Below are 258880 nucleotides of genomic sequence, written 5' to 3'. Positions count from 1 at the left end.
AGAGTGAGTGTGGTTGTGTCTCGAGGACTCATTTGTCCTGCGTTTATTTCTGCTTCTAAAGAGCTCTTAGATAAAAAAATATATACACATATTTTTCAAACTTCAAGCCCTATTTTTCAAACACTTTCAAACCCTCAACCCAATTCCTCAATAAAACTTCTTTATAAAACATTAATCGATTAAAAAGAGAAGTATTCGAGCAGCTGCGTGGCTCATTTGTTTCTAAAGTCGAGGCGGATGGAGAAAGAGGCCAATGATCTTCAGGATAAATCCACTAAAATATGGTTGAGGTTGCTGAAAGTCCTCTGACAAGTACGGCAAATAAGCAGGCAGAAGTGGTTAATATTCCTCCAGAAATATACAAAGAATTTTGCTAGAAAAGAGGAAGTGAAAGTCGCCATGATCAGACAGCCGAGCAGAGCCAGTTGGAACTATTTTTTGTGGCGACGCCACATTTTTTTATGAAAATATCTCAACTGCTTTTCAGTCAGATTAAAATAACTTTACTGTTTGTGATGTGGAGATTAAAAAACTGGGGGAATGCAATCGCTGATAATCACATGAAAGAGTTTAAAAATATAAACCTCAGTTGCAATCATATTTTTGCACATCTCATGTCAAGATGTCTTCTAGTCTCCTCTTTGATTTCCGCCAATAAATGCGTTGAAATCATGCAAATTAAAAAATGCGTAAACTGAATTAAAAGGCTGATTTTCCCGCACCACTTCCCTGATCTTTTTACGCAACCCTGATGACATTATCTGTTTTTAATATCGCTCCACCTCAGACAGCCCTCCCAGTCACACCGCAGTCAGCTGTGCGGGTTTCTGCAGCGGGCTCTGTGTCCTCGGCAGCAGGAGCGCAGACTGCAGGCGCTTACATAACGCTTCGTCTGTTTATTACGACTCTCCGTTACGTAGCGCCATACCACCGATCCAGAAGCTTCTTTTTTTCAAGATTTCGTTCACTTAATCATTTGTTAATTGTGTCGCCGCGCGCGCGCGGTAAAAGCGCAGCACGCGCTCAACGAATGAAGCAGGTTATTGGAGCTAAGCAGGCCTGGGTGGGCTTTACGTGCCGTCAGAACGTCAGAGCTGCTTATAGATGTTTAGGGTTCTGTTGGAAAAATGCTGCTCAATGTGTGATCCGGGACCTCCAGGGGGTGCTTGACTGGACTCCGGGGGTCCCGCAGCAAATAAAACATTATGCATTTTTACTATAGATTAATTCACATGGAAAGACCACACATTTAATATGTAAATGGATGTCATATATAGAGTTCAGTAACGCGACTGTTTTTGTTTTCATAAATGCATATGATTCCATATTAAATCGACACTAATAATCACTTTTTGGGGGGAAATCAAATGTGATTTGTTTGTGTTTCCGTGTTCACATGTGTAAACTTGTTCGTTTTGTGATTAAAAAAAAAGACGCCCGTGAGTCCCTGAGGAAAGACACGAAACGAACCTACTCAAATATGCACGTATTCCGTATGAAAAATGGTCAGACAAAATGAGTTTGATTCCCCCCGCTGTGCCTCTCGCTGGTACAGTCAGCACGAGGACATGACGCGGTCTGACGGCGCCCCCTGCCGGCCACACTGAGGAGGGAAAAAATCTCTTAAAGGGGATGTCAGGGAAACCGGAAGAGTTTTTTAAGGTGGACCGGTGGAGTTAGCTGCACGACGAAGAAGGACGCTTTTTTTTTCACTAAAGGGCTCACAGGGCAAACTGGACTCAGACCAAAGGCTTCAAACGGTTCCGTTGTGTTTTTGAACTCTGCAGCCCAGCAGAGTGAGTGCTCTCAAAAATATATGTCTTTAAAGGGGAGTTCGTGTAGGAGTTTACAGTCTTACCTTTCTTAACCCACCAGGTTAAAAAATATAACTGCTCGGGAGATAATTTTTCCTCATTTCAAGGTTCAAACGACGTTTTTGAAGAATTGCCTTAAATTAGGCAAATATGAGGCGACCCAGACCTTTAAAACATGTGAAACTCATATGTGAGATGTGTCACTCAGTCGTCCTTTTACATGACAGAAAAAATATCTTAAGACTTATGAATAAACGTAAATGTTCCAGAAGCTTCATATTTTTAATGTCAGTCATCGCCTTATTATATTATGGCACATTCATGTCGCCTGGGAAAAGGTAGGCCTACATGTCAGGTCCCTTATAACGGACTTATGGGACCAATATTCCTGTTCGTATAGCCCAGTAAACTTCTGGTGTGGTTTCTTTTGGTACCTTTGAAGTCTCCAGGTGTTGTTTTTTTCATGATAAAAGAATGGAGCTTAGCCTCGGGATCATGTGGTTAGACTGGCATCAAACAAGCTGTTGATGCGTTACTATAACGGAATCGGATACATAAAGGGATGTGCGTCGTGACTTGATGTCACCTCTGCCTCGTGGACCTGGCTTTAAAGAAATAATTTATCTTATTTTGTGACGCACTAGGTTTTAGGCCCATCTGCAACATAAGCGTGGCCAGGTCACGCTGAGCTCGTTCAGGTTATCTCAGTGAAACGTTATAATAACCACAGACAGAATAATTTTGGAGACACATGTTAAGTAGCAGACCTGTTTCTCTTTTTCATACAGCGTTATTGTGTTTTTTTCTCCACTAACATTTTCTTCGCCTCTTTACGCCACATTTTTGGGTTGTGTTTGTGTTAAAGGAATAGTTCAGACAAAGAGCACATGTAGGCCTTCACATCTCCGAAAGTTGCTTCATTTTGCATGGAAAACTAAACTGTAAATATCACTCCCTCTGCTGATTTATATTCAGCTTTGTATGACTGACTGGTGACCTTTAAATATTTGCATGGAATGGAGGACAGATAACACATGACATTTTACCTTTGAAGGAAAATTAAAGGGAAGACGCACATTTATTTAAATTCTCAAACATCATGCCACAATTTAAGGAAATAAACACCGCTATGGCCTTGCTTATAGGCCTATATCCTCAACATTATAACCGGCAGCTTATTAATTAATTCAGGACTATTTTATTGCGCGACAGCTGCCAACTCGCCTTTAATTTCTCTTTCTTTAACCCTCTCAGAGAAAAAGGCTTCCTCCTTCCCTCATTAGCACACAGTCCCTCTGTGTTCTCCCCTTTAACACACCTTGTATGCACGGAATCTTTGTCGTCAGTCACCTGCTTTCCTCTTCCATCTCTGCCATCCTCTCAGACTGAAACCTGTCCGTCTCCATCAAACGCAACACTGTGCATTAAGCGGAGCTTCGATAGCGGCCCTTTGTCCGGACACTGAACGTAGCAGACATGTTAAGCGCTTTTGTCTACATACTCTTATCATGGCAGCCGTTTTTCCATCCCTTGTCTGCAGCAGTTCCTTCGCCGCATCAGGAGAAGTCACCCTGGTTCATGGGGTGCGTTCACGGACTCATTGCACCCGCAGCAGCCCGTGACCTTGACCCGGTAACCTGCTGTGTTCGCTGCCTGGAAGAGGGGTACGCTGTAAAATATCACATCGAGTCTGATACATTTTAGCTAAAGCCGGTTTGTAGGCTGTATTTGTTTAAGTTACGGAGAAAATCCAGCAAGGCATTTTCTTTGTGAGTAATGCCTCATGGGAACGGTAGTTTCTTAACGGTAAGACGAATAACCTTCTAGTAGAATTGATTCTATGTTAGAAAGCAGTAAACTCAAGCAGCTTTGCTGTATTTGTACATTTTTGTATTTGTGTCAAATATTTATGAATATATAATTTATTTTCATACACAATGCAGGCGTGTTTTTTTTCTTTTAAGAAGACAAATATTAAAATAAACTCAGGGGACATTAAACTTTGTTTTTAGAAGCATTCTTTTCAATAACAACAAAGCATGATAAACATAACATTATATTGTAAGTTTTAGTCCCTGGGCTCAGTCAGAGAGATGGCTGACTTTTGCATAACTCAGACATTGTATTGGAATCAGTGTTTTTAATTGTTTGCAAACACGTGTCTGTTAGCTGCAAAGACTCACGCCTCCTTTCTAGAAGTGTAAAACCACATACTCACATGAGCACTGATGTTTGTATAAATGTGTTTAGATGAGCTGTATGCATGTGTAGCATTGTTGACTTACAATATATTTTGTTGCAGGTATCAGGTTGCAGCGTTGACCACAGATGGTTGTTACTGTAGCGACCTGCAACATGGTTTAGTTGCCAGTGAGTGTTTGAACACGTCTTACTGTGAAGAGACAAAGGATGTCAGAGGAGAAAGTGAAAGCCAAAGGTGAGACAGACTGCCGACTTCTTCTTTTCTCTCGCTTATGAAAAATGGCTTCTCTTTCATGTACTGAAACAGAAGGGGCTGAAGGCACAAACCTCTGTGCAACTTTCTCCTTTATTAAGTCCAAGTAAAACTTTCAAAATTCATTGGTGTGTAAATCTGGCAAGTCAGTACCACAGACCCTTAAGGTTTTTTTTTTTGTGTGTTTGACCTTTTCTTTTCTTTCTTTTCTTTTCCTTCCCAGTCTCCTCTCCTTGCCAGTTGGAGGAGAAGAGGGAAGTGTGGCTCTCTACAGAACTGAAGGACCGTTTCTGCACAGTGTCCGTCTGTCTGCCTCTCCAGACAGCGTGCAGGCGGGGAAGACTTTTGTCGTTGAAGTGTCTGGAAAGCTGCTTGGACGCCCCGATCAGCCCTCAGGTCAGACGTTAAGACATGTGGAAACACAGCTTCTGGATTATAAGTACTTTATAACATACTTTCTTATGTGACGAGAAGGTTTGTCTTGCTAAAGATGTTTGTTTTTAACTCACATATAACAGAAAATATTTTTTTTAAGTTGAAATTCATTGTTTTTTCTTTGAGTGCATTTTCTGTCACTTTTGTGTCAATTTACTTTTTATCTACATTCTTGATTATTTAAATTTTTTAAAAGAGTTTTATTTGAATGAATGGCAGTATGAAATTATTTTTAAATTTGTCCCATCATATTATAAATTATTATTAATTATTCTAACTATTGTGATAAATAATATCCATGCACAGGACTTGTCCAACTGTAAATCAGATTGAATGAAGGCAGCAGCTGTGTAGTCAGTGATTATTTGTATTTATTTATTTATTTATTTTGACTCTTAAAGGTTCAATTATTTCACTTCTTTTTTTTTTTACAAAGAATAGCCATCTTACAGAAAAATCAGCATGTTTGCATGTAAACTGGAGACAAGCTGCACAAAGTGTATTGCAATGGAAAAACACTTAATCATTGTTTATGAACAACTGAAGAAATATTGTGTAATGTGCTAAAAATGATTCATATTTCCTTTCATTTTAATTTTGTATTATAAATTAAATAATTGTAATGTTTTAATACAAAGGAACTTCTTTACATCTAATGCTGAAAAATGATTATTTCATAATTTCTAAGAAAATATTTGACTATGGATTATATTTCCTGCTTTTGTGTGACAGAATAAATCACACCCAGAGAATAAAAAATACCAGCATGTTTGCATAATGGAAAAAAACAATTGTGTTGTATAATACTGTTCCCATTTCTCTAAATCAAATAAATATTTCTGTGCTTTTCAGGGATTGTTGGTGTGGAAGAGCTGGACCTCTCTTATGTCACTGTTGAATTTCAGAAAACGACCACTAAAGGTCAAAGTTCACATCATGTCACCGTGTTGGATGATGGCTCCTTTAAGATGTCATGTGATTGGGTTTTTGATACTCCAGGAAAATATGAACTCAGTAAGTCAAAGGGAGCAAACACTCATTAAATGATTGATAATATTAAAACTGTATTATAATGTGGTAACCATCTGTCTCTGTCTTCTCTCTATCCTGTTTAGACGTCAGTGTCTCCAACCCCCTCTCCACCCTCTCCTCCTCCCTCCACCTCTCCGTCCTACAGCCCTCTCCTCACAGCTTAGTGATCTCCGTGCTTCACGGGCCCCTGGGTGTCCCCTCCTGCATGCCGTTCTTACAGACCGACTCCAACCATGTGACTGTGGAGGCAGCATACCTAGGCGACCGTGTCGCACTGCAGGCACACGTGGAGGATGCTCTAACAGAAGAGTTTGTGTGGTGTTTCAGTCACAAGGAAAAAGAGGAAAGCATGGAGGTTTTAAAGACAGCTTGCCTTCCAGATTCGGACTGTGTGAGCAGCACTGTTGTGAGTAATAGCCCTGCTATGTCATGTCATTAATCAACTTCAAGTTTCCTCTCTCTTCTTTTTCTGTTCATCATAGTTGATGTTTTACATTCTTGCTAGTTTGTGGCAGCTATATTTAAAAAAAATACATAAAAAAGATAGTCTAGCTAAAATGTAAAAACGCATCTGCCTTTTTAAACCTTTTCACACACATTTACGTCTATTCTTCAAACACAGAGGAAACACCAGCTGTTTGAAAACAAATATTATGTAGATGAGTGATTATAATGGGTTATATACATGTAAAATTTAGGTTTGGTGACAAAAAAAATCCCTGATACATTTTTAAAGTATAAGATTATGAAGTTGTCCCACCTACAAGCTCATTACAAAACCAACAAATGATCCAACAAATCAATAAAATCTGGGCGATTTTTTTGCACAAAATGACAACTGTGGTCTTACAGCAGAAAAAGAACCAACAAATAATGGCCACAAATTCATCAAATGCAATAAAAAAAAATGCACATTTTATTTATATTCAATTAAGGGTCAAGGGTCAGCAGTGAAACGTTCACATAAGCATCATAACCAATCACTAACAAGGTTTAGGGAACTATTTAGTAAATTTTTTTACTGAAATCTTGAAAACTAATTCATCTACCCAGAAGAAAGAGACACAACAAATTAATGATTTATACATGTTTGCTGAATCACCATAGTAACGCACAAGGATTGGTTACAGCCACATCACTCTGCCTGTAGAAACTAGAGCTACTGATCCATTTACAGTGAGATGCCCCAATCAGTTTGTACGCAGACTTTATTCAAACAGCAGGGAGATCTCCATGATATATTTTTGTTCTCTAAAATAACCTCCAGGGTTAAAGCCAATGCTCGTTCAATAGCAGTAATATTTGATATCAAATCTTCCTCATCAATCCACTGTCATGCTTTAAATCTGATTAATGAAATTATATTATTCTTAATGCCTCCAGAAATTTACCTTTAAGACAGAGGGAATTCACGTGGTGTCACTGAACGCCTCCAGTGCCTATGGATGGACACAGGAGACGATACATGTTGTGAGTACTCTGTTTTCATTCACTGTAAATGTCATTCGTATATACAGTGCCTATAAAAAGTATTTGCCCCCTTGGATGTTTTCCCCTTTTACTGCTTCTATAAATTGAAGCATGGTCAATATAATTTGGCTTTTTTGAAAATAATTTACAAAAAAAAACGTTAATGTCAAAGTGAAATCAGATTTCTACAAAGTAATGTCACTTAATTTAAAATATATAATGTAAAATAAGTGGTTGCTTAAGTATTCACCCCCTTTAAAGTGACTGACCTAATTCAACAGAGGTCCAGCCAGTTGGTGCTAATAGTCTCACAGTTAGTGAAAAGGAGATCACCTGAGTGCAGTGAATGTGTCTCAATGATTGTTGTATAACGACACCTGTCTCTGTAAGGTTCAGTCACTGCTTAATTAGCATTCCTGGCTACAATAACACCATGAACACAACACGCCAAGCAACTCTGTTAAAGGTTTTCTGAATTCTTGTCAAAAAAGCCAAATTATATCGACCATAATTCAATTTATAAAAGCAATAAAAGGGGAAAACATCCAAGGATTTGAATACTTTTTATAGGCACTGTAAATAATCAATTAAAGGACGATATATTTCTCTTATTGTCAACAAATCCTGTGAAAAACCAAAACCCCAACTATTTGTTTTTCAGTAATATTTTTCTGGCTTCCCTGGCCTGTCTGTGGCTCTTAGTACCAAACCCACTCTTATAGACGTGCATCTTAAAAATATAGTGTTTCATTTTTTTAAAGAATGGGGGAAAGAGGGAAAAAACAGGGCATTCTTCTTTAAAATAAATATTAAAAGCCTTAATTCAGTTAGCTATTTAATGGTGAAAATGCTCAAACCACGGGCAGTACATGCAAAAACAAAACTAATACTCATACGTAGCACCCTGAGCAGCCGTCTTCAGCCAACACCCTGAAGATTGATTGAATCAAAGCTTTTTATCTCCCCCCTTTGAGTCCCGGTAATTTCCTCATACAGCTGAGAACTGTAGATTTAAGCAGATACAATGTTTTGGGGGGACTATTTTCAGCTGCAGATGAATACAAATTTGGTGAGTTATCAAGTATTTACAGCAGAAGGATGGTGTATGTAGGTTTTTTTATTTAAATCTAAACGACAAAGCACATGTTCATTGTATTGAAAACATGTCACCCTGAGCTAACTTGTGGCTCATTGAGGTGTTTTTTTATGGTTGTTTGGTCCTTTAATGGGATTTATCCGTTATAAGATAAATAGAAATTATGACCAGTCTATATTTCTGTGCATGTTTTCTATGTCCATCATATTTGGGTGTGTGTGTGCACTTGCAGGTGGTGGTACGTCCTGCCGTCTCTGACCTCAGAGTGAGTGTATCGGGGAATCAGCTGACTTCTGACATGGGTGTGTCTGTGGATGTGGAGCTGCTCACCAACATGAAGCACCTACTTGTCCTGAACCTCACACTGAGCCCTGAGGACAGCGGCATTAACATGAAGGGCGGAGATGACTTTAGCAATGTCTATAAAAACAACAGTGAAAAAACGACCTACAAAAATAAAGCTGAACGTCATTCAAGCAACACGACTCAGCAGAGAAACAGCTGCTGCAACTGCAGTAAACAAGGCAACATCTATTTCAATGGCTTCACCCACTTATATCTCCTTTCTGACACCAACAACTCAACAATCCCTCTTTGTCTTCTCCACACCTCCAACTGCTCCAGCTGCTATTTGTACCTCCACCTTCAGTGCCACCTCCCCGCAACTGCAGGACAATCTCACCTCACAGCGTCTATTTTCTCCACCTCTGATCCTCCGTCACTGCTGCTGTCTACCGTCCTGCCTCGAGCATTGATGGTGTATGAAAATATACATGCACTGAGGCCTTCTGGTAGCTGGAAGTCTGTTGTTTCAACCCATGAGCAATTTAGCCTGGAGGTCATCAGCCCTGCAAGCCGGATGGGGTCGAGAGTGATTTGGGCTTTTATTCTGGAGGATGCTATCGTGACAAACAGAACAACAGAGGAATGGAGAGTAAATGTGTCTCTTACAGAAGCAGGCTGTTATAAAGTGTCATTTAAGACCTTTAACCCAATCGGCCAGGACTCACTTTCAAGAAGCATCCTCGTTCAAGATCCAGTCGGAAAGTTGCTGTTGAATGCTCCTCGTGTGATCACAGCGAGAGGAAACCACTCAGTTTCATTTAGCGTCACAGCAGGGTTAAATATGTCTCTGCTTGTGAATGCAACACTTATGTATAGAAACAGCAGCTACACGACAGGAAGCAAGATAAGGATGGTTTTGCTCTTCAACCACACCGGGACAGTTGTGGTTGAGCTTCAGGCTGAGAATCAAGTGTCTTTTCAGAACAAAAGCGCGAGCGTGTATGTTGAGTTGAACAGGAAATCATCACCACAAGTTAGATTTAATCCAACATGGCAACCACCTACCAGTCAAAGTCCTGCACAGACTCTGGCTGACAATGGTGAGGAAGCATTTTAAATGAACACCCACTGAGAAGGACGAAACATCTGAGCGATAATTAAGTATTTTGAAAAAGGAGTGTGGCTTTCTTTTCTTGTAAATCTTAAGCACTTGTCTCAGTCTCTAATAATTTTGATCTTGAAAAGAATTGCTTTTTTACACGCAGATTTAGTTCAGTGAACACCTCATGCCTTGAGACCTTTCTCAAGCCGACTTATTTAAGGAAGTTATTTAAAACTATAAAAGACAATGAAAACTTGAAATTTATCAAGATGGTTAATTCGAATAAAGTATCCTCTAATCTGAGATTAGTTTCTTGAGACAAATAGTTTTTATGATTTATAGTATTTACATCAATATAATGACAGTGTGATGTCTGTTTTTCTCCGCAACAGTGCAGATTTATGCAGCAAAGCAAGCTTATCCCACAAATACAGACGTTACTCTCCTGGCAGTGGCTCGAGTACCAGACCCTGTGGAGCTCCTCTGGCACTTTGGTGACTCGGAATCAGTCAGAACCACTTCAAGGACCATCACCAAAAGATACCAAAGACCTGGCAGGTATGAGAAACAGATTAGGTATTTAAAATACAAGGTAGTATTTTTGACCCTATAACTGAGCATACACCCCAAACTGTAGGTCTCTTAAAAGTACTTTAATAACAAACATAAATACAGATCTTTCCCTCAATATTACCATTGAAATGTACAGTCTAGTATTAACAGCACTTAAATCTCTAATTCAAACCACTCTGTCTATAATGTAGGTATGATGTCGTAGTCGTCATGTCAAGCAGCGGGACCTCCGTCACCTCCAATGTGTTCCCGCTGGTCGTCCAGAGAGCGGTGAAGCTCAACAGGCTGCTCCACTCGGCTTCTGTCCTGTGGAACCAAACGGTGACAGTGAGTTGTCGGGTCAATGGCGGGACTGACGTCAACTTCCTGTGGAGCTTTGGAGACGGGTCCCCCAGGGTTGGACAGAGCACAGAACAACACGTCTTCCGCAGGTGAGTTTCACGAACAAAACTGACTTTAAAATAGCAAGGTTAAAATCCTTTAATTTTTTATGTCACAATCTTGTCTTTCTTCTTAACTGTAATGTGTATTTCTTTCCTTTGTGTGTTTCTTCTCTCTGCAGGACAGGAGAGTTCACAGTGAAAGTAACCGTGTCTAACCTGGTTAGCTCAGCCTCTCTAAGTAGTCACATCTTTGTTGTGGACCGGCCTTGTCAGCCTCCACCGGTCAAAAACATGGGGCCTCTAAAACTACAGGTACATTTAAAGATATAATCTTGAATATTTCAGTTTCCTTCTCTTTGGCGGCACCTATGGCGATAAACGGTAATTGCGGGAGCACACTTGCCAGTTATCCAGACAGTGTTGCATGTGTGGCGTCCACGGTTGGCTCCGGTTGTAACTCTTGATTTTCCTCGCTGACGGTCGCTTTCCTTTTTAGACTGTTTGCCTTCATCTGAGCGTCGAATTTGTTTCTTTTTCTTTGGATTTTCACTTATTTTTGAAGTTGTATCTGTAGTCATCGATCTTTTTTTTGTTTGTTCAGCCATAGTAGATTACTGTTTACTCGCAACACTTGCAGAGATCAGAAAAACAGCCGCTTAGCTCCGCCTACCCTCTCTGGCAGACCAACCACTGCTGGGTGATGGAAAACGCGTCACTAACTGGGCGGCACTTGTGATTTTTTCCGTGAATGTCGCTACCGGCAGCCAGTCCATAATACTGCAAATGCAAAGGCTTTGATCAGTGGGCCAAAGGCTCAGTCACCACTGTGTTACCTCATTCGGCGATAGACAGTGACTTAATAGACATTTGTTTAAATGAAAATCTTAGAAATAATTACTGTAACCTGCAGATATCCCTGAAAGGATAATGACATTTCTTCCTGCACCTCAGTCATTTTCTTTCTTCTCTTCAAGGTGAGAAGATACGAGGTTATCCGTCTGGGGGTGACCTTTGAAACTGAAGTCGACTGTGACATTTCAGGAGGCCTTCAGTACACCTGGACCTTGTTTGACTCTGCAGGACGAGTCTTCCCTTTGTCTTCTTTAGACACACACAGACAGAGCCTCGTTCTGCCCAGCCATCTCCTGCACTATGACACGTATACTGCTGTAGCCAGGGTAAGAAGAGGTCAGACAACTGTCACACATTGAACTTTAAGTGGGACCACTCCTGAATTTATAGCATTAGTTGTCATTGCTCTGCAGGTTCAGGTCGTTGGCAGTGTGGTGTACAGTAACTACAGCGTGAGAGTGCAGGTGATACCAAGCCCCCCTGTAGCTTTTATCCAGGGCGGCACCAACAGCTTCATTAACAACAGAAACGCCAGCTCGGTGACCTTGGATGGGCGAAGATCTTACAACCCGGACTTCCCCATGAACTCAGTCAGGTACAGAAACTTTTACATGTATGCTACTTGTAACTTCTACAAGCATCCAAGTCACTCTTTCTGATTGCCTCTTTGCAGCTTCACTTGGACATGTAAACCAGTCAGCTCCATCGCCACCTCATGTTTCCACCAAGATGTTTCCAATTCTTCCCCCGTGCTCGTATTTCCTGCTAGTTTCCTGAAACAAAACTTTGACCAGTTCAAGTTCACGCTCACCATCCACAGTGGTGATCGCTCAGCCTCAGCAGAGACCTTCCTCACATTAACACCTAATGTGATGAGGTAAGAGTCTCTATATCGAAAGACTATTGATGTGTGTTAACAGGTAGGTTTAACCTTTAAAATGCTTGATGATTTGGGAGTGAAACATTTATCTTTCTACAAATTCACTGTGTATCTGAATTTTTCCAATCCAGGAAGTTGTCAGTTTACTGCCCTCTTTGCCGGGGAGACCAGCTGAACTGGGATCAGCCGCTCTCTGTCCAAGCCTTGTGTGAAGGCTGTGATACTTCCTCAAAATACATCCAGTACAGCTGGAGCCTGTACTTGGTCAATGCATCCTCAAAGCCTGTCTTAGAAGGTAAGGATGTTTTAACTTGTTTGTGCACGGTAAATTGCCATTATTACATTTGCTTTTGTTCTTTTTGTAGTCCCGTTTTGTTACGCAGTGGATCTCGGTGCTCCGTCAACCATCTTGGAGGGTTCTGCAACTCCCCCTCAGACTCCTGGGACGTCCACCCTGCATCCACCTGTTACAAATGCGTTCACACGTGCTGTCAGTGCCTTTGAAACAAGAGCTAAAAAGCCAAATCTGGACAGCACCGATGATGCAACATCGCCGAAGACTTACATAAAGAAGTCGACTATGGCTGGTGTGTAATTTAATGTGACTTGTGTAATAAAAAAAGTGTTTTCCAGGTGTGGAAATGGATCACCTGGATGACTTAAAAGGAAAATAAAACCCTGTCACTAAACTTGGCTCCTTTCTTTTCCTCCTACAGGTTTGACAGACACTGAGCCAATCTCTTCTGTACTCAATCCAAGAACAGCAGGCTCAGGTAAGCTGTTGTGCAGCTTTGTGATCTGCCATGGTGCTGCCAGTTTTAACTGTTTAAAATGGGAGCTTAATTCTGACAAAACTATGTGTAATGTTTACCATGCTCACAACTTTTTAAAAAAGCTTAACAGGCAATTAAGACATGCAGATCGATAGAAAAAATCAACAAGAAGTGATAATGTACAAGGTCCTAGTTACAGTAAAAAGGATAGTTTATGAATTATTTAACAGCTTATCCGCTTTATGTCCAGGAGAGGAGCCCTTTTATCACCCTCAGGGGGAGTTTGACCCTCCAGAGCCTTTCTACTCCTCCACTGAATACCAAACTCCTGCCCTTGACAACAGCAGCGTCCTATACTCAGACCACTCCGGCCGGAGTGATGTTATCAGTGATTTTCCAATTGATTCTGAGTCCTCTGCTGACTGGGAGTTTTCTTTTCCTGTCCTGGAGAGCGGTGACTTGGAAGATAAACTAGGTGAGACAAAAATGAGCTGAAGTTATGACTGTGTAGCTTCTTTGGTGCAGCAGTCACACAAATAAAACAGTTTTTTAATTTGTTCTTTGAATGGCAAATGGAAGTGGCCCTTCTCACCCTCACAAATGTTTCGTTCTTGTTAACTAGACATCATCTAGCTAACAAAGATTTTCAATATGTGACTTTATTGTGCTTTAAAACTGATCCTGTAACTGATTCAGATTATGATGTTGCCTTGATGAGCCCAGAGGAAGGAGACCCAGGGATTTCAGCAGGACGACCCACAGGTACAATAGCCTACATGTTGTTTGCTAATAATCACCAACATGGGAAGTTGTGTATTAACAGTGCATATACATATCAGGTGTGGATGGTGAGACCTTCAGTCCAGTAGATGAGTCAGTGTTTGATCCGGCATTGCATGAAGACCAGGGGAGTAATCTGGTGGATGACAGGCCGTCGGTTGCGTTTCAGGACCCAGTCCTGCTCGATTTACCACGAGACCCAGTGGACAGAGGCCTTTTTGAGTCCTACACATACACAGGTACATTATTCAGGAAACAGTTTCTCTTTAACTCTTTATCCACCTGTCTCTGCCTTTTAAAATATCTTTCTCTGCCCCTTTTTCCAGGTATCTCCTCTCCTTCGCTCAGCTTTAGACCCTTCAGTCTGAGGCCTGGGAGCAGATACATGTTGGAGGTCACAGCCAGTAAGTTCAGATTCTGCATAGTCTTATATCAGCCATAATCAAGGTGAGCAAGGGTCATAAACCAGGAAGAAAAAGTTCTCCTTGTTGTTTGATGCAGCTGTCTTTCTAATTTCATTAGAGTTTGGCCAGAGAGCCATTTTTGAACACGTACGAAGCTAATGCTACTTAGCAACTGAGATGTAAATGTCGAGGCTAAATGGTAATGTAAATTGAATGTCATAACAGCAGCTTAAGGGAAAAGAAATAGTGATTTCTTAAATGCTCATTAAATATTTAACATACAAACTGTAAAAAATGTTTCTTGTACAGTAATTGTTGTTACTGTTCTGTAACAGTGATGCAGAATAGAGGTAAGGAATACTAAAGGGATGTGGCTGGAGGCTAATGTGATCCTTGCTTGTTTTAGAATCCCATGACAGTTTTCTAGGCCGGACTCAGCTGTACTTAAAAACCAACCCTGCTCCAAAAGGCATGACGTGCCAGGTGCAGCCGACCACAGGAATGGAGTTATATACACACTTCAGCATCTTCTGCACCTCAGGGAAAGAGGTATCTCTTGTCTCATACAGTAAACAAATACACACACACACCCACACACACACACACACACACGCACACACACACACACACACACACACAAGGATGGAATCTATCACCTTTTTTTTGCAGATGAAAAGGTTTCCTTAAAAGAAATTAAAAATAATAATAATAATAAAATCAGCTGGTAATTTTCATATTCAGACAAGGCAGAAATCAATCATTTGACGAAATATATTGATTTGGAAATAATTTTATTTCCATTTTCCGTTTGAAAATAGTCCGTTACACTCGCAGTGAGAGCTGCGTCCATAGCAACCGTTAATTCTGTAACCTTCTTAAAGCTCCTGTGAGGAACTTTCAGTTTGTGTTGATTTTGGCGCCCCCTATGGACAAAGCCGTACCTCTCATCTCTTCGCTGATTTTGTCTTGTACATGCTTAAGTGGTGGTTTTTGACAAAAAGTCTAATCCTGCCTTCTTTAACTGTCATATGTATCACTCACTTAAAATTTTTGCTCTGGAAAATGTAAACAAATACAGCGTCTTTAAATACCACTGTGTCCCGTGCTGTGTTCTGTTTAATGTTTACTTCATGTGCCGTCTTGAGTTTTGTAGCTCTCTCTGTCTTAGCCTTCAGTTTTAGCATCGTTTAACCTTTATTGCTTTCTCTCCGTTTTGTCTCTTTTTTTTTTTTCCCTCTGTAAACAGACCCATGTCAAATTTAGCAGACTTCTTTGATTGATATGATTACAGTTAGTGCTCTGGATTGTGCAATTAGAGACGACTCCTTAGCAACGGTCTGTTCTTCATAGAAACGGTCTGTTATCGAGAAATAGCAGACTCCGGAATGCCGTGATTAACCAATCAGAATTAAGTATTTAACACAGCCGTGTAATAATATAACTTATAGCACCGTTGTGAATGGTGAAAGCTGCCATTTTTACACTATATGATATTGTGATATTTTTGTGATCATAAGATAGTCATGTCTCCTCTTCTTGGTTCTATTTTTAGAACCCCATGATTATTAATTATCCATCCTATTTACAGGACAACATGATATCCTCCCTACAATGTCATTTTTTGAGTTTGTGTGAATGTGCATAGAAACAAGCACCAGGATACACTAAAAATGCTAATGCTAAACATGCTTATCCTCACATGTTTGTATGTGTGTGTGCTGCAGGACTTACAGTATGAGTACAGTATGAGTGTAGGAGACAGACCTCCCAGGATGCTGTATCAGGGGAGAGACTTCCAGTACTACTTCAGCCTTCCTTCTGGCCATCCTAATGATGACTACAAAGGTAAAGATTTACAACTTAGCATAAAGATGCACAATACTGACAACTTATTGCAGATTTTTCCATTTTATTTATTAAGTGACAGATTTTTGTTCCCGTAGTTACTATTTACACAGTGATCAGAAGCAGCACCCATGGGACAGCCACTAAACCTTGTCCTGTTACTGTCCGGGTCCAGCCGAGCTTCTTCAGAGACACATCTTCTTCTTCTCGTCTTGATCCTGATCTGGAGCTGTAAGAAACAATGTCATCGCATCACAACAGGATTATTAGCTCTGTGGTTGTCCATTCACTATCTCTTTCTCTCCAGTTCAGAGGAAGGTCTGAGGAACTTATCAGCTCTGGTGCAGCTCGGTAACAGTATGGAAATCCGTAACTACATCAGTCTTCTCTCCATCATCCTGAACAAACTCAGCCTTGACGCTGAGGCCAACGCACAAACACAGAAACACACACGCAATGTGCTCATTTGCACACTGTGTGAGCTTGAGAGCAGTGACCAGGTACACAAACAGATACTTACATTAAACTCAAGATCAACAGAGGCAGGTTTTATTTCAACAAATCTCCCTAAATGATCCTCCCTTTCTATTCCTGTTATATTCCAACATTCCAACATGTTATTCAATCCTAGGCATCAATGGTGGACAACATCTGCATTCTCAAAAACCTTTTACAAGTAACAAATGAGGTAGGCGTCAGGTTGTCTCCTTTTTAAAGGACTTTTACTGATAAAGAGACACTGATAGATGCGTGCTGACAGATGAAAAATGTTTCTCATACTTGTTCTATCTTGTTAGGTAAGTTTTGGAAGTGCAAGGAGAGTGACAGGTCACCTTCAGGTCCTCTCGGAGCGGTTATCGCAGTCCAGTGCTCCAGGCCTGTACCATCTGGACCAGAAGACACTCATCACCCTGGTCGCCCTGCTCTCATACAGCCTGCAAGCTGGAGTATGTAGTAGGGACATCAAACGGACATCAGAATCAGACACACATGATGAAAACATTCCTGCGAATGGCTGCGTACCAGACTCATCAAATGGTGTTTACATAGAAAAACTGGGATCCATTTCAACGAAGCGGAAGATGCAGCTTGTAGCTGATATTCTGCAGACTGCTTCAGACTTGATGCTGGTGAGGGAAACAAAACATGTTTGTCTGCATATCTACTCATCTTTTCCTTTAGATTTGTTCCACCTTTATCTCTCTATCATTAAAAATCTTCCTTTTCAGAAGTATATCTTGCTTCACGAGGTCCCGGAGCACCGAGTCAGCACCGGTTTTATCGTCTTACACGCCAGATACCAAAACCAAACTTCCACAATCATCAGCAGTGGTTCCAGCACCTTCGTCCTGCCTTCCTCCCTGATCCAGCATCTGTTTTCCCAGCCCAGGCGAGACACTGAGAGACCATGTGTGCTTAGCATGCTGACTGAGCTCAGCCACAGCCCTTACACCTGGGCCCACCAACCAGGAAGGGTGAGACTGACTATGTATAGGGACACTAAATTATAAAACACATTGAAGGCATTTCTCTCATTTTACTCTGCTGATTTATAGCTGAGTGGACCAGTGGTGGACCTGAGTCTGTACACGTGCAGCACCAGGAGGAAGATCCCTGTTCACTACCTCATTCAGCCAATAAACATCGAGCTGCAGCCTCCACAGCAGAAGGTGTGTTTCTACTTGTTTTTACACTCCATTTGCTCCTTATCAATACAGAAGAGCACATTAGTGAATAAAAATAGTTGACCACGCGATCCCCTCCATTGTGCAGAAGAGCTCCGAGCGTCAGTACATCCTCCTGCGCAGCCAGATCAACTACCACAGCTTCAACGTTACCCAGGAGCACTCGCAGCAGGCCATCCAGCTGAGTGTGGTGTTCACACGGACGCTTAACAAGGCGTTTCCCGTCATGCTGCTCTTCAGGTAGAGACGCAGGGCTTGGGTATTTGTTGTTTTATAGCCATTATCGACTCATAGGTAGAGCAACATGATGAAATAATGTAAAACTTTTATGAGGTTTTGAAAAAAAAGAAGGCAAGAATGTGACACAAAAGCAAACCTTTGTTGTGGCAGGATGTTTGAGAGGCCGACTCCCAGCATGCACCATCTGCACAGGATTCACCGCTGGGAGAGCAACACCACACGCTTTACTCTGCCCCAGTCCTACCTGAGTGGTAAGAACTTTATTTCTGAAAGACCAGCAGGGAGGAGGAGGAGGGACAGTCTGTGGAAGTACTCGTCTTTCTGTAAAGCATTAATCAAATTCGTCCTTTAAAAGGCAACCTCGCATTTTCTGACTGTAGAAAACATCACTACATGAACGATTCATTAAAAAAGATCTAATCTTTTTAGTGAGCTGAATGATCCGTTAAATTCCAGGCATTGCTTCGTTCCTGCCGTTCATTAAATTCTCTCTCGCTTGATGTTAATGTCTAACAGAATTGCGTCCGACTCTGCCCTGCTCGCGGTTTCCCAATCCCTTCCTTCTGGATCTTCAGAAAACCAGACTGATTGATGTCAGCACACGCCAATAGCCTTTTGGAGGAGGGCTGTATTTATCAAATGACCATGTCATTGGTTAGGAGGAGAACGTATCACTTGACCGAATGTGTCTCTCTCTCACTCTCTCACTCACTCTCTCGTCCGCTGATCGAGAATGGTCATTGTGAACGATAAGACCCAAGTGTTTCAGGCGTGAATCACTGACAGATGAACACAAACTAAGTTATGTTTATTTATTAAGATATTATAAAGTCAGAAAGTTTTTTAATGGACAAGTTGGGCCAAGTAACTGTTATATCCTGATGATTTTACAAGAAGACCAATGAATGCAATGGGAGCCATCATCATTCATGAACGAGTGAGGAAGGAGTGAGTGAGGAGTCTCTTTGTCGTTACGGGTAAACCGGAAATGTCACTAAACGACTTGGTGTGCAAGTCTCATGAGCTAATCTTGCAGCTGAACGAGATTTGAAGATCCGGATCACTGCAGTGACTGATAACTGGCATCTCTGCACAAAACTCAGTTATTAGCAAAATACACATAACAAGTTAATAATGACTTAAATAAGTACATAACTGACTGACACTGACGAATCAATCCAGATGTTTAAAGCCTATTTACAGTGTTTTGATAAAATGACAAGGATGAGATAGAAAACTAATTGTGATCATATCAGGAGTAAATGATTGTATTCATCAAATGACAACTCTACATGACCCAGAAGATGCTCAATCAGTGTTGTAGAATATTACCTTGTTTTCATAAACCTGTAATTGTTTAAAAAACTTGATTGTGAATATCATAACAATGTCTAGCTGCAGGAGTCGGTCACCTGGCCCTGCTCAATGCTGATTTTGGAAAAGCAGCCAAACACCAGCACCTGAGCGAGCAGGTCAGCTACAGTCTCACTGTCGACAGCAGCCTGTGTTTGTCCTGGGACGGCCAGCAGGGGGCCTGGGCACAACGCGGCTGCACGACACAGCAAGCGGACACATCTGCTGCGGTCAACTGCAGGTAAGGAATGAGTTTGCATGAGAACATGAGACCTTTACAGACAAACACACAGAAATAAATGTTTAGTGATGATTCATATAATGATTCCTGCTTGTTGGTGTTTGCTGTTTTTTTCTCAGTTGTCACCAGTTGAAGCCGCTGACTGTGGTGCGGCAGCAGATCCAGAGCAGCCATGAAACTGCCGGTCTGGACCCGTTCCTGAGGTGACCCCATCCTCCTCAGAATAGGAAGAAGTATTTAACCAGGAGAAACAAAAAATGTTTAAAAAATTTAGTTTTGGACCTTTTCTTTTGCGAGTACATAGTTTAGTACGTCACAAACAGCAATGATACCTTAGTGATCAGTTTTAAGATGTAAGAAATGAATTGAACTGAGAGAGAAGCAGATATTTTCTTCATTAAAAGTCATTATCTGCACTTTTGAGGCTTTATTTTAAAAGAGACTAATAAGATAACAGTATAACGCCTTCCTCTCCCTCTCTGTCTCCTCAGTGTGTCCACTGATCTCTCAGTGCTGGGTGTGCTGGTGCTTTGTGTGTGCTTGTACATCCCGGCGTTGGTGGTGTGTAAGCGCGCTGATGTTGCTTCTGAAGGGAACAGAAGAGTCCACTTCCTGTCTGACAACTCACCTACAGACCCATATCTCTACGCTGTTACAATCCACACTGGTCCCTGCTCTGCAGCCCAAATGAGTGCAAAGGTAAGGTTGCTTTTGTTCCCTTTAAACCAGTCAAAGTAAATATTACATACTCCTCCTATATTATTTGAACTCTAGAAGGTAATGTGTTTTCCTTTTTCCTATTTCCTTTCCCAAAAATATTCACATTCATATTGGATTTAATAAGCACACTCATTTTTAATATTGTAATATTTACTTACGTTGGGGTCTTGCATCCCGCTATAACAACCTGCTCACCATAAATTATCCGGCTTATTACACGGCTATTTACTCACAAAATCAATAATTTGACACAATAATAGATTTGGAAATGATTTTATTAATTTTAAAATGTTTATCTTTCCATTTTTCTTTTAAAATTAGTCAGTTAGACTTAGTTAGGGCTGCATCCATAGCAACAGTTGCTATTAGTCAGTTACACTTAGTTAGTGCTGCATCCATAGCAACGGTTTGTTCTTCATAGCAACAGTCTGCTATTGAGATATAGCACACCTCGGAATACTGTAATTAACCAATCAGGATCAAGTTTTTAACACAGCTTTGTAATCAATCACCACAATGTAATTGTCTGTGGGCGCTTTATAGGTTATATCACAAAGAAAAAAGCAGAAAGCCACTAAAAGTGGTGCGATTATTTGTATCATCCCAAATACTGGTGTTTATGCGGAGGACCGTGTAGACGACATCTCCCTTTTCCAGTTGTAGAACAAATCCATTAGACACATGGACATAGCCATGCTGATCATTTACATCATAACACTCAGTTATTCTCTTGTCATTGTGAAACAGTTTAATGCCAATTACGTTTGATAATCGTGCGTCCCACCCGTTGAATCTAAAGTAGTAGGCCCCTTTGACGGGGGCTGTGAAGATTCCTGCAACAAAGAAGAAATGTAGTCAGAACTCTCATTAAAGGGCCAGTTTGCCAATTTTAAACCTCAGTCCTATCATGCTATTATGGGGCGCTAATGCCATTATGTTAGACAAAAAATGCAATTTTGCTCTGTGCCTTTGGAGGACGCTGTCCGCTTCTCCAATGGGCCCTGGAAAACCTCCACCAGACAACGTAAAATGCGTCATCTGGTGGAGGCCAGGGAGGTCGCTAAACTACACTTCCTCAATCTAGGACGCCCGCCTCCGATGTCATGTCTCGTTCAAAATTGTCAGGTTTGAAATGTAGACTGCAGACCTGAATATTTTTTAGACGATCCATCAGTATATTCTCGTCGTATTTCCGATTCTGTACCGCTCTGAGCCATTGCCTGCAGCGAAATGGTAGTATTTCACTCCAGCGTCTCTCGCTGGACCGTTCCTTTCAGAGGGAGCGGCCCAATGCACGCTGGGTGTTGTAGGAATATAGAATGGGCGAAACCATGAGCTGTTTGTACAACTTTCTCCACAGCTATGGCGCTAATTTCAAATATTACTGCTTCTATCGATTACAGAGAACACCAGCTTTGACTGACAGTGGCTTTTTCCAGGGGCGAACTGCTCCTTTAAGGACATCTTCAAGTAATTTCATTATACAGTGTATAATGACATAAAGCTGATTCTGATTCTGTTCATATTGTCAGACAATTGTTTCATTTTTATTTGGTCAAGCAATATAAGTGTGTTTCTTTAACTTCCTTTTAACCTTCCCAAATCCCTGTACCATAGACTGAAAAAAAACAAAGTAAATAAGCCTCACAAAATAATCACTGGTAAAGATGACTTTAACTACATAATTAATTTAGACCCTAGCCCAGAATAACTACTATTATACTAATAATATACTAAAACTACTAGATGAGCTTCAAGGGCCTTCAGGAAAAGTCTTCCAAAGCAGCTCTGGGGTGCCATGAACACAGGCACAAACAAATCTCCCTTAAGAAAAGTCTTAAGGAGAAACTTTAAGAAATGTGCAAAATGTGAGAGGGGCAATTTAGATAGAGCTTTTTGTCGACAAGTAGTGCAACATCAGCATAAGACAATGTCAGAAAATAAAAACAAATAGAATAACATCAGGATTATCCATCAATCCATCCATTACCTATACTGCTTATCCTGTTGAGGGCCGCAGGAGGCTGAAGCCGATATCATATCTCTTAATAAGGATTCATGTGTGTAGGTGAAAGCGGTGAGTACCTGTTGTTGGACTGTAGGCCTCTCCAATATTAGTGAAGACTTTACTGAACTTAAGCGTGATTTCCGTATTGAAGGGTCCAATTTGTCCCACATCAGTGAGACCGACTGAAAACGCCACCTTTGGACGTTCTGTATGAATGAGGAAGAAGCATGTGAAGAAATTATCAACAAGGCAAATATTATGTGGACTACTGCGGAATGAAACGCAACAAAACAACCACGCAGCTGGACACGTGAGCATTTGATTCAAAGCACTTCATGTTGTCTTGCCTGCATTTTCTCTCTGGAGCTCCTCCAGCTGCTTCTCAATGGAGCTCATTGTGGTCTTTGAAACTGTGAACACATTTAACATTGTAACAGTTTGTGGTCGGCACATTTTAAGATCTTCTTTGATCACAATATAGTCTTACCTGTGATCTGATTTTCACTAGCTGTTACTCTGGATAGAAGATCTGTAATACAGGGCAATATGTAAAAGTTCATACTGAACAAATAGATGAGCAGATAGTAATTTATCCAGACATCTTATACTCTTAAACCACAAAACTGGAATTTCCATAAAATGTTGATTTTTAACTGTACTCTATTATAAAAGTTTAAAAAAGTAAGGAATGATTGAATTTGTTATCATACACCCTGTTTTCTCTTACCTGCGTTCTCTCGCTTCAGTTCCTCCACTTGTTTTTCACTGTTGTCCATTCTGACTCTTAAGACTGAAAACATTAGAAGTTACTATTAAAGCAGGTTTTTAGTCAATCAAAATCCAAGTGTAAAATAACATCAAGATCTTATTATAACATGTAGATATCATATTTCTCCGTTTGTAGACTAATGGTGCAGAAAGTAAAACATGGGCTCTGTGATTAAACCATAGAACAGAAAATGGACAAATATATCTGCTGTAAAGCTGACACAAAAATTATTAAAACATGGGGCGCTGGTTTAGCTCAGTCAGTAGAGCAAGCGCCCCATGTACAGAGAGTGCAGTCCTTGATGCACCGATGGCAGGTTCGACTCCCGGTCTGCTGGTCATTTGGTGCATGTCATTCCCCACTCTCTCCTCCCCACATTTCCTGTCTATCTTCAGCTGTCCTATCTAATGAAGGCCAAAAGCAAAAAATATATATATATATGTAAACCATCTATTAACCAGAAGATGTGATAACTTTTAACTCTGAAGCTGATAGCTGTAATTAAATATTTGGAGTCTCTGTATTTTCACTTAAACTGACTGTCAGTCTAACATTTATGATTGACAGTTAATAAAAAAATAATTATAATATATACTAATATAGAAAAGAATGATCTGTCATATAGAAACACAACTTGATACTAACAATAATAAGTATGTTTTACAACATGCCGCACCTGTATTTTCTTGCTCCAGCTTCTCCATCTTGCTCTTGCTGGTCCTGAGCTCCACCTGTTGTTCGATCGCCATGTCCCTCAGCTCCTTCAGCTCAGCCCAGATGTCAGGCCTGATGTCACACTGAACCACTTTCTTCCTATTTTCCTCTTTATGAGTAATATTGTTCCCTGTCGTCTCTACACTATCCCCCTGAGCCCACGTCCAGGGCAGGAAAAACAGCAACGCCAGAAAAGCTGGAGCCCTCCTCATTCTGAAATGTCACCTTTTTAGACCACAGGAGGGACTCTGGCACGTCTCGCTCAACTCTCGTCTTTATTTACACGTAACCAAGGTCACTGAACTGCTGTGTGGGAGTTATACAGAATTCCCAAATTTCCCAACATCTTTGAACACTGAGCTGAACAAAGTAAAACAACAACTAGTTAGACTTTATGTTCTCAGGTAATTATTTGTGTATATGTTAATAAATGGTATTTATTTTTTCATGTTTGATCTCTTTCTAACTGTGCATGGGTTTTGACTTTGATTGGAGTTAAAGTGTTAGTAAGCAACATGAACATTACAATGGAAAAGACTTTCCGCCTCTCTGTGTAACTTTACACCAAATATGCGCATGCATTTTGCAACTGGTGCGTGCTGCGCAACCATTGTGCACCGATGTAAGGAGAGAGAGGGGTTTGCTGTTTATTCCAAAAAGAACACTTTACTGCTGGCAAAATGTTTAAATTAGAGTTATCACTTAAAGTTATAATTATAGTAATGATTCTTGGTGTGGGCCAGCTTTTTACCTCTAGGTGTTGGAGCTTAGAGCTACCGTTAGCTGTTACCCTAAGAGCTCCCGTTACCTGACAAGAAGGAACAGGGCGAGCTCTGCATCGCTCTTCAGCCCCTTACATTCCCACTCGTTTTTATTTAGGGCTCTCTTTGTAGCTTTTTTCTCCTCCATGGTCTTCCTTTTTTTTTTGTTTCTTTAGCGGTATATGTCGCTGTCGGCAAGGGGGGTACAGGAAATTTACCGCAAGTTGCCATAGATCTTGACTGACAACCTCTGCGTGCGCGCTGCTGACACAAGTTACGTAGAAGCCGGATGACTCTAGTTTGTACAGGGTCGCTGTGATTGGCTAGCTACGTGGAAAGCTAACCCTGACTGGTTGTTTGATTCAGGCCGGACATATTTTTTAACAAACTAAATACAAAGGGGCAGGCGCTCACAGTCACCGATTAGCAACATCTTTTCAATTTAATATTGTTATGGAAATGCAATGTTCAAAAGTTATTTTAATCAAATTCTAATGAAATAATGTTGCCTCCTGTAGCTTTAAGTCCAGTACTAATGTGTCTTGGAAAACCATCTATATCTTTACCAGGTTTACATAGTGCTGCTCGGGGAAGATGGGGTCTCACAGACAAAAGAACTACAAGTCCCAGGATGCACTCGGTTCAGGAGGAACTCTCAAGACACTTTTATAATCAGGTAAAATCAAGGTACTTCCTAATTTGACTGTGCACAACATAAATAGGGGGCTCATATCCTCTCTGACTCCACAGTGCAGCAGACAGTCTGGGCCCAGTGTGGGGAGTTCACATCTGGCACGACAACTCTGGACCCTCCCCGACCTGGTACCTCAAACAAGTGGAGGTGTCTGAGGTGAGGCCCAGCTGGTTGTGAATGTGCTGTTTCCTGTCTGTGCTCAGACTTTCAGATTAACCCTTTGTTTATCTACTTTTGACACAGGTCAACAGAGGGCACGTAAAAGGACGTGCTTGGCTCTTTGTGGGTCAGTCCTGGTTGGCTGTGAACAAAGATGATGGTCGGGTGGAGAGGATGCTGCGGGTTTGCACTCAGGGAATGGGCTTTGCCAAGGTGGAGCACTCACACACACACTGTAAACACTCAGATACAAAACATCTGTTCAACTCCTCCTCTCTTTTTTAAAATCCTGCATATCCACCTGTGTGCTTGCAGATGTTTTTGTCCAAGCTATCCGACTACGTGACCGACCACCACATGTGGATATCTGTGCACAGCTGCCCCTGCCTGAGCTCGTTCACACACACTCAAAGAATTAGCGTTAGCCTGCTGCTACTCTTAGGCTATGCTTGTGTCAATACGGTAATGATAACACAGATGGATGATCAGGTAGGTGATAAAACCTTCAAATTTTGACATTCAGTGCATGACGGTTTGAATATATGTTACCCATAATGCTTTTGTTCCTGATCCCTTGTTTACAGGTGCTGTTCGAGGTGGGCATCATTGATGTATCGGCTGTTTCTGTGACAACAGGAGTGATAAGCGTAATAGCTGTGCTGCCTGCAGCAGCATTTATATCTTTCCTATTCCGACTGCGTGAAGTCAAGCTGGCAGGATCAGAAGTCCAACATGCAAAATGCAGAAACACTGAAAAAGACTTTTTTGAAGGTGGGACTGTACTTAGGTTAAACACGCATTTTCTCCCCTTTTGAGGATTTGACAATGAAAATAATGCCCACCTGTTTACTTTTGTTACATTTATTCCTTATTTTCTTTTCTTGTCTCCTCACTGTCCTTTTTATTTTTCCACATTTTCTTTTCTTTTTTTTAATGCAGTATTAGTAAACCAAACCCTCTTCTAGTCTTTTATATTGTATATATACAAAGGCATATGTACACAAAGAGGTCATTCAAACTCAGTAAATCCTTTAGTCCCCCATCTTCACTGCCAGGTGATTAAATCCATGTATACACTTCAACATACAGGTTCAGACCATCTACACACATACTGATTTATATTTACCCTGTAACCACATGTACACAAAGTACTTACCTATGCCTACCTCTTCCTCAATCTCTCAGCAGTTTACTTAAAGTGGTAATCTCGAAGTTCTCAGTTTCATTCTCTTTGGCGGCACCTATGGCGACAAAGCGGTAATTGCGGGAGCACACTTTCCAGATATCCAGACAGTGTTGCATGTGTGACGTCCACAGTTGGCTCTGGTTGTAACTCTTGATTTTCCTCGCTGATGTTCGCTTTCCTCTTTAGACAGTTTTCCTTCATCTGAGCGTCCAGTTTGTGTCTTTCTCTTTGGATTTTCACTTATTTTTGAAGTTGTATCTGTAGTCATCGATCTTTTCTTTGTTTGTTCAGCCATAGTAGATTACTGTTTACTCGCAACACTTGCAGAGACTGTAAAAGCAGCCGCTTAGCTCCGCCTACCCTCTCTGGCAGACCAACCACTGCTGGGTGATGGAAAACTCGTCGCTAACTTGGCGCCACTTGTGATTTTTTCCAGGAAAGTCGCCACAGACAATTGTAAATGCAAAGTCTTTGTTCAGTGGGCCATAGGCTCAATCACCATTGTGCTACCTCGTTCAGCGATAGAGAGTGACGTAGCAGACATTTATCTAAATGAAAATCTTTAAAAACCAACAGAGCCTGCAGCAGCTTTCTTTCCGTCCTCCCTCAGAAACAGAATGTGGCCTAGATAAAGAGTCTCCAGGTTCATGGGTGTATGAGTCTTAAATACCTCGCTTATTGTTTCCTGATCCCAGTACAAACTCAGTTGTGGCCAGTTCCAACATTTATGGGCATGATTTGCCTCCACTGAGACACATATTTCTCTTTGTTTCATCATTGTTGTGTCTCCTCTCAGATGCTCTTCCAGGGACTGACAGCATGTCTGAGCCACATCTCTTCTGGAGCAGTATTCAGCAGTGGGTGCAGGACACCTGGAGGAGCAAATACCAGGTTACACCTCCAGCATCAGTGTTTTTTTGTCGTCTCTCTTTCTCTTTGTTTTCTTTCATACCTGACCCTTCTTCTTGTGTTGTAGGGCACAGACCTGGAGTCTGTTTCCGCTACGGTTATGGAAAATAAAAACACAATAAGAGAACCTGAAGTCCAAACAGATGTGGCCATAAGAAAGCAACATGCACTAGTATTTGAGAACAATATGGGACCAGCGCTTCTCAATTTATCACTGATTTCTGACAGGAACCATCTTGATCAAGCACCTCAAGTAAAAGAGTTAGCAAGCGAGTTTCAAGGAACTCAAAAAACACTTGTGTCCTGTTCGAAGGGCGGAGGTCAAGCTTTTCAGAAGGAGAAAGATCCTCAAGGAAAAAAGGAGGAAGGCAGCCGTCACCAGGAAGCATGGTCCAGTCACAGCAGTGCTCATGATGTGGTCGACAGGACGAAATGGAGAGGATTGAGACCATTCTCTCAGTGGTGTCACTATTTGGCCTGGACCCTTTGTGTGCTGTTGTCCCTCTCCTGCCTTGTGCTCTCTGCAGTGCTGGGAATGAGGTAGTACATGTTTAGTGGCATTAATGGTTGAATTTGGTTTATTAATAATACTGACTTTTTAATAATAAAGTGTCTAAAGGGGAATCTACACAGGCAATGTATTTGAAGCGTATTTTTGACACACGTGTGCCGGGACAGAACCGCTTAAATGTTAGTCAATGCTGCGATCTCCACCAGCCGCTTATGCTGTGCGGGAAGCGGGCGTAATATGGGAGTAATTTTCTGCTGCTCCGTTTGTTTTACATGTCAAATCTATTTTTCCCCGCTGCTGCTGCACGTCAGTGAAGCGTAAAGTTATTGACTGCCATGTAAATACATTCCGACAACCAAGGAGACCATGTTAAATGATGTGATCTCTTTATTTTGGCCAACTTTGATTTCAGTTTCCTGTTGAAGTTATCAATCGGCAGGTAAGATTAATTTAAAAGAGCCGTGAATATGTACATTTCCTCATCATCTGGGTAAACCAATCCTATTAAATCATTCTCATTTGACTTCTACATCCGAAATAAATACACAGGATTTATGCACAATTCAGAAAGATGTCTAAAGGTAGGTTGCAAAGTTTTCTTCTTCTAATGTTTCCAGCAGACTGCACACTTCCTGGCATAACTGCCACCCCTATTTATCGCCAGGAATCACAACTGCCACTAGCTAACTTTGAGACTCATCTTTCCTGTAGTCGAAGCCGGTGTAGATTGCAAAATAGATGCTGCAGTGACTCTTACGTGTCGCGCAGGTCCGTCTGACGCTGCAGTGTCGGTGTAGATTCACAGTTAGAGATAAAACTGTGCATGTGTGTGTTTTCATGCGTCAGGTTCAGCAGCAGTCAGGTTCTTCTATGGATACACTCTCTTTTCTTCTCCCTGATATCCTGCATCTTCTTGATCCAGCCAGTTGTGGTAAACTAAAACCAGCCTTTTGAAAATATATTTAAAAAACATAATTTATAGTAATCCTTAAATTAACACTCAACTTTTTGCACTTTACACAGATAACATGCTCTCCCTCTCTCTTACAGATAATCACAATGGCTGTGGCTGTCTCCTTTTGGTACAGGAAAAGAGCAGACTTTCATAGTTTCTCCACAATAGGAGCTTTTGAAAAAGAGGTTTCTAAACAGTGGAGCCATGGTGGTGTTAATCAACACGAAAAGCAATATTGGAAAACCGCCTTTCCTCAGGAGAGATGCTCAAACCTTGAAGAGGTAATAACCACTTCCTGCTCAATTTGATTCTATTCTCTTTAACCCTGTTCTATTTAAACATCAGGACATTTTCCTCTGATTGACAGCTGCTTGGAGCTCGTCAGCGAGCCCGCTACCTCCGTCACGTACGCCCGCCAACTCGAGCAGAACTGAGGAAAACTCATGGGAAGATAAGAAGAGAGACTCTCATACGCAAAACCCTCAGGTGTGAATTTGTAAATGTGTGCACCAGTTATTATATTATTTAAAGCAGCAAAAGGAATCATCGCTTCGTCTTATCTTTCAGGGAATTGTCTGTCTGTGGCTCCATGCTTTTACTGATGCTGTGCATAAATCATGGCAGCTCATTCGCTGATCATAACCACCTCAATAACGCTGTCAGAAAACAGCTACTAAGGTACATATGCACACACATACTGTCTCTCTCTCTTTGTCTCTCTTGCTCTCTGATATACACACTCCAAAATATAATTTCACCATTCAACAGGGGACATGAAAATACATTTATGTCCATACAAAAGCATGAGGACTGGTGGAAGTGGGCTCAGACCAGTCTCCTTGATTTACTGTACAAGAATACATCAGCTGCAACCGAGGTGAGCTACAGAAGCTTGGTAATTATTTCCCCTGATCATATTTACAAGTCTTTTTAATCCACTGAAAGAAATATGCCTGCTTAGTAAAGATTTTATTTTATATTTCATCAGAATTAAATCAAACATTTTCACCTTTTTCACTTCTCAACAGTCACACATGTTGATTGGAGAGCCAGTCCTGTGGAAGACCAGTTCATTTCAGGACAAGGTTAGCAACAGAAAAAATGCCTTTACAGGTCGTATTACCCGACTTATTTCAGTTCATATTGTTACAGAAGTGTGCCATCATAATAAGAATCACTAAAAAAATATTATGAAGATTCTTTTTAACGTTGGATTGGCAGAAATTGTGCTTTAAGAAGAAATAAGTCTGATTTATGACAGAGTGAAAACAAATATTAAAAGGGCCATATCTTTTAAATGGATATTCTCATATTCTGCATGGGTTTCACATTTTGGGTGTGAAAAGGTTTTTCCAGAATTACATTTTTATAAAGATAGCCTCTGAAATGGGCCGATCAGGACAGCTAAAATCGACCAATCGTCACTCACCGTCATTCACCTCAGGCTGCCTTCTTTCACTAGCTTGTAGTCATTCCAATACCTTCCTGGTGATTCTGGCTTGTACATATAAGACGGAATAACCAATCATAGAGCGGCCATGTTTTCTACAACTTCGGAGTGACAGTGCAGTGCGGAATGTGTCAGGAGGGGCTTACACGGTCACTCCAAATACTGTCAGCCAATCGTGACTAAGGTCTGACTTTTGAATGGCAAAACGGCTTGTTGGTTTCAGGAGGAAGGCGAGGCTCTGAAAAATAATTAAATTAAGATATGTATACGATTTTTAAAACAAAACATTAAATTATTTTCTTAAACGGATACCTAAGAGTAAAAAAACACATTTCTCCAATGATGCAGTGTACTTTGCTTTATTTTGGAGCAATTAGTCCCACTGTATTCTCCCTATGACTTTATCATACTGCTGTGTTTTGCACAAACTCCCCCAGCAGAGAGTGCTGTTACACAAACAAGGGCAAAGGCACATTCTGTACACTGTATTAGTCCGGGCATACTTCAGTATCTGCAAAGGTTTAGAACTTATTACATTGTGACATAAATGAGTTCTTCTACCGTACATTTATAAAAGCTATGTGTCAGAATATAACCATCAGTCAAAAGTGACACCTTTAGTATCTCTGACTGTGTTTTCTGACTGTCTTTGTGTTGTGTATGACTGCTCAGGTTTCTAGTATGACTCTTGTACCAGAGCGTCTTCGCTTATTCTTGTCTGGGAGCAAAACATCCACCGACCCACACAATGTCTTAGTACCTGTGACAACAACTCCAAGGACATGTGGTCAGTTGGGCTGCTACTTAGGACGGAGTGCTACAGTTGGCTTAGGCCACAGGAAGTGAGAAACACACAGACACAAGAGAAATAATTGTTCGAGTCTTCTTATTGTGATTTCTTCATCTTCTATCATCACCATCACTCTGTTGTCCCTCCGCAGGTCTGACTCTGAGTCCAAACTGAAGCTCCTGCATAAAGGTGGCTGGCTGAGCAGACAGACGGCTGCAGTGAAAGTCCAGTTCACCTTGTTCAGCCCTGCACCCAACTTGTTCACCGGTGTGACGATGCTCGCTGAGCAGAGCCCCATGGGTGTTCTGCTGCCCTCTGCCAGAGTCCAGTCAGTTAGGGTGTATTACACACCTGCTGCGTGGGACTATGTTGTTATGGTGTGCCAGGTAACCAGCCTCAAAACCAAGCAAAATCTACACACTAAAATGTACATAATCATTCGGTTGACAAACACAACACTGGACTGAATGTGATGATTTTCAGTCAAAAGCCTGAAGGTTTCACGTGCTTTTTGTCCCTCCTTTCCAGCTCCTTTTTCTTTTCTTGTCTCTGCTGCAACTCTGTGATCAAGTGTACTCTGTGGGGCAGCAAGGGCTGATGGGATACTGGAGGACACCCTGCACCTGGCTTGAAGTAAGCCCACCAAATATGCAAAAATATTGCAAATATAATTCTAAAAAAAAAGATTAAAAGACTTACCTGCACCTAGCTTGAACATCAGCCTCAAAGCAGTGCAAACAAGATCACAATGACCTTGCTGAGAGGACAGAGTAACCTTTAGCTCTTAAACTAACATACCTGTGTTATTCACACAGAGAAAGTATTTGAAGGTCAAAGCACACTGCTTGATTTAAATGCAGTTAACTTTAAGGCTTTTATACAGAAATAAACTCTCTTTTATCTCTCTTTTTTTCTTCAGGTCAGTGTGCTGATAGTAACTCTGGTGTATTATGTTTATTACATCTACCACTCCGTTATTATCCTGGACGTATTGGAGCTGCTGCAGGGATACAACTACAGAGGACATGTTGATATCAGCCTCCTGGCAGCCTGGGAACAAGTGAGAGAGAAAGAGACGGATGAAGGCAGAAGAGGAGGGTTGGAGAGACAGGAAAACAAATATTTAATGTAGAGATACTGGTCTCTCCCTGTGCTGCTTTAACTCATCTCAGTAACTGCCATTAAAATTGATAGAGCCTCATCTTTATAATTATCAGTAGTTGACTTCCTGAATATTGTTATAACATTAAATTGTACTTAAAATAGTTTTAAGGACGACACACTGTGTACATGGATGTTTCTGTTTAACACACCCTTATTAAATACACAAGGATGGCTAAGGTGGGGACGTCCTTGAGTGATCATAATGTGGCCTTTTTTTTTACTTGCAGTGTATTCGCACTCTGCGTGGAGTTCTGCTCTTCCTCCTCATCATGAAGTGTGTGACTGTGTTGACGCTGATCAGGACGTTGGCCACCTCTGCTACGCTCCTCACTCGCTCACTTTCCAGACTTTTCTGGCCAATGGTAAACACAATGTGCAGAGTTCCTACCTGTCTATAAGGAAGGTAGATGTACAACAAATCAGGATGAGTTATTTGGCAGCATGACAGTTAGATAATACAAGAATGGAAAAAATGTGACAGGTTGACTCTATAACAGCCGAGCGAACAATTAAACTGGTTCAGAAATGTGACTCTATTAGTGACACAATGTGCAGAAGTCCTACCTGTTAGAATAGGCCTTTATTCCAAGAACTAGTTTATCAGTATTTTAGAAATAGCAAGTCTGAATCTGTCAACGTCAAAAGTTGTCTGGAAATGTTTTTAAATTATCAATGTCTTTTTCCACATGTTTAACTTTCATGTGTGCTACAACCTGAGATTGTTCCTTTAGCGCTGATAACATACTGATTAATTTTTATCAGACTGACTAATATAATGCACTCCTGTTGAAGGACTTACTGTAAATTCTGTAGGCAATTTGTCTCATTAATGCATCTTTTTTTCCTTGTGATACCGTGTCCTACCTTCAAGATTTACACTCTCTTAGTAACCCTCTTAGGACTGATTATATGGGTATATATTGTAACTGTTTTTCTTTTTCTTTCCTAGGTTTCAGGTCTAATCCTGATGGTGGTGCTGTCCTGTGTGGGAAATCTCCTTTTTGTACAAAGCTCCAGGGCCTTCAGCGCACTTGCACACTCCCCTCAGACTCTGCTTTGTCATCACTGGGGCCGCAGGGCTGTCAGGAGCCTCCTCCTCTCTGGGCGTGATCTCCTTTACCATGGAATTTTCCATTTGTTCTCCACTGTGTGGGCAGCACTTGTATGTATAACTACAACATTTTAAAGTAATAAGCTCGAAGATCTCTGTTTCGTTTAATTTGGCGGCACCTTATGGCGATTAACGGCAATTACGGGAGCACACTTCCCAGATAACCAGACGTCTACGGTTGGCTCCCTTTGTAACTCTTGATTTTCCTTGCTGAAGGTTGCTTGTGTTTTTAGACTGTTTGCCTTCATTCTTTGGATTTTCACTTATTTTTGAAGTTGTATCTGTAGTCATCGATCTTTTCTTTGTTTGTTCAGCCATAGTAGATTACTGTTTACTCGCAACACTTGCAGAGACCGGAAAAGCAGGCGCTTAGTTACGCCTACCCTCTCTGGCAGACCAACCACTGCTGGGTGATGGAAGCTGGGCATTACATGTGATTTTTTCGCCACAGACAGCCGGCCCATAAAACTGCAAATGCAAAGGCTTTCATCAGTGGGCCATAACCTCAATCACCATTGTGTTACCTCGTTCAGCGATAGAGAGTGACTTAACAGACATTTATTTAAATGAAAATCTTCCAGATTATATCTTAAAGTTATTTTCTTTGTAACAGTTGTGACTGTTAAACACAAAAGCTGACTGATGGCTGAATTATGCATAAATTAAGTTTTTACACAACTTATTCTATGTGGAACAAACTGTCTCCTGTCTACATCACTGTCGTGTTCTAAAAGTTGTGTGTCTTTCCTGCAGGCGATAATTGTGATGTCCTCATTGGTCAGAGGTGCCAAAGCATCCAAAAGCACAAATAATGTCTTCACTGTAGCAGAATTAGCCGGCTACATCAGACAGAGGGTCTCTGAGTTTACCGGGCTTGCACGTAGACATGCATGGATTGAAAATCAAGTGGAAAGAAGGGTGAGGAAAATCCACTCAGTCCATACAAGCAGAAAAATGTCAAGTATTTAAGATCTTTATTCAAATCTTTTATTGAATTTTTAGGTTCAGGTATAGCAATTAAAAAAAAAGTATGTATCTTTATCTATTACCTTGGTCTGACCAATTGAGACTAATCAGGATTATTCATAGCTGAGGGGTGTTTCTTAAAATGAAGACTACATTTCCCATAAATCTATTTGCCTCTTATTGTATTTCCTCATAAGTCACAGATATATAAGTTAAGAAGTACATTTCTTTTCCTTCTGGTTTTATAGGCGTATCACCTTGAGGAGTTTGAAAGTTTAGTGGATGAACTTATGTTCAAACTCAACGTCCTCTCAGACAGTCTGCCCCACACGCTGCCCCCTAAAGCCCATCGCTACAGGGAGGAGGACAGTCCTGTCCCCTCACTCACGCAGGAGCCCTCGCAAATAGATGCACAGGTGAGTTAATAGTGACACATATAAAAAAAATAGACATAGTTGCTCTCACATGCTGTTTGAACACTGTGTAATTCTGTTACAGGACTTCGTAAGAGCACTTCTAACAGAAGAGACACGAGCTAACGATCACACAAATGTCAGCGGCCATGGGGAAACCCTATCTCCATTGCACCTGATCAGGTAATGCATTTTGTCTTCAATCTACATGGGCTACATATTGACCATAAGCAAAGACTTAACATAAATTACAAAATTCTAAGAATTCCCATGTTTTTCTGCATTAAAATGCGTCACCAGGCCCAAGCTTGACGTGGAGACACTGCAGCTACTGCAGCAGAGAAGCCAAAGGGGAGACAATACCTTTGACATTGTTGTGGAACCGGATTATTTCCAGCAACGTGAAACAAGAGCTGAAGGAAACCCAAAAAATGCGGAGCTTAGCACTTTTTTCAAGGCACAACACTGCCTGTCCCTGCCAGAGTCGGCATTACTTATCCAGGTTTGTACAGAAAATGTTCTGGAGAAGCAAAGTGACCAGAGGACTGAAACAAATGACTTGTGCTGGTTAAGTGAAACTCAGGCCACTCATACAGAGGTGCTGGTGGAAGTTCTGGTCCACAGGGAGCCTGGGAATGTACTACCAGATACACAGTAGGGTCTACATGCAGGGACAGTCCTGTCTGAGACACGGCAAGCAAAACAGATGTCTCGAATTTCTAAATTTATATGGGCTACTGTATCAAATAATACTGTTTTATATGTGCCAAAAAACATTGTTATAAAATCTTTTTTACTACAGGTTGGCCTAGTTCTTTTGGACTGTTAAGGATCCTATGCCTTGCCTATCCTATATACCTGCAATCTTCCATTTCAACTTAATTTCCATGTACTTTATGCATTAAAGTTGACTGTATCTGTTTGTTTTGTTAGCAAAAGTAATATTTATATATCTTTTTATACAGATTTTCTGTGATTAGTTCCTCTGTGATGTTGTGAGAAGATATTCCCTCAAGATATTACCTGTTGAAGACAGATTTACTACCTTATCCTCATTTACTATCTAATGCTCTGACTCTAAAGACAGAATAGAGATGAATATTCGTTGTTTTTAATCGTATGAAGTGACGGTCTGTGCACAAATCATCATGTAATCATTCACTAAAGTATTTTAGATTAACTTTTGCCTCCCTAACTTACTGGCTCATATACAAGAAAAGGAAACTAAATAAATAAAAGTATCCAATAGCATCCGCCAACGTATAGTTGAGTGGCGAATTGTGATTGGAGGACATCCGATGATGAGGACCAATCAGAACGTGGCAAGTCAGACAAGTTCCAGACAGAGGAGGCGGCGTGCGTGTTTTCAGGGGTGATTTAACTTGTATGAAACCACGAGCCAAAGGCGTCTACAGACACACGTCAGTATTGATCTGGACTGCTGGTCTGTACAGCCGACAGTATTTTGATGACATTCATCAGCGTTATTTGCTAAGTTAATTAGCCGACTACTTCGGGGACTCAGGTCGATAAGGGCCCAGCATCTTTGGACAATGAGGAAGGCTGCTCTGCTGCTGATTGTGCTGCTCGGCGTTGCACATTTTGCAACTGTCAGCAGATGTGATGTTGGTAAGTGTGAGCTTTTGAAGCTTTTAAAACAGAATGAGATATTTAAGTAAAGTAATGGCGCAGCTGGGGTGTGTTTCCTGTAAGTTATTGTAATGCAAACTAGCTAGCTAAGTTATTGCAGGTTGTGCTAGATCTTTTAGCATGCTAGCAGGTCAGCTAATGTCAACAGAGCTGTCACAAGTCACAAATATGAACCTACCTGGCTCAAGAGTGCAAACAATAACTTAAGCCACATCTAAAAGTCTTAATTTAGCTATGTTACAATGCTACATAGTAAATGTTCAGCATTGTGACAGCACAGGTATGTCCCTCAGACACAAGCAGGATGTATGTTGCTTTCACTTGCTACATGTTATGTTCATACCTACCTTGTGTTTTTAATCTATAATCATTGAAACAAGCAGCGTATTGATGGGAAAACCTTCTGCCTGAGCTGATATCCGCTTCTGTCCTCTCTTGTTTGCTGTCAGACGAGTCGGAGGAGAAGGTGTTGTCTGAGGAAGAGGACAGTGACGACGACGAAGAGGAGGAGGATGATGATGACACAGCGGTGAAGGAAGAGAATGGAGTGGCTGTCCTTAAGGACAACAACTTCGACACCTTTATGTTTGACAAAGACACAGTTCTGGTTGAGTTTTATGCTCCATGGTATGTCTGTTATTCTTTGAGGCTTTTCACTGCTCCAGGCAATTCACAAATATTTAACAACATGCCTCACACTGTCCATATCAAACATTTTTTTTCTGTAATCTTGTGTTCTTTTTAGGTGTGGCCACTGTAAACAGTTTGCCACAGAGTATGAAAAAATCGCTCAGACTCTGAAGGAGAATGACCCCCCTATACCTGTTGCCAAAGTTGATGCAACAGTAGCGACAAACATAGCGAGCAGGTTTGAAGTGTCTGGCTATCCCACCATCAAGATCCTGAAAAATGGGGAGCCCATGGAATACGACGGAGAAAGGACAGAAAAGGGTAGGTTATTCATTTAAACATTATTTCCCTCTAAATAAAACTTGACCTCTTTTTTTGAAAAGCAAGCAAATAAACAATTCTGTTTGTTGCAGCTATTGTGGCTCGAGTCAAAGAGGTGGCTCACCCAGATTGGAAGCCCCCTCCTGAGGCGACGCTGGTGCTGACTAAGGACAACTTTGATGAGATCGTTAACAACGCAGACATCATCCTGGTGGAGTTCTACGCTCCATGGTCAGTCAGCAGACCCCTAATTATAAAACACTGATGTTTTGATGGCTTTGACACTGACATCCATAGCGGTGTTATTACTTAAATAGCTGCTATACACACTGATAAATCTTCATTATCCACCTGTTATAACCTCCAGGTGCGGACACTGTAAGCGTTTGGCTCCGGAGTACGAGAAGGCAGCCAAGGAGCTGAGCGAGCGCTCTCCTCCCATCCCTCTGGGCAAAGTGGACGCCACTGTGGAGAATGAGGTGGCCTCTCGTTTTGATGTCTCCGGCTACCCCACTCTCAAGATCTTCAGGAAAGGAAAGATGTTCGATTACAACGGGCCCAGAGAGCAACATGGTAGGTGTCTTAATGTGTACTATAACTATATAGACTATAAAAGTCTTTAAGTTTTATTCTCACTGTTTTCATTCATCTCTGATGATCCACCTCTCTTTCCCTCTAGGGATTGTTGAGTACATGGGCGAGCAGGCAGGGCCTCCCTCCAAACAGATCCAGTCACCAAAACAGATTCAGGAGCTAATCAAGGATGGTGACGATGCTGTGATAGTTGGTGTGTTCTCTGGGGAACAGGACGCGGCCTATGACATCTACATTGAGGCCTGTGAGTACAATGAGATCAGAGAACGTAGCCATATGAAATGGGTAATCAGCTGTATTAGAGATGTAATAGTGAGGGCAATGACTATCTTGAGAGCTCTTTCTTATTATTCAAATGAACATGTGGATGTGACTCTCACTGCTCTCTCTCTCCCTCTCTCTCTTTCTGTCAGGTAATGCACTTAGGGAAGACTTCGCGTTCCGTCACTCGTTCAGCTCTGATGTGGCCAAATCGCTTCATGCTTCGCCCGGTCAGGTCGTTATTGTTCACCCCGAAAGGTTCCGCTCCAAGCACGAGCCGGCGCAGCAAACTCTCACAGTGAAGGTATAACCTGTTCTTTTTGCGAGTTGTGATCAGAATTGGTTTCATGGTGTATGAAACTCTGAAACCTACATGCCTGTGCTTTCTTTCACTTACAGTATCAGTGTAGAAATAGATTAAATCAGCAGTAGTGGTTTCACATTTCAGTTAAAGTGATGCATTATCTATCCCTTAAAAAAGAGACAAAGACGTGTGTTTTTTTTCACACAGGACTCCACATCAGTGTCAGAAGTGCAGGAGTTCTTGAAAAAGAATGTGATTCCTCTGGTGGGCCACAGAAAACCAAGCAATGATGCCAAGCGCTACTCCAAACGACCCCTGGTGGTTGTGTACTATGGGGTCGACTTCAGCTTTGACTACAGGAAATGTGAGTTTCTTATACTTTTGTGGATATGTTTCATATTCCAGTCTTCTAATGCTGGTGTAGAAAATGTGACCTTTGCTTTGTGATATATTAACATTTTATTCTTTGACTGTCATAATGTTGTTTCGTGTGCTGGTATCTAAAGAACATGCAGTGTTTCCTCTAGGATTTTTTTCAGCAGCGGGGGTAGAGAGTCGCTATTGCTGTCAGGCGATTACAGGCTTTGTAATTAATGAATCGCAATTAATCTCATAACAATTATCTGTGAGAAGCACCTCACATGCAGACTTACTCAGTCTGGATTACCCTCTTTCTAGATGGTTATCTCTTCCTTCCACACTTTAATTGTACTCTGTTCTTCACCTTATTAAGTTTTAATTCACAATCTACTTTAATCTGATCGCTTTGCTTCAGTCCCCCAACACACCAGCACCTCTGCTCTCTGCACAGCTGCTGGCCCCGCCCCCTCTTTCTGTCTGTCTCTGTCTGCTGTGTTGCCTGTCTTCATCAGCAGTCTGTTTAAGTCACAAAATTTAAATATTTTCTCTCGCAATTCAGTTCTCACAGCACGTGAGCCGCATGTGCATGAAGGACGTTAACGATGTAGCGTCTCGAAACGATCGATCGTTACCAAATGACATCTGAACTTTTTTATAAGCTTTACAAACAGCGTTATAGAAATCTGAAGCAGCGGCGGCAATAATTTTGTGGTGGCGGGCCGCCGCTGCAAAATGTATGTAGCGGAAACACTGATGCAGCTATTTAGGAAAGACCATAATCTATTGACCCCTTTAACTGACATTTACACCACCTGGGAAGGATTTGGGATACAGTGAACAAACCTCTTCTTGTTTGTCTTTCATTTTTAGCCACTCAGTTCTGGAGGTCCAAGGTGCTGCAGGTGGCCAAGGATTTCCCAGAGTACACCTTTGCCATCGCTGATGAGGAGGACTACGCAGAGGAGCTGAAGGGCCTGGGCCTGAGCGAGAGCGGGGAGGAAGTGAATGTGGCAATTCTGGCAGACGGAGGCAAAAAGTTTGCCATGGAGCCAGAGGAGTTTGACCCTGAAGTGCTGAGAGACTTTGTGATGGCTTTCAAGAAAGGTAAGTTCTGTTGTTTTAACTATCTTTTTTAAATCTTGAAGAACGTGACCGTGTTAACGAAGAATGTTTTGTCTGATGGCAACTATGTTGTGGTTTAAACATTAATTAGTCTAATTAGTTTCATGAGTAATTGAATTTATGAAGTTTTAGAATAATAATTCTGAATGTGGCCGATATAGGCTCTAATTAGGGGATCGGTGATCAGCCAATCACCTTTCAAAGTGCCGATCACTCCAGCCGATCGCGCGACGTAAAAAATTATGAGCTACTTTCGCGCGCCAGACCAAGCAGCTTAATGATTTTTTTGCGCAGTGACAGCAAAGGCAAATAAAACACTCACTTGTGCGCAATCCGGGGAGCTTGCTGGAGAGGCGATAGTCATTTGGTTTTGCCTCATGTTCTGAGGCTGAACACGCGCTCTGCTCGAGTTACCAGCGCCACCTCAGCCAAAGTTTAGAAGTCGCGCAACATTTATCTGAGGGAAGCGATCAGAAGTTAGCGAGATTAACTCAACAAATGCCCTGTCTTTACCATGAGGAAAGCCTGCAGCATGCGCTTCTCCTGCTCCAGTGGTGCAGCGTATCTTTGTTGTTTATTATTATTGTAAATATTTAATGTTTATATATTTCTCTTTTTCTTTAATTTGTAGCAACCACACACAAGGAACCATAGACAAACAGGAACAGGGAATAAATAAGTGGTATCTCAAAGAGTGTGTGTGTATCAGACTGAATTTATTATACCCTCCACATTCTGACCGCACGACCTGTGGAGATTGCATGTCTATTTAACCAGCAGCACTTGAGGCTCTTTAATCACTGACGCAGACGTGTGGTAGTCGGTAAACCAACGTCTCTTTTATAGGCCTGATTGAATATAACTGTTTACAGAGAATGGGTTGATTTGTTTTTTCACTGGATAAACACAGAATACTTGGGTTTTTTCTTTGTAATTTTTTTTTGCAATTGTTATCCTCAACTTCGTTCAGCTAAGTGTTTCAAAACTGTCTCTTGTGGACACAGTAGATACAGAGAGCACCATTTATCTGTTGTTTATTATGATTGCAGAGCCTGCAGATTTCAGGCAAAATTTGATCTAAGATCACAATGTATTTATTTCTCTCTCTTTGTTATGATTTTTATATTCTTAAAAAGGTTGGAAAAATGCTTTACAATCTGCGATCATCTTGTGATCGGCTGATCTCACTACTAAAAAAAATCGGTAATCTGCATCGGCCATAAAAATCCTAATTGTTGCATCACTACTTGCAGCCCCTAAATTTTGTAAGCTGTAATTCTCTCGTTCTTGAATTTGTACGTGAAGTGTTTGAAGCTACTGTGAGGAACTTTTGGTTTGTGTTGATTTTGGCGCCCCCTGTGGACAAAGCCGTACCTCTTATCTCTTTGCTGATTTTGTCCTGTTCACGTTTAAGTGGTGGTTTTTAACAACAAATATAATCCTGCTTACTTTAACAGTCATGTATCACTAACTGTGAAGCTTTGTCATTGAAAGTGTAAACAGAGACTGACACCTACCCCCCGCCAGCAGTTAAAAATAACTATATCAGCTTTAAATAAAAAAAAACAGCATTTGAATTATTAGAAATTCTTATCTTCCGACTATCTTTTCTATGTGGCATACTTGAAATAAGACTAGTGTGAAAAAAACCTTTTACTTGAAATCAACAAACTCGATGTCTCTCCTTTCCACAGGAAAGCTGAAGCCCATCATCAAGTCCCAGCCACTGCCAAAGAACAACAAGGGGCCGGTGAAGGTCGTGGTCGGAAAGAACTTTGACGACATCGTAATGGACACCCAGAAGGATGTCCTCATCGAGTTTTATGCTCCCTGGTGCGGCCACTGTAAAAAACTCGAGCCGGATTATTTGGCTCTGGGCAAGAAGTACAAGGCGGAGAAGAACCTGGTGATCGCCAAGATGGACGCCACAGCCAACGACGTGCCGAACGAAAGCTACAAAGTGGAAGGCTTCCCCACGATATACTTTGCCCCGAGCAACGGCAAGCAGAGCCCCGTCAAATTCGAAGGTGGAGACCGAACACTAGAGGGCTTCAGCAAGTTTATAGAAGAGCACGCCACAAAGCTGTCGCAGAAGAGAGTCGAACTCTGAGAATATCGCTCTCTATGAGTAGCTAAGAACTCTAACAGAGCGCGGGGGCGGAGTCTCAGAGGAGGGCTCCGGGAAGGTGAAGGGAACGCAGCGGAGTTAAATGGAGTTACTGTGATGATTACAATTTTCAATCATCGTTTTAGTTTCGGTTCATTCCAAGAGATTCAGCTTTTCTTCTGTTTCTATGAGCATGTAAGCACTGTTGAAGATTTAAGTCTTTTTAAATAAAACTAAAAATGATGGCAGCTTTGTGGCCGGCACCTGAATGTGACTTCTTCCTTCTTGACCTGAATTCATTTACTGTAACAGAGCACACATTTCAGTTAACAGTGTTGTAGAAATTCAAGAGTTTTAATCACATTTAAGAACATTAGTGATGCAAGGGGCTTCACTGCTCGTCAGGTTAATCAAGTTAATACAACTAGTTTGGCTGTTCTACATCTTGGCAGGAGAGAGATGCCCCTGCAGCAGCACCTGCAACAACATAACTACATACATCAGCACTATAAAATCTTTCTGAACATCACAAACCTGGCCCGGTAATACTTTGGGAAAGTGCACATTATGTACTAAAGATCATCACATATTCACATGCCGTATGTACACATGAGCTTTCACTAGCTGTTTAAACATGTAAATGTTCTTCACTGATCTAGTGTGAATACAGTCGTAAGGAGAGATATAAAGACTGCGGCCTCCTTTAAACAAAGGCACTTAAAAATACTGGCACTGAATGAGTCTGTTCTTGAGATGTAGTTGAGAGGAGGGTGGAGGGTTGTTATGAAAACTCTTGCGTGAACCGCTGGTGGAAGTCGCTGATCTTCTTCAGGACGACTTTCAGCTTCTCAATTGGAGGCAAGATGGTCATCCTGGACAGAAGGTACAACAGCAGGAAGAAGGATGTGGGTTAACAGCAACAGAAGTGATACTTTACTTGGACAACTCATAATATATAAATGTCCAACAGGTTTTTTTTTTCCTTAAACCAGCACCAACCTGAAGTGGAAGGTTCCCTCTCTCTGGCCAAAGCCGCTCCCCGGCACCAGGCAGATCCCCTCCTCCTCCAGCAGCCTCATACAATAATACATGTCTGCAACCGAGCCTTCCTCCTGTGGATGCACACACATATTTGTATCATCCTCACAGAGGAGTAAATTAGGGTGATGTCAGTGAGACAAGATGCGTGTGCAGTGCAGACCTTTGCCTTGTCGACGGCCTTCTGAGGTAGAGTGATGCGGGGGAAGGTGTACATGGCTCCCTGCACGGGGTTACAGGTGATACCAGGTACGGTGTTGAAGATCTGCTCTGTTAGCTTGGCTTTCTCTGCTAAAGCGTCTAACACTGCTTTCCGCTCCTGAAGGGGAAACATGAGAATAAAGCTGTCAGGGGTTAGAGGTCACATCATGTCAGATGCAGGATCTGAAAGTCAGACTAATGGTGCATTCACATGCTCTACATTAACTTGTAAAATCTAAACTTCCCGTTGGTGCGATTGGTAAATACTGTTCTCCTTCTATAACTTGTGCAGTAGGAAGGCTGCTTTTGGAGAAGCATCCTAAATGAGACAGACATTCTAGTTTCTGGTTTAGCTTGGGACTTTTTTAGATGCTTAAACTAAACCCCGCATTTGTTAACCACCTTGCCTCCTTGTGGCCAACAGAGGTATTACATCCTTATACACACCACGATAAAGCCACTATCTTTCACTAAACCTACAACACTGCTGAGCAAAGCGCTTGTAATGACCTTGTTTCAGTATTACCCTACTCCCAGAAGGTGGAGGAAGTACAGTCCAAATGGTGTAAATGATGACTCAGGATAAGAGTTCCTATTTTGGGTCATTGTGTTTGAACATTTTTGGAGGCGTGCCAGCTGTAGAAGCTGTAATCAAAATCTCGTCGGGCCAGTTATGCAAGCAAATGCTGTAGCTGCTGCTGGAACATGCATCGGAGCACTGCAGCTTCAACTCTAATGCAGCTGGAGATGTTAGAGACACAATGCTTCCACTTATCAGCAGTTTAAACTGACATAAGTTTAAATCATGTCTTTTTAACTCCTGAAGAGATCTCTAAACATCTCTGAGTTAAACATGTTGTTCCAACTAAACACCCAAAGTACACGATTCAAAGCTGATTATTCCCAAGCACCATGTGAGGACTTCAGCCCGCTCAGAACAGGTTTTATGTACATGGATTACACAACGCGCTATTTACATAAGTAAATTCCGTGTTTGCATACACTCAGGACATTACCAGGATGTGTGCCTGGCCTGTGTGTGCTTTTCAAACCTTAATAAACATGGTGTAGGAGGGCTCGTCGGGCAGCGGGGGGTTAACAACAAGGTCCAGGAGAGCCTGTCCGGGGACGGGGGGGCACAGACGCACCGATACCAGTTTGGTGAGCTGGGCCTTCACCCCAGGGTCCATGTTAATCACCTCCATGTAGCCGCCACGGAATCCACATCTGACGGAGCAAACAGAGAGCAGGGAGTCAAACACAAAGTTCAGCCTTTAATACAGGCGTAATCAGAGGGATGTTAGCTTGTATAGCTATGAGAGAACCTGATCCATACTCACTCTCCCATGTAGCACTTGGAGGTGGAGTGGAAGGAGGCCATCTCCACTGTGCTGGAGTACTCTGGTCCCATCTCAAACAACACCTTCTTGAAGGAGTGAAACTTGCAGCCCTCTGCATACACGTTATCCTGGTAGACCTAAAAGAGGAAAGCAGCGTATTTACACACAAAAAATCTGTACACAAAAGACTGAGCTTAAATTTGCATCATATTACTGGAGCATATAAGTTCTTCTGTATCAATGAAATGACATATTATTACCTCATCAGCCATGAGGAAGAGATGCTCCTCTTTAGCAAATCGGATCACGTCTTCAATGCACTGTCTGCTCTGGACCTGACCTGTCACACGGGACAACCACAGTTTGTCAGTGTGCACGTTCACGCCGACAACCTCGAGATAAAAAGCCACAGTCAGTCCTGACACTTGACCTACCAGTGGGGTTCCCGGGGTTGATGATGCAGAGGACTCTGGGGTTGCAGTGCTTCCTGGCTTCGTTGAGGGATCTCCTGAGCTCGGCGACATCCAGACTCCAGCACTTATCCTCGTCCAGGTAGTAGCTCACCTGCACGGCGCCCAGGTCTGCCACGGCGGCCGAGTACAGAGGGTACTGGGGGATGGAGATCATCACTCCTGTGCGGTCACGACCCTCGCCGCACACCAGCAACTTCAGCATGGTCTGGGATTGAGAAGAGAAGAAATTAGAAAAGAGGGGGAAAGAGTAGAAGAAAGGATGAGAGTTCCAATGAGAGTGTAATACCACTTTCCCACTAAAATTAGCACGTTGACGTGGGTTTTTCAGACCCGGGAAGACCCACTAATAGTCAATTATCTTTTTATCCCTTTGCAAGTGGAGTATACTGCTTTTGGTGTCTTTTCTGCTGCGTCACTGTCTGACGTCACAAACGCGCCCAGAAGAGGGTTAGTAAACAGTGAAGATGTTACAGTGGTCAGTTCTTTATTGTATCTATTACGCATTCAGTCTGTTTATCAAAACTCAGCGCAGACAAATTTAGAACGATGTTCGAGCGCTGCTCGGACGGAGACGGGCAGAATTTGTAGCTGAGATGACGAGGAGTCGCAGAAGTTACCGACAAGGCATAGCATCGTGTCGGAGAGAAGGCGGAGATTGGCGTGTTGACCCGGGGTGTTCCCTAAAATGCCGAACGGAGCTGAGGCGATAATTACCCGGGTCCACTGCAGAGTCATTTGACCCGCGTCTGAATGCCGACTGTAACCTTTCCCACTAGGCAAACAGCCGGGTGTTAGTGGCTTAAGACTAATAGAAGACAGAAGCGCATTGCATTCACCAAAGAAAAAAAAATTGGAGGTGACGTGTGTGTGTTTTAAAAGGATGGGATGTGACTGTGGTATCTCATGTCCCTGTCACTTAGAAAGATAATAACACCATAATTTGCGCATCAATTGCCCCCACTATTTGCTCCGTCTCAATGCCAATTCCAACAGAACATTATGTTAATGATAATCAAGCACAAACACGATCATAAAGGACGTCCGCTCCGTGCAGTTTGCTCTTATTTTGTATATGATTGAGTAAAGGAGCTGTCCGCACCTCCGCTCTCTGCTGTGCACAGCTGCACTCTCCTCCTGACCAACTTCTGTCAAATACAGATGATGAGCTGGATGGGGAGGGGGCACGTCCCACCAGTTTATTGTGAAGTTGAGTTTTGACAAATGTGATACAAGTTTAACCGTTCATAACAAAGCTTCCTCCCTGGAGCTCGTCCAGATTACAGACTCTCATCTGCGTCAGTGTTACAGTTTCTTTTGGCAGACGCTTTTGTCCAAGACAGGAGGGAACAAAGTCAGTAAGCAGCAAGAAACGGCTTCAAGTGCGATCGGACACGGGACAGGCACAGGGCGGTTTTTTTAAAATAATCATCATCAGCAACATTAACAAGGTTTATATCATCATCATTATCATGAATATCCTAATCAACATTAACAACATCCTTAATGCCATCATCATCAAAAGAGTCAAGTCATTAAGTGTAGAGGTGTTAATAGAGCTGGGTCTTTAGCTTCTTCTTAAAGTGTACAAAATTATTAATATTTTCATTATTGATTCTTTGTTTCAGAGCAACATTTTTGAACAGTTTGACTTTAAACCAACAGAGCGAACAATTTAACTAGGTCAAAAATGTCACTGTGTTCCTGTAGATATCATGTAGTGCAGTAGTAGAGTGTATCTTAAGGGTCATTCAGTAGCCTGATTAGCTTACATAAAACTGTAGAAAGCTGCTCTGACAGTGACAAAGGTCTCTGGGTGGAGTCGAGTCGTCTGTGTACAAAGTACAGCTGAGTGTATAATTAACAGACTGGGAGAAGATTCACACGTAAATTATGCAAAAGTAGGTCATGTGAGCTTGAGTCAGACAAACGGCAGAGGAAACCAGTAGAGCAGTTTTGGGATGCTGATCAACAAAATGTCAGCACCTTTCTGGAGAAAGTAACAGTAAAACTTGTACCACAATGGCATCACTGGCGCCTGTGGAAAGGTAGATGTTGTCTGGGCTGGAGGCAATCCCACCATCCCTCTTCTCTATGTAGCGTGCCACATCCTGACGGATGCACTCGATGCCCTGGCTCGCACTGTAGGCCCCTTAAACGCACGAAAATGAACTTTGATTCAAACAGAACGTACCGTATTGATTGTTTAGATAGTGTACTAACCATCCGGATCAATTATTAATGAGCAGACAAATGGAGGCAAATGGAGGTGACGTGTGTGTGTTTTAAAAAGGATGGGATGTGACTGTGGTTGGAGGAGAGAGGGGGAGTTGTCTGACCTATGCTTTGGCCTCCGCACGCCCCCAGAATGCGCCGCGCTCTTTGCTTGGCGTCCTCTGGAAACTTGTTGTCTTCCAGGAGTTCGGGGTAAGCACACAAAGCCAAGACCTGAGAAGAGAGAGGTTTAAAACTCACCACTTTCAACACACAAAACACGCTCAAATATCCTGAATGAAACCTGCACAAAGTCGTCCTACCTGTCTCAGAAATGTGATTGGTTTCTGGCCCATGGCGTGGGCGTCGCCTATGTTGGCCTTTATTACTTCTGTGAAAGGCTTCTTGACACCCTGGAGAGATGAAAACAGAAAGAAGAGGAGGGTATGTCTCTGATTAAAAATGAAGCATGTAACAAACAGGATGTGTGGACACGCAACGTGGAGTTTATGGCAACAAGAAACAGATGGAACTTTACGACTTAAAAAACCAACAGGAAGTGAGAACCTGTCATGTGCAAGTTGCTGCCACCTGAAAGCTCAGCATGTAAATCAAAGTAGACACACTTGTATTCGCCTCACACATGCCTCCCCTCTCATTAGCAGCCATTTGTTTTACAAAGACCCCCGCCTGGCACCGAGTCTGTTTTGGCCTGCAGAGCAGGGAGCGCTGGCCGGTCTGGGCAGGGATGACGCTGCCGCTTCTGGGCCACACAGAGACACAAACCAGCCTCTGTTTCGGGTTCGGGAAGGGAATTGGTGGCGTAATCCAATCGCATGACGAGCCGAGGCCTTTTTCGCTTCTGTCCTCGTCTAAACCGTTTCATCTTCATCGCATCAGCAAGTCCTTCATGTTTTTCTCTCTGTTCTAATTGGACCTCTGGTTCGGTGCCTGTGAGTCTGTTTGCTGGTGAAAACATGCTGCACCTGTTACTGTTTATCAGATGAGGAGGAGATGTTACGTCATGACAGGACTGAGCAGAAAGATGATGATCAGGAGGATTTTGTGGCGTTTTGGTTTGTGCTTTGAAAACTTAATATAAGTTTAGAAACATTTGCAAAGCACAGCATATATGACATCATAATCTGTCATAAAGTAGTGATAAATGTGAGTTATTACACATCTATCAACCTGCTTCCTCTTGCTTTACAGGGTAGTAGAAGTGTAAAATCTGACTCAACAAAACATATTCAAATTCGGCTTTTCGCAGCTTGAACTTGTCCTGACCAAAGATGCAAATGAAGGCGTAATTATTTGCTTTATCCTCAGCAGCGCACTCCCTATGATTGCTCTGATTCCCTCGACTTTATCAAACCCTGGCCAAAAAATCTTAGCAACTTGTTTAGTCTACTCATGTTTGCGGTAAATGTGATGCAACATGCCGACGGCGTCTGAGTGTGGATGAGTCCTGACGTCTCATTTCATTTAGGTTAACCGACGGAAAGCTGCAGTAAAAAGCTATAGCGTAGTTTTACTTTAATTTGAGTATAAGTGGACTTATACACTCATCTTCATTTGCATGTACAGCTGGGCAAGTTGGGACAGAGAGAAAGAAGTCCCAAACAGTCACGCTTTTAGCGAGATCCTTGTCATGATTCAGCTTGTTCTTCATGATAAAAGAGACCTCAGCGGACAAAGGCAAAAACTCCTTTAAACTGAGGCCAAATTATCATTTTTCTGTGGACGCAGAGAGCAGGTCCTGCAAGGTTCCTTGCTTTCGCGTTAAATCAGATATAAGCTTGTCTGAGCTCTGAGTAACTGGATGCAGCACGTTTGCTTTCTAGTCTTCGTCCCCGAGCAACAAAGAGGCTGCTGTTCTCTGAGGAGAGAGAGACGGAGAGAGGAGCCACTCGGTTCCCCCCCCCCGGCTCGGCGCTGCGTTCTCCTGCTCACTCAGCACCAGGCACTGATTACACAGGCCGGACCAGTGAATCAGGCCGAGAAACCCCGAGGGAGTGAATAGAACCTGATCTGACAACCAGGGTGCATTCACATTTCAGTCAGTTTTATGATTTGAAAATCGCCCAAAGAACTCTTTCTAAAGAATTAAAATGCAATTTATGATCTAATTTGAAACGGTCATGTGCTCAGTCACGCGATGATAATTAAAACTTCACTCAATCGAGCTCTAACTAATGCAAACTAATGGCAAACTCCTTCTGCTTTGCTCATGTGATGCAGCCAGTTCAGTTGTATTTCTAACAAGATGCAGATGGGAGCCTGGGATGGGAGTGAGCATTCCATTTACTTCGCAGAACCCAAACGCAGGGACTAGAGGAATGAGCTGGAAAAAACAAACCCATAACTCAAACCCAAAACCTCAGTTTGTCACCGCTCCATTGTCACAGATTATGCAGACTTGCCAGCAGCTGAGATCCAAGCCTGAATTAGCCTACCGCAGTGCAGGCAATGTCATGCCAGAGGTCTGTGTAAGGATTTATAAGGGTCATCAACACACCAGCAAACACATCCACACACACACACACACATTTGTATAAAATCTGCTGAGCTGCCAGTAAAAGTGTTCTAGCCACAGATCTGACAGGAAGCAGACCCGCAGATGACTGCGCCACCGCAGCGATTCAACCAACCCCCGATGACCCCTCAGACGACTCCCTGGATTTCATGTTTCAGATTGTTTTCACTCGGATGGCTACAAATGCCTGTGCTTTAAAAGGTGGGTGTAACCAGGAATGTTTGCTTTTCAGCACCTCGGGAAAAGTCTCGAAAAGTAGGTGATGTTTGCCAAGGACACATATTTAGCATCCTGTAAAAGCAGGTTTGTTACTTAAATAACACCCTCATCTGGACTTTGGATTTAGCCTGTCTGGCATAAACCTGTTTAAATTCATGCAAAATATAAAGGCGAGGCTGGAAATTATTCAAGTTTACGAGTCAAACATTGAGCAATCGTTTTCCCATCCACAAGAAGAGGGAAAACAAGAGGACTACCAAGAAGTGGAGCACTTTGAGCAGAACTAGGACTGCTTGTAATGAAGCTCCTTGCAGAGAAAGGCCTCTGACGCTGCGGGCCTCACAGCTGCAACTTTGTCCAATGAACTCTCTCCCCTGTGGGGAGGAGGGAGGTGGGCAAACTCAGTGAGACAAAAGAGGACAGAGAGTGTACCCTCTCATCTTACATAATAATTCTCACGATATACACATCCTCCTCTCTGGATCCTGCAGTCACCTCAGGCGAGAGCAGAGGGAGTGTAATGCTCTCAAACCGGAGATAGATCTCTCCCCTCCGGCTCATTACAAGTCTTGTGAAGACGAAGTAACTGCAGACAGGGTTGCATTACAGCTTTTAAAAGACGCCTGCTCAACCTGCTTGCCCTTCCTTAGGAAAGCACAGTGGATCAATATTACGACAGCAGGATGTAATATGAGTGGCTATGCAAAGCACATAGCGAAAGCAGAACATAACGGACTTTTAAAAGCTGACCTACTGACTATGTTCTGCCTTTTCTCTCCCAGCCAGTCAGCAAGTCTTGTCCGAGGCAAGCGACTCATTCCTCTGGAGTACCTACTTCTCTTTCCTCTCTGTATTTTCATAACATATCTCAAGGAAACAGAGCAGGGAAATCACTTTTTTGCAAAAGAGGGGGAAAAACTCTCTGTTATATCCCAAAATCCACTGATAGAAACTTAAAGACTTATTTTTTAAGCTGTAGAGTTTGTAAGAAAAGGTGTATTTTCAAAACAAGAAAATGATCAGCTTTAAGAGAAAATGACAAACATGTTGCTCTTTGCTGAGGTCAAATTCCAGCTGTTGAAGGGGTGAAACAGCTGTGCAGATCATCCTTTCATCCTCCCAATAGGCTTATTTAATCTATTTATGAATTCGCCTTTACCCCAATAATACCAAATTGTACTGTCACACATTAAAATACCAGCTGTCCATAAAAACAGTGGTACAATGTGATTTAAATAAATACAACAGATTTTCATAAGTACAATTAATCACTTTCCGACTGCCACATTGGCACTACTGACGGTTAATGTAAGCTATTTTTCTTCTCCCCTTTTTCTTTTATAACTTACCCCGCGTGCGTTTTTAAGCTTTACCGAGGCGCGCGACCCCACACATACCTCTCTCAGCTCCTTCTCTAGCTGCACCGCCCGCTGCACTATGGGACCTCGGACCGCGTACTCGAGCCGCTTCACATTGGGGTTCATGTTGTCCAAAGTTAGCACCTTTCCCCGGCACGGGGCCCCGTTCACTGCCTGCTGGGACATTTTCCTTTGTTGTTATGTCACGCTGTTTTCCGCCGTTGTCGCCCGCTGGACTAATGTCTGAAACATAGAAGAATATTGAGAATCATGAATGAACAGAAATGCGTGTGTAGCTGTGCACGAGCAGATTAAGTGTATCAGCTGTTACCAGTTGTTGAGCAGTAGAAGTCAGCTCAGCTCGTGTGTTTACTTTCCCTCCGGCTCCTCTGAGCTCAGACTGACAGTTGAGCCTCTCGCGGTTCATATTCCCACCCGGCCGACACGCCTTCGCTCGCGCCTGCTCATGGTTGGCTGGATTCCTTCACTACCTTTGCCTCTGCTTCAGCACGCCAGCTGACGCCTTTACGTGCTGTCGGACAAACTTCGCCTCAAGTGCCCTTGCAAAGATAAATCCTTTTGAATTTTTATGAGGCAACATTGAGGAGTTCCTGAAATTGTGTAGGTAAAAGTTTTTCAAAGCCCATTCTGTTGGTGTTGTTATGTAATCATAGTGTGTTTTCCAGAGGTAGAGGAAGCAGTAATGATAAGTATTGCTTTATCTAATTTGAATGTACTAATACATCAATAAAAAACACAGCATGCATTCAAACGTCATCCCGGTATTACATTTTTTTCTCACTGGAAGGTAGCCAAACACATATCGATAAGAGGCTATAAAATGATATGGCAAACAGTTGCTAATTAGGCTATATGCAGCTAAAAGTACAAACACTAGCTTATTCTTCTTTGCTGAACCTATAGCTAAAATGTAATTAAATAATATTGTAGTTTTTGAGGAAATAATAATTGTAGGCGCTTTTGTCTGGTGTCAGATTATCCCAACACACGTCAAAGCGATGTCAACTGTATAGGCTAATGGCCTGAAAACGCTCCGAGAAAGACATGGCTTGCTTTCTCATGAAATTCAACCAAATTTAAATGCAGGAAATATTGAATTTTTGACAACTGAACAGCAATGGAATAGCCTAATCGAACAAAATTCATATATTTGGCCATGATTCAGGCTGTAAAACCAAAACAATAAGCTGAAAGATGCTAAAATGCCAAATGGTGCTGGGGTGAAATGTAGGGTCAGGTGCCAGTCATCTATAGATCTGCCACCGCAGGACTAAACGTTTACATTTAACATGTCATTTCATCCAAAAGCTTTTTTTCCCCCAGCAGACATTTTGCCTTCTCATAGTAGTGTCCAAATAAGTCACGGAAGTGTGAGTAGCCAATATACACAAGATCAAACCCCTGAATATGAAGCAACTAAATGGAATGCAGCCATTATTAATCAGATCCTTCCTTGACTAAAATGTCCCCGCAAAAAAAAGGAAAATTTTTTGCAGTGAAAATATTGATAAGTGCAAGTATATAAAGTAATATGTTGTCAACTACTTACTTCATCTGCATAGCCACCGAATAAATATAGTTGGGTAAAAAGTACAATATTTCATGTAATGTACCGGAGTAAAGGTATATAAAAACCATACTGAAGTACAGTTATTGAGTAGAGGGATCAAATTGTCTTGGGAATAAATTAATGTCTCATTCCCCAAGGCTGAGGAGCTTAACCTTCAGGGCTTTCTTCCAAAGAGGTGTGTATCTTACAACACTGCCTGGGTGTGTTGCAGTGGCTTTGCAAGGAATCATGGGGCAGCATGTTTTGTCAAGATCCTTTAATCTATCATGTGCTCTGAATTATGAACAAGGAGATTTTAGATTGTAGAGGTTAATGCGCACTCTTTTCATATTGCATTATTGCTAATTTTATCAAACTGTTTCACCTTAGTTTTTGTAAGTTGTAAGTTTTCTCTGTAAAGCTGCACATGTGGTTGCGGTTAGAGGTCACAGAGGTGACTAGTCTAAGTTGAGGCATGTTGGGGTTAAGATAAGAGGAAACAGTCAGGGGAACAGTTTTTTAGCCATCAGAGATCAGCAGTTAAACACAGGCCATTTCTGCATTTCCCAGGCTGCTTTGTAGCACACAGCCTGTTAAAACATGACACAGTTTAGGGGAAAGATCACGTCACAGCAGCCTCTGCCCTGAGAAGGATACTAAACCTGCATCCAGGTATTCAAAGGGAACACATTGCCACGTATGAGCCATCTATTGAGTTAAGTAAACAAAGGTACATGATGGTATCGAAGCTGCAGGATTTCAACAGTAGATGCAATTATTCCAAAATCTTCCTCAGCGTGTCTTTTGTCAGGACGAGCGAGAGAGCGAGAGCAGCATGATTAGCTTTCTGTGTGTGAGGAGGACAGAGTGTGCGATAGAGGAAACCCCCCAAATGTCTTGGAAAGGGCTCGGGAAAGCCGATAGCCCAAACTAAAACGTCTCACGTACGAGCATGTGATGTCCCCTGTGACAGTGTGCCATGCAGTGCGTATTTTGGCAGCATAACACGACACAATCTGATCCATTTGACCTGTGCGTCATTTTAAAGACAGATCAACATAGCAAACTGTAATACTTTAAAACTGCTCTGTAATATTTGAAGATTTATAGAATGAATCTTAATAGCCGTGACTCACAGGCACAATATGTCTGAACATAAGCAGGGTTCATTTTTGACATACCGAATGCACAACTGTTACCAAGGCCACAGACACCATATCCTGTACTGTGTTATGACGTGCGTGTGGCATGTTTGTTAATGTTGTGAGCGCTGTAAATCTGGTTAGTGTGTGTGTCATAAAGGAAAAACAATAAAACAAGTTTTCAAAGATAAGACTGCCACTTATTATTTTATAATAACCATAAACAAGGGTGGAAGGTTTACTTTATGCGTTTCATGTGATGCCCTGGCAGATGAATCACACCGGGGAGTGACATCTGAGATGAGCTGAAAGTGAGGGGCCGCCTGACGCAAGACAAGACGCTGAGGGGTGTGAGTGTGCTAAATGTGTAAGTGCTCAATTTAACCACAAGATGGAGACATCCTACTTTAAAGGAGCAATTCCAGAGGAAGCCACTGTCAGTCAAAGCTGGTGTTCTCTGTAATCAGTCGAAGCAATAATATTTGAAATTGGCGCCATAGCTGTGGAGAAAGTTGTACAAGCAGCGCGTGATTTAGTCCATTCTACATTCCTACAACACCCAGCGTGCATTGCACCCCTCCCTCTGAAAGGAACGGCCCAGCGAGAGACACTGGAGTTAAATACTACCATTTTCGAGTCAAGGACCTTGATCGCTGCAGGCAATGGCTCAGAGTGGTACAGAATCCGAAATTCGGCAGAATATACCAGTGGATCGTCTAAAAAATCTTCAGGTCTGCAGTCTACATTTAAAACCTGACGATTTTGAATGAGGCAGGACATCGGAGGCGGGCGTCCTAGATTGAGGAAGTGTAGTTTAGCGAAATTCCTACCAAAATGGCATTAGCTCCCCATGATAGCATGATAGGCGAACTGGCCCTTTAAACATGATACAATCATTTAACCCTGAACTGACTTCTAACACAAGTCTAAGACCCAAAAAACATAAGCAGCAATGGGATGTTTCTTTACATAACACCTACTGACATTGACAGTTATAATGAGATCGCTTAAATAAGACCATTTAAAACATAACAAAAATCATTTGTGTAAACATGTTTTTATATTTTTTCTAAACAGGGCTCAGTAAAAATCACTAACAAATCTGAAATGCAATACAGAAACTGGAGTGCGTTAACAGCACATGAAGGTGGAGTCCATGTCTGATCCTTTTATCCCACCGCTCACTAAATGTACTCACGTGGGACTTTGTGCAAGCGTTGCAAACCGATATCAAATCTGCCACCTAGAGAAGGCACAAATCTTTAACACATAATCACATGACAGGTTTAGAAAGTCAAAAAAATCTATAAATCATGTCTTCGATAAATTTCTTGCTTAGACTTTTATCTTTAAAAAAATGGTACAAGAAGTGTACGCTGTGAGTCGTGGTCAGTATCAGATAGAATAAATAATGTGATTCAATTAAGAGGGTAGAAAAATACTGACAGAAAAATAGAAATCTGAGAGCGGTAATGATTATCCACTAGTTTAAATATAGATCTGCTCACATTCTTCAACAGACAAACACTTCATTTACAAATTGCACTGATACAAATATTGAAATGTAGACCTTCTGTGAAATGGAAAAATACAAAAAAACCTGTAAATTACTTGTCCAAAAAAATGAAATGAAACATTCCTTGTTTAGCTACTGAAACTATCAGGACCAAGCAATCTCCCAACCACAGACGACCTCTTGATTATAATGTAAATGTAAGCAAATGTAGATCATGTACCCTTCAAAGCAGTAAGTAAAGAGAACAAAACTTCATTATTATTTCAAAACAAATCAGCTGCAATTCAATTTCATTCAGCTTTTATAAATAATTCATCTTAAATGTGATTCAGTGTTGTCAATCGATTGTCAGGCGGGTAGAGAAGTAGGAGATCGGAATAAACAAAGACAATCTGTGCTCGTGATTTCAACTGGAATCTGTAGTTCTCCTGTAGGTCACCAAACGAACACCTGACGTCCTTCAGCCGCTAAATAAGAGAGAGCAATGCCAGGACTCTTAGTGTGAAGTGTGTATTCTGTTGATCAAAGAGCACAAAGATTACGCTTCAGTCCACTGAAATGCAGGTTAGATCAATCCATCATTGGCATGTGGCCTTAACGTACAGTCTTCAATGATTCATTTCAAGCAGTTTATTATTAGCATTTTGCCACTTTGGAGTGTAACACGCCCAGCCTCACTACTCAGCAGGCAGTCAGTCTACATGAGTCCACAGCACGGCTCCTTGTTGTTCGGCTGCTCCTCCTCAGGCGCTCTGAGTTTCAGCAGCGGAGGGTCTCCGCTGGCTGGGGTGAAGTACACCTGGCTCGGGGAGACCTCCTCCACGGGGATGGGGTTCAGTTGGAGCTCTGACAGCGCCTGCATGGTTGTTGCGTTGGCCGCTGCGACAGAAGGCTGCTCCTCTACTGTAGGGGGCAGGGGGGGTGGAGGTGCTGGGTACTTATTGAGCTTGGCAGCTGCCCGCTGGCGTTTCAGGTCAGCCAGGGTGTGGTGAGATTTCTCCCGAGTCATACTGTCTGCGCCCTCGCCCTCTGCAGAGCCAGAGCCTAACGCGGCTCCGGATGCAGGGCTGAGCTGGTAGGAGGCGCTGCGCTCCATCAGGCCTCCACCACTCCACAGCTCTCCAGGCACAGATGAGGCCAGAGAGACTGAGGTCCCTCCGTTACCTACGCTGGACACAACTTTCCTGTCTGCAGACTCCAGTTCCTCTACACCTGACGAGGCTTCACCACCCGCAGCCTGAAACACAGGAAGATAAATCAGCTGAAATCTATGAAAACATTATAAAAAAGCGAAATAAAGAGACACATTTTCTTTAAAGACGTCCACATCTCTGTTCTCACTCACCATGGCAGCATGCTGGTGCAGCTCATTGTCTGTTTGCCGGTCCTCATCGTCGTCCTGTGGTTCTGGCTGTCGGCCGCGCTCCTGCCACACCATGGCCTCTTTGTGGTGCTCCCGCCGGTACAGACTGGAGCGCTCATTTACACTGACACGACGTACCACCTTACTGTACAGACGAAAAAGAGAGACAGTAGAGTTAAGCACTAAACTGCTCCAACATTTGTTTGTCTATTTTTAACCCTGCTGTGCTCTCTCACCCTCTGCTGCCGGCACTGGAGGCTCGTCTCTGCAGCGTGCCCTTCTGCCGATCCTGGCTCTTCATGATGGCATCGTGTTTGTGCTTCAGTTCCATCAGTTTGGCTCTGACTTCATCATCCATACACACATCTGACAAAGAAACAGCTATGGTTAGACACTGGAGGGTATAACAGGAATGTTTTAAGGACCATAGACAGTTTCCAGCCTTACCCAGAGGCGTCTCTTCCAGGACAGACTTTGTGTTTAAACTGGCTCCATGGGCCACCAACAGCTCCACCATTTGGATCTACAGAGCAAAAACAAACACTAATGATGCCTCACAAAAGAAAATTGGAAGGTATTTAGATGTTGTTTTTTATCCAGCACGTACTTGTCCCCAGCAGGACGCAGCATGTAGCGGCGTCCAGCCATCACAGTCCTTCACCTCCACCTGAGCTCTGTGCTCGAGCAACAGCTCCGCCACAGACATGTAGCCGTTAGCCGATGCTATGTGGAGCTGTCGAAGAGTTATTTAACATTGTTTATTGAAGTAGTGGCATAAGGAGGCACTTTCAAATGTACAACTGTGAATGGGCCTGTCAAGTCTTAATCTATAACTTGACAACAATCTCCTCGTCTCACCAGTGTCGCTCCATTGCTGTCCTGAGCGTTTAAGTCTGCTCCGCTCTGAACCAGAGCACGAATGTCAGCCAGCATGGCCGCTTCTTTAGCCCCTCGACATTCATCTATACGTTCCTGAGTTATCCCTACACGTATACACACACAAAAACACACACAGGGACAAAAGACATAATAGCAATTAGGACACAGACACAAACAGAATGCAGAGCTGTCAAAGACATGTTTTAATGTGTGTTTTTTCCTCTGGGATCTCTTAAATATTGACTTGAGCTCTGTGAAGAAGACTAAATAGTATTTAAAGAAATGTAATTAAAGACTTTTAATATTGTACTTTTTATTTAACCTCAGTTTGTCCTATTGAGATCAGAGACTAGCAGCAACACAGCTTCAACAATAAGATATTAAAACACACAAAGCATTGAAAAGCATTAAAATGATCAGACAGCCTGGACTCACAAGATTTCACTAACATTTAGAGGAACTCAATTTCAAAGGCTGTAGATTATCCCGTGCAGAAACCTGAACGCTTTCTTTCCCAATTCAGTGCCGACTTTGGGAACAACAAATTGCATAATGTCCAGCGAACAAAGGTTCCATCTTTCAGGATTGAGGGAGGGAATAAGTAGGTGGAAATTTTGCACAGAAAGGCTTTGTTAAAAAAAAAGAGGTTCCAATGTCTTAAGTCTGCATGTCCTTAAAGCAGGTCAATACAACTGTGAGTCAGAAAACCACGGTTTGTAATGAAGCTAAGTGCACCAGGGTACGCATTGTCGAGCATATAATGACTAAGAAGGCATTCATGAGGCATTCAAGTACAACACATCACTATAATCAATAACCAGGAAGAAAGTACACTCCACTGGTGTCTTTGTCACGTGGCAAAGTATGTATCCAAGTAACACCTTCAGAAGCCAAGTGGTCATCAGTTAAAAGTAGATAGCAACTCAGCTTCTGAATATCAAGTAGAGAAACTAAAACTATTTTAAAAACAGGTTTGAGGGCGCTGGTTTAGCTCACTGGTTAAATCACACGTCCCATATACAGAGGCTCAGTCCTCGATGCGGGGGCTCTGGGTTCGACTCCCACCCTCAACCCTTTGCTGCGTGCCATGCCCACTCTCTCTTCCCCTGTTTCCAACACTCTCCACTGTCTCTCTCCTCGCTCAAATAAAGATATAAAAGGCCCCCCATAAAAACATTAAAAAAACCCAACAAACAAACCAGGTTTGATGTGACTCAGTTTACTGACCCTGTTCAGCCATAACCATCTCCAGCAGCTCCAGGGTGGCCTCATCCTCACAGAGGTCATAGGGCATGTTGCCGTCTGCATTGACAGCCAGCAGGTCAGCCCCACTAGAAACATACACACACACACACACGCAAGGATGCATGCACCAATATGCAAAGACAATTTGATTAGAGTTTTATGAAGTGACACACATTCAACAACACTTGTTTACTTGCAGAGAGCAATGAGAGTCAAGCTGCAGCCATATTTGCATCAGGTATGTAAAGCAGTATCAGCTTGTTTATACTTTGTCTAAAGATTTCTCCCTCCTGAATGTAGAAATTAAGCAACATTTATCCTAAAACTGTTGTTACATATCAAAATTATACATTTGTTTTACAGTTATTACAGCATGAAAAGGTTTAGTGGTAGAAAAGACGCAGAACAGTGGGGCTGAAACACATGAGGGGAAACTCACGACTGAATCAGAAGCTGCACTAGTCCAGTGTGTCCACAGGTGGCAGCAGCGTGCAGCGGCGTCCACAGCTCACTGTCACAGGCATTCACACAGGCACCGGCATCCAGCAGGCACTGCACTACATCCACAAAGTCATCGATGCAGCACTGAGGAGGGAGGTCGGATGAGGATATTAATGAAAGGGCAAACAGAACACAAAGCATGCATAGACAACTGTAGAAAACACACTGTGGGCATGATTATTTACGACAACTAATACACTGGCTCATGTAATAGAAAACATTTGCATGCACAGCCCAGCCCTCTGCTGCGCAAACACAAAGTTTTCCAAGGGGAAGAGCAGAGTCAACTGATTTTATAAAGAGCTCTCTGTGCACACAAATAGGCCTCTCTTGAGTTTATAGCAGCATGTTAATGTGTTCGCTTGTAAAACGGGAAAGGGAGAAAGTGCCGTTCAAATAGTTGAGTTGTCTGTAGTTTTCTGTGTTTCAAGGTCCCAACAAATAAAACATGAGTCTAAATCTTTGTTCAGGATAAGAATGTAAGCCAAAGCAGGTTGTCCTCACCTCAAACTATAAATAATCCGAATGATTTAGTGTGTTCATGTAAACTACCTCCAGATAAGCTAAGGTTGAGACAAAATAAAGGCAAACAGTTCTTACTGAGCTGAGAGCTGTGACCGCACTTTATATAAACACACACGCTGCACAGAAGGCGCCCTGCCTTGTTAAGGGCTTGACAAAGTGTAACACCCCTGTTCCCGACGAAATTAGCGCGTTGATGCGGGTTTTTCAGACCCGGGAAGGCCCGCGTATAGATGTTGATTGTCTCTTTTCCCATTGCCAGTGGAGTATACTCCTGTCGGTCTCTTTTCTGCTGAGTCACCGCTGACATCACAAACGCGCCCGAAACAGGGTTAGTAAAAGATGTTACGGTGGTTAGGTCTTTATTGTATCTATTACTAATTCAGTCTGTGTATCAAACTCGGCGCTGACAAGCTTGAAACGATGTTCGAGCGCTGCTCGGACGGAGACGGAATTTGTAGCTGAGATGACGAGGAGTCGCAGAAGTTCCCGACGGAGCATAGCATCTTTTTTATGTTCCCTTAAATGCGATAATTACCCGGGTCTACTGCAGAGTCATTTGACCCACGTCTGAACGCCAATAGCAACCTTTCCCACTAAGCAAAAAAGCTGGGTGTTAGCAGGTTTTTTGATCAGTGGGAAAGCAGCTTAAGTAACCTCATTCCAACTATTGCAGGGCTGTGCTTGGGAGTAAAAGGCACCTAAAAAGCCTAAAAGTAGTGTAATGGGGCTTGTTTTGTTCATCCCAGACTTCCAACACAGCTGGCTGTGTCTACAGGGGGAGACCAGTGAAGGATCATCTCCCCACACTGGACTCTCACAGCTTGGTGTGTGCGTCTGTGTACCTGATGTAGGGCTGTAAGTCCGTCCTCGTTCACCAGATCGGGGCTGACGCCACTGTTGAGCAGCTCCCTCACTAGAAGAAGCACACACACAGATTTATAACCGACCCCCATATAACACTTGGCACTTATTGTATCCGCCCATATATAGATAAGACACGTTTTCTGTGTGCTCGCCTGCATGTAGGTTAACAATGAACTTAAAAGATTTGCCGCTATACTTAGCCTTGATCCTGCGACTAACAGTAACGGCATTGATAACAAAAAGCCTTGATTGTTAGAAGAAAGTGTGACGTATGCAGGATGAATTATGCAGGCACTACTTCCTTTGAATTCCATGTTGCAAAGAGCCCCATGCCAGCGGCTGATAAGTGTGTTTGTAATAGGAAAGGCCAACAGCACAAAGAAGCCAAAAGCAGCGGTCACAGTATCCTGTCATTTTGAGAGTGAGTGTGCTTTCACATGTTATCGGATATATTTTAATTAGCCGAGAAAAGGCTGAGTTATACTACTAGAGAATAGTTTAAAATCACTTGTCATCAAGTCTAAAGTTCTCCCAAATAGTCAGGCACGACTGACAACATAAGGCCCTGTTACAAGACCTCTGTAAGTGTGTGTGTGTCTACCCACCCTCCTCCAGGTCACAGCGTGCAGTAGCATCCAGCAGGGTGATGGTGTCGGGGAATCTAACTTTGGTAGTGCGCGCCTTCTTCTTCTTGTCCGCTTTGGCCCTCGACCCTCGCGCCGAATCCTTCTCCATCTGCGCCCAGCCCTTCATCTGCTGAGCGCGCCGCTTCTGGGCGTGCTTCAGGCGCTCGGTGGCGCTCAGACGCCCGATGGTGGCCATCTCGGCCAGCAGCTCGCCGTGTTCTGCTGCCATGCCACCACAACACTATGAGCTTTCACAGCAGATTTGCTTCCCTGTTCCTGTTTGTTCCTCTCCAGGATGTCAATAAAAGCTGCAGGTGTCCAGATTTCTCATGTGCCTCCCCCCTGTGCCCCTTAAAGAGGCCCTTCTGTAAGGCCAAACAGGCCTACGTTAGGGCCTGTGGGAGAACACAAAATGATGCTGCAGCTATCTGTGGAAATATCTGTTCATCAGAAAAAGCAAGCAGCAAAAATGTCCAAAATATGATGACACTAAACAACTTATGTTGTACAATCAGATGGCAGATATCTCCATGATTTCAGAAGTGAGCAACACGTAAGAAAGTTGCAGTGTCTCTTTCCCATCTTCCAGATGATATCTCTTATTGTTCCAGGGAAAAGAGGCGAGAGAAATAGATCCAAAACATAATCATCCGAGCTGTGGGTCGTAACCAACCGTCAGTCCTCCCATCCATATCAACAATAATCCACAGGGGGAAAGGGAGGCAGAGGGAGCAAAGAGTCAAACTCCTCTCCAGGTCAGATGCTCCATCTCAGTTTGTAATCCAAAGTGTTGGTGTCCAAAGTCCAGCAGAGGGGTAAGTCTCAGAGTGCATAGTGGGAAAATTGAGGCAGAGGACGATGAAGAAACAGGAAGTTTAAGTTATGACGCTAAAAAAGGGAGCATTCAAAGGATTAACACACAGCCCACTTTAGTTAAATCAGACAGAGTCAGGATTCAAGTATCCCGTGTTGAGTGGAGACTATTTAAAAGTCAACTTGTTGTTGGTGCACTTTTTGGCAGGTCTTCAGATGAGGAAAGCTGCGTATGAAGGTTTCAACGATTCGTCCCTTTAACGGCATCGTCCTCCGGCTGCAGCTGTGGGCAGGGAGAGAAAATGTGAGTGCTGTGTTACAGTATAATGTACGCACGCTGCTCTCTTAATCCTGTTATCTTTAACCCCTGAGCTCCTTCCCCCCCCCCTAGGCCCTCCTCTCCCACTCCTCACCCGCAGGAAACCTGAGACGGTGGGACGCTTTTCATTAATGATTGACATACCCTGCGGCCCGACACACACTTTTATTTCTAGTATACACACATGGCGGGAGTCGGAGAGGGATGTTGTGGGACAGCGGTCAAATAGCTGCGATGTGGCATGTTTCAGTGCAAGGACTAACCCTGGCAAGCCTCGGTCAGCCCTCTCATTACCTTTCGTTAACTTCCCAGGTGAGTTAGGTGGCTCACACACACACACGCGCACGGCTCTCTCCAGGCTGCTCATTTATTATTTAGGGCTGGGCCTGTGAGCGCTGAGAGGAAGGTCAACGAGAGGCACTCAGTGAGATAGAGAGAGTGGCTGACAAGACACAAGTCCTGGGCCACAGAGCTGCAGAAGCAAGCAGCAAACTACCTGACAAGGTGGGAGGTGTTGGGCCATAGCGCCTTCATAAATCAACTGATTAGATTAAATATGGACATTAATCAGTCCCTCCAGGATTTCGCGGGCATTTTCTGTGATTGTTGCGGCCTAAAATGCCTTATTTACCGCAGCGTTTTTAAAAAGTTGCAATGAAAGTTGTGATGTTTTGAGGCTTTTTTCCATGTTTAACACACTACACATCCGCTATGAGCGACAGGGACAAACACGCCAATAAAGCCGTCTATTGGCTGAGCGAGCCGTTTGTTTTCTGACATCAGATCCGGTCGATTTCAGTGTCAGCACTACAAATAAGATGTGTACCAACAGAATGACACTGAAGGCAATAGCCATGAAATGCTAATTTCTCAATGCACGTGCAGATTCAATACTATCATTCTGCACATTCTTTTTTACATTTACACTGTTCTACTTGTTATTTCGGCTGTTCCGGCAGTATAAAACAATGGATAAGCGACATGGGGACTATCTCACTGTACAGTGGCTATTTGAAATCAGTGATGACACACACACATCAGTAACAAGAACTGGAGCCTATCCCAGCTGTCAGTGGGCGAGAGGCGGGGTACGACCTGGACTGATGGCCAGTCGATCACAGGGCTGACACATAGAGACAACCTTTCACGCTCGCATTCACACTTTTAAGAGCAATTAAGAGTCACCAATTAACCCCAAGGAGCATGTCTTCGGACTGCGGGAGGAAGTCGAGTACCCTGAGTGAACCCACGCATGCACGGGGAGAACATGCAACAAAAAACTTGGATTCGGACAAGGAACCTTCTGGCTGTGAGTGCCGTGGTTAGCGCTGTCGCACCAACATGCAGCCCTGGTAGAAACCAACTTTAGATGAAGAAAAAGAGTAAAATATGTAAGTTATGGCTTTATTATGGTTAATAAACCATTTATTAGCGATTAATAGATCAGTTATAAACCATTAAATACATCCAAAAAAAAAATCTCTGGATGTCTGCTTAAAAAATTCCATCTTGCTGGTGTTTATCCTTTCTGTTTGATGCTGCTATATCGATGAATCAATGTTTCACACTGTCTTATAATGAGCCATTCAGGTAAGGTAGGTAAAATAGTAACATTTGCTGCTTATAACTTACTGGTATATAAAAGGCCCAAATACAGGAGTTTTTAACCATGAACAAAATTATAATCAGTCATTTATAATCAGTAGCTTAATAAAAAAAATGGTGGCTTAGGAAAACAAAGTTGCACTTTAACATATGAAACCCTGCTGTTACTTAAAGAACAGCAGCATATGTAATATTTGCTAGAACTATAACATGAGGGCGGTGTCTAAACGCAGTCTATACATCCTACCGCTCCTACCTGGCCAGCTACGATCTCTCACGCCTTATAAGCAGACTTCTGTTATTTGTCCCTTCTCTCTATTTTAAGCACTGCTAACCTCTCACCCTTTGTCACAAGCTACAATGTAAGGATTTCCTCAGATTTCAGTAATAGCTTAACCCCCCCTTCAGACTGGCATGCTGCTACAAGGATCATTTATTCAACAATACTCGCATGAACAGAAACATGAATTTGGACGTGGACTGCACAAGGTCCAAACATGTATGATGAATGTCAGCTTCACTTATAATACCATAGATCCACGAGGCAACCTTTTCCTCCTCCTACAGGAAAAAGCCACAGTATCCAAAGTCCATTTTCATGTTAAAGGTCAGCAGGAAATAAACGTGTTGCATGCCAAACCCTTGAGGAACAATCAAGGCTGTGCCATACAGAGTTAGTAACCTAACCCGTTTGTGGTCAGTGTTTTCTACCATGTTTAACAAAAGGAAAAGGGAGCGTGTTTCGTGGTATTTGAAGGGGATTTAAAGGGAGAAAGGATTTGGGAAATAGTGAAAATCCCTGCAGGAACTTAACTGCTGTATTAGAGGGATAATACCAGACACAATCTGAAAGATCAGTGGAATAAAGATCTTACACGTTGGTATTGTGTGGCCCACAAATTACCCTCATTTCTCAAAGGGTTCATTCTTATTAGGCTGTATTCTCGTGCTTTGTTATTGCTCACATCAGAATTAATTAGTGAAACCAAACAGTAGTTTGATTAGATGTCAAAGGAGTGGTGAAAAAAGGCTTTCAAAAAGACCATAAACAACAAAAATACAGACTGGACCATCTGCATGTAAGCATACAGCCACTTTATTCATCTGCGGCTCTGCACTTATGTAGACATGTGCTGCTTTATACGTTTACATTTCTGCAAACAAAACACGCCCATGTCCATTATATAGTTTGACTTGAGCCCATTTAAATCTCAGCTGTTTGGTGAATAAGCAAGCAGTTTAAAATATTCTTCATACAGTCCTCTGTTAAATGGCCTCCCACTGATATACTGTGCCTGATCTGGATTTGTTGTATTTACTTACTTTGATTTATAATAGCACTTAGCATTGGGCCGAATGCTTAAAGGGATAGTTCAGATTTTTGGATACCATGTTGTATGAAATACTTGCTAGAAGTGGATACAACATGCAAACAGCTACCAAGTTGGCTTACCTGAGAAACTGGCCTGCCGCAGGATTTGTCAAGAGAGAAAATAGTGCCAAAAAAAAAGGCGCAGTATATGAAATACTAGGAGGATGATTTTGTGTTGAAAATGGATCACGATTGCCTGTTTGTTTTTGTAGGGTAAAACTTTTTGGTTTCATGACCCGGGCATCTCACCGGAACTACTTATTCTACATTCGTAACCAGACAGAACTCCGACCACGGGACTCGGTGAGTGAGCTAATAGAGTTGCATCCACTACACCACGAGCAAGTATTTCATACAACTTGGTGTCCAAAAATCCGAACTATCCCTTTAAGGCCTAATATCCTCACTCCTACCCCCATGACTGTATATAAAGATGGACAACGCATCTCCATCTACTCTTATTGTACTTATTTGAAGCCAGACTGCGCAGCAGAGATCGGCGGATGGAGCCGCGGTAACAATGTCCCGCCCCTTCTGTTAACCAAAACACACATTTAATTTACTAAGAAAAGACACCCGCACGTCGTCGCATTTAACAGCAGAACAGCTTCTTGTGTTGGTCTGAAGCAGACGTTCACAGGTATGGAAACTTCAATGACTGTAGTGACTGTTTTAGTCTCGTCATTCCTCCTCTACTCTGCTAATCCAGAACAGATCGGCTGCAGGAGCCGTATTTGTCAACAGAGCTGTCAATCATCCTTTTGACAGCATCAAATAACTAATTAAAACTAAACTTGTCAGAAAAATAAACATGTGGACATAAATCAGCATGATAAGATCTAACTATAATGACAAAAGCCATGATTGAGAAAAACTAATTTGGCGTGTATTTTGATTTTAGAGTTTGACTCATGTCCAATCTGTTAACATGGAGGAGGCGGGCTTTACGACCTATACTGCAGCCAGTCAGCAGGGGGCGATAGAGATGATTTGGCTTCACTTTTAGGGAGCCGTCATGTCGTCCATCTTTTTATACAGTCTATGCTCCTACCTCACATGGACGTACAAAGCTGCTCGGAGACCATAGTGTGGGTTGCATACTGAGCAGACGACATTGTGCGTCCCATTGTCTTTTTATTCTCGCACCAATCACGGCTCATGCTTTTGACAATAAAACCGGTTTACTGAGTGTGTCCACCCTCACCCAGAGCACACTGCCTCGCCTGACTCACCTGATAGTGCTGCACAACACTTTGCAGTCAGGGGCCACAACAATGTTTTGCATTGACATACAGTGATCCGGCCCACTTTCAAAAACTGTTAGTGTAGAGTAGTTAAAAGACAAAGAAGGGTTATTTATTTCCCCAATTGCACATGGTTTCTAATCTACTACTACATTAAACAAACGATCATCATGCAGAACCTGGCTCTATGAAATCTTCAGTGGGTCAGCGGTGATAGTAATTAGGCTTACTCGTTACATAACATGAGATTTAAAAGGATCAAATGCTGTGCAGAGCGCTTACACAAGCGAAGTCACGCTTACAAGGATTCACTCATTGTCCCTCTCATAATACATTTACATGCACGCACACACACACACACACACACACACTCAGGGCAAAGGTCAATGTTTCCTGATGAGCTGTCTCAGCAGAGCGAGGCAGACAACTCAAATCTGGGCTTAAGCCAATCAGCGCAGGGGGAATCTGGGGAATGGAGCCGGGGCTCAGACAGTGTGTTTACTCTTCAGTCTGGGTTGTACACACACACACACACGGGACACATCATGTCCCACCAACAACACAGGTCCAAACAAACGTATTAGCAGTCAGGTCCAACACTGGACGTACAGTAGCTCTGCTTTCACACGCCGCAGTGGAGGGTTATTGATTTTCTTTGACACACCTGAAACCAAACTCTGCTTTTATCTCTGTATGAACCACACAAACACACTTGCTCTCATACTAATTAAGAATATTAAGCACATAAAAATCCACCATCCATACATTGTCTTCCACTTATCTATGCTCGGGTCGCGGTGGCAGCAACCTAAAAATCCTCCTTATGCAAAATATGACCAGAATTTGTCAAAGTTCCAAACACCAAACACTTACAAAGGATTTTATGGCAGTAATTTATCTTCCACTAACTGAGCTTCAGTGAAAGGAATGTGGGTAATTAATAACATATAAATCAAATATTTCACAATGTCATCAATTTCAAACTATGCAAGTAATTGTGGAAGACATGTTGCATTGATGTGCTCGCTCTCTGGTCAGGATATTTTTAAACTCGACCAAGGAAGTTCCACCCCACACACTTATCAAACACATGTGTGTCCCTATTTTTAAATGACCGTCAGAGGAATGATGTAAGTGCCTTTTCCATATGAATCCTGCAGCAATCCTGCGGCTATTTGGAGTTACAAATCGACCTAGCGAGCATGTCTTTGGACTGCGGGGGGATGCCGGAGTACTCGGAGGGAACCCAGTCACGCACGGGGAGGAGATGCAAACTCCCCGTTTGAACCGAGGTTCGAACTAGGAACCTTCTATCTGTGAGGCGAAAGCGCTAACCACTGCACTGCACCGTGCAGCCTTCAAAACACATCTAATAAATAATGACGCAGAAGTTAGGATGATGCTGACTTGAGCGAACAACCACAAGAAAACTAGGAAGGCTCCAGGTGCGTTTCTGTGACACACTCCTGCTGTGCGCATTAACCTTGTACAAGTGTAAGTCAGTCACCACTCCTCTGGTGTCAAGCACAAGTGCCATGTGTTCTTATTTTATACTCTACCGTCTCTTAACTATAACCTTTCACTCTAGCTTGTCTAAAAGCAGCCTCCTCCTGGACGGTGTAGTGGCCATCAAACGGAAGTGGATAAGCACAGTCAGAGCCGGGGTTTTGTTAGAAAGAGGAATAAGAAGGTCTAAGATCCTCTCAGCATGAGATGGCTGTCTTGGTGTGACAGTCTAGCAGCTCAGTCAGTCTCAGCGTGGCGTCTGACATTAATCTGGTCTTTACTCACCGGCAGCAAAGAGTAGCAAGAGTGAGGGATCAGACAGCTACAGGTGAGGAGGAATGTGTCGCTCTTTTTTTGGGTACACTTGCGTACGGCAACACAATGTCACGGTTAAATATTTCCAGTACAAAAATACATATTTTAAATATAAAAGTACATCAGTTGGAAAGCAAAACTGAACATTCATTTCTCTTTGATCTCACCTCACTCATCTTTGTCCGGCAGGTTCATCTCTCATCAACAGTCCGTACCGTAACCGGCTGATTGGGAGCTTGATGTCTGCTATCAGTGGATGAGGTGACCCAACCAAGCATCGTAAGCAAGTCTCAGCGAGCTTTATAAAATAAGCGCCTGAACAAATGGGGAATTTGATGGTGGCTTTAAACTGTGTGAAAACCTTGTGATGCTCTGAGTCAGGCAGAGCGCAGACGGACGGGAAAAGACGAGGTGAGATCACTCATATTGTACCGACTATGGCACTGCAGGGCCGCACAAACACACACACACACACATGACTAAACATTACGAGTGGAAAAATGTCCCTGCATCAATCTGATGTTTGTAGACTGTAGAGTTTTTCCACTTTATGACCTCACAGGAAGGGCTGCGGAGGAACACACACTTTCATTCAACAGCTGGAATGAATGGACCCCTATGAACACACACAAACTGAACTCATACATCCATGAGGTGGGTGGCACCTGAGTGTACAAGCTTGTGACCGAACTTACAATAATACTAAAACTCCTGCTCAGCCTTAAATCTGGCTACATTGGGGAAACAGGCAAATGACGCTCTGTGCTGTATTCATAGTTTGCCATCATGGGATGACATTACTCAGCTGTTGTGTGCAGCCACAAGCTCAGTGTTCTGTTCACTGAATCAAACAATGCTGAGTCAATGCAGCTTGATGGTTCGGGAACTATCCCGCCTGCAATCTGAACCGATGCCAAGTGGCCTAAACCGCTTGCCTAATACTCAGAAAGGCTGTTTATATCTGTGACTGTGCAACTTAAACGTATCTAAAAAGGAAGTGGACAAAAAAAGACATGAGAAGGCGACAACTTTGGATGTGGGACACTGGGACGGGCATTTTTCTTGCAGCAACTAAAAGAGGGACAGAAGAATTGCAGCAAAGGAAAGAAGGAGGGGGATCTACTTGAGAAACGGTGGCCACATTAAGTCCTGTCATGTGTAATGGTTTGAGCTGCTGCATAATCACTCAGCAATTTCAGTAATGCCACAGAGGAGAGCCAGAACAAGAGGCTATGGGAAAAACACAGAGAGTGTGTGTGTGTGTGTGTGTGTGTGTGTGTGTGCATGCGACGGAGGCAGAGAGTTTACAGAGTTGCTGCCATTTCTGGAGGACAGGATACGAAATGAGAGGGCAGAAAGGATGTGGAGGAAAGAATGCGAAGGAGATAGAGGAGAACACGAGGAGGAGGAGGAAGGATGGGGAGGAGACGGCCAACTTTAACTCCCCTCCAAAGCAGGAAGTAGGGTCACATCACGCAGACACAGAAGTGGAGAGGGTTATAGAATCTTTAAATGGTGCCCACAGGATGAGATGACGTGTGCGACGTCTGCCTGAGGAATCTCACACATTTAAACATGACACACGTGATGGTAAAGAAGTGCTTCAGTGGAAAAAGAAGGGGGTGTTTACACCCAAAAGAAGGAATGTGTGAGGCAGCCAAATCAAAACAAAGTTTGACCTTTAAAGAAATGCTTGAGTCATTGGAGTTGCTGGGATTATCTTATCGTGAAAATAAAGTATATTAGGGTGGCAAAGAGATTTCTGGCCTCTGTCCTACAACAGTAACCGATAAAGTGCTTGTTTAGTTGAGATAATCTACTGATCAATGAAGCATGCACTCATTGAATCTCAATTTAGACATCTTGTTTTCCTGCAAGATCACAAGGGTTACACTCCATTAAAGTCTAAGTACAGTGTTGAAATGTAAGCTAACCTATTTTACTATCTCCCCCTGGATCTTTGACTGATTGTTTGTTCGGTCACATTGTGTATCTACAAGCTAATCCTCGTCTATCTTGGGAAACCTGCAAATATTTGACCATACATACACAGGAAGTGCTTTTGAAGAAGTACTTTGACCACACGCTGCAATACTTGTGAGGGAGACCGGCGAGTCTGGCTTGACAAGAATAGACGACAGCGAGTTTATTTAGGTTAACAAGGCGTTGATGAAGTGTCAACCTCAAATAGTCCTTGAGTAAACTATCGTTCGGGCCGTGATCAGAGGGTAAACAAACACTAAGACCAACAAAAATTAATGATAATTCTTTTCCTTGACACTGGATCTAAAGAGTGATTGGCATTTTTGCTAAATACATAGGCCGAATTAAAACTATAAACAGGTGATCAAAAAGTAATTTGATTATTCAAATAATTGTTTCAACTCTATATAAGATACCAGCTTGCATCAAATCTAACCCCTTAAAAAACACAGTAACAAATGTATCAACAGGGCTATATTTCTGGATGGCATTGTACCTATTAGACAGTGAACTATGAGCTGCAGCTTGTAATATAAAAGTTATAACTTTTTTTGTGAACCACTGTAGCACTGATAGTAATAAGACTGGCCCTTGCTGCCTATCTCCTATCACTAAACTGTAATTCATTCGGCCGAATTAAAAGGTAAAATTAATCGATACCTATCCTGTATATATTACCTTTGTTATTTTAGTCAGTAAATAAGCTTAAAACGGTATTTACAACGGATGCTTATCTTTCCTGTTGTCCAACACGGCGCAGGATTAACTATGAGCTAACAGACGTAGCGGTCCACAGACAGGCTCAACAGGTGAATAGTCTTACAGGTAACGAGAGCAGCTCGTTTAAGCTGCCTGGCTCCATTCACCAGGGTAAAGATAGAGTTAATACCAGCTTGTCTATCCAATGTGAGCGACTCTTACTTATAAAAACAAATTTAAAGAACATTTAAGAAGCGGTAAAGTCGGCTACCATTGATATTGTGTCATGCTAACGTTACCTTAGCCTCAGGTGAGCTCCCCTCTGAGCTACGCGACAACCAGCTCGTGCCAAGTGAATTGAACGACAACTGACTTTAACTTACATACGACAGAGTGTACGCTATCCACGTAAAGTGATAAAATACTGTAAATACATCATACCTGTTGAGGTGGCGGTCAGCGGTGTCTCCTGTGCAACTCTGCGGCAGTGAAACTGAATCAGCTGCTGTCCTCCGCTCCTGCTGCTCCGGTGTTGTGCCGAGTTATGTCTGCCCGCCGAGAAATGACATGCACCTCGCGGGAGCGCGCACCGCTCATTGTAACGCGATCAACGGCAATGTACTGTTTAAAAAACGATATAACTTGTAATAGCTTCATACATATATATATTATACATATGACTAGTTTTATCTTTTTTCGGAGGATAACTTTTTAGGAAGAAGTTTTTACTCGTGAGCTAATTAAGAAATCCTACAGGAAGATTACACATTACAACTGGTTACTTGCTTTGGACTTTTTTGTGTTGTAATCAAGAAGTCATATCCAAGTCTTATCCAATAATCTGTCCTCATCAGTTTGCTGAGTGTATATTGTAGGAAAAGGCCATCAACTAGGATATAGCCACCACCCTCCTCCTTGAATTTGGCGTGTTTCCCTTTTGGCTTCTAATTTTAATATGAAGTATCTTGATACAGTGTTGTACAACAACAACATTAAGTTTATACTGTAAAGACTGAGGATTAGTACATAGCAGTGCCACCAACTTTATACTCAACAGATTTGTTTGATGTGTTTTTACAGACTCTCTCCAGGACCTCTGCCATCACTACGGAACAGAGGATAGTTATGACCTGCAATGGGTAATGGGTAATTGCATACATTTGGATACATCATACATTTGAGACATACTTTGTAGCTTACAAAATGAACTTCATTATCACTGAGTTATGAAAAATGACATGAAATGTTGGTAATATTAAACTTTAATGTGCTTTTAAAAGTTTCAGATTGGATGTGACAGCTGTGTGGTTCCACCACTGCTGCATGAAGAGTCCAGCACTGGATGAGGAGTACCTTTGCCCTCTGTGTACCTGAGGTGTGTTACATGCAGGTGTTACATTTAGTTAATCACTTCCAATGTTTTTTATTTATTTATTATTATTTAGTTTTTTTTCTTATATATAAAATGTTTGTTTTAGAAATAAAATGTAGGTCCTGTTAATGTTAATTAACAATAATGTGAATTTCAGCCTGGCCGGACATAGGAGATGCATTTTTCTGCAGGTAAAAACTTCTGCGATCACCCCTTAACTGGTGGAGACCCCAAATAGTTTTTAAAAGCACATATTTAAGACTGTTTTGGCTTTCATACTTTATCTAGTTACCTGGGCTGAGAAAGGAGGGGATGCAAATCTCGGCAGGTAGAAGATCTGTTTTGCCACATTATGCATCCACCCCTTATGTTCCTTTTCAGACACATTGACATCAAGCAGGGATGCAGCTGATATTTTGGTCAGATTATAGTTGTTATTGAATACTCTTTCTGGCTATAAAAATAGGGGGATGCATTATTTGGCAAAGGAAAAATCTCTGCTGGCAGAAAAGGCAGAGAAGGGTCAAACACTGTTCCCAGCTTTTTTTGTGGACTTTTTTACCCAACAGTAATAATTTACACATGTAAAATCTGGACTAAAGAGGAGGGGATCTTAATTTCGAAAAGTAGAATATTGCAACACATCTGCCAGATATGGTATCCACGGTGTTGATATTAGCTTAATAATGACACTGGCTGAAATAACACCGAACACTAAGTAGCCCATTTGAACTCAATCGACTTTTTTAAAGTTTGTCGTTTCTTCCGCATTTCAAAACACAACACACGTTTCAGTCATTTGAGAAAAAGCTTCTCCTACAGGTCATTAAAACATAAATGACACTAAGTGCTTTTAAGCTATAGACTTGAGATCAATTCTCATCACTCAACCCCAACAGAGAACAGTTATATCGTTTTTAAACTGTACACTGCCGTTGATCGCGTTACAATGAGCGGTGCGCGCTCCCGCGAGGTGTATGCTGTTCTCGGCTGGCAGGCATAACTCGGCACAACACCGGAGCAGCCCTCAGGGGAAATGCTTCACCATAACAACCGGACCTGCGCCCGCCTCTCCCGCAGCACGTGAACAACCAGAGGGCGCCAAAGTCGGCAGGTTAACCCTTACTAACCCATGTGTCTACTCAATCCATTGATAAGTAAGAAAAGCACAGTTCTGTAACAAACTTCATATTTGCACATTAAATACCTGAAGAATTATGTCAGGGAATGTATAAACAGTAAAATGTGAAAGTTGTTATAAAAAGCTGCTCTGATGCTGAAGGAGTTTGTAGCACAGTGCAGAATTAAAGAGCTAACATATTAGCAAAAATAAGTCTTGCTAGTGCATTTGCTAGTGCAAAGCTCCTGTAGGAGTTTTTATCTGGTTATGAAACTGACTGAAATTAATTTTGATTACTCTACAAAAGCAAACCAGACCATCAGCGACAAGATTGATTAATTCATCATAGTTATTTTTAATGCCTGAAACTGCCACCACCAAAAAACCACCACTTAAGCATGTACAGGTTAAAAAAATCAGTAAAGAGATAAGAGGTATGGCTTTGTCCACAGGGGGCGCCAAAATCAACACAAACCAAAAGTTCCTCACTGGAGCTTTAAAGGGAAACAGTAGAAGCAGGATCCCCCTCTGTCCTAAATTGACAGTGGATCTTACGATATCCACTTAACAGACCTTAAGTGTATTTGGTGCAGAATTAAAGAGCTAAAATATTAGCAAAAATAAGTCTTGCTAATGCATTTGCACCAAATTAAAGCCGCTGTGAGGGACTTTATGTCAGTCTCATCCTGCTTTTTTTAACAGTCATATATTTGCTCTGTAAAATGTAAACAAAGGCAGTGTGCAGTTAATCGCTTCGTCTGACACCTACCCCCCACCTGCAGTTTCAGGCATAAAAAATAACTATATAGAAATAATCAATCTTGTCACTGATGGTCTGGTTTGCTTTTGTAGGTCATATAGAGTCATCAGAATTGATTTCAGTCTGTTTCATGAACAGCAAAAAACTACTACTACTACTATTAATACTACTCCTCACAGGAGCTTGAAGTATTAATGAATTGCAGATTAGGAAACAGATAATTTGCTTAATTTGCAAGCATTGGTTTAATTCTAGCAAATAGTAAGACTAAGACATGCCACTGTGTAAAAGTATTTGAATGTAAAGGGTGTGTTTGTGTGCCTAAGTCTGTGTTTGTACAGCCATGTGTGTGTCGCAGAGTTACTGTCATCTTTCTACTATTTATCTGGTTGGACAAATATAAAAGCACTGCGGCCTTTTCACAATAAAGTGCTCGGGTGTGTTTGCCCTCTTGGATGTACTCTCAAAACAAGCCTGAACACATAACAGCCCCATAATTAAACATCAATTAAACACATTTGGCCAACCGTATACAGTTGGGTTGTCTGACTGGTTTGTTAATCTAAAGGAAGCTGCCAGCAGCATCAGTATCAGCTGCTGATACTCAGAAACAGACAGACAGAGGCGAAGCTGTGATCTGCTGCCTCCTGCAGTACACTACCAAACCAACACAGCAGTGCCGCTCTGCTCAGACGCAGTGAAGAAGCTCTAAAGCATGAGCTAATGTTACATCCCTGGTCCTCAGTATATAATGTTTGATATCGAGGAACATTTGCATGAAATGCCACCAAAGAAAAGAGCAAAGAAAGAGTGCTTAGAATAATCTACAGCATTGATTCCCAAAGTGTGGGCCACGGCCAACTGTTATGCAGATCAGAGTTGGTTTTATTCGAGATTTGGGTTGGCCCTGGAATATTTTTGGATACCAAAACAGGTCACAACATTCTTACGTATTGGATAACAGACTAATCAGGGAACAGCATTCTTTGGCACTTCTTTCTCCTAAAGAATTTGGAAACATTTTACTGTGTATTATCCAAAGAATCCCGTATACATGCCTGATAAGGGAAGTTACTGTTAAGTCTTTTCAAAGCTCTGCGTGCACATGTTACACTGTGGTTGTGGCAGAAATACATTCAGAGACAGATATCCCTCTGTCTCTGTGAGCTACAAACTCACACTCTATACTCCCTCTTGCAGGAATTAAGATGTCACAGCACAACAAAAACTTCCTCTCACTTTCTCTCTCTCTCTACCTACAGGTCAGCTAGACTTCATTCCTCCTCTCAGTTTCAGTCTCAGGATGCATCTCAGGGCAGCTTAGGGGGGATTTGTCCGGACACAATCAGCCTATGTGAACAGCCTTGTCCTGGATGCTGTCCTATTCATATGGCTCCCCATTCTTCTCATGCGAGGATCACTAATCCAGGCAAAACCTATTAACTGGCACTCCGGTAGACAGGAAGAGATAGATTGACAGTTTGTATTGAAATCAGAGTGTTTGGAGCTGAGCACTTCTCTGTGTGAATGCATGTTAATGGGTCTTGAACATTGAGTATGATGGATGAGGGGTTTTGCCTGTACATGTTTTATCTGCACCTTCCAAAAAAACGGTGTAATTCTTATTTATGAAAAATAGCTGAATTGAACACAGACGACTCTGTGAGTGAGTGTTTGATATCTGAAGACCTGTCGTGTTTACTACAAAATAAAAGTATCGCTCTCAGTGACTTTTGCCTGAAACCACCAGAGGGAGACAAACATTTTTTGGACATGCAACAGTGTTTGGAAACCAGAGAAGAAAATTACTTGCAGCAGGTGAGGAAGGTTTGCAACTCTGAGCCCACGGGAAGCAGTCTGACCTGAAAAAACAAAATCAAACCGTTTGTTTTACGGCAAGAATGACTAAAGCTGCAAATTCACGTGGTAAGTATTTCATACAGGGGGTGGCAGGGCTTCCGCACAAATCAAATAGTTCCTATCGCTCAGGAGGAGAACACATTTTACATCAAGTCCATGCACGAGAGAGTGGAGTCTCGTTATCTTATCAGCTGTAATATATCTATCATTTAAACAGACATGCTGATTAAGAGGACATTAATACAACTTTATAGCTTAATATCAGAATTAATAAATGATAGAGAAAGGCACAGGAGGTTGTTTATTCATGGTGTGAAGTAGTTTTGGTTTGAGGCTGTTTCCAACATTTCGGTAAAACATGATTGCCCCTGTTCCAAGGTGTGAATGTCCGACCCAACAACGACACTTAGCAGCTTGTAAGCGCCAGAAAACCCACAAATGGTGTTGAATGGCCCCCGTATTTCCACACATGCTAAGCAGCTCCTTTGGGAAGGAAAAGGCTCCAGCTTGCCAATGGGGTTCCTCCTAATCCAACTTGTTTTCACGGTCTTGCTGGGAAGAAAGCGTCTGCACATTAGCACTACGTTAACGTGAACAAAAGACGTGCATTCCCGAAACTTAGTCCTTCAACACCGAATGACATCCTGCGTAGTCACAGTGAGAACCCACTGTGCGTAAAACTCTCCCTGAATGTTGCGCGCTCTCGCAGCACCATAGTACATCCAAATGATTTATTCTGCATCAGCAGGCGGATTCAAATTTGTATGTTTTACATAAAAATAAGAGTCTTTAGGGGGGTTCTCATGTGTATTGGTAACTTTCTATAAGAGGCTAACCTGCCTCAATATTAGCTTGTGTAACTTGGCTACTTTCGATGTGTTCCTAACTATCTAAAAGCATTTGTCTTTAATTATACATTCGATCAATGAAAAGGACATACTTAACAAATTATTGCAATTGCCCATTTCTTAATGTTTCCACGTTTGTATATTAGCAATTCCTTATGTTTATTGCTCACCTAAAATTGTTGATTGCGTGTAAGCTTCAATCGAGATTACTTCTTTCTTGCACCTCGCCCATCCCCCACAAGTTTTACTTTTCGCCTCTGCGCCCGAGTGTCACTCTCGAGAATAGATTCTTTACGATTTTTTTTTATGGCCAAGACAACATTTTCTATCAAATTAATTGAGTTAGTAAAATAAAATGTTGCCCGTATCTCTGGAGTTTTTAAAAACAAACTTTGGTGTTTGTTTTAAGTGCCAATTACGCGCTTAGAATTTAAGGCCCTCGTGCGTAAATCTTCTAAGCACTGATTCCAAAGCAAACTCTGAATCTCTGCGTTGTAAGTGGCATGTTGATATTATCATAGGGTTATTTACAGGTTTACTGTCTTTCTCTCGCCCCTCCTCGTACACAGACCCTCCCCACCCCCCCGGGGCGATCAGTCATTCTGCTCTCAGATAACGCGTCATTCTCCCCTCGATTACGCAGCGGGATTTACATGAAACTGTTAATTGTTTGCTCTTCAAATAGAGTCAGGCTGGAGCCAGCAGTCTGCCAGAAGTTAAGGACCGACTCTTTGACCTCCCTCCCCCTCTCCGCGCTCCTGTCCAAACGTGCGGACCGATCTTCTCCCCCCTTGGCTGATCAGCATGACAAAACACTGGCCGGAGCCGAGCCTCTTGGCATTACCCTCTCTGCCCCACCTCGGAGAGCATCACGGCCATCAACTTGACTTCCACAGAAATGCGCAGCAGAGTTTTCCTCACAGCGGTATAGCGCGGAGCACTCCAGCCCAGCATTGGCCTCACCAGCACCCGGCTCAGATGGTTCCCCAGCAGCCGCCGCGCTTGGAAAAGCTCGCAGAGCGCCCTGAACACATCACCAGTGCCACTACATTTATGGATAAAGCCATACCAGTGGACGCATCGTACCCGAATCCTCAGGATGCAAACTTCAAGCAGGAAACTATTACCCGGGACTCGTGGAACAGTGAAGGAGGGAAGAGTAGCAGCAGCGGTGGGAAGAAAAAGAACTATCAGCGGTATCCAAAACCTCCATACTCGTACCTCGCTATGATTGCTATGGTCATCCAAAGGTCCCCAGAGAAGAAACTGACGTTGTCTGAGGTAAGAGTGAATTTTTATTAGTCGCGTATTTCAGTGCGTATAGTGCTATATTTGGGGAAATTTGGGTAGAGGTGGCGCATGGTGTGTTTTACGCACGGTGCTCCTTCTGGTGCTCCCTTTGTTTACGCAGCATTTAATTGACATTCCTAAGAGTAATGTACGTTTAATCAAAGAGTTAATTTAAACCAACTATTACCTAATACTATTACACACTGACAGATCATTTACAGTTCACAAAGTGACACAGAACAGCAGCCTCTTGGTGACACTTGAGTGACTTCCATTCCTGGTTTGCTTTGATAAGGTGGGAGGGGAGTGAAACCAGACACTGATCTGTATCAGGAAGTGAGAAGATATACAGTTCATGGCGAAATCGCGTTTCAGTTGATGGCCCTTTACTGTAAATGTACTGCCAATGCAACTTAAATAATTGTATTAAGTAGTGTTAAACTTCTTGACTGCATCTATTAAAATCTTTGAAGCATTACAGTATGAGAAGCTGCCACATCAGAGTGTATGTATACTGCAGTAGCCTGTCACAGAGTATACCCAGATTGAAATACAGTGAAGACGAGCATCTTTTTCAGACAGACTTACTGATACTTTTGTTTTATTTACAGATCCTCAAGGAGATCAGCACTCTCTTCCCTTTCTTCAAAGGAAACTACAAAGGCTGGCGAGATTCTGTGCGACACAACCTCTCATCTTATGACTGCTTTGTGAAGGTATGAAAACTGCTTTACAATTTCATGGTTAAATCCTTGTTTAGTCTTGTCACTGGCTCTGATTGAAAAAGTTCTGATTTTATGAACAGAGGTCTATGACCACGTTTAATTATAGAAATATGCTCCAAGGGCTTTTGGTTGAACCTTTAAACCTGTTTTTAGATTGTATCCACTGTTATTGTGATGGTTAAGTGTGAAACTAGGTCAGTCCTGCTTGACCAGGTTGTCAGACCAAGTGCTCCTCTCACTGTCTGTCCTCTTTCCACCTGTAGGTGCTGAAGGACCCGGGGAAGCCTCAGGGCAAAGGCAACTTCTGGGCAGTAGAGCTGAGTCGTGTTCCTCTGGAGCTCCTCAAGAGGCAGAACACGGCTGTGTCGCGCCAGGATGAGACCATCTTCGCCCAGGATCTGGCCCCTTACATCCTGCAGGGACACAAGCCAGAATCAGAGCCACCCTCTGCCCACGTCACCCCCCTCCCTCCTATGCGCTCAGGGAACCCCTCCCCACCACAGGAGGATCTGTTCCGACCAAAACTGGACTCTTCGTTCGCCATTGACTCTCTGCTGCACACCCTTCGACCGCCTAGTGCCTCTGGGGACATGGACGTGTCTTCCAGGGACTGCTGGGGTAAGCTTGATCGCCCTCGCTCTTCGCCACCTCCTCGACCTCGCTACGCCTCCTCTGCCCGCAGCGCCTCGGCCAGCTCTGCCAGCCCGGCCTCTACCTCCTCCTCCTCCTCTGATGAGGAATGGAAGGGGATGTCCCTGTCTGGGAAGCGTGTTTCTCTTGATGGTGAAGCTGGGTCGGATGGTTATGAGGACTACAGACCTCCTCTGCACAAATCAGCCCGACGGGAGGCTGTTGCACCTCCATGGGAGCTCCCCACTTCCTATGCAAAGTACGCTCCCCCGAATGCTGTTGCCCCACCGAGCATGCGGTTCAACGGTAGTCCTTTAATGCCGCTGCATGGCGGACTTCCTCTTTACAGCTACGGTAGCTCTCCTGTCGCACCTGGTCACTTCTTAAGTCATGCCTATTGGCCGATCCTCCCCAACGGACGAGTTTCGGTCCAAGCCCCGCCCCTCATCATGGACCTGGACAACATGTTACAATCTGTGCCTCCAAATAAAAGTGTGTTCGATGTGTTAGTACCAACCAATCAAAACTCTCTCTCACATCATCAACCACCCAGTCAGTACACCTTGCAGAATGGACCTCCTTTAAACAGGTACCCTCAGTACTGACTCTGAATACAAACTTTTCTTACTCATACTGAGTCGTACTGTTACACAGAATTGCACAGATGCTAACTATGATGCAGGACGGGGAGCTTCATCAACATCCACAAGGACAACCAAACACTACTCTCTACCACTACGCTGAGCACCGGAAACATCGACTGTTTAATATGCAAAAGGTCGCTGCACTACAGAATATAATACTTTCTTTTTTCTGTTTTAAAAGTAAATAGCGTCTTCTTTCTTATCAATATTTGGAGTGGTTTCATTGGAGAAAACTGACCTCAAACAGCTATACAACAAACAAGTATCTACCTCATTTCTCCATGGTATGGAGTGTGTACTCCTACAGGCTCTTTGCACTGCCAATCGTATTTGAACTGTTGATGCTTCCTTACACGGTTTCTACCTACGGTGACTGCTGAATGTAATGTTGGGTTTAATCTTGAACTTTGCCAACATTTTATAGCCGGACTGTAGATGTTACATACAGCAATATCAAACTACAATGTATAAGATCCTTTTTACAGTCCGGTGTCTGTTAGTATATGAAGCAGAATGAAGGATTTATTGGTAAATTACTTTTTTCCTATATCAGGGTGTGTGTTTGTGCAGTTTTTATGTCTACATACATTTGTGTTATTGTTTCCTCATCCAGACTGTGAAATATACAGGACAGGTTTGATTTTAAATAATGTCTTGTGCTGCTAAAGTGTGGACTGTCTGTATAGCTATGCAGCTAAAAGAGCAGTATATACCTCATAAAAAGCTGTACCGGAATTTGGTCCTATAACTGGCCTTTTCAATTTACTGCTTTAGTTTAACAGGTTTACAACAACTTTTATTCAACATATTGGCAACATTTTAGATGACAGTGAACCTTTTTTTAATGCTGCATGTTCTCAGGCCACTGGAGACAATCAACCACTATGACACCACCCGTATCTACCTCAGGTACATGTGTCCTGTACACTCTGCACTGCTGTTTTTTTGCACTATTTTGACGTCGTTATGAACTTCAAAAGGAAAATTGTTTATAAGTGTCTGACTACTTCGACAGGTGAATGTTGTGGGGGTTTTTTTTGGCTTCTTCCTGTGGTCTTGTTAAACGTTTGTACAGTACTGAGCTGAAGTGAAAGCAGCTCAGAAGTTTCAAAAGAAGGTCGAGTTGAACAGGGTATGTAATAAAATGTGGTTTATTTTAACTCTGCTGCTCAGTGTTGTGTATGGAAATAAGAAAACAGAATGTTCATTACAAAAAAATGTTTAATTATTCTTTTTTAAAATGGTGTTAATGTGCATTTATTCATGTGGGATTTACTTAACAAGTAGTTAGGGCATTAAATTAACCATACCACCAAGTCCAAATACTTAATGTACAAGTCCTCCTTAATATAACAAAACAATGCACTTGTGTGAGTGTTACTCTGACATGCATTTCAATGTTCGATTATTGATAAATTTAAGTAAAATTTTACTGGTTTGCAGAATAACACTTGGTTACGTTGTAACCTTGGTTCTCTGAGTAAAGAGACTTAGTCACAATATGATGGAGAACTCCAACTGTCAAAAATAGTGACATATATATATATATATAAGATGAAGTACAAGATGAAGACATTCAAAGTACCTCAAATGAGGAAAAGAAACGTTTTTTTAGTGTCTACACAACTAACTACAGGCTAGCTTAGTCTTCTAGAAGTAGTACTGTACTGTAGCCACATTAGCAGCTTTGCAAGACTACTTATGCACAGAGGTGTTTTGAACTAAATGCTAACATTAGCATGCTAAAATTCTCACAATGAGAAAACTAACATGCTGATATTTGCTTTGTTTAACATCTTAGTTTAGTGTGTTAGCATGCTAACATTTGCTAAGTTAGCTTCTGGTTTACTTTTAACAACCAACTAACTGCCAGTTGAGAAATATTATCAAAAAGAAAAAAACACTTTGTACTTCAGTCAATTTGTATTTTTCTACTAAACTGTATTTACTTTTTTTAGGCTATGTCCTGCCAAAGCCTCAGGTAGTTCTGTTTGTGTTTGGCATTTGAATTGACTGTTGATATATTATGCAACAAATAAGGTCTTTCTCTTGATCCATGGGTGTTTCCTGTAGTCAGAGACCCACATTAACCAGAGTGCAGATCCCCAAAACATAAATCTGTATATCAGCCAGTGGGTAAAGTAAAATGATTGAGAGGTTGTTCCTGGTTGCAGCAGGGGGTAAGCCTCAAATCCTCTTATTATGATAGATTGCTTTACAACAGGAATTGTGATCTACAGACGAGAAAAACTATCTTTGATCCACAGTCCGTGGCCTCTGAGTTGGAGTTTCCAGCACACACACCTAACACACACACACACAGCCGGCTGATTTACATCAACAGTCCAGCAGCCGTCAGCCTCCTGCTGCTTCCACTGCTGTGCCCACTATCTCTTTATCAACAGCCTACGCATGCCTGCACTCCCTCGTCGTCCTTCCTCCTTTTCTCCCTGATCATTCCTTACCCAAAGATGGGAGGAGGGGGACACCACTTAAAACAGGGACATGTCCCCTTCCCCCAAACACACACACAACGATTCTGGGTTGTATCTGAACCGTCACTCTCATGAATTTACATGTATGACCGGTGTTCACACTGGGCCATGGTGGTTTGTGTGTTTGTTGCCAGTCCCTGATCAGTAACCCATGAGTAGTGTTTGTTAAGTGTTTTATTTAAAATCCTCTGACTAAAAAAATATGCAAAAAACGAGGACAATTTCACGAGTTAAAATTATGTTTATTTGTTTTATTTCTCCAGTAACCACATCTAATTGTTAGCTAGTTAAATGGCTGTTCCAGTTAAAAACAGATTAGCATTAGCTTCACATTGTTGGCTTTTTTTCTTCAGTTAGACTTTAATTAATTCAAAAATAAACCTAAAAAACATTTTAGTTAGCAAAGGTTAGGTTATCTATAAAATGAAATGTACACTTGGACATGTGCTATCAAAACAGATCTGCAAAACTTCAGAGTTCCTCAAAGGTTTCTCATAAACCAGGACATGTGACACTTCTATTGCTGACCTACACCTAAGCTTTGAAAGTTTTTATTTTCTAATATATAAAGACACGTCTTCTTTATTCCTCACAGCTAAACGATGAAACTGTTTTTACCACTCCATGTTTCCATCTTTGTCAAAAGGCCCCACTATCCATGCCTTATTGTGCTTGAGTTCCTGTAACCTCCCCACCTCCTTCCTTCTCCTCCTCCTCTGGTTTAGCTGTTATTCTCCCTCTCTCTCTTTTATTTTATTCACACTCCCTCTTGTGCCATTCGGTATTCGAAGACGCTGCCTCTCTCGGGGAAAGTCTCGTTCAAGCGCCTGCGCTTACTCTGAGGCCTCTTGTTCGTGTCCTCCTCTCTTCCGTATCCCCCTCCTCCAGGGGTGAAGAGGCAGAACATGTCCTGTAGGCGGAGACAAGCAGAGACAGAGTGGGTTAAGACAAATCATTATTAACACACTGGAGTCTATTAAAAATGTGCAGCAGTAATCTAGCATATTACTTTATCATATGCCAGTCAGATTGTTATTAATATGGTTAACACTAAGCATAGTAATTTTGCAGTCTTACCCCAGGCTGAAGGCTGACGCTGGTTTTGGCTCCCAGGTTGAGAACTCGGCCGTCTGCTCTATGAAGCAGGTTCATCCCTGCTGCACCGTCTTCACCCCCTAATGAAAGATAGAAAGAGGCCCCTTATCAATAAACAACATATCTGAGTGAGACAACAAAACAACAACATGAAAATGCCTGCAGAGGACTTTTGGGTTTACCCTGCAGGCCGTACGGGCGCATGGAGCGTCTCTCCGTCAGTACAGACAGAACCACTTTGCTCCTGAACATGAGTTTCCGCATCACGCCGTCTCCACCGCAGTACTTCCCTGTTCCTCCTGAGCCGGGCCGCAGAGAGAACTGCTCTAAAATGACTGGATATCTGAACACAGCAACACACACATCAATTCTATAGAAAAACGCACACAACAAATGTAGACTTTAAATATTCAAACTAATGCCTGACCTCTTCTCTAAAATCTCGGGGTCAGTGATGCGGGTGTTGGTCATGTGACTGTGAACGCCACTCCGCCCGTTCCAGCTGGGCCCTGCCCCTGCTCCCCCGGCAACTGTCTCATAGTAACCTACCCTCTCACTGCCAAATGAAATGTTGTTCATGCAGCCCTGATGGAAAGTAAAACAGGAAGAAAAACACACGTACACAGGTTTGCAGTTTTTCTTTTCATGTTTATCAATTAAATCTCAATTAAATTACCCAAAAAGTGTCAAAAAATGTATGTCGAATTCCAGTTTCTCCTCACCTGTGAAGCTGCGCACACCTCAAACGCCCTGAAAATTACATCAACCACCCTCTGAGATGTGAGCACATTTCCTCCAACTACAGCTGCATTCTGGGAAGGCTGAAGGATTGAGCCAGGGGGGATGATGATTTCGACTGGTGCAAGACAGCCCTGCAAAAAAAGGAAGCTATGACTGAGCATGCCTGCTAGAAAAAAAAAAAAAGTAATCAAACCTTGAACTTTCCAGCCTGGGGTCTGAGGTTAACTATCTTCACCTGATTGAGGGGGATGTCCTGTCCGACCATGCAGCGCAGGCAGTAGATGAGGGCGGAGAGGGTGATGGCGCGTGGAGCATTGCAGTTTCCCCACACCTCTGTTCCCGTCCCTGTGAAGTCAAACACCGCACTGCCCTGTGGAGACGGAGGGTTTTAGACTTTAATGAGACAATAACTCTAATACCCCTTTCCCCCTGAAATTAGCGCGGGGTTTTCAGACCTGGGAAGGCCCGCTTATAGATGCCTTTCCCATTGCCAGTGACGTATACTTCTTTCGGCCTCTTTTCTGCTGTGTCACCGTCTGACGTCACAAACGCGCCGTAAACAGAGTTAGTAAACAGTGAAGATGTTACGGTGGTTAGGTCTTTATTGTATCTACTACTCATTCAGTCTGTTTATCAAACTCGGCGCCGACAAATTTGGAACGATGTTCGAGCGCTGCTCGGACGGAGAAAGGCGGAATTTGTAGCTGAGATGACGAGGAGTCGCAGAAGTTACCGCTGGAGCATAGCATCGCGGCAGAAAGGGGTGGGAGATTAGCGTGCCGAGGCGATAATTACCCGGGTCTACTGCAGAGTCATTTGACCCGGGTCTGAATGCCGATTGTAGCCTTTCCCACTAAGCAAAAAACCCTGGTGTTAGTGTTTTTTTTGACCAGTGGGAAAGCGGCTTATGTTTCTCCCTGCTCACCTCCTCCTCATTAATCTGAACCCGCAGCCTAATTGGCGTCCCATCATCCATGAAATCCTCCGACTCCACCTCCAAGGAGCCGGTCTGTTGACGTCTGCGACATGCAAAGTCTCTCAGCATGTCCCTCACTGCCAGCTCTGCATTACTCTGAAACATGAACACACAGGCTGTGTAAGAACAATACTTCCATAATAACAACATCTCTGTATCTGTTATATTGTTTATTAGTTCCCACAGGTACCTGAATGTATCCCATGTAGGCCTGGACCACAGCTAACCCGTAGCTGTCAATCAACTCCCCCACCAGCTGGCTGCCTCTCTGATTGGCCGCCACCTGAGCCCGCAGGTCTGACAGGTTGTCATGGAGATTACGAGTCCCAGAGCAGTCTGGGTACTGGGCCGGAGCCATCAGAGCTTCAGTTACAGCTGATAGGGAGACACAGGGAACAGGCGGGAGAGGAATCCGGGGGGGAAAACAGCAGGGAAGAAAAGCATTATGGGAAGTAAGAGGACAGAAAATGAGATGAATGTTGATGTGGAGAAGTTGGAGGATGATTAGCGTTTATTTCTTAAAATAAAATACAAGTTAATTCATGTTAATAGTCTCAGAAATATGATTTCACGAAGACAATGTAAAGAGTCTTTATCTTGACCAGTCGACAAGACGCAGCTCTGTTTTATCTCTACTTCCTCCTTTCATCAGTTCACCTCCTCCTCTCTTACCTTCCTCCTGGAAGACACCACCAGTGACGAGTTTAAAGGAAGTGAACACAGCCCCCTCCTGCTGCAGGGAGGTGGAGTGAGGGGGCATGGAGCCTGGAGTGATGCCTCCAATGTCTGCATGGTGCCCCCTGCTGGCTACAAAGAACACTGGCCTGCTGACGCCTTTCCTGAACACCTGTGGGGGATAAAACAGTAAGTAAGCGAGGTTGTAATGACGGCCAAAAGAAGGATAGAGAATCAGAAAGGAGGCCAGACTGACGGGTGTGATGACTGTGAGGTCCGGGAGGTGGCTCCCTCCGGCACACGGGTGGTTACTCAGGATCACATCGCCTTCTTTCAGCTTGTTCCCCAAAGATTTGATCTGCACAGAGAGGAAGAACTGGGTGTTTAGTCTTTCAGTATTACATCTAAACACTGAAACAAACAAGGTACACACCCCTCACCTGGTACTGAACGGTCTCCTGCATGGCCCCCAGGTGGACAGGGATGTGGGGCGCGTTGGACACTAAACCACCGTCTGGTCCAAACACAGCGCAGGAGAAGTCGAGACGTTCCTTAATGTTGGTGGAGATGGAGGTTCTTTGGAGAACTCGACCCATCTGTTCTGTAGAGGAACAAAGCAAAATGAGAGGTTACCAAGTTACCAAGGCTTTAAATGTCACTACATGACTGCCTTCAGTCTCCTCTCTGAGTGTACCTGCTATGCTCATGAAGCGGTGTGAGAAGATGGAGAGCTGCACGGTGTTGAGCTCAGTGCCGAGCGCGCAGTGAGGGTCAGAGCCCACAGACATGCAAACGTCGCCCCCTTCTGTCAGACAGGCTTCACAGCACGGCTCCACCAGGATGGTGCTGATGGAGGAAAGAACAGCAAAATATGAGTACAGGAATTATTGCAGTTTGTTTTTAATACTTAAACTTAGACGAGAAAAGGCAGAAATTTAACACAACAAGGCTGAAAAAAAGACTGATACTTAAGATCTTGACTTAAAAAAAGGCTCCATGGATCTTCATTTGAAACCTGATAATAGCAGTAAGAGGTATACGCTTGCCTGTTTTTGTCAATGATGATGGCTGGTCCCTGGATGCTGTGACCACATGGCAGCTCCTCCCACAGATACACACTGGTGTCCAGGTAACCTTCCTCAAAGTAACACTTAGTCATCTGCAGAGGCAAACAGAGACACAAAGCTTTTTTCAGACCCAATACCTGACCTTTCATAACATAAAATAATACATTTATAAATGTTTTAATTGTTAGCTATTGTGTAAGCTATATATAAATATGTAGGCTTGAACCCGATGGTTCTATTTTTCTCTAACTAAAAGAGTGTGCTTGTATATACATGTGTATACAGGTGTGCATGTATAAAAAAGTCCATATACCTTGACTGGTTTGGCCTGTCCGTGGCTCATCTTTGTTTTATACACTGATTTGATCCCAGATTTCCCACAACCCCTCACTCTGATGTCATCAACCATGACGGGTCTGTCAGGAATAGTGAATCCAAACTCCTTCAGATAACTAAAAGAAGAAACGACAAGGCATCACATTACAGAAACAGGAAATAGAGAGTGATTAAGGTTAGAGAAACTGCAACACATACATTAACTTGATGGTGCATTTGTATGTTATTGTTTTTTTAAGATGATTGTTTGGCCTTTTATGCCGTTATTGAGAGAGAGGATGGTGAATAGTGTCAGAAACAGGGGAAGAGAGAGTGGGGATGACATTAGGCAAAGAGCCGAGGGTGCGAGTCGAACCGGGGCCACCACATCGAGGATTGTAGCCTCTGCACATGGGCCACTGATTTAACCACTAAGCTAAGCCCACACCCATGTATTTGTATGTTAAGACGGCATGAAGGAGTAGAAGTGAAAGTTCCAATGATTTATTCAATCATGGGCAAAAGCTAATTACATTGATTAAATAACAAATCATCGACCAAATGCATAAACAAAGAGCTCACCGCTTAGTGAAAGCACTGCGGAAATCTCCAGCTTTACAGGACTGGGCGTTGCTAGGATAACCGGCAGCGGTTACCATGAGAGCGCAGTCAGTGCCCTCATAACGCAGGTGGAGGAAAACCTCAGTGCTTATCTGAGCACTGGAGAGGAAGAGACACAAGGCTTGTTAAAAGGTGCATGACTCAAAAAACGTTTCACAGTGACAATGAGTGAACTTATCACACCAAGAAAAGCATGAGGTTAAAGGTGCTGACCTGGTGAATCCGCGTGCACACAGTGTATCATGGCAGCGTTTTGAGAGCCGCTCCACCCTCTGATCGAGCTCCCTCAAAGAGTTCTGCTCGTACTTCAGCGAGCACGGCTCCTGCACCTCCTCCACCACATCAGCCAGAGCCAGACCGTAGGCTGACAGCACGCCGCTGTATCTGCAACACACACACACACAGAGGAAGACATATTACAGCCAACACATGTAACATGAACAAGGCCCTTTTTTACATAGAACATGGAAGCAGCACTTACTTATGTATGAAGACGGTTTTCATCCCGAGGGCTCGGGCAATAGCGCAAGCATGTTGGCCCCCGGCACCCCCGAAACATGCCAGCACATGCTGAGATGTGTCATGGCCCTTAGCCTATGATGGTGAGGGGAGGAAGGGGAGAAAGACACATAAAAGATAAAGGTTTGACACATTAAACAACCTTTTTCAAAACCCAAAATGTATACCTGTGTCAGAGCTCTTATTGGCCGACACATGGCCTCGTTTGCAACGCGAATGAATCCCATAGCAACCTCCTCCACACTCATCTCTGTTCTGTTGTGTGAGTGGTTAGCCCCGTTTGTGCTAATCTGCAAATGAAAACATGAAAAGAATATTTTAGTTTGTCTTTAACACAGAAAATATAAGTCTCTGCTGAATATGTCAGTAAATATTATTGCCTGTGATTGGTTAGAGGACAAGAAGAGGTTGATCTCCTGGGTCAGACGGTTAAAATGCTTCATGGTTTCATCCAATGATAGCGGTTCATTCTCGCCGGGCCCAAAGATCTTTGGGAAGAAGGAGGGGAGGAGGCGACCCAGGGCTAAGTTAGCATCGGTTACAGTCAGAGGACCACCTGAGAAAACCCCACAGGGAATACATATTTAATTCTTCCATACTCATCACTCACCTCTCTCTCTGTTTCGGTCTTGTACTTAAAACACATGCAATTCTGTGAGAGTTGTCAAAGTGCAGCTGTGGAAAGGTGCTGAGCATATGTTTTTGAAGTAGAGCCAACTGTTTCCCAACTCTCCTACAGGGAACATGAACAAGAAACAGAGTAAAGTTTCTTTATGTTAACGCCCACATCACAGCTCCAACTGAGAACCGAGAGGCAAGCTGTAGCTGTATCATCCTAAACTTGGAATCAGGCCAATCAGGCCGCTTCACACAGCTGAACCAGATCATCAATCCAGAAGAGGGGGGAAGGGAACAGGACGTGAGAAACGAACTTAAACTGCAAAAGTGGAGTAAAGGTTGAGGAACTGTTACCTTTTCTGTAACAGGCTGGTCCTGGATGTGCACCTGCAGACTCTGGTCCAACCACAAACATGCCCGATCTGAGAGGGAAGTATAGAGATAAGAGAGAAAGGAGAAGTCATGGAGCAGGAAAAAACGTATGCTAAACTTTGACTGACAGAAACTGACACCATCTTTTACAAAGCTTAAATCTGAAATTTATTGTAGGTGTTTTATTTGTTATTCTTTTGGAGTCAAAGCACTACAAGTGAGTCACTCAGTTAATAATCCAACAGAAAGATACAGACGCATAAATTATGTTGCCACTATTCAAAACTGCACACAAAGCATCATCATATGTTTATTCCACAGGGTTTTTCTTCCTGGTGCCTACATTTCCCACAATGCAACTATCTGCTAATGTACTAATGGGGGCTGCAAGCAGAGTTTAGGAAAGAGCTACAGAAGTCTGCTGAGCTCAGATCTCACTAACTCCACGCCCCTTTATTTTAGTTTGAGTAGTAGCTGTCTCAAATGACATCACTTGAGGCAAATGTGACTTTGTGCATCTCCCTCTTGAGAGCCACATAACCTGTATACAGACTTGTGTGTGATATAAACATGTACTTCAAAAGATCATCTAGGACTGACCTGAAGAAAAGTCGTGATCCTCCACCTGCAGCCACAGTGTTGATGTCCAGCTGAGGTGCTTGCAGGGTGACTCCAGCTGTGGTAGCCTCAAACACGTGTTCGTACTGTCCTGCATACCGACTTACATCTGTGGACGTTCCTGGAGAGAAAGACAGGACAGGGGCAGTCAGGAGGACAAGAAGCATGAAAAGATGACGGCTGTAACACTTTGTAACAAGTGTAAGTGAAAATCAGAAAAAGAAAGTATCACCATGTGATAATGACAAATTAGATGTACTGAAAATTGTGACATCAAAGAACTACAAAACAATAGCAGGAAGTTCCTCACATATTTTGAGCACTCCGTAATTGTTGAAGTGACAAACAGTATTCCTAAACATTCCACCAACTCACCTCCCATGTCAAAGCCAATCACAGGTTTCTTCTCCATCTGGCTGTAAGACGTGATGGCGTAGCCCACCACACCTCCGGCTGGGCCGGATAGAACGGCCCGGGAGCCGCAGAACTGCTCCATGGGAGTCAGACCACCATCGGACTGCATGAAGAGGACATCCACATCCTGAGGACAAAAAGAGGTAAGAGATGGAGGGGTTTTTCTCAAGATAGGGCCTTACATGGTCACCTAACCTCAACCATTATTGATTTACACCTTGATAGTAAATAAAGCACTGAACAAAAGAAAGACACACCTTCAGGGCATTCTTAAACCCAGAGGTAAAGCCTTTTAGATACTGGTGAATTTTGGGTGTGAGGTAGGCGTCGGCGCAGACGGTGTAGCCCCGAGGCACCGCCCGCACCATGGGCATGACCGCGCTGGACAGAGACACCTGGGTGAAGCCCAGACGATTCGCCAGGGCACCTACTGCTTTCTCGTGATCGGACCATCTGAAAGAGAGAGAGAGAGGGAGAGGAATGAGGTAAAGAGAACATAAAGCTCTTATGCAAGCAATATAATATTGTGTCTGCCTTATCACTTTTAACCCTTTAAAACATTAACTTTAACCTTGAATTCAAATGCTTTGATGCTTTGATTTTATTAGACACTAGTCTGCAGAACTGAGAGTGGTTTTCATTGAACAAACTGGAGTACAGCCATGAACTTCCACCTAGTATGGGTTTCACATACAATAGAAACAGGCTATTTGACACCAGACAGCTCTGACATCTACAGTGCACATACGTCTACTCCCAGAGAGTCATGCAAAGCCAAAATTACATAAGAGTGCATAGTTACAAGAAAACAAAATGTTCTATAAGTGAGAATAAATAAAGTGGGTTCCAGGCTCAGAGACAAAGCTAATAAAAGAAAAGGAGGACAAGATATCACATTACATTCTTTAACAAATACTCCCCTAAGAGAGAAGAGTACTAAAACAAGCTGTACTACTCACGTGTACGAGTGCAGCAGCAGCACAGCCAGGCTGGTGATTCCGCGAGAAAGAACTCCTCTCAGGTCTTTTTCCACTTTCTCCAGATCCAGCTCCTTCCACACCTCCAGAGAATCCCCAGTACTGCCTGAGGGACACCAGCAAACACACACACAGATTATCAGGATTACTATCAAAGAAGGGATTCAGAGGTAAATACAAGAGAAAGAAACTATTGAAATGATGGGTGTTCACTATACAAAATAAAATGGTTACTGGCTTTATAACTTGAGAAACCAGAATTTGTAAATCTCTTTTGGATGCTTGTTCAAACAAAATGAGAAGTAATGCTTGAGTAAGCATGAGTAAGCACATCTGTAACCAGCTACACTCTACAGGCAGCCAATGAGGCTCTGTGATGTTCTGTTCTGGGGCACTGTGGTGCTTTTAAGCTAAGTGCTACTGTCAGCATGCTAACATGCTAACAATTAAAATACTGATGTTTGGCACGTGTGTTTATTATGTTCATTATCATATTTGACGAGCATACTTTTTTGATGTGCTACTTTGTGTGTAGGTTTGTATTTTTGGTGTATTCTTTTTTGTATAACTATGTCGTACGTTTCACTCTGTACTGTTTATTATGTCCTGTTTTTTGTTTTGTTTTAACCTGCAAAGGGACAACAGATGTGAATTAGCTTAAAGCTATAATCTGGTACGGAGCATCAAATGGTTACATTTATGTTTTAAACTGTACATGGTCCCTTTTAAATAAATAAATAAATAAATAAATTATCCCAGGGTTAGTATTAGCATGCTAACATATGCTAACTATGATTAAACAACAAATATAGCTAAGGCTTTTGGAAATTAACATTAGATTAGCATTTACCTGAAAACCCAATTGAAATGTTGACTAATGTGGCTAGATAAAAGCTAAGTGTTTTAAGATATTTAATTCCAGATGAAATTGGTGGGCTCGCCACCCAACCAACCAACAGAGTAATACTGACATTAACCAAGCCAAGCTGCTAGCTTTAGTCAAGCTGCTAGCTTAAGCGAAGCTGCTAGCTTACTGAAAAAAAGAACAAGTCTGTTATTCCTTCAGGGTTTCAGCCATAACTTGAAGCTTTAGTAGTTGTTTTTCGCACCTGTGACAACACGTTTGGGCTCTTTTGTTGGCAGCTGGCAGCCATCTTGCTTGAGCACAACTCGCTCATCCACCTCTATGACCTCTTCATACAGCACTTCAGGAACTGCCACCTCCTGTGTGCACATACAAAAAACACACAGGCAGTGTAAATTTAAAGCAGGTGCACTAACAAGAGAAGCGTCTAAACCAAGGGTACATGCAAGTTATACTGATGGAAATAAACAAAACATATTGCAGCATGTGATGGGTTTTTTTGTTCATTGAAGAGCTTTAACCACTTTCAGGACAATTTCATGTCAGTTGCAAACATAAGAGCAGAAGGTCACAGCGTTTCTCTTCTAGAGCACTAGACTGGTTTTCTGTCTCCTTAAGCTGCTTGTTTAAAATCAAATGCCGCCCTGGTCTTAGACAGAATTGCTGCACTTTGACCCAGACTCTTTACAGCTTTAAACTGCCACTTCTCTCACATTCACTTGTGTGACCTTAGGACATGCAACTAAGCATAGTTCATTGTTTACCTAGCTCACACAAGCGTCCTGTCGCACTAAGCAGGGGTTGTTGCAAATGCAATAACCATTAAAATCTTCACACATCTTTAGCTGGGTAAAGATAAGCTACATTTTAATTTGAAGGGCCTTGTGTGGCGCACTCTTCAAGACGAGCTACTGAGCAGGCCTGAAGAATCTATTGTTCTATTCTATGTAGCCTTTTCTGTTTCCGTTGGTCTTCATTCTATGCAAGTATCTGCATTGTATTGTAGATAAGTGACAACTTAAACTAGGAATGGTACATCTGTTCTGGGGACAAATTCCAAAACCCGCCCCCATGTTTTAACATAAGATAATGACTAAACCCTGAGTTGCAGGGATTCTAGACCCCTACCTGGGCTACTCATGGAAACCCCATACTGTATATTACAGTCAGAAAACATGTTACAGTGTTACATAAGTGTGTCTGTGCACTTGTTACCTTTAAATTTCAAACATTTACCTATATATATATCAATAGGTTACAAAACAAGAATTACAAACCAAGTCAAACAGCTTTGGCCTGGCCTGTGTGCCAATGTGTAACAAGTCCTTGAATCCTCGTGTGACCAGGAGCGCAGTCCTTTCTCCCTCCCTCTCCAGCAGCGCGTTGGTTGCCACAGTCGTGCCCATTCTGATCCAGCCAATCAGGGAGGTGTCAACAGGCTGGTCACGCGGAAAGACCCGCCCTGTTTCCTGCCAATAAATATGCATAAATGTGCATATAACACATTCTGTTCATACAGCCATTATCACAAAAACTGGATTTTTTTTTCAGCTGAAAGTGGTGATTGCTTTTGCTCTAGTTAACAACAAGCTACTTGTATCCTTTTAATGACCATGCACTGACCTACCATATGATTGAATACAGACAGGGTCACATGTTATGCCTGTGGCAACATATAAATCTATTTAAAAGCTAAATCCACCTTTTTCTAAAGAAATTCTTTTAACAGAATTTCCAAAGGAGGCTCACAAAGTTACACTTATTTCCAAGTGAAATGTTTATTTTGGATGTCATGTTACCTCTTCCAGGACTCTGCGGATCCCCTCAGTGGGAGCGTCTTTGTAGTTCTGGGGGTCCCGGGACAGCAGTTTCAGGACTCTCTCTTGACCATCAGGAAGCCGGGCAAACACATCAGTGAAGGTGCCCCCTCGGTCGATGGCAAAGTCAAATTTCCCCTTAGTCTCAGCCATAGTGTCGAATGAGAGGTGCTGCTTCTGAGACTTCTGAGATTTACTGGTGTTAGACAAGGTGAGAGAGCTGAGTTTATTATGCCAATTTGGTATTGTAGTATTGTACTGATAAGGGAACCGCTGACTGAGATACCAGTTCATTCACATAAGTTATACTTCTTTCTATCCTCCCTCCCTGCCTGCATTTCTGACCAAACCCACCTTAGCTTATAAAAGTTACTTGCTCTTTCGTCTCCACATCTCCTGATTTCGTTTGGATTAACATTTTGCTGCTAACATCACATACAACACACTTCCTACACACGCAACACCTCATGTTTATCTTTGCCTATATATTTGTTTATATCATAATTTGTTGATATTAAATAAATAAAAACAAATTTATAGGAACTTTGATTTCCCCCTTAACGTCACACTTTTTGTCATTTGCACGCCAGAATTACGAGTTTACACATGCATGTTTTTATCAATGCATACCTACTTGTAAAACATACAAATGTCAGAGAAACCCTGCAGGAATGTCAATGAACCAGTCAGCCACCATTAAGTGAGATAAGGAGATCATAAACTCGCAGCAGCTTCTGCAGCAAGACTCTTGTTTGGGCTGTTCCAGAGTTAACGTGCAATAATAATGGATAAAATACATGAGAAGGCTGAAATTCCTCCATGCAATTGATACGAGCTATATACTTTAAGGTTCATGCTGTGGCTAACGGAACAACCTGTGCATTCCTGGTGTGCAGTATATACCGATTCAGAGTCAGTGAAGCGTACTATTTTAATAATCTAACATTACCGCAGCGACATTTTAACTTACCTGTGATTCTTAATCTTGCAATAATCCACTAACTGCCAGGTCCTCCTCCCCTCACCTCTCTGCCCGGTGCCGATACGATAGGAACCAAACCGAAGAAGTCACCAAGTAGTCGGAGCTATTTCTCTGTGCTGCTGCTTGGGGTTTAAACCCCGCCCCCCTCTGTCAGGAGCCCGTTAATCATTTACTGACCCTAGATTAAAAAAAATATCCTCTGAGTACAAGTATTGTATGTTTTCTCTATGTGTGTCTTTTTAATTGTGTTCATGTGTGTTAAATATAACAATATCAAAATGTCATTGTCTGTAGTACCCTTAAATCGTCACCAGGTGTTAGTAACGCTGTCTCGACACGTGTGCAGTCTGTGCCTGAGACCAGTTAGATGGGTTCTGTCCACCTCGACCTCTACCGCCAGGGGGCCCTAATCCGAGTGGTCCAGATCATAGATTTTATAGACAGGGTAGTTGGTCAGAGGTCTATAGAGTGGTCCTGTTCCTTCTCTGCGCTGTCAATGCTGTTAACAGATTAAATGTCAGATATTATAAACATTTGTCTAATAAACACCGTGTTTATTTTACATGTTTTTAAATAAATATGCCTTAAAATGCACCACATATTGCTGTTTGTTTAGATAGTATGTCCAAATATCTCTTTATTTATTTCTCTATCTAACTAGAGGACGTTTGTGCCATATGTGAAGAAATTCCCCTGAGATGTCATATTCACAAGAATGGGATGGCGTAAAGTAGCAGTGATCTTTACCTTTGACTTCAAGCAGAGTTGCCCACAAAGGGGGCAAGAAAGCAAAGATCAATTCATTTTATGTGATAAATTGAGATGACTAAATTGTTGGTAAGGGCCCGGAGGAGTATCTTGAGTAACAGCCAGGCTTAGGGAGTTAGCAGATCATAGATAAATGCAAGATTCTGGTCATTCAAAGCTTTATAACTGAGAAGTAATGTCTTTTAATCAATTCTTAAATTCACAGGAAACCAGTTATGTAGGATTTGGTTGCTTCTATAAGCATGAGTTAAAGTCTGATTGCAGGGTTTTCATATATTTGAATTTCTTTTTTATGTTTGGCCTTTTTATTCCAGAATAAAGTGAGCTGCAATAGTCAAGTCGGATGGATAAAATCATGGATGATTACCTCATTTTGGTTAAATGTCTCAGCTGGACAAAACAGGATTTGCACACTTGAGTTACGTGATCATCATTTCAAGTCTGAACCAAAAAGTACTACTAAGATACAGCCCTCAGCAAAGCAAGACATAGTAAAGGAAACATCAGTGGTGCCAAGCATTGTACAGTTATGTATTATCCTTGAAGCAATAAAAGGGAAAATGTGTTAATGCATGATTTGCCACAGGGGTAGCATGTATAAAGTAAATAAGAGAGGACCCAGAGTAGACCCCTGGGGTACTCCAAAAAAGAGAGGAAGAGGAGATGAGATATATCAAAGTATACAAAGAAGGACCTGCTAGACAGATCCAGAGCCAGGTATTTTCATGGGGGGTTTAACAGTAATATGCTCAATACTTGTAATACACTGATACCACATGTGGACATAAAAAAACAGGACGACATAATGATATGTTTGCAACTGTCAGAATCTGTTAATTCATACTTAATATAAACATACACAAAGTCTGTGACTTTATAGAGTATTTATTGATAATTAAGGCACAACGGTATATCAGCAACACACAGCTGATATTATAACACATGTAACAGTGAAGACTTTCATGGCTTGTCAGTGCAGGGCAGTAGTGTAGTCGTGGGGGTATTCTTGGTAAAAATAACTTCTGGTTGTGAGTGCAGTTATTCAGATATTCATCCTGGTTATGGTGACACAGGATCTGTTGTTCATTTTCATTAACATATTAGAATAACAACTTCATGCACAGATGAATTATAAAATATTTCATATATTACAATGTATACATAGCTTTCCCATGATTTAAACTGCTGTAAGTTATGTTGGCTTATATCACCATATGTGTTCCTTCAACGGAATATGAGCTTATTGAAATGTGTTTAAATGCGCCATCTCTTACAGAAAGCGGTCAAGTATTGCGATAAACATTTAGTTATTTATCAACGCACTCTGCGATTTACTGATGATGGCATCATACAATACTCAGCTGGTCAGCAGTACCTCAGCGACCTCTGCACCTACCCGTGTCAAATACAGAAGCATGTGAGTGATGAACTCATGCAAACAGCCTGGCTCCATTCAGTCAGACGCATTCTCATTTCACACCTCTTTGGCAACATGCAGTCTGACTACCACACGGACACAAAAAACATTACCATACATAACTCCATAGAATAGTTTGATCTATCACTGTGCAGAAAATTGCATATCTATGACACAAGGATCTTGTCACATTTCCCAGAAAACGTCATCATAAACACCCTGCTACAGCTTTTGTGCGCAAGAATAAGGCATTTTTTAGTTTAATGCAATGTAACTACCAAAACGGAAACCAAAAAAAAACTGTATTGCTACATTTTCAGTGCAAAAAGCACCACATGCAGTAACAGTTGATACTCCTTCCCTACAGACCTCTAGTTGTGCTAACCCCAATACTGTCAGAAGGGATATTTTGCATCGCAACAGCCTTCATTACCATGCGTGTGAGAGGCAGAGCTAAATGCCAACATATTATTTCTGTTGCTGTGAGGAGATTCAGATTTTTTTCATTTATAAGAATAAGGATTGTTTTGTATGTAACAATCCTGTAAGCCATATTTTTGGCTTAATTCACATTAATGCTCTTATTATAGATAACAGTCTATTTCCAGTCTTTCATTTCCGTCTACAATCTGACCGACCTTGATGTTCTCAGTGGCAGTTTTGGCATTTCGGATGGCATTTCTGATTATTGACGTTGCAGCGACATCCTCCACTGGTGTCTCCAGGACCCTGCGAAAGGGTAAAATCTTTAGTTACCTTGAAATTGATACATTGATACTAGGGCCAAAGCTTTAGGACATCCTGGAGAGACAAAAATCACATTTTAGTTGCACCTCATCTGTATGGATATTTGCCTTTTGAGGGTCTATCTAACCAAGGTACACATACAATTACACACTCACACAGTTACTAAAATCCTGAGAGCGTTGGAGGTAAGGTTGGTAGCTAAGAGAGAAATATGCTTTGAGGAAAGGAAGGCAGAAATTCTCACCCTTGGCCCCCAGCGCGGTCCTCTGGTTACCCAGCAGATTTCAGTGTGACAGACAGTGCAGCGCAGCCAATCACATCCATCCCTCTTCTGCACAATGATGCCACACTGGGGACAGTGCATTGCCTCCCCTGACTGCACAAGAGTCTGTTTGTGACAAACAAAGCGTGAAAGAGAAGGTGATATAAGAGGATGTGGTAGATGCCAGTTTTTGTTGGAGCCCTCTCACTTTGCATGTAATAACAGTGATACAAAGCTTGTTTCTGTTTGCATATAAACAGACACAAGCACTTATTACTGTTCACCTTGAGTAGATGTGTTGTCCGCCTGGCAGCAGAGTCATTTATAGCTCGGGCTGCAAGATCATCCTGGTATTGCTTACAGTTCATTCCCTCATGGATAGCCTGAAGAGAAAATAATAATAGAAACATGAAAACAAAAGTGTGACCATTTTTGTATATTTGGTTTCATTAAATGTTTCTGCTTAGCAAAGACAGAAACATTACTGTCTTTACACACAGTTAGCCTAAAGAGACAGAGCAATTAAAAACATGTGACTACTCTCAAATGTGTATCTGATAAGTGAATGGTACATATTTATCCCTGTTTGTATCACGGCTCTGCGTGAAGTCTTACAGTACGTTTAATGTACAATATCATGCATTCACCAACAAAAACTAAAGTTTCTAAAACAAAGGAGTGAATAATCCATCACTTTATCATTTGTGTGTCTATACCGTACATATTCCATACTTTGCAAATCAGGCAGTTGTGTTTCCTGCAGACAGGGCAGTGGAAGACATTGACTGTGTCCTCGTACACACACCAGCCCAAACAGTCTGGAGTGGCACAGTGGTAGCTGCCTTCACATCGAGACTCTGCCACCGACAGACCTCTTTGCAGCCAGCGCTCATACTCGTCTGCTGGCACCAACTGTGAAGGAGAGACGAAGGGAAATTGTTGGGGACAAGCAAAATTACCAACAGATTATATTCTGAGTTGCAAAAAAGCCCCTACAAATGCTGGTGACGATGTTTGCCAGCAGCTTGATTAGCTCATTTCAAACTCCATGTACTACTTTCAATAACTTTTCAAACAGAGGCTACATTCAGCAGTTCTGGTTGGCACACAGTTGATTGTTTGACATTTAGCAGCTGCACAGTTTGCCTAACTGTTGCCTCGTGTTAGCTGAAGCAGCTGAAGACTGTCCACTGGGACAGAAGCCAAAGTCTGAGCTGGAAACATTTAGCAGAGCAGCAGCTCAAGCTTCTTGGCTGGTATTCATTATGGGAGCTTTTATTGCTAAATCAAAACATAATGTGCACGAAGATCGATTAACACATTTTGATGTTTTAGGATGCTAATGATTCATGCTAATACACCAGTTTGAAAGGTAACAGGCTGTACCAAAGCAACTGTATTTGTTTGTTACTCACAGCTCTGATCTCTCTCTCCTGCAGGGAGGAGGTACAGGAGTACGTCTCATCTCTGTAGGGACAGGCCACCTCCGGCTCCTCACTCAGCATGATGACTGAACGTAAACACTCTCTGTTAAGACACACACATGCAGATACAAACAAGTCTGAATGTTGAGAAACATGTTACTATCAGAACAGGCAGTGAAGCCTCCTGTTTTTCTTAAAACCCCTTCTCTTACCTGCAGAAGCAGTGGAGACACTCCCTCAGCAGGACCCCCTCTCCAGGCTGCAGGTCCATGTAGCAGATCCTACAGTCCACAGGCTCTGGGTTCGGCAGCAGGTCTTGGCTGTCCATCATCACCAGCTGGGCAAAGTTCTTCTTCCGCTCCTCTTCTCTTGCCTGGCACAGGGTGGTGTTGTTGGGAAAATCAATAGTATATTCTGTAAACACTCTCCCTTCAGTTTAAAACTTATCTTTTTAAGAAAGCTTTTTGCTAGGTGCCTTTTATAGGCTCTCATTTTAACACATTAAAATTGTCTTGTTTTATTTTTCTTCTCTGTAGCACTTTTGTTTTAGGGGCACAATGAAATTGATAGTATTGGAAGTAATACACTACAGGTCTGCAGACACACATTGTGTATAAACATTTTATTTCACAGAGTATTATACACAATTAATAGTGCAAAATGTACAGTCAGGATAATACATTCATTATAGTGGCAACCTCTGCTCATTAAAAAGCCACTCGATGTTGAAAGTCAACAGTGATCATGATCATCCAGCTGGAAGGTCAAAAAGAGTAAAAGTATTTCCTAATCTCATCACTATAGCCTGACTTATAAGTATCGCGGGGGTCTTGCCTAGTACCAAGCGAGATGAGTGGGCAAGACAGTTATCTTGGGACATCACTTGGGTTTTTTTAAGATACCATCACCATACTGCATTGCTATCATGCTCCTTAACAGTGTAAATCATATAAAAAGATGGACGACATGACGGCTCCCTAAAAGTGAAGCTAAAAACATTTCGAGCGCTCCCTGCTGACTGGCTGCTGTACAGCTGATAAAGCCCGCCTCCTCCATGTGAGCAGATGGGACATGAGTCAAACTATAAAATCAAAATACACGCCAAATACATTTTTCCAAAACAGTTGGAAACAGTTCCAAAATGGTTTCTGTCATTATAGCTAGTTATTATCTTGCTGATTCATGTCCAACTGTTCTGAGAAGTTTAATTTTAATTAGCTATTTGATGGTATAAAAAGGATGATTGACAGCTCAGTTGACAAATACGGCTTCTGAGTAAAGGAGGAAGAGGAGGAGGACTGGTAACTAAAACAATCTCTACACTACAGTCATCGATGTTTTCATATCTGTGAACGTCAGCTATAGACCAACACAAGAAGCTGTTCTGCTGATAAATGCGCCAAAGTGCGGGATCTTTGCCACTTTTTCAGTAAGTTAAATGTGTGTTTTGATTAGCGGAAGGGGCGGGACATCATTACCGCGGCTCCACCAGCCGATCTCTGCTGCGCAGTCTCTGGCTCCAAAAAACGTCACCATCACAAGATGGCAGCACCCGCCTCGGGGCTATTTTGGCTTCACTTTTGTACAATGAGAGTAGATGGAGACGTGTCGTCTGTCTTTATATACAGTCATTGGTTTCAATTCAGTGGATTAGAATTCTTTCTTTTATGTCATCCTTCATGTAGGATGCTAACAAAGACAAAACAGTTTACTAGTATAGTAGTATAATAATAATAATAGTATAATAATTTAGATGAATTGAATCATGTTGCTGTACCAGCCTGTTTTAAATCACTTGCGTTTACCACAATGATTAACTACATAATGATAATTAGAACTGAATTTTAATTTTAACAAACAATATTAATCCCTGACAGCTTTATTACTGCTTTTTTACTGCAGCTCATAATAACATGAAATGACTTTGTGAGTATATTAGAGATTAACTGCTGTCTGTTCCTCTCTGATTCAGCAGCAGAAACAGTCTTACATCACTTTGGAATTTTTATGTGCATCATGTATTCATAACAGTTCATCATGAAACAGGAAACTACAAAATACTTTTCCTATACTGACATATATATTAACTTGTTTAAGCCTATGCCTTACTGAAATATTCATACATTTGTCTAGTGTCTATGTAACCTCTTATTGTTGCCATTTGTACCACAGTTTCACTTCTTTCAATACTACAATTTAACCTATTTTCATATTAAGTACTATTTATGGTTTGGGTAATGATACCGTAATTGTACGCTCTGCCAATTGGTCACTAGTTTTGTGATACAATACATCCAGGAAAGTCAATGTTATGCTCAGTGGACCAGGATTACCCCAGGAGATCCATACTAAGTTGAACTCGCATCTTGATACAGGCTCCAGGGCCAAAAAAGTCATTATAATGTGTTTTTGTGACAAAAGAAAAATCCATCATAAATGTCAATATTGGCATATGTTTTGTACAGATTCTCTTCTGTAGGATCTTATACACATGCAGACAGGGACGCACCTACACCTACACCTCCACCTATATTGCTTATTTGGCCACTACTGGGCTTAAAAAAGGCTTCAGTGGTATCAGTGCATCCTTTCAATTCCAGCATTTTGATGTGCAAACAGACACTGTTCATGGTGTTTGCTGATGTGGTCTGAAAGTTTTGTCTGATGAGTCCAACAAAAATGGTGCTACAAGTCCAATCTGACAGTCTGTGAATGAAACATAAATAAATGATGTGTATGTGTCCCTGTGTCTGTCTGTGTGCTCAGTAGTCCTGGTCCAGGTTAAACAGCAGTGAGTTGTTTTGAGCCCCAGCACTCCTCAGCACCTCTCTTCTCCCTTTCTCCTTCAAAAAAACAGAGACAAAAGAGAAGAGAGTCAACCTGAGAGAGTGTGTATATTTGAAGTCAAATGTCAACTCTGAATCAATGTTATACTTCCCTCTTATGTGTTACTTAGCCCAATTTGGAGCCCTGTGTTGCCCTCTAGCTTGTTAAAAGAAAAATAGTTTAACCCGGCCAAGTTTTTTAGCGACTCTATGGAATTGTCACCAAATGGAAAACCAATAAGGTTTACTCGGTGAAAGACAAATTACATAGAGGTGTACGACTTCGAATGTGAGACTGTGTTTGGATGATATGAATAGTGGTACATGTTTTCATACCTGCTGGTACTGTCTGATGGCCTCCTTCTCCTGCTGGATCCGTCTGAGTTCCAGCGCGTCAGGTCTGTATCCTCCCGGGATGACGTAGCTCTCAGGGCGGTTTGTGCTGCAGATCTCACAGCCCGGCCGTGTTGGTTTGTTAATGTAAGTGCAAGAAGGGCACGACCAACCCTACGGCAAAGAGAAGGGATCTTAATTGTTGATTACAATTTTGTTGTTGTGTTCTCAGGATTACAGCTGTTAAGACATGCGAGAACCAACCATAGACGGAACTTTAGTTTTATCAGTTGTCTTACTGCTTTACTGTGTATTTTTGCATGTACACAGAGCCTTGTAAATGGGTGTGAAATTCCTTGTGTGTGTTTTCTTATGCCACATTTTATCAAAACAATAATCATTTCAAACTGTGTGTGATTACAAATCAAAACATGATAAATGCTGTCTATTACCTGGCTGGAGCCTGGGTTGGGGCTCAGTGCTTCATTGAGTTGAGGCATCTCTAGGTTGATGAGATCTTTTATCTCGCCGATGTTTCCTCTGTCTGATGCACCTGAAACATGCAGGAATAACCTCTGTAATCAGCACCTGCATATAAATGCAGAGGTGGAATACAATCCTGACTCCCACTGGTGACACTCAAAAGCGATTTAGCTTTTTATTTATCTTTATTACCAGAAATCTGCATGCATTCAAGTTCATTCTGAAGTTGCTAATTGGACTGTAAACAATACAGCACACAGAAAAGGAAGTCTCGGCCAGAAGTCATTTATCACTAACTGCTGGCTACATCAGAGCCAAGAAAAGTTGGCCGTCGCTCCCTGAGGCTTACATCATTGTCAGACAATAGTCGGTGGGTTCTGAGCTTGATGCATGAATGAATCTCTTTGTATATAAACTTTAATACATGTACTGTACGCAAGTGCAAACCATCCTACTCTAAGACAATTTTTGTCAGAAGTTCAACTGTCTATCCTTTTGATCTACTTGTTTTATTTTATTTTTAAAGCTCCTGTGAGGAACTTTCGTCGTGTGTGGATTTTGGCGCCCCCTGTGGACAAAGCCTGTATGTGCTTAAGTGGTGATTTTTAACAAAAAAATCCTCATCCTGCTTTCTTTAACAGTCATATGTATCTTTCACTTTAAATATTTGCTCTGGAAAATGTAAACAAAGGCAGCATGCAGTTAATCGCTTGATCTGACACCTACCCCCCACCAGCGGTTTCAGGCCTTAAAAATAACTATATAGAAACAATCAATCTTGTCGCTGATGGTCTGGTTTGCTTTTGTAGGTCATATAGAGTAATCAGAATTAATTTCAGTCTGTTTCATAACCAGCAAAATCTCCTCAAAGGACCTTTAAATAGCCCATTAAAAATAGGTTTAATAGAAATAACAAGGCACTGTTAATGCTTGAAATCATGTTGAACACCATCAGAGGATTTTACAAGAATTTTAAACGAGTTGATTCTACAGCTAAGCACATTTAAAGGGTCAAACAAGTAGTATCTCATGTGTGCTCTTACAGCAAATAAGATCTGACAGTTATGACAAACCCACTTGCTAATGTGTGCACTCACCAGTATTATTGCTGGTATGAAGTCTAGGAGGAAGGGTGCTGTAAGGCCTCCGGTCCAGAGATGACGGGCCATTTGTAGAGGTAGCGGGGAGGGGAGGAGTCAGGAGAGACAGAGAAGGAGGATTGAGAAGGAGACTTCTCTCCTGGTCCTGCTGAAGGGCTTGGAGAGTCAAGCGAGCGTGACGGGCTGACAGGAGGTACAAGAAGGCTGTGTGACCGTCCTGATGAACCCCGTATGAGGCAAGAGAGCGCTGGTCTGTGCACAGACACTGACCAATGACCCAGCGCTGTACACGTGGGTGAAAGCCATACTCAAGAAACATCTACGGTGGGAGAAACCAAAGAAAGAAAGAACTCTTTAAGGCCAAAGTGATTAGTAACTTTGGCTTGTATCAATAAAACTCACTCAAATTAAATCTTTTGGGACACAAATGAAGACAAGAAGCAGTTTCAGACTAACCTGCTGTTTCAGCGCTGCAGTAGTCATATGTGGGAACACTTTCACAGTAACACAACAGGAAGAAGAGGAATCCTCTACTACAACAGCCAAGCTGAAAAGAAATAACACACAAGTAGGTAACATTTTATTATATATTATATATCACTGCTTATATATTAAACTATAATTGATAATAATGGTGATGCCCCTACTTGATTTCATTGTCCTCATAGTCTCTGGTTGACAACTGAATCTTAAGCGCGGCATGTTGTCGAGCGAGCGCGGCAGCAAAGGCAGAAGCAGACTGCATGTCACCTGCTTCTATGGCTCGGGTCAACTCTATGCAAGTTTCCTCTATGGATGGAAACACACACACACCCCCACACACACACACACACAGACAAACATGCACAAGGAAACACAGACAAGCCCACTCAGGTGAACAAATGGGCAAGCATGTGCGGAGGATGTTGCCATTCCTCCTAGCCACTAGCGGGCTAACAATGGTTCAATGAATGGATAAAATGAGTGAAGGAATGTCTGAATTAGTTAAATCACAGTTAAAAAAGGAGAGAATATTTCATTAGGGCAGGAAGATATTCAGTGTACACACCTGTTTGTTGCAAGCCTAAGGTATTCTGAGCATGGAGACCCTCCAGTGGCCGATGAGGACCATTATCTTGAGGGACAACTGCTGAAGGGAAATGAAAGGAAAAAGAAGAGTTATTTTCAGCATAACAGGAACATTGTACTAACAAAGTCAATATTTACTTTTCATCTCCAAGCTCGTTTTATATGAGCTTTGAGTTTTATATGTTACCATGGTGCAGGGACAATTCTCAACTATAGAGAGCAACTGTTCGCCTCTCCCACTGTCCCCTCAGCCAGAATGAAAGGAAAATGCCTCTTTGTTTGCTGCCACAGAGATCCTTTGTGTAATACACCGTCACTTCCTACAGATTCCACAAACATATGTTTGTTTGTATGAGAAAAAACAATTCAACCTTTTGTACAGAAAAGGAAGTCCCCATGTGTAATTTGATATAGCAGTTCTTCATCTTCCTGAAGTTATTTAAAAATATGGGCCTCTGAGTTTGAACTACAGCTACAGCTGCTCACTTAAATAGTCATCCTTAAAGGGCCAGTTTGCTGATTTTCAACCTCAGTCCTATCATGCTATTATGGGGAGCTTATGCCATTATGGTACAAATAGATTGCAATTTGTTGTGTGTCTTTGGAGGACGCTATCCGCTTAGGCCAGGGAGGTCGCTAAACTACACTTCCTCAATCTAGGACGCCCGCCTCCGATGTCACGTCTCGTTCAAAATCGTCAGGTTTGAAATGTAGACTGCAGACCTGAAGATTTTTTAGACGATCCACCGGAACATTCTCGTCGTATTTCAGATTCTGTCCCGCTCTGAGCCATTGCCTGCAGTGAAATGGCAGTATTTCACTCCAGCATCTCTCGCTGAGCTGTTCCTTTCAGAGGGAGGGGCGTAGCATGCTGGGTGTTGTAGGAATGTAGAATGGGCGAAACCACGAGCTGTTTGTACAACTTTCTCCACAGCTATGGCGCCAATTTCAAATATTGTTGCTTCTATCGACTACAGAGAACACCAGCTTTGACCAGCTTTTTCCTGCGGCGAATTGCTCCTTGAACTAAACAATTTGAATATCATAATTAAAGAAGCCCAAGTTGGTTAAAAATTTTGTTTGTTATCACGGCTTATCGTTCCACAATTTAAATATGTTTTAACTTTGTCAATTTGCTTTATTATTTACATACATGTGAGTGGTTAAACAAGGGCATAGTTTGTAAGTAAGCACAACCAATTTATAGAAATTCCTCAGGAGCCAAACTATGAGGCTTGGTTACAGTGGTCAAAACTCAAAAGGGAAATGAAAAGCTCTCTTGTTCAAATTGTCAAGCTGTATTAGCAAAAAAACTAGTTTCCTACAGGGCACACATCAGTAAGTTATAATAAAGTTATATTGTAGGTTTGAAAGGACTTACATGACCCTGTTACACAGTATGAAATATCTCCACTTTTAAACCCCTTTTGGTTGTTATTTTATAGAGCGGTGACTGACCTCTGTGTGCTTCTCTCAATGACGACATCACCACTGTAGCCCACTCCTGGGCCTCCTGCTCACAGCGAAAGTTGAAGCTGATGCGCTCATGTGGAGGAGCCGCCAAACTCAGCTCGTGGCACTTTGGTGACTTCACCTCATAGTTTACCGCCCCCAAATTGAACTCAGCAATGATCTAAAAGATGAGGAAAAGAGATGAATAATGAGAGACGCTGAGGTAGGAAGAAATGGAGAAGGTGAAGGAGTCCTAGGTTACGTTGAGCCAAAGTGTTACGATATGCAGTTAGACAGTGGTTACTTATAAGGTAAGGAGCACTCCAAGGGGTCAAATGTAAGTCTGAGGGGTGCACCGATGCTTAATAGCATAATAAAGGAGAAAAGGTTGTGCCTTCTTAGGACTTTAACAGATTGTTTGATATACAGTCAATTATAACCTGGAGTGAGAAGTCATCCATAGACATTGTTTCATAATACCGGATCTAAAGCACTGTTGAATTACTGGGCATTGTAGTCAACTGCTTCACGGCCCTAACTCCCATGGGGCCTAAAGGCTCCAGGTTAAGTGTGAAAATGTGTTGATATTATTGCAAATTAGTTTGATAAAATGTACTAAAAAGAATAATTTTTACCCTATATTGTGGGCCTACATGGTGAGGGAAATGTAATAAGTCTATTTTTTAATTGATATAATTTTAGATGTTACATAAAAATAAATAAATGGGCTAAAATGACCACATATTAAGTAAGACACATTTTTATTTATTAATAAAATAATAGCTGCTTTGTTCTCTGCATCTGATGGTATCTAAAGGCAACAGAATACAAACAGAGAGTACAGGGGGAGATAAGGGCCCACAGATTATATTTTCCTGGGGGAACTTTGATCTAATCTTTGTAACAAAACATCTGGGTTGTCCCAGATTAAATAAAGTTTTATTGCATATTTCCGCACAACACTGGTTATGGAGCCAGTATTAAAAACTATGCCCTTGGACGTATTGTCATGCCACTGGGTATTCCCCACTGAAATCACACACCACAACAAGCCCCACATGTCCTACTGCCGAGAACTCACCACACTCTTGCCAGTCCCGCTACTGTCCTGGAGCGTCAGCCGGAATTCCCCGGATTTCCCCGGGTCCATGCTGAGCTGCAGGCGGAGTGAATCATCACCTGCTCCCGGAAGACACAGCGGGCGAATCCCAGAATGGCACACCGACACCCGAACCGACATGAGGACGGTTTGGCAGCCAGCTTGTGAATGTGAGGCCCCATAGAGGCTGGGGAGGGCGGAGGACTGGTCCGGTGTGAAGCCAGGGGTGTGAGTCCACCCGCCTGAACTCAGCGACATCCTGCCCACACACTCATGTAGAAAACAAACACATACAAACGGGGTCCAGTCGGTTGACCTCCTCTCCCACACTGTCGGTATACTTTCACGATATTTCTAACATTACATCTCGTTTCTAGATATTTATCAGCCACAATGACAACAGGAAGTAAGTGCGTAACGTTAGAATCTGGCGACCGATGGGACCGACTTCCATAAAGTGTACCGCAAGCTAAAGGTTTCACTTCTCTCTTCTTCCGTTTTCGCTATGGCGTCGTTTCAAGCAGATTTAGTGTCCTATTGTGGCTTCGAAGCAATAACAGCAGTCTTCGGTATATCCCAAACCTTCCTGACGCCGAAGTTGTTGACGGTAGTTTGACACAAGTAACGCTGAGTATGTTGTTGATGCGTAGCTTTCACTTCGTTTTGCGCATGCGTGCACTGTAGGGTGACGTATGCTGTTGTAATATTCATGAGGGTTGTTTCTTTTATTAGCTATATGACAAATAAGCCTTGTCAACTGCTCTGTTAGCAGACATTTTGTTCATATTTTAATATAGGGCACACATTGTGTTTCTCAGACGACTGTTTAAAGCCTATGGTTTCAATACTGTGCGGTAGAAACCACTAGGTTTTCATATAACGCAGCCTATGTGCGTATGCACGTATTTTACCACAAAGGGGCAGCAAAGCATATAATTTAAAACGTTATAGCGTCAATCCTCTTCCAATAACATTTAAAAAGCATATACCATAATTAAAATTTAAAAAGCACGTTAGTTTATAACATCACCCTGAATTGGGCCTATCTGCATGATACATCATGTAGCCCAGTACTCTTACTGTTAATACTTTGAATATATATGTATATATATATATATATATATATATAAAACATTTGTTGTTTAGTTAAACAAATTTAGAACAAGATCCTTAATGCTACTTCCTTTTCTATTAACCTTCAAAAACATGCATAAACTTGTATAAAACTAAGTCATCCCCTCACTTATGTTTAAAACACAACACTGTCCTTGCTATTTGCAATCATACTTCTGTTGAATTAAGCTATACTTAGTTTTAAAATGCCTGACAATGTTATTTACCACTAGAATTGACCACTTTACATGTCTTTAAAAGAGGTGTTAAACAGCAATAGTGTGACAGTGTGCAAGATCAGAACCTACTTCATCATTTTGCCTTGCAAGATCTGACTTTTTCCTTAGTTTGATTCTTCACAGAGTATCTGGGACCTTACCTATGGCATATGAGGAAAATAGGGACTTTTTCAATGCAGATAATTTTCTATCACAATTGGAAAATTACAGGTGTTTTCCTGACAGCTATGATCCTGTATAACAGCAACCTAAAACTGATGCTGCTACATGGAAATCAGTCAGTATAGATTTTATTAAATACACATGCGTGTTTCACTGCAAAAGGTCAGTAGTAATACTTTGCTATCACATTGCAAACCACTTCAAGGGATAGTGACAAAGTAGGATGTAATCTTCAACTATTTAATTCCTGTGATGTATTCAAAGTTTCTGTGATTGTACCAATTTTATATAAATCACACAACCCAGGAATCCACAATTCCTGGCTCCGGAGGCTGATGCCTTGTCCATTAGGCCAATGGGTCACTAAGTAAGTAAGTAAGTACTTTCTTCTTTTTTAATTGAATAAAGAGCGTCTTTGACATATTTCTTTTCAGATGTTGGGCCATCGTTGATTTGAAGTGTGTTTATTGTTGTGAAACTAATCTGTGTGAAAAACTATTTAGAAAAAAATAGCCTTAAAGAAATGTTCCTGCTCACCACTCACTATCTAATTGAAGTTTTTTTTAAGAAAGAGGGCCAACCAAACATGGTCAATGAATGTCCTGGCCCACTCACTCTGTAGGTCACGAATTATGAGGCAATTAACAAAGTAAACCTTAGCACATAAAGGATGTGATTTAGACCACACAGCTTCGAGCTGTTAATCATTCTGCAAGCAGGGTTTTCTCAATCAATACCACATTCACCAGGGACCTCATTTACCACAGACCAAGGATATAGTGGTAACACTATAGATTACAACCATGCCATTTTTTATGAATGAAATACCTTCATTCAGCTGCTCTGTCATGATTCCTTAAAAATGTCCTTTACTAAGTGTTACGAGATTGGAAGTCGAGGCCAGTCACTTCATGCTGTGACTTGACCGCTGAGCCTCCATTCACAGAAACACAGATGACACAGGCGAGATGAAGCCATTCAATCAGGGGCTGATGAGAACATGATGTTATAGTTTGAAGAGGAGGGACCAGACATGAGTCAGAGGCTGTATCGTGATACAAAAGAACAAATCTTGGGCGACGCTGACCTTAGAGGGGTCCCTTTTAAATATGGATATTTAGTGAGGTTAAGGCATTGATCATTCATATTCATTCATAAAAAAGAGATTTAGGATGATGAACATGAGGACATCGACATAACTTTTTCATAAAACATGAATTAACGGAACATTTTTTGACTGCATTTTTTGCTTTCGCACAACACACATAAGGGCCTCCTGTCATAAATCAAGTTAGCTTCATTACTGAAAGATTCCTCCCTGTGTTGTGATTACACATCCTCAGGTAGTTATCTTCTCCTTATTGCAGCCACATATCCTCCCACATCCAGAGCCTCTGATCTGATCTCAGTCCATGATCAAATTATGGATAACCGAAGTGCTGAAGGGTTGAGCTTTGTACGTGCACACTTTTACATCACTATTGTGCTACAGAGGACAATTATACAATGCTACAATTTCATTTGTCCAAAGCAATGTACATCTGAGACTGAATATAGCACAAGCAAGGAACAAGACAGGAGGGAACAACGTCACTAAGTGCCAAGTGCGATTAGACACAGGTGCCAACAGGCAGGGCACAGAGGGAATGCACAGTGCATAAAGCAGTGGTTGTTTTTTTTTTTGTCTGTCGCCGAGCACCGAGTCAAGAACCTCGAAATGGGGATTTCTTCGAGGGAGACCGCTGCCACTTAGGCTGAGGTCCTTCTTCTGGTTCTGATATTCTTTTTTTAAAGCTTTTTTTAGTGTATTGCCGATCTGTTCCACACCACTGTCGAACCCCGCTGTAGCCATCTCGCGCCTGATCTCCTCCGAAATTGCTTTGGTCCTCATTGATCCCTCCAGCTTGCTCTGCATCTCCTACGAGGACCAAGCTACAAGGAGGCAGCTTGTCTCCCCGGCCGACCACTGCTTTGCCTTTCTATCCATAACCTTCCTTATTTTGTGTCGCTGAATGTATAAAAAATGGTGGACACTCGTTTTGTTTGTCTTTTTGGTCATTGCAACCCTGCCCCTCGCCCCCTGCCTCCCGCCCCTGACGTAAGCAGTTTGTGGTCCTAGACCAACAAAGAGTTGGTGCCGCTCTGGAACCAGTTTTCCTGGCCGAGAACCGGTTCATTCGCTGTCGAAACAGAAAAAAAAGATTCTCAATTAAGCAACGGCTCCGAACCAGCCCTGAAACTTCCTTCGTCGAAAAGTGGTACCTGAGAGTTAGGAGATGAACCAGAGGTGGGCAGATCCTGAGATACCAAGCTCAGAAAGAGTCGAGAGGAAGAGTTGGTGGTTCACTGCGTCAAAGGCAGCAGATAGATCTAGCAGCAATAGAGCTGAGGGATGTCCAGCAGCTTTAGCCAGACACGGTGATTCTGTTACCGACAGTGAGTGCAGTTTTGGTAGGCCCAGCTGATTTTGGTCAAACGGATTGTTCTTGGACAGACAATCAGAGACTTGAGATTTCAAGACTGTGCGCTCTAGTATTTTTGACAGGAAGGGTAGGAGTGAAACTGTTCTGTAGTTTTCAACCTAGGTTGGGTTGAGGGTGGGTTAATTATATAATATATTATAATGTTCGTTTTACAGTTTTAGATAATAATATAGAATATGGGAAGCGTTTATTTCAACTTGTTTGTAAAGACTTTAAGTACACAGAGATGAAACCGATATTAGAAATTGGGGTCATATTTTGTGATCTACAATCACTAGGTCTTCTAAATGAACAGTACATTTGTGTTACATCTATACACTATGTGTATAATTTTCAATATATTTGATATAAATCTCTCAAAAAAGCATGCATACCACCTATTAGGAATTACAGACACAAAAATCTGCATTTTTGTTGAAATGAATGCATTGATATATTTAACTCTTGGCTGTGTTTTATGCACATCTTAGGGTTAAACAGCTTGTACACATTTTGAGCGGCACTGTCACATCGTATCGTGACCTTTACAGTCATCGTTTTTGGCCCCAAGGTGACTTTACACCTGAATACATTTGAGTGAGGAAGTTCTCCTCAGCTTGGCCTTTCACTTATGATTCACAACTGTCACTTTTCATTACATGTACTGGCGCCTATAGTGTATTTAAAGCTCACACTCATTCCTGAATATGTTAATTTTATTGTGATTTATATATTTTAACTGCTTGTTTTTATATCCTAAATGCATCATGTGAGCTTTGACTGGAAAGAGGTGCATTTGCAGTAAATTTGTTGTCTTTTAAAACTTTGTTGGAGCTAACTACTCTTGAGAAAGTTCCAAAAGCTCAGTTTATAGCGATAAGACGATAAGGTTTTTACAATGTGCCCCTTGTATTCAACCTGATTGATGAAAGCCTCATCAAAAAGACGCCCACCAGCGTTCCAGGTCTCTGTCTGACAGGCCTACTTGAGGTGCGGGGTCTCCCCCAATGTGCGCTAATTTAAAGCTGTCCTCATGTCATTGACTTCCTGATGGACTGCTCTGCTGCGTGACAGACATGAGGAAAACTCCATATCAAAACCTTCTTTCTCAAAGGGATGAGGGGGTTGAAAGAGTGGGAGGGAGAGCATCCTCTAGTCTGGGATCACTGTGTGTGACTGACGTTCTTTTATGCATCATCCAACAACCTCGTGAGCGGCGTGGATATATAAGCTGAAGCCCACCTGCTCTACAATAAGGACTCCAGACCTCTGCCAGCTGACCTCAGACTGCTACCAAAGTTCAGGGTAAGGAGCTGCTCTTTGGGGTTAAATTATTGGTAAAATTATTCTTACAGCCTGACAAATGAATGGTAATAAATGCAAGATAATGAATATAACATAGGTTTGTGTTTAGCTATTATTTTATGATAGGTATGCCACTTACCACCTCATAATAGGGTGAATATTTATAATATGACACTAAATATGCTAGGATATTTCTATAACATTGCTTATAAATTATAACTACAGTTAGCCTATGACCTTATAATGGTAATCATAGTATTTCCAAGTAAGTGCAATAGGCTATGTATAAAATATTCCTGTATGGACTTTTAATAAAGTATACATTATTAATATAGTAAGTAATTAATATTTTTTTAGCCATATTCCTTTGGGGCACTTTTTCAAAAGTTTATTCAGTTTATTCAAAAGTGAAATTGAATTGATTTTCCCCGGTGACTAACTGTCTTTTTTCAGTGCTCCTCAAACGGTGTGTGATACTTTACTGACCAGCGTCCCTCCGTCCTCCGTAGTCCCCGTAGCGACCTCACAGCATGCTGCCCGGCAGAGCGGCTGACGTCCGGCTCTGCGTCCTCACGAGCCGCTGGGTGCCCGCAGCTCTCGCGCTGCTCCTCCTCCTCTCCTTCAGCCTCAGCAGCGCTCACAGCACCACGGTGGAGCACGACTTCCACATCGTTCACAATGTCGACAACAGAAGTAAGACTGGATTTTATGACACAATTTCTTCACTTTTCTGTTTCCTGTTTGTGTTGAAGTAGTTGAGGTAGATTTAAGAGGCTAAAAGTTACGAGAACAGACAAATGAAACAATGGTAGCCTAACATTTTTTCAGCATGTTCCAGCTTTTCTCTTGGTTTGTTTCTTTTTTAATTTGTGGTGAGTTCAAGTCTTTACTTTACTTAGTTACTTTATGGTATGTCTTTGTACATAAGAATTTATGCTAAGACACTTGAAAATTATCCTTCCACTTTAAAACTGATATCTTTAAGATTTTACTTCCAAAAAATGAAACTCTGAATCCAGGGTTTATTAATTAATCCCAGTGTAAGTCATTTGTTGCCCATCCATTTAATTAAGCTCAAAATTTGTGACACGTTAATTTGTGCTACTACAGCTCATCATGAATTCTTCTTTTTGTATTATTCTGACACTGTGCTGTATAAAACCTTTTGATTATTATTGTATTCATGTATGCATCATAGCTACATTTTAATGTATTTATTAATATATTTTGAATGATTTCCTTATTATTCCACAGAGGTTAAAGAGTCCATGTTTTTTTGCTGTAATTTGCTTTTTTGTTTTACAATGAGACGGTCACACCCAGTAAATAAATGTGTTTTAAAGTATTCATATGAAAGACTCAAATAAGACTTATATTGAATATACTAGTTGTGTAAAATCACCTATCCTTATTTAATCAATATTTGGAAAGTTAAGGAAGGTTAAATATATGGGAAAACAGGCTAATTATTTTTTCATGTAGTTCCTGAATGCATCAAATCTGCTAAGAAAATGGTCACTTAGACTATGGCACAAGAAACTCTCTGAACACTAAAAAATACCCTTTGAACTGAAACTTTCTTGAAAAATAGAATTCTGTTAGCACTACAAAATTAATCATTGAAGTTGAAGCGTTATAAAATCATTCTCTTTTCTGTTGTAATCTCATACTTTGATTGAAATAATCACTGCCGCTGGTGTGCTTCTGTGGCGTCCAGGTCCAGAGATAGACCCATTCTGGTACGTTGGGCGTGGGGTGAGACCCATCGGGCGCTTCGGTAAAAGGCACAGCAGCATGGGCAGCGGGGGGATGCAGCCTGTCGTCAGGACGTTGGGGCTGCTACTCAACAGCCTCAGAAACAAGGAGGACCTCGGGAATGAGCTGGATGTGGAGGAAGGGGATTGGTTACCATGACAGCGTGTCCTCATCCCTTCATTCACAAACTCCAAGTGTCCTCATTTTTTTTTCTATGATTGGATGTATGCTCTAGCTCTTATGTATTTCTTTATGATGGGATTGGATCCTTGATGAAATCACTCTCTAGCTGTATCTGTACATATAAATGCATTATATATTGATTAATAAACCGATGTTGTGATTATATCTGTGCCTGTCACCTTCCTGTAATTCCAGGTTGCCAACAAACATTTTTTTTTACAAACAAAAAAAAGCTTTAAGTTTGCAAATTTTATTCATTTCATTAAATATTTTTTCTCGGAGTACTGTGGCACATAGAGAATCTGTATTTTTTGCTTGTTTATATTTTCCCCAACATGTCATATGGATTGCAACAAACGATTGCACATTAAAGTGAATGGCCCGCCTGTGGAGCTGTGCACAGTGAGCCTCATTCACACTGGATTTAAACAGGAACAAATATAGGAACTGTTTTTAGCTTTGTGTGAATCTCATCGTCTCTGAGTATTTGGGACACAGTTCCAGTAGTAAATTCGACTTCCTGTGTGAATCCAGCCCTACAAGTTCGGACAATTATACACAGCCTCTTGCACACAACACTGAAAGATTGATCAACTATGATTGGGCAATACACACATTATTCTATATTGTATCCATCTTTTCACACATATACATATATTAACAAATTGTGATGAGATAATATTTTCTTCTTACGTTAGAAAAATACAGGACACTGATGATTGGACCCTTGTGGCTGTGCTTCTCATGGGAAATTTTACATCAATTTTGATAAAACCAGAAACATGCTTTTATACATCAACACCTCTGGAGAACAAGATTGACAAAAGTACAGGATCAATGTGCAAAAACCAGAGATGTGAAAGGCTGGGATGAAAAGGTCACTAATAGAAGGGGCAGAGCATTCATACAGAAAAGCATCACACCTTTCAGTTCAAGCAGTCCATCAGGGTATCAGAGTCTTACGTGACACATGTATACATGGCTTACTGAGATTCAGAGTAATGTAAGTTGTCACAGAGTAAAGAAATAAACCCAAAAATGAAAGGCAGTATTCTCAAATCGAGTGTTTAAGGAGTACAAATACCGTATGAATCGTACTCGCCGCTCCAAAAAGTGCCTGCTGTCATGTGTGTTTTTGCAACATTTACCATCATTATTGGCAGAATATCAAATGGTAAATGCAGGCTCACACGGAAAGCACTTTGAATCACCACACGTGAGAGAGTCTGATTGGACTGACTGAGGAGGGCTCCTGTTAGGAGAGAATAAAGCCTTAAATTTGCAATAATACTTATTTCAGTGGTATTGCATAAAAACGTTCAGTTAAGTACAAAAATAAATTGCTTGTAACAAAATCATGGTTTCATGGCATTTGTTATATAGCCTGACAGGCTTCTTTATGTAAAAATCCTTACTACATTTTCTTAATGCAACACAAAAGTTCGAACATGACCCAGCAAAGGGGTCAATACTTTTTCTTCAAATAAAAGGCCACAATGTTTGAAAGTAAACGAAGAAAACGACAGAGAGGAAGAAAATGACTTTGGGCTGAAGAATACTGCACGAGGGAAGGCCGTCACAGCAAACTTGACTGTCAAACCTATGGGTATTTATGTCGAGCTGAGTTTGTGTGACATTCTGACGTTGGCATTTTACTATTAATCAATCATTACAGTTTGCATTTATTTAAGGATTAGTTGGACATTTTGGGAAATACACTTTTTAACTTTCTTGCTGAGAGAGAGACTGGAAAAGTGAAACCATTCATGTCTGAACAGTTCATCCCTGTGTTCTAGGGTCCTGGTTTTAGATTAATAAGGGCTCTTCACAGTTAAAAAGTTGAATGGTAACAACACGTTCAGCCACTGTGGTGATATCAATGTCTAAAGTCAAGAACATTTTAGGGCATAGGTTTCAGGGAGTATAACATCTGTAGTTTGTAGATGGGAAATTGAAAAATTGACCCAGAAAAACATTTAAAAAATGTTTGGCCCAAAGAAAAATATAGCCAAGAACATAAAACCATTGGATAAGTCTCCTTCTAGGGTCATATTAAGACATTTTTTGAGCTTGGGAACATAGGACCCTGGGAGCCTTGATATACTTCTGCTACGTAATTCTTCCCAATAAAGCACCGCCTCATCCCACCTCCATGTGCTGTGATTGGCAAGTACTCCTTCCCTAAAAGTCTCCATAGCTTACAGCTAGGTAGCTTATTCAGAGCCATGGACTGATTTCAACCGAGAGCACACTGCGTTGTTGTTTGGTATATAAGCCCACATAGACTAATTGTTTTAGAACCAAACCAAGATCTTTACTAAACCAACCCAAGTAGTGTTTGAGCTCAAGTCAAAATAAAATTACCATTTTACAATGTTAACAAATGACTTGGTTTGGTTCAGGCACCAACACTACTTGGTAAGGTTAAGGTACTAAAAGTGTATGCTAAAGTTTGAAAAAAGATCATGGTTTAGTATCTGGCCCACCACCAGCAGGGATAGGCAAGGGGGTCGTGTGCAGGGCAGCAGGCAAAGGTGGGGTGTGCTGGGTTGCTATTGCCAGACATCGCAATCTGGTTCTGGGAGGTTTTGAGGTTTTGAGGTATGCCTGAACCCAACACATCCTCTGAAGAGTAGGCAGGCTTTAAAGATCACCTAATTTAAAGATCAACAGTACCCAAAGCCTCAGCCACATCCTTAAAGGAGATCACTGAGGTATTCAAGTAGCTTCATCAGTGGCAGGGAGCCAGGTGTGTAACAGATTTGTTGAAGGATGCTGATGAATGTGAACTTTGTTGGGATGTCTTGGCTGACTCAGTTTTAAATGGATTTCTGGTTCAGTGCCTGTGGAGTGGCAGAGCGGTTGGTGGTTCCCATTTCTAAAAAGGGGCACCAGAAGGTGGGCCCCATTTATCCGGGTAACTATCGGAGTACTCAGCTACCTGTGGAAAGTTTATTCCAGGATGCTCGATAGGAGATTCTGGCCAATCGTCCAACTTCTAATACAGGAGGAACAAGCAGATCCATACTGGCTGATGAACAGCTCTGAACCCTTGCTGACCTCAGAATTGCATCTCTGCTTTTTGCAGATGATGAGGTTCTGTTAGCTTTATCAAGCATTGAGGTGTTCTGCAGCCAAGTGTGAAGCAGTCGGGCTGAAAATCAGCACCTCCAAGTTTAAGGCCATGGTTATCTGCCAGAAATAATATCTTGCTCCTTTCTTGCTGGAGTGACTTACTGCCCTAAGCAAAGGAGTTCAAGTATCCTGGGGTCGTGTTTACGAGTGAGGGTAAAATGGATTGTGAGATTAACAGATGGGTTGATGCAGCTTTAGCAGTAATGTGAGCGTTATAGCAAACCATCGTGGTGAGGAGGGTGCTTACCCAGTATGCAAAGCTTAACATTTACCTGTTGACCTACATTCCAGCCCTTACCTACAATCATGTGCTCTAGTGATTCAAATAAACTAGACTGTGGATACAAGCATTCAAATGATTTCCTCTGCAGGGTGGCTGGGCTCAGTCTTAGAGATATAGGGTAAGAATCCCCAGGTAGACCCTGAGCTTGATGAACAGATTATATTGCATATCATTGGGTCTTGGAACACCTTGGGATCCACCAGGAGAAGCTAAAAAGCGTTGCTTTGAAGAAGGTTATCTGGGCTAACTTACTTAACCTGCTGCCACTGCGACATGGCCCTGGATAAAGTATGAAGATTGATGGATGATGGTTTGGGATGAAGTACTCAGTCATCATGGACTGTTTCTCCCAGTATACCAAAAGTGGTCTCCTGGGCCAAAGTTCTGTATTTGACTTTCCAAGCCAATCACAGCACAGACGGAGTAGGCAGAGCAATATGCCCCGCCACTGCCAGAGGCTGACTAGTTTAAGACTGCAATAAGAGGGAAAAGGAAAGCCCACCTTTTTGTAAGATTTATTAATGTTATTTTGATGCGAGGTGCTGATAGGCATTATTTTCACCTTTTGGAAAAGAGCCAGGCTAGCTGTAGCTCATTTCAGTTTAAGCTAAAGGCATATTTACCCTACAGATATGACAGTGGTATCGATCCACTACTCTAACTCTTAGCAAAAATAACGTATATTTCCCAAAATCTCAACGTTTTTAACAATTTTTTTTGGCTGTTTTAAGATGACAACAAAATTTCCCAAGTGTGCTTTGGGTTCCATTTTTGCCATTTAGCAAATTTAGAGTCAGAAAGGATGGACAAAACCTTTATGGCCCTGATACTTTATGAATCTTAACACTATTTTCTGGCAAGTGCATGATATTTTTTAAATGGTTATACTGTTAAAAGATGTTACAATCATTCCAAAAATAAGGATTACCATCTGATAGCTGTGTGTGTATGTGTGTGTGTGTGTGTGTGTGTGTGTGTGTGTGTGTGTGTGAATATGGACAATCATCCAAAAAAGCTCGGAAGGGGCTTTTACTATGATACGATTCCTCATGACGTTTCATTTGGTGTGAAGAGAAGATGCAGTATAAAACACGGCTCAGCCTCTTTTTGGGACACTGAATCACAGAAAGTTTCACATGATTAATCCACATCTTCATTGTACAGTAAATCACAATACTCTTGCAAACAGATAGAAAAAGGAGATGACGGTTATTTTTGTCTGTACAGATATTCTTTTCTGTTGGGCCATGAGGAGTGATTGCAGATTTTAAGGCAGAGACGTTGACTGTCGAGTCATCCTTGCTTCATGTAATGTGCGTGGTGAGCTTGAGAAAATGAAGGGTAAAGTGGAAATAGCCTGTCATGTCCTCTGTGGGGCATTTGACTGATGTGGTACCGTGCCTGGCTGAGAGCTTAGTGCTTGGTGGGTCACACAGGGCAGGTGTTGGCCCCTGCTTGGCCTGGAGTTGGAGGCGGACACTGGGTCAAGGCACTGGATGAGAGGGCCCCCATGTCCCTGGGGCTCTGAAGTGGCCCTGAGGGACTCGTTGTGCTGCTGACCGTCGCTATGGCCGAAACGCTTTCACCTGCTGCTCTGGCTCCAACTTTTCTGCATTGCAAAAAAACACAAAGCATTAAGAGAGACAGCATTTTAAAAAGAAACATATGATGGCAGCTGACTTGTCTTTCCAGCCATAGATTTACAGCATACTGTACGGTGGACCTGGAATCAATGATATGATTACATGTCTTGGTCACTGATTTTAGCCCATTGTCCTGCTCTGCTGTCTGCCTGGAGCTGTGCTAAAAAAGCCAGCGTTAATCAGAACTATTGTGAGGATGCTGGTGAAGAAAAAAAGAGACAAAAACGAAAATAAAGAAGGCCCCAACAGAAAAAAAGGCCATTCAGTGACATGAAAAGGAACAGACTTCTTGTTGGTTGATAAAACAGCCTTATCCTCCTGTACTGTGTGTGTTTCCATTCTGTGGCTTTACATCTAATGGAGCTTTTCAGTTCCTTATTCCCTTTTTCTAGCAGACGTATTCATTTTTACATCCATTCAGCTGCCAATCTCTTCTTTTGGGACAAAGCGCAAATGTGTGATGTGTTAACTAAAGGTGAATAAAAGTGTTCCCTCAGCTCTGTCCCACTCCCCAGCTGTCTTTGTTTCACACTAACACATCCACATAAAGTGCATACTAGGCTTTTAAGCAGTGTTTGTGGTTATGAGAGTATAACATGTTGTATACGATGTAAGTCAGTGCAGATTAGGAAGCTCATTTCAATTTTACTTAACCTACTGATGACTGATAGGTAGAGAGGGATGCGCAGTGGGTCCAGTCATAACAGCAGCGAATATATTCAACAGTTTGAATCTTAGATTAAAATACAGAGCTTCCTTTTTCTGCTTTCAGTACATATCACATATTCTGTTATTTGGTCCATGCTGAAAAAACGAGTTTTCTTTTTGTGTAGTTAAAATAGTTCTGTACCTTTAAGTGGAGGGGCTGGAAGCTTCCTCCTTTGATGGCGTGATGAGTCCAGGGTTTGGGGCTGTAATCACAATATTTGTATTATTCACTCCATACAATAAAAAAGAAAAGAAATTAACTTCACGCTGCCATATGTTGTCACTGTTTCACTTCTGGTATCAAGGAAGTCGTTTTAATTAATGTCAATCCACAAAATCTCAAAAACATAGCTTTAATTTGCCATGTTTTAATGCATTATACGTCTTCATAACATACTAATTCTTAAACATGTTAGCGTACACAATCAGAAAAAGATATATATATATATATATATATATATATATACATGGCTGTGTGGGAGAGTTGTTAAGGAACCTACAAGAGCTGTGAGTTACCTTAGCCTTTGGCTTGAACTTGGAGAAGCGATTGCAGGCGGTCACATTCAACCCAGCTGTTTTCAGAGCTGATATCCTGGACTCAATGTTCGATATCTTTAATGGAGAAACAGACTTCAAATTTTACTTTTGTTCATGTAAAACTTACTTACATTTGTGGTCCAGGTAAAATAATATTACAATTGAGTTAGGAGAAAGATCCTAGGGGCTGTTATAAGAGCATTTACCTGTAGTTCAGACTGCTGAACCTGAGCAGCCGCAGTAGCCACCTGGTCCTCCAGAAAGGCCAGCTCTGTGTCTGTGGTGCCACTGTTAATACCACGGGCACAATGCTCCAGATCCCCCAGAGCCCCCTCAAGCCCGTACACAGCACCAGCAGCCAGGTAAACCTGCGCAGAAAAGAAGAGCCACACATTTAGCTCCCAACAAGACTGAACCTCCATGACCTTTTCTTAAAGGCTGTTGGGCTAAGCTTACGTTCTCCTCCATCTTGGTCAGCCTCTGGTCCAGCCTGCGGGCCTCTGCACTGCTGGAGACGGGAGACGCGCACGTGGGCTCAGACGGGGTGATGCTCTCGCCTCCCGCCTCACCGATCAGCTCCTCTGTGGCGTTCAAAACCTTCAGCACCTCTGTAGTGATGCTGCAGAGAGAGGCCGCCGAATACTTCTGCTTCATTTGAAGACACACACAGACACACACATACATAGTACAGTCAGTTGTCTACATGATACACCCTAAAAGGCTTAGGTTTTTTCATACATGTGTACTTAAGCTGCAATGCTGTGTAAAAGGACATTGCACACGTGACTAATACACACATATTTGTCACCTTTTCCACGTTGCCTGTTTTGTGCATAACTGCATGTGCATGTCCTCGTAAGAGCAATGAGAAGGCGCAAAACAAAGAACTGGAGGTGAGATATGCAGCGGTGAGGAAGGAGGAGGTGGAAAGGAAGCAAAGAAGGTCTGAACACAAAGCCGTGGGAGTGATTGATCCTTTATTTTTTAGATCTTTGAATGGTTAAAGGATGTTGCAGTGAATAGAAAACCCCTTATTACTGTGCCGGTGGAGCTAAGGAAGCAGGGTTTTAATCAGCTCTTCTTTCTCAACACGGGTAACGTACAAGGTTGTATGTCTGTTATAGGCAATACCTAAAATAGTATGTGAACTTGCTAATGAAATATCATCTGTTCTGACCTTTCAGTTAACAAACAGGTATAATTGGTGCATGAGATTTCCAAAAAGGTGACCAAAAATAGTGATAAATGTCAAAGGCTCAGTTAATTAATGTTGGAGTGGATGGACAAATCCATTGGTGGAGATCTAGCACTAAAATATCAAGATGCTTTAAAAAGATAAATAATTAAAAAAACATGTTAGTCACTGTGTAAACTGTCAGTGTCTTGATTAACTGGAGCAGCTCGTTCATCCAAATTCAAGCTTGTTTCCAAATTCAGACTGTCTGGGACAAATATTAATTCAATGGGGAAAGCTGTTACATTTTTTTCCCTGACTAGATAAAACATTCAGCAAGAAAAGGAAAGGGTGGTGAAGAGAGACAGATGTTATTCAATAATGAATGAATCACTGGCTGAAGCTTTGATCAGTGGGATCGGAGGCGTATCGATCCGTCTTTCGCCCAGAAACACAGCACGGCAGTCTGAAAGGTAGAGTGTCAGCTGGTAGGAATGAGAAGGAGATGAGGGGCAATGATTTTGTCGATACAGGATACAGTAAAAGGTGAGATATGAAAGGCAGAAAACCAAACCTCTTATCTTTTTAAAAAAAACAACATCATTCAGAGATCTTAAAAAGACAGAGAAAGCAAGGCTATTGACTTTCTTTGGTCGATAGAAAAATGGATGTTTGGTGAGAGTCCACTCGAAAGAACTAGGCCATCACCATGCAGATCAAACAGTCTGACACGCATGCACATGTTACTGCTATTATTGTAGCTTGTATAAAAAACTGTCTTCCATATAAGGATAATAAAATAAAGCACGTAAGGAAAACATGAGCTGCCGGAATATAAGTGTAGTTCTGTGGGTTCCACTTATATTAGGTTCTATTATGTGAGTTCTGGATATAAAATTGTTTATCTAGGTTGAAAAAGGCAGTTATGATGATTTAACCCAGGTTGACGATGTGCAGGGAGGGGGACAGGAAGGAGGTATTGATGGGTAGGCAGACGTTGTAAGTGGTTTAGGTGAGGAAAAAGGGATGGATGATCATCATGTCTGATTTATCAGAGCTTAGTTAAAGTACAGTAGAATAGAATTGTAAGTAAAGACCTTGGCAACATATGATGTTGCTAATGGGGAGCATGTAGAGGACAAACAGGAGAGGACCAAGTATTGAACCCTGAGGGACGCCTTGGGACAGTCAAATGGGGGAGGAGTTGCAGTTTTGGATTCTGATAAACTGGTTACTTGATTGTGAGATATTATTTCAGTAAGGAGATGTCTGTGATCATGTTTGTGTGCTGAAGTTGGCAGCAAGCATGATTGCTACTAAGTGCAATTTTTGAACGCTACTAGAATGTCTGTAGACTCCAACATACTATATACCTGCACATGGGGTCACTTCAAGCATCCATGTTCAAGTAAATACGCACGTCCACCCTTACTTTTAAATATTTTTCTAATCTAATGTCAGTGTTATATTTTAAAGACTTTGAATATCTATTGCCACAATTTTAGTGATCTGGATGCTTCTACAAATGTTTTAATTAGATTTCAATACAAAATAAATAGTGCAGATTCAAAAACATTACAGTTATCGTCACATTTTCCCTCATTCACATCCAACTGAGACGTCATGGACTAAGGGAGCCTTGATAACCAACAAAAATAGATCTTAGTAATACATGTTTCATACAAATTGTAAGAGACAAGCATTACTCACACAGGAGCCCTTATAATGAGCCCGGGTAATGACCAGCATTGACCCACACGTCTCACATGGAAAACTACCACGGGAGCTGAGCTCATGAGTGCATGTGTGTGTGTTTTATGTGTCCGTCTATCTGACTGTGTGTGGGTTTTGACTTGTCCATGTGTTTACTATACAAAAAAATCAATGCTGTAACAATGCTGTATTTGACCTGAAGAATTGTAGATTTTCTGAATTTTGGAGATCTAGAACATAGCTGTGTCCTTGTTTTAACATTTCAGTACGTCAAATATATTTTTTCACACATGCTTTCTGTATTTCGTATATAAGGAATCAATGAGTTTTTACAGAGGTAAATTTAAAAAGCTCAATTATTTGATATGTGCAGTGCATTGTGACATATTGTGACATAACTGTCCATCAACAGCCCACTGAAGCTTGATCAAGCATACTGCATAATGATATAAGGTATACATTTTATAGTTAAGCAATATCACATGAGAGGGAGTGATGTTGTACTGACTGTCATCACGGCTGTGATTTGGTCGTAGTTGCGAGGCCACAGGCTGAATGCCGCAAATAATCACAGCTGTGCTGATATTCAGTATAACATCACAACCTAAAGTGCGATATTGCTTTTATACAACAGTTATACAAGCAGCAAATATTAGTAAAAAGTAACAATCAACAACAGATTATTTTTTGCTCCACCAACTCAACTAGTTCCACAACTTAACTGAAACTGGACTTTTGTTGCCAAGCAACCCAAACATTCTTCTGCACTCCGTGTCTACAGGTTACCACAGATCAGATACGTTTTAATCTATCATCAACCAGTGAATAAGATTCTGCTGTGTGATTCAGAGGTACCAGCTTGATTAATGTAGACATACACGGTCGGCTGTAGTGTTAATTAACAGTATTCAGAACACCTGGCTGAGGCGGAGTGATACACAGAGTGAAAAGTCCCAATGATGTTATACTGTATATCAGCACTCATGGAATGCCTCTTATCCAATCAGATTACTTGGTTCGAACTAACTGCTGTATAATTATCCATCCATCCAGCCAATATCTATGCCGCTCATCCTGTTCAGCGTCGCGGGAGGCTGGAGCCTATCCCAGCCGTCATTGGGCGAGGGGCGGGGTACACCCTTGACTGATCACCAGTCAATCACAGGGCTGACACACAGAGACAGACAACCTTTCACACTCACACCCACACCTACGGGCAATTTAGAGTCACCAGTTAACCTGACAAGCATGTCTTTGGACTGTGGGAGACCATGCAACCCTCACACAGAAAAGCCCACTTCGTCCGAACCGGGGATCGAACTAGGAACCTTCTAGCTGTGAGACGACAGCCGACAACCTTTATATGAAGAAAGTGGGCCTGTTGCTGTTTTTCTGACCTTTTGAGGCTTTTATTAATAAAAGAAAATGACATTGCAGCATTTCTGTGATGGATGTCTTCTAGTATGACTGCAAAAAAGTGTGTGCTTCCCAACAGGAAAATGTGCTGCGTATGTTTAGACAGAGGTAACACTTTCCGCTCCTACAAGCTACCAGCTGTGAAAGCTTGAATCGAGAACAAGTGACATTCAAATCACGCACGACACATCCTGTGCTTTTAAACAAGATGTAAATGCACGTGTTTTAAGGCATGTTTAAGGTGTTTTATGTGTGCATGCAGCAGGAGTAGATATTAGTACGGTGTCCTAAAGCTAGGCACAAGACATCACAGGATTAGCTCGCTTTCCAGCTGATATCTCACCTGCTGTAAGAGAGAGGAGAGCAACTGAAGCCTCTGCTGTTGCTCCAAGTCATTCTGCCCCTCCTGACAGACACACACATTCACAAAGAAACACACAAGCCACAAAAGAGAAAGAAGGGAAGCACAGAGGAAAAGGGAAAACACAGGATGAGGGACAGAGAAGGACAGCAGTGATAGTCACATAAGTACAAGGACAGGAGAGGAAGATGAGAGGATGAAGACATCACATCCAAAGCAGGGGAGTGTTAAAAGCAGCGGACACAAATCAATCTGCACTTTCTTCCAACTTCCTTACCTGGTTGTCTGACAGCACCCCCTCCTGGGAGGAAGGTGTAATAGCAGGCGAACTCGCGCTGGATCCACTCCTCCGTGCTCCTCCTTTCTGCTCCGCTTCCTTCTCCGCATCTCGTCTGTGTTGCCTCTTACTTTGTCTGCTCTGCTCTCGTTTGTCTCCTCTCTTCTGCTCCTGCTCGTCGAACTTCTCCTTCAAACTTTCCACTCTTTTCTCTAACCTCCTCTCCCTCGCTCGCCCTTCTTCTCTCACTGAGGAACTCTTTATTAGTCTGCCTCTCTTCGCGTCTTGTCCGTTCACTTGGACTGCTTCACTTGCCTTCTCCCTCTCCTTCATGCTACTCCTCTCTCTTAATCTCTCAAGAACCCTCTGCCTTTCTCTGTCTGTGTCTCTCGGCCTCGTCTTCTCTCTCTGTCTGTCACTTTCTTTATCTATCTGTTTGTCCCCTGGCCGCTTTGCGCTCTCCTCCTCCGATGAGCTGCTGTCTTTGCTGTTGGCACGGCTGACCAGCTCGCTGAGTCTGGATCGTAGCTCCTCTTCCAGAGGGTCTACGGTTCCGGGGCTGCTGGGCGAGTGCCGGGACCCCGGAGCCAGAGGAGGGCTGAGCGCTGCTGAATTTTGGACCACGGTGTTAAAGTCTTCTGGCTCGGGTGTCGTGGCATCTAATTTGAAGGCCTCCGGTGCAGCTGTGGCCATTGGCATGCTGTCAGGGACTGACTGTTCCTCACTTAAACCTCTCTTCAGAAGGGCGTTGAGAAGAAACCCACCGTTCTCCTTGAGGGAGGAGATAAAGAGACAAAGATACAGAAAAGAAAGTGACAAAAATCAGATAAATGTCAACCAGAAATGCTCATTATTTAGCAAAAAACACTAACAACCAACAGATAAGGCCTGTGTAATGCATCATCACACACAGGATTGTTATTTGCTGCCTCCCAATGGGGAAGCAGTATTTTACAGCACTGTAAAAGCAGTGGAAGTGCAGGTGTGATAGTCTACCTGCACTAATGGGTAGATAGATTGCGCCTGAGTCTGGCTTCCAGGCCTGCTCCGCTCTGACGACGACTCTCTCTTGCTTTTCCTGCGTCGCCGTGACCTTCTGATCATGTCACTCTGCCTCTCCTCGGCCTCGCTGCTGTCTCCCATCACCTGGGAAGAGGTGTAAAAAATACATACATTAACTGAAGCACAGTTTGAAGCAGCTTAAGTTGTGTATTTTTATTAAATCATTCACCTTGGGGTTAAAGTTCACATCCAGAGCCTCTGAGTGGACAGGATACGGAGTGAAGTTCTGCTGGAGGTGCTGTTGGTAGAGCTGGTGATGAGGGTGCAGGTGTGTGTCCGCCGGTCCTTTCTTCTTAACGTGGTTGTGAGACGGTTTGCGAGGACATGCGGACAGAACCGACGACGCCTCTGAGTCCGAGTTGAGAGTCTCTGTGTTGGTGAACTGGCCGGAGGACGGGGAGGTGACGGGAAGGTGCTGCGTGTACGTCCACTCCGGGTCGTGCTGCGAGTCCGTGTAGTAAGTATCATCGGACAGTTTGCGGCGGAACTGTCGCAGAGCTACGCCCCAGCAGCCTTCGTCCCCCTCCTCAGAGTCGGATCCCATCTCGTCATAGGCCGAGACGACGCCGGACTCTTTTTCCAACACGCTGAACACCAGACTCTTCCTCTTGGTGAGGAGGCTGGGTCGAGACAGCTGTGAGGTGTGCAGGGCGATCCAGTTACCGTCCGGGCTGTGGAGCACTGAGGACGCACCTGGGAGAGCATGGACAGACGGCAGGAGGTTTAGAAACCAAACTCTTATTATTTATATTACTTATTTACTTACTTATTTATATTACTTTATACACCTGTACTTTTTATAGAGGCTGAGCGACCTGTTCGTTTGAAATGTTTTTGAAATATTTTTAGGGGCAATGCTTTAAGAGTGCAGGATTAATTCAGCAACACCCTATTAACTTTAATTAAAGAATAAAATCCATTTTAAAGTTAGATTGATCGTTGTACGGAGCATGGACAGTGGAATTAGTTTCTTTAGCCATAACTTCCTAAACCAATGACTTGGTTATGTACTGACATTTAAGACTTTTCTCTAAACTTTTCATTATTTTTGTCATAAAAAACTTTTATCCATTATATTTCGAAACCAGAATTCAAGCAAATATTCTCCACAAGTTAGAGGACTACATTTTACACATGGGTCTGTGTGTGACTGAGTGAGTGACTGAGTGAGTGACGGTACTTTCAGAGCCGTGGAGAGAGAGAGTTGCGACATTGCAATGGTGGATCATGGAGCATATTGGACCTCCACTGACGCGACTCTCTGTCTATACGGGTCTGGATACTCGGGGAGTAGGCGGGGCTGCTCCTCCGCTGCTTGTCCGCTTTCCTCACCTACGTCTGCAGCGCACACCTGCTTTCAAACACGTTGTCATCGGCCTCATAAAGAGAGTCCTTCTAACACATTGCCCACAAAAGCGCACATTGACCTGATGCGGTCAGCCACATACTAGGCTCTGACCTTGTTATGTGTCTGCAATTATGTGTGCGCCCTCCACTAGTGGTGAGGGCGCTCATCTATAAGTTGACGCATCATGTAAAAGGACGAGACACATCCGATAGCATCAATGACCGCAGGCTCATCAGAGTAGATTGCATCTGCAACCTTATAGTTAAAATTACGGACATTAAAGCCAATGCATAATGTTTTTCAGATGTTTTTGCAATAAAATTTCAAGCAGCTGTGAAAACTCACTTATATTTATAAATATGGATTTATTTTGGAGAAAGACGTCTGCATGTCTGACAAAACTGCACACGTATTCTCCAAGTGAACTTAGTATGTTGGAGGACAGGTTGCAGGACAAGTTATAGCAACTTAAACAAACTAAAAAATTCTTATTTAATGTTAGAACATAATCTTTATTTTATATGCCTTTATCTTTCTGTAAACAATACATAAATACATATTACTACATGAAACAGACAATTTCAATATAAACAACTGCTGGAATGGAGATGCTGTGTGTGTGAGAAACAAAGAAGTTGAACATGAACTAAAACCAACAAAGGCGAGTGTTGAAGTATCGCTCTGATGTAAACACAACAATGACTAGGAGTGAAAATGTTCCATTATTATATGTGCATTTATTTAAAACAACATTTATTGTGCAAGATGATTTTTGATATGGGCAAAAGTTAGAATACTAGCCATTTAAACTGGATGTGTGATATTTACTGGAGTTGTCCAGGCGGTCGACGCTCCTCCAGGTCGGCAGAGACGTGGCTTTGCCCTCCCTCTTCAGAGAAGCGTAATCCTGCAAGCTGCCACCCGCTCCCGCTCCCCCCTCTTCTGGTCCCTTCTCCGGGGAGTCGTCACTGAGGAGGGAGAACGCTGAGCGGGACCGCTGCAGACAGAGGGGCACACAGAAACATTTATTGTTTTTGCTCTTAAGAATTTGGCTTTGTTCACTTGAGTCTAATCAGGCCCTTCAGCTCCAGACAGATTATAGCTGCTTGTACAGAGACAGCAGCATGTTGGCCAGGAACGGTCGCATATAATATCCACATATCGTAATTACATAACATAAAGGGAAGCACTTTGTCCATCTGGCTGATCTTACTGCTGTCCTGGCAGAGAACAAGTGTCTGTGAGGACACTTTCTCACCAGCAGGTGGAGCTAGAAAACAACTTAATAACAGGGCAGACAGCAGAGGCTCTGTGTGTCTCGCTTTATTTATGTTTGTGTGTGCGTATGAGGGAGATCTTTTGCAAGTGCTTCTATAAATAACCATAAAATATCTTTATAATGAAAGAAATGCAAGAAAAAGTTTAGACATTTTTCAAGTCCTGCCATTGACAAGGGACTACTTTATCTTAAGGACGAAGTTTTGCACTAAGATTAGTCGGTAATATTCCTACTGTTTGTGGACATGCACGTAAACTTGATCTTAATTCAACATCCAAGAGAGAAAGCTAACATCGGTGCATGCTTTTCAAGTCAGCCAGAACTATTAGGAAAGAATAAGAGAGGAAAACACACTAATGCTTCCAATGGGTGGGATTCATCACTGAGATTACCTCGAGGATCAGTGTTAAGGCAGCACATTTCCATACTCTGTGTCTTAGCGAGTGTGTTTGCAGAGAGCTGATAAACACAGCCCATCCCACGGTGGGCCGAGCATTTGAGAACGATCCGCTCGTATTTCACGGGACTTTGATCTTTCCTGAGTGAAACAGCGGGAAACAGAACGGTGAGGCCCGGGGAGAGCGAGCTTTGATGCTTCACTCACACACGGGACGATGACAAATCTGCAGGAGTCCCTGCTGACTGGTAGTACTACCACTGCCAGGTGTGTGTGCTTTGCTGATATGTGTGTGTGTGTGTATTATATATCCCTATGTGTCTGAGCTGCCTGTGGGTTTGTTCACATTTGCAACACTTATAATGCTTGTTTTTTGCCTATACTTAAGGGGAAATCCAGTGTAAAGCCCTTAATACAGTGGAAAAGGAGCTATTAGCCATGCATCTATGGGCCTTTTTTGTTGCTTGGTGGTCTTTTTTCCCTTTATGCACAATAAAATACTGACACATACTCAACAGGAAGAATTTTCTGCTAAATTAGACACTTTAAAATGTATGTTTTACGTTTGCACATGGGTCCAGAACAGCATCAAATATTTCTAACCATCCATTATCTATACAACTTATCCTGTTCAGGGTCGCGGAAGGCTGGAGCCGATCCCAGGTGTCATTTGGGTGAGAGGCGGGGTTACACCCTGGACTGATCACCAGTCAATCACAGGGCTGACACATAGAGACAGACAACCTTTCACGCTTACTCTCACAGGCAATTTAGAGTCCAAAGTTGATCTATTAAGCATGTCATTCTTTCCCATACATGCATGAGAAGAACAAACTCCACACAGAAAGGCCCACTTCATCCCGACCGGGGTTCGAACTATTTTTTGGAGATTACCTTAGTCCTGCAAATATTATGACTTCAAGGAGAAGTTCTGTATTTTTTAAACCTGGGCCCTATTTTTTTACAAATTTGGGTGTCGGAATGACTCATAGGAACAATCGGTCCGGTAGATGTCCACCACTGTAGCCGCGATACGGCCGCAATGGCTGCAACATAATCCCCTCGGGCAATTAGGCCATCAAACTACGTCCACTAAAAGTGCTTGTTTTTACCTCTGACAGGCTCAGATTGTAACTCCAGGCGTCCGACAGCATTACGGAAATGATCCCTACAAAGATCGTCCTTTTTTAAAGAGTACAGTAAGATCCTTTTTGTGTAACCAGAAACAGAAGTCTCGCTCAAGGAGAAGTCCTGCTCTGAAATCACATGGGTGGTGAGGTGTTACCTGGACAGGATGGTGGAAACGTTGGAGTTGGAGAGATACTTTGGTACAGATTGTTGTGTTGGTGGATAGAAAGCACAGGTCAGTGTATTTGTTTTATCCTCCTCTGCCTGTTGCCCCTCTCTCTCCCTCTCCTCGTTCTCTCTTCCATTTCTATAAGCTCTTCGTCCGTACACTCTGGCTCAAATAAACAGGGACGGCCATTGAATTCAAATGCCTCATCTTCACCGTCATCAGGCAAATATTTAGCCATGGCTTTTGAAATATATTCTTGCTGGCAGTCCTCCATGTAAACAAATCCTCCCTCCAACTCTAACTCACGTTTCCGACGTCCTGTTCCGGTAACATCTCACCAGCCACAGGATTTCAGAGCGAGACTTCTGTTTCTGGTTTCTACTTCTACTCTTTAAAAAAAGGACGATCTTTGTAGGGATCATTTCCTTAATGTTGTCGGACACCTGTCGTAACAATCTGAGCCTGTCAGTTCCAAGCACAAGACAACAACAACAAGCAATTTTAGTGGACGTACTTTGATCGGGCGCAATGTTGCAGCCATTGCAGCCGTATCGCGGCTACGGCGGAGGCCATCTATTGGGCCGATTCCAAAAGTTTTTGTTCTCATGAGTCAATTCGACACACACATTTGTAAAAATAGGGCCCAGGTTTAAAAATACCAAACTTCTCCTTTAATACAAGAAAGTGTCAAGAATTTCAAGCAAGGTAGACCCCTTACTTTCAATACAACATCTACAAGACGCACAGAGCACATCAAGCAAATAAAGAGACCCACGCACACAACCACACATGCTAAATGGAACCACCTCGTCTACACATATGTGACCGATGCAGACACAACTTTTCTCACACAGACAATGGCTGGTCCACCCAGAGGAACACATACCAGAACAGAGACAGAGGAACATTATACTGTATGCGCTGTGAAACAGAGCGAGAGAAACCTAAACCACCCTTCTTTAAACACACAACGCAAAATAGAAGACGAATTCCCACAGCCAGGCCACGCTGACAGGACAGTTTTGTTTAGACTCTTCTACAAATGTTAGACATCTTTCAGAGTTTTCACAGCTTGAGCGGCGGCGGCGACTGACCCAGAGGGTGTAGGAGTTCCTCAGGGTGTCCCCCTGTCCTTGAGAAGAAGTTTGAGTCTGAGACGGAGAGGAGAGTTCACCGGCGGGCATCAGGGACGAAGGCTGCGGCCAGACAAAGTCATACTCTGTCTGCATCTCTGAACGCTTCCTCCTCTGGATGATCTGTGGAGGAGAGAGAGGACGGTATCTTTATTATTGCACATGGGAAAATTAATATGCAATCCCGTGAAAGCATTTAATGTTTACACTCGGGTATGAATAATTTGTGCAATGAAACTTTAAAGCCAGTAGTCCAGTCTCAATTAAGAAATGTTAATTAAAGGTGCAACTACACACTCTGTCTGCACTAACTATCTATGCAAATTACAGGACATGGTTATAATTAAAGCAGCTCTCATTTGAATTTTAATTCCAGCTAAAATGAGATATTTAAAGAGTTTCAAACAGTGCTGTAATCCCAATTTCAAGAGAGGAAAAGATGTTTAATTTTCTGTCCTTCTGTCATCCCTCTGGTGATATATCAATACACATGCTGCTGTTTGACTTTATAATAGTCTGTCAGTCAAACAGTATAAATAACGACCTGCATAAAAACCCTAAACGCTTCAAAATGCAACGGAAAAGTAAACATGCAGGAAATAGGATGAACTTTTCCTGAACCTACTTTTTGTACAATAGTTGTTGCAAGTTCCTCTATGAGCTCCTCTTTGTGGTCCCGCAGATACCGAGCCTCATTCTGCTTCTCCTGCGCACACACACACACAAACACACACATTATATATTCTGCTCAAAGCGACCACGACTGCATCCAACTGATAGTGAGACCAAAAGGGAGGCCACAGGAGAGGAGAGGAGAAGGATGCCGTGATACAGAGAGCTGAGGGATGGAGCAGAGGAAAGATGGATGTCTCACCAAGCTGTCACTGAACTCCTCCGCCTTCGCGATGGCCTCCTCTATCGCCTCCTCGGCAACGCGCAGGGCGACTGTGAGCGTCTCGGCCATGCTGTGTCCTGATGTGGCACACGAGACACACAGAGAGACTTCAGTGTTATAACGGACTTCTAACAATCTGCACGCTTCATCCCCAAAGTAACACACCTTCCCACGCCTACATTTAACTCACACTCTCATGCAATGGTTCCTGACCTGGGGGTCACAACCTCTGACAGGTCACAAGGTAGATCTCAGGGGTCAGAGGATCATTCATTGGAGATTTAAAGTTGACACTAGTTCATTTGAGTCTGCATAACTGTAAGAAAGGCTGAATAAAGCATTGTGTAAAGCAGTGGATCTCAGGAAGAACCCCACTGTCATCACTCCAGTAGTGATTAATGGACAGGCCGTAAGGACCTCGAGGCTGTACAAGTATCTCGGCACATTGTGGATGACAAGCTGACCTTTGAGCCTCAGGCGGATGCTGTCTGCAGAAAAGTCCGTCAACGAATGTACTTTTATCACAAGCTGCCGCAAGTGTTTTTATAAAAGTGTTTTAGTCTCTTAAATCTGGTCTGACGTTCTCTTTTATCAGCTTTTATCACTTCATTTAAAAAGCAGAAACAGGCGGCTGGGCATCGTCAGCATCGCAGGTACAACTCACTGACTGTTTTGATTGACGTGTTTAAACTCAGAACTCTTAAAAAGGCCCAGTCAGTCCTGGATGACCCAAACCATCAGCTGTACAAGGAGTTCTTGTTGCTCCCGTCTGGCCGCAGATGCCTGCCACCGTCATGCAGGACAAACAGACTGAAGAACCCCTTTGGCACAGGGCTGACACATAGACACAGACAACCATTCTTGCTCACACTCAGACCTACGGGCAAGTTAACCTGACATAGAAATGTAGAATCTGTAGGCAGGGACGTGGAGTTTAGAGACGGCAAGTGTTCTGGTTTCAGTTTGTAGTCCAAGTAATATTGACCAATCATGTATGAACAGTCCGTGAGGAGAGCAAAAGCACATCCTGGCTCCCATCAGCGTCATCTGACACGATTTAGCTTCTTATTATTCCCTATAAACAGACATCTGCATGCTAACAGCTAACAATCCGTTCTAGATCTAAAATTAAACTCTGGATAAATTCCCTTGACGCTGTGTCACGAGAGCCGTTCAGTGTTCAGATTTCCCGACTTCCTCCTCAGGTCCTCTTGAGGACAGACCCTACAAAGCTTCGTTTTCTATAATCTACATCATCATGATGAAATTTCTGCAAAGGTAAGACCTGTTAATCAGACTATAGCCAATAGGATCCAAGACTGCCAATAAATGTAACGAGCATGTCTTTGGACTGTGGGAGGAAGCCAGAGTGCTGAGAGGGAACCCACGAATGCACGGGGAGAACATGCAGACTCCACACAGGAGGGCCCCTGGACCCAGGAACCTTCTAGCTGTGAGGCGACAGCGCTAACTACTGCACTGCTGTGCAGCCCTGTAGCCAGAATACAAGTTGAAATTTGAATTTATTCTGTAAAATACAACCACCAACAAGTAGGAATGTAAAGAAAAAAGAAAATTAAAGGCAACGGCCCGACAAAACAGGACATTAGCATACAATGCAATTCAATGCAATCTTTACTCTGCATACAAGGCTGAGTAAAGATTTCCCATTTGGATTGTATAGTGTAATGAAAACACAGACCACACACACACACACGCACACACACAGTGTTTGTTTGTTAGTTTCTCAAGAGCTGCCATTATCTTATAGCGACCTTGATCATGGCATAAACTAGTCATAATTACTGGCAAACAAATGAAATCAGCCTCATCATTAGGCGGGGGCTATTTAGATGTGTGTATATTCATTTGTGTATAAGGTCGTATTATGTGTACAGTAAATGGAGCGCATGTGTGCGTCCTAATGTTTTTTCTTTAGTGTGTAAGAGGCTATCATCTGTGTGCATCTTAATGTGTTTGCAGTTTAATGATGTAAACAGGGCTGTTACTTTAGCGCTGTGTAGCGCTGATGTAGCCCTCCCCACACACATGCAACGGCCTCTGTTTGTTAAGGCAACAATTAATAAGCAATAAACATAAAAGCTCGACCTTTTAAGAAAATGGAAAAAGGGAGGAACGTTGAAAAAAATCAATACGGCAAATGACGAGAAGCAACTGTAGAGTGGAAACGATAATGTCGATCGTAATTGTGTCTGAAATTACCCGTCCGCTCTGCCACAAACCCCGCCGCCCGCTCATTACAACATCTCTCACCTTCACTCTGTCTGTAGAAGGCGGAGTCGCTGCCGCAGATGCTGCCATCGTTGTCGTTGCCGGTGCTTCCCTCGTGAACGCTGCTTTCTGAAGAGAGAGGAAGGAGAGAGAAAATGAAGCCTTCAAACTGTCGCAGAAATGCAAATATTCCCCTCATAACATACCATATTCTACACTGCTGCCACTTTTAAAGTAGGTTACACTGCGCACAATGCCACTAAACCCCCTTTTTGTACTCCTGTCAATTGTATTCCCAACTCCATTTGTCATCTTGTCAATTGCACTCTTTTGTTTCTTCTGCTTTTCCCTATTGTGCATAAAGAAGAAGAACAAAATGACAGTTCAAAGAAAATAACTGGTGCTTATCAGAGGCAAATTCTCCGTGCACATGTACCATTGGGTTGTATGTTTTCTGTACAGCACATTCAGGCCAAGTCTCAAGAGTTAGAGCTATATTTGTGCAAGTTTCTTTCTCAAACTAAATCCTACAGCAAAGGGAGACTCGGGTGACCCAAAATGGAAACTTTGTGATTATAATTCTCAGACGAGTCTGCATGAAAAGCCGTGCAAGGCCCAGAGAAGGTGTAGTGCTTACAACATCCCCGCCTTCAAAAGCACATATTCCCTCTGAGGCCCATTAACTCCTGTTAGACATCTCTCCTGTGCTTCCCGTTTATCGTGGCCTGCTCATCAGCTGTAAAAACAGAGAGTATAAATTCACATGGAGCTTATTAAGAAGACAAACTGTCAGACAGGACAGGAGAGGGATTTGCCAGAGCGACAAGGTGGAATATAAAGCCACTGTTCAGCCACAGGAGCACCCTGGCTGCAGCTCTACCTCTGGACGTCACTTTTATTCATTCTCATCCGCTAACCGAAGCCAAAACAAAAACCAAACCCAGAAATTCCTCGGTCCTTGGCTGCGCTCCTTTCTCTGACATAAATCTTGTCGACAGTGTCCTGTTGCCGCTCCTGATGGGACAGGCTGCAGTTTCTGGCTGAATGCACGCAGACAGCCGAGCGCCTGCCGTGGGTTTGGTGCGAGTCCGGATTCAGGGAGCCAGAGCTGTCACCGATCTCTGCCACAGCACGCTGCAACACCGCCAGGAATACCGCCATCACTCTCCTACACCACAATGTGTCCTATTGAAGCAGAGAGGCACCTCCAAAGTGCAAATCGTACAAAAACATATATTTGGGATAAAAAATATGGCACAAAAACGAGCAAGTATCCTATAAAGAAGCTCTCTTCTTTTACCCCCTGACAGCAGCAGCAGTAACACAGCCAGCTGTCAGATATGTTGTACTATTTCAGCTTTACTGCGAGATGAACTGCTGTCTGTCGGAGCACTGTGGTGTTTGAGTGCAGAGCCTGAAAGCCGGTAATCACAGGCGCTTACTTTGCTTCACTCTGACGCATAGTGAAATGCTGTATCTGCCACTAAAGACAATGTTTGTGTCATGTTTCCCTACACGTCCAACTACAGGCAACAGATGTCTTTACAGAAGCATCACCAAGACAGATATGTGTGTGTGTGTGTGTGTGTGTGTGTCTTCATCTCCAGGCCCAGTCCTCCCAGTCTCGGCACGGTGTAACAACTCGCCAAACCATTACACGCTCCACCCGTCCTTCACTGCCAGAGTTGTGTCACACTGACTGAGGCAGCGTTCGACAGAGCCGCACTGTTCTCGCTTGGTTAGAGCCGAATTAGACTTTCTGGCGCCGTGGAAGGGGGACAATAGGTGGGGAAATTACCTGCAGCAGCTCAGGACAATGGAGACACAAAAGGAGTGCTGTCAGAGAAAGTGAGCTGCTTTGCAGGAGTAACACACCGAGAGACGCACACAAGTACAGACTGAGGAAGCTCCAGAGGACGGGGTAGGAGGATAATTCAACCCCCCAGTCAAACACCAGCACAGCGCTGTTTGCATACCAACATCAACCTTGTCACAGCAGCCTGTCAGCAGAACCTGACCATCTGTGAGATGTCCCGAAAGGTGCTGCTGTCACCTGTCAGTCATATGGATGCAGCCTGCAGGGAGCCTTCCTGTATGCAGTCTGCCGATACACATACCATTCTATAAGCTCCATCTTCAGTATGCAGTGATCAGAGGTAACAGGTAGCGTCTTTACTTACAGTTTTGAGGCATTTGCACTAAGGCTATTTTACATTTACACATCTAGTTGTGACTTTTTCAGCTTTGAAATGGATCTGACAGCTGTGGTTACAAACTCTCCAATAAAGCCATCGATCGTCTGTCACTTCCGGTTGATTTCTGTGTCGAGATGCCAAAAAAAGGAGTCAAAACTGAAGGAAACTAAAGCACATGCAATGCTGGAGAATCCACACGTTATTCATTACATTAACGCAGCTCTTCTTGTTATCTCAGCTGCTGCGGCAGCATAAAACAATTGTCAGAAGACAGGGAGGAATACTATCTCACTGTACAAACACTAAGAAATAAGCACAGACACAAACATCTGAAACAGAGCGTCTGGTTGGTTGGAAGTTACGTCTTTGATTGGTCATAAGACTCAATACAAGGCATCAGGAAGTGGCTAAGTGGCAGGCTAACAGTTTTCAACATATATACATGGATAAATGATCACAAGAAGAAATCATGTGTTGGATTTATTATTATGGATTCACTTTTTAGAGTCTCCTTAAAGACACTGCAGTTAGAGGCCGGGGTTAGGACGCTCATGATCACACCATTATAGAAACAGAAAAAGATGCCCTCTGATATGAATAAAACAGGGATCAATATTTTAGCATCAAATAAGTGAGTTTGGTGACGTAAATGACTTCACACGCATGATTGGTCAAATTTGCGGAAAAGTTGCGGCAATTGGTTGAACTTGGTTGAACATCACAACTTCCTTTGAAGGACTGATAAAGTTGCAAAATTGGCTCCAACTCAACCAAATGCAAATGTTTCTTATGTAATAAATTATCTGATGTATTAAAAGGTAATTTTTTAATCTAATTATATTGTGTAACATTGTTTGGCTTGTAGTTCTGTACTCTTACGTGAAATGTTCAATTGTTTCTTATGCTCAAACCTGCATGGAAGACTACTTTCAAGTGACTAACAGAGGTCCAACAGCTGCAGGAGTTATGGTAAAACAAAGTCAGGAGAAATAAAAACATGTGGTCACTATGAAAATCTCTTTTTGTTGAGTGAAATTCTGGTAATATCTTTTTATATGTTAGGTATAATTAGCAGGTATTAGTGTCCGCGCTCACCATAGTTGGCTTGGTAGCTCTGTAAGTCTTTGTAAAACATTGATTTATTAGTAGCGACCAGAACTTGGGAGTCTTTGGCTTTTTCCTGCAGAGAAGGCAGCGTGCCGTAGAGACGAGAAGACCGGTTATTCAAAGGTTTGTGCGTTTAGACACCGCTCGCTCTCGTTCAGAGATACTGGGCAGCGTGCAGCGTTCCACAAGCTCTCTTATCTTCTTTGGTCTAATAAATAAACAAGTCTGAAACAAAATCTGTGGGAACCAAGATCTAATGTATTCGCCATGGGCACAGAATGTTCAGCTTTCAAAACTGAGTGTTTGCCAACCCCGACGCTCCTCTCCAGCCCTCTCATCCACAAAGGCCTATGGTAACTTCTGTCTTCAGAAAACCAATATGGCGGCAGCCACTTTTAATCTCCAGAGAGCTGAGGTGAACTGTTGTCATTCTTTCCATTCACGCCTGCTTTTCGTCAAACGCAGCCATGATACACTTGTGACTTGAGTGACACAGCAGAGCGATGCATTTTTCATTAGTCAGCTCTGACTGGCACTTTGTCATTACAGAGGTGATGGAAGGTAAACGTGTTTGCGTCTCACTCCGGTACATTCCTCCTCACATACAACCTCTGTATTTTCTCTCCATGACCATCGTCTCACCTCAGTCCTCACCACTTGCCAAACCCGCCACTCAGGGGAGAGGAGGAGGAAAAATCGCTCGATATCACCTTGGTAACCACACAGACGACAGCGGTGGCCTGTATCTTCAAGGATGTCTGCACACTGCGAGCGAGTGTGCAAATATGTGTGTGTGGAAGAGAGAGCCAGAGGGCTACATGAGCTTCTGTTCAGAGATAATAGACAAGATATATCATGTTTGTGCATTTATGTTTTATATGTTATTATTACAACAAGCTACATTTCAGTTTCTATTATTTATTGTTGATTAAAACAGAGAGATGAGAGATGTAGGTGCATTTTGCTACTGAAAGTCAGCACTTTGTATGTTACACTGGTAATTTTTATATTTTGCAGCTCCCTAAAAACAGAAGGCAAAACATCTCTATCGCCCCCTGCTGACTGGCTGCAGTATAGGTCATAAAGACCGCCTCCTCCATGTTATCAGATGGGACATGAGTCAAACTATAAAATCAAAATACACGCCAAATGTAACTAAAATAAATTTGAGTTAATTAGTATCGTGCTGATTTACATCCAAGCGTTCATTTTTCTGACAAGTTTAGTTTTAATTAGTTATTTGATGCTGTAAAAAGGATGATTGACAGCTCTGTTGATAAATACAGCTCCTGCAGCCGATCTGTTCCGGATTAGCAGAGTAGAGGAGGAACGGCGAGACTAACAGTCACTACAGTCATTGAAGTTTTCATATCTGTGAATGTCTGCTTCAGACCAACACAAGAAGCTGTTCTGCTGTTAAATATGCAGATGTGCGGGATCTCTGCTGTTTTTTTCAGTAAGTTAAATGTGTGTTTTGGTTAGCGGAAGGGGCAGGACATTGCTCCCGTGGCTTGTCCCTCCTCAGGGGGTATTTTGGCTTCAAATAAGTACAATGAGAGCTGGTGGAGACGTGTCGTCCATCTTTTTATACAGTTTATGGTCCCACACAAGATAAATATAGCAGTACAATCTATTAGAATTGGGTATGACTTATGACACAGCCAGAGAAAAATCAACACAAACAGAAACTTCCTCACAGCAGCTTTAATAAACTTAATTTTACAACTAACAGCTTCACAGGCAGGACTTCTATTTTGAAATGTTTCCATTGTTTTTTGAGCTGATTGATTTTGGGCCAATTAAGTGTGTCTAATTTTCCCTAAGCTAGATGTGGTTGGAGTGCGGGAGAAACAGAGGCAACCGGAGGAAACTCGGGCCGTCGTGGGAGGAACACGAAGAGTCAACACAGGAAGAACGGAGTCAGACAGCTGAGGTCTGCGTGTGCGGCTGGTCCCTGTTGATCAGCCTTTGAAGTTTGGCTGATTTTATCGATCCTAAAATGATTGACAGGTCAAACAGAGACATCGTTACACAAAATGTCTCAAATGACGGCATCACATCATATGTATTCTTTCAGAATTACTCTCCCATGTTTTTTTGTGTCCCTCTGCAGCTGTTTCATGTCTCCTCCTGGTTTCATATTCATGCAAGCGATGCAAAATTCTTCCATTTTTGAGCAAGATATTCAGAAGTGTGTTTAGAAATATAGCAAATAAGACGTTCCAAATGGGTATGATATTGAGTGAAATAAATAGAGCATCATAATGAGGGAATATGTGCAGAGGCAGGGAAGAGACAAAAAAGGAGTGCACAAATAAATGAGCCAGTGAAGCTCCACTTAGAGCTAACGTTCCTGGAGTGCCAACAGCAGCAGCAGGAGGAGGAAGGAGAGTCCAGACGGTTTCCTTTCAATTACAATGCAGCATCTGGCAGCTCACACAGTCTCATAAACAACCGCTTCAGAACAACGGCTGAACCGACAGGATGTCTGCTCGCATCACGACGGGCTGGGAGTTAGACTGGAAAGTAAACAAACCGGCACTCGGTTCAGTCGCTTTCATTCGGGAGAAGAGAGCTTTACTCACCTATTCCAGAGATGATGAAACGCGAGAGAGAACTGTCATGCGATCATCTACAAGTCTGTGTGTGAGAGCAAAACTGCACTCTTTTGAAATTATCAATATTTTAAAATCTAAAATACTCACTGCTTCTGCTTTCACAAGTGTGTGCAGAAATTAATTGGTCCCAAGGCTAACGGGGCCTTTAAAGTTCAAATGATGGAGGTGGAATCTGTAATGAAGGAGCATAATGTCTCCAGTAATTAAAAAGCGCTTTTGGTATTTGATTTTTACATGTTCATAATGCAGCTGCTGTTACCTGCAGGCCGCTTACAAAGGAATTACTCTGATTGGGCGAATAGTCATAGTTCAGGAGCCTGAGCAAGATCTACTCTGCAGACGGTGACCCTGAACGCAGCCTGGAGAGATAGAAAATGTTCCCAATGCAGCCAATAGGAGAAGAAAATGTCAGTCCTGTCATGTATTATTCTTATTTAGTCGTTTATTTCAGAGTTAATTTCCTGTTTTATTTTGTTAATCACACTTCCCTCTCATGTACGTCGCTGTACTTCCTGCCTTTGCGTGTTTTCCTGCTGGTTTGATTCTGGCCCCGCCCTGATTGTTTTCACCTGTTCCTTGATTAGTCGCACCTGTGCCTAATTACCCTCTGTTATTCCACGTGTTTCTTCTCTTCTGGACCTTGTTATTTTTTCATTTGAATATTTATGCTTGCCTACTTCACACGGACAATTACAGTAAGTCTTTTTGTTTTGGTGTTTTTGTCAAATTAATCTTTAATTCTGCTGCTGGGTCCGCTCTCTAAATTCAACAAACTTGATAAATCCAACAACTGCATAAAACAAAACATAAAACAAAAGCCAAGTTAAAGCTCAATAGCAGCATTGTCTTCAGGTTCCTGCAGATTTAAAGAAGTGTGGGATCTTAAGTCACTTTTACACAGCCTGTCAAGACAGGAACGTTACGCCTCGCTGTCTGTGTAAAAGTCTGAGAGGGGGAATGGTGGGGCAAAGTCATTCTGTAGTTGAGACGGCCTCTATGGGGTCAAATAAAGGTCAAAAAGGTTTTGAGCTCACATAATAATTTCACAGCCCGCAGTTGTGTTTCACGTTTTCTGTGCATGCAAGGATCGAAAGTTGCGTCCTGATTGACAAATTCCAGTCCGCATACACAGATAGTTTCTACAGCTACAGAAGTGTTTCTGTGAGCACAAACTGTTTCTACACCTGCAAAACTTATTTACAAACTCACATAGTTGAATGTGTGAGGACACATTTTTTTTTACACATTCACAAGTGTAGATACTTCCATTCAAATTTTTTTCACATGCACACAAAACACGAAAACGACTGCGGGCTGTTACAGTATTTTGCGAGCTCTAAATCTTTTTGACTGTTATTGGACCCCATAGGCGTCGAAGGTACTAACGGGGCGAGTGTAAACTGCGAAGCCTGCAGGAGGGAACAGCGGTGTGTGTGTTTGTTTACATGGTGTGCCTCTTTTGCTTCCACAACACCATACCGCTGTGTGAAACCACACACGGGGACACCAATGTTACAGCGCTGTTTCGTTCAGTGTAAAAAGGACTTCAGCTTTATACTGATCTAAAATATGCCCAAAATACCAAAAAGAAACAAAATACCTTTAAGAATTTAATCGGACTAAGGAGGTAAATGTGATTCAGATTTACCTCAAATAGCATTTAGTACATTTCCTTTATTAAAAAGTACGTGCATGAATGTGTTAAAGCCCCACACAGACAGAGTCAGTTGCATCTTGACACCAATATGGTCCGAGCCCTGTGGTTGTTGGCTCAGACATTCTGCCCTCCAGTAGGCCACAGAAGTGTCCAAAAAGTGACAGTACACATGTGAGTGTATGAACTATACTTATATATAGCTATTTTACAGTGTTCATCTTTTATGGTGCACTTAAGGAGCACAAATTTCTTGAAAGATCAGGTGCTTTGTGTTTTTGGAGTCGCACAAAGGTCAGTATTCACAATGTGCTGGCATTGACTCGCGAGATTAGCCACACCTTAACTCCTGCATTGTTTTCCAGTAATCACTCATTGGTCGGATCAGCAGGAAAGCGCAGGCTCTCTTTTTTCAATCATGAAAAATACTGGTACTTTAATTTGACATCATTAAACTTTGCAGGAACAAACAGCTGTGAAAACAAATGTACCACAGAAAAATTAAAACTAGGCAAACGAGTGAACTAAGACTTCTAAAACACGCAAACAGAGCAAAGATTCGTCAACACGTATCGATGATCTTACTGGGATTTGATGTTCCTCCAAACAGCCTGTGAAGGGGAAGCTTTCTAGCAGTCCAAATGGAAGTCCACATGTCACACTTTGACACGAGCTAACAAACATAGAATAATAGAGACTGTGCAATAGAGGAAAAACTATGATTACAAAACACAATCAGCTGATCCGTAAGCCCTCAACAATCAGACCCGCTGTTAGACAAATACTTTAGTTAACTCTGGAGTGGAAATAAAACCTCTTAACTTTGGACACAGAAATAGTTGGTTTCATGTCTAGACGATGCCTGTCAACAAACTCACTTTCCTAACTTTATTTATTTTAATGAAGCTGTGGTCTTGTATGTGTAGTCATTCAAGCACAGAAACACACGAGAGCACGCAAAACAAACCAACAGTATGCAGCAAACACAAACTAAACTACTTTTATGAGGGACTACTTTTTGGTTTGTTACTAATGAAATGAAGACAAACAGAGTTGCCTTTTGAAATCTGTCTTGCAAGGTTATAGAGTGGATCACTGCATTCTCTGATGCTATCAGCTGTGTCTGAGTCTCTGTGTAGATGTTTTATTACCAGATATACAGCGCAGACACACTCTACGGCAGTGTTTCCCGCAGTGGTGGGCCTCAAGATTTCACGTTACAATGTTAAAATTTCATTTAGCAGATGTTTTTATCCAAAGCGACGTACATCTGAGTTAATACAACACAAGCAACGATCAAGACAGGAGGGAACAAAGTCAGTAGGAGCCAGCACACAGCTTCAAGTGCGATCAGACACAGGGGCCAACAGGCACTGCACAGGGCGTTTTTTTATAATAATCATCAGCAACATCAACAAAGTCAATATACTTCATCATCATCATCATCATGAGAATCCTAATCAACATAAACCACATCCTCAGTGTCATCATCATCAATAGCATCAATATCATTAAGTTTGGTGTTCATAAAGAGCTGGGTCTTTAGCTTCTTCTTAAAGGTGAAAGGGACTCTGCGGACCGAATGGAGTTTGGTCGCTCGTTCCACCACTAGAGGACGGCTGAGGAGAAGAGTTTAGTTAGCGACTTAGGGCCCTGTTGTGATGGGAGTACCAGTGTGACCTGGATGAGGGCGTTCAGGTAGGCAAGAGCCGTTTTTGTTGCTGTTTTGTAAGTGAGCAACAGGGTTTTGAAGTTGATGCGAGCGTCATGCGTTAAATCCCATGACCTATTGTGTCTTTATACATTTGGAACAATAAAAATCCTTGTTGGCGCAAAGTTTATCTTCAGAGGCCCAAACGTGATGGTGGTATGGCACTACCCAATTTTCAGTTTTAAACGTTGTACGCTATTTTGGACATACTACCGTCTTCAACCTTGCTGTCCATCCTGGGTAGCCATGGAAGTAGCTCTTGTGATCAGATTTCTCTTCCAGTGTTACTTGGTGCTGCACTTGGACCCAATTCAGAAAGACTTTTGGTTTTCAGCTTCCCTCCCTGTTCAGCCCCATTGCTTTTAGCCACTTTTTTACACCTTCAATGCAGGATGCAAAACTTCACAGTTGGCATTGGAGGGGCCTCAGATGTTTTAAGCTCTTGTTTCTTTCCCTCCTTTGTCCAAGAAGTTTGGTTTACCGAAGTCACACTTTTTATGGCTTCTACAGGTCAGGCATAATGTGCAGGGTCAGGTACCAGACTTCCCAGCAGGGCCACCCTCGAACCCCTTAGATGCCACTGACAACATTTACATACACACTTATATACCACTGTTATTCTGATGATAACAATATAACAGAATTGATACCTTATTTATCAGGTTAATCCTCAGGAAAAGTGTATGTTATAAGCAGTACTGTTAATATGTAAAAATTTGCCAAAGGGCTGGTTTACATCCTTAGCTCCCGGCTACTGTAGGTGTAAGATTTGTAGCCACTGTCACAGTCTTATAGCATGTTGGAAGGTGACACTATGTTTGAACATTTCCTTCATCATATTGAATGAGGGAGAAGCCTCCCAAATACATTCAGAGGGATGTGACAGCAAACACAAAAGGGAGGAGAAAAGTGGGACAACAGTAATCCCCCGTTTGAAATGAATGAGATATAAGTTTAAAAAAAGGTACTAATTCCTGCCTTTGATACTTCATAACAGACTCACGCTGCCTTTCATAGTGAATATTATGATGCTACAACATAAAGCTGGTCTGTGGAGGTATGGAGTGATGTACAAAGATATTACTCTGTGATGGAAATATTAAACATCCTGAGCCAAAAGAAAAATAACAAGTATAAGACAGTGTGCTATTCAAATTTGTCACATAACATCCAAGGATAATTTCAAAGAGACATAAAACTGTGGCACGCGTCCACGACCTCAATTTCAGAGCGCTTCTCACTGGCTTTTACGGTTGCTAAGTTACAAAAGTTGTCTGGCAGTACTTTCGCTTCTCTTGGTAGTGACCGTTAAAACTGATTAAACTCGCTCTGTACGCTTAATACTTAGTTTTATATATGAAATTTTACAAAGAAAACATAAGAACAACAGAAAGGAATCGTGTCCTGGCGTTAGCAGCTCTACACCTGGAAAATGTACCCTCAAAAAAAACAAAAGGGTTAGCTTCCTCTCCACGATTTTGGTTTATAAAATTGACGTTGGAAGTCCCGCCCCTTCTTGATTTTGATTGGTTGTTGAGGGAGAAGCGTTATTGACAAGCGCTGCAATGCTCCAAAACTATTTTTTACAGAGTGCAGCGACAAAAAACAGGACGATTTTGCGCTAGGGACGCTTTGTACAGAAAATAGACACAGTCAGCACAAAAAACACTGTTAGTGGACACAGGCCCTAAGTTTTTCACGACCTGTTCTTTAAAGGCATAATTCAACATAAATGAAAATACACTCATTTGATTTGTTTTTTATCAAGCACAACATGAGAGCAAGAAAGCTAAGAGCTAAAATAGCTTAGCTCAATTGTGAGCCTATTGAGTATGGAATTATCCCAAGGACATACTTAAACATTTTTAGTGACACTGTTATTCCTTCAATTGAATGAATTTTGTTCTAACTCTACATTTCAGGAGATGTGACGTCTCTTCCGCTGTGCAAAGCATTGTGGGTCAGAATGGCAAGTGGTATTTTTGTGACACTGAATCTGAAAGAAATGAACTCGGACAAACTTAATATTTTTTCAGCACACTTAATAGTGTGAAAGTACGGACATTGAAAGCACCTACAGTGAAGTGAGAGTGGATTCATACTTTGTGTATTGGCAGTTGGCAAGGCATTACTGCCTCCTACTTAGATAGATTAAAGGGGGGTATTATGCTAATTTCAAGCTCCATATTTCACTCTGTGATACCTGTCGAGAAGCTTAGCATAATTTACAGTTTTAAAAAAAAACATTTTTTTTATCGCACTGTTACTCTGTGCAGGCCCTCATACAGCCTCTGCCTGAAACGACTCAGTCAGCTCTGTCCCTTTAAGAAACCCCGGCCCTACAAGCCTGCTTCCTTCTGATTGGCTGCACTTTGTGATTTGGGAATACCCCCTCTTTAAGGACAGGCTGTGAAATTTTGGCACTGTCATAAAAAGTATGACTCTGTGTAACTTGTTTGTACCAAACAGTTGTTGAAAACAATGGGATGTTTGCGAATGTAACATCACCACAATAATATTTTCTGTCACATCCAATAATTCCACTTTGGTTGCCTCGTGTGCATTGCAGGCTGTTCAGGATTTATTTATGTATGAGTAAACACGACTTCTGTGCACATCTATTTGTTTCATTTCATGCTATACTGGCATCAAAGCTTTAATTAGTCATTAAATAGGTACTCGGATCAGTGCTTGGCTTCTGCTCATGCATTTAATGAGGTACTTGGATCAGTCATCCAAGTGCAGCTGCACGGACAAAAGTATCGTAAATGGACGCGTTCATGTTGGTCTGATACGTTATTGTTTCTACCATGTTTAATGTTCAAACTCTCCAGGGGTCAACACTCTCACTATACGCTGACGATGGTTCGGTGTTTGCTCCCTTCCACCTGAGATGATGGACATGAAAGCACAAACGGCTCGCCCCCCCGTTCTCTTCCTGTTTCCTTGAAGGTCACACCTTCTCTCTGGGGACATGATGGATGTAAAACAGTCACATCTCTCTCTCCGACTGTCATGTCAGCTTCCATTTCACACTCCTCCAGAATTGATTTCACAAGCATAGGTCCCTTGATGATAAATAAAACGTTCTTTACTAGCTCACGTAAAGAGCCGGCCTATATTTCACATACGGTTGGGAAACGGTTTACGAGGGTGTTTGACATTCCTGTGGCTGCGTTTCTATATGCACGAGGAGAGGAGGCGGGTATTCAGAGTCTCTGGGCCTCATAACACAAGCTACTTTTCTTTGGGCAAAGTAGACCAAGTGAGATGTCGCAATATCAGTGTGTTAATGAGAAACATCTTTATTGAACTGATTTTTTCTCCAATCTAGTGCTGATTTTCTTATAAAGGGTGAGTGTGTGAAAAACGCACACAAGAACACGGTAAAAATGACGACATAACTCAAAGATTCAGTAAGTCAGATGCTCTCCTGTATAACAATTCCTGACTGAAGCTTTAACATCCACATACACACATGCAGGATACAGAGCCCCCCCCCCCCCCCCCCCCCACACACACACACACACATCCCAGTGTATCTGTAATCATATGGAAAGTCAGCTTGCCATTTAGTGGGAGCGGCCACGCGAGTATTTGAGAATTGGAAGCGGTATAATCTGTTGGGCTCATGTGCGCTGGGAGACCAGCAGCCGAGTCGCATAATCCTCCCATCGCCAGCCCGATGATGTAAGAGAAGGGAAGAGGAGAGGAGAGGACAGGAGAGGAGAGGAGAGAGGGGGAAAGGAAAGGAAATGAAAGAAAAGGACATGAGAGAAGGGAAAGGAAAGGAAAGGAGGAAAGAGAAAAGGAAAGGACAGGAGAGATGGGGGAAGGAAAGGAAAGGAAAGGAAAGGAAAGGACAGGAGAGATGGGGGAAGGAACGAAAAGGACAGGAGAGATGGGGAAAGGAAAGGAAAGGACAGGAGAGATGGGGAAAGGAAAGGAAAGGACAGGAGAGAAGGGGAAAGGAAAGGGAAGGAGAGGACAGGAGAGAAGGGGAAAGGAAAGGAAAGGAAAGGAAAGGACAGGAGAGAAGGGGAAAGGAAAGAAAAGGCAAGGACAGGAGAGATGGGGAAAGGAAAGGAAAGGAAAGAAAAGGAAAGAAAATGAAAGAAAAGGAAAGGACAGGAGAGATGGGGAAAGGAAAGGACATGAAAGAAGAGGACAGGAAAGAAGAGGACAGGAAAGGAGAGGAAAGGAAAAAAGAGGAAAGGAAAAGACACGAAAGGAGAGGAGGGGAGAGGAGCATAGAGGACAGGAGAGCAGAGGACAGGAGGGGAGAAATAGATGAAAGCGGTGGCTACTATGAGAGGACTCGAAAGGGAGGGAAAGGATAGATGAGTGCAAGTAGAGAGAAAATCAGAAAACTGCAGGTTTGTAAAGAGAATTAATTTTCCACTTTAACGCCACCAAAGAAGCTTCATTCGCAACCAAAATGATCTCTTGGAAAAGTTTCTAACTTGTCATGTTGTTAAAATAAGGTCACGTTGGTCGCTGGTTTAGCTCAGTGGGAAGAGCAGGCGCCCCATGTTTAGAGCCAACAGTCCTTGTTGCAGCAGGTCATCCCCCACTCTCTTCTCCCCATTTCCTGTATATCTCCAGCTTTCCTATCAATAAAGGCAGAAACGTTTAAAACAGCTAATTTACTGTAAATTGATTTAACTGTTGGCTGTAAATTCTGCGAGATCTTTATTGAGATTTTATTGTTTCTTCTCTTTTGTCTGTCACTGTAAAGTCTTTTATTGTCTTGTGTTTTACTGTGTTCCTGTGCTTTGTGCTGTTTTTCTGCAGAGATGCATTCCTCTGGTGGGACAATGCAGTTCTGTTCTGCCCTGTACTAACACACCATGTTATTAGGGTAAATACTTATAAGCTTATTTCTGACCAACATATTTTCAGAGCAGAAGTGGTGAGCCAAATCTGGCTATTTTAGCCGTCCTGTCAGCTTTCATGATGGCGAGACGTGCTGTCTGCAAATGGAATGAAATAAGACATTTCAGGAACCACGCCAACTAGTTGTACTGCCGCTGTATTCCTCTATAGTGCGGGTTGCATTGTGGCAGATATCTCCTCTATAGGAATATGTTATTAATGTTGTCCAGGCCAATCACATCACTTTAAATCAACTGCAAGTATGGTCACTGCGTTTTCCTAAACATCCCCTCATGTCAACGTCATCCAGTTCAGCCTCAATCCGACCTGATTTATCCCCTCTGTGCTCCCTTCATCCATTTAATCCCATGTAGCAGGGTTTGAAATAATGCCATGTTGTCAGCCACAGAGGCAGACCGATCATGTTGCAGCCGGGTCATAACAATGCTATCTGCAGGGGGGGGGAGGCGGGATCAAAGCTGTATTGTTGCTGCTGCTGCTGTCCTGAGAGGGAACGATTTACAGGGGATGCAAAGTGGCCCGAGCCACCACGAGGGAGATTAAACGGCAGGACGAGTCCTGCAGGGCGGCTCACCTGGAGTCCGTCACACACAGGCACTGACGCTGCTGTACTGTGAGAATGCTGCAGCCAGGGATGGAGTCAAGTCAACAATGTTCGAGAAAGTAATTAAGTGAATCAGTCAGCGAGAGGGCAAAATGTGTGAAACAAAGTGACTGATTATTTAACAAAAGGAACTAGCGATTAATCATGTGAGCGCGTCAAACCGGAGCCATTTTTTCCCCCCGAGTTGAGGAGGGTACATCACGTCTCCAGCCAAATCCTAAAAATCGCTCTAATCACAACATGACTCAACATTGCAGAGAGACAGAAGGCCGCTCTCCAATCAAAATGATTAAAAGATAAAAATAAAAAGGAAAACAATGGCAGCACAACAACGAGATGCATGTCTGACGAGAATACAATCCAGGAGGATGAAGTTACCTGGTAGTTCAGAGAGCGCTCCTCTCTCGATGATGTGCTTCCTGTACAGAGTCTTCAGAACCTTGGCGCTGCCGAACCTCTTGAAGCGGATCTTCACATTGTTGTAATACCATTCAAGCGACTGGGTCCTTAAAACCCTGCGAGAAAAGAAAACATGAAATTAAGAACAGATGGGAAAAAAAACATGGGCAGGCATCAGATTTTATTGTAATTACAGCAGGATTATAACTTTGAGTTCAAGCCAAGATTCCATTAAAACCTGCTCGAGTCGAGTGTCTTCTCATAATTAAAACGTGGATAACCAAACCTCATGAACTTTTGGGACTATTTTAAGAAAGAAAAGCAGGATAAAATCAATAAGAATGGATCAGGTAGGATTGTGTAATTGTGTGCTTTTCCATAAAGGTTTGTGTTTGCTCTTTGTCTGACTTGAGCAGCGTCAGTAGCTCCTCTTCCTCTCTGTGGAGGCTGCAACAAAAGTATAAAAAGGGATACTCTGCAGGATCAAAGCTGTGTATTGTTATGTATATGACTGCAGTGAATGCCTATAGAATTCCAGAAGTGACGTCACATCATTTTCCAGACTTTCCTACAGTTGGTGGTGCATGCTGGTGCTTTAATGCCGGCCAATTACATAAGCAGCAATTCATAGCGGAGCGGGTTATGAAAAGCCCTGAGAGAAGCGCTCCCTCTGCGCCAGTGTTGCGTCGGATTGCATGAAACTCTGCCAACTTAGTGTTTAATCTCGCGGTCCCTCTGCCACTTTCTCACACACACACACACACACACACACACACATACGCACGCACACACTGGTGAGGCTAAACAAACACAACACACAAAGACAGACTTACTGTTGAAGGAGGCAGAACCCTCAAACACAGTGGGATTATTTACACACCATTCAACACACAGGCTCACTAACATGTGCATATTTACATGTTCATATACTGGAGTGCGTCTATTGAGTGGTAGCAGGGTTAGTGCAAGTGTTACCTATGCATATAATTATTAGGTGTATGATACACTCCACAAAGCCTGCGGCACCTACTATACATCATTAATAAGCCTCCTACTTCTATAGTGAATGAGTGGACTTTGATTCTGCAAGTGAATTGTTGTTACTACTGTTCACTTTTAATTTCCAATTTTTTAATCTTTTTAATCAACAGGTCGATATTATGTCATTCGTCACATGTTTCATCATCTTCGAATACAATTCGTGGTCCAAATAATTACCGACAACACCTGTCTTTAAAAGGCAGAGCTGTTTATATTCTGTATTTTTGTTGATATTTTTTTTTATAGTCTGCAAACTACGATGGCCGACAAGGGCAATCGCGCTGTAACGGCTCAAAGAGTTTCCATTAGACGAAACAGGCTGCAAATACAGAAAGGACGCCAATTTGAAAACATGTGCATGTCCAAATCCAGTCAACACAACATAAGTGCTCCAGGCCTTTAGGGGCCGAGAAAGAGAGAGGGGGACGAGACAGTGAATTAATTAATCATCAGACTTTGTAACATTACTGCTGTGCAAAAAAACATCTCAAAGAAAGCCCAGCTTTGTTGAGAAATGGCTGCAGATTGACAGATAGCTTGGCTAAAATAACGAGTGTAGCTTCTGTTAGCCGTACAGCTAGCAGTGGGCTACTTTAAGATGACTCTACCCGTTGTCGGGCTCTGAGCACATCCCAAATCAAATAATGCTCCCACTCAGACCAATATACCATATCCATATATCATGCTAGCTTGACATATTATATATATAATATAATGTGTCTAAGGAGCACAGGGAGTTTGGAGGAGTTTAAGGACTGAACAATGACATGCCCCTGTGCTTAGAGTCTGCTGATACTACCGCTAGCTGCACACGTCTAATTTAGATCCGTAGCTCATGGAAGCACGCTTAGGTCATGCTCTAAGCTGTTACACTAAGCGCCCCCTACAGGTCTGGAGCACTTCCGTAGTGTTGACTGGATTTGCAGTGTTTTTCATTTTGCATGTGTTTTCTGGGTTTGTGTTTTTATGACTTTGCATCATTTCTGTTTTTGCAGCACGTTCGATGTTAATGCATTTGTTTCGGCTTGTTGCAGCATGTTTATTTCATTTGCAGCGTGTTTCCGTCGTTGCATTTGTTTTTGACCTTTGCATGTGTTTTTGAATTGGCATCGTTTTCTGAATATGCAGCCTGTTTCTGCGAATGCAAACCGTTTGGGCCGCTGCAGCGTGATTGCCCTCGTTGGCCACCGTGGCAAATACCATGAATAGACCAAAAGGGATGACACGTTCCATGGTAACAATGAGCAGAGCATTGCAGTTTATTTTGAGGCAATCCCACAAACCCCATCCTTCTGCTATAAATGCTCACTAGCCAGCTAAATCCGCAGCTGAAAATAGGCCCAAACAAAGCAGTGTTTGCTGTTTGAGAAAACTAAAGAATCCAGCTTTCTACAAATTAAACTATGTATGTTTCTGACGCGATTTTAAGACTTTATGTGAACGGAATATGGAATGAATGGGTCTGTGGCAGAAAGAGATCAACCGATCAAACACTGTGTGCACGTCCAGCAAAGGTCAGATCAGTCTTTCAGTTTCTCATAAACAGGCACACTCTACGTACGTGCAGAACTATGTGCCTCATGCGTCATTGACTCCATTCTCCTCATTATCAAAGAGCAGGGACAAAGACAGGGAGTACACTACACACCGTACATGACTGAATGTTTTATTTAGTGTGTGTGTGCATGTTGCCGCCTCCGCTCAATGAAGAGACAGGCCGTTAAAGGAGAGGGTGAAAATAGCCGTGCTAATAAAGGGACCCTGAGTGCCCCTGAGGCTGCACTGGCTGCCACATCCATCCCACCTCCCCTCCACACTTCCCTCCCTCCCTCTTTTCTCAGAGGATTTATTATCCTCCGCCTCTATCAGACGCGCTGCTCAATGGGCCTCAGCTCCTTAATTTCATGCCACGGGTCAACCCAGCCGCTCTAATGGTGGCTGCTGAGCTGCGGCGGAGAGGCCGGGCTCTTTTTATCTCCCTGTGGGCCCGAGGAAGGAGGCACAGAAATGAATCGGGATGATCAAAGCAGCATCGAGGTGGCATCATGCGAGGCAGAAATACAGATAGGTTCCACCTGTTGTCTGAAATGAGCTGGAGCCACTGGGAGCGACCTCCGAACTGAAAAGTTATAAGGGAAAAAAAAGGATAATGGAGATGAGTTATCTGAGCGGCATCTAAATTCACTTTTAAATTAAGCTGTAGGGCTGCGTAGCATGCATCCTCACAGCCTTAAAATGAAGATTAAAATACTGTCGCCTGATTGCTAAACCCCTTAACCCCTAGCAAACCCTTGTTACCGTTGTTGAAGTCTTTATTCTGGGTAACTTTGTGTGCAGTTGCATGCTAGCTGCTACTGTTCGCACCGTTTACTCATCAAGGCTGACGTAAACAAGCAGCTCCCTTGTGCCGCAAGGTAAAATCACTGTTTTTTTCAATGGAGTCTTGTGGCTTTAAGGAGAGGGATGAATGACTGTTTCTGGTTTTATAAAAAAGCACATGACTCTATAACAAAAAGGCCGATCCCTTTAAAAATCCTGTAATGTTATAAAGCATTGACTTTTAGGTGACGTTCTGTGATCGTGTGCACTCGCCTGCAAGGATCAGACTGCAGCCTTTTCAGTTCTGATGATTTATGCTGCCTTGTCAAAAACGGTTACAATGATGTGTTTCTATTTCCACCTGACAAGGTCTAACCCTCTCAGTACATGACATGTTTTTGATTACACACAGGAGAAACAGGACGGCATGGGGAGACTACTTTGATTCTGTATTACATATATAAAACCTTATGATTTCAGGAGTGACATATTTTAACGAATCAATATTCCCAATATACCAATATACTATCTCCATGTATAATGTTAGAATGTGGGAAGCATGTTGAAAATTACACCACACACGACAGAATCACACTTCCCTTATAACACTTAGTCGAAGAAGAGCAGACATATCATCTGTTACCTGACACGTAGAGCAGGTTAAGTAATGTTCATGCAGGAAGATTGGAACTATTTGATGTTAGCTGGCAATCATGTTCGCATCACTTTCAGTGGTAATCTCTGTCATACGCAGAAGAAACACATCTCCATAGGTAGCTCACTTAACAGAGCACTGGCTGAAGCTGATTTCAAAACCACTCACCTCTCCTCTCGTTTCAGATCCTGTCCTTGTGTTTCCTGCCTCTGTGATTACCTGACCTTTCCCCAGTTGTTTCTACCTGTGTCTCGTTTGGCCTGCCCTTCTTTAGTATATAGTCTGTGTGTCCCCTTCCTACTTGCCAGTTCGTCTTTGTACCTCCGTGTCAAACGTTCCAGCATTATTCCCTCGTGTCTACCTGAGCCTTGTGTACCATTCCTGTTTTTGCCTTTTTGACTTTGCCTTTTGCCTGACCCTCGCCTGTTTTGTTTGCCTGGTCTGACTGCCTACCTGTGAACCTTGCCTGATTAAAAGGCTGAGCTTTTAAACTTTTATCTCAGAGTTTTTGAGTCTCGCATTTGAGTCCTTTTCCCCTGTGTTCTCCCGTTGTTACAAGTAAATAGTGGAGATGTTACAGTGGTACTCATTCAGTCTGTTTCAAATTTGGAACGATGTTTCAGAGCTGCTCGGACGGAGCATAACATCGCGCCGGAAAGGGGCAGGAGATTAGTGTGTCGACACAGGTTTTGTGTTCTCATCAATGCCGAGCGGAGACGAGGTGATAATTACCCGGGTCTACTGCAGAGTCATGTGACCTGGGTCTGAATGCCGATTGTAACCTTTCCCACTAAGCAAAAAAAGCCGGGTGTTTTTTGACCAGTGGGATTTTTTACATTAAAATTAAGTGCTCTCAGGCTGCAAACTTTGCCCCCAAGGGTCAATACTGTACAGGGTGGCCAAAGTGTTTTTATGTGTGTATAAAGATGTAAATAAATTAGTTCTTAAGTTTGCTTTTATTGTAAAGTCTCATTTTATTTTGTATTTTTGATTTACCTATTAATATTCAAGTCAGCATGCAAACCAAGACTTCAAACCCTCCCCCCTGTTGCTGAAGAAGATCCCGAGGAAACACTGGCATGCATACATGTTTTCCCTTTAAATGCAGCTGCACAGAGGCGCAACACTCCCATTCCAATCCTGTCACTCAATTTGGCACCAAAACAGATGATAAGTAAATGCAAACTTAAGCTCAGGCATCTGCTCCCTTCCAGGCCAGGCAGCTACACAAACTTGATGAAATTAGCCGAGCTCTCCCTTTCAAAGAACGCGGGGAGAGAGAGGGATTTAGGACAGTGGGAGAGGCGTCTCGATGAATGAAGCATGACATCGCTTCCCCGGGGTGATCTGATCTAAAAAAGAGAGAAAGAAGGGAGGAGAGTGGAGTGGATAAGCAGAGGCTTTCAAGCAAGAGCTGCACTGCTGTGTGAGCTTCTGCAAATACACATTTCATAATGAGGCTGGGAGATTCCCCGATGCTCGGCTGCTGCATGAATAAGTAAGAGGGATTCCGGTGGATGGTCTCCTGACGCCGGGTCTACCCGTTCCCGATCATCACTTAGCCTGCGCTCGACTTAGTGGATTCCTGGGAACCAACGCCTGCCTTCTAATCTTCTCCCCAGCCCTTACGCCCTCTATACTTCACAAGATTGCATCTAAATAGGGCCTAAATAAAATATATTAAAGAATATGTAGACGAAGTGCAATAAAAAGTATCTGGCTTTGCTGACTTTCCAGCTCCCTTGGCAAAGGGAACCATTAGCATAATTGACTTTCTGAGCCTCCTAATGAATTGGTTCAGCTTCTGTTGAGGCTGCTGTAGGGATGGGAGTTCAGGGAGAAGAGAGAAGAGTGGGGGGATGATTCTAACAGAACATCAAATAGGCTCTCGTCTCTTCTGAAGACTTGAGTGACTGTTCTTGTTAACAGAAGAAAATAAGGCGAAGAATTAGATTGTTGTCAGCTCCGGGGTTAGATCAAAGCGATCTGCTGTTTGGGAAGTTATGGTCCTCAACTTGAGAGTGAAAAGCTGGAGTTATCATGTCGAGTGCTGTCTTGATTCCTAATACCAAGTTCAACAATGAAACTGTCATGAATCTATAAAAAATATACATTTTTATGAGGGAATGAGAAAGTAATGAAAAACGTATCCTATGTTACTATCCTACCCAACAATCACCATCAATGGGCTGACTTGTAAATTGATTTGACAGGATTATAAAGCAAGATATCCTCATTCCCTCACCTCAATATTCACTGAGCGTCCAGCAGGTCTGATCACAATCATCAAGGTATAGAAGCATCGCCAAGACCGAACAGAATCCATCTTTATGCAGACGATGTGTTTGTGTTCCTCCGGGACCGTAAGTCACTCCAACAGGAAGCTTTTACTACGACTGAGCTACCTGTTCAAAATCTGGCAGTTACTGAATCACATATTATATAACTAAATGGCCAACATAAAGAAATACTTGAGAATAGTGCAAAAGCATTGCATTGAGGATACTTTGCTCATGGACAAAAACTGACCTTCTTTAAAGGCATATCAAAAGTCAGAGTAGGTATGGAGATTAAGGGTGCATACAGATCCTGACAGCTTTGGTCCGGACTTAAAGTAAAGTCAGAAAGTCCGGTTCCTTTGGACAGGTGAGAACACGCACTCGAACTGCGGACCATGGTCCGCCAGAAAAGACGGAACACCATATTCCGGTTTGCTTCAGGTGAGAACATAATCAGACTTAAAGTAGGACCGAATACAGGAAGCAAACCAAAACACTGAGCATTGTGGGTTGTTAATGGGAGCTGACACTTGCAGAGACAGACACGTAGCCAGGGGCAGACGTGGGGGAGCGACGAGGAAATACAAATATAGGCTGAGCAAACAATTTCACAAATGCTTGTGGAAAGGCAACAGAACACGGAGGTATTCAAACTGTTCAGTGAGAAACTAAAGGAGTGATCGATCTGTGGAACAATGTCGGTTAAACTCAGACAACAAAACATTAAAGTCTGCGATCGTGTTGAGTGTAATCGAGGAGTATGCTCTTCCTCGCTCTTTGTTTACTTCAGGGAGTTTTCCCATGCTGAAATTCTGACCAATCAGAAAGCAGCTTCCTCATACATCAAAACTTTTGGTCTGCTGGAAAAGTGGGATCAAACAAACAGACTTCAGGTGCGCCCTCAGTGTCTTGTTCACTGACACAGAAAGGAAGAGAATCAAGTTTGGCTATTTTCCTTCATTATTCTACCTTAATTGTCCTCGCCTACAAAAATATCTAAACTGCAACCCAAATATGTCCTCAGCAGAAGATGGGCCCATTAAATAACAAATGTAGCTCGCAGCAGGGGAAGGGATATTAATATTGATTAATTCCTGTTATGAGGAGTTGGAGAAACTCCGACTCCAAACAAGAATTAATGACCTTTCATCCACATCTCTGCCCGACTCTGTGTTTGTGTGTTTCTACATGTCGGGGCAGATTTGTGCAAGAGGGAAAAGAAAGCACGGATCAAGAAAATGTCTACTTAAAGATTGTGCACGACACTTGGATGTCCACATTGTAGTGTGCATTTACTAACTATACAAACAACATAGCGGCTGTATTTATATAGACTGACGTATTAAATAATGTTTGTCTGCACTAAGCGCTGTTTAATGTTCCAGGCACTGTTTTGCATATTAATTGCAGAGTTTTTTTCCGCTGTCTGCTTTGCTTAACCCCAAAACAATCTTTAGAAATATATTCAGTGATGGCAGAGAAGGCCGAAGGACAAGGACAAGGTCGTGGGTCAACTGCTCAGATGCCTACAGTATGAGATTTCCAGGACACGGCCGCACTAAACTGTCAGTATGATTTAAAGTAGCGTGTGGTTTGCAGCAGGCAGAAAAACAACACTCACAGCAGCAGCTCTGTATGTAACCTTTCCAGGAATCAGCTTGAATGTTGATTACCTGCATGATTGTCTTACAGATAGGCGGGAACAGGGACATAAAATGAGCTTAATAAGGTGGTTTTTGTGTGCCTTTCTCACTAATACCTTCAGTTCGTTTGTTAAGAGAGTATGTGTGCCTTTACAGTGTTTGACCATACAGCAGGGTCTATTTCCCTCTTTATAGTCTACCCAGCGGCTCTCCCATGCAGAGCACTGTGTCTTTAAATGAACACAACCCTCTGACTCAAACACATATGCAAAGCAGCATGTTTCACAGCAGTTTAAACATGCACAAGTTGAATTGTGTTTCTCGCGTACTGCAGCATTTAACCTCGACAGCTCCTGCAGGTTCCCGACAGAGCATTCTGCTAAATTCACTTCACTTAAAGTGTCTCTAAAAAGTCTACATTTAAGCAATTTTCTTTGCCATTTCTTCCTCCTACTTGCTTTTTTCGTTGGAGCCCTTAAGCTGTCACCTTTACTCTCCCTCCCTCCCTTTCACTGTCTTCTTCTCTGTGTCTCTCTCCCACTTTATCGCCCAGCTCTCTCTCTGGGCCTTCACCATGCCGGGTGTTACAGATGAATGTGTCGGCAGCTTGGAGAGCCCGTGGCACAGTATGGAACACTGGAAATGAGTTATATTGGGACAAAGTGCTGTCTGACAGAGCATGAATAGAGGGACCAAAGTGAAATACAAACTGCTCACTCTGTGCCTGCTTTCCTAAAGCGCTGATAAGTGCTGATTCTTAGAACTGTTGGACGTTTTGTCACTTACACACTGCAGGTACTGATTCTCTATCACTTAACCTTTGTCCTACCGACATATATAACATATAAGGACAACCAACACCCCAAAAACGCACTTCTGTGAACAAAAACCAATATAGCAAAATGTTAACTTATTAACTACCAGAAATAAAACTCTAATGCACAAAGAAAAAACATAATCGAGGGTACAGAAGCATCGACATGACCGTACAGAATCCGTCTTTATGCAGACGATGTGTTTCCGTTCCTACAGCATCCTAATTAATTTAAGCAGAAACAACCATTATAGAAAAATGTTGATTTATTAACTAAAATGGGAGTGGTTATGTTATGAATATCATCTGGAGAAAAATCTTTTTAAGAAAAATAACAATGACTGTTTATAAAGGTGGAGGACATGTCTCCATGTACTCTTGAATACACTTAAATTACTGAAAAAAATCTAACGACAGAACAGCTTCATGTGTTGGTCTGAAGCAGAGGTTCACAGATATGGAAACTTCAATGACTGGAGTGATTGTTTTAGTCTCACCGTTCCTCCCCTACTCTACTAATCTGGAACAGATCCGCTGCAGGAGCTGTATTTGTCAACAGAGCTGTCAATCATCCTTTTTACAGCATCAAATAAATAATTAAAACTAAACGTATCAGAAAAATTAAGACTTAGACGTAAATCAGTTCAACTACAATGACAGAAACCATGTTTTAGAAAATGTATTTGACGTGTATTTTGATTTTATAGTTTGACTCATGTCCCATCTGTTAACATGGAGGAGGCAGGCTTTATGACCTATACTGCAGCCAGTCAGCAGGGGGCGATAGAGATGTTTTGGCTTCACTTGTAAGTTGCCATCTTTTTATACAGACTATGAAAAATTACATTGGATTTCTATATCATATTAAATACAATTTTTTAAAACTTTGAAATATGTGTCGTCTGCATCTGTGTGTTTCCTTCAAAATGACGGACAGAGTGCCCCTGGTGCCTCTAAAGTCAACAGAAAACAAAAGGTAAGGCTCTGGGTCCGGTAGGGTCGGGATTGATGAGAAGTAGAATCTGACCTTTAGTTTCACACAGGTTTAGAAAAATGACAGCTAAATAATCAATTTTTCACCACTAGATACATCTTATATTCTCTGTGTGGGCGAGGCAGAAAGATTTCTCAGATGTTACATAAAACTCCCACTCAGAGTCCTATGGAATCCTTTATATAAGATTTCTTCTTAAAGGTTATCAACCTAACATCTGACACATGATATACTAGTATTCCTGATACAGCAATGCATCCCAGATCTGCAGATCAGAGGATAAATGTAATACGAGTATTTAAAGTGTACCTTTGTCATTGCACTGTAATACAATAGGCCATTATAATCTTAGCTTTAAGGTTTAAGGACCTTGGATCAATTTGTGAGGCTTTTGTCCACTAATGTTCAAAGTACATCTTTTAAAGGGGTGTGATGCTAACTAATGACACACAAAGGACGCATTAGCAGACTGAGAGCAAAGTTATACTTCAGCTGGAAGTATTCTAGTTCACTTCTTTTCTAGGAAATGTGTGATTTTATAAATTTGGCCTGTTTATCCGTGTGCACGAGCCCCCAGTCGCCAGATACAGTGTTCCCAGGGACCGCAACTGGGCTTCTGTAACAGCTGGCCAGATGTGACGTCATGTGTTGTCGTTCTGCGGCACATGTGGGTCAGTTTAGGGATGGAGGTCTGTTCAAAATGATATCACATATAGGTCACTTTGAAATATTCCCCTCAGTCCAAAACATCCTCCAAATAAATGGACACAGCAACTAAGAGGTTTTTACAGGCGCCCGTGTATTTACATGAGAGGATGCGCCGTATAGAGCATATGGGAAAGCGAGATAATCTGCACTCAGCCTCCAGCTTCTGCAGCCAGAGCACCACATGGGATTTTAAGGGGTAACATGCAGAGAGAGGCAGAGCTCTGCAGCAGCCCGGTAACGTGGGAAATGTAGTGACAGAGTAGACTGCAGTCACACCACTCGAGTCTTTCCCAATCTGGCTACTGTGTGGGTAATGAAGACCGCAGCTCCTTTCAGGCTTTATCTGAGCAATTATGTGCAGAAAAGGATGATATGATTAGAGGCTGTACACAAAATTAATTTGTTTGAACTACAAAGCCCATGATGGTAATTAAATCTCAATAAGGTGTCATCGCTGGGTGTTTTTTTTGGGGTTTTTTTCAGGTCACTGTTGGGAGTGGAAACCCTGTTTTTATCCTCTTAATGGCATCAAACACCTCGGCCAGGAAATGAAAATCCACTGAAATAACAGGATTTAGAGATTACACAATGAGTGCGCACAAAAAAATAGGGTTTTTTGTATTTCACAGGACACTAGGAGAACTTTAAAGGGAGATGTCTCTATGGAATGGATGATATCGGATTTTTTCCAATCATATCCGATATGCTGATGTTTTCCAACCCTTTTTTCCGATTGCGATACCGATATATTAGGCATGTTTTTTTCCACCTAGTTGCAGAGAACATCAAGTCTCCCCTGTAGTAGAATTGATATCATGCCTACTCTTATTGTAGTGGCCAAAAACTGCCACACCGCAGACATCTTGCACCCTTCTTCATGCTTGACAGAAGTGCTGTACAAAAGGTCACGTGTCTCATCACTCACGTTTCTGAGCACACCTGAATGCAGCATCCCCCGAAACACGGCAGTGAGGGAGACATGCCCGGACTTGTTTACTGCACCTACTACAGAGACATCAGTGATCACTGAGGGACTCTTTTTATCATGTGTGCGTTCATGAATATGTAAGTTAGTTTTGCACTGGTGTTTATGTTACACTCTGTTACTAAATGTATTTTTGGCGTGTTTGATGTTAAGTCCGGTAAAGTGCCGAGAATTTGAGCTAACTGTTAGCAAGTTAAGAGTTGTGAAAGTCGTTTAACTTCTAGTCATTGGTTCGAGTTTCTGTGACTTTTTAGTCTTTATTTGAAAATTGTTGATAACTGTGCAGGCAGTGTGCGTGCACACTTGCGCTGAGTTACTGTCGTAGCATTACGTCAAGCTTTTTTAGCGAATTATCGAGCGTTTAGGCAGAATTAAAGCGTTGTTTTAACAGCGGAAAATATCAGCAGAAAAATTACATATCAGCCAATACCGCTATGTCATTTTACAGCCATAATCTGCAGATGTCGATAACGTGCCGATAATATCGTACACCACTAGAAATTTTGCAAGAAACTGAAAAGAATTGCAGGTTACAACCCTCATTCTTAGCAGTATACAGGTACACTGGACACAATGTTAAAGCAGTGTGTGGAGAATGAGGAAGGGAGGCACTGGCTAAAGGTTATTAGCCTGCTTCAACCCCTAGACATTGTGCACTTGCCACAGGATAAACAGGACAAAGGGGTAATGCCTCCTGAAGCTGCCAGAACCCTGTGCATTCAAGTGTCAGTCTAAACAGCCTGTTTGGGAGCAGAGGGAACCAGCCTGACAACACCAGCCTACACATACTGCCATCACCTGTTAGAGACCGGAGAGAGAGAGAGAGGAGCAACAGAGGGGAACGAGAGGGCAGGGGAGAACAGAGACATTGAGCATGTTAAGAAAAAAAGGTCATTGCTTTGATTGCATCGTGGAGCCCCGGCATATGGGGACATTTGGTCCACGGGATCTATTTTTAGAAGTTCTTTTTCAAAGAACAGCCTCAGTCTATATAATCCATGTGAATCGATCTTCAGTGGTAAAAGAGGGGGAAGCAGGGAGACTGTCTTTGGCTGCTCCTTTAAGATCTGTCCGAGTGTGTGTGTCTGATAAGCCAGAAAGCTGTGAAAGAGGGTTTTTTCCCAGAAGAGGAACACAGTGTCACAGAAGGGGACAGAACAGCTGCAGATGTCAAGGTCTGACATTCTCTAAAGCGGCTACCTGTACTGTGACCACAGGAACGCGGATTTCAATGGAAATGTAAAAGTTCAACTCACTTCCTGTTTGCATGACAGCAAAGTGTCTGCCCGAGCAGATACGAAAACTTTATCCAGATTAAAAAGGTTTCAGGTTGTGTTTATGATGCAGATAGATTGACGTTGTCGGCTTTAGACGTTTGCCATAAGTGCACCAGTGTCATTTATAACATAAGCAGAGCTTTATTGTTCTATGCAAGAAGAGAAATCCGATTAACACTGAGTACTTGTAATGCTTTTAAGTGCAGATTGTTGCCTGTCAAAGACTAAAACACTGACGTGCTTTGTGCTTGAAATCCAAACACAAATGGGGAATAAAGACTCAGACACACATGGCTTTAAAATACAAGTGTGTGTGCGTGTCTGCAAGTATTCCTACTGAAATCATTCCTGTGTTTCTGTGACCCGAGGTCAACCGCCTCCACTCGAGCATCCTCCACTTGAGTGCATTTCACTGGAGAAAAGGCATCCAAAAAAGAGGCCAGTAAAGATCAACATCTCTCTGCACTCCCATCATTAGGCAGCCAATGAATGGCCTCCTTCCCAGACAGGCCTTTGGCTGCCCTTAAACCGGGAGCACATCCCATCAAGTTAGTCACACAACAGCAACCAAGAAACAAAAATTGCTGGTGGAGGAGCAGATTGTTCTCACAACTCCTGTCTTTGCCATCCTTCATGCTCTCTCTGTGTGTCTGCTGTCTGACTGAAAAACACACCCCTGCAAACTGTGGTAGCGTGTATAGAAATTGGAGCGTTTTTTGCTTTGCTAGAAGAGGATAGACTTTTAAATCAACCGAACAATAATAGTCACGTGGATCAGTGATAGTCAATCATCTCTCAAACGGAAGGTTGGTGGTTTGATCCCCAGTTTCCTCAGTCTGTCGAAGTGTTCTTGGGCAACACACTGAACCCCAAATTTCTCCCAGTGACATAGCCATCGGTGAATGAACGTGATAACTGACTGACAGTTGGGAACTTTATGTAGCAGCCTCTGCCATCAGTGTGTGAATGTGAGAGTGAATGTTATATGTAGTGTAAAAGTGCTTTGAGTGGTTGCAAGACTAGAAAAGCGCTATATAAGTACAGTCCATTCAATTAAATTGTTTATGTGTACATGAAAAACTCAGCTTCATTTAGCTGGGGAAAATACCTGTGTCTGTCTATATCGCATTAGTACGGTGGCTGACAAGGCCGATTGTGCTGCAACGGCCCAAAAGATTTCTGTAAGGACAAACAAAGAGTTGCAAATTCAGAAATAATGCAAACTCAAAAACTCACTTGGTAGAGCAGATGCCCCATGTACCAATGCTACAGTCCTCTATGCAATGATCGCAGGCTCGACTCCCAGCATGTCATCCCTACTCCCCACACTTCCTGTCTCTCTTCAGCTGTCCTATCAAATAAAGGCAAAAAGCCCAAAAAGTTTAAAAAAAACTGGATCATAATTTATTGAAGAATGTTTTTTGGCAGCACATTTCTGTTGTTGTATTTGCTCTTGTGTTTTTGAATTTGCATTGTGTCTTTAATTGCAGCGCATTTTTACCAGTGGAGATCTTTTAGGCCATCGCAGTGCGTACTAACCATCTTAATCAATGAAAGTATAGCAATACTGACTTGTCCCGCAGCATCAAGTGTAAAGGCACAGTCACACTTGTAGTAAAGAACCAGCTGACCGTCAGGTCAAAGGTCACAATTCAGCCAAGAGAAACAGCGTTGTGCTGATGCATTTTCTGTTTAAAAAATTGAAGTGGTGCATAATTTAATGGTGTGCCATCACAAAGGACTACACCACCAAATTCTGCATCGCTACCGCTCAATATTTTTTGGACCTCCGTCTGACCCGTGACACCACATGCCTTTTCGTTGCTGATTTGCCGGCCAGTTTCACTGGACCGAAGGCGTGTGTGTGTTGGTACCCTGAGCTCTTAAATGACACACACGCTGGTTCAGAGCAAACAACACTCTCTCAACTCAGTCTGGCAGACAGGGCGTGGGAGACGGACGACGATGAATCATTGATGCTGGGCACACAGATCACAAACAAAACACACAGGCGCACAAATACACACTAGATAGATGCACATACACACATTTATCTCCTCTCTTACTCATGAGTCTTTTTCCATTTACAGCGTGCTGTTTTTCTCTGTATCATCACTGATTGTGTTGTGACAGAGACAGATGGAGGGATTGAGAGGGGAAAGGCTCAACCATAGCTGTGGAGCATTTTTCCTTGGCCTTTTACTTTTGTCTCATATCATATTAATAGCCACTGTTGGCCTTTGTTTTTGTGGCTCGCCTTTTGCATCCATCTCTCTTAGCGCTTTTTGTTATTTTGGCCTCTGCCACATCTTCTCTGTGAGTCTGTGAATCAGGAATCTTAAATATGTCAGAGAGGAAAATATTCTGAAATACTTCTGCTGAATGGGTTCTGTGACAGTTCATATTAGAGTTAAAATCTATTTTGTATCTGTGATTTCTATTTGCTACTCTGCCACTCTGTTTAGTACAACTGTGGAGACAGGGACAATAAAGTATCATATTATATCATTTTGTATCATACTGGATCACACTGCATCATTTCGCATCGCATCGTATAGTATCATAGTGTGTCATCATATCACATCATATTATATGGTATCGTGTTGTGTCATATTGTATCGTTATGTATCCATATACACTAACACGCTATCAGACACGTGCTGCTCCTCGATATCTTTTGACATGTCATAAATGGGCCGCACAATGGTGTTGCTGACAGTGGCGGCCTTTAGTTTGCTGCTTGTTGCTTCATCAATCATAGGTGAAACCACTGAGGGTCGTATTAATTCCTCAGCTGTAGTGTGCAGCTTTTTACATGAAGCATCTCTGTAAGCTACATTATAGGAGGCGAGTTGAGCATTTGATGGCACAGATGATGCTTTATTAAAGCCACTCTGTTTGGCATGACAGTCGAGCATAGTCTGGAAACCACCATCGCAATTGCAATGTGCACATGTGCACATGTGCAATAGTCACATCGCAGGACGTGCGATAGTGAAGCAAGTTAAGTGGAACATGTAAAGCTGCTAGTTTATTGCTGCTTGGTGCACAAGGAAAACTCGCTTTTCACGTCTTATCTACAGGAAAAGTCTGTCTGATATCATGTTAGTGCAGCTCTTCACCAGAGCACACGGAGACCACTGTGCAGCAGTCTGTATTTACTTTTAGTAGATTCACCTGCAACGCAGACACGGCCAGTGTCGGACGGTGAAGCCGAGGGAGAGATAGGATCCTCCATATTTCATTGTCTTTGTTTTAGTAGTTGTTTTGTTTGGTATAGATTCATCTTCAGCCTTGTGTTTACCTGGCAATCCTTTCACAAAATTGGCCATGCTTTGCTAGCAGTGCAGAACTGTGTGCATTGTTTTTATTGAGCCTTGCCACACCCCCATCATTATTCCAGGCCCCCCAGTTTGAGAATCACTGCCGCAGTAAATTCATATCGTATCGTATCGTATCCTATTGAAAAATTTACAGGGTTTTTGTCTATGTTTGATGTCAGATTGTAACAGTGCAGCCATGCACAGATAGCTTCCGTATAATAAAGCTTGAGATCATGTGAGAGGACGGTATATTGGAGAAAGGTGGTGGTGTGAAGTCGCAGCAAGGATAACAGACTGCACGGTGAGATGCCACATAGACTAAATACTGCACCATTCATCAACCACTGGCCCTGTGACAGTCACCTCTACCCTGCATCACTAACTGATCATAAAAACCACCTTGGAAAGAAAGCCAAGAACCACCTTGGAAAGAAAGCCCCACAGTGTGGAAACATTTTTGGAACCTTGAAACTGTTTCAGCAAGCGGTTGCATTATAATTTTTTTAATCTACGTTACATTTTATCTCTCATTTTAATTACCCATGCAGGCCTCATTAGGATAAAACAACCCTCAACAGCATCAGAGCAGCCTGAGGCAAAAACATCCCAGAGCAGAGAAGCTCATCTGTAAACACTATTAAACATAGAAATGCTGGAGAGGCATGACAGACGAGTACAGGGGTCGCATGGGGCTAGAATGCATGAGTTCAGTGATTAGGCTCATGTCAATGACCTGTGCATAACGCACTTCTGTTTCAGCTTCTGCATCGCCGCTGCTCTTACTCCAGCTCGGCTTTGATCGTTCAGAAGACCCTTTGCCCCCTCTCTTTTATGTCACACATGCATGGTACTCCAGGCCAGGGCAGGGGACCTCTGCATTATTCATGCTAACTCTGTCACGCTGAGTAATTGAAGCCATGAAGCAGGGGAGTGGATGGGGTGGAAGGCGGGGGCGTATAGACACCTTCTCTCTCTCTGCCTCTCAGTAGAAATTGTTTTGATCATTATCAGTGACCTCCGAGTGTGATCAGTGCAGACATCAAGGTGATGCTCTCCATCTGAGGGTGAAGTCGATACTGAGAGGCAGACGCAGGGACAGACCTGCTGCTGGTGATGTTTTTACTGATAATAACTGGAACTATTTGCAGACATGGAAGAAATATAGTGCTGGCTTCACAAAGTTATAATTATAGTACCATTACAGAAAGAGCCACCATGTTTATTCAATAAGTGGCACATTATGCAAGAGGGTCAATTAGTTATATATTTATTCTAAACACATTATATTGTATAAGACATGATAAATGTGTTACAAATACCATAGATTGTGGTTACCAATGTGTCAAACGGGCTCATTAGCATTGTGTAGCCGTTTCATATTTCTTTGTGCATCACAGATTAAACATCTGTGATAAATGACTCTCACTAAAGTGCACATAATCTGTCTGTCTGCATATATTTATTCCTGTGCTGTGGTAGCGCTCTTCTCCTTGAAAGTCTTACTGGAATGCTACCAGGTCTGACACAGTCACAGTGAAGCCGCGACTTTTACATAAAAGTGACTCGGCTGGATGTAAACTTGCCGTCACATTTGTTAAATGATGTGTGTGACTGAAAAGAACAAAAGAGCCACATGGAGTCGCTGAGCTGTGAGTAACAGGCTTGAAATCATGTTCAGCTGGAGACGCTACAGTTATTGTGTAACTATAGTTTTTCCAACGTGTGTTTCTTTAACTTTGGAAATGTTGGTTGCTAATAAGAATGTATGAATAAAGAAAAACATATTATTTAGTTTCAGATTTTAACAGTGAGTTGCAAGCTTGCACTTTATATTGTGTACATACACAAGTTAATACACAGGTGTTTCCTATGTTTTATGATACTCGTTTGTGATGTCTAGTAACACTATTAAGCTGTTTAGCTCTGTCACAGTCCTGAGTTTGGCTTGAGTGTTTCCTGCTTTTTTTTTGTAAGTGCATCGCTGTGTTTCAAATCGCATACTATACCAGCAGTATGTGCTAATGTAAGATAAGATGATCCTTTATTCATCCCAAAAGGGAGAAATATACAGTGTTACAGCAGCAAAGTGGATAGTGCAACATTATAATAAAGGGCAAATAAAAATAAAAATAAGTAAACAATTGTGTCCTAAAAAATATGTACAGAACTAATAAGATAAGTGAACAATGTATCGTAATTAGCAACACACCAAGTGAAAAACTAAGTCATGCACATGTAGATTTGGACAAAATCTCCAGTATGCATCGGACCAGTTTGCCTTGCCTACTGTATCCCACAATGCAAAGCGCTGGAACGTCACAACGGCAGTTGAAATGGCGGACGGCAGCAGAAGAGCAGAAGGGGGCGCTGTAGCTAAAGAAGCAGCTGTTTGCTTCCGCCTTCCATAACCGGAAACTGCGCCTGGCGTAGCTTACTGCAAAACACATTTGAACAGCTCCAAACTACCACCGAACACAGTATGCACTGATAGTATGTAATTTCGAACACCCCCAGCCCGGACTCTCCTACCCACACACCTGTTGTAGATCTCCTTAACCAGCCCAGCAGCATAAAGCCACTTTTCTTTGTTCTTTGCCAGTTCATTGCGTTTTCCCCGTATTAGAACCCTTCAGCCTGCTTGTTCACATTTTGTCCCTGGATCTGTTTCATTCTCCCGCCTGCCTGCTGTACCCGGACTCAGTGAGCCTCTTTGTGTTGTCATTAAATCACTCTTATTTCTGCATCTGCCTGCCTGGTCACTGTATCTGCATTTGGGTCAAGTTTCCTCTGCTCTCGTGCATTTTGTGACGAGCTCCGAGATTGTGCTGCAATGCGCCAGCAAAAGCAGTGAAGAAGGATATAATGTATTTAAATGTATTATTCATTCTTTAAAAAAATGGCTTAACAAATGATTCATGAGAAAGGAAACACACTGAACTCATTTGTTGGGGTATACACAGTGAAAACTGAGTTTAACAGAAATTGCGTTTGTACAAGAATACGCTGCAGGACAAAACGGAATAATCAAACTACTGACTGGACTTTGCTCATGTTTATGTAGTGCAGCTGTGGTTGTGACTGCTGCAGTCTTTGCTGAAATAAATACACATAAATGTATGAAATATAAATGCTGGAAAGTTAATTGCAAGGACAGGCAGAGTGAAGCGACAACCCTCAGGGAGGGATGTAAATGTTGGATGCTTAAATGAATCTTAAATGAGGAAACCTGTGTTATCTGTGTAGCCCACAGCGACATATCGAGGGTGTAAATGTAGAGAGCGGTGAGACAAATTAATGAACTTTACTTGACTCAGAAATCAGACGGCTGCCCAAAAGCCATCTCCTCCATACCTTTAAGTTGTAAATTACTAAGGCGTGCGTACAGTCTCTCTCTGTGCTGCTGTAGCTGAAACATAACTGCATTCATTTTGAGTTGTCATGTTAAAAGTTTTATGGAAATTCTCCCACGTCTGACACAGTCACACTGAAGCTGTGACTTTGTGACTCGGCTGGATGTAAACTTGCCGTCACATTTGTTAAATGATGTGTGTGACTGAAAAGAACAAAAGAGCCACACGGAGTCGCTGAGCTGTGAGTAACAGGCTTGAAATCATGTTCAGCTGGAGACGCAACTGTGACTGTGCAACTAACGTTTTCTTACTATTGCGTCTTTTCCATTATTTAATATTTCATGTGGAACATTTGGGAACGTTGCATGTTTAATAGTGCTGTAAGAATTAGTGTGTCTACACCAATAGCAGCACCAATAGCATATAATGTGTAAATATGACAAAGTGCTAAAGGTTGTTGCTGATTCCATCAAGTGTCTCCAACCATCAAGGCGTGGGATCTCATTTGTGCGAGCAGGAGAACCATCAAAACCCCGACCAAGAGCCCAGGAAGGCCTCCTTGGATCAGCTCATGACCGGCAAATAAGGGTGGACCTGGGAAAGCAGTTTAGATTCCCTGAAAACATCATGGAGACGACCCTCAGACCAGAAATTGTGCTGTTCTCTGAAACATCCAAGCACGTGGTCTTGGGAGGAGCGGATGGCGGAGGCCAGCGAGAGGAAGAAGGCTAAATACGCTGGTGGAGAAGTGCCACAGAAGCGGATGGCATGCCCATCGAAGTAGGAGGGAGGGGCTTTGCAGGAAAATCACTGTGCAAAGCCTACAGTCTCCAGGGTGGGCATCACTGAGACAAGCCATCAGCAGAGGCTGCAAAAAAGGCTTCAAGATGGCTGTGGATCACAAGACAAGCCGTGGTCTAATGCTTCTTGGACACAGGTTGGGAACTGATCCCTTCCGGGTCAGGTCGCCTGGTTGAGGGGGTCTGAAGTTGAATGACCCGAAACCCCCTTATGACCCCAGCTACTATCACTAGATGTATGTTAATATCATGCATCTTATGGTAAATGAACTGTACTTATTTAGTTTATTCATACACTGATGGCAGAGACAGTTGGGCAAAGTGTGATAACTGTCAGTCAGTCGTTGGCTATGCCACCGGGAGCAATTTGGGGTTCGGTGTCTTGCCCAAAGACACTTTGAAATGTAAACTGAGGGATCGAACCTCCGACCTTCCGATTGAAAGACGACCGACTCTACCACTGAGCAACAGTCGCAGCAATCTTATGTGTCATTATACTCTGTTGGAGATTCCCTGGTAACTCCATAAAGGTTTTTCTTCAGTGAATGCTCCCTGATTTGTTTATCTATTGCATGAACACACCAGCCGTTTTTACACTGCCAGTTCAAGGCGGGGTTATTACGCATCTGTTAAGTTCCGTCTTCTATGTAAAACGCATGGAGGCGGAATGGCGGGGTGAAGTCGTTCCACCTCTGAGCCGGCATCGGAGGTAGTAACAGAGGCGAAATGGCGTCTGTGTAAACACCAGGGCGGAACAGCGCCGTTGTGTGTGTATTTGAAGCACTACTGTTTATTTACACCTAGTGCACGTTTCGCTTCCACAACGCCGGCGCTGCTTAGTCCAATGTAGAATGACAAACGAGGCATGAGGACGGAGCTTCGTTACGGCGCTGTGGCAGAACCGCAGTGTAAAAAAGGCTACTGACTCGCATGCACACATGTGATGTGCTACACAATCCTGCCAAAGGTTTAACACTATTCAAGTCATCAACACCAAGACATGCGGCAATGTGCCAGCAAATGCAGCAAAGAAGACTGCAAGATAGTAAACAGTGATGTAAACAATACTAGATTTAATGTATGTAAATGCATAATTCATTTTAAGAACAGGCTCTGCAAATGTTTTAGGAGGAAGGAAATGCACAGCTGCTCGACTCGGGGGTACAAACAGTGTGTTTTAGTGAGTGTAAACATAAGTTTGTTTGTTCACAAGAGAACGCCTCAGGGCATCTTTAAACAAGTGACAAAGTGACTGGAGAATAAGTTTGCTGCTCTGCTCTTGTATATTTATGGAGTGCAGCTGTGGCTGTGCTGTGGTCGCGACTGCTGCAGTCTTTAGTGAAAGAAATGCACATAAATATGTACAATGTAAATGCTGGAAAGCTAATACAAAAGGCAACAACCCACAGAGAGGAATGGAAATGTTTGATGCTGTTAAATGACTACAATAAATAACAACAATAAGTTAGGATGAAGCTGAAATGCTTTGTGAAATGAGGAGGTGGTGAGGACAGGGATTTGGCAGAATGACAAGCTTACCCAAATACATGTTTAGCCGACAATCAGCCTCATGTCTGCCTTCCCTTTCTTGTTCGTCCTCTTGTGTCTTTGTGTTTGTTTCATTCTGTCTTTGTTCTCAGATTCCTGCATCTGCTGATGTTTGAATTTGCTTTTTGCAGCAGCTACTCTGTCCCACATGCTGTGATACATCTCTGCAAGTCTGAGATAGTGTGTTTATAGTCGGCAGAGATGTGTGTGTGTTTATCCGCCTGCAGGTATTTGCAGCAGGCAGGTGGAGGCCATTACATCAGTGCGTGTCCTCTGCAGGCAGGCGGCCGATCTGATATTTACCATCAGAGCATCAAGAGCAGGCCGAGGAAGAGGAGGGAGGAAGGTTCAGAAGATATTTCTCACTCGCTCCGGCTGGGAGACGTGTTTGCTGAAACCCATTTAACCAATATGTGTTCACTTCAGAGGTTGTTAGAGTAAACAGAAAACTGAGTGTGGAGATGTGCATCCTGCGGCTGTTTGGTGCCGTAGAAAACGATCTGAGCTGAATTCAGTTCCTCAAAAACAAATGAGAGCAGAAATGAAGAAGGAGAGCGACAGACATAAAGAATTAAAGATTAAGAGTGAGGGACCAGAAGATAGAGAGGCCCTTGTTAATAATGCATAAATCTACAACCCAGGCAGCCACTACAGAACCTGCAGGGCCTCCACTACTCCCCTCTGCAGGTGAGCGCAAACTCACGTAACACAAAAATGACTTACACTGCATTGCCGAGGTGCTGCGATAATCTGCATTAAGGTTGAAACAATTGATTTCAATCCTAAATAATCCTTAAAACATGAGCAGCATTTTTTAAAATGGTTTTGTAACATAAAAGATAACAAGAAGTACCCATTGTAAGATAGGACGATTAGCACATTGCTAAAGTTAACTGTAATTTACAACAGTATGAAATGGAGTAAACCCGCTGTAATCTACTATAAGTTTATGTTACTTAATGTACTGAGGAATAAGCCGCTAATCAGTCATCAAACTAGCCAATCAGAGGGTCAGGATACTCATAGTTGTGGTTTATTCACCATATTCACACAGCTGCATTTTTTCTTTAATGTAGCGCTCATGACATGAGCTCAAATGCTGTTGTAGTGTCATTTTGCCGTGTTTCCTGGTTTGCAAAGCATATAAACGTAGAAAATCTGACAAATAGTAATCATTTCCCCACTTCCCAATTGATCAGCAACTTTTAAGACAAAGAAGAGTGAAATCCAGAGGGTCATTCGGCCATATTTCAAGGTAAAACAACAACTTTGATGAGTCATTAGCTTCTGAAAGAAAAGCTAACGTTAGCATTCAACCAATTCCTAACTAGCTTTACTGTTTGATAGCGTTACACATACTATTCCAGCTAACGGAAATGTTTGCTAGCTAAGCAAAGCTTAGAGCAATGTTAGAAATGGAAATGGTTGAATGCTAAAGTTAGCGAGTTAGCTGTTAGTAGCTAATGAGTTATCAAAAGTGTCGTTTGTACTATGAAATATGGCCAAATGTCCCTCCAGATTTTCACTATCCATTGTCTTTTTTTAGTTTCTAAGCAATCAAGAGTTGGTTTGAGGATAAAGATTACTCTGACACTCAACACTTTAAACCCAAGCCACTGCTGTATTAGCATTTGAGTTTCCCAGCTCAACAAGTATGTTTTCAGAGAAAAATAGTCGCTGTATGTATGTAGTGTATTATCACTATCAGAGCTTCACAACAAGCAACAACTATCCTCTAAATCCATGGTTCTCAACTGGTGGGTCAGGACCCAAAAGTGAGTCACAGAGCTGTTTTCAGTAAGTCGTGGATGTGTTCTTGAAAATAAAAAGTTGTGTTAAAAAGTCTATGCTGCGCTTTTATTTTGAAGGACATGGGTTTCCTATGACGTGCGTGCGGTAGTAGTGTTGTTTATTCACACTCCATGTATCCGCTGATTGGGTAATCCCAGCTACACTTACATGCTTCAAACTTAATAAGCCCTACAGTACTTACACTTATGTTGTACTTTCTCAAGTTTATTTCTGTTAAAAAAAACGCCGTTAATTAAATTTATTGTAGAGGGAATATGTTCCTCTTATGCACCGCCACCAGCTGGTTGACTCATTTTGGTTGACTATTATACTGTTGTGTTTTGTGATGTTGACATACTGTGTTGATTCGTTCTGTCTCAGGCCCAAACTGCACCATTTTTCATTAAATCAATTTGAGTGGTTAAAAAACTTTGGGTCCTGAGCCGAGACCAGTTGAGAACCACTGCTCTAAATAAAGAAAACACATGAAGAAGACTGGGACATAAGTCAAAAACATGTACATGTAGAAAATGTCGCGGCTTTTTGCTATGACCTCTAATTCCCTCAAGAAAAAATGATCACAGGACCAGACAGACTTAACGTGCTCTATTTGTTTGCTTGTCTCTGTTAGTTTATCCGTGCAATGTGAGCTCTCACTTTGAGTGTGTGCATGTGTGTATGCTTGCCGCTTTGATATCTCTCACACTGCCAGCCCTGATATGAACGGGAGCTTTGATCCCGTATGAATCAGACAGCTTCACCCGAGTTCGGCTGCTGCTGCTCTGAACAAATAACCTGAACGACACAGAGGCAGAGAGAGAAAAGGCGAGGGAGGGAGATTCCTGTTGTTTAGTAGTTTTTTGGATAGCTCTGGGCCACTCTACCTGCTGCCGCCAGCTTAATACTACTAAACTGTCTATATTTGTTATAAGGTAAGGTTCGTTTTTAGTGCACACTGTTTGGAATAGTACCAGAATGCTCTGTTTAGACTGCATATCTGTGTCTCAAATGATGCACTTTCTGTCCTTTTTTTCTATGTTTACTCCAGCAAACAGATGGTTCCATAAAGAATTTATGAATAAACTGACTAATTAAAGTTTACTAATTAACAAACAAAACCTCCTTGTGAGCTATAATTGCCAAAACAAATGCTGGAAAGTGTGATTACTTACAAAACAAAGCAGGGTTAAGGTATGCAGGAAGTTTCCAGCCTCCCCTCTCAGAGCTGACCACAGAGGCAAACAGAAACGCAAACAGGGAGCAGGCGCGCACCTCGGAAGCACCGGAGGTTCAGGCTTAATAACATCGGATGAGTTTAAACAAATGAGATCAAACAGCACTCGTCGCTCAGGTGGGAAATCATGACTAAACAAGGTGAGCGGAGTGCAGTCAGCGAAGCAGCGGCTAAGCCTCATTTAAAGTGCTGAAAAATGGGAGCGGAGGTGCAAAGAGACAGAGGCCTGCAGCGATGCACAGATGCTGCACAACCATTGATATGCAGCAATGAGAGAGAGAGAGAGAGAGGGAGAGAGAGAGCAATAAGTGTGTGTATACACACCATCTGAATTCCCTCAGAACTCCTGCAGTACAGGGAAAGTGGGATACTGACATTAGCATATTCAGCTAATTGTTATTCATTTACACTGCCTCTGTTTCCCACAACATTAAGCCCACAAAGTCCATGTGTATCAGATGTGTGTATTAGCATGTGCATAACGCTGTCAAGACTTTTGAGTACTAAGCGTGCACTTGAATATATAATGATATAATCTAAAATATTTTCTTTTAACTCAAAATATTACAACCAACTTTATGGTGATACCGTGCGAGCATGTCAGAAAATAAACAGGACTTCTTCTTACATAAAGTTTCCTGACTTGACTTAACTTACTTTCTCTTAACTCATTAAATTTACTTTGTAAGTAAACAGGATGAGCTTATTAGCAGACTTCCCAGCATGCATTGTTTCAGAGTTAGAACTCTCAAGAGACCTTTCTTTTGTAGTTTGAACTAAACAAAGAGGATGGAAACTTTCTGTGTGTCTTTGGTTTATATTAAACTAAGCCTTGTTTTTCTTCTAACACAATTTAAACCATTGTGACCATTACAATCGATTTCAATCCAATTTAACTGAAAAGCGAATGTGTTTGAATTGTGTAACAGAACTGCTATTGATTGTTGAATCATATTTGTAAGGCAGCGAGGAAACTTGTAGCTTTATTGGCTTTCAGTGTGTGAAAACTCTTAAGCTAATGCAAGCAGTGATGGTTATTTTAACATCATAACAGTCATTTTGTCCATAATGTTGCTTACAACTGAAGTCAAAGTTAAGTGCTTAAATGCTTTTTTATTTGTCCAAACCATGGACTGTATATAAAGATGGACGACGCTTCTCTACCACCTTTCATTGTACTGATTTACTGAGATTGTGCTGAGCCGCGGTGACAATGTCCCACCCCTTCCGCTAACCACATATTTAACTTAAGGGACGAGGAGCTTCTTGTGTTGGTCTGAAGCAGACGTTCACAAATATGTAAACTTCAGTGACTGTAGTGATTGTTATAGTCTCGTCGTTCCTCCTCTACTCTGCTAATCCGAAACAGATCGGCTGCAGGAGCCATATTTGTCAACAGAGCTGTCAATCATCCTTTTTACAGCATCAAATAACTAATTAAAAATAATTTAGTCAGAAAAATGAACACTTGGATGTAAATCAGCATGATAAGAACTAACTATAATGATAGAAAAAATGTTTGAGAAAAATGTATTATTAAATGTATATGTATGTATACTTGTATTTTGATTTTATAGTTTGACTCATGTCCCATCTGTTAACATGGAAGAGGCGGGCTTATGACCTATACTGCAGCCAGTCAGCAGGGGGCGATAGAGATGATTTGGCTTCACTTTTAGGGAGCTGTCAATTCGTCCATTTTTTTATACAGATTATGGTTCAAAGAGTTAAAGCAGAGACTAAACTGTTTACAATTCAGTAGCCAGACCACTGATCGTCTTGGCTATAAAGTCTTAATCACATACAGAGCTTTGCATGGTCTGAGGTCAGAGTTAAATGAATACAATTGTCTTCCTACCTGAAATGTGCTTGAAAATTAAACTATAATTGTATTCTGTATTACTGTATGAATACTAGGATATTGGAACGAATAGTTTTCTGTGCTTTCCCATATTTCACTTTCTTAAAAGCTCTTTGGCTGACAAGCGATAAATGTGCAATGAAAATCCTGCGGTGCCAATATCTCATTTCTTTATGCTACGGAGAGTTCACTGTGGCAGGAGATCAGACAGCTCGATCAGCCTGGGGGAGGGATGAAGAAGGCGCAAGAGAGTGAGAAAATAAGTGAGGGGCGAAGTTAGAGGAGGGGAAGAAAGATTACTATTCATCGTGCATCTCAGAGAGGTTTCAATCATTTCATGCCAAATCCACGCAGAGGAAAAGAGGAGGAGAAGAAGCAGTAGTGAGCTTAAAGTTTAGTGAAAGGAATCAAACTGAATTCTTTCTAATCAGAAAGCTCACATCCTCTCCTGTCAGCCTGCCAGGATATGAGCCACGGCTGGCGGCTCCGTGGGGCGCCTCCAACGCTGGAGATGCTTTTGATAGATCACATCTGCAGAACCAGGCGCTGAAGTCCAGAGCCAATAGTGTGAGGAGGAGAGGATTCAGAGGGAATAGAGATTCAATACCGACATTAAAATTTCTATTTGACTGAATCAGAATGATGTAGTGAGCTACAAGGCCTTTCCTTTATAAATGTTTGTAAATGGATTAAAGTGATGACCTCAGATGACATGATTGGAATATAACTGACTTAAGTTCTTTACCTGTAATGATGCTTCAGCGCTTGTTCAAGCAGAAGCATTAATCCCTAAAGTTTGTTAAAACCTTCCTGGGAAATATACTTTACTTGATTTATCACAGGTCAAAGAAAAAGTGTAATTCTCCTCACTTTTTTGTGTAAAGGGCAAGGGATTTACTGAAAATATTTGAGGAAACGTTTAAGTTTCAGGTGTCTTACTGGTTTCCAGTTCTTTAACAAGTGATGGCGGTTGTTGCTAACAGACACGCAATTAACTTCAGTGGTGTGTAAACCTACTGGCTACGTCACAACTTCCAATAAAGATAATGATCCAAGACATCTCTTCCATTATAACCCACAACCTTTAAAGCAGCCCATGTTTCTCTCAGATGCTAGAAACAAGCAAGCTAGGCTAACTAGCTTCCACTAAGAAAGCAGAAGCTAACTTAGCTTGCTAGTATGATTCCAACTAGACCTTACTTTTCATTTATGTTATCACAACACTTACTGAGTCATTTGCAAGTCAGCTAGCGCTGTTTTCTCCCACATTATTGAAAGACAAACTAGCTAGCAAGTTTATCTAGATGGTTGCTGTAACCTCAGCACTTGGAACGTTACTTGCTTAAATCACAGAGCAACTGCTAGCGTCAAATCCCCAGCTGTTTAACTGCTGGTTAAAATGTTTATATGAACTACTATATATTATAATAAGTTAAATATATAGTTCAGATGTTAGTTGGAACCAAAAATGCACACAACCAGAGAACGCCAAAGTAGTCTCCATCACAACAAGTCGTAACAAACCCAGTAATGTACTCTTTTTTCTTATTTCTAAGCAACAGTCAGTGGTGTAAAGTAACAAAGTATTAGTACTTTGTAACAGTAGGCCTACTTAAGTATTTTCTGAGAGTTTCTGTACTTTACTTGAGCTCTTAAGTTATGAAGACCTCATTTTTCTTCATGTGAATCCAGTTTTGAAAGTGGTTTACAGCTAAGAATTAACTTCATATTTCTCGAAATTGTGACCACTTTATTTTTTATTAACCTCACGTACTCAAGTAATATTCGAATAGCTGACTTTCACTTCTACCAAAGTCTTTTTCTGGTACGATTTCTGAACTATTACTCAAGTATGGCTGTCAGGTACTTCAGGTCCCATTTAAGATAGATGAGATAATACAGGAGAGCTACAACACAGAAAGTAAATACATGTTCTGGTAACTTTCCAAACTCTTGCTAACGAGCACCTGCTGACACCATCTACAAAGGTATTAGCATCCAGAAAAAATGTGGTTTCAACACTTGAATGCACATACAAAAACAACTATAGTACAAAGCAGCATTAACAGGTGTTAGGAAACTAAAAGCTGCATTGTCTCAGTGTTTTGGGTGTAACCTGCGACTAGCTCCACCTTGTAAGAAACCGGGGCTGTCACCAATCCCACTAACCCACAATAAAAACAACAGGGGCTTTCGCTTCCGTTCTGATCCGCCAGCCAACTTACTATGTAAACCGGATTTAGGAATCATCAGATTTCCAATCACCTGCCGCATGAGCACCGTGAGCCACAAATGACCCAGTTCACGGGAGGCACTCAGGCATGGCAGCCCGTTTCCTGAATCGCGACATGACGGGAATTACCCGAACAAACCTCGGGGTCACAGGAACTGCAGGATGTGCTGCTTCGCTGCTACTTGGTTCACAACTGGAGCTGGAGTGGTGCTTAGATCAGAGGTGTAACTGATTCAGTCTCACCCACCCACACACTCAAACACACACACATGCACGCATACGGAGGAGGCCTGGGAGCTGGAGACCAACCAGCGAAGTCAGAGACACGAATGACTCAGAGCAATATATTCAAAATAACACGCAACGGTATTCACACGACTGACAGTAATTAACACACCCACAAGAGGGAACAGTCAAGGTTCTTTTTGTGTGTGTGTTTGTGTGTGTACCCACATGTTTACCAGGATAGCAGTGATTTATTGCCTCACCCTCCTCTGGAGAAAAATGCTTTCATGAAGCAGAGGGGGGTCACACAACTGGGAACAGTTACAACGCAGGAGTCCACACATACATGTACACACAGATACACAGCACAGACAGGTACTGCACACACACACACATTGAAATGGCTTCAAGGCTGTGAAACTCAGAGGTAATTAATTTAAAAGGAAACTCGTGCACAAATTGCATTAGTAAAATTCAAGCAGGATTTCTGATTTAGGCAATGTTTCAATTAACGAGACCGAGGTACTTAAAAAGATCTGAGTCGGGACCTCCAGGAGGTGTTTGAACTTAAATCAGAGTGTAATGTGTGTGCGCAACCCGCCAGCTCCTCCGCGCATGTGTGTCTGCTGTCGTTCCGACTGCGCATAAAGTGCAAATTGCCATCGAGAGTTACGACCGACTGGTGGCTCCTGTGTCAGCCGGGGTTGGACAAGCGACAAGGCCGCGAAGGAGGAGGGAGAGGAGAGGAGACGAAGGGAGGAGAGAGAGTGATTAGTGGCTCTCCTTCCTGCAGCTCATAGAGACGAGGGCTTTGCAAGTTGGTTCAGCTGCACTCTGCGTGTTTCAATCTGTTTCAATTGATGACAAGCTTCCTGGGTATAAAGCATGGGCACACACACAATTTGGTCAATTTCTTGTGCTGATTGGAGTGAAAGAGCTCTTTATAGACCCACGAGCACAAAACTGTGACTGCAGAGTGAAATATAGATATACACATCAACTTTCTTTGTTGTGCTGTGCGATTTTAAAGTTCCCAGACGCAAATTGATAGCGCTACAGTGTGACAAATGAGAGTGCAGACTTCCATTCCTCATGCAGTGAGGCGTGCTGTTTTGGCTCTTTATTGGAAAAACACACAAAAATAACTCCTGCGATATATTGTCCCTAAGCTTCCTAAAGAAGTAGAGAGGAAACAAGCTGCAAACAGACACAGACATGTAAATGTCTTACTTAAGCCGATACAGCGCAGTGGTGTAAACACATTTCATCTGCAGTCCGGTGCTGCAGGGCAGACCCTTCCTGTCTAAGACTACTCCTGCTCGCCTGCACTGATAAAAATACCCCCGCAAGGAGGACAGGAAAAGATCACAGTGTGACTCTCTGCCTCTTTTCGCCGCAGGTGCTTGTCTGCAAGCAGCAAGAGTTCAAAGGATTTATAGCACGGGTGTCTTTATAAATGCGATTGTTGTGGGATCATTCTGAGATGTTGAATATTCAAGCACATAAAATACATTTCTCTATTGATTTCTTGATACGGAAGAAGGTGAATTGAGCAGACTGTAAAAAACTGTGAAGTAGAAGGAAATATTCACATTTCCTGCCTCTTAGTGAGCAGATTTCATGGGAACTCTGCAATGAAAACTGGACAAACCTCAACCCGTTAAGGCTCCTGTGAGGAACTTTCAGCCTGTGTTGATTTTAGCGCCCCCTGTGGACAAAGCTGTACCTCTTATCTCTTTGCTGATTTTGTCCTGTACATGCTTAAGTGGTGTTTTTTGAAAAAATCTCATCCATCTTTCTTTAACAGTCATATGCATCACTTAAATGTTTGCCCCTCAGACACCTACCCCCCCGCCGGCGGTTTCAGGCATCAAAAATAACTATATAGAAATAATCAATCTTTTTCCCGATGGTCTGGTTTGCTTTTGTAGGTCATATAGAGTCATCAGAATTAATTTCAGTCTGTTTCATGACCAGCGAAAAACTCCTCACAGGAGCTTTAAGTTATGACAAAAAGGATTTGGGCTTCATCAGGATGATAAAGTCACTTCCGGAGTTATTGTCTTTTAGAAGACAACAAAACAGCAACACGAAGCCACAATTACATTCAGTCAAGCAAAAAAAATCTACAACATTTGTCAATTTAATGGAATTGAGGGTAAAATTGGTGTGGAAAAAACCTACAGATATCGAAAATTGAAGATGCAAAAGGTAAGCATTCTGTAGCAGCTAAATGACACTTTGTGCAATTGAAAAAGTGTTACACTAAAAATAAGGACAGTAGTGCATCTCTGTGCTCATGCATGATGCTGATCAGCACCTGTACTATAACCTACTGAACACACTACTTTTAGAATAAGAGTTCTACTTGTTGATATTGTAAAAACCTCCATTCGCTTCTCTTTAGTCGTGTAAACAAGCAGCAACCTCCTGACAGCCTGAGAGACAGTGACAGGAGCTGCTATTGTGACAATAAATAGATGTGACATTCATGTGATATCTGTAAATATGAGTGATAGCACTTGTGTGACTGCATGTTAGATAAACCATTACACTACTAAGCCACTACTACTACTACTAGAGAGTGTTTGTACGTGCTTGTTAGCTCGTGTCCCGAGGCCCTTGAGTAAATCAGCTTCTGCTTGGCCTTTAGATGAAGGCGGCCTCATCACGAAGAACCAACAGAATAATTAAATGTGTGTGTGTGTGCGGCTGTCAGTCAGCTATGGTTACACCATCATGACAGCGCCAGAGCTCGCTCACACTCACATTTAAATACTGTTAATGCTGCACTATGGCTGCAGCAGTGTGTGCATGTGAGATGTGCGTGTGGCTGTGTGTGTGTGTGTGTTTGCATGTGTATTCACAGACACAGTGCAATGATGTGCTTCAGTGCTAAGAAAATTAAATACACGTGATTAAAATATTTTGAAAGGAATAAAAGGTAATTTAATTGATTTAAAATGCTCAGTAAGGATGTGTGCTTTGGTGCATGTGTTTGTGTGTAAGCCTCTCCTGCTTGTGTGTGTATGCATGTATGTACATTACAGTATAGGTCTGCAGCAGATGCCATAATCCCTTTGCAGCGATGCTTTAGGATGAGATTATGAAATCTATAAAGTGGTACGAACAGGTTGTCACTTTAGTGTATTGCTATTTCTTTGCACATGCACACACACATAATACCAACCCTACCAAGAGTGGACTAACATTCTGCACAACAGATAGTCCCCTGTTGGTGGCAGACATTGGAATCTGCTGTTAGATATACCATAACAGTATGTGCATCATTATATGGCCTGATGACTATAGAGACCATAGACTGTATAAAAACATGGACGACATGACAGCTCCCTAAAAGTGAAGCCAAACCCTCTCTAGCGCCCCCTGCTGACTGGCTGCAGTATAGGTCATAAAGCCCGCCTCCTCCATGTTAACAGATGGGACATGAGTCAAACTATAAAATCAAAATACAAGCCACACACATTTTTCTCAAACATGGTTTCTGTCAGTATAGTTAGTTCTTATCATGCTGATTTACGTCCAAGTGTTCATTTTTCTGACAAGGCCGGTTTTAATTAGTTATTTGATGCTGTAAAAAGGATGATTGACAGCTCTGTTGACAAATACGGCTCCTGCAGACAATCTGTTCCAGATTAGCAGACTGGAGGACAAACAGTGAGAGGAGACGTAACTAAAACAGTCACTACAGTCATAGAAGTTTCCATATCTGTGAGCGTCTGCTTCAGACCAACACAAGAAGCCTTTCTGCTGTTAAATACACCAGCGTGCATGATCGTTGCTGTTTTTTTCAGTAAGTTAAGTGTGTGTTTTGGTAAATAGAAGTGGCTGCGCAGCTCTGGCGCCGAATGGCGTCACCATTGCAAGATGGCAGCGCCCGTCACAGGGGGTATTCTGGCTTCAATTTCTTAGACTGAGAGCAGAGGGAGACATGTCGTCCATCTATGCATACAGTCATTGATAGAGACGCACAGAGAGGTCCATTTCAGCAGATGAAGCACAGAGAGGAGCACTAGCTAAAATGTAAATGTGGAGTTCATCAGATAGAAAGAGGGGAGGGGGGTGGGGGGAGAGAGGCCGTGTTAGAATATAAAAGAGGACAGAGCAAAAAAATAAAGAGTAAGAAAAAGGGGGCATGGAATTGAAACAGCAAGAGGAACGATTCAATTTAACACACAAAACAAAGGGAGGACTAAATGGCACTTCCCCTCCTAGATAATTAGGACAAGCACTTCCCTCCTCTGTCAGTCTTTCTCTTAATATTTTTCATCCCGCTGCCCCCCTCCCCTCCTCTTCCTCCCGCTCTTGACCTTCATCTTTCTACATCTCCTGCTCTCTCCCTTTACGATTCTACACAGCTGCTTTGGCTGTGGAGGCAGAAGAAGAAGAATTACTTTTCAGTTTCCACTACAAATGTTTGGACTCCACTGAATCATTGGTGTGTTGGTATTGTGTGTGTTTGTGTGTGTGTTTCAATGATGCTGTTTAATTCCACCAGACTGCCAATGATCATGCTTGTCCCGCCCGCTCAGGAGGGAAAGCTGTATTTGGCGTGTGTGCGTGTATGAATATGTGTGTGTGTGTGTGTGTGGACGGTGTTATGACAAACCCCGCTGATTCACTTTCACTTCTCTTTTTTACCCACCATCTGCCATCAACACACAAACATCTCATATCAATTGACAAAAACGGACACATTCAACCAATCGATGACGGCCTCCAGCTGTTCAGTGATGTAATTAACCGACATGTAATCGATGCATGTGCTCACATGTCTGCATGCATTCATTACATTCTTATGTGCGTCCATATGTGAGTGGGTGACTTTAGCCTCTGAGTGTGTCCATGTGTGTGGATTACAAATCTGCTTTCCCTTGACGGATAGCAGTTGTGAACATCGTGGCCGCGGCACTGCGAATGTTGATGGACAGCCGGCGACCATTTGGCGGTCTGTTTTTTTTCTTTTTCTTTGCAAGTGCATTTCTGCACTTTGATTCGTCAGAATTGCTTCAGAAACGCTTGAAAAAGAGTGACTGACATTCAGGAGGAGAAGATGCCCAGAAGCTGATTTGTTATGAATGAATAAAGAAGATTTTTCTTCAACTTGTGCCCAAATATTGATGCTGCTTTTCATTTTTTTCACACATGCTGTAAAATTCGCACTTTTTTTTCATCTAAAATGTGGGCTTTGTCCGGTATACCAATGCGACCAATATACCAGTATAAAATGCAGAGAGAGGTATGGTATTTTGTTACAATATTTTATCCAGACAATGGCGCTATAATCTAGCTAAAGGGGTTGGTTGTTAAGTGGTGACATCACACCTCCGCATTGAACAGTTTCCAGGTCCTAGCCGCTACAACGACATATTTACAATATGCCACACTGCTGTTTTCCTCGTTGTTTTAAACGAGGAAAACTAATTTGATAGTTGCTAACGCTTTGTCACGGACATACACCGTCATGATCACCATTGCAGTTGCCACCCTCACAACAATCAACGTTACCGTAGGCTGCCAGCTACCGCTAGCTACAACACCGGTATCTAGCAGGATTGCAAACTCGACATAACGAAAACAGATGGTAGGATGTAATTTGTGTGTTTGAATGAAAATAAATTGAAATAGTGTTTATTAATAAAAACGTGTATACAAGCTTCATATTTCACTCTGTGATACCTGTGGAGTAGCTTAGCATTTTTACAGAAAAAGACAAAACTCATTTTTCTCACTCTGGTGTTCTGTGCAGGCCATCATACAGCCTCTGCCTTAAACGACTCAGTCAGCTCTGTCCCTTTAAGAAACCCCGCCCCTACAAGCCTGCGTTTTCTGATTGGCCACCTCTCAGAAGCCTGCTGAGACTGCATGGAGAAAAAACTGTGTGAAACCTGGCGTTCACAGCAGCCTGCAGACTGAGCTGAGAAGCCTGGGGATTACTCCAACATACTTTTACCTACAGATTTGAAGCTTCACCCATTTTCAGTCTGGACATCCAACATTGTAACATTATATACATGTCTTAAAATGTGAAACAGCAAAATACCCCCCTCTTGTGTTAAAACAAGAAGTCATACCCTTTACAGTTACAGTCCATTTAATCATCCCTCCTACAGTAGACTAATCGCTATTTCCAAAATATAGTCCATGACCCCTCAACACTCGTGCAAGCTGTAAATCACTCCTCCAACTGACACGACTCCACCCGGCGAGAGAGTAATTCGCGCTAAAACCAGATTTAAGCCCTTTTAATGCGCTAATGAAAAGTGCTGTATTTATATGTGGCTGGTAGCAGCAATGTTGTGACATCAGGCCCATCTGTGACTCAGTCTAAACCCCTAATGAGAACATTACTGCGCCTCAGGCAGAGAAACACGCTGAGAGTGTGAGGGAAGAGATGATCGATGCAAAGCCTGCCACCTTCTTTGACTGCCATCATCCCCCTCCTCCTCCTCCTCCTCCTCCTCCTCCTCCCTCCTGTCTCATACACCGGGACTTAGGGCAGCGGGTCTAACTCAATACGGCAACAGCAAAAAATCAATGAGAGACAAAAAGAGACGGAGCCGGAGGATTGAGGGGAAGGGATAAGGGCAAGTGGAGGGGCAATGCATTTTTGGACAGCTTTGTCACGCGCTGCAATCCTGTGCACCTCCACCTTTACACACACACACGCACAGGTACAAAATGCACCACAAACACACCTGCACATCCGTCATTTTGCTGCCTTTCTTACTAAATCACACTCAAGGACCTGTGGAATATTACATTTCGATTTTTTTGTACAAAAATAAGACGCTCAGGAGGAAAAAACACATGACAGTCGGACTAAAAGCAAGGTCAAAGCCACGTCTCGACCCGAAAGAAGACACATATGTTGCCATAAAGCTTCCAATTGATTCCACAATGTATCTGTCACACGCTCCAGTGTCTGAGTATTCCCAACACCTCACCCCACCCTTGAAGCCCAGGCAAAAAGACCTCGATGTTCATCCTGTGGTGAGTCGGGGGGCACTGGAACAACTCCCAAAGCTTTTTGACAGACATGCATGCGTAAAACAGCCACACATGCAAATTCAAACACAACCAGCTGTAACACGTTCCCCTCAGCCTCTCCTGCTCATCAGATTGTTTCCTCCTGCTCTATAAATAACACATGTACTTCTTCCCCTTCTTCTCTCTGAAAGCCTGACTCCCAGTTTGGAAGCAGGGATGTGATTTGGGGAAGGAAGGAAACAAAAGCGAGCAAGAAATCCCAGGGAAAAAAACAGGTCTTTTTCCAGCGGTGTACACCCCAACACGTTATTTCCCTCAATTTCCTCCCGTCTTCATTCCCCCTTTTCATTGCCGTCTGCCCTAATGGCCCCATCTTCTCCCTCCTTTGCCAGGAATGTTAACAAGGCATGAAGACAAACCGGAAAACAAGTAGTTTCCAGGAGATTAATTTAAGAGTTGGGAATGCAAAACATAAATCAAACATCCTCGCAGCTCCGACTCCTTCAAAGTCCTGCGTTCCCTCTCATTCATTCACTTTTTCCTTCACATCATCCTCCTCTCTTCCTTTCTTTTCCCCGATTCATTCCCTCCTTTCCAATTTCCCCCTCTTTCACTGTCCTTTCATTTACCTATTCACTCCTTCCCTCGCATCTCTCGTCCTCCCATTCATTCCATTACTCCAATCTCTCCCGTCTCCGCCTCCGGAGTTTGCATGTGAATGTGTGTGTGTGTGAAAACACTAACCTGCCCTTCTGGCATGTGGAGCAGAGCCAGGCTTTGTCCCGGTTGTTGTAGGTGCAGCAGGTCTTGCAGACGTTGTACTGGCAGTCCAGGCACAGGCGCTTGGGGTTGAGCAGGAAGGTGAAGGGCGAGCAGCAGCGGATGCAGCAGTGCTCGTTGAAGCGGTGCTGCTTGGAGAGGATGGAGCATCTGCTGCCTTCCTCCGCCAGCTCCTGCTTCATCTCGCTGAAACCGAGAGAGAGAGAGAGGAAAAGAGAGAGAGAGGGAGAGGAGGGGGAGGGGGAAGAGAGAGCGAGAGGGTGGTGAGCGTCTGGTCGAGAGGTAGAACGGCGAAGGACGGCGATGCGGTATAATTACAGATGCTGTGATACATGAAAAATTAGAAACAGGGGGGTATTAAAACAAGAAAGAGGAGGGCAAGAGGGGTCATTCTGTGAACACACTCCCTCTTTCTCTCCCCCTCTCTCTCTCTTACACTGATTCAGAGGAATTAACATGATGGCTGACATTTCAATTTGGGAGGACCTGTCATGCCTTGTTTGGCTACATCAGTCCAAATAAGCTGAGGAGAGCACGGCATGCTCGTCTCCTGCATCCTTAAATGGAGGAGAAAAAAAAGCATTATGATGTGAGGCTAATGAGAAGAAATTGGAGTAAATAGTTGCCAAGTTGAAGATCCCTCGCTGGAGGTCTCACGAGATCAACACACACGAAAGAGCCGGAGGGGACGAGCAGCATCCACAGTCATATTGGAGTCGCACTTATCTTAAAGGGCCAGTTCGCCGATTTTCAACATCAGTCCTATCATTCAATCATGGGGAGCTATTGCCATTAGGGTAGAAGAAAAGTGCAATTTGGCTCTGTGCATTTGGAGGACACCATCCGCTTCTCCAATGGGCCCTGGAAAACCTCCACCAGACTACATAACAGGGAGCTTGCTAAACTACACTTCCTCAATCTAGGACGCCCGCCTCCGATGTCACGTCTCGTTCAAAATCGTCAGGTTTGAAATGTAGACTGCAGACCTGAAGATTTTTTAGCCGGTATATTCTCATCGTATTTCAGATTCTGTACCGCTCTGAGCCGTTGCCTGAGGCGAAACGGTAGTATTTCACTCCAGTGTCTCTCGCTTTGCCGTTCCTTTCAGAGGGAGGGGCGCAATGCACGCTGGGTGTTATAGGAATGTTGAATGGGCTAAACCCCGAGCAGTTTGCACAACTTTCTCCACAGCTGTGGTGCCAATTTCAAATATTATAGCGTCTCTCATTTACAGAGTACACCAGCTTTGATTGACAGTGGCTTTTTCAAGGGGCGCGTTGCTCCTTTAAAGCCGGTGAGGATTGTTAATGCTAATGAACTGTTAGCATTATAGGGTTAAACACTTGACCAAATCAAATAAAATCCAGCTGCATGCAACCGATCGTGCATCAATTATTAGAATTCATCCATATTTTGCAGCTAACATTGCATGTAGTAAGATTTAATATTAAAAGAGAGATAAAGGGAAGAGAGAGACTGGCTAATCTGGCCTGTTAATCAGTGTTTTAGCAGCTCTGCTATCTGAGGCCTGTACTCTCTACATAAATTATGTACATAGGCTTTTCCTCTGCATGATTTGTGCTGACTGAGCAGCCCACCACGGGCAGAGGCTACAATGAATTATGTAATGTTTAGATCATAAACCTTTTATCATCAGTACTCGACTCGTGGCAATTATATTTAAAATAAAACAAAACAAATAGGAGCTTCAGTTACACGTTTAGCCGTGTTTACCCCGTTCGCACATCACTTGTAGTGGGACGTAAAAGGGAGACTGAGGTGCAGAGATCGAGCTGCTGATGCTCGGAAGGTGTGAAAGTGAGACAGGGCGGTCGGTAAATTATTTAAGATGCTTCTATACATCACACTGCTCTCTGATCCTGCAGAGCAGATGTCATGTACAGTGTATGATATGTGCAAAACATAGATAGAAGAAATATTGAGAAAATAAAGCGGCAGGTACACACACATAAATCACACAGAAACACCAACATGCAAGAGAAATTAAGTGTCTACAATCTGAGTGCTGAATGCAACATATTGTCAACTTCCTGTGTGTGTTATGCGTACTATATGTGTGTCAGCGGAGCCAGCGGGGGCATCGCAATCTCCTGCTTCCCTAAGTTATTAACGCTGCTCCTCAAGCAGATCCTCCCCTGCCTCACTGATTGCTTTTCATATGCATCATTAGATGCAGCATATTACCAAGATGAACAAACCATTTCATATACAGTGTCATGTGAGGATTGGCGGAGGGGCGGGTGTGAGGGTTGGAGGGCAGCGGCAGGCTGTGGATGATGGCGTACACACACCAGGATGATCAAAAGGAGGTTCTTATATTCTGGATGCACATTCAAGGTCACAGCTGCTGGGAGATGGTGGCCCCCAATCAAATTAAAAGCACTTGAACAAATCTCTGAGCAACGTCAAAGAGATTGTTCTGCAGCATCTGTTTCATAAAAGCATTCAAAGACATGTATACAAGTGAGGGAAATATATGCAGCTCACTATTACATCTCAATGACTCCAAGAAGGAAATCATTTCCTTCACGTCTGATAAAGATCAGGCTCCATTCTGCCTTTCTGTGTCTGTGAGACGGCTTTAATGAACAGCCCAGTTATAGTGGCTATAGCTTTGGCCAGTTAATTAAATGAGTGGGCGAATATACACATATATATATCCAAGGACAAGGAGGAGGGGGTCGTCACTCTTGACATCCCTCACATTAACTCACATCTCTGTTAATGAGACGTGAAAACTTGTGCTCACAGTAGTGTGGGTCATCCAGCTGCACCAAACGTACAATTAGCTCATAAGACATAACAGCGGTTACTCTTTATCAGCAAAGTGACTTACAGAAATGTGTAATGTTAGCCAGCATTAAAAGTGATGCTACTTACTGTTACCTTTTAGCATTCAGACAGACTAAGCAAACATGGAGACTGGTAAGGACGCTGAAACACGTGCAGCATCTTTGAAGAGTGCTAAAATTCAACTAATGCTAAGCTAAGCTAAGCTAAATTGACCTTGTAATAAAACTGGGAACTGCTGAAGGTTTAAAAGGTCACTTTGAATCATCAGACAGGTCAGTGTTGGGCACCAATAGGTTTATATTGACAGAACACGTGCTAGGTTTATTCATTGATACTTTCATACACATAAAGTATGTGTCAATGATTGAATTAATCAATGCGAGTCAAAGAGCTAATTATATGTCCTTCCCTACTATTTATTACAGGGGTGCAATGATTAGTCAGCACTGTCGACAAAAGTTGATAACAAAATTAGTTGCCCTCGAATTTGTCGATAATTAGTCGGTTACGTCATCGCCCATGTTTTTCATGCTGCACGTGGACATAACATCGTTTTCCGGAGCTGAGTTTGCTGAGGAGTGAGCCATCTCACATCCTTACTATCTTTGCTGAGAGTTGCGCATGCAAAACAGCAACAGGTAAACAAAATATAGAAAAATGCAGCAGCAGATGCAACACCTGAAACCTTGTAAAGCGGACCTTGCTTGTCACGGGAGTACATCGGTAAATAAGCGAGCATTTGTAGAGAAGGCACGCCCAGATTAGATAATTAGCTTCTCAGCTAATTAGCATTAGCTATCTATAGACAGAGCTGTATTTGCTTTTAACATTAATTTAACACTGTAGAGCTATAGGAAGAAGCTGATGCATATAAATAGTTGTTAGTTGCAGCCCTTATCAATATATTACTATACTACATTTTATTTGGTGGGTTTGAAACATACCAAGTGACCTCAAAAATGATATAGTGGAAATACACCTTTTGCTAACTCCCAAAAATACAATCATGTGTATGATGTGTATGATCATGTCTGACATCTAAATTTGCTGCTACAGAGTGTCCACTGTAAGAAGTGATGAATGAATGAAAGAGGGAGGGAGTTGGTTCACGGCCGGCTTCATTAACAACAGGAAAGCAGAAGCAGCAGACTTTTATCTCTCTCGTACACACACTTAAACACACACAGAGATACACACATTGTTGGCTTATGGCTCCTTTCTGATGAAGTGATTCATATTTCATTTAACCCGAGGTTAACCTCATTATATTCACGCTTTCATCTACAAGTCAAGGAAAACTGCAAATGATTATTTATTCAACAAGGTTGGTCATTTAATTAAAACCAGCGTGTCCGAGTCGCACTTTGTACGTCTGTGACAAAGAAGTTTGGTGAAGGTCAACTTTGGGGTTGCAATCCTTGATCCAGCTGCTGATTGATCATTGAAATGTTTTGGAAAGAAAATTATGGCACGTATCTCAGAGCAACCGTCTGAACCTTAAAGAAAGTGACTTTACAATGATATAAAACAGAGACAAGCGGTGCATTACCTCTGCCTGCTGTTGCTCTCCACACAGACGGTTTTTCCTGCATACGCCGCAGCCTGCAAATACGTGATTGGTCAATATTACTCGGACTACAAGTGTACTGCAAACGGAAACCAGAACACTTGCCGTCCCGGAAATCCATGTCCCTGCCTACAGATTTGACATTTCTATGAATTAACCGTGAACCATTTGGGGTAGACGGTAGCTCAGTCTGGAGGGACTTGGCTTGGGAACTGGAGGGTGGCCGGTTCAAGTCCCGCTACAGAACAAACGTGGAATTGTCCTTCCCTTCCTGGGCTCCGTTGAGCAAGGCACCCAATCCCCCAACTGCTCCGGGCGCATGTCCATGTGCAGCCCCCTCACTCTGACATCTCTCCATTAATGCATGTGTGTGAAAGGGTGAGAGTGACATGTAGTGTAAAAGTGCTAGAAGTGGTCAGAGGACTATAAAAGTGCTACATAAAGTTAATTTACCATTTTATCTTAACATACAGTTTGGCCAGAAGTAGGTAAAGTGAGGGCAATAAAAAGACTGTGACTAATCACAGATCAAAGACGCTTCACTCTGCATCTTTACAAGAATCTACTGCAAGGTTAACTCCAGACAAAAGCAGCTATGTAGCAACACGATAAAGGTTGCGAACATCAGTTATTCAGGTGCGTTGTATAATCTGTTTAGTGGGTAAACATCCCACATTTTTATTACACAATTAATTACTCACTCCTTGCATTAATCTCAACGTGATCTATTGCTTTAGACAAATTAACAACAACTACAAAGTTCCCATGGAGGCTGAAAGTTTGCAGGAGCAAACTCTTGAATTAAAAACTATTGATTATGCAAATAAAACACTGCGGCGTGTGTGTCGAGGGTACAGTGGGCTTCAGAGGGAGCAGAGCGCACGCAGCTGAATACCAATTTACTTTGTGATTTAAAAGCAAGGCAGCAGAACGGGACGTGGATTTAATGATATGTAGTGTATTTCTGACAGCATGTCACTATGGGCAAATATGATTTATGCTGAATATCTATTAATTCTCTACTCTATCATCAAAGTCTGCCCTGCTGCTCCCTCCTTACTCCCTCTCTCCGCGAGGCATCTATTAACAGTTATTTGTCAGAGTCCCCTCATCCCTCCTGCTCCTTTCTTTCCATTTCTCTCTTCCAGCTGACAAACAGTCACGCTAAGGCTTACATTTCCGGGTGGAGCTGAATTAATGTTACGGCCACATTTGTAATCAAGATAATGGAGCCTGGACAGAAAAAAGCCACAAACAATTGCAGTTTTTTAAAATGACGTATGGCCCTCTCGGCATCTGTTCTCCTGCTCAGCGTGGTGTTCAAGAGTTACACCTTTTCGCGGATGATGCACCGCTGTCCGGCACACGACTGGACAGAAACACAATAAATCAGCTCTGGTGCAAAGTAAACACTATTGAGCGTCGAATGTGTAATTATATGCAAATGTGTTGGGTATTTTTAGAAGCTAATCAGTCTTCGGGTTGCCCATATGTGCATATTTAATGTGCATAAAGATAATGTAACATCTGTGACTGAATAAGCGTCTTGACTCACTTTTTTACAGACAACCAGAAAAACGCTCAAATTACAAGAATGAGTTGAATTTGTTAGCAAAGAATAAGAAATAAGCTCACAATAATAACAGTAAAACCTTATTAGCATCTTCAAATCTTAGGGCTTATTATACCATTAGGTTTAGTGGTGCAGAGAATGACCTTAGAGAGCAGTGCCATCCAATTCCAATTACAGAGCAAATACTGAGGGACCATTAAAATCTTAAATAGCATAAATTGAACCCAGTTTAACACCAAACAGGGTGTTGTTAGCAGTTTCCCACACTGCACATTGGTCTTCCAGCAGTATTAGGAAATGGAGCCTCTTAATTTGCAGAACCAACACTCCAATTAAAGCCACTTGAAACCCAAATCAACATAGCCTTCTATCTGTGTTATTGAGGGTCTTATATACACCAATCATCCATGACATTTTGACCTACTGCTGAGGTATCTGGCACCAAGACATTAGCAGCAGATCCTTTAAGTCCTGTAAGTTGCTAGGTGGGGCCTCCATAGATTGGACGTGTTTGTCAGGCACACATTCTCGATTCAAATGAGATTTGGGGAATTTGGAGGCCAAGTCAACACGTTGAACTCGTTGTACTTCAAACTATTCCTGAACCATGTTTGCAGTGTGGCAGGGTGCATTATCCTTCTGAAAGAGGCCACTGCCGTTAGGGAATACTGTTTTCCTGAGGGGTGCACTTGGTCTGCAATAAGGTTTCCCATCCCAAAGCATCACACTACCTCCGCCGGCTCGCCTTCTTCCAATAGTGCATCCTGGTGCCATGTTTTCCCTAGGTATGCGACGCACACGCACCTGGCATATTGATATGACATGGTTGTCTACTTTCTGCTACTGGAGTTTAGTTAGCTTATATAGCACTAGCTAACACTACAAAGCAATCGCTTTGCATTGCATTTATAGTTTTGAGAACAAAAGGGGCATCTCAGCTGACGTGTGTAACTTTTGTATGGAGAGCTAAGCATTCATAACTTACAATTAAGTGACTAATTGAGATGAATAATTTTAGGTGGCAGGGCTTCTGCTTCCTCCTCTGATTCTGAATGAGACCTCCAAACAGACTGCATAGGGCTGCGCTAGGCTGGCAGTCAAAGCTTAGTGTGTGTGTACACAGGCAGACATCTATCACGACTTGATCTGCCACGCCCACACGGCCTTGAGAAATGGTCCTAACAGCAAAATGAGCTGTTTTTTAAACTAGGTTTTGTAATATTTATGTTTATTTTCAATAAGATTATATTAAATATTCTTTCTTCACATTTTTAAGCCAAATTTCTGGAGGCTTTAAGAAGAGAAAAAGGAGATGGTTACTATTAAAAAAAACAGTTGGCGTAACGTTAAACCTATTATTAGTACAGCTGAGGAGGATCCGGGAGGAAACGATTGTACAATATACCAGAAAGTCTTTGATCAGAGCTTTGATCCGCCTGCTGCAGTGGAAACCCACAAACCCAGCATTCATCGGCTCACCATTACACCAGTAAATCGCTCAGCAGAGGAGCACAGACGTGTGAGAGTACACCTGGCTGATGGTAGTGTGTGTGTGTGTTCATGTGTGTTCGTATTGATGTGTGTACTTCCAAGCGTACAGTTGCTAAAGGCAGCTTGGTAATTGTGAATTGATCAAGGGCTTTTCAAGCGCTTAAGGTGCAATTAATTGGTAGTCGGCAATTTAAAGTGTGAAGTGCTGCTTGTGGAGGATTCATGTCGGGTCTCTCTCTAAATAATATAACAAGGAGTACAGGCTGGACCTGCTGTTTTTGTACAGTGTCTTGAGATAATGTAGGTTAAGATTTGCTGCAATATGAATAAAAATTAATGAATTGAAGATTGCCTGTTTTTGTGCGTGTGTGTGTGTGAACTCGGCTGAAGTCCGTATAAAAGGATCCCTTCCTGCTGTTACTCGACCTGAAGTGACATATTAACACACTGTGCTGTGTGTATGTGCCTGTGAGTGTGTGTTATTTCTATCTTTATACACCCCATGTGCATCAGAGCTGGAAGAATCTGCTGCCGGGTGAAAAAAGCAACGAGAACGGGGAGCAAATTTTGTCTCAATCGAGGCGCAAAATTTGCATTTGGACCCCGACTGGGTGAAGCCGAGTAAGTGTTCATCCAACTTGTATGCCAGCTCCAAGCGAGAGCAGAGGGAACCGCGGTAGACAATCTCAACTGTTTTTCTCCTCTGCAATGCGGTGGCAGACTGGCACGTGGGTCATAAATTTTAAGGTAGAGTGTTTCTAGTTCCTGTTGGGATTGTAGGCAAGCTGTTGATTAAGGTGCAGGTGTGGGGAGGCTGGTGAGCAGAGATGAAATCATATTGCTTTTTCGAAGGAGGGGTGCCTTTTTTTCATCTGCAGGGGAATATTTGTGTAAACATTTTAAAGGGACAAATGGATAAACATATGAATAACAGTGTAAGGAAGATAAAGTGTAACCGAAAAATCCACCAGCAAGATAATGTGTGCTCTCTTGCACGGAACAACTTATTTGACTTCAGCTGAACATCAGCACTCTCATCCATGAGAGGTTTTATAGAGAGCAGTTCTGTCCAACTCCAGAAAATCCATGTAAGTGCATCTGTAACAGAGTTTGGAGCTGAGATTCAGCCAACAAGGTAATTTTCTCTGACCGGTGCCGTCTGTAAAATCGAGGGCTGAGTGATTTGAAATGATGGAGAGATGAAATCCCACCAGCCTGTAACTTCCTCCAAACTGTCAAGGTTCACATCCAGAAGACTTCACTCCTGCTGCTTTCTCATTTTAGAAACAGCACTTAGAGCTGTCACTTCTCCTAAAAATCAGGTTTGAAAGAATTCAACGTGATATGGAATTTGTACGTATAGTGGTGCACTACATTTTGGGTACGTAGTGGAACATAGCACAGTCTTATACTAGAAGCACAGATCTGTTAGGGAAAAGCTACATGTGTGAGGGTGGGGTGGTAGAGCGAGTGAGGGAGAACGGAAGTGTGGGTGCACAGGTTACGTGAAGTGTCGGGGAGCAGCGGAAGAGCGGAGCAAAGAGTGATCGTTAGCTGTATATACAACAGACCTAAGGTACAGTTCAGGCTGTGTTTGTGTATAATAAAGCCTACGACTCCTCAAGACTTAAGCTGCGCTCCCATGTCTTGCTTGCTGCGTGCTGCTGGCATATTAAGTTAGCCCTGAAGCTAGCTACAGCTTCGGCCCTGGAGCAGAACAACAATAAAGATCTTTTCAGACGGGGGTCGATTGACGCGCCTTGTCATTCATTTACAATGAGAGGGGAGTGGGCAGGTAGGGTATGCATCGCGCTGTAGTAACCAGAAAAACAGTGGATAAAAAAATGATCCTTGCTGTGTGTGACTTCCTGGAGCTTTATAACCACTTTTTAAACTGTTACAGGGACACCAACAGGAGGGCCTTTGCATGGCAGAGCATCAGCGCAAGACTAGATGTTTCAGGTGTTGTTTTAAATTTCAACTTAAGCCAGGCTATATGTTACGCTAGCTGTAAAGAAAATACAGTAGTACCGGCAGGGATACAGTAGTGCGCAAAAGCCGTTTCCATGGTTACCACACGTAGCGTGCCTGGTGTTTCCTCGCGGAGCACTTGTGTGCCTGGTTATTCACATGAGGAGCGTAGTGAGACCCCGCGATCTGAGCGGGTACGCAGGCGTTGTGTCACCCCCTTTCTGACTACGGTCGGGACGCTGAAGCAGGACAGGTTAATAACGGCTCCTCCATTGGCTTGTAGCAGACAATGTATTATCGCCATCTGTTGGAATACAAGGCACTATACTTTAAACGTGAGAGCATTCTGGGACTCTGGAAAGCAGATTGCTAATTTGTTTGTGGGCAAGCGTTATCTGCTGTGCTTCAATTTCAAATTTGATTACATCAATAAAGTTCAAACTATTAATATTTCAGGTTTCAACAATATATTGAATTTCGATTGAAATGTGACAGCCCTAACAGCAGTGCATGTAAGAGCATCTGTTTTATCAAATGAATATGTCCTTATAAAATGAAATATGGCATTCAGCAGAGTTATCTGTTCTAAAGAGCAGTATTATGACAACTTTGACTAAGTAAATGTGGAATATCCAAAAATATAATCAGCAGAAACAGAAGCAAAAAGTTGTTTCAGAAGTACCTTCATGTAACCTCAAATGTACTAAGTAGTAAAGTGAGAGAATTTCCCTTCAGTTGGATAATTAATTTCAGTAAGCCTTTGGTCTTTATACTTTAATGTTTTTAACTGTGACCAAAGGAAAGAATGTAAAAAAATACAGTAAAAATGGGAACAGAAAATGGAACTGCCGCCCAGTACAAGAAAACTGAGGATATGGATACAGAACAAGAATATTATTTCATTTTAACAGAAGTTGGATAGAAGTACACTTGTGCAGGGTCAGCTAGTAAACCACAAGGTGCAATACGAAGTGCAATGATGAAGGGGGTTCAAGAATTATCATCAGTGCTGCATAAAATTGTTGCGTTTTTTTAATGGTTATGTCTTTGACCACTGGGAAAGAGGTGAAGATGGTCAGGAAAGATGGGAATAACAGGAATTATAATGCAGCACAGGGGCCGAGTTCAAATCAACCCTGGAAAACTGATACGAGGATTCAGCTTTACATGTGTCCGAACAGCATGCGAGGCAAGCGAGAGTCAATCAGCTTGATTTCATTGGAGTGTCCTAACTAGCTGTGAGCAACTCAGCAAAAAGCGTTGCTTTGACCCGACGCCCTGTTTCTATTGTTGGCTTGTTTTACAAAGTGGAGATAGTGGTGTATTAATAATATCCATATCTGTTAACGTACGTTATTTTTGTAACCTTCTACAATAATAAAGTTAAGAGGCGTGATCCATTGATGTCTTACTTTATTATTCCCACATCAAAGAGCAATACGCCCCTGGAAAAAGCCACTGTCATTCAAAGCTGGTGTTCTCTGTAATGGATAGAAGCAGTAATATTTGAAATTGGTGCCATAGCTGTGGAGAAAGTTGTACAAACAGCTTGTGGTTTCGCCCGTTTTATATTCCTACAACACCCAGATTGCATTGCGCCCCTTTTTCTGAAAGGAACGGACCAGTGAGAGACGCTGGAGTGAAATACTACCGTTACGCTGCAGACAATGGCTCAGAGCGGTGCAGAATCTGAAATACGACGAGAATATACCAGTGGATCGTCAAAAAAATCTTCAGGTCTGCAGTCTACATTTCAAACCTGACGATTTTAAACAAGACATGACGTCAGAGGCGGGCGCCCTAGATTGAGGAAGTGTAGTTTAGCGAGCTCCCTGGCCTCCGCCAGATGACTCGTTTATGTATTCTGGCAGAGGTTTTCCAGGGCCCATTGGAGAAGCAGATAGTGTCCTCCAAAGGCACAGAGAGAAATAGCATTTTTTTCCTACCATAGTGGCATTAGCTCCCCATAATAGCATGATAGGACTGAGGTTGAAAATCAGCGAACTGGCCCTTTAAGACAGGCCAAAACAACAAACCTGCCAGTATAATTGTCTGTATAACTGCACGCCATTAGCTTCAGCTCTGCGCTCAGAGACCGACCATGCACCAACACCAGCCCACATCTCTCTCTCTCGCTCTCTGCTGATTACAGGCGTGGTATCTTACACAAATCACTGTCATAGGTACCATAGGTGACTGACAGGCTTACGGCCTCTCAGCATCTCGCAGAACACTGCAGTCATGTAACACATTCACTGACATTCAGGAAAATACCTGAGCAGACACACCTACCCTCTCATCTTGCTTCGTAGTACACACCTCTTGTCTCCAGCGCACGGCTGATAGCAATGTGCTTTGTTTACATGATGAGAGCCTCCGTTGCTACGTGACATCTGATGCTCGCATGCTGTTAGGGCATGGTTTTATTGGTACATGCTCTGTGTTAGCTACTATATTGAATTATTATAATCCAAACATTTGACAGCGATCCTTAAAAAACGACTTTTAAAGACTGAGCTAAAACTTTTTTGTATGCTGTTGAGGATTGTGTCTAATTTACACAGCATACATTTTTAATCATGTTCATTTTCCTGTGGTGGCCTTGGTTCAGTTTACTCATCCACTGCACGAATAAAGAGAAAACACAGACCGGCCCTCCTCTCTCTCCGCTCTTCACTTATTCCTGCCTCTCATCTTCAATATATATTGAAACGCAGGCCCAGTGGATGCTTTTCATGCACAATATGTCTTCTTCTTTTTGGTAGTGTGCGAGAAGCTCAAGGTGACCACAACGTGATGCTGCTGCTGGTGTTGCTATCCTTTCTTCTTTCTTTCTCACTCACTTGAGATGAAGTATAATAATTCATAAACCTACACACACACACACTCACACACACACAGATACTTTTACAGCAGATCGCACAGAATGTCAGAGTAAGAATAAATCCCAGAAGTATCCAGTTCGCTAAATGTCAGAGCATCCCTCGCTTCTTCTGTGTGACAGCCGGCTGCTGATGCCGGTCCTACTGCGAGTGTGTGTGTAAGTATGTGTGTGTGAGATTTGATTAAATACAATATATTCTGGGATCCCAAATGACTATGTGCTTATGTCTTTGCTTTTTACACTCCTGCAATTGAAAGATACTAAATGTGTATAAGAACAGTATGGCTCTCTATATGGAAACACCCACCCTCCTCCTGAAGCCCCCTGTTAAGTTTCTTTCCCCACAGGGACTCATTTTTGCAGCATCACCAAGCACACATAAAGACCTGCTCCATCTCTTCACATACATCACACCAGCCCTGCAGGCTTTCCAGACCAATGAGCTGAGAGGCATGTTAGTAAACACTATGGGAAAAAAGACATTTATGCAGGCATGCAAGCATAAATGGATGAACACACACGCACGTTTAGAAGACACATGGGGACTATGGCATGAGTGATGGACGGTCCTTAGAGGCACCCTAAGAGGGGGCATGTAAATATAATGAATGGCAAGAAATAGAGAAAGAGGCAGGAAATGTTTCTGATCAGTAGGTCCAGCTGAGTTTCAGTACCAAAACTGACAAAATGACTATTAATTATTCAATTATTATATCATAGTATACTGTAAGTGCACTCATCTATGTCATTAACAACACAGTATTTACCTTTAATTTGAGGCCTTGCACATGATATCTAACTTAGTTGATGCATCTGCAGATATTATCACAACACTCACAGCGGTCATGTGACAAACACACGCGCACGTTTAGAAGACACGTGGGGACTTTAACTTGAAAGACGGACGGTCCTTACAGCCACCCTAAGAAGGTTCATGTAAATATGACGCATGGCAGGAAACAGAAAGATGCAGGAAATGTGTCTGAGTACCAATTATTACCCATTATTGACCAATCCATTCAGTTCATTTACATAGTATACTGCCAGTGCAATTATCTGTGTGATTAACAACACAGTATTAAACTAACTTGTGTTTGAGGCCCTGCAGACGATATCTGACATAGTGAGATATATGCAAAACATCTGCAGAGATGATCACACCACCCACAGCTGTAATAGAAGACACACACGTATAGAAGACATATGGGGACTATAGCATGAATGACGGACGGTCCTTGTAGGCACACTAAGAGGGGACAATGTAAATATGATGCATGGAAAGAAACAGAGGAAATGTTTCTGATCTGTAGGTCCAGCTGAGACTTAGTACTAAAATTGATACAATTACTATATTATTAATTATCCAATCAGTTCAATTCTTAATTACCCTGGTATACTGTGAGTGCAATCAGCTATGTCATTAACAACACTGTATTAAACTAACTGCAGACGATCTACTCGATGCATTACATCTGCAAAGAGTATAACAACACCCACAGCTGTATTGTGATGAACACACGCGCACGTATAGAACACATATGGGGACTATAGCATCAGTGATGGTATGGTCCTTATAGGCACACTGAGGCATGATCAATGTAAATGCTGTGATGCATGTGAGGAAAAACAGGATGATGGAGTGCTTTTGATCAATAGGTCCAGCTGAGTCCAAACACCAAAATTGACAGAATAACTAGATAATTTATTGTTCCAATCAATTCAGTTCACTTAATTACCGTGATATACTGTAAGTGCACTCACCCATGTCATCAACAACACTGTATTAAACTAATTAACCTGTCGGAGGAGGCTTGCAGACGATCTTCTCACGTAGGTGATGCATTAGCTTTGCGGAGATTATCACAGCACTCAGCTGTAATCGGCTGCATTAGTGTAATCTGAGTTTAATTTCAAAAGTTGGCACCCAAACTTCTTTTTAGCTCTTACAGCGAGCGCATATATAGAGTAATAACATTATTAAACCATATGCATATAGTGGAAGTGTTAATATTGGCATGGCTAGATGCATTTTTAGGTTTAGCCTCAGCTTTACTGCAAAGTCAGAGTAATTATTACGGCTTTATGCAGGAGAAGAATCAATTACACACAGCCTGCAGGCAGATTATGAGACAAGCACTGCTTTAAGATAATGTCATGCTCACAATTAACTCTTTCCCGTCTTGTTTCCACTTACTCACAATTCTTGTGACTTTTTGAATCGTGTGCTACCATCAATCCAAGCCTCTAAGGATGCAAAATTGTGCATTTCAAACTCAGCTATGGCTAAGTTGCCCACTGAGCTCTACATACGTCAGCACTCCTCATCCTCTTTACCCCTCCTCTATCCCCCCGCCCTCGCTCCTTCCTGCGAAACCCCAAGCTAAAATGAAGCCTCCGGGCGATGTGGAGGCTTCTCTCTGAACCAACTTTTGCTGGTGAAGATTATCCTACAAGCCAATAATGAGCCCTCACTTTGGGAAACAATCCAAGTCAAATGTGTGCCCGGCTGATAACGTTTCCAATCAGAACGGCCTGCCTGCGTGGCAACGTTGTGAGAAAATGAGAGGGAGATAAAGAAACGGAGAGAAAATGATGTGCGCAGACGGTTTATTGCGGACTCAGCAAGGTGCTGAAGTAATTTAGAAGTGAGGGGATTCATTCAGTCATTTTGCATTCTGGTGTTTTTTGCTTTGAACCTGCAATCACTCATTACTGACGGATTAAATTCAAAGGCAGAAACACGCTCCCTTGCACGGGCGTGAATATTTTCGAGAAAAGTGCAACTTTAGAGACAAATAGAGGTGAAAATCTTCTTAAAGCTTCCTTTTAAGCCTTTATTCAGTTTCTAGGTATATTCTTCTGAACTCTCCTCCACATTCCTACCTCTTTTTATTCCCTGACACTCACTCCAACAAACCCTCTATTGAAGCTCCATCATGCTACTTCTCCTCCCTTTCATCCCGTCTCTCTCCGGCTACGCTTCAGATTAGCGGCTGCAGCCGTCACAAGTTATATACAGTAACGGGCGCAGATTGTTCTTTCCTCTGCTTAATAATCTCTTTTCACACAGGAAAATCCAAAGCTATGTGCCAAGAACGCTTGCTCAAGTGTCAACCACACCAACAGGAACCAGGAGGGGGGAGGGTGGTGGCTGCGGCTACTGAACACACATCCAACGCCAGTGAATCCATCAAGGAGGAATTAGCTGTTTGTTGTGGATGTGAAAGGCGGCCACAAGGGAACAATGGTCGTCTACAATATGCTGCAAATATGCTTCAGTGTTCTGTAATTCAGTGGATGCTCTTTTTAATGTTACCACTTTTCTCACAAGGCTGAAAACATTGTTTAAACAATATAATATATAATAATATAATCGACATCAGCAGCTCTTGACCCTTTAACTCCCTGTTCAGCGATAACATTAGCTGCAATTGTACTACACAATATGCTGTGTAGTGCATATTAAATGCGGTGTACTGTACAAACGCCGGTCGTGAGAGGATGTGCTGTATGTGTATATTAAGACGAGGCCTGGGATAGCCGCCAGGGAACAAGCGGCTATTTCTGTGGCAACAAAGACACAGAGCTACAGAAGAGCATCGTTCACTGAATTCCCCCGTGATGAGAGCGGAGAGCTGCATGCAGGGAAAATACAGAGGGATGAACCAGAGGAAGACAGAGAGAGGAATAATTAGGGCCGAAACCAAGCAGGAGAGAGAAGAGGGAGTTATTTTAGGGAGATGCCAATTCAATTACAGAGGATTGGGGGGTTTGGCTGTGGCTGTGACATAATGGGGGCCCCTGGCTGTTGTACTGACCGGGACTCAAGATCCCTATTAGGCTCCGAGGGAGCCTAACTGGCAGCCACGGCCCACCTGCTGTACCTTTGTGTGTGTGGGTTGTGTGAGTCAAGACAGTCTATGTGCAAGCATGACAGATGTGAAACACATCAAATCAATCGGTAACACACTCTGGCGACAGCAGAAGGAGGGCACGTCAGCTCCACGCACACACGCAGCTGCAGAGTGACTGGTGGTTTTGTGACAACCGCCGCTGTGGTTCATTTTCAGGTCTGAGGGAGAGCGGTGTTTGTCAGAGGTGATTTGGGGAAAGAAAGGCAGAACAAGGTGCTGAATGTAGAAGAAAGGCTACACAGATTGCAGAGTATTTGCTTTTGATTTAAGCACCAGATTAATCGCTAATGCCGAGAAGAGGGAGGCAACACATTTCATCCTTGCTAAGTGCATTTTGCGCGAGTGCCTCAATTAAACAGGAAACCTAGTCGCGCTACACCTGCTAATTAGTGATTTGTCTTGTTTGGTTTCCGAAGGCACAATGAAAGAAACGCTGTAAGAAAGATGCAAGAGAAAAACACACAAATAAACAGTTAAATGGAACAACTAAAATGATAGTGAGGGCTGGGTGGTGCAGCCCTGTTTGCTAACGGATCAGTGTAGACACCAAACCAACAAAGCCTAATGCACTTCCCACGCCTGACAGACATGCATATTGGCTTTATGATAATACAGTGCGGGTGGCAAATCAATAGAGTCAACAGCACAGAGACACTCATACTGTGCCAAACAGTGCATGTCAGGCAATATGAACTTCCTGCGAGGCCAATCACACCTTCAAAATGCAGAGACGCGAGAAGCAATATGAGGATGTCTTTATTCTGCTTCCTATTTTCCCACCTGGAAACAGATGAAAGAAAACAGTGGCTGGATCTGCTCCAGTGGCTAAGTGAAACACGGAACAAGAGGACACGATGCACACACACAGATAGAGCTGCTATTTTCAAAATAAAAGCTTTTTAATAGAGCTTGACAGGAGTTAGAAAGTAAGGTTGATTAAGGTCATTAAATAAATTTCTGTTAAGTCGCTATCTATCGCTGAATGAGGTAATACAATGGAGATTACCTCATTCGGGTGTCACAAGCGGCGACAGTCCAGTTAGTGACGTGTTTTTCATCACCCAGCAGAGGAAGGCAAACTAAAAAGGAAAGCAACCGTCACCGTGGACGTCACACAAGCAACACTGTCCGGATATCTGGGAAGTGTGCTCGCGCAGTTACCGTTTATCGCCATAGGTGCTGCCAAAGAGAACAAAACTGAGAACTTGGAGATTATATACAGAGTTTTACAGGAGTCTGAACTCATGCCAAAGCTCTTACTTAATAAAGTTAGCATTACAAAACTGGCATTTTCTCCTCACAGTCATTCTTCCATTCAGCTGAAATGGCCTTAACCTTGTAATGAAGCTTCCTTATAATGGCCGCTGTGAGCTGCATTGAACTCTCTGATGTTCAAGCGTCCTTAAGTAACCCAATAGAGCCACTCATAAATACAATTACCCGAGCCTCAACACACATAATGCTCCATTTATGATATCTGGGCAGCTTACACCACAGGGAGTCCGGACCACACTGCTGTCTCGTCCTTTCAAGCTTCGCACATTCATTTCCAGAGCGGCTATTATTTCCTGAGGCACTCTCACCGATGAAAGGGTTTCCTTTTTTCATCTTAGGTAGAAGTGTGCAAGTGTGTAATCTTGCAGTTTACACAGAGGTGCTTGTGTTCAACCAAACCCAAACATATGCTTGCGCACACACAAAATGCTCTGCAGCAAACAATCGCACCAGTCAGGCTTTTGGGATTTAGAAACGGAAGGAGAGAGTGACGGCAAAGGGTAAAAGCTCTATAGAGAGAAAATCACATCACTGCATCCTTGCTGCGGTCACCTTCGGTTTCTTTTAGGAGGCGAGTTAAGGGGAAAAAAACAGAGTGGGGGAAGGAGATTTATCACAGCTGGACAGGTGTAGCCGAGGCAGAGGTTGAATGACCAGGACTACCTGGGGGATTACTGGAACATGAAAGCAGACTTTAAAGTGTTTTGCTCCAGCGCAATTATTGCATTTTAGCTCACTGTTTACTCCATCAGAGTGCAGCCACACCAGGAGGAGAAACATGCACCTTAAGAATATGCTGAGAAAGAGACACGCATGTAGTCATCCATCATAGCATGCACAGCTATAGTCTGGACACTCTCAGCACATACCCACACACTCTGCAGCTATGAAAGACACACTGAATAACAATGATATTGCTTTCAGCTGGAGGCAAACATGGCTCATCCATTACAGGACGGTCAGAGCAGTCAGGGAGCCATTTCTTATGTCAGTCAGCTGGAGAGGCATAAACGCCTGTCAGCTTAAAGCACGAGTCATAGATGGCTTGCAGTCAGGTGAGGCAGAGTAGGCAGTCTTTATAATCAAACTGAAATGGGCATATCACTGCCTATTTAATACATCAGTACTACATCTAGGAAAGATGTATTTATAATAGTGTGATAAACATAGAAGGATAGTATAGGAATAGCAGAAAAGAGAGGCTTTGTCTATTTTTCTTTTACTTATGTTTAGAGATGTTACAATACCAGTGTTTCCTTCCCAGTCACGATAACTAGACTTTTCGTATTGATCGATACCAAGCCCCACTTATTATTGGTGGAAACGGACTAATTGGTGACATTTTGCCAGCCTCATTAACATTAAACTCTGTGCTAGCACTGGACTGTTGTTGTGTGTTATTGTCACATGATAAATTGCCTGAAACCAGTTATTTTCGGGGGGCTACTTGGTTTCAAATGGGTGCTTTGACTGGCATACTCACCAATACCTGATACCGCATTTAGGCAGTATCAGAGGCCAATACTGATTTAAGTATAGGTCTCGGTGTCGGTCTCAGCCTCTGCATCAGTATCCTATCGCATCGTATTGTCTCGGTATCTGTATCAGTATTGTATTGGCCTCGGTATCAGTATCGTATCGTAGCGGTCTCCGTATCAGTATCAGTATCGTAGCAGTCTCCGTATCAGTATAGTATCGTATCGTATCGTATCGTATCAGTCTCCGTATCAGTATCAGTATCAGTATCGTATCGTATCGGTCTCCGTATCAGTATCAGGAAAGTTTCATATTGGTCTCCGTATCAGTATCAGTATAGTATTGTATTGTATCGGCCTCCATATCAGTATCGTATCGTATCATATCATATTGGTCTGCATGTCAGTATCTGTATCAGTATCGTATCGGCCTCCGTGTCTGTATAGTATCGTATTATATTGGCCTCCATATCAGTATCAGTATAGTATCGTATCATATCGTATCGGTATCAGTGTCTTATCAGTCTCCGTATCAGTATAGTATCTTATTGTATCAGTCTCCGTATCAGTATCAGTATAGTATCTTATTGTATCGGTCTCCGTATCAGCATCGGTACTGGAACAACTCTACTTATGTTCAACATAAAAGTTCAAAATTACAGGTGTAATATATTAATGTGTCAAAAATCTGCTAAATACATGCCAAGACAGGGCTGGGTCCTAACTGAGGTGGTCGACTGCAGCTCTGAAACTAGTATGTCCCTGGCCAGTCATCTCTACAATAACTCAATTTAATGAAGTAACAAAGCCCTGAGACAGCGATGACAAGGCATGACACAGCCCTGACCCTCCATCCATTCCCCTTCATTGGTGACATGACATTGACTCAAAGGTCAAACTGTAGCTTATGGCCTTGAAAGAAGAGGAGAACAGCTCCTAGGTGTCCCTGTGAGTGTGTGTGTGGGTGTTACAGGATCGTGGATGAGAGTCAACAGCAGGCCAACCAAAAAACAAGTAGTTGACACTTGCACTACAACTGACATTACAAGACGGTGTAACACACAAGGTGAAATGAGCACATGCGCACACACTCACACAAGGTCATGTAGCAGCTGATACTGTGTGTGTGTGTGTGTGTTAGCCAGCCAGATAATGTGCAGCTAGTTTTTAAATGCTATAAAATACATGATGGAAATGCAATAAAAACTTTAAATGTAATAAATTGCTGGCTTTTTATAGCAGTTTTATGTTATATGCTTGATGAATTTAGTCAGTGTAATACGATTCCTTCAAATTTAATCTATTACTGCACTGTAAGTTCAAAGTCCACTCCTGGTTAATGCAGTAATAGGATGTCTTTACCTTATCTGACAATTCATTATATTATTATGTTTTATTGAACTTACAACCATTTAAAGTCAAATATTTACTGCAGTTATCATATTAAGCAGCTGTATTATTATCAGTTGCAGCAGCTCTCTAAGTCTTCCCAGAAATATGTTCTTTCTCTCCCTCGTGCACGCTCTCACACTCCGTTCACACTGATATGGCACGTCTCTTGAACACTCAGTTGCGATCCAACACTGGCAGATCAGAGACTTGGCAGGCAGTCTGCAATGCAAGGGCACGCTGTGTGTTTACTTCACCATCAGCGAGTGTCAACCTTCACAACCCCAACTCTCAACTGAACAGACAGCCTCGATGGCAGCCATTTATCTCCCCGTCTGATTGCCGTCAGCCGTCTCCCACTGCCAAGGAACGTGGTCGCCTTTGAAAAGGGCAAAATACCGCCAAGTGATTATGAACTATAATGTAAACAGCTTTTCTAAAAGCAGGGGCGAGTTTGCAAAGGGCAAAGAAATAACACCGAGCCTAAATCTTCTGTTTGTTTTGTAGCATTTAGTCATGGCAGGTGATTGAATGGATTATCAAAGTGTTATTTCCTAAGAGAAAATACTTAAACCTGCAGAAGCAGATAACATTTTGCCTCACCCGTCATGCAAAACCAACTCAGTATTCAGGATAGGCGGTGTCTTTACTCCCTCACAAACTAGGACGCCAATGGCTCAAAGCTCACATAAGCTAGGTTTAAGTTAAAACTGTCTTATACCTGCAATTAAACAGTCAATGCTTTGTAAACTGGTGGCTAACAATACTTAGGTAAGTTAAAGGAACAATTGAGGGCTAAAAGGTAAATAAATAACACCATCATGAAGTAGCTACAAGTTCAGTAGAATGCTTAAATTGTACTGTGAACATGAAAGTTAAAGTAAGTTCTCTAAAGGAAATCATTTTAAGTTGCTCTGCCCCCTGGTGGTCAAAAATCACCTTATGTTGCTTTAAACCCTAGTTGTATAAGATTGAGAAGCTACACAGTGTAGCTGTGTAAAATCATAAAAACAAACAAAGTTAAATGTCAGGGAACAAGCGGAATGAGAAAGAAACATACACACAGGAAGCTGTTAGCGACTTCAAACAGTGTGTATCGATCTCCGCCGCTAACGATTCGGCCGTGTCTGAAGCTGACCTTCAAAAGTGACAACAGAGACTTTTTCCATTCATTACGAGCCAGTCTCTGAGGGAAAGCTTCAGAAGACAACACAGCTTGGAAACTGACAGTAACTAACTGTACAAAGCTGCATTTAATGAGTGTAAAAACTTCATTAAAAACTGTTGTATTTTGCAGCTTAATTACTCCCAGGAGGAATGAGAAGACAGGTCCACACAGACAGGAAGTAGTAGCACTTTCTCTCCTTTCATAAAGCCATTTTACCTTTAACATACCGGTATTATATTAAATTATGATTAAAAAATATAATTCAGTCACATTTTTTAATTAAAAAACACTACACTTATTGTCGTTTCTGCTCCCTCTTTAACTTTTTTCCCACCAAACAACCTGAATCATCAAATCTATAGCTGCTGCTTTATCCCATTTCTTGAATTGGATCCGACATGTGACCAATATGTGAACTCATGGTGGTTTCCAATTTGCGGCGATTCATTCATTATCCTTAAGAACTGCAAGACACTACGCTCGATTTAAAGTGTGTGTAAAGTGTGGCTCTCTCACACACTTCCCACACATGTACATGACAAATTGTTCCCTCGAGTGTCTTGTAGATGTTAATGAGGATTAACCTGGCTGGCAGAGACACAAACCGTGGGAATTATGGGACATTGCCAGGGGAAAGTTAAAAAGGGATTCGGAGAGTGTATGGATCAGATTCTGATTAATCTCGCCTGAAATGGCCTCAAAAATTGACACGTCCCTGAAAGAATGACTGCAGATAATTCAAGGCCTTATCAGCCGTTTAAAGGCCGTCAACTACTTAGCGAGGAATCGATGAGCCATCTTTCATGCATCCTATCTCTCTGTAAAATGAGCTGCACAACGAACAGTTCATGGTTAACAGGAATAGATAAACATTTTGGGAAACAGGATTATTTGATTTCTCTTCAAAAGTTTGATAAGAATATCAATCCCACCTGTTTGCCTATCCTGTAGAGCATTAGCTTAGCTTAAGCGATTAGCTTAGCTTAGCAAGGGTAAAAATTAAGTTAAAGGAAGAGATTGACATTTTAGGAAATATGATTAGTCTTTCAACGATCAGCCATAACATTAGGACCACCTGCCTAATATTGCATAGGTCCCTTTTTGCTGCCAAAACAGCCCTGACCCGTCGAGGCATGGACTCCACTAGACCTCTGAAGGTGTGCTGAGGTATCTGGCACCAAGACGTGAGCAGCAGATCCTTTAAGTCCTTTGAGTTGCGAAGTGGGGCCTTCAAGGATCAGACTTGTTTGTGCAGCTCATCCCACAGATGCTCGATTGGATCGAGATCTGGGGAATTTGGAGGCCAAGTCAACACATTTAACTTGTTGTTGTGTTCCTCAAACCATTCCTGATTACATTCTGTGTTATCCTGCTGATAGAAGCCACTGCCACTAGCAAATATCGTTTCCATGAAGGGGTGTACTTGGTCTGCAACAATGTTTAGGTAGTTGGTACGTGTCAAAGTAACATCCACAAGGTTTCCCAGCAGAACATTGCCCAAAGCATCACACTGCCTCCGCCGGCTCGCCCTTCTTCCCATAGTGCATCCTGGTATCATGTCATCCCCAGGTAAGCGACGCACACGCAGTCGCTCACATCCTCACATTTGGCAATTTTTCCTGCTTCCAACACATCAACTTCGAGGACAAAATGTTCACTTGCTGCCTAACATATCCCACCCACTGACAAGTGCCATTGGTAACGAAATAATCAATGTTATTCACTCAACCTGTCAGTGGTCATAATGTTATGGCTGATGGGTGTAAGCTCACCACTCTCAGGTCTATCAGTTAAGGCTGGATCCAAGTCAAGACTAGCTTAGCTTACCAGACTGTAAACACTGGAAACAGCTAGCTTAAATCTGTCTAAATTCTAAACAATTACAAGAATAAAAAGGAAAGGAAACAAATCAATTTGTTAGCTTTGAAGGTGCAGGCAGGTGTATTTTCTTAACTTTGCACGCTTTATGTAAAGCTAAGCTAAGTAGACCAAATGTGATAACCTACCAACAATTCATTGTTGGAGGAAAAGATCATTTACCTCTTTGCTTTCTTGAGTTAGATAACGCTTACACAACCCTCATGTCTGCTTTTAAGAATAAAGCTGAGCCAAGGGGTGATTTGCCTAGCTTAGCATCACTTGCTAGATGGATGCTGGATGGAGATACAGCTAGCTTAGTTTTGTCCAAAGTGAAAATAATATTTCAACTGTTAATAGATGAGCTTAAGACTCACTGGCAGGGTGTTTTCTTTAACTTTGGACAGAATGGACTTTAAGCTAAGCTAAGCTAATTGCCCCCTGGCTCTCGCTTTATGCATTATAAACTATGTGGTTACAATCAACACTAAAGCCAGAAAGCAAATAAATATGTTACCCAAAATGTTTCCAAATACTCCTTTCTTTGTGCAACATGGCGCTCTCACTTGTAACCCATTCTGTCGCACTGGTCTGAACACAATGTATTGGATGGGTTTGGGTCTCTTGTGTCCTCTGAGTATCGGAGTGTTGACAGGTGATGAGAGGACAGCACTGTTGCCTCGAGCCACAGACACACTGCAACAGAGAGAGGATGACAGACAGCGATGACAGGGACCAATCTACAGGAGGCAGTTGAGAGAAGGAAGGAGGAGGTGAAAGTGAGATGAAAGAAAGTAGAGTGACACCGAAGAGAGGAAGGAATTGAATGATAGTGCGGGTAAACAGAGGGGGGGAGGAACAGCGGATTGGAGCAAACAAACAGGGATTTCCAGATGAAAGTGGGTAGCAGGCAGAGACAAAAACGGATTATCATTTGGAAATGTGTGTGTTTGTGTGTGTTTGTGTGTGTGCAGCACACATGGATGAGTCATCGCTGGACTCGTGGTGATTGCTAGCAGTCAGTGCGGAGAAATAGGGCGACAATTCTGATCCAAATTGTACTGCATCACTGATATTGTAGGTTTCCATTCACAGTACATTCACATACACTCCCCCCACACACGTTGTCTTTGTCATAAACATCACTGCACATGCAAGTCACTCTGCACACATCTGTTTGTGTATTAGCGGACATGTGAACACATAGTGGGGATGACATACACAGATGAGCATCCATGCACCGTGGCTTAAAGCTGAACAAATCCTTATCTAGACATTAATCCCTATATTAAGACAGGCTTAGCTGCAGCGAAATGATACCTTGCTGGTTATGAGCAAGTGGAGTGTAATTTCAGCTCGATGAGAAGACAGAAAAGTCAGTTTGAACAGGAAATTTCCATGTTAGACATCCTAAAATCTGGAGGATAATATGTCTGATCTTTGAGATAATGGTTGTAACTGTGTTGTGTTTGTGACGCAGGGCGGGGAGTCTTCATTAGGACGGGTAATACGATAATGAAAGGGGGGTTCATCATGTCACTGTGGCGATGCGTTCATACGTGTCAGCCATGCCGATGAATCTTAATCCTAAATCTCCTGGTAAATTAAAACGAAGCCGATGTCATTAGCAGGTGCCACCGTCGTTATGGAAACAGGAAATGACTGACAGATTGGCATGAGGGAGAGTCAGTGATGAAGTCAGGGTAAATAAGCTCTACCTGACTACCCACTAACTTACATACTCTTGCTGCAATGTATTTAGGTTATTTTCTCATTTCAGTGTCAACGTCTTTTCATTCAGTCTTATTTTTTTCCACACACACACACTGAGTCCTTCACACAAACACTCTGAGCGCCTGAAAACTCCACACAGAGGTGGGCTGTATTACGCTATGAATCACTGCTGCATCCTGTAGCTACACTTGTGTCCCACACATTTGATTCACACAGCTACGGGCCTAATAGCCCCGGTAACCCTCTCTGCTGTCACCCCTGAGCCCTCGCACCCCTCACACCTCTACACCAAACTGTGAAAGCCAAATTTATGCTGCTTACTTACTAAACTGACACGGTTGTTAAAGTGCAAACTGTTGCCATTTTTGGATTATTAATGAAGAAATTAGAAGAGGATTTTGGCACTCCTGCTGAGGGTGTGAGGAGAGGATTATCATGTTTGCTAGTGCCAGCAGCCAGGTAGCTTAGCTTAGCATGTAGACTGAAAACAAGAGGGAAAACCTAGCCTGCCTCTGTTTGAAGGTAGCAAACTTTCTGTCAGCTATTCTAAAGCTAACTAATGAACACATAAGTTAAGTTTGCTTAGACAGTTGCGGAAGTGCAAACAGTTGCCGTCTTTGGATTCAAAATGATTAATTAAAGGAGCATTTTGACTTTCCTTCTAAGGGTGAGAGGAGAGTATCATTATGTCTGTATGCGTAATATGAAGCTAGAACATAAAGCTATAGCAATAGCTAGCCTAGCTCAGTCTGAAGGTAGCAAAATCGTTCCTATAGCTTTTCGGAAGCTAACTTATTGGCATGGTTATCACAGATTAAAGGAAGTATGATTTCATATGTACAAACTTGTCGATCTTGTGAGCGACAGATTTTAAAAAGAATGGTTAAATCAAAGCAGCCTTAGCTGAGATATCCTGATTTGTAGTCCCTGGTATGGATCCTACAAGTACCACAATGTAATCTAAGCTGTTTCACTCAAAGTAGGATGTCCAGACTAAACGTGGGTGAAGATTCAAATCTGTAGGTAAAACTATGTTGGAGTAATCCCCAGGCTTCTCAGCTCAATCTGCAGGCTGCTGTGAACGCCAGCTTTCACAGTTTTTTCTACAAGCAGCACTATTTGTGACATCACAAAGTGCAGCCTCAGCAGGTTTCGGAGAGCTGGTCAATCAGAAGAAAGTGGGCTTACAAGGTTTCTTAAAGGGACAGAGCATGTATGAGGGCCTGCACAGAGCAGCAGTTTTTTAACTGTCAATTATGCTAAGCTACACCACAGGTATCACAGAGTGAAATAGGAAGCTTGAAATTAGCATAATATGCCCCCTTTAAGTTGGTGGTAGCAGAACGTTGCTGCCTTTGGATTGAGCCTGGCTAGCTGTTTTCATATGTTTGTTGTCCTTATGCTAGGCTAAGCTATGCTACCAAGCTGCTGGCGGTACATAAATAAGAGTGGTAACAAAAGGCCAAAAAATGTTTGAGTTTTCTTAAAGCATATCACATCTCGACATAGTGACAAAGCATCAATAAAGCTATACCACTATACTGTACTGTTGCTTACAAAACCCCCAGGCTGTAATAAAAGCTATAGCATCAGAATGCAAGTCAGTATAGCGGTATGGGAGGATATGTGGGGCCCCGGGGGAACGTGTGGGGAACAGAAATTATGCCTCTGCAGCTAACAGCGAGTGCAAACCCATAAAGTACCTGCAGTTAGTCCAAACTGAGTCTATAAATTATGACTGTAATATAGGAATACTATTTCAGAGGACAACATGGATGTCAACAGGTGCTGGGAGAGATAAGGAAGGAGAGAGGCGAAGAGGAAGGGCATAGGGAGTGGGCAAATGTTGGGAAAGTCGAGAGTCTATTAGAGGGGAGGGACAACTTTATTATGCAGTTGTTAGCATCATGTCTGCCACTGAATCGTGTTTGATCTCTCGTGTTTGAGAGCGTTCTGTCCTTGAACGCCGTGTAAATCATTTGAATGTTCTGTAAACCACTTTTCTTATTAAAAATTGCTTCATAAATGTATCCAGCTTAAACTGGGGGTAGGGAAAAGGTGCATGAAAGGATAATAAAGTGTTGCTAGCAGAAAGTAGAAAGGGCCATAAATTGCAGTGCAGCCCACCACTCTGAGCCGCTGCAGCAACATTTCCTTCAGGTGGAGAATGTAACTTGGCTCGAGGTTACCTTGGGAACTGGCTCGACGATATTAAAACTTCAGTCTTCGTGTCATGTAGGAACTAACGAGAAACAAGACCATGATTCATAATTTATTAAATAATGACTCGTCTGTGCGGACCCCTCGGCTGTGCCAGAGGTAAATCATACTCCAAGTGACGAAACACTTCTTCACAGGTTTTACATAATGTCCTTTTAATGGATGATTATATTTATATTTATCATCACCTATAATTATGTAATTTTGTTTATTAATGATTCATTTCTCTTAAGTTCCATCTTGGCTTGGTTTGTAGTGTGTCCTGTTTTAACGAGAAGCTCTAAAAATAAGGACAGGCTGCATTTTGTTCTGCGTCCGTTCAGACGTCTTGCAGCAAAGTAGAGGTGAAAGATCAGCTACAGGGAGCACAAATGGAGAATGAGTGTCACTGCTGCATCCACCGTTTCAAAGACTAACTGGGCAAACCAGCATGCAAGACGCAATCGATGTTTGAAACCCGCTGAGTGCAGACAAAAAGGCAGCGTTTAAGGAAAACCTTTCCTTCCGGCGAGGTCTTTCCTGTGTAAGAATCTCCCTGGGAAACGGGCTCTTTCAGACACCGTGTGGTCATCCAAGCCGCATTTGAAATAATATATCAAAACCCATTCCTTCATGAAAACTTTGGTGTTGTGACTCCTCTCAAAAGCGCCCTTCTCTCATTGATTTCAAGTTGAGCTTGAAAAGGAAGGTTAAAACTGAAGTTATGAGAAGCCAGACACAGACTGTAGAACTTCTCCCAGAACGCCTCAAACACATCTGATGACAACTTTTATATATTTTACAAACGCTAAAATCTTAAGCGACTTTTACATTTAAGCAGCAATGACTGAGTTATTTGAGCATTTGGGGGCATGTCTGAACATGTTCTGCCCCAAGTGAAGAGGTTAAAGTATCTCAGGGTCTTGTTCCCAAGTGATGATAAAATGGATTATGAGATTGACAGACGGGTTGATGCAGCCTCAGCAGTAACGCAAGCATTGTTCGGGACCGTCGACGAAGACGAAGCTTTCAAGTCGATCTACGTTCCAACCCTCACTAATGTTCCTATGCTTTGGGTAGTGACCGAAAGAATAAAATTGCGGATACAAGCAGCTGAAATGCCTTTCCCCCAAAGGGTGGCTGAGCTCAGCCTTAGAGAGAGGGTAAGAAGCTCAGACATCCAGAGGTAGAGCCACTACTTGTCCGTGAAGATTCTCAGGTCAGCTCATCCGGGTCATGGCAATTTCATAGCTTAGTCCAAAAGGCGTCTTAAAGAACTTCAACCAACCTTTTGGACTAAGCTTTGAATAGAGCCACTACTCCTTTGTATCAAAAAGAGTTTGGGCATCTGATTAGCATGCCTCCTGGGCGCCTCTTTGAGATGCTTTTTGGAGGATACCCCGGGTAGACCCAGAGCCCACTGGAGGGATTATATATCGCACCTGGCCTGGGAACGCCTCGTGATCCCCCGGGAGGAGCTGGGACGTCTGGACTAACTTGAATAAGAATACGGTTGATTGGATGGAACATGTTGGCAGTCGCCTTTTCATCCAGCAAAAATGGTGCCAAATTAGCAATTATTTGGGCTCGACTTGGTAACCGTTTTAGTAAATTGGGGGCCAATAATCCCTCTATTTTTAGTTCTGTTTTTAGTCTCCACCACTTCCCTTTCAAAACATGTGTGCTTAGGCTATCAAATGTTAACCTGCTAGCCGCTAGCTTTGTCTTTCTTATGTTTATTGCTGAGACGCTAGAAGTTGAGGGTTGTTAACTTAAAAAACTGAGTTAAGATGCTAAAATGCGACATGGTGCTAAGAGAAACTCCAGATTTAGCTGCAATTCTCTGTGGGTTTGTCATTACCCATGACCCTTTTTATATTGCACAATGTATAATGCAACTTTTACCACATTTAATCACTTTTAAAGGTTCATACATTCTAGCCTGAACCCCAACATCTCCTGCTCTAAAAGTCAGGTGTTAATCCCATGTCACCCACTTGCATCTGCTCTTTATTGTTGTGTTTATAATTTATGTTTTTAGTCATTAATCATCAATGGCGAGGCTTAGTGGATGCACTTTGTTTCTCATAAAATCCACCATTAGTGATCCTGCACCGCCCACAACAACAAGCTGTCAGGAAGCTCGTTTGACTATTGTTTGTACTTTTAATTTCAGTCTTCCTGTTATTTAACAACAGTCACTAAAGGCATCATGGATACAGTAATGCACTGTTTGCTTCTACGTTTATCTGCACTAAATAGTGTAGTTTGTCTTGTGAGAACAATGCGTACAATAAAAGAATTTGCAGCAGAAATTAGGCGGCCGTGTAGGAGAAAATAAGGAGAACAGTTGATTTATTGGCCTCATGTTATATTCAGCAACGCTGCCGTGCTTAGAAGGAATAAAGGTCCTTGTTTCGACATTGAGCATGAGTGGGAGAACAGAAGAGGAATGAAATGCCTGTAGATATTAATATGAAATATGAAAGAGGGTAACCAGGTTTTTTAATATCAAACAAGGGCAGGTGATATTACTTATTGTCAACATAGTCACATTACTTATTGGTGCGTTTAGCCTGCAGCTGCGTAGACGTACACTTATTAAAGCAGTGCGGGAAATTCATCTTCCATTTTGAAGATAACAGAAAAACAACAAGCGCCTTCAGCTGCATTAATGAAAATCGTTTATCATCATAAAGAATTGAGGGTGAAATATCGCTCTTCATAAAAGCGATGCAAAAACTAATAGGTACCAAAGGGAGCAGTGTTCGGGAGCGAACTCATCCGGTGCGCTCGCATTACTTCTGGCCCATAAACAAACAAGACCTACATGGAGGGAGCAGATACGGAGCTGAACCGAGCCGCACTCTTGTTACTGCTGCATTGCAGAGCAGTGACCCGGGCCTCGCATGTCACGTCACCGCTAACAGCAGTACAGCCAATTTAACTCCACGCAGCCACTGAGCACGCTTCTAAATCAGTGTTTAATCACTAGAATGACAAGCTCAGCTAATTATTGTCCTCCTCCTCCTCCTGCTCGCCCACATCCCCCCGCTCTCTTCCCCCCGTCGACTCTTTTCTGCGGTGTGCTGCTCAGACGATGACTGGCTATTTGGAGCTGCTCTGTCGTCTGGAGATATGTTATACTGGTGTCGTCTTTTGGCATGCTAATTATTACAATCATCCAGCTCCGCTCGGAGATACCATTCACTGCTTATTTGTGTTTGTGCGATCCAAGCAGCCTGTCTGTGCTGTGAGAGCTCCCTGCGAGTGAAAACATGGGCAAGTCTGACTGCATGTCTGCTACAGTTTGTCTTTACACAGAGCTGGGATAGAAATGCTTTAAAGTGTTAGCGTTAGCTTTAGAAGATCAGATCAAATACGATATTTCCAACTAAAAAATGTAGCTGCTCTTTGATGCACAAATCTGTGTGTTGTCTTCTTTCAGCAAACACAAAGCCTGATGAAAAAACAGCACGCAACAAGAGACTCTGAGCCTATTTGATTTCAGAAATGTAACTGTGTGTGTCTGTGCGTGTGTGTGCGCCTATCCTTAGATTACCCCTGAAAATGAAAGTAGAGAGGAATGATTGGATTTCACACGGGCAATATCCGCACAAAGCTGCTGTTTTTTTCCTCCTAAAACACTCTCACATCAGTGTAACCAAGCATTACACGGAGAGATATTTCATTTTCAGGGTGACATATGAGTCAAAATGTGTTTGCAAAGGCACGACTGAATCTTTCCTGTGTAATAGTTGTACTACAAACTTGTACATGAATAAACATGAGGGTAGAATGAGGCCAAGGTCAGAGGACACTTAAATGTGCAATGACACCTGACTCCAGGGGAGGGCGATAAAAGGTTCTATTAAAGACTGTAATTAATGCATTAAAGAGGCTGTAACCTGTCCTCTCAAAGGGAAATATTACGATGAATTCAAAGTGCACTATTCATGTCAAGGAGGGAACAAAAAGCCGAAGAGGAAATGCATAATTAAATAAACTAAAATCTATTTTTATAGCACCTTAAAAACAAAGACAACTGCGACTTTGAAAGGTAAATCTGACAGCATTCCCATTTTTAGCAACAAAGCAGGATAGATGTAGACCTGCATGAGGCCTGAATGTGGTGAAGGAAAAAAGAAAGAGGCAGATTTGAGGTTGTGGTTTAAAAAGACAGACTGGCAGAAGTGTCACTCAGTCTGGTCTGAGGCCTGCGGTCGGCCAGTGGGACGTTCAAAGTGCAGCCATGTGTAGACGGTCCATCCCGGCCCTGACAACATGGACAACAGTGCTCCCTACGGGCCCAGCGGAGAAGGTCATTTTCCAGCCCTGCACACAGATGAGAGGCTGTGGGGACTGGGAGTGCATTTTAATAGTTTGAGAGGAATTTTACTTTCCTAGCCGACGACACTCAATCAGGAAACTTTACAGAAGGGAAAAGTTGAGATAAATAGGATGTATTTGTCTGAGTGTAGTGCAGTGTGTAAGTGTTTGGACAGTGATATGCTTTTTATGTTGTTGGCTGCTCTCCAGCTCCCTGGATTTCAGAAGAAACAATAGGTTTGAGGTGCTGATTCAGCTTTAAGGCTGTTTGGGGGTGCGCACATCTTTATTATTGTGAAGGACTCGCAGTGCTTTGCACCCAGAGGAGTTGTAAATAAAAAAAAAAGGCGACCATTTCTTTACGGTCTATTGGATGTGGATGTAAACACCCTGAAAGTAAAGCTGAGAGTCAGCACTTTGCACTCAAACTCAATGTTTCCTTTCAAATCCAATGTTTTCTGAATACTTCCACACTCCTCTGTGCGCTCTTTCCCGTGTGTTTTTTTTAAGCTCACAAACCCACTCGCAGAACATATCCTCCTTCTTCTTCTGCCGTTTCATTTTTACAATCCATTTCGCGGTCGTGCCTGGCAACCCCCTCTCGAAGAGCGGTGGCAGAGCTCCATTAACATATTTGGGTTAGCGTCTCACAACCTGGCAACCGAGCGGTGCAGCTGTGCCGAAAGCCCTCCGCGGAAAAGGACACAGTCGTAAAACACAATCGGCCAATAAAACACGGGGAATCGACGGGGTCAGTTTGACTCCCGTGCACCCGTCATGAGAAACACAGGTGGTGCTCTATTATTTAACCATCACATGTTATTTTTCATTCTGTTTTAAATCTGTCTTCTCCACTTTAGCTAAGAATAGTTAGCAGGATGTTAGCCAACCCTGCTATGTATTTAATTGCAATTAAAGATGACTGTTGGGTTTCCCTAAATGACAAAGAGAAGTCTGGATGTGTCTTCCACATGTCTCCAGAAGTCCTCGCCTCCACCGCTGCTTTCCTTCACTTCACCACAGCTGTAATTGCAGATGCAGCGCTGGCTTTGAACCAGCGCTGAACTGAAATGTGTACCAGCAGATGAGCAGTGTGCGACCCAGAGCTCCTGACACACTCTACAACCCTGAAAATATAGTGTTTATGATGGCCGGACATTACGACAGCGGTGATTAACTGCAGAGGTGAGGGATGGGGAAATTGCACCAGCTTCAATAGGAGGTAGTAAAATATGGAACATATGCGGAGGGGAAGGTATAAGCAGGCCTGCCAAAAACACCATCATCAAAGAGAGGAATGGGAGGAATGAGATGCTTAAAGAGAGGCAGGGGGAAAGAGGAAGAAGCCGCAGTCATCACAAAAACCAGTCTGAGTTAGGCCCAAGTTTTCTAATCAGCGAGCACTCGTCGACTGGAGCATCCTCCTCTCCTCCTGACAGGAGTTGTTTGAATTATAAGCCTTTGTTTCCGCAAATGCATGACTGCTTGTTATCGCGCGCATAGCTGCATCTTCCCCGCGTTAAAAATGGAGTTCCTGTTTGAGACGAGACGACACGTCGGGATGGATAATGACAGAGGAGCTTTGTCTTTCAGCAGGGTTTCTAACATCCAGGCCACTAAGGATGCATCCCGAAAATCAATCAATAATTCAACAGAAGGTGTGACTCCACGAGACGCGATCAATCACCAGCAAAATGCACATATGTTTGATAAAACAGCAGCAGATATATCAAACGCAGTGTGCTTAAAGTACAGGCCTTCAGTGTGTGCACTTCATCATACAGCAGGAGATTACAGCTGCACTATACGTCTTCATTTTGATTTTCACTGAAGATAAATCCAAGTAAATCTCCCTGAGCTCTTTAAAGATGCTTCTTATGAATACACACGCGCGTAAAGCACGAATCTGAGAGGGATTTCTTCCTCTCTGACATGTAAACACACAGGAGATGCTGTATGAAACAACTCAGCTAATGTAGCAGAGCTCGCAGCATCTGTATCTCTCATGTCCCATTAAGGACGGATGAAAAACAACCTCCAACAGTTTTCCTCTCTCCTTCCTCTCAGCCTGTCTCTCTCTCTCTCTCTCTCTGTACCTCCTCCTGGCCGTCCCCGCAGTCTCCACCATCTCACAAATCACACATCGCAGACAGACTTCAGCTGAAGCTCGTCTCCTGTCCGCCAGACAAACAGAGACAAGTGTGGGAAAGCACCAAGCAAGTCCATGTTTTGCGGTTGACTGCTACAAGTGTATACATCACATTAAACAATAAGGGACTGTGAACTATGATAACTGACAGTGCAGGAAAGTTCCACCTGGATTTGGCAATGCAAAGGACGTCAAGCAGGCTCACATCAACAGTAAAGAAGATAGTATATGACTGTATACAGTCCTCTTCCTCGCTTTTTCCATCCCCTTGCTGTGTTTCTTGGTGTGTTACCGCCCCCTGTAGATCAGTGCATGATTACAAAGACAACGGGGACAACAATGTCCCTGTTCTAGTCTCCATAAGAATTACAGTACCTAGTTAGAATAGCACCAAAACACAAGTCTACAGCCCAACAGGTCATGAAGTTATATAGAATGATGTATTAGCAGCACATTAGCTTCCAATAGCTTGTAAATGGTAAATGGACTGCACACTGATGGCAGAGGCTGCTACGTAAAGTTCAGTGTCTTGCCCAAGGAAACTTCGACATTTAGACTGAAGGAGCTGGGGATCAAACCACCAACCTTGCAACTGAAATACGACCGACTCTACTACTGAGCCACTCCCTGTATAATAGCAAAATGATCAGATTGTCAAAAAAACCAAGACAAAGTTGAAACCTAGCGCATGGGAGGTCAGTGTGTTCAACTGATTATCAGTGACAGTGTCTATATTTGCTGTAAAAGCCCAGAAAGAGAAAAAACTTCACTCTTCGTCTGATACCTTTTGGTATGAAGAAGCATAAATGCATACAAAATTCTCCACAGAAATCTGATGATTTTGTCAACTGCTATTTTCTGTCTCACCTGTGGATTGAAGGCTTGTGTGGACTTAAAGGGGCGGTATCTTTTGAATGGATATTCTCATATTCTGCATGTGTTTCACCTTTTTTGGGTGTTTATTGTTCATAAGTGAAAACTGCATAATTCCGTGTTTTTCCAGAATGACATTTTTAAAAAGCTCGCCTCTGAAATGGGCCGTTCAGACCAGCTGCAGGTTTCTACTTAGAACCTTGCTTTTGCTGAAATCGACCAATCGTCATTCACCGTCATCCACCTCAGGCTGCCTTCTTGCACTAGCTTGTAGTCAAGTTGTTTTCAAGATTTCAACTCACCATTCCGATACCTCCTGGCAATTCTGGCTTGTATTTATAAGGCCAAATAACCGATGCTAGAGCGGCCATGTTTTCTACAACTTAGGAGTGACTGCGCAGTGCGGCATGTGTGGGGAGGGGCTACGCGGTCACTCTAAATACTGTCAGCCAATCGTGGCTAAGGTCTGACCTTTGAATGGCAAAATGGCTGGTTGGTTTCAGGAGGAAGGCGAGGCTCCGAAAAATATTTATATGTACAACATTTTTAAAATGAAACAAACTTTACCAATGTGATTCAAAATCACATTAGAATAATAGAAAATTGATTGCATAGCTAAAATAGGTCCCCTTTAAAACCAACTGCTCAGCCAAGCCTAAAATCTATATGCTATACTGTATTTTGGTGTATTTAATAATGTCAGTGTAACTGCTTTGCAACTGTGTCAGAGGTGAAACCAACTAAACCCACCTGATGGTGGCTGCTGGTTTACCCCATAACTAGAAAATTGCTGGAGTGTCCCCTTTCTTTAGCGCAGAGTGTAGTTAAATGATCTAAATCCTTTCTCTCCAAATATACATATTCAAAAAGAGGGGATCTGTTTAAAGCTCACTGGTTCACTAACAAAGCAGCAGTTTCGTCAGAACATGCGTCCCCTGCAGTGATTAAACATACGAGGGCGAGCAGACCGCAGCTCCAGCTGTGACTCATAATCTCCAGAAACCAGTCACTCACCCACCACGACTCCCCTGGGAAACACAAAGCTACTTGGAAAAACGACCACCGGTGGCTGAGTGGCACCCCCCCCCGAACCTTGAAATAACTGAGTGAGCGAGCGTTGTTTGATGTAAATCTGGCAGGGGAGCGTGTGCGGAAAGATTACAGGTAAACAAACAAACAGAAGATTATTGTAATGATGGTTGAAGCTTGAAATTGAACTGATTTTATGAAGTTTAATGACCCTCAAAGTGAACTGTATTTTTCCCTCTAGGAATGCCCTCAACTTTCCTCCTGAAATACACAGTCAATACAACCCAACAGATATTGACTGACAGGTGTTTTAACCTATCACACTGTGCCACAAAGGTCGGCGCCTGCTCCTCTCACCTCAGACCGCAGTGAAGCTTAATGTTGGTGATACAGATTCTTTGGACGCCATCACGCTGTCATTATCGGCCTGCTTTGATTACAAGTCATGGAAGACGTCTTCATGCACGTCTGGCACTTTAACTCGAAGTATATGTCATTTGGCGCATGTTCTGGGTGAATCTCTGCTTTACCGAGTGTCAGTGAATGCCCCACGTCCGATTCCTCATGTTACAAATAAACCATTAAGTCCGGATTTCTGTGTATTTGCATAAACATGATGTGATGTTTAAGTGATTTGACTTTGATTAGAGGGCAAGAGAGCGGTTAGTGAAGTTTCTAGCGACAACACTTTACTTTAGACATCTTTAATTTGGAGAAACTGGAGGTAGCAAATGATCTGGTGTGTCCCTCTCTGTATTTACTCTGATTGTGGTCGAAGGTCACGGGAAGTGTAGGGAGGGTTGTTTAGTTTTCACAGGGAGGGTTTTCACTCGGAAGAAAAAGAAGTGAGGTACTGTAAATTCCCACAAACATGAACCTGACGCACACACACGTACACATTTAAAGAGGAGGAGGCTCATTAGGTTTCCTGAATCTGTCACAATATGAAACATCACACTTTGAGAAGCCACAGCTTGACGAGCGCAAAGGATCATGGGTAAAGACGGCCAGCTCTTGAGTGGGCAGAAGTGCTTATAGCAGGCTGATGCAAGTAAATGGTTTCTATTACTTTAAAGGAGGATTATTATTTTATTCTGCATGTGTATAACGGATTAGCACTAAAAATTATCATTAAAAGCAGCAGCAGCTAAAGAACAACATTAAAGAGGGTTCTGTGAAAGCTGGCTTTACAGGATGACATATCAAACATGAATAATGAAATGCACACGGAGCTAAAAGGAGGACTAATAAAAGAGAAAAAAGAAGCCGTTAAATTAAGCTTTTTGGTAAAGAAACCATAAAAAGATGCAACAACCGTAACTGTACTTAAAAGCAGCACTTAGTCGTAAAAGTGTTTTACAGGCTGATTTAAGTGCAGTGCATAATCCTAATGAGTGTGAGAAGAAAGCATAAAACAAAGTGGCTTTGCTTTAATTAGGAGTGTAGCTCATAAGGGAGCACACGTACATAACAGAGCTGTTGCTGCTTTGAGAATATTAATAAAAGCAAAACAGGGACGCACTTTTATTTTACAGGAGGAGCGAGCGAGAATGTGATGTTAAAGCCCGGCTGAAGGGAAGGACAAGAAGGAGAAGACCACACGCGAACTGTGACTAATTATTTATTTAATCAAGTATAAATGATGCCAATGCTAAGAATGTAAATCAGTAACTTCAGTAATGTGTTGCACAGTGTAAAGTGAAGTGTAGTGAACAAAGAAAAATGAACTAAAACAACAACCAAACCCAAACAACAATCCTAATGCTATAAGGAAGAGAGAGCGACTGGCTGAATCTATCAGCTTACACAGCTGAGGAGCAGCAGACACAGGTGACACTAATCGCACTTCCTGATTCGCTCCTGAAAAGGGAAAGACAGCCCACACAGGAAGTCAAGAGGGCTTTCACAAGCTGTGTTCAAAATGCCGTACTATATATTACATACTAAATACTACATACAATGTACTACGTACTATATACTACATACTACGTACTATATACTACATACTATATACTACTTACTATGTACTACGTACTATATACTACATACTACATACTACATACTATATACTACGTACTATATACTACATACTATATACTACATACTATGTACTACAAACTATATACTATATACTATATACTACATACTGTGTTCGGCAGCAGTATGTAGTATGGAGGAGCTTTTCAACTTAATTTTGCAGTATGCTACGCCAGGCGGAAGTAAACAATAACTACGGCTTCTTTAGCTATAGCGCCCCCTTCTGCTGGAATGCTGCTGCTGTCTGTCATTTCAACTGCCGCTGTGATGTTCCAGCGCATTGCATTGTGGGATATGGTCGGCGAGGTTGACTGGTCCGATGCATACTGGAGATTTTTTTACGAATCCGTGCGACATCCGGGTATTTTTGACATACTGCACATTTTGCTTTTGTTTGCATACTACACACTACATTTCGGCCAAATCAGTACATACTGCTAGTATAGTATGGCATTTCGAACACAGCACGTGAAGGCAATCTCAGATCCCATCGGCTATAGTCAGACGCCGATATAAATTAATAAAAAGTCAAAATGAATTTTGTCAGGTCTGTCCTCAAGAGGAGAAGACAACTACTCTTAAAATGCTCGTTTGATGAATGGAAGGTCGGATCGATCATTTCTGATGCATTTGAGGAAGTCGGGAAATCCAAACACAGTGTCAAGGGAATTTATCATCTAACGCGGATTGTTAGCTGAACTTGCTGCAGATGTTTGATGAGCCAGGATGTCATTATGGCGCATTACATCTGCCTGCTTTTGCTCTCCACACAGACTGTTTTTCCTGCATACGCTGCAGCCTGCTGATACGTGACTGGTCATTTGGAGTAAACAGGTGGGAAAAGATCAAACGAAGGACAAGTGAGGGTCAAACATACAAAGAGAAGAAGGGAGAGGAATTGAATGCAGGGTCAGAGCGTGTCGTCTGCTATGTTGTTTTGACTGATGGAACAGGAGAGCAGTCCTGAGGGAGGTATTGATCAGGTGCTGGCCATATCCTCGACGAGGGACAGTGAGATCCATCCCCGAAAACACACACACACGCAGGAGATCCAGTGGAGGAGAAAATGAGAATCAATGGCCGACCAAAATAACCCAGCGAGGTCTTTAACATAAGGCAAAACATGCCCTTCCCATCTGTCAGCCAACCCATGCTAATCGGCTAACCTCACCATTAGCTCCGCAGTCAATCCTACAAGTGTGTCTCTGTGTTTCATACACATGTGGAGGTCTATCTGATCGGGTTCGCGTCATGAATTAGAGCTCTTGAGGTTTGGGGTCGAAGTTGCTTCAGCAGAGGGAGATCCCAGCACTAATTACATTTAGTCGTGTGTGTTTGTGCGTCACAAGGTTTGCCCTCTCTTCCTGTTGCTCCATCACGATGATGTTTTGATGCGGTGTAACAGATTAATGGTGCTGCCACAAGCCTCAGCTGATGTGTTGCTGGGTTCAAGAGCCTTCCCAGAGTATGGAGCATTTTCTAGGTAACCGGTGGACAAACAGTGGCATGTAGTAAGCCCTGTTAGAGAGGACAATGCCTCTTTCAGAATCTGCAGCACAATAGCATGCAAATATTTCAAAGCTAATTTGACTGAAAAGGTCAAATTGTTTTGACCTTGTTTGGATTCATTAGTTTCTAAAGATTTTATTTAATCCTGTATGGCTGGTATTAACAATTACTGTAATTATTGATTCATTTGCAGGGTTTATTTTTCTATAGCTTCATTATTTAAACACTTCATCTGCTAAGTGTCTTTAAAAACTGTGATAAAATGCCCAAGGTCACGTCTTAAAGTAGCTAGTTTTATGCTACAAACAGTCTAAAACTTAAAGTCAAGGATCGCAGCATTCTGAGGAGCATGAAGTCGTGAGTGTTTGACATTTTTTGCTTCATTTACTAATAATTATTAGAATTGTTCAGGCTTGAAAACCCTAGTGCTACAAGAGTGTTTCTTAAGCTAACTGCACCCTGAAGATAAACTTGTTTTTATTAAATTTAGTTGCTTGCATTGACTTTATTTACTCAGAAGAAAAATGAGATGAAAAAGTAAGAGGAATATACACCAATGAGCCATGACATAATTACCCCTCTGGGAAGACATGGCACCAGGATGCACTGTGGGGAGAAGGCGAGCCGGCGGAGGCAGTGTTCTGCTTTGGGCAATGTTCTGCTGGGAGACCTTGAGTCCTGCCATTCATGTGGATGCCACTTTGACTCGTACCACCTACCTCGGGCTGTGATGGTTCTGAATTTGTCTAACTGCAGTGAAATACTAACACTCTCTTGCGGTTTGGCAGTTTGCTGGTTGTTGTTGTAGCGGCTAAACTAGCATGTCAAGAGACTGCACGTGGGCTCGTGTGCGCTGATTAGATGCTCAGAGGGTTGGAACAGCGGCGCTCTGACAGCCAGGTTTCTTTCGCTGATTACTGTGATTTTACTGTGAACGGCTTTGTTGATCACAATGTATCGTATCTGTATGGAAAGATGAGTTGCGTCCCTGGGATGTATGGATATTGAGTTTACTGCGTCCCTTTAGATTTTAATGCACCAGAGACGCTGGACATGTACCATGCAACATCAGTGGGTCTATATTTAAAAATAAAAAAGCAGTGATGACGGTCACTTGGTGCACTGGGCGTCACATAACCGCGGTATCGGCTCATGCAGTTGCTGTCACAGCCCTACATCTACCTAAACATTGTTGCAGACAAAGTACACCCCTTCATGGAAACAGTGTTCCCTATTGGCAGTGGCCTCTTTCAGCAGGATAATTCGCCCTGCCACACTGCAAACACGGCTCAGGAATGGTTTGAGAAACAACGAGTTCAAGGTGTTGACTTGGCCTCCAAATTCCCTAGATCTTGATCCAATCGAGCATCTGTGGGATGTGCTGGACAAACAAGTATGATCCATGAAGGCCCCACCTCGCACCGTACAGGACTTAAAGGATCTGCTGCTAACGTCTTGGTGCTGGATACCTCAGCACAACTTCAGAGGTCTAATAGAGTCCATGCCTCGACGGGTCCTACACAATATCATGCAAGTGGTCATAATGTTATGGCTGATGTATGAAACAGGCGCACTAAGATTCCCCATTTCAGCATTAGGATTCAGTGCCAGGCTGCATGTTGAAATGCTCGGAGTGTATGAGAGACAACTGAAACAGACACCGAACATTACCTGAATACAGATAAGGCTCAGGAACACCACAGTGTTGTCCTCATTTCCTATAATGGTCCAGCGTACAGAGTGTGCTGTCCTTCACCCTGCTCACCTATCAGACACACTGTTCTCCTTCCTCTCTCACTCTGACCTCCCTCAAAGACAGACCCCGCGTGGAGCAGTGTGTACCCGACCGTGGCCGAGCACTTGAACCTCGCCTCGCCGCCTGCAAACAGAACAAGCCCTAGTAATTAACACGGCTGGCGGAAGTTCAATCTCTTCAGTATCGGGCAGGAGATAAGGCCCGCGGGATGAATGACTGGCTTTTTTTCGGGGGGTAAATGAGTCTTGTGTCTCTTGGCGTGGTTATAATGAAGAGCCGGACACGGGCTGGGAAAAGTGTGCCGATTATTCAGACAGAGGATGGTGTTTCCTGCTGTCCGGACAAGCATCAGTCAACACTGCCCTCCATCTCAACACAACACGGCTGGTGCTAATGAGGATCTGCAGAGGAAGCAGGAGGGAAACAGACAGGTGGATTTAGGAGGATAGGACGGCTGAAGAGGAAGGAACAGATGTTGAGATTGAACAGACGAGAAAAAGGGAGCAGTAGAAGATGGATTCAGGAGACAGGGAGCGAGATAACACTGTTTTTTTTCTCACAGTAGCTCTTGACATTTGGCCGGCAGCAGAAGTAATCACCTCAGAGTAGAACAAATATAAAAGTACAAGCCCAGGCAATTCCTCTGAGTCTGTCTTAGTGTTTCTGCAGATAACTCCCGAGTCCGTCCAGGTGGAAACGCATATACGTTTATCTGCAGGAAGACGAGGCTCAGCGGTGATCCGTTCACCTCCATTTGACCCTCAGCGAGCAAAAAACGCCACACAGAGACAGACATTCGTGCGGGCAAGGTCACCTAGGAGGAACCTTTCTACTCATTCAGCTGTAAAGCAAAGTATGAACCATGAAAGCGACTGTGCCACAAGAAGCCGGGGTGGATTATTTTTCACTATCTCATCAGCCGATCCGGTGGGCTCAGCAGCTCCAGAGGACGGCGGCAGCAGCGGCACTGCGCAGCTGCTGATTTGTCACACTCAGGGGAAATCAGAATCTTTCTCTATCAGACGCCGTAAACCACCGTCTGTTTAGGAGCCTGTGTGTACAGGCACATGAAACTGATGTCCTTTGAGATGTACACTTTTTCTTTTGAGGAATTTCAAGCACCAAACTTATTTTAAAGCTCAAGGGCAACAGTCTGGCATGGTGGATCGTCCACATGAACATGGGTAGAGGCAAATTATACCTCTTATTGCTCAAATCTGCGACTTATAATAGAGTGCTTAATAAGTTTTTCGATTTACGTAGGTATATTATGCAACCTGTTTTTTTTTTAAAGGGATTAACTTCTCTATAAAGCAGAAATTCAACATGTTTCATTACTGATTTAAATATTTAATCAGGCTTATTAGCCCAACACTCCTGGGGCCTCGAGCGCCTGACATACAGTATTACTAAATACTTCTTATTTAAAGGGGGGGTATGATGCTAATTTCAACCTTCATATTTCACTCTGTGATACCTGTTGAGTAGCTTACCATAATTTATAGTTTATAAACTCATCATTTTTCTCACACTGGTGCTCTGTGCAGGCCCTCATACAGCCTCTGCCTGAAACGACTCAGTTAGCTCTGTCCCTTTAAGAAACAGCCCGCTTTCTTCTGATTGGCCAGCTCTCTGAGACCTGCCGAAGTGCAGACTGAGCTGAGAAGCCTGGGGATTACTCCAACATACTTTTACCTACAGATTTAAAACTACACCCACATTTAGTCTGGACGTCTTAAAATATGAAACAACATAATAACATAAGAACACATATATCAGAGATAAGACGTCTGACTTCTTCTGTGAGGACTGCATTGTGTTGACACAAAGGGCTGCTGCACATCTGATAAATGATGTGTCACATAGAGAGACTGAGTATGCGTGATCATGCCCATGTATAATTACCACGGTCAGGGGGGCTATTTTTCCGTCTGCTAATTAAGTTTAATTATATTAAATATCATCTACTCAGGGCCACATTAAAAGCTAATTAGAAATCACTGAGTCTGTGGCAGCAGCACAGATCACCTCAACAGCCCCGAACACAAGAAGGCAAATTAACACACAACCAAGCTGATCAGGAAACTAGCTCTGTTTCTATGTACTTTCTACTTTCTGCTTATATTGTCATGAAATATCTTGGTATCATTTTAATATTCTATTAAAACCATGGTAACAACGTGAATTACACATTTCCTATAGCAGGTTGTTTATACGTAGTTTGACCTTTATGCATCTGCTCACGTTTCCTTTCCACCCGACACTTGACCCGTCTCGTAGGAGAGGATGACATGATGTTAGTGATGCACTAACCCTTTCCCCAAGCTGGCAAGCCAATAGATTATAATCACAAAGTTTTATCAGAAAACACTGCTTTTTTAAAGATTATTTTGGGGGCTTTTTGCCTTTATGTGGAGGACAGTGGATGGAGTCGGAAAAGGGGGAAGAGAGTGGGGATGACCTGAAGAAAATGGCCGAGGTTCGGAGTCGAACCCGGCGTCGCTGCATCGAGGACTACGCTTCAACACATCGGGGGCGGGCTTAACCTCTGATCTAAACCGGCACCCTGACAAAACACTACATTAGTGCGTTTTTTCCTCTTTTTTTGTATGAAAAACAAAAGAAGAAGATTGAAAAATACAGTGAATCACACCTTACAGTTGTAAACACATCACTTTGAGTATAAATGGGTGCTGCATCAATCAAAATGTGACCCTGGTAGACTGTGAAATGTGATGACTCACAAATTTGTACTGGTAATACACCTGCCGATGTGGCTACAGCAAAAAAGGTCACAAGGATGTGTCCCTCCAGCTCACTGCACACACACAACACACACACTGGTGCTGATGAGCTCTGTACGAACACAACACTTCCACATCAAAGACAATCTACACAAAATAACTCAGACAAATAAACCCCACCAATAACGTAACACAGCTAATCCTCACCACAGCCAAGAACACAACAGGCAGACTGAAGTAAACTCCGTCCAGAGCCTGTTTTTCTGGCTGCTTCATAAAAAGACATTCATGCTAAAGATGGAGCGAGGTGTGGAGATTAGCCATGTAAAGCTGTTTTAGTGTTAAGAGCCTTCTGCGTATGTGCAGTAACTCCTTACATCCCCGCAGCTTGGGCCGTTTCATGTGAAAGAACGTCACATGTTAACATAGGAACCAACACTGGATTATGGCACACAACAAACACCTTAGACACAGAGAAGAAAGGAATTATACGTCTGTTTAATACAATGGAGCTATTCAGCCGCTCGCAAAGCTCGGCTTGAATAGTTACATGGTTTCAGGATTTTCTATGAGAAAGAGACGAGTTCGGGTCAAGAGTTCACGAGTCTGGGGAAAGTGTTTCATTAATGAAACACATAATCAAACAATATTCGAGTTAACCAGGAGATTATTCAATATTCCGCAGGGAACGTTTATTAAATGTGCGGCTGAGAAAGTGAAAGCTGTAAAAGGACGTGACCTCAGGCATTCAGTCACAAGGCTGTCCCCATTTAGCGCCGCTTTAATAGGGGAGATGGCACCGCAGCCCAAAGGGACCGTCCTGCAGCGAAGGGCAGGTTCCTCTGTGCTCTGTAATTCAATCACACCAATTTATCGATCGGCAGGAAGACAGAGCTGTGTGCGCCAAGCAGAACCTGAGTTGGTTTTTGTCTGATTTCTAACAACTCTGCATGTGTCAGACTTTGTTTCATCTCAAGAGGATAAATCATAATCTGTATAAAAAGATGGACGACATGACAGCTCTCTTATAATGAAGCCAAAACATCTCTATTGCCTCCTGCTGACTGGCTGCAGTATAGGTCATAAAGCCCGCCTCCTCCATGTTAACAGATGGGACATGAGTCAAACTATAAGATTAAAATACACGCCAAATACATTTTTCTCAAACATAGTTTCTGTCATTATAGTTAGTTCTTTTAAGTTTATTTTTAATTAGTTTTTTGATGCTGTAAAAAGGATGATTGACAGCTCTGTTGACAAATCGGGCTCCTGTAGCCGATCTGTTCCTGATTAGCAGAGTAGAGGAGGAAAGACGAAAGGAGACATAACTTAAACAATCACTACAGTCATTTATGTTTCTGGGAACGACATACGCAATCTTTGCCGGGCTTAATCAGTAAGTTAAGTGTGTGTTTTGGTTACACAAGTGGCTACGGCGGCGCCACCCGTCGATCTCTACTGCGCAGCTCTGGCTCGAAATGACGTCACCAGCGCAAGATGGCAGCTCCTGTCACAGGAAGATGGCTTCAATTTCGTACAATTAGAGCAGATGGAGACGCGTCATCCATCTACATATACAGTCATTGGTTCTGATGTATCTTTACCGTTTTTTTTTTAAAGTTAAATGTGCGTTTTGTTTAGCGGAAGGGGAGGGACGTCAAGACCACCAGCTGATCTCTACTGCTCAGACTCTGGCTCCAAATGCACAACATGGCAGTGCCTGCTTCCTTTTTTGTACAACAAGAGGAGGTGGAGACACAGTGTCCATCTTTATATACAGTCAGAGGGATAAATACAGGAGGAAGTGGAGGTCAGATCCGTCCCTGACAGGGTGACCTCCTCTGCCATCTTCCCGGCCTCTGAGTGTGACTGCTGCTCCCCGTACCGTCCTGCCTGTCGCATTTAGCAGAGGTAGAATAAAACGAGCCGACAAGAGACATCTGAAATCTAACAAAACAAATTCAATTACTACAACGAGCCATTCTTCCAATAAAACATCTGCAGATGGTTTGATTAAAACTACAAAGTCAAAGATTAATAACGTATCTAATAAAGAAGTCTGTGGTTGCTGCTCAGCCTCACTTGAACACAACTTCATTACAAACCAGTCCCTGTTTTACTGACTTAATGAAACTGCTGATGCAAAATATCACCCTCTGATAAAGGGCTGCATTCTGGAAGCAGGAAGTACTCCGCACAAAGAAAGAGAGAAAGATTAGGAAGGAGAATCACAAATAATTGAGACTTATCCACAGAGCATTGTTCAGTTTCCTAATCCTTTTGTGTTATGCAACACTTACAGAGAAACCAAAGTAACGCAGAGGAAAGTGAAGGAAGCACAGACTTGTCGGAGCTGCAAGTGAAAGCATCAAAGGTACAGTAATTGGTCCATCCATAGAAGGACTTGTCAGACACACGTGGAAAGTGGATCCGTCCTAACAAAAAGAGCAAATTGCCCGTAAGAGGAGCCGGAGTTCCGACCATCTTCTCACACACAAGCGGTGGTGGATAGCTATCTATAATCATTGCCCAGTCGGGCTCCCTTGGGAGACCTAGTGCTGTTTGTTAAGTGGGCCCACGTCTGTGCTCCCCTGAGCTCCCTGCTGCTCCATAATGAGCCTCTCCAGCTGGATGGCCACTGAGCCGGTGGAGGCCAGAGGTCAAGCTGCTCGCACTCTCTAATTGGCAGAATCGCACTCTCACTCTTTAGCAGCAGAGCAATGAGGGTGCATGCTAAAGTTACTGAAAGCTCATTTTCATAGAGTTCTTCCAAATACAAAGTTAGACAATGCCTCGTGGGTGAAGCCATTAGCAGAAAACATCAAAACAAATAAAAGAAAGCAACACAAGAGAATACAACACACCGATCCTTACAAAAAAACAAGAAAAGAAGACAGCCGACGCTTCAGTCTGCCACAGCTAATGATCCATAGAGACAAAAATAAAGAGAGCAAAGGTAAAGTCTCCCTTCATTTAATGCTGAGCTCTTGGGAAATCCACGAGATCTAACTAACTGTTACTAGGGCTGCAACTAACGACTATTTCGACAGTCGACTAGTCATCGATTATTGAGAATAATCTGATAATAGATGGCTTTTATTTCAGCTTTTAAATTTAGTTGGATCTTCTTTTAAGCATCTGCTAACTAGCAAAAAGACAATCAATATGAGGTTTTCCTTAGCCTAACTTTTCACAAACTTTGCTGCTAGTTTATCTACTGATACAAAAGACAAAGAAAAAATCCAATATCAAGTTTTTGTCCCTTTAAAACCAAAGACAGACAAAGTGCTGATATAAGAAATAAATGATAAAGTATCATTTTTTTCTGTAAACAAAAGGACAGGCAAAGTAGCAGCAATGAAAGCAAACAGCACATCCAACGTGCACCTGGGATAAGAAAGGTCTGTTTTAAAAATCTGCAGGCGGTCCTTTTCTTTGCACAGTTGAGGGTGAAATGCTCCCAGACTTTACAAGTTTTAGGATGCGGTGGTGTTGCATCGGCCGCCGCCATTTTGCTATGTTTTGTTTACCTGACGCTTCCCGGTCGCTGTTTTGCAAACCTCAGCAGAGATAGTAAGGGATGCGAGATGGCTCACTCCTCATCAAACTCAGCTCCGGAAAACGTAGTTATGTCCGCGCACAGCATGAAAAACACGCGATGATGTAACCGACTATCATCGACAATTAAATTTAGTGGAAACTAATAATCTCATCAATTTTTGTCAACTAAATGTGACCAACTAATGTCACCGTTTCTCAAATGCATTGTGTGTACGTTTGAGGCTAATTAGACTAGCTTACAGCATTTCCTTATTAGCATGTGCAGTGCAGACTTTTGGTAGAATTTAAAACCTACGAGACTACTTTGTTTGCGTACATGTCTGCAAGCTGGCGGTCCTCTTCTTTCTTACAATTGTTGGTGCATTCCTTAATTTCTGGGAACATTGCCACCACCAACTGTCAACTCTCACTGAATACTACTACTCTTAAAAACATCTCTTCCTAAAGCTGCTGATGGTCATCGTAGCATGGTACCTTTAATAGAGAGAGGCTAGCACTTAATGTGCTGTCGGCTGCAGCTCCTTGGCAGTTTTAAAGGATATATTTGATTCCAGAAATGTGCCTTAACTTGAAAAAAAATACCTGTCACATATTCAGGCTGATGTAAATGGAGCTATTGAAGGATTTACTGCACCTGAGGTCACCGAAGTCTGGGTATAACCGGCCATTTTCTCAGCAGCGACTCATCAGAGTAGGAAACACACAGGTGTTACTAATAACTTTAACGATGGCTCTGTCCAATGTAATTAAGTCTGGACAGGGAGCCAGTTGGACCCTGACGCTGAAAGCATCAGATGGAATTAGGTCATTAGTAATTGTACTTTTTTCACATCCATGTCTTTTAACAACTTTAAAGGCCTGTGAAAATGACTAAGGAGGCTAGCTTTAGTGCCAATCAAGCTCAGTCTGTAAACACACCTACACGGTCTTAGTAAGTGGTCTAATCACGCCACATAAGCCACACAGGGCCTTTATCCAATCACTGACTAAAGGCCACTGATACATTTCCAATAAACCAATCAGGGGGCGGCTCTGACAGGGAAACCAAACGCCTTCTTTTTGTAAGAAATTATACTGTACTGTCTCTTTGGCAAGACAAGTAACTGATCCTATCTGCAGGGTTTAATTGGAAAGCATTTTGGTCACACCACTTTAATGTTATTAGTAATACATCAAGTTAATTGAGTCATGTTCTAATGGAAGGACACAGTTTTAATTTCTCGTACAGTTTAACGCCTTAAAGAGTCACTGCCACAGTGCTACAAGCATGAAAGTGCAGAGAGATAATAAACTACAGCTGCAGTTTCCCACATTAAAACATATGGTGACCAAAAAACAGTGATTGACTCTAACTTGGCTCATTGCTGTTTGCATCATTTTATTTACATATTTATCACTGCTCAGTATTTATGAGACAGAAGGTAATGCCAGTTAAGTGTTTCAATGTTTCCTATTATTCAGCATGGAGGAAAATTAAAATGGAGCATTTAAAGTGACAGCTGAGGCTTATAAAGTATCCCATGAATCCTTCAACATGGTAATTTACAGCTCTGCAGGCCTGCTTCAGTCAGAGAAGAAAAACAAATGTCGGCCATGCATGGAAGAGAGAAACCCACAGGGAGAGAGCGATCTGCCTAAACAGTCAACCACCGTGTGCTGTGAGCTTTCATATCCCTATTCATGTACTGCAAACCGTCAACTGTCACTTCATATGACAGGAGAATGTGCGTCTGTCTCTGAAAGGCTGCAGCTACACCCCAAGATATGTGATTTTAATTAAGTAGCTGCATTGTTGAGCACTATGATACAGTTTAATAAAGTGATTAATGCTAAACACAACTAATACGACAACAAAAGGAAGGCCCTGGAGCCTTATATGTTTACTGATCTTTTGCATTGCGGTCAATGAACGAGGAGGTTATAATAAACAAGCTCTCCAACTGGGAGTCATTCATTTATAATATAACAGTATTAATTCTGATCTGGGTATGGATTGTAGAACTAGTCAGAATACTGATGAACTATTGTGTGTTTCTAAATGTATGGATCTGAAGATTTCTTTCCCTATTAATCAAAAATAATCCAAGGTGATGTCTCTAAACTGCTTGTTTTGTCCGACCAAAATAACAAGCAAATATTCACATTATATAAATTCATCACTTGTCCCGGATTGTGTTAATTGATCATTTGACTTGCTATTCTATTTATCCAAATACTGTACTTCCATCCATCATCCATACCGCTTATCCTGTTCAGGGTTGCATGGGGCTGGAGCCAGTCCCAGCTGTCATTGGGCGAGAGGCGGGGGTACACCCTGGACTGATTGCCAGTCAATCACAGGGCTGACACACAGAGACAGACAACCTTTCACACTCACAGTCACACCAATGAACCCAACCAGCATGTCTTTGGACAGTTGAAGGAAGCCGGAGTACCTGTAGGAAACCCACGCATGCTCGGGGAGAACATGCAAACTCCACACAGAAAGGCCCAATTTGTCCGAACCAGGATTCGAACCACTGGACCACCGTGCAGCCCAGTACTGTACTTAAATATGAATAAACAACATATTTCTATTTTCTGATTTTACCCCTGTTTTCTGTATTTTAACTTCAGTTGCAATACATCTGATAAAGTTTAGCTTTTAATATGCTACATAGTTTAAAAGGTAAATAAACTGCACTTACATAGCGCTTTTCTAGTGTTCAGACCACTCAAAGCGCTTCTACACTACATGTCACATTCACCCTTTCACACGCACAGTCACACACCGATGGACTACATGTGGACTGCAGCAGCCAGGAATCGAACCACAAACCCTCCAATTGAAAGACAACCCACTCTTTAGCCAGAGCCGCCCCTGAATAAAATGTTATTGTGGTTAAATTTGGCTTGATACTGATTGATTGGGTACATTTAGCTAATTACATGTTTCTACTTTTGATAAGGTGCAATATTGAAGGCAGAACTTTTTAATTTAAGTACTTTAACAGCGTATTTCAACTTAATTAAAGGATCTGATCACTTTTAACATCACTGCGAATAAATTACACAACAGAATAATGTGGTAAACTCTTGCGCTGACGGAGTCGAGATGACTATTTGCTTTTCAGGAAGGATGCCTGAAGAAATAAACATCATCCAACAGTGAACGCGCTAAGTGAAAAATCTGGAAGTCAGATGTGCGATCATGTAAAACATAATCAGTCTTAGCTGCTGTAACAAGCTATTTAAGCTGTCAGTTTGAATACGTACTCTGAAACGTTGCTTTTTAAACATCTAACAAGTCATAACAAGTCAGAAAGGCATTAAAAACTGAGCCGTATTGCTTTTAATAGATATCTGCCTGCAACTACACCATCATTAATGTGCTCGTGTTTTTGCAGTAAACAGCAGTAATAACAGCCTGAGAGGCATAAATTCTTTTTGATCATTCATGACAGTTTGGTGGGGGAACATTTACAGCCCAGTAATTTGGGAATATACCATCTTTGCTTTGAAACTGATTCTGGGAAAATAAGAGTTTAAGCAGCGCAGACCAACGCCTGCTTTCTGGTTTTTAAAGCAACTTTGCAATGCGTCTCAGAGTGCAACTTTAGTGCTGTACGAAAATTGGCGTAATCACTTGTGGCATCCACCCGAGAACACAAAACCACTGAGTATCACCGTTTAAAATCTGAAGAAAGACATCAAATCCGCAACACAAAAGCTGATACTGGAGCCTGGTAGGTAGTCAAAAGGAGCATATTTGTGTTTGCAGAATTATAGGGTACAATCAAAGTTAAAACATACTTTGGATTCTGTTGCAATGTAAGATACACTGGGGCTTTGATACCAAAACTTCTCGCTGTAGTTCTGCTGAACAAACACAAAGCAGACACATTGATCTGACCACTCGTCCGGGGGCCAAATCCCCACAGAGGCCTGTCACTGCCCAACTGAATCCCCTCTGACCACAGACGGTCACAGGAAGGGGAGAAAGGGAGCGAAAGACATGAGGTGAGGAGGAGGAATGGGCCAGCACTTGTCAAATGTTAACTAAGAAGCTGTGACACCGGAGCGGAGCCTTGAGGCCCCAGACCGGCTGACCCCCGCAGACCTGACAGCCCGGGACCAGAATGTACAAGACAAGCCTTTTCCTCTTTCCAGCCCGGGATTGTGCCATGATAAACAACACTGCTGGAAATAACTGCAGCTTAGAAGATATGATAAAAGGAAAAGTGTGGATTATAAATGGTAAGCGGTGGCTGTTGTATAGCGTAAAGTAGGCAACAGTAATGAGTGTTTTGCTGAAGCTTTGGCCTCAAGTAGTTAAATTATAAACATTTCTGGGCATTTGAATAAATGACTACAAACATGGCTACATACAGTACATAATAAAATGCTAAAAGACTGAGGCTCACATTGCTTTCAAATTGAACTCGTAAGCTCGTGGTTACGAGAAGGAAGGTTGAATTCACAACTTGCTTGGAGTTCAAGTGCTTTAGCTGTGAGAAAACTGCTATGGAACAAGATGGCAAAATGGCCGCCAAAAGACCATGGGAGATATTTTCCTCATACCGAAGCCACATGAATATCTTTGTACAAGAATTTACAATATGATAACTTACCATAAGACAAAAATGCCTTGGCCATTTCCTTAAAACATCAGCACACACTTTCAAGAACTCAGCTTTCAGAAAATGTCCACTTAGGCAAATGTAAAAATATCACAAGGACTCTTCATGTGAAAATTGTTAAGATGACTCAATAAAGCTTCAAGTCTCAGTCAGGCAAAAACTCAGCAGCCTCACCAACTCTAAACTCTTCTAAGACAGGAGAGCATTTTGACCAAAGGGTGAGTGCCAAAGGTCTTTCAAAATAGCCTAACGCTTGGTACCACTGTGTCTAGTTAGCCAGTCATGCTTAGCTTCGAGCATCTGTTAGCATTGTGACAACAGGGTGAAAGTTAAAGTCTTAAAATATATTTTCCTAATTGTACCGCTTGTGTAGTTAGCTAATGGCATGTCTCATGTCTTTGAAAAAGGCTAATACTTGGTACTACTGTGGGTAGTTAGCAGGTCATGTTTAGCTTGAAGCTTCTGTTAGCATTGTGACAACAGGGTAAATGCTATAGTCTTCAAATCTGTTTTTCTAATTTTAAGTCTTGTGTAGTTAGCTAATGGTATGCCCCATGTCTCTGAAGAAGGCTAACACTTGGTACTACTGTGGCTAGTTATATTGTCATTCTTAGCGTGGAGCTTCTGTTAGCATTGCGATAACAGGGTGAGAGCTATTGTCTTTAAAATGTATTTTTCTAATTGTGTGTCTTGGGTAGTTAGCTAATGGTATGCCCCATGTCTCTGAAGAAGACTAACGTTTGGTACAACTGTGGCTAGTTAGCCAGAAAAGCCAGCTTATGTTTGAGCAGATAAACATTAATTTACTCTTTACACCTTTAAACTTGTTTTGGGGTTTTTAAATGATAAGTATGTATAGAGTAGTATTATTACAACCCTATGCCACATGGTTTGGACTAGCTATAATTTGGCAATTCTATTCAGGGGCAGCTTTCAGCAAAGAGTCAATTAACAAGGTAGTGGAAGTGCATCTCAGACACATTAGCTATTCTTATCTATTGGTTTATAGAAGTATTAAAATGAATGTCAATTGCCTAGAGTGCATGAGGATATGCAGGGGAGATTTAAACCCAATATGCTTCTAATACATGGTAAATGTCTTTCAGTTTTAATGAGCTGTACACCGCTACATCTGGTCATTTCCGCTCACAAGAAAATAACATCTCTCTCTATCAGCTCCTCTAAAATCACCCTGAATGTGTCGCCTGAAATGTGTAAATGTACCACAAAAGCGCTGGCAAGTGAATCCCACTCACCTCAGCCTGTCCTCCTCCTTCTTCCGCAGCTTCATGTCTCGCTGGACCACTTTCAGGACGTGCTCCGCCTCGTCGTCCGTCAAGCCCGACAGGTCCAGCTTCCTGCCCATTTTTCCTGGCCTCGCCACGCTGAGCTGCTGCTGCTGGTCCAAGAGAGGAGGAGGAGGAGAAGCACAGGAAATGCTGCTCCGGGGGCCGAGGCTGGGACAACCCTGGAGACAGAGGGATGGGAAAATTAAAAATGTGTACGTACATTTGTGGAAGCAATGGACTTTTGCATCTGAGGGATGTCTGGAATTCATTCAATTTTGACTTTGTCCACCTCTATTAGCTAAAGAATCACAACATCAATAAGTCTCCGGCAAGCTTGTACTGAACAGAAATGTGAATCATTTTTCCAACAACAGGCCAACTACAAACGGGGTCCAACAAAAAGGTTCACTGACAAGGCACAATCCCAGTCTGAAAATATTGCTGCATGCTTGCTTTTATGACTTGTGGACAAAATATATTGTGGCGCCAGTTGCTTTCTTGCACCAATGAACTCTGACCTGCTCCTGAAAGGAAGAAATAAAACTTGTAAAACTTATAAAACAGTCAATAAAACCATGTGCATTTATCTACTTATGCAATTGAGGGAAGAAAACACAAATTAAAGAGGCGGGCGTAATTTCAGGGGACAATTTTGTATAACAATTGATTAACTCAGGTCATACTATTTGCTACAGTCAGTTTGCTGGGAAAATTCTTCCCTTCTAAAATAAGACTTAAACACAGTCTAGATGGTGTATATTACAGCTACAAGCACACAGAGAAATGGAGTGGGAAATTAAGCCGTTAAGATTATTAATGAACACAATATCTGATTACCGTAGCGCAAACAAATAGCAGACGAGGTATTTGTTTTGTGTTCATCCAAATTAAACAAAATCCCTACTGACTAAAACTAAACTTTTCCTTGTTTAGCGAAGACATTAAGATTGAATGCAGCTGCATTAACTTCAGTATTAGCACCGATAGAAACACCCTATCCATAGTAATGAGCTTCTACAAATCAGACACGTCTACAGCTGTGCTAGCTGCCATGTAAGGCACAGCAATTTTTTCAGCTAAATGTTGAAGCCACATGCTTACAAACCCACAGTGGCATTGAGGGCACGCTGATGTTTAGCAAGCATGTTATCACATAAACCCTTTAAGGACCATCACGAAAGACAAGTACAGCTGAATCTGATGGGAATGTCATTAGATTTGCAGGTATAAACAGAAGTATTGATGCTTAATGAAAAGTTAAGAGATCACCAAAGTTTTCGATTAATCCTGAGGGGGACATTAACTTGCTGGTGGTGCAAGAGGAAACGATGTTGCAACTCTCTCTCTCTACGGCTCTGAAAAGTACCGTCATTCACCCACTCAGTCAGTCAGTCAGTCAGTCCCTCAGTCAGTCACATACAGACCCACGTATAGGGCTGACCCTGTTGGTCATCCAACAAGCCTAGTTGAACACCTTATACAAATAAGACAATCAGCTGTTAACATTAGTAAATTCTTGACCCACAAATGAACAGCAGCAACAGATGGGTAGATGGATAGAGGGAGAAAGTCCATTAACAGCAGTGTCCAAACAAGAAGGGAGACCAGCGGTGACTCAGAAGGCCACATAATTCTGTTCATTCTATTACTGACTTATAGCTCCATCGACAGAGCATCTCTCTCTCCTCTCGCTCAGCATTTCATTCATTCCTCCAGTTCAGTTCAAGGCCGGTGTCAACAAATGCTGCTGCTTTCCAAAACACAAAACAAAATTGCGCTATTGATCTATTTTAGCCACAACTATTCATTGTGTATCTTTTAGAATTTATGAAGCAATGTTTTTCACTTGTTTCTGTGAGATTCAGCTCCATTTATTCCAACATTATCAGTCACCACTGAATGTCCCGAAGCAATAAACCTTCTTTTATTAGTCTGAGACTGAGTAGTTGTCAGTTTAATAAAAAGCTTAATGGAAAGTAGGAAAATGTTGTGTATCATTTTATTTCATCCTTGGAGATTTCTCCATCAGATGCTCTTATGAGTCATCAGTATAAGTAGGAATATGAAATCAGCAAGGGCAAATGCAAAACACACATAAAGTGCGAGAAAGAGCTTTTGTCAAATTCTCAGCTACAGGGGAAAAAAGCTGTGAAATCTCTCAGTATCAGACACTCTTTATTCAGCCGCTGTGATACGAGACCTTGCCCTCGCCTCTGAAAAGGCTATCCAGTCTGATGGAATAGCATTTTCAATCACATGTGCCAGCATCTCTCCGCACAAACTGCCTGATCAACAGATCACAGGCAATGGACTTAAATGCGCCTTTACTTTACAGAAAGGTGTGTAATGTCTGCTGCACCCTAAAGCCTTTTTCAATCCCCTCTTTCATGTTGCGGCTGAAATAATCCCAAAAATATTCTGGACTGAAATCTGACATCTTGTAAATCAGGTTCTGCTTCATGTTTTACCTTGCCTCAATTAAAACTAATCTTTCAGTTCGGAATTTTAATTCAAGGGATTTGTGGGGCCTAGTGACAACTGGATGTGATCTAAGGACCCATATTACAAGCAATATTTGGTAGGCTACATTTTAATTTATCTTTGTGTAACACAAGGAAGAAGAATCCTATATCTCCGCTATATTAGTAAGCAAACTTAGCTTATTGTTGAGGTGACAACAAGCAGTTGGTTAGCTTCCTTTATCTTCCCCCTGTTTTCAGTCTTAAGCTAAGCTAAGCTAACACCTTTTCAGAACAGTACAAAGTTGGGTGTCAATCTTCTCGTCTTATTCTCAGCAACAAAACAAATATATTTCCAACAATGTTGAACAATTCGTTTAGTTATAATCACTTAAATGCCTTCCTTAAGTGAGTGACAGCAGCTTTTATCAAGACTATAATATCCTAACATTAAATACAGAAACATTAAAATATGGAAAATACTTTGTATGTATATGGACAATATTAATACAAAAATTTGAAGAAATTCTTAAGGAACAATAGTCCTCAATATTACCCAATAATGTGTCAAGCAACTTCATATCAGCACTGTAATTCAGCCTACTTTAAATGTTTATATTTTTGGAAGCAATGGGGGCATCTCTATGTGTTAAATTCTTCCCCTAAAATCCTATTTTTGACTTGAATCCACAGATTTATCTGAGCTCATTAAAAAGTAAAATTCCTGCAAAAAATCCAGAAAAAAGAATACTGAGAGCCTCAAGTCTGAGAAAGAACCCACAGGCACAACTCCTAAGTAATTACTCAGTCTATACGTAACTAAAATTAGCAGCTGATCTGTAACATAGTAAAACACTAACCGTGCCTGGCTGGTCTAACATATTTGAGTCCCTGTTAGGCTCCCAACGTATAGAGAAGATTAATGCACCATTATCGTACGGCCATTATTGTATGGCCACAAGGGAAGGCAATTATTCAGGGATTCTTTTTATAGTGAGTGGTGTCAAGGACGGGGATGGAGCATCATTTACGACTGTGAGTGTGTCTGCCTCTGAAGCTCTAGTGACGCACATACTGTACACATCCAATCCATTTTCACTGGAGATTATTTCCAATGAGACGCACACAGACAGACATACATGCATGAATGTACACATGCTAAAATATATGCACGAAAGGCCTTAAATCTATGCTTCCTCTATGGAGCACTTTCCCTTCTGCAGTAACACGAACACACCCTGAATTCAAGCATGAATGAGCAATCAGTCTGTACATGGTGGAAAAGAGTGTCTAACAGAAAATACCCTCCTTATAGAGACTGTCTCAGAGATTCAATGCTTCAGCAATTTTGTTCAGTTGTCTCAGTGAGGTTGTGGGCAAAACTGAACGCCTTACAAAGGTCTGTGCTATCTCTTTTTTTACCAGCAGCTATTAAGACTGAATAGAGAGCAATTCCCAGACAGCCCTAACCTCTCTTTCTTGTTTTGACCAGAGAACCATCTGTTGTTCACACAGTCTCTGATCAACATTATACATCTGTGCATGTCTCAGCATTTTATCCGATCCTGATGGTAGACAAGAAGGCCAAAATTGGATGATTCTTGTTTTTGTTCAGCACCAACATTTGTAAAATTCTTAATTTGTGCAGTATGTGCGCACGACACCAACAGTAAGAAAGGTTTAAAGTGGTAATCTAGAACATCTCAGTTTCGTTCTCTTTGGCGGCACATATGGCGATAAACGATAATTGCGGGAACACACCTCCCAGATATCCAAACAGTGCTGCATGTGTGACGTCCACGGTTCTGTTGTAACTCTTGAGTTTCCTCGCTGACTTTCGCTTTCCTTTTTAGACTGTTTGCCTTCATCTGAGCGTTGAATTTGTTTCTTTTTTTGGGGATTTTCGCTTATTTTTTAAGTTGTATCTGTAGTCATCGATCTTTTCTTTGTTAGTTCAGCGATAGTAAATTACTGTTTACTCGCAACACGTGCAGAGACGGGAAAAGCAGCCGCTTTACACTAGTGTGTTTGTTGCGTTAGCTCCGCCTACCCTCTCTGGCAGCCAACCACTGGTGGTTGCTTGTGATTCCGCGAAAGTTGACACCCAGTCCATAATACTGCTAATGCAAAGACTTCCATCAGTGGGCCATAGGCTCAATCACCAGTGTGCCCTCATTCGGCGATAAATGAAAATCTTTGAGATTATTACTTGAAGTTAAAGCGAATATAATATGGTTATGGTTAATATTAGGCAACAAAAACACTTGGCTAATGTAAAGATGAATAATGAATGAGTAATGAAAGATCGAAGAAAACATGCGCAATACACCTAAAGTTAACAGCTACTACTAAATTAATACACAATATTTCATGTACATCTGTAAAATTAATATAGTAATGTCGTAATTAAGTTCCTTGTAGAATACCGTATTTCCCCAAACACAGAATATATTTTTTAATGTATTTTTCTGGTTCTGATTTTTTTGTGTGTCAGTTTGGTTCCCTAAAACCTAAAAAACTTTCACTCATACATTTTTGACAACTTTATACAGCTGAAATGTCACAGATATACAGTACGACCACATTCAAAATATATATCCTGTTTTATTTTTTACCTTTTTTCTGTATATTTGTTTTAGTTATGGCTGCATATTTCCCCACAAGGATTTTGTGTTTCCGATGATGTTATTTTCAGAGCTGCACCATGTGGATTTAAATGAATTTGACTTGCTTTGTAAAGCAACAGCCGGCTACTGGAGGTACCAATCAACCCCATGACTGAAAGTAAGTCTCATAAAATGGTCCTTTGCTGCTCATTATTTAACAAGTTGTTACCTTTGAATAATCTTTATGTAAATTAATTTCACGGACAAGAGGATTACTGAGAAGCAAATGTTGTAAAAATACAGAAATTCAACTTTGGTCACTACTGCCACATTTTGACTGGCACTACAGCGAGGTGTACCAGTGTAACACTGTCAGCTTACATGGGCAACACCTTCAGACTGACACTCAGTACTGAGAGAGAGAGAGAGGATGGCTTCTGAGGAAAAATAGGTCATACTAATGCATCTCTCTGGTGAATGAACAGGAACGCGTATTCTCCCCAAAGGACGCCCCGTGTGCATCAATCAACCCCGTCCTAAATGAAAAATATGTTCACACTGATACTAAATCAACCCAAATACATCAAATAAAAACAACACATCCTACACAGAGCTGCAGAGCTCTTGGCACAGCTGCCGTCTATCACCTCAGAGAGTGAGCCGAGGATGGGCGAGCTGAGGACGAGGCCCTGCTGGAGCACTAAAAGGGCAGGAGCAGCCAAGCGCTAAATGAACTGCTTGTTTTAGACACTCTCCATTGGATCAGCATTTCGTCACAGCCAGAGGGGAAGGAGATTGAGAACGACTTCACTGAAATGACTGTTTGGACTTAAGGTGAGTAAAGTGAACTGACTTTTTAGTCATAGTGTTCTGTATTAGAGTGATGCATTAATGATTGGGAAATGTGAGCCGGAGATTGTCCTAGACGGTGCTCATATGAGGAAATAGCCTACCTCACTGTAACTCCTTTAAAGCCTAAGCCCTGGCTTTTTGTGTGACGGCCTTTCTCTTTCCCTCTGCTCATTTGTCTTCCAAACATCCCCTCGACAGCTGAAACATAAGGTTTTTGTGGTGTTTGTGTAGCCCAGGATATAACCAGTATCTGTCAAAGTGACATCAAGAGGAGAGAGAAGAGAGGCAACAAGAATTGGCTTTTAGTAAAGAGCCAAACTGCATGTCAGCTTAACATTTCTTTTCCACCATCTGACTGGCTGTAAAGGAAGAAGCCCAGCACATAGTGTGAACAGGCCTGTCAGCAGTCATGAATTTATGAGAACACCAGTCATCCCGGGGACCTCATTCATACTTAACATCCTTAAGGGAAGAGCTGTGGAGGTGGTTACAAATGCAGAGAGCATCTGCGAATGAGTTACAGCAGTTAGTGGAAATCGGTAAACTGAGGGGATTGTGATCGGGGGAGATATTGGGGAAGGGATGGGAGGCTAGATTATTTGTCACAAGTGCTAATAATTATTGACAAAACAGACAATAAAAGATAATGTTACTACAGATAACAAGATTAAGTTATGCAGGGTAAAGAATAGAAATACATGTAACTAAACTGAAACTCAGTTAATTCTGTACATTACTATTAAACAGCACAATAATATAAAAAGAAAACTACAACTATAACCACAAACAATCACAATCCAAATCACCACTAAAGGCATCTGTGGAATTACATCATACTTCAGCTGTGAGCAAAAATGTATATGGTTAAGCAGGTTCATCAAACGTTAGCAAACAGCACGCCAAAGCTCCTGCACATATAGCCTATACCACCTATATTAGAAGCAGCTACATAAAACAGAGCGAGGAGGGTAGTTAAGATTATGTCACAAAGTACTTTTTAGGTTCTTACTAGAAAATGTAACTTTCCTACAGTGGCACGACTCATGCTAGCTAGCAGCTGCCTGCTTTCTTTAGCTTATTCATACAACCTTTATTAAAAGTAGCAACATAAAACAGAAAGAGAGTTCAAAAGGCAGTTACGAATATGTTGCCAAGTACTTTTTAAAGTTCTTACTTGAAAATGTAAGTTACTTAGAACAACAACCCTTGCTAGCTAGCAGCTGTCTGCTAGCTGTTGCTAGCCTTAGCAGAACATGACAGAAGTAGCTTTCAGCTAGCACTAACTTAAAATATCAATGCAGCTCGGTCTTCTACCTCATCCATCCTTCTCATTGTACTTATTATCCTACATCTGTGGCAACACATAACTCCACCACTTTAGCATCCAATGATGCTTGACTAAGCAGTCTGTTATCATAGTCATCCATTCTTCCTTGTTCATTGACAACAAAGTAACATGGTCCATTATCAGCTGATTGGAACAAACTTTTTGTATTTCACTGAGATGTTTAATCACGTTGTTGTAACTCTTAGACAAGAAACTGTGAGAGTAACGTACGTCTATGTTGTCCCACGCAAGCAATCCAACTCACAATGACACAAACCAACCAATCAAATCAACTCAAAAACTGTCATCATCTCTTGCATTACTGGAACGTCATTACTTAAATTTGAGGGGCTCCAGGCTGGCCTTTTTCAGGGTTAAGACCTTTAAGACACCCCCTTAAACCACACAGAGAGAGTTTGAAGGACATTTAATGAATAGTTTTAAAAGAACCCTATCTTGAAAATATATCTGACTTAAAATAGCAACTACATATCCATATTTTGGCACCAGTTATCCCATATTAAAGGACTAACATAAATGCAAATATGAGTGGAAAATGATGTCTCAAAATAAACTGCAGCTAAACAACATTTCCTTTTTTTCTAAGCCAACACTGTAGCTTAAAATATTGCCACCTTAAATACAGCTCAGATTATGCCATCAGTGGGCCTGTTAACATGCTAAGCATGTCATATCTGGTAAAGACACACCAAATAAAGACTCTCACCTCCTGTTCTGTACCCACATATTTGCAAGTGGGATCCTCAGTGGCGGCTCAGTATGAGGAAGAGCCCTTGATCATTTGTGACTGTTTGACATCAACCTGCTGTGTCACATCCAGCTCTACCTGGCCAATTATCACTGTATGCAGAGCATGAGAGGAGGCTGGGAAGGTGAGAATACTGCAGCGTGCGTACACACACATACATGCAAACACATTTTAACCTCAAGTGTTAGAATCAAAACAGATGCTAATTGAATCTTGCTCTGAGTCATTGTGCATGTGACAAAGGAAAGCTGGAGCACAAACTCTAAGAATGGGTTGTGTTTCTCGCTGAGTGATCTCTCTTTTTCCATGAATGAATTTCTCAGAGTAACAGAGACTGGTTCATCTGGTATGTGGCTGAATGTATCACCGATGTCTCCCTAAAAAGCTTCCTAAGATAACCTTGTGTGACTGTCAACAGGTGACAGCCACAAAACAAAACAACAGAAATAAACCTACCTGCACACTCAACCAAGCCAAATCAGGATTTTCAGATTACATTTCTTCAAGGATTTTTTCTAAAGATGGCTCTGAGACAAAACATGACATAATTTCTAATAGCTTTTGCTTATGAAACCAAAACGTGTGTCCCTTAGAAAGGGATTAGTCACATTGTGCACCTCCTGATCCAGGTTTTAGTTTTCTTTCTGGACTCTGAGGCCAGCTGTGAGGAAAATACACCTGATTATATCCTGCTCACATCCCGCAGAAATGCCGCACTTTCCTTATTTAAAAACCAGCACCTGTTTGTGTCAGTCAACCTGCCACCTCAGCTAACTGTATGAGAACATCTGTAGCACCTATACATGGTTAGTGAGTCAGACAGCTTGCAGCAAACACCAGTGAAGACGCAGAAAAACGCGTATTTTCACATTAAGGTATTCAAGCATGCACCGAGCATTTGAACCACACATCTAAAGCAGACACCTGACTAAGAGGCTCGTATTTCTTTAATTCCTCCTCATCATAACAGGCTAACATTCACACATTCGCAGTGAGTTGATGTGGAGAATCACTTACACAAGATCAGTGGGTGCCGGATGACCGCCAGTGACAGCCTCTTTCACGTTATCCCAGATACTGACAAAAAGACGCGGAGGGATGCGCCTCTGCAAGTGTAAACTTCCGCGACACCTGTCTGTCCCCCCGGATACTTTTGGCTTGCCTGCCCCCTCGGCGAGTCGGCTTATTATTTTTTCCCCAAAGCAGCAGACGCAGGCACCGCTGAATGGGCGATCACGGGGTTTGTATTACACGGAGGAAGGAGGAGATGGAGGAGGGAGGGAGGGTGCGCGGCGAGTGAGGTGAGGGATTGGCACCCAACCTTGTTTCCTCCCGTGTTCATGGTGACACAGAGCGGGTGTCGGGACGGAGCTATGAAAGGGAAATCACTGATAGTTAATTCCTTTTCCGTGGTTGGCTGATCTGATATCTAATCCTTAATATTTCTTTTGGCACCTGGCATCCTGCGCTCCAATTTGGCACTGCTGGAGGAGGAGGAGGAGGAAGAGGAGGAGGAGACTGGGTTGGCTGGCTGCTCCATTCATAAAGCCAGTAACAGTGCAATTAACCTCAAAGCATCCAAATGAATACAGCTTTAATGGCTCACTTTCACACGTCTCTGTCAGCTAACAAACTGTTTCATTACCTCAGTATTTGAAGCATCTTTCATGTATCAATTATGCAATGCATCACATAAAGAATAAAGCATCTATCTATCTATCTGTCTATCTATCTATCTCTCCATCTATCTATTGTGTTTTGCAAGGTCGCTTGAGTACTGGCAGAGCATCAGAGCTGAGGCGAAAATCTGCCTGTTTGTTCACTTTATTAGTGCACAGCCTTTAGGGGGAACTGCTGACAGCGGCGCCTTCCAAAAACACTTTCCTGGCTGTGCTTGCTCAACAAGGCACATTTTAGCAGGATAAAGAGCTCAAGTAACATTTTAATAACAAGCTACTTTTTTGAGACTATTAGGCAAGCTGGACTGATGCTTTCATTATTCTAAGTCTAATTAAGGCTGTATTTTACAGTAGAGGCCAACAGGAGACCTGTTCAAAGTCATATTTTTCTAACCCAAAAATTAACACCAATCAGCCTAAAGTTCGCAGAGGTATGGCCTACAAAGTAGCTGAATGAGGACGAAGTAAGTGGTTTTTTAATGATTTTATTTAACATGTGGAAATCTAATCTAGACAATCTCAGTGCAGTCAAAGCCTCGCGCACCCCCAGCGATCTTTGGCACTCCCCAAAGCGGGCCCCAACCCCAGGTTGGGAACCACTGGGCTATTGAGTTTCTGACAATCGTTTCACTGCTTCTCAATCAATGAACAACTGAAAAGACTATTGATAGTGAAAATCTGGAGGGACATTGGGACACATATTAATGTCAAACAACTATTTGATAACCTGAAGCTACCATAAAAACTGATAATGTTAGCATTCATCCGCTTCCTAGCAAACATTACGTTAGCTAACATAACATTAGCAAGGAAGTAATTTAGCTAGTTGATTTTTCCTAGGTAACGTTATGCTATGATTATAGGTCTTTCCTACTGTATCCTTTAACACTACTGCACAGTAATGTTAGCATTCAGCCCCGTTCTAGCTCACTGTAATATAACTTAGGGAGTGGCTGAAAGCTAACAGTAAGAGATGTCTAAGCGTAACTATTTGGATATTAAATACGTAAACCCAGACAGTTCAGTTAGGTGCATTCATATGATGCATATCACTCCTTCATAAAAAAAGGTTGACTTTAATTCACCACTCACACTGCAGCGGTTTTCTTGCTCAAATGCTGTTATCATGTTTTAATACTGTATTCCAGGTTGTAAGTCATTCAAATGTAGGGTTTCTGACAATCGCTACCATTTAACAGATTCTCATTAATGAGCAATTGAAAAAGACAATTGATAGTGAAATTTTGGAGGGACTTATTCAATGTAAAATACCATATTTGATTACCCATAAGCTACCGTTAAAAAACAGATAATGCCAGCATTCATCTGCTTCCTAGCTAAAATTCCGTTAGCTAACATTATGTTAGCTAGGAAGTAAGTTAGCTAGATTTTCCTAGGTGATGCTATGCTATGATTATAGACCTTTTCTACCTACTGCATCGTGTAACACAACTGCACAGTATTATTAGCATTTAGCCCCGTTCTAGCTCACAGTAATATAATGTTTTACTACTGTATTTCAGGTTGTAAGTCATATAAATGTAGGGTTTCTGACAATCGCTATCATTTCACTACCTATCATTAATGGACAATTGGAAAAGACAATTGATAAAATCTGGAGGGACATTGGGCCATATCTTTGATAGTGTTTTGCAGCTAATGCTGTTATCAAATATGGAAATATTTAAGCTCAGAGAGCATGAAAAGACTCGGTCCTAAACATAGAACTTCTACTGAGACTCACTGATTTCAGTAACAGTAATTCAGTAAAAAATGTCCAGTAACCGGGACTTTATTTCACTGTACTGTACAGTCCCAGCTAGAATTAGCCTAGTGTCGAAATATAAGGTCTTGGCAGTTATTGCTAAAAGGTCACAGACGGGGATTATTCAAATCTTTAACTTGAGCAAGCACGACTGCACAGCAAATGTTCAGTGGTGCTTGGAGAGTTAAATAACTGTCTGGCCTGCTAAAGTGCAGTTTAACTTGCTTTGTCTGCAAGATTTTGCTAAAGCAGTGGAAACAAACACATTAAAATATAACCACATGGGTTGCGGGTGTAGCACTACAACAAAGGCAATGTAGAAGAAATACAAAAGTGACAGTTTCACGATGCAGACTTAAATCGGGTGAACTCAAAGCAGATGGGAGAAGACAGGCGCATGGAGACATTGTCACTATGATAGGATAGAAATGGGAACAACTTTACAAAGCACAGACTCCCGGTACAACCCTAGTACAATCCCAGTTTTCTATTGTAGGTCAATAAGTAGCTCCAGTGCAGACTGAGGGGTCATTCTAGGGTTTTACGTGACCAATCCCTGGTCACAAGCACATTTCTGCAACTTTAAAGCACCTACTGGTCACATATACGTTTGAGTAAAGCTTATTAAAGGCTTCATGCTCCAGTAAAGCTGGTGTTTACGCTTTATGCTCTGCCGCTGAGTCATTCCGGGTATGAATCTGCATTTATATCTGCAGACCTGAGGTGAATAAATTCATAAGCTCTTAATTTTGTGGCTAATTCTCCTATTTCTTACAAGTATTTACATTTCTGCCTGGGGGCAGTTGGCTTGTTGAATATGTACATTTTTACACTTTAATAATCCCATCAAGCTCCTATGTGGGAACAGAGGGAATTTAAATGCAGTCCTTTTCAGTAGCCGTCGTGTGAAAATGCAACAGTCTGACCTGTTGCATTTTCACACGACGGCACGATGCCATGCCTGAACATGTTTTCACTATATGTGATAGATTTTCCGAGCATGGGAGTCCTTAGAGCATGCCGGGGCTTTATGATTGCTAAAGTGGAATATTTAGAGAGCAAAGCATTCTGGTCCTTCTATCCGTGTCACATGCTGGTGTTACTGTGTTCTCATGTGTGTGGGTATTGTCTGTTGTGACATTCAGTATTTTTGTGTATTTGGAGACAGATTAAAGCTCCACAGCCTGAATGCTGGCATTTGAGGTCCCTTCTCTCTGAGGGCTTCACTGCACACTATATGATCCCGTCCTTCAACCAAATGTCAGCCTTCAAAACCACACAAATGATCAATGAATTTTAACTGTGTGTTGGCAGCCATGAAGCGTTGATGCATGGATGTTTTGATTTGAAATTTGTAACACCGATTCTTCTGCAAAGACAACAAATTGTACTATGGCTGTAATTTCATGCAGGCAGAAAACAATCAAATGGGGACCCACAGGAGCAAGGAATGTCAAAGCATGCACAAATGTCAGCCACCAGGGGGCCTCCAAAATGAGACCTGCCACCTGGTTGCACTGTGAATGATTAAAATTGAATGTGGTAGAAGGTGCAATACATGATTTTGTTACCGTGACCAAACCCTAAAACATCAGTTTGAATTTGGAGAAAGCATGCACTAAAAAGAAACATTTGAGTGGCATCAAAAGATATGGATTGTGGATGTAAAATAAAACATTGTTTCCATCTAAAATGTGGCGTTGTCCGGGAAGATATCTCCCCCAACATTGCACCATTAGTCCAACTATAAGCACTAATCAACCAGTCCTTGCAGCTGGCTTGGTACCTGCACACAAAGACGTCACAGACACACAGTGGCCTTTCTGTGTGCATGGAGGCAGCAGGTGTGTCAGATGCACTCACCTAAGACGACAGGCTTTTGCACCTGTGACCATCAACATTGAGTCACTCTTCAGTGATCCATGATCTACATTGGCCTACTTACATAAGCCGGCCTCTGCCTCCACCTGGTAACAGCGGTCATATCTGCTGCTGTTGACTTTTCTTTCTCCTGTGATTCTCAGGGGAGGGGAAGCTTTTCACGGCCGGACCACTTCCTCTGAAGTGTGTAAACACTGCCGACTGATAATTTGGCACCAATCAATGGGATTTTCTTACCTCTTAAAGTTCACATTTGTAGGATGAATATGTCGCCAACAAGGTATGTTTAATTTCAGTCATCATGCAACTGCTGCCTTGTCTTACTTTAGATAACCGTGCATCCTTCTGGACTTTTGATCTCCAAAAATCCATTGCACTCTTGTAAATTTTCTGCGTCAAAAAGTCAGAAAATAAGCATATTTTATCACCTTCATGCGCCACGTTGTTCAAATAATCCTGCCAGTTCACATGCATGCGTTAAAAATAAACATAATTGCCAACAGCATGAGAACTGGCTGCTCTTTAGTAGAATTACATATGATTACCCAATAGAGTGGCCGTAAAGCTACTCTAACAAGCCCATTAAGCATATTCAATTCATTCATTGGAAAACAATTACTAAAATACATAATTTGTAACAATTGCTATAAAAGTACTAAAGCCTGATCTCTCTACTCGAGTATTGATTTTGGATTAAAACTCCTGCTTTTAATCCCACGATAATGTCCGTTAAATCCTCTTCTGTCTACCTACTAATGTCAAGATGAGCAACATATCCATCCCCCTCACCGCAGCCGGCGTGTTCAGTCTGCACTCGCTCAGCTTATTCCATTTAAACATACATTTTCTTGTGGCTGCCAGCGCCAAGGTGGAGGTGAAGCCTCTGCCTACTCAGCATGACTAATTGCCCATAAGTGGCCATTCCAGTGATGGAAACAGAGCATCACAAACAGCAAACAAACATGGTGAGTCACTCCATGCATTGTGCTGTTCTTCACAGGGTGGAGTGAGACAAAGAAATGCATCTAATTTAATCTAAAGAGAGAAAATGAGAGTGTTTCATATATTTAGATTTGAGGAATAGAGGGATTTAGTTGTAATTTGTTTACATTGGTTGTGAAATGTTGTTCCAGAAACTCCAGGGTGCACTGGGCTCAAGTGATGGAAGGGAGTCATAAAGCCATTTCCCCTTTTACAGCTAATAAACAAGAGCAGATCCTCCCGTGGGTCGAGTAATGAGTTAAAGCAGAAGCTGAGGGAAATAACACTCGTAATAGGAAACAACTGACTTACCTTTAGGATATTTAAGACTCAGCCGTGTGTGTGTTTGTGCTGGATGGAGCCAGCTTGCTCAGGTGCTGCAGAATACCTCCAGAGCAGATGTTCATTAAAACTCATTTGCATTTAAACACAAACAAGTGAACAAAAATGCAATGCATGAACATGACAAATTATAGAAAGGAGACAACAGGAAGTCAGAAATTCCTTTGAGGAAAATTGGCCTGTGGCTTTAAAGCTTTAAAGTATGAATGTTCTTCTACGTTTGTAGCCAGATCCCATTTGAGTTTTTCACGTCCAGTTCAAAAAGTTTTCTTACTCAGAGTTGTTCCTTTTAGCCTCCAGCTGCCTCTCCCTAATTCTTTTCCCTTCTAGTGTTTAGAAACCACAACATATTGACAGTCTGGTCAGTCTCCTTTCTTCCAGACTATATTAGTCACACAGCACAGAAGCCTGCGAACCCCCCTGCTTTCCTCTGTTTATTTCACAAATGTGCATGAGTGAGAGTAAATTTGCCAGCCACTCCACTTCCCGGTTTGATTGCCAATACTTTCCTTGAGCCAAGTTTAGCCACAGCTGTTTACAAAAGAGGTGTTTTTGTTGCTAGCCACCCAGCTCTGTGAGATATTTCTGTAATGGGATGGATTTTGCAACAGTTGTTAACACGTACCACTGGGGAATGAACACTCCAGCATTTGAGGCTGTGGTCATTCCAGCCAGCCTATGAGTGCACCTGATTATCTGTAGAAATGTCAGTAAATGAACGGAATGGCTTCTACAGTTTTTCTCTTTTAGGCCAAAAATGCATAACCATTACTTTTATATAAACAACGGATCAAGTGAAAATGTGAAACAGGTGGCTAGCAGCGACTAACCCACAGAGCATTATTGCCAAATGTAACTAACTTTCAGGTCATAACTTTTGTTTTATCAACTTAAGTACAGTGTCAGCACTCTCACAAACCTCTTTTAAAACTGCAGCAAAAAGTAAATTTCAGCAAAAGAAACATATTTGAACTGCTGTAATCTCGCTGCCCGGCAAGAAATAGCTGTCAACTCTGCTATGTTAGCTAGCTTGTAGACATAGCACAGTATTTAGCTGCTTATTAGCCAGGTGTTTTATTCGTACGTTAGTAGTTGGTGGAGACTAAAGCACCGTTTACACTGCCAGTTCAAGGCCTTGAGCCTCCGTAACGCCTTGTCTCTATGTAAAACGGCAAAATGGAGGTGGAGCTGGTAAGGCGGAACAGCGGCAGTCTGTTTGTGTGTGTTTACACCTCGCCCACGTGTTGCTTCCACTACGCCGGAACGCTGAGTAACAACACGCACTGGGGCAGCTTTACTTCAGCGTTGCTTGGTTCAATGTAAAATAGCAATAACGGCAGAGCTTCGTTACTGGGCTGTGCGGAACAGCAATGTAAAAAAGACTCACTTCAGAGCTATAAGGAGATTCGATATTGGACTTGTGACTCTAAATGAATGCCGTTGTTACGCCAACTTTACTTATAAGCTCAATAACTTGCCTTATATGTAAAGATTTCTCACGTAATTCTACGCTAGTAGAGCGCTCGGAGAGCAGGCCTCCGCCAAGGCCATTGGTCTTGCTTGTTTTTTAGTTGAATTTGGATCTACTCCAAAATGTAATGGTTTCCTTTTTGGCCCATGCTCCAAATTTCCACCAAATTTCATGAAAATTGGGCGACTAGTTTT

At 42.4% G+C, this 258880-nt stretch overlaps 11 protein-coding genes across 12 annotated transcripts; 5 read left to right on the top strand and 6 right to left on the bottom strand.

The window, feature by feature from the left end:
* Nucleotides 1-9497: 9497 nt before the first annotated feature.
* LOC138596229 (polycystin-1-like protein 1) lies at nucleotides 9498-28157 on the top strand. Its single transcript, XM_069667852.1, is given in 35 exon segments — nucleotides 9498-9687; nucleotides 10082-10247; nucleotides 10454-10693; nucleotides 10825-10957; nucleotides 11620-11823; nucleotides 11911-12092; nucleotides 12171-12374; nucleotides 12509-12672; nucleotides 12743-12964; nucleotides 13094-13150; nucleotides 13401-13646; nucleotides 13793-13912; nucleotides 13990-14169; nucleotides 14257-14334; nucleotides 14741-14883; nucleotides 16059-16179; nucleotides 16278-16410; nucleotides 16487-16679; nucleotides 16811-16867; nucleotides 16977-17309; nucleotides 17409-17654; nucleotides 17736-17849; nucleotides 17953-18104; nucleotides 18255-18355; nucleotides 19500-19698; nucleotides 19818-19901; nucleotides 20190-20397; nucleotides 25240-25346; nucleotides 25421-25520; nucleotides 25608-25736; nucleotides 25839-26012; nucleotides 26108-26294; nucleotides 27506-27600; nucleotides 27686-27715; nucleotides 28146-28157. Coding segments are annotated over 35 exon segments (5304 nt in total).
* LOC138596184 (uncharacterized) lies at nucleotides 20968-24121 on the bottom strand. The gene is made up of 6 exons (XM_069667801.1): nucleotides 23872-24121; nucleotides 23154-23216; nucleotides 22914-22955; nucleotides 22774-22836; nucleotides 22504-22632; nucleotides 20968-21251 (listed from the first exon to the last, which is right to left on the bottom strand). The coding sequence occupies exons 1-6, from the start codon at nucleotides 24119-24121 to the stop codon at nucleotides 20968-20970; spliced, it is 831 nt and encodes a 276-aa protein (XP_069523902.1).
* Nucleotides 28158-31215: 3058 nt separating the features above from the next.
* On the top strand, nucleotides 31216-35636 carry LOC138596228 (polycystin-1-like protein 1). The gene is made up of 10 exons (XM_069667851.1): nucleotides 31216-31376; nucleotides 31476-31710; nucleotides 31853-31957; nucleotides 32244-32384; nucleotides 32716-32850; nucleotides 33438-33650; nucleotides 34353-34517; nucleotides 34814-34981; nucleotides 35064-35161; nucleotides 35279-35636. Exons 1-10 carry the CDS (start codon nucleotides 31216-31218, stop codon nucleotides 35634-35636), a joined length of 1779 nt encoding a protein of 592 aa, XP_069523952.1.
* A 692-nt stretch (nucleotides 35637-36328) lies between these two features.
* Nucleotides 36329-42596, top strand: pdia4 (protein disulfide isomerase family A, member 4). The gene is made up of 10 exons (XM_069667174.1): nucleotides 36329-36607; nucleotides 37078-37255; nucleotides 37374-37579; nucleotides 37672-37810; nucleotides 37947-38152; nucleotides 38259-38417; nucleotides 38587-38738; nucleotides 38946-39102; nucleotides 39969-40202; nucleotides 41915-42596. Exons 1-10 carry the CDS (start codon nucleotides 36532-36534, stop codon nucleotides 42328-42330), a joined length of 1923 nt encoding a protein of 640 aa, XP_069523275.1. The 5' UTR covers nucleotides 36329-36531; the 3' UTR covers nucleotides 42331-42596.
* Nucleotides 42597-42670: 74 nt separating this feature from the next.
* Nucleotides 42671-52091, bottom strand: LOC138595780 (alanine aminotransferase 2-like). Its single transcript, XM_069667191.1, has 12 exons — nucleotides 52035-52091; nucleotides 51743-51946; nucleotides 47914-48003; nucleotides 47716-47824; nucleotides 47395-47528; nucleotides 45341-45584; nucleotides 45167-45246; nucleotides 44907-45043; nucleotides 44619-44793; nucleotides 43529-43684; nucleotides 43327-43439; nucleotides 42671-43199 (listed from the first exon to the last, which is right to left on the bottom strand). The coding sequence occupies exons 2-12, from the start codon at nucleotides 51887-51889 to the stop codon at nucleotides 43109-43111; spliced, it is 1476 nt and encodes a 491-aa protein (XP_069523292.1). The 5' UTR covers nucleotides 51890-51946; nucleotides 52035-52091; the 3' UTR covers nucleotides 42671-43108.
* Nucleotides 52092-55492: 3401 nt separating this feature from the next.
* On the bottom strand, nucleotides 55493-62419 carry ppp1r16a (protein phosphatase 1, regulatory subunit 16A). Its single transcript, XM_069667513.1, has 10 exons — nucleotides 61914-62419; nucleotides 61287-61357; nucleotides 59858-60003; nucleotides 59401-59504; nucleotides 58153-58277; nucleotides 57902-58027; nucleotides 57742-57817; nucleotides 57531-57660; nucleotides 57277-57439; nucleotides 55493-57168 (listed from the first exon to the last, which is right to left on the bottom strand). Exons 1-10 carry the CDS (start codon nucleotides 62161-62163, stop codon nucleotides 56629-56631), a joined length of 1731 nt encoding a protein of 576 aa, XP_069523614.1. The 5' UTR covers nucleotides 62164-62419; the 3' UTR covers nucleotides 55493-56628.
* A 16135-nt stretch (nucleotides 62420-78554) lies between these two features.
* Nucleotides 78555-81000, top strand: foxh1 (forkhead box H1). Its single transcript, XM_069667873.1, has 3 exons — nucleotides 78555-79031; nucleotides 79652-79756; nucleotides 80029-81000. The coding sequence occupies exons 1-3, from the start codon at nucleotides 78555-78557 to the stop codon at nucleotides 80998-81000; spliced, it is 1554 nt and encodes a 517-aa protein (XP_069523974.1).
* Nucleotides 81001-83769: 2769 nt separating this feature from the next.
* Nucleotides 83770-96265, bottom strand: oplah (5-oxoprolinase, ATP-hydrolysing). The gene is made up of 28 exons (XM_069667556.1): nucleotides 96195-96265; nucleotides 95207-95420; nucleotides 94685-94876; nucleotides 93652-93766; nucleotides 92525-92648; nucleotides 91823-92018; nucleotides 91527-91692; nucleotides 91134-91272; nucleotides 90516-90583; nucleotides 89924-90099; nucleotides 89711-89833; nucleotides 89506-89618; nucleotides 89238-89408; nucleotides 88986-89123; nucleotides 88402-88540; nucleotides 88068-88180; nucleotides 87716-87867; nucleotides 87462-87622; nucleotides 87278-87379; nucleotides 87019-87193; nucleotides 86537-86721; nucleotides 86296-86442; nucleotides 85606-85740; nucleotides 85352-85501; nucleotides 85057-85214; nucleotides 84812-84972; nucleotides 84612-84709; nucleotides 83770-84444 (listed from the first exon to the last, which is right to left on the bottom strand). Exons 2-28 carry the CDS (start codon nucleotides 95375-95377, stop codon nucleotides 84292-84294), a joined length of 3921 nt encoding a protein of 1306 aa, XP_069523657.1. The 5' UTR covers nucleotides 95378-95420; nucleotides 96195-96265; the 3' UTR covers nucleotides 83770-84291.
* A 1578-nt stretch (nucleotides 96266-97843) lies between these two features.
* shrprbck1r (sharpin and rbck1 related) lies at nucleotides 97844-109831 on the bottom strand. Of its 2 annotated transcripts, none has more exons than XM_069667655.1 (14): nucleotides 109167-109831; nucleotides 108092-108266; nucleotides 106614-106694; nucleotides 106213-106354; nucleotides 106022-106112; nucleotides 105563-105884; nucleotides 104435-104535; nucleotides 103986-104156; nucleotides 101037-101197; nucleotides 100816-100927; nucleotides 100133-100312; nucleotides 99685-99783; nucleotides 99383-99526; nucleotides 97844-99120 (listed from the first exon to the last, which is right to left on the bottom strand). In XM_069667655.1, exons 1-14 carry the CDS (start codon nucleotides 109440-109442, stop codon nucleotides 99040-99042), a joined length of 2136 nt encoding a protein of 711 aa, XP_069523756.1. In that variant the 5' UTR covers nucleotides 109443-109831; the 3' UTR covers nucleotides 97844-99039. The 2 variants fall into 2 exon arrangements, with proteins under 2 accessions (XP_069523756.1, XP_069523757.1); XM_069667656.1 differs by having other exon boundaries at nucleotides 106614-106691.
* Nucleotides 109832-114995: 5164 nt separating this feature from the next.
* Nucleotides 114996-116530, top strand: prlh2 (prolactin releasing hormone 2). Its single transcript, XM_069667787.1, has 2 exons — nucleotides 114996-115158; nucleotides 116183-116530. Exons 1-2 carry the CDS (start codon nucleotides 114996-114998, stop codon nucleotides 116377-116379), a joined length of 360 nt encoding a protein of 119 aa, XP_069523888.1. The 3' UTR covers nucleotides 116380-116530.
* A 4831-nt stretch (nucleotides 116531-121361) lies between these two features.
* On the bottom strand, nucleotides 121362-242631 carry myripb (myosin VIIA and Rab interacting protein b). The gene is made up of 17 exons (XM_069667547.1): nucleotides 242522-242631; nucleotides 189313-189534; nucleotides 152457-152593; nucleotides 137336-137422; nucleotides 135041-135138; nucleotides 134792-134872; nucleotides 134128-134289; nucleotides 130889-131057; nucleotides 128882-129405; nucleotides 128647-128796; nucleotides 127651-128421; nucleotides 127356-127418; nucleotides 123166-123357; nucleotides 122916-123077; nucleotides 122689-122784; nucleotides 122315-122375; nucleotides 121362-121430 (listed from the first exon to the last, which is right to left on the bottom strand). The coding sequence occupies exons 1-17, from the start codon at nucleotides 242629-242631 to the stop codon at nucleotides 121387-121389; spliced, it is 3129 nt and encodes a 1042-aa protein (XP_069523648.1). The 3' UTR covers nucleotides 121362-121386.
* Between the last annotated feature and the right edge of the window lie 16249 nt (nucleotides 242632-258880).

This window comes from Semicossyphus pulcher, unplaced genomic scaffold (assembly GCF_022749685.1).
Source record: "Semicossyphus pulcher isolate SPU_LCO1_2020_fin unplaced genomic scaffold, fSemPul1.0.p SCAF_18, whole genome shotgun sequence".
Classification (NCBI taxonomy): domain Eukaryota; kingdom Metazoa; phylum Chordata; class Actinopteri; order Labriformes; family Labridae; genus Semicossyphus; species Semicossyphus pulcher.
Note: the sequence above shows the minus strand (reverse complement) of the source record. Positions and strands in the feature narration are given on the sequence as shown.

Excerpts from the sequence above, each read along its gene's own strand:
- LOC138596184 (XM_069667801.1), bottom strand. The coding sequence starts at position 24,121 with ATGAGGAGGGCTCCAGCTTTTCTGGCGTTGCTGTTTTTCCTGCCCTGG. Across the intron at positions 23,217-23,871 it reads GCTGGAGCAAGAAAATACAG|TCTTAAGAGTCAGAATGGAC; the intron begins GTGCGGCATGTT and ends TAATGTTTTCAG. Across the intron at positions 21,252-22,503 it reads GGCCTACAGTCCAACAACAG|GAATCTTCACAGCCCCCGTC; the intron begins GTACTCACCGCT and ends TCTTTGTTGCAG.
- LOC138596228 (XM_069667851.1), top strand. The coding sequence starts at position 31,216 with ATGACTCTTGTACCAGAGCGTCTTCGCTTATTCTTGTCTGGGAGCAAA. Across the intron at positions 31,958-32,243 it reads CACCCTGCACCTGGCTTGAA|GTCAGTGTGCTGATAGTAAC; the intron begins GTAAGCCCACCA and ends TTTTTTCTTCAG. Across the intron at positions 34,982-35,063 it reads CCTCGCAAATAGATGCACAG|GACTTCGTAAGAGCACTTCT; the intron begins GTGAGTTAATAG and ends ATTCTGTTACAG.
- pdia4 (XM_069667174.1), top strand. The coding sequence starts at position 36,532 with ATGAGGAAGGCTGCTCTGCTGCTGATTGTGCTGCTCGGCGTTGCACAT. Across the intron at positions 38,418-38,586 it reads TGACATCTACATTGAGGCCT|GTAATGCACTTAGGGAAGAC; the intron begins GTGAGTACAATG and ends TCTTTCTGTCAG. Across the intron at positions 40,203-41,914 it reads TGTGATGGCTTTCAAGAAAG|GAAAGCTGAAGCCCATCATC; the intron begins GTAAGTTCTGTT and ends TCCTTTCCACAG.
- LOC138595780 (XM_069667191.1), bottom strand. The coding sequence starts at position 51,889 with ATGTCCCAGCAGGCAGTGAACGGGGCCCCGTGCCGGGGAAAGGTGCTA. Across the intron at positions 48,004-51,742 it reads TAGAGAAGGAGCTGAGAGAG|GGTGTCAAGAAGCCTTTCAC; the intron begins GTATGTGTGGGG and ends TCATCTCTCCAG. Across the intron at positions 45,585-47,394 it reads GCGCCAGTGATGCCATTGTG|ACCATGCTGAAGTTGCTGGT; the intron begins GTACAAGTTTTA and ends TCTCAATCCCAG.
- ppp1r16a (XM_069667513.1), bottom strand. The coding sequence starts at position 62,163 with ATGGCAGCAGAACACGGCGAGCTGCTGGCCGAGATGGCCACCATCGGG. Across the intron at positions 61,358-61,913 it reads ACGCTGTGACCTGGAGGAGG|TGAGGGAGCTGCTCAACAGT; the intron begins GTGGGTAGACAC and ends TGCTTCTTCTAG. Across the intron at positions 57,818-57,901 it reads CTGCGTCCTGCTGGGGACAA|ATCCAAATGGTGGAGCTGTT; the intron begins GTACGTGCTGGA and ends TTTGCTCTGTAG.
- foxh1 (XM_069667873.1), top strand. The coding sequence starts at position 78,555 with ATGACAAAACACTGGCCGGAGCCGAGCCTCTTGGCATTACCCTCTCTG. Across the intron at positions 79,032-79,651 it reads AGAAACTGACGTTGTCTGAG|ATCCTCAAGGAGATCAGCAC; the intron begins GTAAGAGTGAAT and ends TTTTATTTACAG. Across the intron at positions 79,757-80,028 it reads CTTATGACTGCTTTGTGAAG|GTGCTGAAGGACCCGGGGAA; the intron begins GTATGAAAACTG and ends TTCCACCTGTAG.
- oplah (XM_069667556.1), bottom strand. The coding sequence starts at position 95,377 with ATGGCTGAGACTAAGGGGAAATTTGACTTTGCCATCGACCGAGGGGGC. Across the intron at positions 94,877-95,206 it reads TCCGCAGAGTCCTGGAAGAG|GAAACAGGGCGGGTCTTTCC; the intron begins GTAACATGACAT and ends ATTTATTGGCAG. Across the intron at positions 90,100-90,515 it reads ACCAGCCTGTTACAGAAAAG|GTGGTCCTCTGACTGTAACC; the intron begins GTAACAGTTCCT and ends GGGTTTTCTCAG.
- shrprbck1r (XM_069667655.1), bottom strand. The coding sequence starts at position 109,442 with ATGTCGCTGAGTTCAGGCGGGTGGACTCACACCCCTGGCTTCACACCG. Across the intron at positions 106,355-106,613 it reads CTTAGGCTTGCAACAAACAG|AGGAAACTTGCATAGAGTTG; the intron begins GTGTGTACACTG and ends TTCCATCCATAG. Across the intron at positions 106,113-106,212 it reads TATGAGGACAATGAAATCAA|CTTGGCTGTTGTAGTAGAGG; the intron begins GTAGGGGCATCA and ends ATTTCTTTTCAG.
- prlh2 (XM_069667787.1), top strand. The coding sequence starts at position 114,996 with ATGCTGCCCGGCAGAGCGGCTGACGTCCGGCTCTGCGTCCTCACGAGC. Across the intron at positions 115,159-116,182 it reads TCACAATGTCGACAACAGAA|GTCCAGAGATAGACCCATTC; the intron begins GTAAGACTGGAT and ends TGTGGCGTCCAG.
- myripb (XM_069667547.1), bottom strand. The coding sequence starts at position 242,631 with ATGGGCAGGAAGCTGGACCTGTCGGGCTTGACGGACGACGAGGCGGAG. Across the intron at positions 152,594-189,312 it reads TCCACATGCCAGAAGGGCAG|GGTTTTAAGGACCCAGTCGC; the intron begins GTTAGTGTTTTC and ends CTTTTCTCGCAG. Across the intron at positions 122,785-122,915 it reads TTCAGCAGTCTGAACTACAG|ATATCGAACATTGAGTCCAG; the intron begins GTAAATGCTCTT and ends TCTCCATTAAAG.